The sequence below is a fragment of the Capricornis sumatraensis genome, chromosome 4 (assembly GCF_032405125.1).
Source record: "Capricornis sumatraensis isolate serow.1 chromosome 4, serow.2, whole genome shotgun sequence".
NCBI classification, from domain to species: Eukaryota; Metazoa; Chordata; class Mammalia; order Artiodactyla; family Bovidae; genus Capricornis; species Capricornis sumatraensis.
The window spans coordinates 154,144,070-154,427,423 of NC_091072.1; the positions used below are offsets into that span (position 1 = coordinate 154,144,070).

The following is a 283,354-nucleotide window of genomic DNA, read 5'->3' on the forward strand; positions in this document are numbered from 1 at the left end:
TTTAGGATGCTTTCCACTGGCTCCCAGAAAGGAGACCAGCAGGTGGTAAAGTTCTCTCCAAGGGTCAGTCTCTCAGAAAAGGGCACACACATATACAACCATACAATACACACATACATACCCCACACACATACATACACACACACAGATACAACACACATAGATACAACACACACACACCATACACACATACATACCACACATATACAATACACAGATACATACACACCATACACACATACATATCACACATACACAATACACACACACACATACACACCACACACACATACACACCATACACACATACACACAGATACAACACACATACATACACACCACACACACACACACACAGAGATACAACACACATACATACCACACACACATACACACCACACACATACACACCACACACACATACACACACAGAGATACAACACACATACATACCACACACACATACACACCACACACATACACACCACACACATACATACAACACACACATACCTACCACATATATACAATACACATACCACACAACACACATACATACACACCACACACACATACACACACAGAGATACAACACACATACATACCACACACACATACACACATACATACCACACATATATAATACACAGATACATACATACCATACACAAATACATCTCACACATACACAATACACACACACACACCTACACACATACATACAACACACACACATACACACCACACACACCAGACATACACAACACACACACACACCACACATACATACCACACACACACCACACATATACAACACACACATACATACACACCATACACACATACATACCACACACATATAATACACAGATACATACATACCATACACAAATACATATCACACATACACAACACACACACATACACAACACACACACCACACATATACAACACACACACGTACATACCACACATATACAATACACATACCACACACCACACATACATACACACCACACACACATACACACACAGATACAACACACATACATACCACACACTCATACATACCACACATATACACGCACCATGCACACATACATACATGCACACATAACACATACAGCACACACATACATACCACACGTACATGCACTTCACACACAGAGACACATGACACACACATGCAAGCACCCCATACGCACAGACACACATCATGCTGGTCTCTCTCTGTCCCTCTTTCTCTCTGTCTCTTCTTCCCAACCCTCCATCTTCAACCAGCCCACCCCTAGTGGACCATATACTTTATTAAAAATATATAGATACAAACTCCATTGTCAATCTGGGCTGGGCCTATGGGCCCAGAGGGACCGCAGGGAGGGACGGCCCTTATCCTGCTCCTTGGGGTCCCACTTCTGCACCCAAACCCAACACTATCCAGGGGCCAAACAGCTGGCTCTAAGGGCCTCGAGCAACCAGCCAGGTGGGTGGGGAGGGGGCGGGGTGCCCAGGGAAGGCCTGCACCGCCTGGTCCTGTGGGCACACATGGCAGAAGGTGGATTCGGTGCCTCCATCTTTCCATTTATAGATATTTACAAAAGAAAGTCATGAGCAACAGACCACAGTCATGCAGAAGAAACGCACCCCCCTCCCACCCTCCCAAACTAGCCAGTGGCCCACCCCAGAGCCCCAAGATGCCCACCCCCCAACAGTCCAGGCACCTTCCCCAAGGTTCTGAGAGCAAAGGGGGAATGTCCTTGAAGGGTCGGTGGGGAAAGGGTGAGGGGTCTGGGGTTCCTGAGCTCGCCAGTGGGTAGGTGCTGGGGAGTCGGGTGTCCTGGCCCTTTCCCAGGCCTGGGTTCTGGAGTCAGTAGGAAGGGCTCTCCCAGTCTTTGAAGCCCCCACGTCCCTCCAGAAGGTCTGGAGCCAGGGTGAGTTCTGTCCTGAGTGTGGAGGGGGTGTCCTGGCAGCACACCCCCCAGCGAGGCTCCCGTGGGAAGCAAGAGGGCGGGCTCGGAGGTCAGATGGCAGACTCCCTGCGGTAGGAGATGTTGTCCAGCGGGAGGGTGGCTTGCATGCGCTCCAGATCCAGGTGGCTGCCAAACTCCAGCATCCGGATGATGCCCGCCTCCTCCTTGGAGCCCGCCTCCAGGCCCAGGCCCGCAGCCACGGCGGCAGCGGCCGCAGCCTCCTCCTCCATCTCCTCTTCCTCCTGGCTCATGAGGGCCAGCTCGTTCTCGTAGCAGAAGGCACTGGGCGGGGGCGGCGGGGCGGGCAGCACGGTGATCTTGCTCTCCTGCAGCTCCCGGGCAGAGCAGCAGGGCGTGCCGGCCACCTCGTAGGTCTTGTGGAAGCGCGAGTAGTCCACCTTGTAGTGGCTCTTCTCCTCGAAGACCACGGGCTCGAAGCGGTGGCCCCACAGGATCTCGCTGGCCAGGTAGGAGCTGCGGGCCTGGGTGGTCATGGCCGTGGCCTCCACCATACCCTCCAGGATGACCACGATCTCGAAGTCCTCCGACTCCAGCTCCTCCTTGCCCATGCCGTAGAGTGGGCTGTCCTCGTCGATCTCGTGGACAATGATGATGGGCGAGACCAGGAAGATGCGGTCCAGGCCGATGTCGTAGCCCACGTTGAGGTCCCGCTGATCCAGCGGCAGGTACTCGCCCTCCTGGGTCATGTAGGGCTTGATGAGCTGGGCCCGCACGTGGGCCTCCACGATGTGGCTCTTGCGTAGGTTGCCCACGCGCCACATGAGGCAGAGCTTGCCGTCGCGCACCGAGATGACGGCGTGGTGGCTGAACAGCAACGTCTGCGCCCGCTTCTTGGGCCGGGCCATCTTGGCCATGATGGTGCCAATCATGAAGGAGTCGATGACACAGCCCACGATAGACTGGACCACCACGGCGATGACCGCCAGCGGGCACTCCTCCGTCACGCACCGGAACCCGTAGCCGATGGTCGTCTGCGTCTCCACCGAGAAGAGGAAGGCGCCCAGGAAGCCATTCACGTGCATAATGCAGGGCTTGGGAGCCACCGGTGCCGCCCCGCCGCCTCCCGCCGCGGTCGCCGCCGCGGCCCCCGCCGGGCCGGCCTCCAGGTCACCGTGGAAGAAGGCGATGCACCAGAAGAGGAGGCCGAAAAAGAGCCAGGAGACGAGGAAGGCCGCGGAGAAGATCATGAGCATGTAGCGCCAGCGCGTGTCCACGCAGGTGGTGAAGATGTCCGCCATGTAGCGCTGTGACTTGTTGCTCAGGTTGGCGAAGTAGACGTTGCATTGGCCGTTCTTTTTGACGAAGCGGTTGCGGCGTTTCCGCCGGGGCACGTGGGCCTGCCCGTTGCGGCTGTGCCCGTGCATGTCCTGAAGCCGGCGTGGTCACCTGGGAAGACGCAGGGCCTGCAGGGGAGAAGCCAGACACATGAGGTGCCAGGGAGCGAGTGGGTACTGTGGGGGATGGCTCTCCAAATGCCCCCAGGGACCCAGGTTCTAGGGTGGCAAGGAACCTGCCCAAAGATGCCCAGGAGGGGAAAAGCCTGGACTAGGACCCAAGGTTTCCTTCACCCCTCAGGCAGAATGTTAAGATGGTTCTGACAACAGCGAGGAAGTGCCTCTGTGGCCAGCCCAGCTCCAGGGTTGGGGCCTGCTGGACCAGTAGCTGAGGCCACTGGGATTCAGGTCCGAGCCCCAGCCCCTCATGCTGCACCCTCTGCCCATCATCCCCCCGCCAGAACCTCCTTTGATTGCTCTTCCCTTTCCTTCCAGGAGCTTCCAGATGCCCATCTCAGCACCGCCCCCCACCGATCATCCCACTGGCCCTGAAGAGAGGCTGTTGTGAATGCTCTGGGCCCTGCTCCCCTCCCTATGTTCAGCCTCTGCCCTTTGGGTCTCTTGAGGGCTGGACATTCCCTTGTGCTGTCCAGTTCAGCACCCACTGGCCACCTGTGCCTCTTACATTCAGTTAAAATTAAACAAAACGTCAGCATCAGTTCCCCAGTTGCATTAGCCACATTTCAAGGGCTCTGTAGCCACGTGTGGCTACTGGCTACCATGCCGGACAGAGCAGGTTCAGGGCAGTCCCCTCAGCGCAGCAGGTTCTGCTGGGTAGCACTGGGACCCACAGCCCCACCTCAGTTCCTGTCCTGTCCCCGGACTTGTCAGGAGCCGCAGTGGATGAAGACTCCAAAGTGGCGGTCAAGGCGGAAGGGAGGGGAGCTCTGAGTTTTGACCCCTGGGTAGGCATCCCTATCGCATATCACAGGTGAGGGAATGGGGGCTTAGAGAGGAAAAGTGATATATCTAAGGCCACACAGCAGGTAAGTGGGTCCAGATCCAGGAGTGTCTAACTCTTCAGCCCCCAGGTGCTGTCATTACCACTGAGTTTACTGTGTGGAGACCTGGGGCGGGGTTAGGAGGAGGAGGGAAGCAGACATACTACTACTACCTGGCTATGTATATAACTGCAGACAACTCATTTCTCCTCTCTGAGCCTTAGTTTCCTCATCTGTAAAATGGGGATGAAAACCCTGCCTCACAGGAACCCCAGGAGACTGTAGGTGCTCTGTGAAAGCCAGTGACTCCTGCCTTCCTTCCCGTTTCCCGGGGAGCAGGAGGAAGCTGGTGAGAGGTAGGATTTGCCTGTCAGCGTCCCCAGCTGTTTCAGTGGAGGCGGCCTCTCACCGTGCTGGGTGGCGGGTGTACCAGCTGGGCCCATGGAGGGCAGATCCCCCTATCACCCCTGCCTTCCATGGGGCCCCCGAGAGAGAGATGGTGCTGTCCAGGGCCCCAGCTGGCTGGCAGGGCTGGGGCTGGGCCCAGGCCCGGGTTCCTAGTAACGTTTTGGCCCAGAATTATATAAGGCTGGAAGTTTCTATTTTCTGTTCTATTCTTCTTCCTGATCTAATTGTGCATCTGTGGCAATGTTTATACACTTCCCCGGTTCAGGACAACTCGGTTGCCGCAGCAACCGGTGCGCGCCAACGCTGTAATTTAGAGATCAACGGCTTCAGCGCCTGCCTCTTCCCAGGAGAAACTCCCTCTCTCAGCCCAGGGAGAGCGAGCCCTGCCCCTCCTCCTCCCCCACGGTCACCCCACCCTGACTCTGGGTTCATCTCCCTTCCCCCCTTAAAATGAGCCCCCTGGATCCCCCCAGTCCTGGAAGTCCTAGATCCACCATGTAACTTGGGCAAGTTACTTGATGGCTCTGAACCTCAGTTTCTTCATCTGGAAAATGGGACCAGTGAGACCCATGGGTCTGAAGATCTAACAGGTAATGAATGAGGGTGGGCAATGCCGGTCCTTAAGAGGTCCTGGTTTTAGTTGGGAGTCAGGCCGTCTCTGCTACCTCCCCTAGCATCTCAATGGCCAGGGCTCCAGGTGGTAGTTCCAAAGGGACTGGGGGCCAGATGTACCTTCTAGGCTATAAATGGCTTTCAGGGAAGTCTTCCTTCACTAAATATGTCCCTTTTCACTTTGTCTCATCATCGCCAGTGCCTCCATGAGCACCACAGAAAGAACCAGAGCCCAAAGGAAGGGTTTCGAGATGAGTGATTTCAAGACCCTAATTTTGGGGTTTCCCTGGTGGCTCAGTGGTAAAGAATCCACCTGCCAGTGTAGGAAACTCAGGTTCAGTCCTTGGTCCAGGAAGATCCCACACACCTCGGAGCAACTAAGCCCATGCACCACGACCACTGAGCTGGGCTCTAGAGCCCAGAAACCGCAACTACTGAGCCCTCGCACCACAACTACCGAAGCCCATGCACCCTGGAGCCCATGCTCTGCAACAAGGGAAGCCGCTGCAACGAGAAGCTGAGCCCTGCAACTAGAAGTAGCCACTGCTCCTCACAACTAGAGAAGAGCTGGGCGGTGGGCAGCAGTGTAGACTTAGCACAGCAACCCCCACAAGAAAAAACAACCAAGACCCTCATTTTACACCTGAGGCCAAGGAAGCTCAGAGCTGGGATGAACTTGCTAAGGGTCCCAGAGCAGCTGGGCCAGCCCTGGGCAATCACCTCAATCCCACTCCTGGAAGCTCAAGGTGCTCCTGGAAAGAGGAGCTTCCTCCCTGGAGGGGGTTGGGGTAGGGTGTGGGGTGTGGGAAGAGAGGGCCCCAGTCCAGCCAGGCAGGCCCTAGACCCAGTGGCCGCAGCTTTGCAGGATAGAAATAGAGGGGACAGAGAGCAGTGACCTGGGCTTTGGTGGCTGAAGATGGTGGGGCCCAGAGAGAGTGAGAGCCCTGCCCAAGGCCACAGAGGGGCCCGCGGAGCTGCGGGCCTTGTCTGCTGCCCAAAGGGACTGGCCCTGACCTTGGGGATTCCTCTGGTGCTGCAGGAGAGGGTTCTCCACGGCGCTCCCCGCACCAGCGATGCCCACTGTTTCCCATCCCTGCGCGGAAGTGACAGGAGTCTCAGCCAAGCCCCAGGAAGAGGCTCCGCATGTCCCTGACCCCATGCTCCCCACCCTCTACACTCACACCCTCCACTTCAGCGCAGCCCCAGCCTGGCCCTCTAATCAGCCCCGCCCCATCGGCCACGCCCCGTCATCAGCCCCACCCTCTCATCGGCCCCGCCCTCCCATCAGCTCCGTCAGCCTGGTCCTCCAGCCTCAGCCCCACACGGTGGCCCGGTGGAGACTCTCATCTCCAGGCCCCGCGCCTCCTCTCTCGGTCACAGGACCCCATTTCCCGAGCCCCTGCCCTAGGCCAGGCCCTGGGCCACCTCCGCCGGGTGCATCAGCTCGGGATCAGAAACGTCCACTCCTGGGCGGCTGGGAAAGCAGACACCGAGAGCAGGTGCTGCCCCTAGGCCCGTCACCCTCCACCTCGGGGATCCGGCGTGTGGCGCGTGCCCCTGAAGAACCTGGGCTGGTGAGAGGCCCAACCCCTCGTCTGCAGTGACCGTCCAGATACAGCGCTGCCCCGTCAGCGCAAGCCCCTGCAGGAGCGCGGGTTGGGGTTGGGGGCGGGGCTGCGCTGTGCTGCCGGCACCAGGATCACCGCAAAGCGAGGAGTCCGACGCTCGGCGAGGGCCCGCGGATCACTGCGGCCAGAAGATGGCCAGCTTTTCTGTCCCTCGCTTGTCACACGGATCTTCCTGGCGAAGGCACAAGGGCCCGAGGGAAAAAGTATGAAAGAGAAAGGGCCACAGAGAACGGGAGAGAGGCGACGGGCATTGACAATTGGGTACCACCCCCCTCCGACGGTAGATGCTTTATTAAAAGAGACAGCAAGAGAGCCCTGGCTGTTCAGGTGCCTTCCAGAAAAGTACAGCTAAGTACTTTTCTGGAAGGCAGGGAGCTGGTCTTACCCGCTCGCACCGAATGTGCCTCATGAGCAAGCACTGGAGAACAGGGTTTCCAGGATGGGGGCCCTAAGGGCTGGCCCCCTGGCTGCCTCCCTGGGTGACCTGGGACAAGCCCATCCCCTCCCTGCTGGGTGCTTCCTGCTGTTCCTGTCCTTTATGCAAAGAGTGCAGCCTGCAACATCTTTCGTGGTGAATGTTCTTGCTTTTGGGGAAATGATGGGGATGGGAGATGCTGGTTGCTTTTTTTTAAATGTAATGTCCTTTCTTGGCAAAGTGGAGCATTGACAATGCTGTACAAGTTACTTTATTTGGGGGGGGGATGGTTAATTTCACTATGCTGTGAACATCTGGATCCTAGACAACTAGGGATACTGAGGCTGAGAGCAGGGCTGCAGCACTCGAGTTGGCAGCTGGCAGACACTTGAGCCTCTGGGAGGGAGTGAAGGTCACCAGCTGGGTTGTCAGCTTGCTGTCCTGCCCCTTCCTAGGGAGTTAATGAGGGCTGGACCCTGCCTGCCAGGGGGTCCGGAGAGGCAGGAGGACCAGCCCGCCCCTGTGTCCTCTTAGGCTTTACTTATGATTTTATGACACTGAATGCACCCTCCTTGCCCACAACTCCTTTTGAAAAAAAAAAAAAAAAGAGAGAAACTACTAAAGTGGCAGCAGCTCCTGCAGGCTCCAGCAGCCCAGGCAGGCTGTGGGGTGAGTCTCCCCACGAGTACCCTGCCCCTCGTGGGAGTCACAGTGGTTTCTGCACATCATGCAGGCCCTCTGGCCCCAGACAGCAGCAGCAGTGTGTCCTGAGACCCAGGGCAGGCAGGTGCACTCAGCCCCGAGACACGGGAGGGAGGTGGGGGGCAGAAGCCTGGATATAGGGAGCCCTTAGCCCACCGGCCCTGGAGAAGAAAATGGCAACCTACTCCAGTATTCTTGCTTGGAGAATTTGATGGACAGAGGAGACTGGAGGACTACAGTCCATGGGGTCGCAAAGAGTCAGACATGACTGAGCGACTCACACTAGCCCAACGGCAGGACTTCGGCCATCCCTTTGATGTCAGGGGGACAACAGGGAGGTGAAGGCACCAGCCCGTGGTCACACAGCTCAGTGTGGACCTTGCTGAACCTGCCATCCCTCTCGGTGGCCGCCCTCAGAGAAGGAACACTCTGGAAGTGCCAGCTCTATGCCAGGCGCTGCCTGGTCTCCCTCATTGAAGCATCACTGCAACTCTTTGTTAATTTAACAAGTATTTATTAAGCACCTACCACAGCAACAAGCAGGGTTATTATTTCTCTTCCCAGCTGAAGAATCACAGGCTGGGGGTGGGGTGGGGATGGGGGAGTAGAGATGGGGTCACACAGCAGATGAGGCAAACCAGGATTCTGAGTCAGGCCCGCTGGCTCCAGGCCCTGGCTCACCCTGATTCCCAGCCTCTGGCCTTCCCTTCACCTCTCACGATGCCCTATGCAACCCAGACCCGCTCGTGCCTCTCCCCGGCCCTCCAGGCTCAGCCCGAGCCCCCCTGTTCTCTGAAGTCTTCCAAGGCTGCACTGCCAGCTGCCAGCCCTGCTTTCTTGCAGCCCCTTGGCCATCACTCAACTGCTCTTCAACTGTATGGAAACATGGGCTGGTTAAAGCCTCACATTTGGGGCTTTAACCAGCACGTTAGGCTCTTGGGCTCAGTTCTCCTTCTAGCATGTCCTCTGTGAACCTCAGTTTGCTCATCTGCAAAATGAACATGGTGCTAACAATGCCTGCTGCTGCTGCTGCTACTAAATCGCTTCAGTCGTGTACGACTCTGTGTGACCCCAAAGACAGGAGCCCACCAGGCTCCCCTGTCCCTGGGATTCTCCAGGCAAGAACACTGGAGTGGGTTGCCATTGCCTTCTCCAATGCATGAAAGTGAAAAGTGAAAGTGAAGTCGCTCAGTTGTGTCTGACTTTTAGCGACCCCATGGACTGCAGCCTACCAGGGTTCTCCGTCCATGGGATTTTCCAGGCAAGAGTACTGGAGTAGGGTGTCATCGCCTTCTCCGAACAATGCCTACCTCACCTATATAATAGAAACATCGGCTGAGGGGTCAACAGGGCATTGCAGGTAAAACGCAAAGAATGAGATGAGATGAAAATGATGATGACGAGGATGAGGTAAGAACTCTGGCCTGGAAGACCAGAAACCCAGCTTCAAGACCCAGCTCCACCACCAACTGTTCCAGCCAGGGGCTCCTTCTCTCCATCTATAAGATGGGGGACCTTACTAGCTCTCCAGCAGGGGAGTGGGGAAGAAGGAAGTGGAATGAAAGAAGGGCCCAGCACAGTGTCTGTAGTTAGGCAGGCGATGGGGTGGGTGCTTCTGAGTCTAAGCAGCCTCCCCCTGCCATGAGCCCTTCGTGGGCCTGAACGGGAGACTGACTCTTCTCCAGAGGGCAAACCCACAGGGCAATGCGGGCAGTGCAGGGCCGGGATGGGAGGTACAATTTCCCTGGGGGAGGTGGGAGGAATTAACTCCACTGTCCCATTTCCCAGCCCTCTGAGGAGCACAGGGCCTCCCTCTACCCCAGCTCTGACTGAGGCCTCTCAGGCCTGGACTATCTGGTTGAGGGACGGGGGGATCGTCCTTTAATCATATACACCCAGGGATTTGGAGGAGGAAAAAGACTTAACGCAGGCAGCTGAGCTCAGTGCCTCCAAGAGTAAGAGGCAGCTGGGGATGGCAGCCACAAGGGTGTCCCGTCCTGCCCACGGCCCTCTGCGGGCCTCTGTCCCGCTCTGCAGGCCCCCTAAGAGGTTGAACTACTTTCTCTTGACAATTCTCGAGATCCCACACCTTCCCCCTCCCAGGGCAGTGACTCTGACTCTGGAGTCTCTGTGCCATTTTCTGACTGTGTGACTTTGGGCAAGTTACTTAACCTCTCTGGTCCCTGCGAGCCACATCCTTAGGTGGGACGAATAGTATGCCTCACTGAGGAGTAAATGGGATCATGCCCAGGTGCCAAGCACAGAGTAAGAGATTGATAAGTAATACAAACAATTCTTTCCTGAAACTCCATCCCTGGATTTCAGATGTCCTGCCCTGCAGCCCACCCTGCACCATCACGTGGCCCCATCCAACTTTTCTTCCACCAGCACAAGGGAGCAGGTAAATAAGAGCAGTGGCCTCAGACTCTCACAGAGCTGGGCAGGAGGCAGGCTCAGTCCTGTCTGGCACCAGCAGGATCCTTGACCTCTAAGCTTCAGTGTCTTCATTTGCAAAGGAACATAGTAACGCCTACCTTGCAGGGTGGTGTCCTGAGGGCCAGAAGCAGATTGTCAACTGTCATAAAAGTGCAGGCCACACTGTGGGGACGCAAGAAATGCTCTTCCTCCCCGACACCTTCTTTGGTACCCCGAAATCCTCCTGCACGCACAGTCCCTTCCCCACTGGGCATGGTGTGACAGAGCAAAATCCACACAGAGCAGTTAGTATGCACTTGCTCTGGGCGGGCACTGTTCTGAGTGCTTTATGCTGATCAATTCCTGCCGTCCTCACTGTGACCTCAGAGGAAGTTTCCATTTTCAGCCCTACTTTATTTATTTTTTAAATTTTTTTTTTGGGGGGGCCACACCTCGTGGCTTGCGAGCTTTTAGTTCCCCAACTAGGAATCAAATCTGTGTCCCCTGCAGTGAAAGCGTGAGTCCTAACCACTGGGCCGCCAGGAAACTCCCTGTCCCTGCTTTAGAAGTAAGAAAACCAAGGCACAGAAAGGTTCCTCAAGTTGCTGAAGGTCACACAGCTCACAAGTGGTAGAGCCAGGATTTGGGCCCAAGCAGTTGATGCCAGCACACATTCGTTAGACAGTCTGCTCTCCTGGCCTTGGAGTAATGCTGTCACATCAAAAGTCTCTTCCACTTAGTAAGCATTGATCACGCCTGCCCTTCTACGTGCCGAGTTCTGTCCAGTTCAGTCTTGTTGGGAAAGGAGAAACTGGGTCAGAGGGCAAGTTGGAGCCAAGCTTTGGGTCCCTGACTTCAGTCCTGGCCAGGTCTGAGCAGTGTGGGGCCAACTGGCTCATTCCTCCAGCTCTGCACCTCACCTCTCCCTCCAACCATTCGGCCATCCGGTGAGCAGGTTTGGAAAGCGAATTCCCCAGAATGTCCAGCTGGGCCTTCCGGTCATGGCCAAGTGGCAGGAGCATCCAACGGCCCGGCTCTAACCTGCAGGGATGCCCTCTGCTGAACTGCCGAGGCCTGGCCCCTTCCATGACTGACAGCGGCTCCCTACCCACAAAGGAACCCCTTCTGTTGGCCAGACAGTCCCACCAAAGAGGCCCCTCAAATACTTTTGTCCTCTTCCTTACAGGAATTTGAAGGCGGATCCCCAAAGGCTTCTCTTTCCCAGAACAACCTCAGCTGCCTCACTACTGGGGGAGCCAAGGCCTTGCTGGGGCTTCTAGGGACCCTCTCTGCTGCGTGCTCATCCCTCAAGGGCACTCACTCCTGCTGCACACTTGCCTCGGGTCAGGCACTGGCGTGGACTCACCCAGCTTCTACGTAACACATAACAAGCATTTGCCTGGGCGGCAGCCATGGATTGTAGCGAGCTGCTTGAAGGAAAAGTATGGGGCAATGTGAGAAAGAAGACAACGGGCCCTGCTTTGATGCGGGTCCCTGAAGGCCTCGTTGTGAAAATGACGTTTAAAACTGAGACCTGAGGAGTAGGTAGGCACCAAGACAATCCGAAGAGTTGTGTATCTATGTGAAGGATGGGTGTAGAACATTCCAGAAAGAGAATCTGCAGCAAGACCAGAGAGCAGGAGTGAAGTGAGCCAGAGGGAGGAGAGCTGCCCCAGGGGAGGCCCCGGGGAGTGGGGCGCAGGGTTGTGGAATTCACCCTCGCGGTTACGGGAAATGGCAGGTGGTCAGGTTCTGCCTGGTTTGATCCTTTAAACTTTCACATGACATCGTTAAGACAACTAGGGATAAGCAGTCATTATAATAGACCCTTGTGTATCCACCACTGGGCTTTAGAAAAAAACCATCCTCAATATGGCCCCAGTGGCACCCCTGCCCTTGTCTGGCCTCAGAGACCACCACTGCCCAAGCATGCCCGCTTACTGGGGGATGAGATGTGCCAGGATGCTGCGTGGGGCATAGTGGAAGCTGGAGGTCGGCAAGAGGGCTACTGCTGCTGCCCAGGCGGGTGATGATGGGCGGCTTGGAGCTGCCAGGGTGGTGGCAGTGTTGCTCGAGAGAAGTAAACAGATTGGGGACACATTCTGGACAAAGAGCCCCCAGGCTGTTGGGGTGGCCTACGTGGAGGGCAGGGAAGAGGGGTGTCAGAAACAGGTGATGGTGAGATGCTGAAAGAGGACCAGGTCTAAGGAGCAACAGTTCCCAGTGTGCAGTGGCCTTGGAATGGCCACATGGGGAAGTCCAAGAGACTCATCTGGTGGGCACACCTCGGGGAGGTTGTAAGGTGTGAGAGTGGATGAGATCTCCTGGGCAGGAATGCTGGATGAGAAGAGACGGCGGCTTGAGACCCAGCCCTGAGCATCTCCTGCACATCAATGAGAACCTGGCCTAGCAGATGGAGGCCAAGAGGCAGACGGAGGGGAATGTGAGGACAGTGGGGCCCCTACAGCCGGGAGAAGGGGGGAGATGAACAGAGTTGACCAGTTGACCAGCCCAGCCCAGCCCACCAAAGCCAGTGACTCCATCTGCCTCCCCACTGGGACACATTCTCTCTCCCCAGCCAAAAACAGGTGAAGACTCCTCACGGGCAGAGGAGAGGGCAAGGTGCTGGGCAAGCTGGGGGAGGAGGGGAAGGCAGGGGGCAGGAGCAGAGGTGACTTTAGGACAGCCCACGACTGCCCTCCCCACCCCAGCTCCCCAGCTGGGATGGGGATGGAGATCCTGGCCAGCCCCTCCCTGATTGTCCCCAGGACCAGCCCCTTCCCCATTGTCCCATTCTTGGCTGCTCAGCAAACACATCTCCAGGAGCTGGGGCTGGGCAGGTAGGTCTCTCAGACTTGGGGGAGTCAGGGTTGATGCCCCTGGCTCACACATGATTTCCTGGATTCTCCACGGGGTTCACAGGCCAAACCTGAGAAGAGGTGTATGTAGCGGGGTGGGTAAGGGGATCAGAGTTGCGTGCCAGGGATAATTCAGCAGAGGCCACCCCAGGTGTCTTTGGAGAGCCACAGGACTGCCTGTGACAGTTGTGTGGGCTCCTGGGACCAGGGCCTGCAGACAGTTCTGCACTCGAGGAGCCAGGTGCCGGGTGTGCCCAACCCAGACTGGAAGCAGCCCAAACAGGATGGCGCACCATGTAGCCAGGAAAAAAGGAGGGGGAGGCCGGTCAGGAGCCGTGTGGGTCTCTAAGATGTGTTTTTAAGTGAAAAAAAAAAGGCAACCATGGGGAACACTGAGTATAGTATCTACCATTTGTACAAAAAAGGAGAGGGAGGAAATTTACAGATACACATATTTGCTCGTCTGGGTTTGTCTGTGGATGGAGACCCAGGAAACTGGTGACACGGGCTGCCTCCGGGGAGGGGAAGCAGGTGGCTGGGGAAGGGGTGGGAGGAGGAACTCTCACTGTATTCTCGTTTGTATCTTTTTAATTTTAGAACCATTTGAATGTATCACCTACAACAACAACAAAAAGACACATAGAAAACTATCAACTATCACATATCAACTATATATCAAACTATATGTGTACATATGTGTAGAAGGGTCATAGCACTCATAAGGTCCTCAAAAGGGACTGTGATCCTGGAAGGGGAGAGAACACTTCACTTAGGTGCTGACTGGCCATGGAAAAATGTCTTAACCTCTCTGAATTGCTTCCATAAAAAGGGGAGGGATTACACCCACTTCACGGGCATGTTGCAAAGATGAAAAGTGACCTTGGAGGGTAAAGCATTATCAGCTGTGCATAGACGCTTCTTGAAGGGGATGACTTGTCATCCAGCTCTCTCCACAGCCCCTCCAAGACTCCTATGAGCCCACGGTCCTCCCAGCGGTTCTCACGGAGGCCGCTGGCTCGCCCCTGCCCGCCTCCTTGAGTCTTCCAGGTCTGAAGGCCTCTCTTCCGGGTCACCCCTTTCCCAGCCTCTCTATTCAGAACCCACTCAGTGTCCAGGCTCAGCCTCCACTTAAGATACCATCTAGCCCCGATCACCCTCCCAAGACAAGCAGATTCAGCTCCTGCTCTGGGGTCAGGAGGCATCTAAGAGGCATCATGAACCCAGCATGGCCAAGATGGGAGGATCGCCCCTCCCCTGACTTCCCCATCTCAGTCTGTGACCTCCTGGGGGCCGCTCAGGCATTACACCTTCAACCCTCCCCAAACCCAAGCATCAGGATAACATCACAATAACCAACATTAGCGTTTACTCTCCCTGGAGAAGGAAACCACGGACAGGGGAGCCTGGTGGGCTGCAGTCCCTGGGGTCGCAAAGAGTTGGACACGACTGAGCGATTAAAATGAGTGTTTACTCTGGGCCAAGCCCTGGAGGCTCCTTTGACCCTCATGACATCCCAGAGTTGGGTGCTGTTATTTTTATTCCCCACCGTCCCTCCGGGAGTTCAGGAGCTGCCCCCAACGGGTGAACGGAGGGACTGAGACCTGGACTCGGGCCCCACGCTGAGTCCATCCAGCCTGCAGCACCCTCCCTGCAGCCAGCCACACCCCCACCAGCAACTCCGTGGGGTCCTCTCTGAGCCTCCTGCCTCCACTCGCCAAGCAATCCTGTCTCCGCACGGGCTGAGGACCCACGTCACTCCTTAGTGCGGAGCTCTGCTTCTCACTGAGTCCTCCTGCCCTCTGACCTCCCCTCTCCTCTCCCACCCTGACCCCCCGGCCATGCGGGTCCTCCTTCTTGTCCCTCTGGGTCTGTACACTGGCCACCCCTTCTGGATGAGATCCTCTGAGACTCCCCGGTTCGTACCTTCCTACCATTCCAATCTTGACCCAAAGGCTGCCTCCTCCGAGAGGTCCCGCAGGTGCTCTCCGTTTGCGTCCTGATCTTCCACACAGCGTTTGTCTGATCCAAACCTATTTCACCCGCATTCTCTGCAAGTGCCGAGGAACCTCCACCCTCGGCTTCACCCCGAACCCCAGTGCCTGGCACACGGGGACACTTTATAAACATCCGATGACTGCCAAAACCAAGATATGTTCAGCTCGTCATAATTCCCGTCAGGGACCTACGGAGGGCGATGTGGCAGAACGTGACCAGGAGGAGCTATTTTTGTCACCAGAGTCAGGGGAGCCTCTCAGTGGAGGTGGCCTCTGGAGTGGGGACCAGAAGGAGACCTTCTGTGGTGCTGCAGCGGGGCAGGATGTCTGGGGCCTTGGGCTTGTGCCTCACGCTCTCATGGAGCACTGGCTTCTTTGCAGGTGTCCCCAGGCGTCCTCCCAGTGCGGTGCCCAAGGTCCTAGGCCCAGAAGACAAGCTCTAAGAACAGGACGGGGCAGTGGTGGTGTGGGCCACAGGCAGGGCCAGCAGGAGAAAGCGGTAGACAGGCCTCGGAAGGGCCAGAGACAGCGGTAGGAATAGTCCTGCTCATCCACGGCCATGAGGGACTGTCGCCATCAGAATGCCTACTATGTGCAGGCAAAGAGCTACAAGCTCACCCGTCATCTTTGACCATCTGAGCAGGCTCCTGATGCCAGACTCTCAGACTCCATTTATTCATTCCTTCATCACCCTAAAAACATGCTGAGCTGGAATGGCAACTGCCCTCATGCCTGATGCTAAAGCTGAAGCTCCAATACTTTGGCCACCAGATATAAGAGCCAGCTCATTGGAAAAGACCTTGATGCTGGGAAAGATTTAAGGCAGGAGAAGGGGCCAACAGAGGATGAGACAGTTGGATGGCATCACCGACTCAATGGACCTGAGTTTGAGCAAATTCTGGGAGATGGTGAAGGATGGGGAAGGCTGGCGTGCTGCAGTCCATGGGGTCACAAAGAGTCGGACATGACTTAGTGACTGGACAACAACTGCCTGGTGTGTGTCCAACACTGTCCAGTGCTTTCCCTCAGAGGGCACTCTGTAAATTATTGTGGAATGAATAAACATGTATTGAGCACCTACTGTGTGCAGAGAGAAAAAAATGAATACGACAGCACTCTGCTTTGCTGAGTTCTGTGTGCAAGTATCTGCAGACAGGAGGAAAGGGTCCTCACGACCAGAGGGCTTAGAGAGAAGGTCCCCAGAAAGACATGGAGCAAAAGACATTCCCTAAAGGGGAATCAGGGCTGGGAGGGGCAGCAAGTGGGACCCAGGCCTCAGGGTGGGATGATTAACCAGGAGGCTCAGGGGCCTGGAGCTAAGTGGGCTACTGGGCAAAGACAGAGGGGTCTGAGGAGAGAAAAGCAGCAATTCTTGGCACTTACATTCTCAGAAACCAAACATCCCAGAAAAAAAGAATCTGGACACTCAAGCCTCTCTCAGTGGCACCTCCAAGATTTCTACACAGAGGAGAAGCTTTCCAACTTTCTGATCAAGACCCAGGGTGAAAGCGAACATACTGTACTTGTTATACAATACGGTCCATACATTTTAAAAGCTGAAATAGGAGCCTCAGCCTATTCACTCAGCCAGTAAAGAGTCTGACTGCAATGCAGGAGACCTAGGTTCGATCCCTTGGTCAGGATGGTCCCCTGGAGAAGGAAATGGCAACCCACTCCGCTGTTCTCGCCTGAAGAATCCCATGGACAGAGGAGCCTGGCGGGCTACAGTCTATGGGGTCGCAAGAGTCGGACAAGACTGAGTGACTTGCACGCACAGGAGCATCACAAAGTAATATTTGCCCTCACATATAAGTGTTTGAAATTTTTTTATTTCATTAAAAAAAACATAAGTAGTGGACCCACAAACTCAATTTCACAACCACTAATGGGTCAGGACGTGGACACAGGTTGAAAAGCACACACCTTCGTGGTGCTTAGGAGCTGTGAATAGTTTGAGATGGGATCTAGAGCTTATCTTGAAACTGTGAGTGACTATTCTTGGATTGTGGGCTTTTGGGGGGGCACAACTGTGGGGTGAGTTGTTGGAGGCCAAGGGGGAATATTTGGACAAGACTGTCAGATCCTCAGGGTCATAGGACCACCATGCTGTGGCCCAGACAGGAGGGACTTCAGGTCCTGGGTCCAATCCCTTCCCCGGTTCTGGGTGAGAACCCACTGCTGTCTCCTACAACAGATGCCAGAGCAGTTGCTTGCCCACCTCCCATGATAGGGATCTCAGCCGCTTCTCAGCAGCTCCCTCGAGTGTGGGGAGTGAGGCTGTGCCAAGCTATTAAGGCAGCTGATGACTGGAAGCCCTTCCCAGGGCTGACTGTTCTCGCTGTCCCCTGGCCTGTTATCTCAGGGATTCGGGCCAGCTTGAGCACGAGGCTATGGCCTGCTCTCTGCCCCACTCGGGTCCCTCTCCTCCCTGTGGCCCGGCTCCTGCCCTGTGTCTCGGGGGTGGCCCTGGGGCCCAGCCAGAGAGAGGCTCCTTCCAAGGTCAGCTGGCCTCAGGATCTGCAGCTGCACAGCCCGGCGCTGGTGCTCAGCCAGCCCTGCACCCCCACTCAGCAGGTCTGGAGGGCTTAGCAGAGAGGTCAGGTGCCAACACTCAACACGGCCAGAGCAGCAGAGCCTGAAGGTGATGGCTGAGGACCTGGAAGTCTGCCAAGAGTGGCCACTGAGTGGGCGGGACACACAGAAGCCCGTGTCCACAACAGGACAGGTTATACTCCCAGGCTCACGAGATCTCCCTGGCAACCCGTAGGCGCAGGGGCACTAGCCCACCCAACGAGTCAGGGGATGGAGGCTCGGAGGGGTGGAAAGGCTGCTGAAGGCCACACAGCCGCTCAGGGGTGCAGTTGGACTTAAACCCAGATTTTCTGTCCCTCACCCACAGGGACCACAGAAGCCAAAGGGTTGCAGCCTCGCAGGGAGCAGGGGAGAGCTGGTCTGCCTCTGGGAGGGGAACAGGCTGGAGTCCTCGGGCCCCAGGGTCAGAGCCAAGGCAGTAGGGCCAGGCAGGTAGCAATTAGCTGAACCTTCCAGACACAAGTGGGCTGTGTCTGGAGGAGGTGGGGAGCTCCCCCTGAAAAGGGTGCAGGGGGCTCTGATGCCCATGGGTGAGTGACTGCAGCCGTGTCTGCCCCCTCCACATTACCCACAGCAGGGCCCCTCTAACTCTGGGCCTCCCAACCTCCCTTGGGGGGCCTCATGGAGTTCCCAAATTTCTGACCCCCATCCCATCTGTGACCCAGGCTGAGTGGCACCTTAGCTCTTCCAGGCTGGGGATGGAGGGCTAAACTTCTCAGGGCTGCAGTGGGAGAAGGGAGGCTCCAACAGGAATGTGGGATGGGGGTTAAAGAGGAGTTGCCGGGTTGGGTGGGGAAGAGACTTCACTGGGGCATCCCAGAAACCAAACGGTAATACTTGGTGCCAATCCTGCCTCTGAGACAAGGTTGGGTGAACGCCCCTTGGGAGGCCTCAATCTCCCCATCAGTAAAATGGGATCAGCCCCTCATGGTGGACATAGCCCCTCCTCCTTGGCCACTCTAAGGTCCTCTCCTATCCTGGTAGCCTGGGAGGGGCTGGGTGGGCATGAGAACAGATGGGGTAGCAAAAGGAAAAAGCCAGGCTCTCCCCACTCAACTCCATCACCATAGGTTGTCCCTTCACACAGAGGAGCAAAGAGAGGTTCCTAGGGGACGTTGACCTGGTGAATGTCACTGGGAACAAGTAAGTGATCCAATCCAGGCCTACCTGACTTGGGCAAACTTCTTCGCTCAGCTGCACCCACTGTGACAAGGGGGCTACTGCCCCTGCCCTTCTCTCCCACCTAGAGGTTTTCCCAGATCAGCTCATCCCCCGCGTAGATACTGGGAGCATCTCACGAGACAGGGGATGTCGGCAGCCCTAGGAGGTGAGAGGCAAAGGAATCAGAAGGAGTCCTGGGCTCTGGTCCAGCCCCAACTCTGTCACCCTCACTGTGTGACCTTGGGCAAATCACTGTGGTCTCTGGGCTCCCAGCAGAGTGCTAGAGAAACAACAGACACAGGAGCAGGCCAAGGCTGCAGGGTAAAGGTGACGAGAGTGGCCTCCATTGTCCAGGGGCTGTTTCTGCCCAGCTCCACGCATACTCCGCCGCATCTTGCCCCTGCCCTTCGGAAGTCCCTCAGACCCCACACCAGGCCCACCCAAGCAGGCCTAGACCCAAGCTGCTGGGTGATGGGTCACCACGGCAACGCTGACTCCCCACACAGGTCCAGCTGGGGTCTGGACCACCAGGGCCTACCTTTCTTGGGAGCCCGGCTCCTTGACCTGCCAGTGCCCCTCATGGATGCCTCCCCCTGCTCATGGGCCAGATGTTCCAGCATCTGGAGTAGGGCTGGTCAATGACTGGCCAGGTAGCCACAGGCGCAGGGTGGGGAGGGGATGGGCGCAAGGAGAGGAAGGAGAGCCCTGGCTGGATGGGGTGCACCGTCCTTCCCTCAGGGGGCCAAATGGAGGGGTGAAGGATGCCTAGAACTGGGGCTGGGTGCATTCCCAGCAGGACAAACAACGCATGGCTCTTTCTACCTGTCAGACCTGGAGCAGACTCTTCCTTCTCACTGAGCCTCAGTTTTCTCATCTGGGAAGTGGGAGTGATGGCCTTCACAGGGTGCTATGGAGGATTAAGTGAGATCACAAACATAAAGTCCAGTGTAGAGCCTGGCACATCGGACCGTGTCCCACTCCTGCAATTGGACCTCTGGGAAAACCTCTGTCACCCCAGCTGCCATCCATCAGAGCAGTTCACATGTATGAGTGTGTGAGTGAACAGATGTGAGTGTGTGCAAGCATGTGAAAGAAATTGTGTGTGATAGTGGGCCAGAGAGCTCAGGAGTTAGAGGGGGTGTATGTGAGTTGGGATGAGATGGGGGAAACATGGGTGGGGGCCCCGGAGGCCGCACCCCAGCACTCCTCCCACCCGTTTGCCTGGTCTATGAGTCCTGAACAGAAGCAGTGGTCTGGGAGCCTGGCAAACCCCTTCGGTTTCAAACCGGTGTCTGGTCGCTTTCCATTTGTGTCCAGTCGGCCCCTCCCCCTCGCAGAACCTTAGTTTCCCGGTCTGTGAACAGACAGAATCATCAACGCTCAAGTCAGGTTCAACATGGGGACCAGACGGCGGGCTGGGCTGCGGGGGCAGAACTGGCCCAGGCCCTTGGGAATGGGGCGGGGCGGGGGGAGAGGAGGGAGACCCAGAGCTAGCTGAAGCGTGAGCTCTCCCACCCCCTGGCTGCACCCAACCCACCACCCCGGCTGCACCCCACCCACCACTCCGGCAGTCCCTTGTGCGCGCGCCTGCAGGAGCGCGCGCGCGCGCGCGCGCGCGCGCGCGTGTGACTCAAGGTCTATTCATAGCTGAGCTCCACCAGCTGCAGCGTCACAAGCAGAGGGGCCTCAGCCCATATTATTATTTCAATTACCATCTGAATTAAAAGTTTGAGCAGCGATCAGCCCACGTAGCGAGGAGAAGAGGGAGCAGGAGAAAAATAAAGATGAAAAAGAGAAGAAGGGCTGTGCTCCGAGATTCCCCCCCCACACACATACACACTCCAAGGAGGACTGGGTCTCTGAGGAGGCTTAAAGGTTATGTCAAGCCCCAGGATTCCTGCCTGCCCCTCGCCCGGGGGCCCAGGGTCCTCGTGGGAATGGGAGGAGCATTTCTAGAGGACAGCCCAACCACAGCTACTTTGTGGACACAGATCACTCAGCCCAGATTCTTGACCACACGGATGGGCATGCCAAGCTCAGAGAGGGTGAGGAGCTGATCTAAGGTCACACAGTGAGCCGCACCCATGGCTCCTGGCTCCAAGACCCTCTCTCACCAGACAGGCCCTTCCACAGTTTCTCTAGACCTTGCACGTTGTATGACACTGACAGCTGTGGGCAGCCCTAGGGCAGGACCAGGGAGGACTGAGGTGGACCTGACGTCCCCATTGGCTTCTCTCCCTGCTCCCTTCTCCCTGTTTCCAAGGCTGGCTCCCCTAGCCCAGAACCACACACGCAGCTCTCTACCAAACCACCCGCAGTCTGCACCCCTAGCCCCAGACCTCACTCCACCATCAGCCCAAAGACCCCTCCTTGCCACCAGTGCAGGGGACAGAGCCCTGGCCCAAATCTAACGGTCCAGTCACCTTTGGGCAGGCCATTTGCTGTCTCTGAGCCTCCGTCTTCCCCTTTGTAAAATGAGTTTTCCTCCTAGGCGCATGTCTATTTCTATGTCTTCAGAACGGAGCCCACAGAGGATCTCTGAGGGGGTGTCATATTGTGGGGGCGACACGCCATCTCTTGCCAAGCCCCAGCCCAGGGGAGGGACATTTTCCAATCTTCCTCAAGGAAGTCCCAGGGACAGCCCCAGAGAATTGGACTGGCCCGCACTCAAATCCAGGCTCCTCCACTTCCCTGCTGTGTGACCTTGGACAAATCACAGAGACTCTCTGAGCCGTGGCTCCCCCATCTGTAACACGGGGACCTCGGCTCGACATTGTGGGGTTGCTGGGAGGGTTAAATGAGAAGGCTTTTTACAAAGGCTCCTAGCTTGATGTCTGGTGCGACGCTGTTTCTTTCTGGAAGCCGGTAAGTGACGGGGCTGCCTCCCAGCCCCTCCTAGGGACAGCAGAGACCCTGGAGATCTTGGAGCTGAGGATGTTATCAACCTCATCTAAAAAGCAGGAGTCACCAGCTCAGGACCCTGGCAGGTACTCATCTGGTTCTGTCTGAATAGCTCCCAGAATGAAGAGCTCACTACTTCACAAAATATCCACAGAAGCACCTCCAGCTCTGGGAATCTTCTAGAAGGGGCCAGAATCTTCCATCTTAACCCTCAATCCAGCCTGTCTCTGATGGGGACTGCCTGAAACTGCCTTGAAAATGAGTCTGAAAGACAGCTTTTCAAATAGACCATGCAAGGGATGGGATTAATGGTCAGGGAAGGTGGGGGTGGGACAGCCAAGAAGCAAGGAGGGAGGAGGGAGGGACCAAGGGTCTCTTAGAGCTCCTCAGAGCTCCTGGGTTCTGTCTGGGCTGGGTTCAGCCTTCCACAGGAGGCGTGTATGTGCCTGTCTGTCTCTCTGCTTGCAGCTGGGGCTGGGAGCCAGAAGCTCTGGGTTCAGGGCCCAGATCTGGTTCTTCCAACCCCAAACCATTACTGTGACCTGGGGGTGGGGGGTGGGGGTGGTCTACTTCCCTCTCTGGGCTTAAGTTTTCACTTTTGCAAAATAAATAAATAAATAAGACCATCAGATCAGTGATGTAAGTGCCAACCCTTCTGTCTGAATTGAAACCCTGTCTTGTCAGTGGCTGCTCAGCTTGCACCCCACCTCCAGGCTGGCGTGCCAGGAGCCGAGGGGTCTCCGAGTGTCTGGTTTCAAGCCAGAGACCTTGTCTCCTCCCCATGCTCCTCTTCCATCTAGTAGCTTTTTCACATCTGGTGCTTTTGCGGGCTCTATCAGCCAGCCCTATTTCACAGGTGAGGAGATGGAGGCCTAGGAAAGTGAAGTCACTTGCTCAAGGTCACAGAGAGCCAAAGTTCAGAACTCCCACTCTGTGATCAAGACAGCAGCAGGACTCAAGGGCATCTATTTTCAGGAGAGTCACCAAGATCTTGAATGGCCAACTGTTCTCTATCCAGATGTACGCTTTGTCCAGGGGGGTTGTGTCAGGGGGCTGCCCAAGGTCACACAGGCCAAGCAATGACAGATTGAGGTCCAGAACCCAGGCTCCCTGCCTCCCAGGCCTCACCCTGCCAGGGGGACAGCAACACGGTCTGACCTCCTGCCCTGTCCAGGGATCGCCACGATTAGACCCTCATCCTGCCTCGAGGCCTGACTTGGCGGCTTCCAGAAGCCCTCAACACCTGAGACTGAGGGGGAAGAGTGAGCAGGAAGACAGGAAAGAAAGTTGAGGGTTGGCCGCTTGCCCCCCAGCCCTCTGTCCCTCCCTCTCCTTCTCTCCTCGTGCAGGGGGAGCGGCGCTGATGTAATGCACTCAGCTTTGGTCCCGGTGCCAATCTCAGAAGAGAGACGACAGATTGCGTGAGCCAAATTTGGCATCCTAGGGGGAGAGGCATGAAAAGTGGAGATGTGGAGGAGAGGAGCGAGGAGCCTGGGAGGTGCGGGAGAAGGCCCCCTGCCCAGCAGACCCCTAAATGCCTCCCTCCTTCGACTCCGGCCCCCCTCCTCCCTAGCTCAACCTGGGCTCGGGGCCTCCCCTCCTCACTCTGAGAGGCCAGCCTGGCTGCACCCTGGACCCTCCAGGCCCAGTGCTGCCGGTCCTGCCCGCCCCCCCACCCCCTCACAACACACTGCTCCAGCTCCATTTCCCACCGCCGCTAGTCTCCTGGTTACCATGTTGCTGGTTGTCATGTCGCTTACATGTCCTCGTGACTCAGTGGTCCCCGCAGAGGGGCCCCCTCCTCCTCACACCCCCCACAGCACACGCCCCCGCCTCCCCCAGATCCACATTAAGAACCAGCCCGCCCTGTAAGCCTACACGGTTCCTCCTCCCCTTCCCTCTTAGATCCTAAGCTGAGAAATTTTTTCACAGCATCTCCTGAAGCGACTTCATTCTAGCTCTGCAAAGGTCTGTTAGGAACCTACTATGCTCTGGGCTTGTGTCCGCTGCTTCCCGAGACCTGACATAGTCTATAAATCACTCAGCAACCCAGTGAAGGCAGTACCATCAGTACCACTCTCCAGGTGGAGAAACTGAGGCTCAGAGAGGTCAAGCGAGAGGCCCAAGGTCACCCAGCGGAAATTCAAGGCCAGCTCTGTCTGTTTCGAGTCACCCCCAAAACTTTTTATGGGAGAAAAGCTTCTCATTCAAGGGTAACCCAAAGGTTCCTGAGAACTAGCTCCCAAGCCCCAAGTCCCTCCTCTAATTCTGAACACTCCTCTTCTTGGTCAGTCCTTTTTCAGGCCATACTCCCCTCTCCTCGTTAGCTCTTCATCTTCCCAAAGGTAAAAGGAATCCTCACTCCCAACTGCTCAGTGCATTCCCCAGCCTGTGAACAGCTCTCAGCTCATGTGAGCCAAGGCCCCCCCACCCCGACTTGGAGGTCAGTGGGACATGCAGTGGTGTCCTCATTCCACAGATACGGAGGCTGAGGGTCAGCGAGAAGAGGGACTTGTCCACCGAGCTGGCTCCTCAGCTAGCTGAGCTGATTTCTAGGAGCCTGAATGGAGGATATACAAGGCCCACTGCCTGGCATGGAAAACCCCAGAGAAAGCCCATCCTCTCGGTGGAGAACAGAGTAGAATGTTCTAGGTCCAGCCTTCCGATTTGGCTGTGGGTCAGCTCAACAGCCAATAGCCTTGGCTCCAGCCATGTTGCACCTCAGCCCTTACCCCACCGCTCTCTTCTAAATTTTGTTCCCTTCATCCTTGTCCAAGCTGGGGCCACAGTTTGACTCTCAGGCCCCCAAATACTGCTAAGGGCTCCCCCAAATCCCAAAGCCCTGGAGGTCACAAGACTGGATGTGGGGGAGAAGCAGAATAGACATTTTGCGCACAGATACACACACACACACACACACACACACACACACACACACTCAGTGGCCCAGCTTCTCTCTGAGCCTTGCATGGATGGCCTCGCTCTCTTGGTTCCCCAATACCTCAGCCTGCTTCTTGACACTCTGCTGCTCTTGAGGCCCTCACCTGCCAACTTAGCCAGGCTACCCTCCACCTGTCTCTCCCCCACCCCCAACCCCTCCCCATGGTAGAGCCTAGGCTCTGGGGACAGAAGTGTGATGGAGATGCTGGGGGGTGGGGAACGCTGGACACTGTCGCAGTTGGAGGGAAGTTTCCCTACTCCAGGGCTCATTCAGACCTCTCTTTCCTGGGGGTTCTCCGTCTGGGCAGGGAAAAGCAGTCTAGCCTCTCTCCACAGCCTGCCTCCCACCCTGTGAAACATGAACTGCCTTCTTCCCTGGATACTCGTCCACCCACCCTAGGGTCTTGGGGTCCAAAGTAGGTACTCGAAACACAAGTGGGATTTTGTTCAAGCAGGGCCGTTTGCCAACAGGCTGCAGTTGGGGAGATGAAAAGGAGACGGACCCTTCCCCCTCCCCCCTTGCCACAAGTCACCTGCCTCGAAACTCCTCCAACCCAGTGTGACAACTGGAGGTGGGTGGAGGCAGGGAAAGGTCATGGCCGGGACAGGAGGTCAAGGAGCCTTTCCCTCACCTCTACCCCCGTTTTCTGGCAGAAACCCAGACCTCGATGCTTCCGACGACGACGGATAGAGGACAAAACTCACCAGATCCCGGGGAATCGCCTGACCGCGCTGAACGCGCGCCTGGCAGCGGGAACCCGGGTTAGAGATCAGGTTCAGAGCGAGCGGGGCCCGAACCGCCAGGTCCCGGGACACACAGACACGCACGAGACCGGACAGACGGACGGACAGCGCCAGCGGCGAGCGCGGGCCGGGCTTACCGCGGGGCGCAGGGTCCGACGAGTCTCCGGGAGGCGGCGAGCCGGCTTTACATCCCAGGCGCGATCGGGCGGGCGGCGTCCCGGGCGGGGAGAGGGGAGTCCCGGCGCCCCCTCCCCGCGAACTCGGCGGGCCGGCCCCGCCCCCCCTCTCCGGCTGTCTGTGGGTCTGTCCGTCGGTCCCCGGGTCTGCTGGTCTCCGGGCCGTCCCGCGCCGCTCTCCGCGGGCCGCCCAACTTTTCAGCGTTGCCCTGTGCCGCGCCCTCGGCGCCGCCTCGGCTTCAGCATCGTCGGGCCCCGGGGCCGGGGCTCAGAGCGCAGGGGTCCGGGGGCCCATGGCGCTGGCGCCCCCCCCCCGCCCCCGCCTCGGGCGCCTTCCCTTCGCCGCCCCCACCGTTCTCTCGCCGTCCCCTCCGCGCAGTCGCCCGCCTTGCGCTCCGATCCCTGCCCGCGGCGCTCGCCTCCGGCCCCTAGACCCCCGCGGCCGGCCGACCCGGGCTCTGCCGCCACCTCCCCGCCGCGCGCTGGGCTCTGTCTCTCCCGATCTCTGCCGCCCCCTGGGTCTCTCTCCCCGCGGGTCGCGGTCTCCGTCTCCGTCGCCCTCCCAGTCTGCTCCCTGCCGTCCTCCACCCCTGCCCGGTCTCTCCCTTGCGTGTCTCTGTCTCTCTCGGTCTCGCTCGGGTCTCTGTCTCTCTCTCCCTCCCACTCTCGCTGCGGCCCCCCGCGCCTTCGGACCCAGGCCCCCGTCGCCTGCGCCGCGTCCCCGGCCCGCCCGCCCGGGAGCCCGAGCTCCCGCCGCCCGCGGCGCGCCGAGAACTCCCAACTCGCGGCACCCGCTCCGCTTTGCGAGACTTTCGCCCCTCCTCACACGTGACCCGCGCCCCACTGCGGAGGCCGCGCCCCCCACCCTCCCAGCCCCGGAGCCCCGGGCGGCCCGCGGGGCCCGGCCCTGCCCCTTTCCCCTCCGCCTAACCGGGCATCACACCCCGGTCCCAACCGCCCGCCGGCCGGGGCCGAGCCCGGGCTGGGGGGCCGCGCGGTCCGCTCCTGCCCGAGATCCTGCCCGGGTTTTCCTCCTCGCTCCAGGGGCGCTCCTCCCGGAGCCCATTCCGACAGTCCGCTGCCGGGTTTTTTCGTCCCCCTCACCCCGCTAGGGGCAGGTGGAGAGGGTTCCTCCGTGCAGCGAAGGGACTGTGGGTGGGAGAGGGTCAGTACCCGGCCCGGTGGCGCCGGGTCGGCCCCCTCTGCGGTCCCCTTCCGCTCCTGAAGGACGGGCAGTTAAGGACCTTACACACCCCGCTCCCGTCGACGGAGGTGTGGCTCTTCTGGAACGACCCTCACAATCAGCTAGGTAGCACCGCCCCGTTTTACAGACAGGGAAACTGAGGACCAGAGAGCTTGCCCAAGGTCACCCAGAGGTGGACCAAACCCCAGGCTTTCTCTGACTGCATCCTCATTACCCCCAGAGTGTCTCTAAAAGGGAAGATCGCGCCTTCTCGCCCTGAGTAGCGCCAAGGTTTGGGCCCCACACTCTGGACGTGGGGCGAAGACCACAGCGCTTCGTAGTCTCTGGCTAGTCAGCCACTTCCATGGACTTTCTGTCACCTCCCTCCAACACTCTCAGGATGCAGGAGGTTGGAAGAGGCAAGGTAGGAGGATGAGAGAATGCCTGCAGTTAGACAGCCAGAAGGACTTCCCTGGGAGCCTGGACATCTCTGACTGGCCCCAGTTAAGAGAGAGAGACTGAGGCACCCCAAAGCCAGTCTGAGAACTTATTGAATACAGAATCTCTGACTCCTCCTTCAAGCCAATTCTCTGAAGTTGCGCCAGCCACAGGAACAAGAGCACGTGGACCACCATGACGGTTTCCAATCCCCGCAGACCCTCCCCACCTGAAAGGCTCCAGTCCCGTCTCCTCCATGTGGTGTACAGTCAGGTCCCACTCTTATCCCACACCCCAGATACCCACACATACACCCTGGTTCCTATGGATTCCAGAACACACCAGATGCCTCCACACCTCTCTGCTTTTGCACATGCTGTTCTTCCTGCCTGAAATGCCCTGAGAATTCCTGTAGTTGCCCAGTGCAGCCTCCACGCTGCCTCCCCTAGGAAGGACTCCTGCTGCCCTCAGCAGAAATCACCCATCACCTCTTCATTCACTCATCCAGCACCAGGCACAGGTTTGGTTCTTGTTAAGTGGGCTTGGGAGTCAGGCCAACCTGGGCTCAACAGCACCTAGGAGCTGCATGAGCTTGAGCGAATTTTTGTATTTAACCTGTCTGTAAAATGAGCACCCTCACCATTGTGAGCACCTCACAGGCACAGATCAAGTGAGGTGGATGCACTAGAAATGCACAGCTCATAGTAGGTGCTCAATAAACAGGACCATCCCTTCTCGGTCCTCCCTTCAGCCCCGTGCAGAGCTCCATAGCGCATGGCCCATCCCATGCCCCGCTTCCTCATTACCCTGCTGTGCCCTCCCAGGCAGGCAACTAGGACCGATGTCCCATGGAATGAGTCTTTGATGTGCGAATGGCTGGGGAATTCAGGCAGCCTGAATGGTCAGCGGCCACGTGTGCCTGGTAGCTATCATACCTTTTCATGAATTGAAAGTGGGAGATGACGCAGGTGAGACAAATGGCCTGTGCTCTCTTCACCTGGCCAGAGACTTAGCCTGGTCGCTGCCTTGGGATTGACGGGTTTAGGGGAAGGAAGAGGAGTGGGAAGGAGGGGGAGATGGGAACAACGGTATCTTTAGACCTTGAGCGTCTGTTTTCCTGGGATCGAACCCAGTGCTAGGTCTCTGGGGGGCAGCTTAAGGAGAGAGTGGGGACTCAGGGGTAGTGACTTCAGTGAAGGGGGAGGAGGAGGCCTGGTAGCTGTGAGTCACAGGGGTTGAGAGGAAACCTCTGGTGATGGTCCACTTGCTAGGCCTGGGGCTGCAGTCTATGGCCTCCCCTGCTCATCTCCCGTAAGGAGGGGAGTCCTGTGGAGGCTTACGGTGGGCTGAGGGGAAGTGTGGAGGGGCCGAAAGGGGACCTCCGGTCAGGGAGAGCTTTACGGACTCCAGAGAAGAGTCTCTTCAGCACCACCCACTTCCGTGTGACTCTAAACAACTCACCTCGCTTCTTTGGGCCTCAATGTCCTCACATGTAGAGCAGGGAGGATAATATCCACTTGAAGGGGCTATTCTGAGGATGATTAAAGACTAAAGAAGAATTTGCCGTTTTTGCATAGAGGGCCGGGGCAGGGGTGGAGAGTTGGGGGGAGGCTTGAGAGACAGAGGCTGCAGGGGGTAGGCTTGGGTGTCAGAAGCTGGGTAACCCTGAGCAAGTTGCTTGTCCTCACTGGACCTCAGAGGCCTCAATCTGTCATGGAGCAGTCCGGCCTGGGGTCCTAAAGAGTAAATAGGCTTTGTCCTGATGCTGGGAAAGATTGAAGGCAGGAGGAGAAGGGGACGACAGAGGATGAACTGGTTGGATGGCATCGCTGACTCAGTGGACATGAGTTTGAACAAGCTCCAGCAGTTGGTGATGGACAGGGAAGCCGGGCTGCAGTCCATGGGGTCTCAAAGAGTCTGACACAACTGAGTGACTGAACTGAACTGAACACAGAAGCAAACCTCCTTTGAGTGCCTGTCATCAGCCAGCCCTGCTCTAGGCCTTCACGAGTGCTGTCTCATTTAACCTTTACAGGAGCTCTACGAAACAGCACTTGTTACCAGTGGGGAAACTGAGGTATGTGGCCTGGCCCTGGGTGGCCAGGAACTGCTCTCTGCAAGGGTGACACTTGCTCTGAAGTCTGATGGGAATGATAGTAAAAACCTTCATTCATCTATACATTTTTGCCAAAGCTTCCTGCCCATTCTCTATTCTCCCACTTGACCCTGATAACAACTCACTGAGGTGGAGACTCTGACTACCCAGGTAAGTTCACAGGTAAGAAACCTGGAGAGAGGAAGTGGCTTGCCTGGGGTTGCTCAGGGTGTTAGCAAGTATCTGAGCCACGATTTGAACCTTCTCCTATTTTCTGGGGAAAGGTCACCCCAGGCCAGCAGAGCACCCACTAACCGACTCACTCTGGGAGCCCAACCAGGCCTCCCTGGTTCAACAGGAGCCCTGAGAGCTTGTGCAGAGAGCTAGGTGGACTGGAGGGGAAGGGAACTTGGGCCAAGCAGCTGGGACAGCTGGGGAGGGGAGGGAAAAGTCTACCTCGAAATAGTAGAGTCACAGAGTCCAGAAGTTTTCACCTAGAGAGTTTCTTAAAGTCAGACAAGCCCATTCTACAGATGGGGCAAACTGAGGAAGCCCAGCTGCTTAGATTAAAAATCACCTCAGGACACAGCTGGCCTGTCTCAGGGCTCTAAAGCCCCAGAAATTCTGAGGGGTGAGGACCAGAGGTGGGGAAAGGGACATTGGGGGTTCATCCTAGCAAGCTGTGCCCTGGGAACAGAGGACTGCAGGGGTCTCTGTCGCCCTCCACTCCCACCCTCACCCACCCCCCAGCACTCACTAGTCACCAGGGTGGAATATTTTAGCACCTATAGAAAAACCGCCACAGACGGCCGTGGCAGCTGTTGCTAAGGAGACGCTCCCAAAATAGCCCCCCTCCGCCAACCTTTCCCGCTGCTGCTCCTGCTGTGGGGAGGGGAGGAGGCCAGGCAGAGAGGGGGTGGCACACGAGTCCTGGCCCTAGGTTCATTCACCTACCCTTTGCCCCCGGTGCCCACACTGGTCAAAGACCTGGGCAAGCTCAAGACCTGGACAGCCACAGGTCTGCAATGAGGGCAAGAGCAACCAGAAGGATGCCTGTGGTCTCAGCCACAGTCCTTAGCTAGGAGAAGGTCACCCAGATGAAGGGAGATGGGACAGAAAGAGTCCCTGCACCCAGGACCCCCAGCACACTGGCACAATCACAGATCTCACAGTTTCACACACCCACTTTTGCACACCACAAGTACAAAACCCACAAATGTCCACCTAAATATGCATATACAGCATCAAAGACACAAATAGATGCATGGGTAAACACATATGCCACAAATATACAACACACACCTGCAAGCACATACCGCACAGCCCTTAATACACACATTTACATACACACACTCAAATACACATCCCAAGTACACACACACTCACACCCCAACATACACATGCCGGGCACATGTGTACACATACACACATATACACCAAAATATATAGCCTCACAGCACATGAATACACAACTGTCCAAACACGCCCGGCTTGAGGCGTTCAAGGGCACTGAGGACTGTAGTCCCGGGTTCTGTTCCGGGACCTCAAACGTTCTGGAACCTCCAGATGTCCTCCTGTAGTGGAGAACCCCTGTGATCCAGCCGCAGGGTGGAAGATTAGGAGGGTGGATGGGGGGTGAGGTCTCTGTGAACCCCATTAAACGTACAGTCTGGGGACCAAAGGATGCCTGGTATCTGGGAGAGATCTCAGAGCCCATTTCTTAGGAAACAGGAAATGGGGGCAGGGAACTCTCACCTGCAGACTGGAAATCTCCGGGCATGGAGAGTTCCGGGCCCCAACTTCACGTGCAGCTGGCTGTCACCCAGGCTGTGGTTGGGGCTGGGGTGATGATAAGCAGAAGACAGTAGGTTAGCGATGGTCATGGTCCTTGACACACGCAAAGCACTTCAGAGTTTATAACACCTTTACACCCCTTATTTCACATACTTGGTAGCAGCTATGCTGAGATGGTGATATTGTCCCCATCTCCGAGACCCAGACAAGAGAGGGGACCACACAGCAGGTCACTAGCAGAGTTGGAACCAGACCCCAAGGAAATGCCGGCACACAGCCCTATGTGCCATCCATTTGGCTGCCAGACACAACTGGAAAGCAGGCCACCAGGGTGCCGCTCTTGGCTTTGCCCCTAATTTGCTCTATGATATAGGGGAGTAGTCAAGCCCTCCATCTCCCCACCTGGAAAGCCGAGAAGGAATCCCTAGGGATGGATGAGTTCAAGCAGCAGTTTATGGCCACAGCCAGGGCCGGGGAGTGGAGCTTGCCGGATGCCCTCGGAATGCCAGCGCAAGGACAAAGGGCGCGGAGTCTCTCCCCTCCGCCCTTGGCCAGCCGCCCTCTCCCTCCAGCCTCGCTCCATGGCTCCCGTTCCGTGATCCGGGCTCCGGGGCTTCGGTGGCGCCTCGTCACTCGGGAGACGCGGCGAGAGCGGCTTGCGGTTGCCTTGGGAACCTCGCCCAGGCTCCGGGTGCGCGGTGCACGACTCCCGGCTCAGAGCGCTTTGCCTGCGCTGCGAGCGGAGATTGGCCTTAGGACTCTCCGAAAGACACCTGTCGCCAGCGGCGAAGGAAGGGAGCATCGCGGCCAGGGTTGGTTTCTTTTACTTTTACTTTAGGTGTAATTAACAAACGGTAATACATGCATCTCAAGTGTACAGCTCAATGCATTTCTTACGTATGTTAAAAACCCATGTAACCACCACTCGGATCTAGATACAGAACACTTCCAGCGCCCCAGAAGGCATCCTCGGGCGAGAGGTTACCAATAGTAATCTTTTTTGCACTTCTCGGGGAATAAACCAGAAAAGGACTGATGGCTTCCCGAGGACATGGCATTTCTGTGTTTTCTCCTAGCTCTGCTTTGTTTCGTTGGGCTTCGGTGTCCTGTAAACGTGACCCGGGGCTGGCGTTTGTTGCGTGGTTTATTTCTTGCAAAGTGCTTTAGAAACCTAGCTGACTTTGACCCTGATATTTACCCTCTGAAGTCAGTACTTGGTTTACACTCAAATGACCGAAGAGAACACTACGACTTCGAGAAATGAAACAAACTGCCCAAATTCAGACAGCTCATAAATAGTAGAGCTTGAAAAATCTTAGTTCCCCCACCGGGGGTTGAGCTTACCAGCCTACGAGGCTGGTAGGCTACAGACCATGAGCAACTTCACTTTCACTTTCTTTCACAATTCATGTCAATGTATGGCAAAACCAATACAGTATTGTAAAGTAAAATAAAGTAAAAATTAAAATTAAAAAAAAAAAAGTCAAAGAATGGGTTGGGGCACGGCCTGGGAAGAGAGAGAGGGGATGGGACTTCCCCGGAGGTCAAGTGGTTAAGACTCCATGCTTTCACTGCAGAGTGCTACAAATAAAATATGCTGGGAGAGTCAGTGGTATCAGGCACATGTCTGCACCTTTGCACCTGTAGTTCTTTCTACTTGGGACTGTACTCTCTTCCCCCTGGCTTTGTCCTGAAGGCAAGCTCCTACTCATCCTTCAGAGCCCACTCTGGCATTCTTTGAAAGCCTTCCTAACTGCAGTTCTGCCTCCTGACTCCCCCCAGCCCAGGGTAATTACTCTCTCCTCTGCACCATATCCAGCCCTTGCACAGGCACCTGTCCCTCACGGCACCCCAGGGGCTCCTTAGGTCTACACCTACAACAGCAGCAAGGCACCTGGCACACAGCAGGTCTTCAATAAATGTGCTTGGGACTGAAAGCAGAGGAGAGGCTTTGGAAACTTGGTTTCCCACCCTGTAAATATGGGGCACACACTAGTTCTTAAAGAACGTCACTCAAAATATATTGAGCAGAGTAGGAAGGGGGGAACTACTGAAACACCTGCCTGGGAAAAGCTCCTTCTTTCCACGGTGGGTGGAGGAGCATCCACTCGTTGCCAAGAACAGAAATAGTCATAGTGGCCCCCAGGAACTCAAAGAGAGTCCCAGGAGCCCAGACCCATAGCTTCCTCTGCTTTCCAGGGTCCTGCACAGCCAGAGGCGGCTGATTAGGAGGCTAGGCGTCCTCATGATCATGATTTTCATGTTACATCCACATAGAATTTGAGGCAGTTGGCAGGATATTCAGTACAGTGGTGCAGTGTAACAAAAGGCTAGGACCAGGAAGGAAAAAAAAAAATCTGTATATACATTTTTCCCTCTATCATTGAACAACTCTCCCATTCTCTCTCCCATAAATCTGACTTTGAAAGCATACAATCTTCTTTCTTCATGAGGGAAAAAGAATCCTTATCCTTTGAACTGAAGGAAATTTCCCTCTTGGCTTCCCCTTCATTTCATTCCTAGAGCAGACAAATTTCAGGTGTCAGGAAAAGTGAGGCTTAGAGGGGTGAGGGACTTGTCAGGATCCCCCCAGCATCCGGGAGAGATAGGTCTGATGGTGCAGGTGGTTGGAGTGCCGGCATGGGCTAGAAACAGAGGGGGTAAAATGAGGAGGGTGTTTTCCCTGTGCTTTATGGGGAGCTTTGAAAAATGCAACACCTTGAAGATGGGGTAGGTATGAAAAAGGTGGGGCTGATTACTAAGGCCAGAGTGATAGAACTTTGGGGAGAAGAGGTCTATGTGACCTGTGGGAGCAAGAGACAAGTTTGAGCCTCAGTTTTCTCATCTGTAAAATGGGGGTGATGAGCTCCCTGTCCTGAGACATAGGGAGTATCAGTTTCATAGGGAAACTGGGAAGACTAGCTGTAAGGAGGACCAAGTAACCAGTTAGCAATGCTTCTTCCTCTTCTTCTTTTTAATATTTATTTATTTGGTTGTGCTGAGTTTTAGTTGCGGCATGTGAGATCTAGATCCCAGACCAGGGATGGAACCCAGGCTCCCTGCACTAGGAGCGTGGAGCCTTAGCTACTGGACCACCAGGGAATCCCCAGTCAGCAATACTTCTATCTTCATTATCCCCATTAATAGATGGGAAAGTGAAGGCCCCAAGGAGGAGACATGTCAGGCTCAAGGCCACTGCGGCAGGCCCAGGACAAGCCCTTGGCCCTGGGACCACCCAGCCTGAGTTCTCCTTCCACCACCATTATGGTCCCTCCTCAGACTTCTTCTGGCCGGGGCCAGTTTCCCTGTGGTCCTCCTGGAGAAAGAGAGGAAGATTCAAGCCCGTTCCAGCCCCTGCTGGAAGTTGGGGCTGCTTCTCAGGAGGACAGATGTTTCACCAAATGGCAAATGCACGTGCTTTTCCCTGGCTTGGGGAGGAGGTGGGCGCCTAGGAGGGGATGCCAGCTGGTTGGGCAGAGAGAACTGTAGCCACACCTGAGGGATTTAAATAGCCGCCGCCTTCTCTGGGGCGGGGAGGCATCTGGGCAGGGTTTGGGGGGAGCAGGGAACACAGCAGCCCATTCAGAACCCGTCACAGCCCTGGGATGAGTGCCTGGTTCTTCCTCCCACAGGAACTTGGACCACACAGCTCATTTTGCTGGGTCTTGATAGCCTTTACCTGCAAAGTGAGGCTTTAAAACCTGCTTCAGGTCACTGTTGGGGCCAAACTGGGAAAACTTAATATGCCTGACCCATGCCTGGTACCCAGTACCCAGTAGGTGCTCAATACTTGATGGTTTTCCTCACCAGGGCAGGAGTCCCCACAGAGCATCCTTGACAAATGGGCACCCCCACCCCACCCTGCTTACTTACCTCTCATGACAGGGGGCTCATCACCTCCCATGACAACCCACAGTGTAATGTAATGATTTAATTGCATGAACACTGGAATCAGACTGTGTGTGGGAATCCAGGCGCCACTATTTAGTGTCTGTGTGATGTTAAGCAAATTGCTTAACCTCTCTGTGCCTCAGCATTCCCAGTGTAGAATGGGAATTATAGTACCACCTTCTTAGTTTTGCTTAGATCGGTGCTTCTCGAACTTTCATGTGCACGCACATCACCCAGGGATGCTGTTTAACAGCAGATTCTGATTCAGTGGGTCTGAGGTGGGGCCGGAGATTCCGCAGTCCCAACAGGCAATACAGATGCTGCTGGTCCTTGGACCACATTTTGAGTTTCAAAGGACTGCCATGCCCTGGAGGAGGGATAGATTTAATCAGGGCAGAGCCTCTCTGGCTGTCTGTGATGGGGGAGGGGGCAGAGAGGCAGTCAGTAATTTAGGGAGAGGTCGAGGTCCTGAGGGGGAAAATGGGCTACCGGGGTCAAAAGTGGGGAGCACATGTGACCCACTACTACAGACGCAGAGACCAAGGCCCAGAGAGGGTGGCCGGTCTGCTCAGGCCACACAGCACTGACAGGACTCCTCCCCCCCGCTGGTCCTTCACCCTTCACCCTCTAAACTTGCTGGCCCACCGCCCTCTGGAGTCTCTCCTGGCCTGTGCTCCTGTTTGACATCTTGTCACACCAAGAAGAGGGAGACGCTAGTGAGGATCCTGCATCTCCCTGACAGACCTGACCTCTTCCATGCTCACAGTCATCCCATTTTACAGATGAAACAACTGAGGCCAAGAGAAGGAAAGTCTCTCAGCACCCTGGCTGGAACCGAGGCCCACCTGACTCCCAACCAGAGAGTCTTTGGTTACTGTTGTCCAACAGGTCAGGTCAGGACAAGGTGGCTCCTGAAACGAACAGGTGAGAGGAAGGGGAAACTGGCTCCAGCTCTTCTTCCCACGGGAGAAAGGAGTTCAAACCCCAGGCTGATGATGACCATAGCAGTGGGTCACCTGTTTCTGGGGGCTTCCAACCTGCTAAGCCCATGCCAAGCAGTGGCACGCGGGACTCCACTTCACTCCAGAACGGGTCTTCTGAGCTCTGTGTACAGATGAGGGAACCAAGGCAGAAAGAGGGGCCCAGTGGCTCGCCCACGGTCACCCTCGGTTCCAAGCAGGGGAGGCAGGGGCCCGGACTCCCGGGACCCTTCTCAGGGGTGTCGGCGGGGTGGGACGTGGCAGGCACCCCGTGGACACAGAGCGGCCCGGGGCGGCAGTCGGCGAGCCCAGGCCGGAAGCCCCCCGGCCCGCAGGATGGCCCGCCCCGGGAGCCGAGGCGCTGGGCTGGGCCGGGAGGCGGGATCTCGGGCGGCGGCGCTTCCTGGCTCCCTGGCACGGCCGCCGGCCCGGCCACGTCACCGCCCGGCGAAGAGCGCGCTGGCGGAGCGGCCGCGCCCGGACGGGAGCGCGGAGCTCGGGGGCGCAGGACCCACAGGCCGGGGCCGGGGCCGGGGCTGGGGACGTGGCAGCCGCCTCGCCCGCCAGAAAAGTTTCCCAGGAGTTGGCTGCGCGCGGGCCGGACCATGAACGTGTTTCGGATCCTCGGTGACCTGAGCCATCTTCTGGCCATGATCTTGCTTCTGGGGAAGATTTGGAGGTCCAAGTGCTGCGCGGGTGAGGGCGCGCGTCCCGGGCGGGAGGTGGGGGCGCCTCGGACGGGAGGTGGGGACCGGGGGCGGAGGAGGGGGTCAGCCCCACGCCCCTGCTGCGAGGCTGGAGGGGAAGAGGCTCCTGAATGTCTCTGCAGGGTGGGGACTTCGGCTTGGGGGTGCTTGAAACTGTCTTTGCAGAAGTTAGCTTCCAAAGAAAATGTACAATTGTACCGTATCAGAAGAAACGGACACGTGGAGGTACGGAGGATTGCCTCCCTCCCTCCCACAACACTTGGCACGGCCGCTGGTGGTTGGAAGAGGGGATAGAGAGGAGGTGACACCCTTTTTGCTGCCCAGGAGCAGCACCGCTTGGGGCCCGTTGTGCCCTCTACCCTCACTCAGGCCCGAGGTGGGGAATGGGAGGTGGGCGCGAAGGAGGTGAACACACAGGAAGTGGCTCCAGACTCTCAGGGTCTTCTCTTGCCCTCCCCCTCCCTTTCTCCCCTCTCTCCTGCCCCCTGCCAGACATCCCCCCATCCCACCCCCACGCCCCAGCTGGGCCCTCTTTCCTTGTGATGTGGCAGGAGAGGCATCAGCTAGGCCCATGTGGGCACAGAGCTGCCCATGAGCAGAAGCACAGAGAGGGTGGGAGGGGGTCCCCCTTTTGCCCAGCAGTCTGGCGGCCCCTCTAGGGGCTCAGAGACATCTCAGGGCTGGACCGGTGGTGGCCAAATAGACCCAGTGCATTAAGAGGCCGAGCAGCCTGCAGCCATCTTTGTCCACTGGTGTCCTGGAGGTGCCTGCCCTGTGCTTGGTGCTGGGGTGAGGCCTACAGAGAAGGGCACGGACTCCTCGTGGGGGCCAGTGAGGCAGGGAGTGGACCCCTGAAGGCTTCATGGAGGGAGCAGCTCTGTGCTGCTCTGTCCTAGAAGACAGTCAGTGTGTCACACAGGAAGGGCTTGTGGTGTCACAGACGGCAGGGCACATCCTGGAAACGGGAAGCAGCCTGTCTTCAGGGTGGTCCTGGGGGGAGACCAGTCCACGGGCATAGGAGGTTGATCGGATGTGAAAGTGCCTTGTCTGAGGGGCTAGGGAGTTGGGACTGGGAGCCAAGGAAAGTTTGGCGCAGGGGAGGGGGCTTGTAAGGGGACTCTGGAAGCTGTGGGAGAGGCTGAGAGAGCAGCATCGAAGCAGGAGGGAAGGGGTTGGGGGTAAGAGGTGGGTGCTGTGAGCGTCATTGCAGTGGGGCTGGAGGCCTTTTGGGTTTGAGGTCTCCAGGGAGACAGGCACTCACAGGTTGATTCTCGGGTTCCCACTTAGGGGAAGTGGGCCAGGAATGCTGAGAGAGGCTCCAGTGAGGGGCAGAATCTAGCCTGGACCTGTCCCTACAGAGAAGGGCCCTGGACAGGGTGAGCCACCGTGACCAGGAGAGGGCGCTGTTCCCCACCCGCTCTGCCAGGCACCTGGGCTAGAAGCCGGCCACACAGGCAGAGATCCTGGCCTAGGAGGGCTGAATTTAGAGATGGCAGGCCGTCAGCCAGCCACGGTGGTAGCAACCAACTAAATTAGATGGTTTGTCAGAGATGCTGAGTGGCTCAGTGGTAAAGAATCTGCCTGCAATGCAGGAGATCTCTGAGTCGGGAAGATCCCCTGGAGAAGGAAATGGCAACCCACTTCAGTATTCCTGCCAGGAGAATCCCATGGACAGCGGAGCCTGGTGGGCTACAGTTCATGGGGTCACAAAGAGTTGGACATGACTGAGCGACTAAACAACAGCCATGGGGAAAGCAAAGGGCGGATGAGCGGGAGGGCCCTTGGGTGTGTGCAGAAGGATCAGTGCAGGTCTGGTTGGGAACAGAGGAGGTGAGCGCCTCCCCCGGGAGCAGGCCTGGGTGACACCCCAGCGACCCAGCCCCAAAGGCAGGAGACTGGCGCTCCATTTGCACTCTGCCGCTGACTCCTTGTGTGACCTGGGGCCTCAGTTTTCTTTATCTGTCAAAGGGTAGGAGGTCTGCACCTGGTCAGTGGGTCCCCCAAGGGACTCTGGCCAGGTCCAGGCTCCTGTTCTCCTCTCCGTCCTGAGGTCTCCGTGTGTGGCTTGCTTTGGTGTAAATTATTCACTGGTTTTTAAAGAGTGTGGAAAACCAATGTGCTGAAGACCGCCAGCGTTCCCGAAACACTAGGAAAAATGTGAGTGAAGCCCAGGGGCCTGGCCAGCTGGGGATGGAAAGAGGGGAGGAGTGGGAAGAAGCTATGTGGGGGATAGCCTTGTGTCGCCCACTGGAGCCTCCTACTGGACCCTCCTGAATGGGGTTGAGGCCCCCTGCACCGGCCAGACCTAAGTGTGGGCTCTGGGAGGTGGTGTAGACAGTCTCAGCCCGACCCGGCCCAGTTACTGCCTCCTGGACTCCATCCCCTCCCCTAGAGGGCTCCTTCCCCCGCAGCCAGGCCCCCTGCCAACCCCCCAAGAAGACACTTGTATTCCACATTGAGTCCTAGTTAGGCCTCACGTCAGTGCATTTTACAGATGCCAAGTGTGATCAGGCTTGCCGTGCTGGTAGGAAAGCTGGCACATGGACCCAGAGCCCTCCAAAATGTGAGGGGCTTCAGCAGTGTTCCTCCTCAGGCATTAAAACTGTCCCCCCCTCCTTCCCCAGAATGAATGTCTCCCACCAGAGGGATCATTAGAAAAGGTACCAGTCAGGTGTACAAAGGAGTCAAACCCTGAATCAGATCATGTCACTTCTGGGTGTCCAGCTACCCAATCAACCCATCACCTTTAGAGTAAAGTCCAGAGATGAGGGGACAAAGGTGAAAGAGGCTCAAGGATGGCTCTTGGTTTTCTGGCTTGAATGTGGAGGGAATGGTGGTGGCATTTATGAGGACGGAAGACAGGAGAAGGAGGGGATTCAGGGGGAGATGGTGGGCTCCGCCAGGCAGAAATATGTAGCTCAGAGAACCAAGGAGAGTCTGGAGCTGGAGGGTCCCTCATGTGTGGGATGGGATGAAAGAACAGAGGGAGAAGAGAGCTCACCCTCTGAGGATTAGGGTTTGAGGAGGACAGGAGCAGCCAGGGGAGGTGAGAAGCTGGCAGTATGGGCAGTGGCAGAAACGTGGAGAAGGGTGTGGTTGGTAAAGATGGACTGCCCCACTGACTCTTGAAGAGTTGGGTGAGTGAGGACAGAGTTGATGTTTGGATGCAGAAACATGGGTGTCATGGACCATAGGAGTGGGTTTGTGATGGATCCAGACCGCTGTGGGTTTAATGGGGCGAGAGAAACAGGAAGCAGGGCAGCCGCTTGCTTCACCCTGGAACCACCTCCATGACCATGTATCAAAAGTGGCCAAAAGTTGACCAAGGAGCATGATGGTTAAATGCGGCCTGGGATCTTGGATCGCCATCTGGAACAGGAAAAGGACATGAGTGGGCAAACGTGAAATCTGAATAAAGTCTGGAGATTTAGTCAACGATGCTCTGTGCTGTGCTTAGTCACTCAGTCACGTCCGACTCTTTGCAACCCTATGGACTGCAGCCCGCCAGGCTCCTCTGTCCATGGGGATTCTCCATGCAGGAATACTGGAGTGGGTTGCCATGCCCTCCCCCAGGGGATCTTCCCGACCCAGGGGTTGAACCCAGGTCTCCCACATTGCAGGCAGATTCTTTACCATCTGAGCCATCAGAGAAGCCCAAGAATATGGGAGGGGGTAGTCTGTCCCTTCTCCAAGGGATCTTTCTGACCCAGGAATCGAAAAGGTCTCCTGCATTGAAGGTGGATTTTTTACCAGCTGAGCTACCCAGCTCACTATTGGGAGCTATTCACTATGGGAATGCCCCAGTAGTGTTCTACTGATGTCAGTTTCTTAGTTTTGGCAAATGTTCGGTTAGAATAGGAAGCAGGAGTCCAGAATGACGGTGGCTGAAGGGTAAGGAAGGGAAAAGTCCGTGAAAGTAGAAGAAAGGAAGACCCAAGGACTGGAGTGAGGACCTCAGGGAGAACGGACAGCACTCCTGGCTGGCCCAGCTTACACAGGGCAGGCCCGGGGAGGGGGCGGGGGGTGAGAAGACAGAACAAAGAGGAGCCGAGGGCCGGGGCCTCTCTCTCCTGCCTGCCGGGGAGCTCTTCTCTTCGTGTCTTTGGGTCTACATGCCCTCACACATGAAGGATGGTTTTTCCTGCTATTTTCTAAATAAAATAGAGCTGTAACACTGCTTTGTCTAAGAGCTATAACACGGTCTGTCCAAGACCCGAGAGCTGTGACACGCCGATAGCTTTAATGTGCGTCACTCCAATCACTCCGTGACGTCACTCTGTGACAAGACAGAACCAAGGAGCATACGCTCGCCTGACATCATGCAAGGTGTTAACATTAGGGGAAGCCAGGTGAAGGGTGTATGGGGCCTCTCTGTACTGTCTACAACTCTTCTGTAAATCTGAAATTATTTCAAAATGAAAAGTTCAAAAAGGAAAGAGACCAAAGCAGATGAGAAAATAGTGTGGTAAGTAGGAACCCAGTTTTGTCAGTTTGAGTGTCCATTGTGTGTTGTGTATGCACGTGTGTGTTGTGTGTAGGTGTGTGCCAACAAAGATCAGGAAGGTTGTACACACAGGCTTTGTGATTCAGAAGACTGCTGTTTTTAAATTCACATTTCTGTGTATAGTTCCCCAGGTGGCTCACATGTAAAGAATCTGCCTGCCAAGCAGGAGACTCGGCTTGGGTTCAGTCCCAAGGTCAGGAAGGTCCCCTGGAGAAGGAAATGGTAGCCTACTCCAGTATTCTTGCCTGGGAAAAGCTATGGATGGAGGAGATTGGCAGGCTACAGCCCATAGAGTTGCAAAGAGTCAGACACAACTTAGCGACTAAACATGTGTTACCTGGTTTTTGTTTTACAAAGAGTAAAAATAGTTGTAACTTTTATAACTAGAAAAAAGAAACTTTTTCACTCCAGATTTGGAAACATGAAATAGAATGTTCCCCTGGCCGTGCGCCTTCCTCCACCCGCTGTGTCTCCTTGGTGAATCAACGCCTAGGAGAGCCAGTGAGCTGCTCCAAAAAAAAAAAAAAAAAAAAAAGGAGCTTTGGGGACCGTCAGTGGAACGATGGAGGTGGAATGAAGAGAAGCCTTGACACCTCTCCTCTCAAGCCTGACTCCCACCATCCCTACACCCTCCCCAGGGCAAGAACTGAGGCAGGCACCTGCAGGGGCCCTGGGAACTCGGTATCCATGTCTTTATTTGGAGACGGGGTGACAGATTACAGTCTGGTGAGAGGAATAGATTCAAGTGATCAATGGGAAGGAGTGTTTCCTGACCCTCGGGGGTGACAGTGCCCTGGACAGGGTGTCACCACTAAGCGGGCACTCTAGAGGCCTCCCCAGCTCTGGCTCTGGGCTTCTGGAGTGCATGTGAGCCTGGGAGCCTGTATTCTTATTGTCTCTTGTCCCTATCCAACTGCAGGCATCTCTGGGAAGAGCCAAATCCTTTTCGCTCTCGTCTTTACCACCAGGTACCTGGACCTGTTCACCAACTTCATCTCCATCTACAACACAGTAATGAAGGTGAGGGGGATGGGCAGCCATGGTGGGGGGCCTGCTGAGCACCCCCAGATGGTGAGACAGTTTATGCTTGGGGACTCAGGCTGGGGAACCAGCCAGACCTAGGTTTGATTCCTGGCTTTGCTGTTAGTAGCTATGGGGCCTGGGCTTGGGCAAGGCTTCTGACCTCTGTGTACCTTGGTTTCCTCCTCTGCAAAACGAAGATCGTTGTACTTGCCTCAGAGGGTTTTGTTGTGAAAATTAAACAAGGTAATACATGTAAATATACAATAGCTATCATATATTAAAAACAATAAAAACTATTACAGTGGTTAAAAAATAAGCAAAAAAGGAAACACGATGCTGTGAGCTTTCAGAGAGCTTATTGGTCCATTTATCTGACAAATATTCATTGAGCACCTACTGTGAGCTAAGAGGGCTTCCCGGGTGGCCCAGTGGTGAGAAATCCTCCTGTCAGTGCAGGAAACACAAGAAACACAGGTTCAATCTCTGGGTCAATCTCTGATCTCCAGGAAGATCCCCTGGAGTTGGAAATGGCAACCTACTCCAGTAGGTTGCTTGGAGAATCCCATGAACAGAGGAGCCTGGTGGGCTACAATCCATAGGGTAAAAGAGCACCCAACTGAGCAACTGAGCATGCATGTGAGCTAGGAATCTGAAGGAGAAATACAAGACACCCGTACTCATGGAACCTACAATATAACTGGGGAGACAGATAATGAAACAAGTAAGGAAAACTGGCTAGGGAGAAGGGTATGCAAATAATTAAAATGGGATGCTGTTTCCTTTTAATTATAAAGACAAAAAGTTTTAAAAGAAGAGTTACATGATAGAGAATGGCTAGGAAGCTATTTGGAAAAGACCTGATGCTGGGAAAGATTGAGGGCAGGAGGAGAAGAGGCTGACAGAGGATGGGATGGTTGGATGGCATCACCGACTCGATGGACATGAGTTTGAGCAAGCTCTGGGAGTTGGTGATGGACAGGGAAGCCTGGCGTGCTGCAGTCCATGGGGTCACAGAGTCGGACACGACTGAGTGACTGCACTGAGGGAGTCTAAGTAGAGAGTGTAGTCAAGAAGGGCCTCTCCAAAGAGGGGATGTGTAAACTGAGATTTGAATGACACAGGAAACAAAGCTCAGAGGAAGACATTTCCAAGCAGAAGGAATAGCTAGTGCAAAGACCCTCCCCGCCCCTCCCCCGCCCCCCCGCAAGACAGGAACAAGCTTGATGTATTCAAAGGGCAGACAGAAGGCAGACTCAGTGGGAGATCAGCAGGCCAGGGCTGCCTGCTGGTGGTGGGGATGCCCACAGAGGGCTGGGTGAGGGCAGATGGTGCAGGTGAACCATTTGGATTCCATTTGCAGTGGGAAGCTGTTGAAGTTTGGCCCTATTTTACAGAAGGAGAAGCTGAACATCTTTCAGCCCTGGGTCCTAGCTGTGAGGTTGTTGGAGTGAGACATTTTCTGAGGCTTTAACCAATCATCCAACACAATTTAGTGGAAAGAGCCCAGATTTCAGAGTCAGTAAAATGGGATGTAACTGGATGCTGGTAGCAGAGATGTGGGTTATTTTAATAAGTTAGGATTTATTTTTACCTCACTCATGAAACAAAATCTGGAAGTCGGTAGTCTAAGCCTGGAATGGCAGCTCCTTTTAACTTTCTGCTCTGCCAGCTTTAGTGTGACCAGTACTTAAGTTTGTTACCCATGCAGTTGCTCAGAAGGGCCCTATGTTTGGTTTAATGCTTTGCTGTTGCCATTTTGAAATTCTTATTTTTTAACAAGAAGCCCTGAAAATGATATAGCTAGCCTGAATGTGATATCTATCCTTAAGGTTGCCTCAGGGTCACAAAATAGGTACCAGAGCTCCTACCATCACATCACATTCAGGATAGGAAGGAGGAGGAAGGGGAAAAAGAGCAATAGGGTGCCTGCCATCTGGGTAAGCCCTTTTCATAGAGCTTTCCAGTGACTACCATCTGCATGTCACTGACCATCCTTATCTGCAAAGGAGGCTGGAATATGTAGTTTTTAGCTGGGCACATTGTCTAATAGGAGTCCTGTTTTTAAGGTGAAAAAGCTACATGGGCGGAATCCCAACTATCTTGCCGGGCTATTGTGAAGATAACATGGGAATCTATGTAATATACCTAGCTCCCAGAAGATATTTAACTAAAAGTGAGTTCTCTTTCTCCATATCAGAGATGTGCTTTTGGGATTCTGGGCATCTTGTTCCTAGAATTGGTAGAATGGAGGATGCTCTAACTTGTGGTGTGTTGAACTCAGTGTGAACTTCAGTCCGAGGTACTGAAATCACTGTTTACTTCAATCCAACACAGAAGTAGCAAACACTGCCTGCTTAGTTAATTTCTCTTCCCAAGGGTTTGACTTGGACAGTCCTGGCGAGAACTGTAGACCCAGCCCTTGCCATGGCTGAATGAGGTCTAGTTTTCAAAGAGGCCAGTTTCCAAATGTGTGAAATGAAGAAGTGATCTCTATTTCATTGATTGATTGATTCATTCACTCATTCCAGCATTTGTCTGGGGCCCTGAGTTAGATTCAGAGGCAGACAGGGCATGGACCCTCTTAGGGAATCTCCTCTCCAAGGGGAGACAGGCTGGTCCATAGACATTTACAGAACATATGATCACAAGCAGCAGTGAGTCTTGTTACATGGGGGTATGGTGACACAGAGTACGTGTGCCTCGTTCTGGTGAGAAAAAGGCTTTGAGGAAATAACCTGAGTTTTGAAGTGCAAACACTTTTCTAGGCCAGTGTGTTCCTGGACCACCAGCAGCAGTATCACATAGGAACGTGCTAGAAATGCAAAATTCTCAGGCCTACTCAGACTCACTAAGTGAAACCCCCTAGACGCTGAGGGTAGGGCAGGGGCAGCCCTCTATATTTTGATGCACATTCAGGTTTGAGACCGTCTGGCCTAGGTTAGAGGCCAATTATAAAGCCATTATATGCTGGAGGACAGCTACTCTAGTTAGGAAAAGAGCACTTTTCTGAAGGATTGATTATCACCTGATTCAAAGAATTTTAGTCTTTGTGGAAGTATGCTCTCAATTCACTGATGCAGACCCAAGAACTTGAGGCTTTAAACGAGCCCTGGAATGCTACTGCTAAATCACTCGACCAAGACCAGTTCTCTTTTTTTTTTTTTGGCCTAATGCTCCACAGTGAGAGGACACCTGGGTGCCTCTGGGTCATCATGGTAGCACTATCAGTCCCAGTTAGAAGCATGGAGTCACTTAACAAAAAGACCATTACCTTCAGAGTCAATTCAGAAATTGCAAACACACTTTACCTTTTCTGAAGTCAGAATACTCGCCCTCAGGTTTGGTAGGTCCCAACTCAGGCAACAGTACATGAACCATGAACTTCCAGATGTTCAAACTGGATTAAGAAAAGGCAGAGGAACCAGAGATCAAATTGCTAACATCTGTAGGATCATTGAAAAAGCAAGAGTTCCAGAAAAACACCTACTTCTGCTTTATTGACTATGCCAAAGCCTTTGACTGTGTGGATCACAACAAACTGGAAAATTCTTCAAGAGATGGGAATACCAGACCACCTGACCTGCCTCCTGAGAAATCTGTATGCAGGTCGAGAAACAACAATTAGAACTGGATATGAAACACCAGACTGGTTCCAAATTGGGAAAGGAGTATGTCAAGGCTGTATATTGTCACCCTGCTTATTTAACTTATATGCAGAGTACATCATGCAAAATGCCAGGCTGGATGAAGCACAAGCTGGAATCAAGATTGCTGGGAGAAATATCAATAACCTCAGATATGCAGATGACACCACACTTAATGGCAGAACTAAAGAACTAAAGAGCCTCTTGATGAAAGTAAAAGAGGAGAGTGCAAAAGTTGGCTTAAAACTCAGCATTCAGAAAACTAAGATCATGCCATCCGGTTCCATCACTTCATGGCAAATAGATGGGGAAACAATGGAAACAATGACACTTTATCTTTTTGGGCTTCAAAATCACTGCAGATGGTGACTGCAACCATGAAATTAAAAGACGCTTGCTCCTTGGAAGAAAAGCTATGACCAACCTAGACAGCATGTTAAAAAGGAGGCATTACTTTGCCAACAAAGGTCCGTCTAGTCAAGGATATGGTTTTTCCAGTAGTCATATATGGATGTGACAGTTGGACTGTAAAGAAAGCCGAGTGCCCAAGAATTGATGCTTTTGAACTATGGTGTTGGAGAAGACTCTTGAGAGTCCCCAGCAAGATGATCCAACCAGTCCATCCTAAAGGAAATCAGTCCTGAATATTCATTGGAAGGACTGATGCTGAGGCTGAAACTCCAATACTTTGGCCATCTGATGCAAAGAACTGACTCATTTGAAAAGACCCTGATGCTGGGAAAGATTGAAGGTGGGAGAAGGGGACGACAGAGGATGAGAGGGTTAGATGGCATCATCGACTCAATGGACATGAGTTTGAGTAAACTCCAGGAGCTGGTGATGGACAGGGAGGCCTGGCTTGCTGCAGTCCATGGTGTCACAGTCAGACACGATTGAGCAACTGAACTGAATTGGTAACTTTGAAGCCCCAAAAGTAGGTTGGGAAATGACTCCATTGATTCCCGTGTGTCTCTCTCCCTTTTCAGATGGTTTTTCTCCTCTGTGCCTATGTCACAGTGTACATGATCTATGGGAAATTTCGGAAAACGTTTGACAGTGAGAATGACACATTCCGCCTGGAGTTTCTTCTGGTCCCTGTCATTGGCCTTTCCTTCCTTGAGAACTACAGTTTCACTCCTCTGGAGGTAAGGGAAGGGACCCAGAGTACTCATTTCCAAAGGTAAACACATTCCCTAAAACCCTCACCTTGGTAACATCAGGGCTAGCTTTCTACAATTGTGGCCATTATTTGTTATGAGTTTAGAAATTACCAATAAGCTAGCCACAGTGCCCTTCTTAAAAATTGGCATGTCTAAGTAGTTGTGTTCATAAACAAATTAGGCATCACAGTACCATGTAATTCTGAAACCCTCTGTTCAACAGGTGATTAATGGATACTAAAGCAGAGTCCAGACCGTTTTCAACTCAGTAGGTCTGGCCTCTTGACTCAAGAATCTGTGGGGCAATAAGCATCTGAGGGGATTCTGATGGTGATGTTCATGGATTATATTTTGAGAAACCATAGCCTCAATTAAGGCGAGTTTATATGATAGAATTCTGCAACAAAAATTGTTCCATAGCAACATTCATACTGTTCTGGAAAAAGCAGTACACTTAAATCTTAAATGTTTTTTACTTTCAAAGAAAGGGGTTGAATGATACACTGATGAAAACATTTAAAAATTTCAAGAACATGATTCTGGGAGTTCCCTGACCATCTGATTGGGTTTCCAGGCTTTCACTGCCTGTGGCCTTGGTTCAATCTCTGGTCCTGCAAGCTGTGTGGAGTGGCTATCAAGTAAATAAAACCTGAAAAAAGTGTGAAATAGTTCTCTTTAAAAAAAATTGGTTTTGTCTCACTATATTCTCACCAATAAACATTGTTTTGGTAACTAAAGGTGGCCCCTTCTTGATCAGCCTCCTCTGGATCCTTCTCTTTGGCTCAGATCCTCTGGACTTTCTCCATCTACCTGGAATCAGTGGCCATCCTGCCCCAGCTCTTCATGATCAGCAAGACTGGCGAGGCTGAGACCATTACTACTCACTACCTGTTCTTTCTTGGGCTATACCGAGCCCTCTACCTGGCTAACTGGATCAGGCGATACCAGACTGAGAATTTCTATGACCAAATTGCGGTGGTGTCTGGGGTAGTACAGACCATCTTCTACTGTGACTTCTTCTACTTGTATGTGACCAAAGGTAGGTGCTGGGAGAACAGTGTCACTGGCGCGGCTCAGGATTAACGATCCACTCAGTACTCGAGGGGATATGGAAGTGAACACAGGCAAGTCTGTGCACTTCATGGTGCTTATGTTCTAACACAGAAGACAAATGTTTTCAAGAACCTAAGTGCTATAAAAAAATATAGATCAGTAACCCTATTTTTATATACAGTGTGGAGGGAAGACAGCTGTGAGATGACACTTGGGTTAGGGCAATGAAGGACAAACACTGATACATTTCTAAGTTTATGTGTAAGCCCCAAGGCAGAAACCAGCCTGGCATGATACAAGACAAAAAGGCTAGTATAGTCAGAGATATCAATCCAGAGTAGAGTCTCAGTAAGTCAGGGTAAAACATTCACAATGCGTTCTAATCACAAATAGCAGCAACTGGGTCCTCTGAAAACCAGTCCACCAACTGCTGTGTAGGATAAAAGGCAGCCAGAGCAGGGAGATATGGGGCAGTTGTAGTTGCCCAGGAGGTGGTCATCAGTGGAGAGATGGGGACATTTCTCAGGAGTGTAGCTGATGAAACCACTGATGTGCTGAGATGTGAAACGGAATTAAGGACAAGTGCTAGATTCATGGCCTACCAAAAGAGGGGGTGGTGCTGTGTCTCAGGTGGAGTCAGTGTACCTGTAGTTAACCTGCAGGGGCATCTTCCCTTGACTTTAACATCTAAGTGAACACTTGTGAAAAGGGCATTAGATACTAAGATTATACAAAGTTGTAAAGGAGTCCTTTCATGAAAAATTCTAATTTCAGCTTTTCTTCTAGTCCTTAAAGGAAAGAAGTTAAGTCTTCCAATGCCAATTTGAAGGCCATCAGAGATGTTCTACACCCTAACAAGGACACAAAGCAAACCGTCTGACGTGTGCTCCTGGGTGATTTAGACACAACTGACCAAATGTTAAAACTGAAGTCAGAGAAATACTTCATGTGGAATTTAGCAAAGCACTGATCCTTCTATTTTCTCATCACTATCTCCCTTAAATTATAGAGGTAATTAAAACGGGCCAATCATACAAGTATGGTACACCCTCACAATGTCAACTGAACTATCAAGCAAACCTTAGAATGGGTGGAGTCAACTACTGTTCCCTGGCGTGAGACTCATGCTAACCAACAGCCAATCCCAATCTGGAAATACACCCTACTGTGTATGAAGCAAAAGCCCCAAATGAGTATACTGTTGTGGTTAATTTTTACTTTCCAGGTAGGAGACCATCATGTTTAGGGTGTCAAGATTCAAAGGTGTCACCAACAGGTGGGAAATGTTATGAGGCAACACCCCAGGCTTTTTACCTACTAGGTATTGTCTTGATGCTTTGTGACTCAAATTCTTTTCACATTAAGACCAATTAATCCCACCTCCCTTTCACAGTTTTAGGTGCTAAGGTGTCAAGTCAATCGAACCTGGTCTTGAAGCAAATAAAAATAAGAGACTGTCATTAGGTTACACCTTTTTTAAGGCAATAAAAATCTCACACCTTATTGTCAACAGTGTTTTATTTATACCTACAAAAGAAACAAGATGGTATCAAAAGGACAATTTACAAACTAAGAATAGTAACATAAGCTCTTAGCATCCTGTGCCTGAACATCACACATCTACAAATCTTTCAAGTCTTAATGCAACAGGAATGTGTTCAGAGACCAGCAAGGACATAAATAGAGAGCACTGATCCCAAGCAAAAGCCACCAACCTTTTAGATGAGAGAAGTCCACACAATGAATTCTTAGGGAGCAATGGGGAGAAGCAGCCCCACAGCTTAATGTAGAACTAACTCCTTCCCCTAGATGTTTCAGTCATGACTGCAATTATTAGCATCAAATGAGAATTCTTCTGCTCATGTTCTGAAGCAAAGGCAGAACCTGAATCATGAGTGGCAGACACAAAGGCAGAAGACTTCACTCTGGAGCTATATAGGAGAAGCTCAGTAATACTAACATTTTAGCTGTGCTCAGGCCACAACAGCTTTTCAGTTTTGGGATATGCTGTTATTTTGACTTTATCATAACAATCCCTGGTGGAAAAAGGGAAGCAAGCAGACCAAATACTTACTGCTCCTTTGCCCCAAGACCTTTCTCACAAAAGGATGCTTTCAGAGTTATAAGAGAGGACACCCCCATGGTGGCACCTTTGTGTTAAAATCAGATTTTGGTGTATTAAAAAATGTCTACAGTGGACTCATCAGTGCTGAGACACACTTCTCTCACAGGGAGACACTGTGGAGTGAAGCACAGAGAAGAGCTGCCATTGCTTCTCCTGTGCCTACCACCCTCCCTCAGCCTCAACTTCCATGAGGAGGAGAAAGAGAAGTTAGGAAAGAGGAAAGTAGGGGAAAAAAGATGTCAAGTTCTCACATGCATGTATTTCAGCTTATGCTGACAACCTACCTGTATGTTGTCAAGTATTCAACCACACTTTTCAGTACCCCTCAGAAACAATCCCTTCTCTCTCCCCCTAAAGAATTTTAAGAGGAAAACAAAGACCTCAAAGATTTAGATTATTTTGATCTTACAAACTAGTAAGCACTCTCAGGCCTAAGCCAAAGAATGCAATGAAGCCTTCCCCCTTAACTACACCATCAATACTGATAACACCAATAAATTAACAGTCCCACACTGGACATGAAGGATTTCTGAGGCTGTCTGATTTCCTTGTCCTCTTTACAGAGAACACAAGAACAGAAATTTCTTTCCAGGCCCATCTGCTATAGGAGTCTCAGTAAAACAGTTGGTATTACTACAAAAGGGACAATCTCACCTACCTTTCAGGTGGAGGAAAAGTAAAAGGACTTGGGCTTTAGTCCTCTAACATTTCTTAAGCACTACCTACCTGTAAAAAGCTGAGAAAGGATGCTGAGGAAAATTCGCATCCAAAAGCTGTTACAAAGCACTGAAGAGAACACAGTGTGAAGACAGGAAGAGTTTTCTCTCAATAAACCCTTTAGACCTTCAAGATAACTTGGCCAAAAGGGCTGAGTAGCCAATAGGGTTGCTGTTAACTCTAGCTCTACAAATACTGGGTTTAAAAAAAAAACATTTGCCCACTGACTATATCATTTATTTAAACGTAGTTCTTACACTGCAGGTGAATGCATATTTAACTGGTTAATAAATTTCCAGTGAGCATTTATGTTCATTCTGCTCACAGCAGCTGTCTGGTTAGGAAGATGTATTTCAGATGGTCCCTGGTCATGGGGAAGAAAAACAGGCAGCTCCCACCCAGATGCTGAGACACTGCATTTAACCACTGCAATAAACATTTGGGTTTTTAAGGATACACTTAAAAAAAAAACCTCTTATCTCAGCAATTTAATTTCTAACCTGACAATTAGAAAGTTGTTTCAGTACTTGGCAAGGGGGAAGGCAGAATGTAAAGGAGACAAAGCCAATTAGGATTTTTCTTTAAACTATCAAATGCACTTAAGCAATCAGCCAAAATGACAATGGCAAAGCGTGGTCTTAAAAACTCGTCAGGCCTAAGGAACCTTGTTCCAGCTTGAAAAAGACCAAAGGAAAAAAAAAATACAGAAAATGTGTAGGGAACTCCCTCTCGGTTTTCTATCCCAGTACGAGAGCAATTTAAAGCACAGGCGCCATCTTCTGCAGAGTTCAACCCTCCACCCCCCACCCAAACTCAGGACCAAAAAAAAAAAAAAAGGGGGGGGGGCTCCCACAAAAGGGCCTAATACCTTACTTTTTCTTTTAAGATGAAAAATAGCTCAAATATCCTCAACATGCAAGAAGTTGGGGGGAAAACCTCTTCCAGTCGGCTATACATACATATATATACTTTTACAAAATCTGTTATTACAGACTGGATCATTTTGGCAGGCAGAAGAAACCTGGCAGTGAATCCTAACTAATCTGCATTAAAGACAAATCACAATGGTTGGAGCAAAAAATTATAAAAGAGAAAGAAAAAGGGAAGAGAAAAATAGGAAAAGATAGCGTTCCTTTAAATGTAGTTAAGTCTGCACAAGTCACTACCACTCGAGTGGCTTCATTTTCGTGAAGGAGGGGGAGGAGGAGGAGGGGGTGGGTACTGGTAGGCAGTCTGCCCCATGTAACCTATCATATTAGTAGCTCCTGGAGGCTGTGCAAACTGCTGTGACATCAGTGGCTGTGGCTGCTGCCCAGACCGGCCTATCCCACTAAACTGCTGGCTAGAGCTCTGTGAACTTCTCCCAGTTGAGGTGGTGCTACTGGCCCCATAAGTGCCAGCGCCATATTCTTGGGCTGTGTAACCACTGGTGCCATAAGCAGCGGCCCCATAGGTGCCTTGACCATAGGTGTATTGGCCTGCTTGTGCTCCAAAGGCAGAATTTGGACTTCCATAGCCACTGCCGTTAGCATAACCGGCTCTATCGGTTTCACCACGATCCCGATAGCTTGCAGAGTCTCTCCGGCCACCATCTTTGACCCCTCGAAGCCTCCGGTCACACTCATCCTGATACATCAAATTGGGATTGTTGGCTGAAGAAGTGGTCCGGTATCGAGAACGGCCGCCTGATGAAGACACAAGAATTTTCAACGCCAGATATATGATCCAAACACAACCCCATGTAAAAATGTTACTAGATACAGTTCTTTCTTGATCTTTAGCTAAGTCAGCTTCCAAATAACTACTTTAAAAATATAATTTGATTCTTTAAGAAGATACCTTCAAAGAATGGTAAACATTAAAGGATATTCAACTTTTCATCTTTTACCTTTTTTTTTGAGGATTACCAAGAAACACACTCTTAAAAATGTAGGGAAAATGGTAAGAATGATTTAAAAACAAAAAAGCCCCAGGCAGCTAGGTTCATCTGACAACAAAGGAATCCTCTACTAGTGCACACTGGTTCTCAAATGTTACTTTCCAGACATTAATTGCATCAGAGTAATCTCTCAAGCTTTAGGGTTTTGAGAAGTTCAAGTTCCTAGTTCAATTCCAAGCCCACTTTAAAAAGTCTGTACTTTTAAAAACTTCTAAGGGAATCTTGATGTAGAGCTTCAACACATAGTAAGCTGAGGGAAAGGGCATGAAACACAGATCCTAGCTAGTATATTTCACAACTGTCCAATTCAGATGCAGTAACTTTGCCCATATAACATTACTGATTTCTCCATATGGATAACTCAAAATTTAACATACTACAACATACTACCTAAGGCTATGACAGTCACTCAGACCTCTGTCTTACTCAAGAGAGATTATGAACAATTATTAAGCAATGTAACATTAACCTCCACTGGATTAACAAATAAGGCACAATGAACACAAAAAAAGATACCTTGGCAGTACCTGGAAAACTCCAGGACTTACCCTTACCCCCTCCTCCGCCGCCTCCTCTGTGGTCCACCAGCTGCATCAATTTTGGATTGATAGCCTGATTAGCCTCTTCTAGCACTTTGATCAACTCTCGGGCCTGCTTTAGGTTCCCTGGGGTAAAGAAGGTGTAGGCAGTGCCCTTGTTGGTGCTACGGGCTGTTCGGCCAATACGGTGCACATAATCCTCTGAGCTGTTTGGATAGTCATAGTTGATCACAAACTTGACATCTTCCACATCTTCAAAGCCAACGATGAGTCAGTGTGTAGGTTGATGTGGCAGGGAAAGAGAAGGTAAAGGACATGCCAACAACAGGTGGGAAGCACGAATGCAGATGACAGCAAGAGGAGAGAAGACTAAGTTAGTAACCACTCTGAACAGGAACAAAAAAGACTCATCCCAACAGAGTAAAAGAGGATTAATGATGCTTGGGACATGCAGAGAAAGCATCAGCTGTAAAATCCTAAGGGAATCCCATTCAACCATTCAAACTCCTGCCTCTTTCATATTTTAACCAACATACTGACAGGAGTTGTACTAAATTCCAGTTCCATCTTTTTCAAAACTGGAATGTTTAAGGTAATACCACCATTAAGCTACAAGGCCAAATCACTTCTACTCTGTTGGGAGAGCCTGGCAAACTCTACCAGTAATATAACAAACTTACCTTTAAACCAGTCACAGAGCAAAATGAAAACAAAAAACAAAAAAACAAAAACTTCATATACTTTATTACTACATTTACATGGAGACTTAAGATTTTTAGATTAAGAAATTTTTGCTTATATTAAAAAAAAGACAAAACTGATCAGAGCCAAAGTTAAATACACTTATTTTCCTTTGCAGAAACATCCAAATTATCTTTCTTCTTTCAATTACCACAAGAGCACATTACACTAAAATTTCACTGTACTACCAAGCCCAGCTCTTGCCAAATGAGTTTTTTTTCTCAACTCAAGGTTACTTCAACTCAGTCCTTACTTCAATTATCAAAGATTATCTACATAACCTGGAAAATTAAATAGCCAAAGAGTGTGGGAAAACATCATGAAACCTTGAGACACAAGTTTAATGTTCTGTCCACTGCTGGGAATTGAATTGAACAACCTCCTAAAGCTTTAAGTATGTAAATGTTAGTGTAATGCTTCCAACTAAATGTATATTTTTACCTACTTAAACAAACAAATTTAAGAATATAACAAAGAATCCTAATGTTTTGTGGAAAAAAATCTGCATTTTACAAAGAATATTCAGAAAATATCCTAGATAAAACACAGATTTTTGTGATATAAATAATTAAAAAACATTCTCTGTTTGTTACCAGACCGATGCACACTCCCTCCTCCTTTGGGAAACCGCTGCAGCCGATCCCGTCTCTTTGCCTTTTATTTTTGGCGGCCTCCTTTCGAAAACTCCGCCTTCTGACACGGGACCACTGGAGCGCGGGGAGCATGCATCAAGGGTCCGTGGCAGTGAGAAGTCCCCACACACGCTCGCTCTGTGAACTGGCTTAGATGCTTCTCTGTAGCCCCATTTGGTTGCCAAGCGCCGGAGAACCTGGGTTCGGGTAAAAATTTCAGGTCCTCCAACGCCTCCCCCAAGGATAATTGGGGTGATTGTAGAAAAAAATAATTAATAAAAAAAATGTAAGTTACATCCAAAGGGTCAGACTGCATCTATTGCCCAGACTGGATTAATTTCAGGGGAAAGGGGAGATGATTAAAAAAAAAAAAAATTCAGTTGTTAAAGGGCCTGTGAAGAAAGGGGCATTATGTCTGTTTCTTATTACAATAAAGGCTCCTCAGTCTTTACTGACCCCTAAAGTCCTGAAATCACACCAGAAAGACGAGAAGGCAGTTATCACAGGGGGCAGCGTGAGTCTCCGGCTAGGGTTGATGGTGTAACAAAAGGAAAACAAAAATTTACACGGCCAGGATGGATGTGAGATGGGGCAAATGGGGAATTATGCTCCACGATCGCATCTTCAGAGCTAGAATGCTCCTTAGTCAGTCTCACTGTGTATGACCACAGGCAGCAGAGCAGGCTGAATTACTGCACTGGACGCAGATTTGTGCTTTCCTACTAGAAAGCACTGGGGACTGGAGTCAACAGTTCAGGTACTAACACTTGGGAGTATCTCTGGAGAGGTTCAATGGGGGGCAGACACGGTGCAAGTTCTTCATACTAGAAAGGTGTCTTGTATGTGCACATGTAGCAGGCTAAGGGCATGTAAGAGCAAGTGCAGAATTTGATTTCTCCATCAGCCTGCCCTGATGTTATTTGTGCACTGTCACAGTATTACCTTGGTGGCTTTAGAGAAGATGCTGTTGCAGAGTAAGAAATCAAAAAGTTAATATTTTAGCCAGCTGCCTAGGATAAGAACTTTTTGTCTGACAAGCCCTATGACATGGCCTGAATCTCCAATCACTAATTGGGAGGGACTGAGACTAGCCAATAGGCTCATCTAGAGCTGCTTCCGGCCAATGTAGATTTGCCTCGGCCATGTACTGAGTGATCTGCAGCTGCTATCAAAGCTTCTGTTAAAAAACAAAACAAAATAAATTCAATACTTTTAGCTTAACAGTGTGCAGTTTAAACAAAAAAAAAGGAAAAATTAAAAATATCCCATTGGAAGGGGAATAAATAGGATGACTATTATAAAGATGACTAGGATGACTATTATTTCCTGAGGACGACTATTATAAAGTTATGGGAATCAGAACTTACCTGAAGGGAATATTTAAGAGGCCATCGCTCGACAGGAAGTGAAAAAAGGCCTGGTGACTCAGCTGAAAATTGCACCCCTGTCTATGAGGTAGAAGCCTTCACTTTCCAGGATCTTGTAGGACCTTGGTCAGCATTCTGCCATTTTGGTGGGTTTCCCCCTTCCTTTTGATTTTTACAAGGCAGCAAACAAAGGGGCCCAAAACAAGCACTGATGTTGAGTAACAAGAAACAGACTCAGATACGTTCCCTCTCCCCTCTCTTGGATGAGTGGGGGTGGGATGAAGAGTCTAAGTTATTCTAATGGCAGCCAATTGATTTGGTTTAGAAATGCAGGGGGACATGGAACAAATATTTTAAATTGTCTAGGCAAGATGCACAAAGAAGCTACCAGCACATAGCAAGCCTGTTTAAAAACCACCATCACTGAAAGCTTTTATGTAAACTGCTTTCAGGCTTCAGCCTCTTCTCCCAACAGGCCCAAGTTCTAACTGCACAGATCCAGACATGACCTCAGAGGGTAGAGACAATTTTTCAGTCATGGCTGCAAGTCACCACCTCTGAAGGAGGGAATACGATGAGTGCAATGTATAGAAAGCCTTCATTACTTTCGTAATCCAGTTCAAATACTTGCTTTCTTTATGTTGAGTATCATAGGGAATATGGTTGCGTCTTGCCTTACTCAGCAAGAAATATGTCAATAATTTAAAAATATCTTTGTAATAGAAATACTCTTGTCATTTTTTAAAATTAAGTTTTGAATTACACCTATTTTTCTCAGAATGGGCTTAAGTACCACAAAATATCTCTGCATAAAATCATAATGGGTTTAAACTCCAGAACATCAGCTTCCGATTAAGATCTTAAATTGGAAGACAGCAAGCACATCAATGATATGAGTATGGGTGGGAAGAGGGGCTGAGTGCTCATGAAAATTTTACTTCAGTAAATTAAACTGGGCAAAGCAGATATAATTGCTGAAAGGTATTGTATTTATAGACTTACTAAATCCCAAGAATACATTAGCATTCATGGAATTGTACCTCCACAGATATATTCGTAGAGGGGAAAAAAAGTAACTGAAGAAACTAGCTTCTAGTAGCTAGGTTCAATCAGGCTCATTCTATTCACCCAGAAAATAGAATAAAACCAGGAAAAAGTTGAGCTGTTCAACTGAATGTCTCCTCTCCCTCCAACTGTTTAAATAGTCATGCCTAGGCCTTGCTGCAGACCAAAGCCTGTTTGTTAGGAGCAGGAAGAGACTTTGAAAATAAAAAGAAAATAAAAAACAAACAAAAAACCCACCAAGGTTTAAAAAAAAATGTGGGGGGGTGGGGGGAAATCACGTACTTTGTATGTAATTCTTCTCTTTTAAATATTTATGTAAACATATGTATATGCAACTCTAATGTGAAATGACAAGCAAATCTTTAAACCAAAAGATATATATACCATTGACAGAGACACCTATCTATACAAACCTAGCCCACGGGAGGCTACATCTGTGGCAATGAGAATGGGAGCCTTTCCAGAACGGAACTCTGCAAAACAAGGATGACATCATGAAAACCAAGTTATAAAATCAAAGCTATGTGATATATATTAAAAAGTGACCAAATAAACATCCCCAGCTCTCTGGCCTTTTCTACCATGTTAAAATTTGAAGTAATGGTGTCAGAACATACCAAGCTCTTTTAAATTTAAAGTTAATAGTAGAGGTCTCTTATTCTAATGAAATGACACTTAATGGGCTTCAGAATAGCTCCTGGACAGAAGCTGATCACCAGAAAGACCAAGCTGTGATTGGAGAAGTTTGGAACTTTGAGCCCCACTCTCAGTCCTCAGAGGGGATGAGAGGAGATGGAGACTGAGTTAACATGATGAAGCCTCTATTAAAATTTCTGGGAGCTTCCAGGCCACTATATGTATCTATAAAGGCAAGAACTTGTTAGATAGAGTGGTTTAAGTGGTGAAAAAGTAGTATAAAGACCCAGCATTACTGACATTTAAAAGTACAGTGGAGATGACAAAAATGCTCTCAATATTCAAAAAACCAGAGCAGAGCTAGGCAAACTCTGGTCTATGGATCAAATGTGGCACAAATCCCATTTTTGCAATAAAGTTTTGCTGGAAAACAGCCAGGCTCTCTTTACATAATGTCTATGGCTATATTTGTGCTGCAATAGCAGCTAAACAGTTGTGACACAAACCACTATAAAATCTGCAAAGCCAAAAATATTTACTACCTGGCTCTTTACAGAATGTCTACCAATCCCTGAAATACACTGTAAAGACAATGCTTTGTTTTGAACTCACCATTAAGTACCCAGTCTCTTTCTGGTTGACTCTTGTCTCCATGGATACACATAGCTGGCCAACTGTCAGAAGAAAAAAGCCAAGTACATATTAGGAATTATTGAAATATTATACAACATTAACGGTACCAATTTACAAATTCCTACTGAATTATAAAATCCGAGGCAAATTAATTACATCAGTGCTGCACTTACCCATCTCTGCGCATCCTTCGAGTGAGGTCATCACAGCGTCTCTTCGTCTCTACAAATATTATGGTTTTATTTTCCTTTTCAGCCATTATTTCTTCCATAAGTTGGATTAACCTGAAAACCAGACGAAACAATGAAATCATCTAGAGAAGACCTCCTTATACATTATGCAGAAGCGATGTTTCCAGTATGAACCCTTCAGAGTTTTAGTATCTTTTTAAATTACTTTCAATACAGCTGGGAATTATCAGAGCTGGTCAAATTTAAGAATCCAGAATTCCTGCCTTTAACCTCATTGCTCTGGTTACATACATAATGGATTGTCAGAAAATGCTTTTAATGTGTTCAAGGCTAGGAAATACTGGCTTCTATGAATAACACTTTAATTTTAGAAGATTATTAGAGCAAAAGTTTTATCAGCATTATCAAAACAGTGAAATCTCTCATACTTGTGGTCTTTTTCACTTTCCATGCAGACGTCCACAATCTGGAGGATGTTGTGGTTGGCACTCAGCTCCAGATTGCCTACGTTGATCTGGGTGTAATCACGAAGAAAATCCTCTGCCAGCTGTCTTACTTCTTTTGGCCAGGTGGCACTCCACATTAATGTCTGCCTATCAGGCTATCAGGAAAAGATAAGACTTTCTTTTAGATTAAGGAACCACTATAGGCAAAGGGTATTAAAAAAACATAAGCTTTACACACCCTGATTTGGTCAACAATTTTACGAATCTGGGGCTCAAAGCCCATATCAAGCATTCTGTCAGCTTCATCCAGTACAAGGTAAGTACATCGGCGAAGATTTGTCTTTCCTGACTCCAGGAAATCTATCAGGCGTCCAGGAGTAGCTATACAGATCTCAACACCTGTAAAACAAAACCAAAGATCTATTCAACTAAGAATTCTTTAAATGCTGTTCAAGCTTCAGGAAGTACCTGGAAAAAACATGATGTAAGAAGGCAATGGCACCCCACTCCAGTACTCTTGCCTGGAAAATCCCATGAATGGAGGAGCCTGGTAGGTTGCAGTCCATGGGGTCGCTAAGTTGGACATGACTGAGCGACTTCACTTTCACCTTTCCCTTTCATGCATTGGAGAAGGAAATGGCAACTCACTCCAGTGTTCTTGCCTGGAAAATCCCAGGGACGGGGGAGCCTGGTGGGCTGCCGTCTATGGGGTTGCACAGAGTCGGACACGACTGAAGTGACTTAGCAACAAGAATTTATGTATAAAAACCCCGTTAAGTCTCCAACCACACTGGACTTACCTAAAACAGCATTTTAACCATATTCGAGAATTTCTAAGCTACTAAAATACTGATCCCCCCGACCCCACCAGAATCCACTATTTTCCTGTTCTATTTCATTTACAAAACCTGGTAAAATAAAACTAAAAATTCTTAAATGCTCTTTTTTTCTTACCTCTCTCCAAATCTCGAATCTGGGGACCTTTAGGAGCACCTCCATAGATGCAAGTGCTCTTCAATCTGGAACATTTGCCATAGTCATCAGCCACTTGCTGTACTTGCTGGGCAAGCTCTCTGGTAGGAGCCAGAACTAGACACTAAAGCAAACAAATCATTTGAGACACCACCCCAAGTTTAAGGAGAACCAAAAAAAGTACAAAAAGGTTACTTAATTCTCTACTGTCTAATCTGGGGTAGGGGACCTGGAAGGCAGTAAGTGTAAGATATTGCACTGTAATGTGGCTAAAAATTATATCCCTAACATCTTACAGAAAAACCTGAATGAATCTTTTGGTCAATCCAATTTGAGAACTGATATTTGCCATGTAGTATGATGGTTGACTTTTGATACGATTCATTAATGTGTGCTACATAAGATTTATAGACTGTATTACCTAGTTTTAACTAAACAACTCACAAAATGAGTAAGTAGCTACAATATTCCTGTAACAAAACCAGGTAAGTCTCAAACTTTACTTAATTATCAGAACAAGAAAAGAGCAGAGCTGACATTTTTCTGACATCTAGTTCAAGCTCTTGGCCAGGCAAATCTGGCAAAAACACATTTATACACAATGTGACAAGAAGTTGGTCAAATAAAATTTAGACACTTTGAAACAGGAATCATATATGCTGGTAACAATAACTCTCACTTGGTATATCAATCCATTAGACATTAGTTAATGATAATATTGGTAACTCCGTTAGCCATATGAAATACATTACATATTATGTAATGAAAAATTAACGCACTACTTGTGAAGCATTAAGACATACTGTATAATGTACATATTTATAAACATATAGTGAGTGCAAGCTCTATTAAAAAAAATGTTAAGAAAGTACATTCAAAATGTTTGAAGACCACTACTGAAATCTTACAGTAAATAGCATTAACTGAAAATGATCAAACCAGAAAATGGTGCTGGTCTATGAACATTTACAAAAGCATTACTTACACACAAAAAATAAACATCCCAAACCTGACTTATATCCACAGAGCAAGATTCTCATTTTACACCTTTGTATCCCTCATAGTATCAATGGGCAATTAAGCAATGCATCTGTATTTAATGCACAGAAAATGCCTACATATGAAGGAAACAGGCACAGTAGTTAAAAGTAAGACTGATTCAAATTCCAGCTCAGCAATTTAATTACTGTCTGACCCTGGGCAAGTCACTGTGCCTAAGATTTACCACTAAGACAATATTTCCTCCAGATATGGAAGGTGGGGTTGCAAATGAAATCTGAGAACACATGTAAAGTACAGTGCCTGAAACATAATAATAAAATGTAGTTATTTTTTGAAGTATACACAAACTGAAATACACTTACAATTGGGCCATCTCCTCTTTCCAAGTAAGGCTGGTGGTTAATATGAACAATTGCAGGTAGCAAATACTGGAGGAGAAAAGGAGGACAGTCTTATACCAAAACTAAGCCATTATATTAACTGTTCTAAGTTATCACAGTAATTGATCATGTCTAAGTAAAACCAGGAAAGGGAAAACAGAATTCACATCTCTTACATATATATGTAACGCAAATATGAACATAAAATGCTTCCACATATTTCAGATAGCTAAAAAGCTGAAATATTACTTCCACTATTTGAATCAGAATTTTACGCACTGAGAATATATGTAATATTTACAACAGCAAAATAAGTTACCACAATATGAAAAGTCTTCCCTTGTGGGTACATACCGCCAACGTCTTCCCAGAGCCAGTCTGAGCAATGCCCACCATATCCCGGCCACTAAGAGCCAAGGGAAATCCCTGGCACTGAATTGGAGTTGGTTCTGTAAAGTGCTGATCCATCAACACATCCATTACGTATTCTGTACAAGAACAGGTATTATTGCTTTTAGGTAAAACTAAGAAGCAAACCTACAGCCAAAAGAAATTATACATCTCTCCAAGAGAAGCAGTAGTTTTGTCTTCAGTTACTGAAATTCAGTTATCTGACCTGCTGACTACTTCTCAAGAAGGCTACTGCCATAGCCATCTACCCTTATTCTCGAAAACTTGAAAACCATTGGTCTAAAGTATCTAAGGTACAAGGTATAGGCACCTAATAGCCACTTACTGCTTATCTAATCCAAATTTTATCCAGGTAGAAAGCAATTTTATTTTGCTATTTTTTAAAATGTAGAGGCAAAACCCCAAGGAAAGATGAAAACCAACCAACCAACCAAACAAAAAACCCTGCAAAAGACCCAAAGAAGTTCTAAATTGAGAACACATGAGCATTAAAAAGACAACTCCCCCCGCCAAAATACTTGAAGAACTTTTGTGAACGGTTTCTGTTTGTCTTTTCAACAAAATCCTGAGCTGGGTCAAAACCTTTAAATAACTTATGAGCACAGTGACCATTCAAGCTAAATTAACAATTAATATACTGGACTGAAAAGCACTTACGTGGGAAGTTAGCATGATGGAAGGCAAACACAGGTTTAGGACAAACATCTCCCCCTCTCACTGTAATCTCTTTCTTTCGGCGTAATTCATCAACCTCATACTATTTAAGAAACAAAGTAAGACAAATCAGTAACCAATTTATTCTAAACGTGCAAAACTTTATGTTCCAATATAGCATAACAATGATCAAATTCACAATTACAATGGAAAATATGTGTAACACTTCTTACAGTGTTTTTCATGTATGTTCAACTTCACCCAACTTTCTAAGTCAACAAAGCATGCAGTAGGTTTCATTTTCCACATGAGAACAGTTAGATGAAATATAACCGACATGAGAATCAAGTGCTTTCTCTTACAAGTATCAGCTTTCCTAACAAGCACCAAAGAAAAACCCCCACCACACCAGAATAAAAAATACAAGAGTAAACTTTGTATATATATATGTATGAGTAAACTTTGGCTAATTTATCTACTTGGTTCATTACTGTATGTCAAGAAAAGGTAAATAAATACCACCCCTAAAACTTACTGGAGTCAGTCTTGCCACTTCTGGATGTTCGACATAAAAATTCTTCTCAAACTTGGGGAGCTCACTCAAATCCCACTTCTTTTTACGTAGACGCTCCCCAGGATTACCAAATTTCTTTGGGGGAAGGCCACCACCACCTCTTGCTCCAAATCTAGAAACATCAAAATTTTCAGTTTATTAGTATTTTTAAAGCAAAATATTTCAGGTGCCATAAAAACATGCAAAAAGATACAACTCTTAAGATACTACCAGCCCCCTCCAAAAAATATTTGTGTAAAGTACTTAAAACAGTATCTGCCATAGTAAACAGTACAAATTGGCATAATTGTATTCATTTAACAAATAGTTACTGGGTATCAACTATAAAGTGGTGCTAGAAATACGCGGGAGCCTGGTGGGCTGCCGTCCATGGGGTTGCACAGAGTTGGACACGACTGAAGCCACTTAGCAGCGGCAGAAATACTAAAGTGAACAGAAATTGCTACTCTTAAGTAATATTCTGAAATGAAGCTAAGTGAGGACATTAAGTTTAAATTAGGGCAAAACTATGGACAGGTAGAAAAAGTTATCTAAGGTCTTTAAAACAATTTAAAAATCATTCTTTTTGCTTTATCTTGCTTTCACAACAGACAAATTCAACCGGAGTACAAATATGGCCATTAGCCAAACTTGAAATGTTCTGTTTCCTAAGAAGAATCCTAAGATGGTCTTCATTTCTGTATTTCAACCTATTAAAATGCAGGACATTGTTTTGGTGTACAAATACACAATGTTTTCATCCCATTTCCTTACTCCTGAAAACACTACACCAAATTTAATTCTCCTTTTCTACTCTAATTCATTCATAACATCATCTTGCAAGTGGTTCCACTAGTTTACTAATCAACAGGCAGCAGATGTACTAACCATTCTAAAGCACATCAATTTCCTGGAACTCAAAATGCTCTTAAAATTTCTTGGCTTCAAGAGCCAGCTAGATATTTCTCTAAATACAAATATACAAAGACTGATGGCAGGAAATTTGGGACCATTAAGTATTTACATTCAAAAAGACAGAACTTGGCAGATTCCATTTATATTACTGTTGATCAATACCAATCAACACCTTCAATATGTCCTCAGGCTTAAGACCAAATAGGAGACTGACCCCTCCTCCCTCCCTTTTAGGTGAAGTAACTAACACAGTTCTATCAATAAATAAGGTTCTCTACAAATAAAAAAGTCTTTAAACTGTCAGTCTTGCAAAGAAAAATGACCAAAGACTAACTTTCAGAGGTTGGCTGCCTAATTATGTGGTTCTTCAGAGAAGACCCTAATGCTGGGAAAGATCCAAGGCAGCAGACAGGGGAGAGAGAGGATGAGATGGTCGGATAACACCACTGATTCAAAGGACACGAATTTGAGCAAACTCTGGGAGATAGTGAGGACAGGGAAGCCTGGTGTGCTGCAGTCCACAGGGCTGCAAAGAGTTGGACACAATTTAGTGACTGAACAACAACATACGTGGTTCCTAAAAAAGGCCATTTCAATGCTGCTGCTGCACTCCAATATTACTCAGAACTTAAAATTAACAACCTAGAAGAAAACAGAACTTCTGAAAACAATGTCCAAGACTTAATCAAGATAGCCCTTATTTTTCAAAGTTTTTCCTTTTCCCCTATTGCCTTGGCTATTTAACCAAGACACATCATCCTTCTCTAAAGATATACTGTAATTTGAAACATGGGATTCTTAAAAAAATACACTTTCTACCACCTTTATAAGGTTGACTACAATATCCAATAGAGCCTTTGTGCATTTGTATAATCATTTAAATATCCATATATCCTAACCCCTTGCATACTATGCTGCTCCTTAATGTTTTTGAGTATTAATTTTGATTTGCAATAAATGACAGTTTTCAAAGATTTACACATTAACATGCAGAAACATGTACAAGCATTTGGACTGTACATGTACATACACTACCTCACTCAGTCCCCTTTCAAAATAATCCATTTCAGCTCTGTACATTTAAGAACAAAAGAATAGCAATTCAAATAACAAAAGAAATCTCACAGTAAAGGTGGAGTTAGGGCACAGACTTTACGAAAGTGCCATTTTGTTTGAAACATTATTTAAGTCTTTTCTTAATATCTGATACTTAAGAGTCAATATGGGATAAACTAAGTATGGATCAGCAATTCACTTTTTCTGCCTTTCAGATAATAAACCCTTTCTTATTAAAGCATATATATGGTAAATATAAAACATCCATGATAAAGAAATAATATTATCAGTATTTTGATAGCTTCTATGTGCCTATCTCAAGTTTAAATCCCCATCATACCAATGAGTACCTCGAATTTTAGCCATTCCCTTGTATTCTGGTCTTGTCATCTGTTAGTTTACTTACGTTATCCTTCTAGGACACCTTGTATTTTTACTTAATATTATGTTTGTGAATCATACATGCTGATACAAATTTTTCTTTTTCACTGCTGTACTGTATTCTATGGGACGAATTTATCCAGACATTTGAGCTGTTTCTAATATTCTGTCATAAACAACACTGTTATAAACATGGATACCAAAGTACATGTACAAGGGTTTTTCTAGGCCTATGAGTCTAGGGTATAAAGCTTGAGAGGAATTCTGGGTCATTTTCATTTTACTAGGAAACATTAAGTTCTTTTTCCTAAGTGGCTGTATTGAAATTCATTATAAATTTGGCTATACTGTGAAACACTAAGCAAACATTCCACTTATAGTCTTCCGAATTTAAGGCTAAAATCAAGTATTTCCTTTCTGAACAAAGTGTAAGTCAAAATAATCCTTTTTATTTAATAAGTGAAAGACGCTCAGTCGTGTCCGACTCTGCGATCCCATGGACTATACAGTCCACGGAATTCTCCAGGCCAGAATACTGGAGTGCTAGCCTTTCCCTTCTCCAGGGGACCTTCCCAAGCTAGGGATCCAACCAAGGCCTCCCGCATTGCAGACGGATTCTTTACCAGCTGAGCCACAGTAAATCAAATAATTGAGAAGCGTGTGACTATTAGGTATGGTAGTTATGTATTTGAACCACAAAAGACAAAAATGTTTGGAGAAAACAGCTTTAACAGGATGGCCTACTACAGAGAGACAATTACACACACTATCTCAATTCTGGGGAACAATGCAATTACTATCCCCATCTTCGGAAGAGAAAATCTGCTCACAAAGGTTCAGGATCTTGCCCAAGGTCACACACACACAATCTATATATATTAAGACGTGGCGTCCCCAAAATTTTTATCCATAGATAAAACTTTTTTTAAAGCTACTTTTTCGATTAAGAGGAACCTTAAGATTTGAATCTCAGTATCTGGGAGGACTTCACGTTTAATCCTGTTAACTTCCAACCCAGTAACCGTGGCATTACTAGGTCAAAAAATTTCAAGTTAGACCAAGACGTTAATGGTTCAGGCCAATTAGAAAAGAAAAAAGAAACGTTAAAACAAACAAAAAACCCCTCCCTCCCGCCAGACGACGGTTTTAGACAGCAAATAATATCAGCAAACATCGCTGGTATTCCAGTGTGCTTCCTTCGAGTTAAAGTACAACTAAACGTAATTTTTAAATATTTTAAAATCTGCAAGTCCGCTTCTTAAAAGTCTCTAGTTTCGAACCAGGTTTCCAGTTCCATAAAACAGGGAAGCCATTTGACGTTAAAAGACTTTCCCAGGGTGAACTCGGAGACCTCATCCTTCTCTCTCAGCAAGAACATCCGCATTTCACGATTAACACTAGCTCTGGAGAGATCAAATGACTTGCTCAATTCCGCCGGGCTCGAACGCCGGGAAACTGAGGAGGCCCGGGCTGGGTCGGCCGCTTCCAGAGCTCCCCTCCTGCTGCCTGTGGGGCTGAGGCCCGGGCGCGCCGCGCCACGACGACCGTCCGCAAGCAGGGGCTGGGGCGTCGCCAAGCCGCCGCCCCCTCCCCCCACCGCCCCGCCAGCGACCCGGGGGCCCAGGCCCACAAGAGGCCCGCGCCCTAAACTGCCATTAAGTCCCGGATCGCCTCGCCTCCCAGTCGGGAGCTTCGCTCCTAGGCCCGCAGTCAGCTCCCCAGTTTTCCGCTTGACCGCAGGCTGCGGTCTCCTCAGGAAGCAACCTCCTCCCCGCCCCCCGCGCACACAAGGCCTTTTCTCTCCTCCTCCCCCCTTACCCTCCACGGTCACGATCCCGGTCCCGGTCCCCAAAGCCGCCTCCGCGCATGGTCCCAAACGGATAGAGATCTGGGAGCGGGGCACGGATGGCCGGGCTCGGGAGGGCCTGCGGCTCCGGTCTGGTGACGACCGATGGCGGCGGCGCCTCCGCTGTTGGGGCGGCGGCAGGCGCGGCGCTCTCTCGCTCCGACGCGCTGTCTCCCGTCGCAGACGCCACCGTCGCCGCCTCTCTCGTCGGAGACGGGAGCAAAACACAGAGAATCGGGGTTATAAAAGCAGTGGGTAGGTTTGGCTACGCTCAAACCCGGCAGTGCCGCGGCTTAGGCGTCTCCTTCCCTTCCCAGCGACTGCACAAAATGGCGGCCGGCGCTGAGACTGCTCCAGCTTAACGCTACGTACGTCGGAGCCGATACGTAAACAGCGTCTCGGAATAGCCCGAGGGCTTCGCGGAGTACTACGGGTATTCTTGGAAGCGTTTTACGTCAATTGCGGAGACGGACGCACTTCGCTGTCTGTAGCAGAAAAACAAAGTACGGATTGGGCGTAGAGTTCTCGCGCCTCCTGAACCAGAACTAGGGGTGGGGAGGGGAGGGGGAGAGCGACGTAACATTCTTGGCGTCGTTAGCCGGCCCACTATTGCGAAGATGCGCAGTGTACGTAACGCATTCTGTTTAGAGAATAGAGGATTTTGCCGGGTTCCGACGCGAGACGAAATCAGGGCCTGCTCGTACATATCGGTGTGCAGAGACAATAACCGTCCTCCATATTGCAGGCGTCAACTTTCAGGGTTTCTAGGTGCTAAAATCCGAGGACCGTCTTCAGGGACCCTGGCCGGCGCTCCTAGACGGTCTTGGCCAGCCCTCTGGTCCCGTCGCCCTGGACCCGGCGAGACTGACCGCACGCCCCGGCGCCATTTCCTATCGGTTGCCGCTCAGCGCTGTCGCCGGCGGCCATGATGGAGGCGCCTGGTCCGTTCTTAGGGGGAGTTGGTCAGGCGCCGAGGTCCCAGCTGAATTAGACCGCTATCCTACGCTTCTTTCACAGGAAGTGCATTTTGTGAACAGAATATTTACATTGTAACCGGCTGGACACGGTTGACTAACAAAGAGCTGAAATGTGGGTAGAGCCCCTCTTTTAAGGTAGACGCTGAGGCCCCTGGGCCGGCTTTAAATGGCTCTGCCTCAGAAGACCCGTTACTGGCTCTTCGCGCTCTCCCCAGAGGAAAAGATTTAGTTTAAAAGCGGTGGTCTTCAGATACTGAAAAGGTGAAGGCCTAAGTACATGTTTTTAAACAGGAAACAGGCTAGACTGCCTTCTCTCTCAATTCCATCTAAGCTGACTTCCTTCTCCCTGCTTGCTTCTCTTTCCAATTTCACTTTTAAAGTCTCACAAGCTTGGCCAGACGGCGTCACAGGATTATCAGCTGCTACGGCTCTTGCGGAGTAGCTTATTGAACGATTCTTATTTCTACAGGTGGTAAAGCCGCCATTTGGGGGGTTGAGTAGGGTCTCCTACTCTTCTGAGTGATTTCCCAAATTGTTAGAGAAGTAGCATAAGAAAAGGGCTTCCCAGGTGGCACTAGTGGTGAAGAACCCGCCTGCCAATGCAGGAGACATAAGAAATACGGCTTGGATCCCTGGGTTGGGAAGATCACCTGGAGAAGGCAACCCACTCCCGTATTCTTGCCTGGAGAATCCCATGGACAGAGGAGCCTGGTGGCTACAGTCCATGGGGCTCCAAAGAGTCGGACTCAACTTGAAGCTACTTAGCAGGCAGCAGCAAGCAACACGAGGGAAGGTCCTGACCTGCGAGATGTCACTTAGGCTGTAAGGAAAATGGACAGTCATGGATTTACTGGACCAAGTGGTGAAAGTCTAATGGTCCACACACTGTGCCAGCTACTGTGGCACAGCAGTGAACAAATGAGTTCCTGCACCTGTGCCGTTAACACTAGTGGGGAGAGAGACAAATATCAGGGAATTGCTAACTAAAACAAATTTAAAGCATAGAAAAGGGATAGTGTTGGGGGCGAGGGGGGTGGAGCGACGTATACTTGTGTGTTTACATGGGCTGTCTTGAGAAGGCCTTCGTGATCAAATGACGTTTTAAAATAATTTATTTTTAGTTTTGGCTGCACTGGGTCTTCATTGTTGCACATGGGCTTTCTCTAGTTGACTCAAGTTGGAGCTACTCTCTAGTTGCCGTGGGAGGGCTTACTTGCTCCATAAGCGTGTGGCATGTGGGATGTTAGTGTTCCCTGCATTGCAAGGGGAATTCTTAACCACTGGGCCACCAAGGAAGTCCCATTATATATAGTCTTTTCTAAAATTGATATGACTGAGAAATTTTTTAAAAATTGCACACTTCCACTTTACAAACAAAAATGTTTATCTTCTAATCAAAATCTCACAGGTGACAAATAGAAGGACAATGAAAACAATGTCATTATATTTTGGGGGGGCTCCAAAATCACTGCAGGTGGTGATTGCAGCCATGAAATGAAAAGACGCTTACTCCTTGGAAGAAGTTATGACCAACCTAGATAGCATATTCAAAAGCAGAGACATTACTTTGCCGACTAAGGTCCGTCTAGTCAAGGCTATGGTTTTTCCTGTGGTCATGTATGGATGTGAGAGTTGGACTGTGAAGAAAGCTGAGCGCCAAAGAATTGATGCTGTTGAACTGTGGTGTTGGAGAAGACTCTTGAGAGTCCCTTGGACTTCAAGGAGATCCAACCAGTCCATTCTAAAGGAGATCAGCCCTGGGATTTCTTTGGAAGGAATGATGCTAAAGCTGAAACTCCAGTACTTTGGCCACCTCATGCGAAGAGTTGACTCATTGGAAAAGACTCTGATGCTGGGAGGGATTGGGGGCAGGAGGAGAAGGGGACGACCGAGGATGAGATGACTGGATGGCATCACCGACTCGATGGACGTGAGTCTGAGTGAACTCCAGGAGTTGGTGATGGACAGGGAGGCCTGGCGTGCTGTGATTCATGGGGTCGCAAAGAGTCGGACACGACTGAGTGACTGAACTAAACTGAACTGAACTGTGTATTGTGAAAAGAGTAATGACTTCATAACATATCCTTTTGCAGATCAGAAGAATTCTGGTTCTTAGTTTTCAACAAAAGAGAAGGAGGACTACAGGGAATTTTCAGCTGATCTTTTAATTTCTTAAGATAGATTACTGGATTTCTGCCCTATAACTTGGAAGAAGATCAAATAATTGAGGGACACTACCATAACAAAACTCTTTCCAGTCCCACCTACTAAACTGTGTGATCAAAGTTTCTCAGCTCTTAATGGCTATAGAAAGGGAGAAAAAAATTGCCAAGATAATATTTTTCCATGGATACAGGAGGATCCTGTATATTATTAGTATGCAGGATACTATTTTTAGTCTCTCATTAAAAGAGGCATTTCCATTAAAAATTTTACTTCCTGTTTGATAGTTATTAAGGTTGTAATATATTGCTTTGCTTAATTGCGTTTCAATAATTGCAATAACAATCCAAAAGAAATTTTAATACACAGAGAAAATGAAATGATGAATAAGACATTTGATATGAAACTACAATATAAAATTCTAGAAAGAAAATAGGATTTCAAAGAGAAAAATGAAAAAAAAAAACAGAGAAAAATGAACCATATATTAATAAAATGTTCAATTCTTAACTTTTTTTTTTGTCACAAGGCATGTAGGATCCTAGTTTCCCAACCAAGGATGGAAACTGTCCCCTGCGGTGGAAGGCTAGAATCAACCACTGGACCACCAGTTCAGTTCAGTTCAGTCACTCAGTTGGTTCCCACTCTTTTCGACCCCATGGACTGCAGCATGCCAGGCCTCCCTGTCCATCACCAACTCCCAGAGTCCACTTAACCTAACATCCATTGAGTCAGTGATGCCACCCAACCATCTCATCCTCTGCCATCCCCTTCTCCTCCCACCTTCAATCTTTCCCAGCATCAGGGACTTTTCAAATGAGTCAGCTCTTCACATCAGGTGGCCAAAGTACTGGGGTTTCAGCTTCAACATCAGTCCTTCCAATGAATATTCAGGACCAATTTCCTTTAGGATGGACTGGTTGGATCTCCTTGAAGTCCAAGGGACTCTCAAGAGTCTTCTCCAACACCACAGTTCAAAAGCATCAATTCTTTGATGCTCAGCTTTCTTTATAGTCCAACTCTCACATCCATACATGACTACTGTGAAAAACCATAGCCTTGACTAGATGGACCTTTGTTGAGAAAGTAATGTCTCTCTGCTTTTTAATATGCTATCTAGGTTGGTCATAACTTTTCTTCCAAAGAGTAAGTGTCTTTTAATTTCATGGCTGCAATCACCATCTGCAGTGCCTTTGGAGCCCCCCAAAATAAAGTCAGCCACTGTTTCCACTGTTTCCCCATCTATTTCCCATGAAGTGATGGGACAGGATGCCATGATCTTCGTTTTCTGAATGTTGAGCTTTAAGCCAACTTTTTCACTCTCCTCTTTCATTTTCATCAAGAGGCTCTTTAGTTCTTCACTTTCTGCCGTAAGGGTGGTGTCATCTGCATATCTGAGGTTATTGATATTTCTCCCAGAAATCTTGATTCCAGCTTGTGCTTCATCCAGTCCAGCATTTTGCATGATGTACTCTGCATATAAATTAAATAAGCAGGGTGATAATATACAGCCTTGATGTACTCCTTTTCCTATTTGAAACCAGTCTGTTGTTCCATGTCCAGTTCTAACTGTTGCTTCCTGACCTGCATACAGATTTCTCAAGAGGCAGGTCAGGTGGTCTGGTATTCCCATCTCTTTCAGAATTTTCCATAGTTTGTTGTGATCCACACAAAGTCTTTGGCATAATCAGTAAAGCAGAAATAGATGTTTTTCTGGAACTCTCTTGCTTTTTCCATGATCCAACAGATGTTGGCAATTTGATCTCTGGTTCCTCTGCCTTTTCTAAAACCAGCTTGAACATCTGGAAGTTCACAGTTCACGTATTATTGAAGCCTGGCTTTGAGAATTTTGAGCATTACTTTCCCAGCGTGTGAGATGAGTGCAATTGTGTGGTAATTTGAGCACTCTTTGGCATTGCCTTTCTTTGGGACTGGAATGAAAACTGACCTTTTCTAGTCCTGAGGCCACTGTTGAGTTTTCCAAATTTGCTGGCATATTGAGTGCAGCACTTTCACAGCATCATCTTTTAGGATTTGAATTAGCTCAACTGGAATTCTATCACCGCCACTAGCTTTGTTTTTAGTGATGCTTCCTAAGGCCTGCTTGACTTCACGTTTCAGGATGTCTGGCTCTAGGTGAGCAACCACACCATTGTGATTATTTGAGTCGTGAAGATCTTTTTTGTATAGTTCTTCTGTGTATTCTTGCCACCTCTTCTTATATCTCCTGCTTCTGTTAGGTCCATACCATTTCTGTCCTTTATTGAGCCCATCTTTGCATGAAATGTTTGTTCCCTTGATATCTCTAATTTTCTTGAAGAGACCTCTAGTTTTTCCCATTCTATTGTCTTCCTCTATTTCTTTGCACTGATCACTGAGGAAGGCTTTCTTATCTCTCCTTGCTCTTCTTTGAAACTCTGCATTTAAATGGATATATCTTTTCCTTTTCTCCTTTGCTTTTCGCTTCTCTTCTTTTCACAGCCATTTTGCTTTTTTGCATTTCTTTTTCTTGGGGATGGTTTTGATCCCTGTCTTGTGTACATTGTCACAAACTTCCATCCATGGTTCATCAGGCACCCTGTCTATCACAACTGGAGGTCTCAGTGCCGCCTGAGTTTCTGTCTTTCTAGTCAGACCTCCATGTCATAGTCTCCTTTCCAGTGTATCCAGGACCTGAGGGTGAGCTCAGTTCAGTTCAGTCGCTCAGTCACATCCGACTCTTTGCGACCCCATGAATCACAGCACGCCAGGCCTCCCTGTCCATCACCAACTCCTGGAGTTCACTCAGACTCACGTCCATCGAGTCGGTGATGCCATCCAGTCATCTCATCCTCGGTCGTCCCCTTCTCCTCCTGTCCCCAATCCCTCCCAGCATCAGAGTCTTTTCCAATGAGTCAACTCTTCGCATGAGGTGGCCAAAGTACTGGAGTTTCAGCTTTAGCATCATTCCTTCCAAAGAAATCCCAGGGCTGATCTCCTTTAGAATGGACTGGTTGGATCTCCTTGAAGTCCAAGGGACTCTCAAGAGTCTTCTCCAACACCACAGTTCAACAGCATCAATTCTTTGGCGCTCAGCTTTCTTCACAGTCCAACTCTCACATCCATGCATGACCACAGGAAAAATCATAGCCTTGACTAGACGGACCTTAGTCGGCAAAGCAATGTCTCTGCTTTTGAATATGCTATCTAGGTTGGTCATAACTTTTCTTCCAAGGAGTAAGCGTCTTTTCATTTCATGGCTGCAATCACCATCTGCAGTGATTTTGGAGCCCAAAAACATAAAGTCTGACACTGTTTCCACTGTTTCCCCCATCTATTTCCCATGAAGTGATGGGACTGGATGTCATGATCTCCGTTTTCTGAATGTTGAGCTTTAAACCAACTTTTTCACTCTCCACTTTCACTTTCATCAAGAGGCTTTTTAGTTCTTCACTTTATGCCATAAGGGTGGTGTCATCTCCACATCTTAGGTTATTGATATTTCTCCCGCAGTCTTGATTCTAACTTGTGTTTCTTCCAGTCCAACGTTTCTCATGATGTACTCTGCATAGAAGTTAAATAATCAGGGTGACAATATACAGCCTTGATGTACTCCTTTTCCTATTTGAAACCAGTCTGTTGTTCCATGTCCAGTTCTAACTGTTGCTTCCTGACCTGCATAAAGGTTTCTCAAGAGGCAGGTCAGGTGGTCTGGTATTCCCATCTCTTTCAGAATTTTCCAGTTTATTGTGATCCACACAAAGGCTTTGGCATAGTCAATAAAGCAGAAATAGATGTTTTTCTGGAACTCTCTTGCTTTTTCCATGATCCAGTGGATGTTGGCAATTTTATCTCTGGTTCCTCTGCCTTTTCTAAAACCAGCTTGAACATCTGGAAGTTCACAGTTCACGTATTGCTGAAGCCTGGCTTGGAGAATTTTGAGCATTACTTTACTAGCATGTGAGATGAGTGCAATTGTGAGGTAGTTTCAGCATTCTTAGTATGAAAAGGACCACCAGGGAAGTTCCTTATTCATGTATTTTTAAAGCATGATGTTGGTATCAAACTGCGTGGTATTTAAATTCCATTGGCCACCTGATGCGAAGAACTGACTCACTGGAAAGTACCCTGATGATGGGAAAGATTGAAGGCAGGAGAAGGGGATAACAGAAGATGAGATGGTTGGATGGCATCACCGACTCGATGGACATGAGTTTGGGCAAGCCCCAGGAGATGATGATGGACAGGGAAGCCTTGGCGTGATGCAGTCCATGGGGTTGCAGAGTCGGACATGACTGAGTGACTGAACTGGGATGCATTTAAAAGAGTGATATGACAGCTTCATTTAAAAATGTTAATGTTTCAGTGTATCATAAATTACATCCTTTAAAACAATTTAAACTGATAATTTTAAAAGTTTAGGCAGTAACCTATTTTTTCAGAATTTTTTTAGCAAGTATGATTTGAAGGGCATTAATCTAAAAAAGCGAATACAGACCAGATAGGGCCTGAGGGAGCTGGAAAGCCATGCTCCATCTAAAGCAGCTGCTTTACTGTCCAGCCAATTATTGCCAAGCAGAAATTTAGACACAGAGTTGTTGACTATTAACTAATAGAATGTGTGTTAGTGACTTCTGTATTAAAGAGGCATAAAAGAATGGAATCCCAGGTGTTTTTCAGTTTTGCTAGTCTGTAAGTGTCTTGTTTCCTATGACCTAAAGACCCAGCTTTAGCTCCACAGTCTGACATTCAGGGCTTCCAAATTCTGCCTCCAACCTCATCACCTCCCTGCTTTAACAAATCTCTATTCTCTACTACCCACCCCACCCCCGGCATTTCCCCCCAACCTTTGTGATTATTTTTTTTGTTAATCTCTCTAGAGGCATGCAAATAGGAAAACTCAAGGTTCACTTCTGCTCCTCCCCCCACCTTGGAATCTTAGCTATGTGATCTCCTGTCCTGTGGCACTTAGACACCACCTGAAAATGTTTTTTTTTTTTTTTTTCTGTTCTCTTTATAGATAATGGGGGCAGCTGTTCAGTTCCTCTGCTCAACACACAGCACACATGCTGGCTGAAAAAGAGTGTACAGACTGTACAGTCAGCTCACTAGGGGTGAAACAGAATTAAAGAGAATGACTCAGAGAATATAACAGTATTAATACATCTTGAAAGCTCTAAATGAGAAAGGGGGATAATTAACAAGGTGTGACAAATACTACATTCACACACAAATGTTTGGCACTTATCTTTAGGAAAGCACAGGGTGCTTCATCCACAGTGCCCTTTGCCTCAGCACATGGACCTTTCTAATTAGTGTGGGAGAAAAAAATATTATTTGATGACAAAAAATTGTTACAGTTCCCTAGCAGCCTTCTAAGTTAGGGAATCCTAATGGCTGAAGCCTCTTTGGTTTGTTGAATATAAATGAATTTAAAGATGGTGTTGCCTTTTGCCTTCTGAGATGGCCCACACTCTGTCTGTGGGCCATGTTTCTCCCAAGGCCATTCTTGCCTTTTGACATGGATCCACTCTATCTATGGAATGTCTGTCTCTCTAAGTAAACACACAGATACACTTCTTACCTTTCACTTTGTATCTCACTGATTCTTTATGAGATGAGACATATACCTACTGAGCTTCAGTCCTGAAACCAGATGGTTCTTATTTTAATTTCTTAAAGATGGGTTTTGATGAACTTCAGAATCCAGGTGGATGATGTTCTTTCTTCTAATCTCTTGGTTCTGGAATCTGATCCTAGTTTGAAACTGAGCAGGACCCTGTAGGGCTCCCAGGAACTAAGGCCCCCACCTAGGTGGAGGATGGCAACTTCAAGCTTAGCTCAAAATTCCTGGAACATCATCCTGCTACCTCCTAACCAGTCAGAAGAAAGTCACCCACCCTGCAGTCCTCATCCCAAATTTTGCCTAAAAACTTCTTCCCCAAAACCATCAGGGAATTTGGAGTTTTTCAACATGAGCCACTTATTCTCCTTGCTTGGGCCTGAAATAAAGCTTTGTATGCTCCAAAAATAAAAAGCAAGATAAAAGACAGTGTTAAATGATGAGAATGGGAGAGTAAAATCTGAGAAGCCAGAAAAAGTAAAAAAGTTTTGTATGGGCAAAGTGGGGGAAGAAAATAAGATAATGACTTCACCTTCAATAATTGTTTAGTCGCTCAGTTGTGTCCGACTCTTTGCAACCCCATGGACTGCAATACACCAGGCTTCCCTGTCCTTCGCTATCTCTCAGAGTTTGCTCAAACTCATATCCATTGAGCCAGCAATGCCATCCAACCATCTCATCCTGTGTCGTCCCCTTCTCTTCCTGCCTTTAATCTTTCCCAGCATCAGGGTCTTTTCTAATGAGTCAGCTCTTCACATCAGGTTGCCAGCGTATTGGAGCTTCAGCCTCAGTCCTTCCAATGAATATTCAGGATTGATTTTCTGCAGGATTGACAGATTTGATCTCCTTGCTGTCCAAGGGATTCTCAAGAGTCTTCTCCAGCACCAGTTTGAAAACATCAATTCTTTGGTGCTTAGCCTTCTTTATGGTCCAACTCCCACATCCATACATGACTACTGGAAAAACCAGAGCTTTGACTATACAGACCTTTGTCAGCAAAGTGATGTCTCTGCTTTTACTGTCTAGATATGTCACAGCTTTCCTTCCAAGGAGCAAGTGTCTTAATTTCATGGCTGACAATATCAACAGTGATTTTGGAACCCAAGAAAATAAAGCCTTTCACTGTTTCCATTGTTTCCCCATCTATTTGCCATGAAGTGATGGAACCGGATGCCATGATCTTAGTTTTTCTGAGTTTTAAGCCAGCTTCACTCTCCTGTTTCACCCTCCTCAGGAGGCTCTTTAGTTCTTCACTTTCTGCCATTAAAGTGGTATCATCTGCATATCTGAGGTTGTTGGTATTTCTCCTGGCAATGTTGATTCCAGCTTGTGATTCATCCAGCCTAGCATTTCACATGAAATGGGCTCAAGAGGTCTCAAGAATTAAAGATCGGACCTGCCAGTTAGACTATGCCTGCTGGTGCCTGGGAGGCCCTGGGAGTCTCTTGAACTATAGAGAAGGGTCTTGTCTTTGCTGGGAAATACAGACAAGTCTTTCTTTTTCCTTGAAGAAAACCAAGGTGATTTGAGATTCTTGGTTTGCTTCTGACAAGCATAAAGAGGAAAGTCAGTCCTCAAAGGCTGGAGGGAAGGAGTGCATGCTGAGTTGTTTCAGTCATGGCTGACTTTTTGTGATCCTGACTGCAGCCTGTCAGGGTCTTCTGTCCATGGGATTCTCCAGGCAAGAATACTGGAGTAGGTTGCCATGCCCTCCTGCAGGGGATCTTCCCCACTCAGAGACTGAACCTGCATCTCTTGTATCTCCTTCACTGGCAGGTGGGTTCTTTACCACTAGTACCACCTGGGAAACCTAGAGGGAGGGAGTAGGTAAATGCTAAAATACAGACCAAACTCAGTAGCTGAGCAAGAGTTAGAGAGGTGGGTTCATGCTTTTTAATAGATTACTCTGTGTTGCTCAGATAGATACAGCAGTGTTGAAAAGATATGGAGCTGAGTGGAGAGTCAGAGAGGAAAGTTGGCAACAACCTTCTAAGAAACAGAATGGAAAGGAAGAGAATTGACCCCAAAGTATATAATTATGTTACAGTCAATTATATTCTAGAAATAGACTTAATAATGTGAAGAAAAACAAACTGGCATCAACAATTAGAACATAAGGACAAAGACAGTGAAAACATCAATAGGTCAGTTAAACACCAACTGGTGTCTCTAAGATATTAATGAGAAGGAAAATGCTGGTATTTACATAATTTTTATCACAAAGGCAAAATATAATTTGCACACACTTAGAGGAAAACCAACTAGCATTAGGGTTATCTTTGATAAAAGACTACCAAACAAGGACATCAATCCCAAATAAACACACAGCCCTACCTCATACAGAGGTGGTTCATATTGGTACTGGGTGGAAATCAGCTGGAATTGAAAGAAGGGCCTTTTGCTTTTGTATACATATGTAATTCTAGACATGTTTGAGAATTTAAGGAAGTGCTGCAGCTCTGTTGTTTCCCCTTAAAATGACTCCTGCTCAGAGTAATGAAGGGGACTTACCTGGTATCTCAGTGGTAAAGAACCCGCCTGCCAATGCAGGAGACTCGAATTTGATCCCTGGGTTGGGAAGATCCCCTGGAGAAGGAAATGGCAATCCACTCCAGTACTCTTGCCTGGAGAATCCCATGAACAGAGAAGACTGGTGGGCTACAGTCCATGGGGTCACAAAGACTCAGACATCACCGAGTGAGCACACACACACGCACTTCCTAATACACTGAAAATATACATATGAATGAATGAAGATCAATGTGATGGGCTACCAGAACCCATTAATAATTCAAATGTTATGTCCAAGCAGCCTTATTCTGAATCTGTGTCCATCAAGCATATTTAGCTTCAAATGAACTTGCTCACTGAGGCAATGGGCTGGCTGTTCATCAATCTTCACATCTGGTCTGCCTAACATTATATTCTACTCTTCAGTGTCACTGGCGTCCTGGTATACTCTCCCTGGCAGCTTGTGTGTTTAGTTAGGCTGAAGTTAATTTCTCTAGAAATTAACCAGTACTAGGGCACTAAATGGGCTTCCCTGGTAGCTCAACTGGTAAAGAATCTGCCTGCAATTCAGGAGACCCCAGTTCGATTCCTGGGTTGAGAAGATTCCCTGGAGAAGGGATAGGCTACCCACTCCAGTATTCTTGGACTTCCCTGGTGGCTCAGATGGTAAAGAAACTGCCTGCAGTGCTGGAGACCTTGGTTTGATCCCTGGGTTGGGAAGATCCCCTGGAGGAGGGCATGGCAACCCACTCCAGTATTCTTGCCTGGAGAATCCCCATGAACAGAGGAGCCTGGCGGGCTACAGTCCATGGGGTTGCAAAGAGTTGGACACTACTGAAGCGACTCAGCATGCATGCACCCAGGGCACTAAACATACTGAAGATGAACGCTGAAGGCCTGACCCAGAGGCATGGAACATTCACCACCATATGAAATCTCCTGGGAAAAAAATCCAACTAGCTTTTCCAAGTTGAAACCCCTTTCTCTGGGCCTGCCTTCAGACTTCCATAGTCTTTAAAATGTTATTTAAATATTGAAGTCATGAGTTTCTATTTAACTTTCCAAGAGTTTGTCTCACATCCCTGACCATATTGTAAGTTCTTGAAGACAAACGCCCCACCCCAAAGGGCTCAAAACAGTACCCTGTAGAAGACTGTTGTACTGATGACCTCCAAGAAAGCACATTTTCTGGTATTCAAGCCCTGGTGTAATCCCCTCCCACAATGACTCTGGACCTCTTGTATGATTTGCTTTGGCCAATGAGACAGTAACAATCATAAGGCAAGTAGAGGCTTGCTAAGCATTTGCCCTTTTGGAACCCAGTTGCCATGTAAAGCAGCTCAGGCTAGACTACTGAATGATGACAGAAGTCTCACTTTTTCAACCATCCCCACGAAGATACCAGGTATACAGGGAAAGCCATCTTAGACCCTCCAGCCAAACCATAAGCTGAATGCAGCTGTATGGGTGAGCTATTTCCTTGCTCCTGAAAGAATACCTTGTCTTTTTCTAGATGTTTTCAAGTTAAGATGTGAAGGCAGAACTTCCATAGTCATGGAAGTTTCTGACCAAAGTGGGGCTTTTAGAGACCTATAACCATATGCGGGGAAGTGAAAAGAAAGAGCATGAACCCTTGATGATATAGAGTTACTGAATTAACTAACATAGCAGTTGGTTGACTTCTGCACTTAGATAGCATATTTCCTCATTGTTTAGGCTACTTTCAGTTGGGTTTTCTGTTACCTGCAGCTGAGGGCATTCTGATATACTCCAGCTTTACTCGTACAAGTATAAAACTCCTGAAGTGCTCTGCCTTGTATACAGTAATAGACATTTGAGAAATTTGTCATTGCTGAGAAAGTAAAAGAAGATTTTGTGGTAGAAACTGGTAGTTGCTTACCAATAGCCATTTTCTTTCCTCCTTAATTATAGAACTACGATTTTCAGCTGGGGATACTGCTGCTTACAACAAAAGACATTATTTCTCACGTCTTTGTACATTGATAGAGCCATATGACTGAGTTCAGGCCAATGAGATGTAAGCAAAAGTGTTTTGTTGGGAGAGGGCTTCATAGGAGCTGACTCAGCTGGAAAGGACCCTTTTTGGCCCTTTTACCTTTCATTTTTATTTCCCCAACTTGATCTCTCTGACCATAGTTCCAGTATCATCTTAGGCTATGAGCTGATGCTGAAAATGGAAGCCAAGAGCAGGATGGAAGCAGAAAGCCTGGAGTCCTGATTACAAAGTAGAGCCACTGTAATCGTTCTGGACTTGCCTGGCTTCAGATTTCTGGCTACGAGAGAAAAATAAACCTTGATTTTGTTTAAGATACTATTATTTTGGGTTCAGTCAAGTAAAATTCTAATAGTCTTTTCAACAACTTCCCTTTTAAAATATTGAAGACTGGTATAGAAGAGTATATGAATAATGAGGAATCATCCACCTGAGTGTTAAGTAAGCCCTTCCTGGCTTTCTTTTTTTCCAGTCCCCTGAAGCAGCATTTGGCTGTCACCTTGGTTGGAGTTCCAGACTGCAAGTGATAGAATCCAACTCTGACTAGTGAGGCAAAGATAAATTTATCAGAAGGACATTAGGAGTCATTGAATTGTCAGGAGGCTGGAGATCTACCATAGGAAAGGACAGGAGTCTAAATAACTGTGCAGTTTAGGAGTCAGAAGCCTGCAGTCTAGTAGCAGGAACAGCTTGTTCAGGTCAATGCCACTGCTGCCAGCCTTCCTGCCCTTTCTGTCACTGCATGTATTAGTGACCTCTAATCCATGCTCTCATCCTTGTGACTGTTGCTCAGTATCCAATGTCTCAGGATAGACTACATGAATTGGGAAGAGGTGACTAAAAGAAAACCAGAGTGTTATTATGATGGATAAAGGAAAATTGTGCAACCAAACAGTGATAAACAGTCACCATATCCAATAAGCCTGAGTCAGGTGAAGGAGACAACTGGCTGAAACTTGGTGTCTAAGGTTCTGATCTCTCTCCTCTCCATGAAAGATATCCCTTTTCTGAGGCTGGTGTACCGTATTCCCTATTTTTGGCTTGACCACCCTATTCTGATCTCCTAGCTTTCTGTCCTTGTTTTCCTTTGTTCTTTATTTCAAACTCTTCATCTTCTAAATATACACTAGGTTTCCCCAGATCTTGCCTTCCATGTTTCTGACTAGCAGGTACTGAGTTCAGGTTGTGCATCCTGGTGTTTGACCATTAACTGTGTCTGATTCTTACCGTACTTCTTTGTGTCCGCCTTAAAATTCATATGTTGAAGTCCTAACCCCAATTCATCAGCGTGTGACCTTATTTAGAAATAGGGTCACTGTAAATGTAATTAGTTAAGCTGAGGTCTTCCTGGAGTAGGGTGGGCCTCTAATCCATTATGACTGGTATACTTATAAAAAGAGGAAATTTGGACAAAAAGACAGGCACACAGGGAAAAAACCATGTGACGATGAAGACAGAAATCAGTTTGATTCTTCTACAAGCCAAAGAATACTGAAAATTACCAGAAGCTAGGGGAGAGGCATGCAACAGATTCTCCTCATAGCCCTGAGAAGGAACCAATCTTGACCTTGGCCTTCTAGCCTCTAGAACTGTGAGACAATAATTTCTGTTGTTTAGACTTATGGTTGCTGGGGGGAAGGGACAGTTAGGGAGTGTGGGACGGTCATGCACACATTGCTGTATTTCAAACAGATAACTAACAAGGCCCTATTGTATAGTGCATGGAACTCTGCTCAATGTTATGTGGCAGCCTGGATGGCAGAGAGGTTTGGGGGAGAATGGATACATGTATATGTATGACTGAGTCCCTTCGCTCTTCACCTGAAACCATCACAGCATTGTTAATCAGCTATACTGCAATACAAAATAAAAAGTTCAAAAACAATAATTTCTGTTGTTTAAGCCATCTAAGTTTGTGGTGCTTTATTATGGCAGCCTTAGCAAACTAATAGAAACCTACCCTCCCAGGTAAAGTCCTTAGTCTTTATTTGACACTTCTTCATTTGTATTCGTGATACAAACATAATCTCCTCTCATAGTTTAAAGAAATTTGTCAAGTCACCTGTGACTCTGCCTTCTCTTCCTCTCTTTATATTCAGTCTCACACTAAATCTTAACTACCTTTTTGAACTGTCTATCCATTTCATTGCTACCACCCCAGGCCCATTCTTTATCACCTAACAATTGATTTATCATAACTGTTTCCTAAATTAGCTCCCTGATGCCAGTATTATTTCCCTTATCTATTTTCCACATCTCTATCAAATTAATCTTCCAACTCTCCATGCCAACAGCCTCCAATCAGAGCATACCTGAAGCCTTTCCTTCTTTCCTCTATAAAGCCTTCCCATTCTTCTGCCTGCCTTTGCTTCTCTACCAAAAGCAAATTAAGGTCACGGACTCTGGCTGTAGCAACTCTGAATAAATAGCCTCTGTTCTCATTTGGTGGTTTTTGCTTGTTTCCACAGAATGAATAATCTATGGAGGAAAAAGGCATGCCTTTTCTAGTGGGATGTAAGTCTAGAGCTACAAGCAGCATTTTGGCTACTTACTATGTGGGGAGAGTCTGAGAAAGAACAATAGCAGCATGCAAATGAGCAGAGCAGGAGACAGAGGCAGAGAGAAATGTCCTGATGATTCTGTCAGACATCTTGGCTCCAGCCGTGGATGGCTAAGGTCATCACCTCTACTTCTGGACTTTTCAGTCTCTTGAGCCAAGGAATTCATGTCTTGCATTTGCTAGTTTGAGTTTCTGTGGCTTGCAATCAAAATAGTCCTGACCAACAGCATCTCTTTTTTGCCCCTTGGAATAAGAAGCCAAAGTGATTTCTATAGTCAGATGGAGGAGGAAGACTGGAAAGACTTAATACTTTGGTCAATGGTGGCAAATAGAACCTGGCCTAGAAAAGTTCAGTGAGCACTGCACAATCTGCTGTGCTTTCCCAAAGTTGGGCCCCAAGGTTATAGGCTTTTTCTGTTTAGTGCACATTCACATGCTTAGCTAGAGTGGCTTGATCCAGAGAGGTTTCCAGGCTTAGCCATGTGCCACATTGAAACCAGCCTTTCCCACAGAACCGTAGTCCTTGTGTTTCCACCTCTATGCCAATGGGTAAATTCTTCTTTTCTGGGCATACACAGCTTAACCTAGAACATTTTCCTGAATTTCAAATCTTAAGAGCTTTATTTCCTGTCCTACTAAGAAAGCTCTGGGCTCCTAAACAGATTAGTCCATTTCCTCTCCAAGAATTGGCGTACCAAGGAATCTCTTAGAAATGCTCAGTTTTTATCAAGTAGTAAAACCTTCCCCTCCTCAGGAAAAAAGTGTGCATTTATATTTGCACACTAAAAAAAGGCCAAAAAGTGACTTTGCAAAAATATAAAATGACTTTAACTTCTGCTTATTCAGGGGAGCAGCTTCTGAGATTTAAAAATAATAGTAAAATTTAAAAGTTCTTATTTGCCATTACTTCACACTATAAACAATTTCTGCTTGCCAAGTTGGTCTCTGTTCCTAAATCCTAGCTTTTATACATCTGCATATGCTATCCCACAGCTTAACTGTTCCTCCCCAACTTCTGGAATCACAGAATCCAAAGTATTTTTTAATCATTTGCTCTCTCATTCTTTCATAAACATTAGGAGTTTCTTTCAACTAGTATATACATTCTTTTGAGGGCAGGAACCATACTTCTTTTGTAGATTGTTTAGACTTAACATTCACTTGGTGAGTGAATGATTTAATGGATAATCAAATACCTTTTGTAACAAATGGTACTTTTAGCACTTGAATTCTCATACAAGTGGATGCAACGTAAGAAATTAAACCTTTTTGAGACCTATAAAGACTGTCAGTGTAAATATTATTACTGTTTTAGTTTATAAATATTTTTATTATACATACATTTTGAAAACCAGATTTTATTTTTAACACTTAGAAAAAACATTTTTACACATTTATAAAATTAGTATACAAAAATTTTACATTTCAATTAACCCTTAATATTTTAAAAAAGATTTTGAATTCTCTACCCAAAACTTAAAATATAAAAGTCACACTATATTGACCACCTAAAATTGTAAAGATCTTAATTACCTTTGCTTTTATCTTCCCAATCAGAAGTACATTAAAAAAATAATAATTTCAATTTGTCTAAAAGTCAAATGATTTAAAAATTTAGCTTAATTTAATGTTTCATTTCTGTTGCTGAAAATGTGAATGTACTGTTTGATATCATAAATAAAAAAGCTTTTTTGTGTGTGTCCCGTAAACATTCCTCCCTCCTTTGTAAGTTTATTCACTTCTGTGTTCATGGGGAAGTTGCAGGAGAAGGGGACATTTCTGAGCTCTTAGACTTTCCATCTGCTTAGTGGCTCACTTTGGAAAGCTAAAGTGAGGTAATCCCTCCCTAACTAATTCTCAAAATGTTTATTCACTCATATACATATTTATATTCCTGAATTGACATATAATGTATAGTTATTATAAATCAGAGACTTTTAAAATAAATGAGTTAAATCTCTTTTGCTGACTTTCCATTAGTAACACATCAAAAAAAACCAAACTCTTACTTCAAGATCTGAAATTTAAGACTGCTTTTCCATTTCTTCAGCTCCTAATAAGCACTAAGAAGCAATCTGCATCAATTCGCCACCTACTCCTTGGCATCCCCAATTCCTCCAGCAGTTATTGCGAAGGTGGCTTCATTTTCAGGCATCTCAGGGCTAACAGAATACAAGGGAACAGAAGTTTATAAAAAGCTCTATTGCTATAAATATTGTATTCATGTCACAGGCATCATATTCCTATTAGTCTGAGTCTCCTGAGACATGTGAGTTGGTACAGCTAAATGTGGATTGCAGAATTTATCTACAAGTATTATCAACTGTCACAAACATTTACAGAAAACTTCTATATAATAACTTCTAAGGTTCTGGATGTCAAGAAAAATTACCCTAAACTTGGAAGTAGGCAACAAGGATAACTGGGTGTTCTTACAGTGCACTATCAGGCATTGTGCAGAAGACCTTTAGGGGTTTACTGATTCTAAATGGTATGTACCTCATACAGCTCAATAACAAAAAGACAACCCAACTGAAAAATGGGCAGGAGACCTAAACAGACATTTCTCCAAAGAAGACATATAGATGGCCAATAGGCACATGAAAAGATGCTCATCATCACTAATTATCAAAGAAATGCAAATCAAAACTACATTGAGGTACCACCTCACAGCGGTCAAAATGTCCATCATTAAAAAGTCTACAAATAACAAATGCTGGAGGGGATTTGGAGAAAAGGGTACCCTCCTACATTGTTGGTGGGAATGTAAATTGGTACAGCCACTATGGAAAACAGTATGGAGGTTCCTTTGTTTTTTGGAGGTTCATTGAAAAACTAAAAATAAGAGTTGCCATATGATCCTGTAATCCCAATCCCGGGCATATATCCAGACAATACGATAATTCAAAAAGAGACATGCACCTATATGTTCATAGCAGCATTATTTACAATAGTCTAGACATGGAAACAACCCAATGTCTATTGACGAATGTATATATGTGTGTGTATATATGTTTATGTCATATATATATACACACAATGGAATATTACTCACATAAAAAAATAAAATAATGCCATTTGCAGCAACATGGGTGGATTTAGAGATTATCACACTAAGCAAAATAAATCAAAAAGAAAGACAAATACCATATCACTTATATGTGGAAACTAAAATAAGACACAAATGAACAAACATATGAAACAAAACAGACCCACAGATAGAACAGACTTGTGGCTGCCAAGGCAGGGTGGCGAAGGGAATGATTGAGAGTTTGGTATTAACAGACGCAAACTATTTCATCTAAAATGGATAAACAACAAAGTTCTTCCTCATAGCACAGAGAACTATATTCAATATCCTGTGATGGAAATGAATATGAAAAAGAATACATATATATGTATATCAGAATCACTTTTACAGCAGAAATTAATGTACACTGGAAATCACTTATACTTCAATACAATTTTTAAAAAATAATAAAATAAATAGTGTGCATCTTTCCACGACTAATGTAGGGAAACACCGTGAAAGACTTTGAAATGAACTAAAAGATTACCGAGTACCTTCAGTGGAAAAATAGGTTGCCTAACACATCCTTCCAGGTTATACAAATCTATGAGTATTCCATGGTTTTCGTTGTCTTTGAGCTATTTTACAACTCCATGAGCTGCAGAAAACTGTGAGTAATACAAATTATTCTTGTCCATAGAAATGTAAATTATGTGAAGAGGAATGCAACTGATTATTGTCCTGTGGATACTGACCCATTTTTATCAATTTAGAATTCATTTCAGCATTACTTATATGACTGCATCTGTGTGTTAATTTGATTTTTCCTTTGATCAGGTTATAAAATCTTACTGGTTCCTGCATGACTTACTGAGTTAAATATGATCTTAGACATTTTATATTTGTACGAGTCATGATTACAAGCTCTTTATTTTTTTTTACCCCCCACTACATGCTCTTTTAAATTTTACATTTTAATTTATTTTACAACTCTATAGTAGGATTTATCTGTAGAAAACCGATAGCAGTGCAAATTATTCTTATGATGCCAGTCTATAACAATGGAAATGAATTTCACTGTGTAGAGAAACAATAGGTTTCTCTCCAGTAGAAACGACAACTTTAAATGTTATAACTTATTGCCTGGTAGGATATTAACCAGTTTTGAATCTATTAGCAAATTTATTTCTTCATTGAATTGACCAACTACATAAATCTCTGTTCCTCAAATTATCCTTTAAATCAGTGGTTTCTTTGTTAATTGAGATGAAGAAAATCTCTAACACATGTCCATCTTACGTTGATTTACAGAAAGTAATGTTTTTTTTTAACTCTTTGAAAATCAGACTTTAGCAAGTACTAGACCCCACAGAATTTATAAAATTGAGACAGCCTTTACTCTCAAGATGGAGAAGGAAATGGTAATCCACTTAGTATTCCTGCCTGGAGAATCCCAAGGACAGAGGAGCCTGGCAGGCTACAGTCCATGGGGTCGCAAAGAGTTGGACATGACTGAAGTGACTTAGAATGGATGTGTGCATTACTCTCAAGAAGCCTAAAAGGTGAACTATGATATAACAAATATGCAAAGTAAGCTAAGTTCCTTAAAGTCAGTATATGTTATAGAACTCTAAGGAAAGAAGAAGTTATGCAAGCTAGGTTACTCAGGAAAGGTTTCATAGATTATAAAGGACTTCATAGAGGCCTGTGAGGCAGAAATGGGGGTATTCCATTTCTAGCATGAATTAAGAATAGGGCCATTCATGTAGTGCTCTGTAAAGCAGTGTGGAGATGGGTTTTTATTCTGACTCAAGATGAGGAGCTATTGGAGGGTTTTAAACAGAGGATAGATATGACGTGACTTGGTGTTATAAAGGATCATTCTGGCGTCTATGCTTAAAATAGACTCTAGAGGGACAATGGTAACCTAACTACCTGGGACGTTGGTTTTCTCATGTGTTATTGTTGTTTAGTCCCTGTGTCCAACTCTTTTGGGAACCCATGGACTGTAGCTAGCCAGGCTTCTCTGTCCATGGGATTTCACAGACAAGAATATTGGGAGTGAGTTGCCATTTCCTTCTCCAGGGGACCTTCCCAACCCAGGATCAAACCTGTGTCTCCTGCATTGGCAGGTGGGTTCTTTACCACTGAGCTACCAGGGAAGCCCTTCCTCATGTGTAAATGGAGATAATAATCTCCATTTGGCACAAGGCCTAGCACATAGAACCCACTCAGTAAGTGTTAGCTAACATTGCTATTGTTTTTAGCTTCATGATCTTCTCTATTAAAATGTTTTTTCTAAAGTCAAGGAGGATTCTTTGTGAGAAATCTTTAGAAATCATAAAGAAGGAAGTACAAGCTGCACAGAAAACTATTGTGACGTTTTAAGTTCTGATCTGGTTTTGCTATTTTTATTCAAATGTATAGATATTTGACATAATGAACTTCTATGATAACTTTAATTATCCTTTGTTGAATCTGCAGAACCCTAGTGTTCTCTTAGGACCGTAAAAACTGTAGGGGTTATTTGTTCCTAAAAGTTTACAAGACTTGATTAAATATACAAATGATTGAACATGTAGACGGAGTTCATTCATTTGTTAATTCTACAAATAGTTATTGAGCTCTTACTAGATGCCAAGTACCATGCTAAGTGCTTGGGACATTAGTAAACCAGACTCAGTCATTGTAGTGAGGGAGATGTACATGTAATTGGCTGATTACAATTCAGGGTGAAAGACAGTTGGGAAAGTTCTAGGCACAGCAATCTGTCCCAGATATAAACCAGGAAATTTTAGTAAAAAGATGAAACAATCTTACTCTCTACTTAATTCAACAAAGTTCATTTGTAACAAATTTCTAGAGATTGCTGAAGCTCCACAAAACATAGCACTTGCATATGTATCATACTCTATGAGGACCAGTGATGAAACATGAACTAGTCTAAAAAAAAACAGACAGAGGGACTTCCCTGGTGGTGCAGTGGATAAAAATCCACCTGCCAATACAGGGGACAAGAGTTCAATCCCTGGTCTGGGGATATTCATGCCACAGAGCAACTAAGCCTGTGCACCACAACTTCTGAGCCCATGCTCTAGGGCCCATGAGCTGCAACTCCTGAAGCCCGAGCACCCTAGAGGCTGTGCTCCGCTATAAGAGAAGCCACCATAATGAGAAGCCAGAGCACCATAAGAGTAGCCCCTGCTTGCTGCAACTAGAGAAAGCCCGTGTGCAGCCATGAAGACACAGTACAGCCAAAGACAAAAAAAACCACCCAGATAGATAGGGGAACTGATTATTTAATATTTAATATTTTTAATTACAATACATAATAAGTACTATGATTCATAGCTAAAACCAGATGAAGAGCTCATGTGATTTCTTTTGGCCGATTTTTTCCTCCCTAGGGTTAAGAGTTATTACAAATCTTTACCTTGTTGCCCAAGACTGGCTAATCAGTCAGTCACAAATATTGTGCTTCTGTTATGTCTGAGGCACTAAGAATACAGTGGTAAGCAAGAGAATAGTGTCCCTGTCCTCAGGGTATTTACTATCTAGCGGGGATGATAATACATAAATCATCACCAATGGAATGTAAGCTTCATGAAGGCAGAGTCTTGTCTTTTTGTTTGGTTCACTGCTCCGTCCCCAGAATGGAGAACAGCTGAAGTGTAATACGTTTCTCTGTGAAAACCCACTAAGTTTGTAACTGTTTTCTTGTACTGTTTGATTTTATTGATTTTTTTTACCATGTACATCAATTACCTTGTCAAAGTTTATTCATACATTTGCATGTGTCTATATATTATATACATGAAAGTAAAAGTTAGTCAGTTGTGTCCAATTCTTTGGGACCCCATGGACTATACAGTCCATGGAATTCTCCAGGCCAGAATACTGGAGTGGGTAGCCTTTCCCTTCTCCAAGGGATCTTCCCAACCCAGGGATCGAACCCAGGTCTCCCACATTGCAGGTGGATTCTTTACCAGCTGAGCCACCAGGGAAGCCCAAGAATACTGGAGTAGGTAGCCTCTCCCTTCTCCAGCAGATCTACCCGATCCAGGAATCGAACCAGGGTCTCCTGCATTACAGGCGGATTCTTTTCCAATTGAGTTATCAGGGAAGCCCATGATATATATATATATATATATATATATATAAATATATAATACATGCATGTACATATTTACATACATGTGAAGAGCTGACTCATTGGAAAAGACCCTGATACTAGGAAAGACTGAAGACAAAAAGACAAGGCAGCAGCAGAGGATGAGATGGTTAGATAGCAATGGACATGAATATGACTCAATGGACATGAATTTGAGCAAACTCCAGGAGATAGTGGAAGACAGAGAAGCCTGGGGTGCTACAGTCCATGTGGTCACAAAGACTGGTACATGATTTAGCAACTGAACAACAACAAAAATATACGTACATCAACCCATATGTATATACATACATACTCATGTACGACTCCTTTTGAATTTGGACAGAAAACCCCAATGGCTTTAGTCTCCATAGGAGAAGCTGAAGGTGACATGATTGTCCAGAACATTCCAGCACCATCTTTGCAGCAAGAGACAGGAGAGGGTTAAGATGTACTATGCAAACATTATAGGACATGACAGGTTATTGCTTTTTTAACAACAAAAGCACCAGTCTCCTTCCATGCTAAATACTTGCAAATCTTGAAAAATTCCATAAAAATCTTTAGTCCCAGCCCCATGCCAGGCTCTTGTTTTGCAGTTCATCTCTAAGCGACCGACATATTAGCTTTCTCACTCTAAAGATTGTTTTCTTATTCTCTCTGTTTATTGGCTTCAGGGGCTCAAGGAGCTCTCTCAGGTCAGAGAGGGGCAAGAGCTGGAGCTGGAGTCCTGAAGCCCAGCAACCCTACCAGCTGGGCGACAGCATCCTAGGTGTTGAAGCCCAGCTCCAACAGCACCTCCCATGCCCACCAGCCTCAGGGCTGAAACAAGCGCTCAGAACCGAGGGCTGCTCCTTCCACCTCAGCCTTTCCAGACCCAGTCAAAGGTATGTCTACTGAGGAACAGTTGCAGGAAGGGTAAAGGTCCCCTCCCCTGCTAGTCCTTCACAGATAACAAAACAGATAGGCAAAAATGGGGGAGGTCCACAGAGAAGGGTCAGCAGCAATGCTCAGGAAGGGGTGAGCAATGCCTCCTCAATTCAAATCACTTTAGGTTTACTACTGGCAAAATCTAAGCTTATAACTATTAATTAAATAAGTACTGTGAAAGAATATAAGGTGTAATATAGAGTATTAGCCTAGACTGTAAGGGTCAGGGAAATGTTCCTTGAGGAAGTGCTGTTTAAATTGAAACCTGAAAAGAAAACTAGCAGAAAGAACATCCCTATAACATGCTGTACATTTCCTGCATTTACCTCACTTAAAGTGGAAATCAATTATTTCATTACCTAGCTTTACTGTGGAGAAGGCAATGGCACCCCACTCCAGTACCCTTGCCTGGAAAATCCCATGGACAGAGGAGCCTGGTAGGTTCCAGTTCATGGGGTCGCTGAGAGTTGGACACGACTCAGTGACTTCACTTTCACTTTTCACTTTCATGCATTGGAGAAGGAAATGGCAACCCACTCCAGTGTTCTTGCCTGGAGAATCCCAGGGACAGCGGAGCCTGGTGGGCTGCCGTCTACAGGGTCGCACAGAGTCGGACACGACTGAAGCGACTTAGCAGCAGCAGCAGCAGCTTTACTAAGATTTGGAAGGTCAGGGACCAAGTCTATTTGTCAACAAAATCCCCGAATCCCTAGAACCTAGTACATATTAGCGACTCCCCAATGAATTTAATACTTTGTGAGAAGGAAATTCAAGCATGTAGGGTCTGCCCTTGGAATAATTATAGCCTCTCTGGAGAAGTAATTCTATATAACATCATATGCACAATAATCTAATTAAGAATAAAAAAATATTTACCTGTCATAAATCTTGGCAATTCTCAGCTCTCCTCTTCCTTTTCGCAAGCTTATTCTTGTTGTTGAAGCATGCGCCAGAATGTGTCCCCCAATTGGTTTTTTTGGGTCTGCTTGAAAACTGAATTAACAGAACACCTTTCAGGTTTCATCATATGAACTATATACAAAAATACCTGCGATTACAAGGCAACTTTTCTATGGAGAATGGCAAGGGATAAATAAGAAATAAGAAATACCCAACCCTTCTGCATGATGCTCTGATGTAAATGAGAGCAGATTGAGAACCTCTTTCTTGCTCATTAACTGTACATTGGAAACCTTCAATGTTGTACGGTTCTGAATTTGAGAAGAGTCTCAGAAATATATTTATTGCTGATGTCTAAAGTTTATTCTAAAATAGGATACAGGAAAGATAAGCTCTTACTATGATCATATGGATTCCAAAATAAATTATGATTACAAGATTATTACAAATACTGACACTCTTGAGAGATAGATATACTTACTAGGGGATGAACACTCATTTCCAAAGAGAGATGATTTTGAATGAACAAAATGGGAAATAAATGATACAATCTGCAAAAGTGCTAAGAAATCAAAATAGAAAGATAACATGGGGAGAAAATGTCCTAAAAATAACTCATAATGTAAGAAGTTATACTTATTTAAAACAAAGTACAACACAGCACAGTAAATAGCCTTAGCTCTAGAGAATATCAAACCAATTCAAATTTTATTTGTTCCATCAAAGTGTTCAGGATTCTGTGTAGAATTTCATGGGGAATTTATGGCTCTTGACTTTTCTTGTAAGTTACCAACACATTTAATAAAAGATATAAACTCTTCCCCAGAAAAATGCACAAATGTACACATATGAAAATTTCCATGTAAGTTTAGGAGATTCATAGCTCCTTCCTGCTCTGGTGTGGACAGGCATTAACAATAATAGTAACAACCAAGATTTACTGAGTCCTCACTCTGCGGCAGACACTCTTTTAGCTCATCTAATTATTTCCCTTTGCTGGGATTCCATATTTAGTAAATAATTTTGGATTAAAATTTGGATTCTGCCTACAGAACCCAAGGTCTGTAGGTCTGCCCACAAAGAGAGAATATCCTGGTCATAAGAATCTCAAATGAAGTTACATTTTTCTTTATCAGTAAACTGGCCCTCTGATCTTTCACTGAGTCTCATAAATTTGATTAATGTGAGCCTGCCCCTAAGAAATGGATTTGTTCTCAGTGGATGACCAAATCAATCCTCTGTAAGGGTAAGGGCCCTAAACTCTGGTCAACTCAACAGGGTGATGGACACATCCTTCCAAAGCCTATCAAATGACAGCATGCTAACCTTTCCCCTGGCATATACAGCTTTAATGTTCTATGTGGCATAAGAGATTTAGAGTTAGACCTGAGTTCAAATTTTGGCTTACCAGCCAGCCATATGACCTCAGGAAACTTGTTATTCATTCTCAATGTCTGTTTCTTGATTTTAAATGGAGAATAATAACTGTACATAACTGGTACAGTACTTGTAAGAATAAAATGAAATAGTTTAGATAAGGCAGTAACCCAGTAACTGAAATTATTATCTGCTTTCCTAATCCTGACTCACTATCTATGTTACCTTGGGCTAATTATTTCTTTAACTGTAAAATGGGAACCAAAAAAGCCTCTTACTTTTTAGGGCGGTTGTGAAGATTCAAGACGTATTTCATACAACTCATGAGGAGCCTACTACATGCCAGGAACAGCGCCAGATCATTTACAAAGCATTAGCTTTGGCCTTCCAGTAATCTCGGCACACAAAAGACATCCAATAAATGGGAACTATTATTATTTAACTAAATGATTCCGTTAAAAGAGTCACTCTTTCAGTGACATGTAAATCAAGAAATTTTTCTTCAAGCCTATTTGAACTTCTTGAGTGTTCTAGCAATTACAAACATGTCTTGAGGTAAAGTGCAAGAAGGTATAATACCATTCCACATTCATTTAGAGGGCTTTAATTTACTTCTATTTCTGACCAAGTGAAAACAGCTTCAGAAAGCCACCCACATCCTTCCTTTAGCCTGTTCTCTTATTTCCCCTTTTTCTATATTATCTTTTCTTCTTTTCTCCCTTTCTCAGGGGATGGGGGACTATGATGAGAAGAAGGAAGAGACAGGGGTAGATATTAGGAATAGAGAGGCCAAGAAAAATTGTTTCATTTATCCTGCTCTGGTTGAACAGGATACAGCATGTTATATCGTTGACGCCAAGACAAAGAATCTCCTGATCTTTCAACTTCAAATCACGGTGCAGGGAGCATAAGATTATGGTGATGGTAGGGCAGGTGGTATTTTTCTGGGATGAAATAGGAAAAACAGCACAGTGAGGCTAAAAGAGCATCAGCGTTGCAGTTACATAGTGAATAGTGAAGTCACTCAGTCATGTCCGACTCTTGGTGACCCCATGGGCTGTAGCCCACCAAACTCCTCCGTCCATGGGATTCTCCAGGCAAGAATCCTGGAGTGGGTTGCCATTTTCTTCTCCAGGGGATCTTCCCGACCCAGGGATCAAACCCAGGTCTCCCACATTGCAGGCAGATGCTTTAACCTCTGAGCCACCAGGGGATACCTAGGTTTAAATTCTGGCTCCTGCTTTTTAACTGTGTGATTGATCAAGTAGGCACTCTAAGCCTCGGTTTCCTCCTTTATAAATTAGGAATAACAACAGTGTCTACCTCAAATACTGGCTGGAGTGGAGACCTTGAGGGGTCCAGGCAAGGGCAAATGTGGGAGAAAACTGGTACTCCTGGTACTTTTGACTTGCTAAGGGGCAAGCTTAAAAATGGAATTTTTTAGAAGGAGTCCATTGAGAGACTGAGTGAACATGTCCAAAAGTGAGGAGGATGTTTTGAGATTAGAGGAAGATAAAGAGAGAAGAGTACTGCCAAAAGAGTGGAATTTTGGCAAAAAAAAAAAAAAAGATGGCTTCAAAAAATACAGTATGTGTAAGAAGTTTTGTTAAATAACCCCACCCACTATTTCCTCTCAAACTATGCAGAAAAATCTACACATTTTTAAAAATTTTGAAGACAGAATTCTGGGTTTTGGGTGGTGAGATGGGGAGAAATGTGGCAATATTTTGAGACTGCCTTCATAGAGAAGGGAAGTCTAGGAGGTGAGCTAGGGCTTCCTTGGTAGCTCAGCTGGTGAAGAATCTACCTATAATGCAGGAGACCCCGATTCAATTCCTGGGTCGGGAAGATCCCTTGGAGAAGGGATAGGCTATCCACTCCAGTATTCTTGGGCTTCCCTGGTGGCTCAGACAGTAAAGATTCCATCTGCAGTGCGGGAGACCTGGGTTTGATCCCTGGGTTGGGAAGATCCCCTGGGGGAGGGCATGGCAACCCACTCCAGTATTCTTGCCTGGAGAACCCCCATGGACAGAGGAGCCTGGTGGGCCACAGTCCACGGGGTCCCAAAGAGTTGGACATGACTGAGGGACTAAGCACAGCACAGTAGGCAAGCTTTGAAGGGGTGATATGAGAATTACATGAGATGATAAGTGAAAGCATTTGGCACATGGTAAGCAACCAATAAATATAAGCGGTCTTAATTTCAAATAATTTAAATGTTGCACAAGGTCAGCATGCTAGTGATCTTGGCTTAATGTTTTTTCTCTACCATATTGCCTCTTCAGTTCAGTTCAGTCCCTCAGTTGTGTCTGACTCCTTGTGACCCCATGAACCACAGCACACTAGGCTTCTCTGTCCATCACCAACTCCCGGAGTCCACCCAAACCCATGTTCATTGAGTCAGTGATGCCATCCAACCATCTCATCCTCTGTCATCCCCTTCTCCTCCTGCCCTCAATAATTTATACTAATGATGTAGAATCAGTAAGTGACATCCTTAAAGAGTAAACTGCACATTTACAGGACTAAAAACATTCTAAGATGACTTTTTGTTTTAGGGAAACAAATACACAAATGAAGTAGGGGACATCAGGGTCTTATTTGTTGCTTATCTGATTATTTGCTGTGGTATGGAGCTTCACAGGCTGATACTTTGACTATTTCCAGGCCTTTATCAACTGGATCATTCTAGTCCTAAAATCTGTATCTGTGAGCCTTATCTAGGAATTACTGCTCTGCTGTATCATATGGCAGCTCCTTGCCTCTATAATTTTGCTCCTTTTTAATACGATGTGCCATTGAGTAGTATAATGCATGGGATATAAGCCTCAATTATTGCCAGTGTACTTGGCGACTCATACCAATTACAGTGATATTTCTCTGACAGGCTCCAAGAGAGCTGCAGCTTGGAGTTCCTTAATACTGAGAAACAAAGATATTTTCTTTATGGAAAGTATTCTAATAGCATTTGGAATTCTTTAGTTTAAAATTTCTTTTTTAATTTAGTTGTGGCAATTTATGTGCTTTACAGCACATGCATTTAATTTATATTGTCATAATATTAATACATTTTAGAATATACTAATTACAGTGAAACTTGTTTCTGTATAACCTGGCTAGGTGGAGGAGATGCTATTTCAAAACAGATTCACCAAGCAAAAATACGAGCCTTTGTTACTTTCTTTGGCTCTTTACCTAGCTTCCTTCATTACAAATCTCCTCTGCTCTCTGACTCTTCAATTATCTTCTTTCTGTCACCTCTTTATTTTTCTCTTACTGGAGTCAATTCAAAATGATTTGATTCTCTTTGAAACTTTTTACAAATATAAGAAAAAGAATCCTATCTGACCTAATTTCCACAGACTTCTTTTGCCTTCTAACTCTAGATCGACAGTTTTGGCCTCTTCAATGTTCCCTCCCGACACCTGAAGAAAGAACATTGCTCTTTAACTTGTACTGTTTTATTTGAATGCAACCCACTTCCTCCCTCTGAGCCAATGAGTCATTTTCTCTTTTTAAAGTGAGCCTTAAAAATCTTCCATTTCTCTTCAGCTTAAAATTATTCTTTTTGTGAAGTACTTCATGTCCTGTGTATGAAAGACACCACATAAAATAGAGATTGCCCTAACCATTCAAGGACTACAGACTTTGCATGACATATCAAGACTTTAAAATTTAAATTAAATGGACATCATGTATTTTGTTTTTCCCTAATGGAGGCAAGGCAGATAGTCTCGTTTGTTCACTAGTGAATTCCCAGAATCTTGTTACATAGTATATTTTCAATAAATATATATTGAATGAATAAATAATTTCTCTCTCCCCAGTCATTTTAACATGCTTGGACTTTCCTGGCGGTCCAGTGGTTAGGACTCCACACATCCACTGCAGGGGGCTCAGGTTCAGTCCCTTGTTAGGGCGCAAAGACCCCACATGCCTCAAGGTGAGGCCAAAAAGAATGACCAAACCAAAAAAAAAACCATGTGCTTAAAACCTTTCATGTAATTAAAACTTTTCACATTGGAATCTCTTGTAATTAAGTAGAAAATAAAAATGGTACTGAAAAGTAAGAGCTATATCAAACTGCAGAAGATGCAGCAATAATCTTAGGATGAGTTCAGAAAATGCCTAAAGAGAGATACATTCATTTCAGAACAATTTTCAGAATTTACAATATTATATCAAATATCTTCTTATATATATCAATGATTGATTTATCTGCTAACAAATGACATACTGACTCAGTTTTAAAGTAACAGAACTTTGTACTGCAGCCATCACAGTAATAACTGATTTAAACAGAGTCTCCAATAGGGACTTCTCTGGTGGTCCAGTGGCTAGGACTCTGTGCTCTTAACTCAGGGAGCCTGGGTTTGATCTCTGATTAAGGAACCAGATCCCATATGTTGCAACTAAGAGCTCACACGCCCAGTGAAGATGGAAGATCCTGTGTGCCTCAACTAAGAGCCAGTGCAGCCAATAAATCAATAATTAAAAACAAAAGAATCTCCAATAGATGCTAAAATCAATGGGTGCAAAACATGATACTTACATAAGTCTCAAAGTATCACCCCAGAAATTACTTATTAATTACCAAGGGGAAAAGGTTTTTTACAATGGAGAAATCTGGTGAACACCATCTTAATCACATGATCAAACTTAACATCAGTAATAATGGGACAAACTGAAAGAGTGATGCCTCTTGATATGATATATGGAAAAGTGATATATAACATCACTTATATAGTTTTCCTGCCAAATGTGTTTAACGTTTTAAATAATGAGAAAAAAATAAACTCCACATTGAGAGACATTCTGAAAAACAATTGGCCTGTGCTCTTCAAAAATGTCACATGCTCCCAATGCAGGCAGCATGGACTTGATGACCCTGTGTGCCGCATGGTGCGACAAAAACATCAATGTCACAAAAAACAAAGGTTGAGGAGCTGTTCTGATTAATGGAAACTAAAGAGACATGACAAGTACATGGAATGCATGTTCCTTCAAACTACAAAGGCTATTATTGGAACAACTGGAGACACTTGAATATAACTGTATATTAGACAACTAGTACACCAGTATTAAATTAGCACCCTGACTGTGCTAATTATGTTGTAGTTATGTACAGGAATGTTCTTCTTAGAGGAGATATGCTGAAATTTAAGAAGTGAGGTGTCATGATGTCTGCAAATAATTCTCAATAATTCAGGGAAAAAAACTCAAAGGTTTCACAGAACACATACATACATATATAAGCCTGTGTACGTATGCAGTATATAGAGAGATTTTACATACACATGCACACACACAAACACATATGTTAACAACTGATGAACCTAGGCAAATGATATTACTTGTGTATTTATTGTGCTAGTCTTGAAACTTTTCTCTGGCTAAAAATTATTATAAATAAAAAGCCATTGAAAAGATCTTTAAAAAAGCAATACATAGATTCAGGGTTATTTGGATTGCTTATCCAGATACATACTGCTCAAAATTTTTGATGGTGGCAACTAACCTTTCTTAGAATTCTCTGTTTCACTAGACTACTTTCACTCTCCTTATCTTTCTATTCACTGCCATCTTTCAAGAAGAGGCATCAATATGTAAGTTATGTGCACAATACGTCAACAAAAAATGAATATTTCTAACATGGACTAGCATGGACTGAAATTCTGTTTCCTCAAATAGGAGACTTCTCTCCTAGGACCTCTTACAAATATACCCCATGTATATCCTGTAGAGAGCCTGCTTTTCTGTTTTCAGGCTAATAGCTTATTGGTGCAACAAAAACCATTCATGTATTTTTGGTGAGAGAAGTCTCCACATCACTTCCTGCACATAATAAATGTCACCTCCCCCCCCGTAAGAAACCATTCATGTATCTTGTATATAAGTTTTTATTTCCAAGATTTTTTTTATTGTTCTCCAATATCCTTTTAATCTTAGACAAAAAAGAACCCCAAATATCCCTGAAAATAGTTAAAATATTGTTTTGTTTTACAAAGCACTAGAGACAAATAGATCTGGATAACAAATAAGTGATATTTGCAATTATAAAGTAATATGCACTGTGTAAAACATGATTTGTGACAGATTTGTGCCCATATCAAGACTGATAATTTTGGAATTATTTCCTATTCTACACTCTAAACCCTTTTTTTTCCACTTTAACGCTTCTGATGTTAACTTTTGTGAAATACAAAAGCAGAATATTGGGGCTTACGTCATAGTTGCTCCTGGGTCAGCAGTCATTTGATTGGTCACAAACACAGCTACATTATATTCTGCATCAAGAAATAAAATGAAGAAACTAAGAGAATGACAATATAAATATTAAAAGTTTATTGCTTAGATTTCAGAGTTTAGAAACACTGTGCCATGAATTTCTTTGATAAACAAGATTACATTCCTGTTTTTTCACTGTTAACACAAAGTTATTGTTATATTATTTAGGTACCTTATTGTTTTAGAATCAGTATTTCTGGTTTTAAAAAAGTGTTGTATCCCCATGAAGGAAATTTTATCTTTTAAAAAACAGATTGTCTCCTGACATTATTCTGAGCTTCTCTGCAAAGCTTATTCAGCAAATAGTCACAGATGCTATTCTAGTATCACCGTTTATTTTAAACATCTACCTTCTGAGATTTTTTGGAGTCGGGACAACATCTGGGCCAGTTTTTGCTGCCGTTCAGCCAACTCCCCACGACCACTGAAATCCACTCGGAAAAGTGCCATTATTGAATCAATGATCTGTGCAAAATTAATGTAAAAATAAATAATGCATTTGGAAATGGAAGCTAATTTGAACTAAAATCAACAGAAGAAAGATAATATGCTAAACAGCTGCAGATTGAACAGTATTTAAAAGCTTGTACCAGTAGCTTAAAGATGCCAGCTTCTTCATGGAACTTTGCTGCTACATAATCAAGTAGCTCCATCTGATGTTCACCTGATGGGAAATGCAGTGGGAAAATGTTATAAAAGCTAGAAGAAGCGGAGACTAAGATCATGTATGTCCTTGAAACTCAGCAAAAGAGAACCCCTGAAGGATTTCTTAATTATTACTTTATTAAATATGGTAGCATACATACCAAATGATACCTTATCCAAAAGAATGTTACTCTCCATTTCAAAGACAAAGAATAAGAAATAATTTGAGAGCATTTCAATGTCTAAGGACTTAGATAATAAAATCTGTGGGCTGACTAAATAAATCTGGAGAAAAGTAAAATAGAAAGAGAAAAGAATAATGTTAAAATAAAGTATCGTTCAAATAATACATCAATGCTGCCAATTTTAAAACAGCCTAAGCATCCAATTGCATGGGGTTCTTACTAGTATATGCACGTGCATAAAGTACATTGTCCAGAACTGCATTATGGTCTACATTGAAGCGATCAGCAATGTCCCGAAGGCGATCTGGACGGCTGGAGCATGCCAGATTAAGGATCCAATAAATCAATTCCAAAAAGTTTAGACAACAACTACAAACAGTAATGCTCTAAGCAAATGAGAGGCAAACGCTCTACCTGCATAGGTATTCTGAGGATGCTACTAATCACCTAAAATCTATATTAGACTTTATTTTTCCTAAGTGCCTTAATTAGATAGTAATAACAGTGATAAAAATAATGAGACAGTAATGAATTTAAATATTAAATTATCTAATCTAAACAACAACCTTGGAAGTGAGTTGTTATGGCCTATATTACATTTTACAAATGAGGACATTGACAGAGATTAGGCAAATGACTCAGAGGTAAGCAGCAAATCAGTTATAAGAGAAAAACTAGAAATTAAGATTTGTGAACCTCTTTTGTTCTCAGTTCTATAAAAATAGATCTCTTCTATGAAGATAATATCACTGAATTATAATTCAAGTCACTTCAAAGTGAATTAATTCACTCATGTTCCTCACTTGTTCAACACGCAACAGTTTAATATACCACTAATCACATGTTGCCAATAAATGATAAATTTGACTACATGAACCAAAGGATCAAAAAAGTCACTTTAAGGGTACATACAGAAAGGAATTATCATATAGTTTTTCATTTATTTTGGGTTTAAAATCCACTTTCTTCTAAAGGAGTTGTAATAGCATTCTTAAATTAGTAAATTCATAGAGGGGACAAATTCGGTGTACCTGGAAAGGTATTCTGGAAGATGTTAATATTCACTTATATCTATCTAGACTATAAAGAGTATTAATAAACATCTTTTTAGGTCTTTGGTGATCCCAATATTTTCTAAAATGACATAAGATAAAATGCATGTCCATGGACTCATTTCACTTTGTTTACAGTATCTGTGTTAATACTGATCATACTATGCTGTGCTGTACTTAGTCGCTCAGTCATGTCTGACTCTTTGTAACTCCATGGACTGCAGCCTGCCAGCCTCCTCTGTTCATGGGGATTCTCCAGGCAAGAATACTGGAGTGGGTTGCCATGCCCTCCTCCAGGGGATCTTCCCAACTCAGGGATCAAACCCAGGTCTCCCGCATTACACAGTTTCTTTACTGTCTGAGCCACTAGGGAAGCCCAAAAATACTGGAGTGGGCAGCTTATCCCTTCTCCAGGGGACCTTCCCTACCCAGAGATAGAACTGTGGTCTCCTGCATTGTAGGTAGATTCTTTACCAGGTGAGCTACCAGGGAAGTATAAACCAGGGACCATTTATAACCTTATTTGTTGACACTTGGAACTAGTCCAGTAAATGTTGAACTGTCTTTAGCATTTCCCAGTCATGCTGCTGCTGCTGCTAAGTTGCTTCAGTTGTGTCCAACTCTGTGTGACCCCATAGACGGCAGCCCACCAGGCTCCCCATCCCTGGGATTCTCCAGGCAAGAACACTGGAGTGGGTTGCCATTTCCTTCTATGCATGAAAGTGAAAAGTGAAAGTGAAGTCGCTCAGTTGTGTCCGACCCTCAGTGACCCCATGGACTGTAGTCTTCCAGGCTCCTCCATCCATGGGATTTTCCAGACAAGAGTACTGGAGTGGGGTGCCATTGCCTTCTCCATCCCAGTCATCCTACAGCACTATATATGTTTTCTTCAGAGCTACAGTGACAGCCACTAAAATCTTCTACTGCTGCTGAGTATACTCAGATGTTACTGGCAGACAAGTCAAAGAAGACAAGGAATTGAAAGAGATAAAAAATTTTTTTTTCACTATGTCAGTTTTTATAAAACCAGGTGACTATATAATCAGGAATGTAAAGTTGGGCTTACACTAAAAGGAAGTTCAAGCCAATTTACAAATGTTTTTTAGCAGATCAGCGTATGGAATTATCAGCATATTAACCAATTACCAGTGCAAGCCACTATGGAGGATTTAAGGAGTCATAAGATAATTTATGCCATAAGTAAGTGTAAAATATAATTATGTAGGCAAAATATAAGCACATAAAAAGAAAAATATCAAGATAGAGCAGTATACATGTAAGAGACACTGAAAGAATGAGAACATTTCACTTGGGCCCTTGCACATCCTTGTTCCTCTGCATTCCCTCTTACACATGGCTCTTAGCTGTTTCTACCATTCTGGATAAAATCCAAATTGCCAAATAGTGGCAGATATTCTTCAAGAACAATTCCTCCCTCTCAAAGAACCATATTTAATCAACTATTTCTGAAACTAGCTGAACTCCAGCTGAGCAATTCTTGCTTCAGTCCTATTGTTAAAAGCAATGTCTTCTGAGCCTGATAGCTCCTCAAACTATCGTTATTTCTTCTTCTATTTATTGGTTAATTACACACTACATCAATTCCTTACTGTTTACCTGCAACAAGTTTCCATCATCTTTCTTTACTGCAAATGGTCTCTTGGACTCCTAATTGCAAATCTCAGTGATCTTTCTCAGTTTACACCCTCTCTCTGTATGGAACCCCTTTTCTTCTTTAAAAAAAATATTTTTTTGGCTTCATGGTGTCTTAGTTGTGGCAGGCAGGTTCTTTCGTTGTGGCGAGGGCTTAGTTGCCCAGGACATGTGGGATCTTAGTTCTCTGACCAGGGATGGAGCCCACATCCTCTGCCTTGAAAGGCAGATTCTTTACCACTGGACCACTGGGGAAGTCCCAATCCTTTTTTGAAACTTTCCTTATGTTTGGCATCCACCACCAGATTACTTCATCTATCCCCTCTTCCTAGACATAGGTATGCCCCAAAGTTATGCTCTCCATTCTCTTTCTGTAAACTCTCTTGCTTTTCCCTGGCCATTCCATCCATATCAAGCTGAGTCCAACATTTTCAACTGCCATATGAATGTCTTTCTGTACCTCATATTCAACATATTAAAATGAAACATCATTTTTTCCTTTGAAACATGAGCTTCTGAATTCTGTCATCATTACTCTGAGTGTGTAGACAAACCTATGAATGGTTTCCCAAACCTCTCTTCCCTTTGTCGATCAAGTACAGTCATCAAATCTCATTATTTGCCTAGAATACTCAAAAGTATCCAATTTACAAACCAGCTTTAAGGCCCTTCATGTCTAAGAGCCACATTTCCAGCCTTGCATTCTGAAATAACTTGATACTTCAACAAAACTGCAATTCTTTTTGTTACCCAAATAGGCTCTTTTCTTTTTCCTTTCGTATTTTTTTTCAGTTCAGACCTTTCCTTTATTTGAGACCATGACTTTAAATGAGTCAACAATCTTCTAATTATTAATCTAAATCTTTGGAGAAGTAGGAGGATTAAAAAACAAATAAGATATAATTTCCTCTCATGAATTTGTTTTGTTAATTTTATATCAAACCCATTTGGAGAAGTGAAACCTTTTTAAATAAAACATGATTTGATCATAGAAAAAAAAGCATGGTTACCAAAAAGGAAAAAGCAGTGGAGAGTGATAAATTAAGAGTTTGGAATTAACATATATATGCTATATAAAACAACAAGGACCTACTGCCTACTGTATAGCACAGGGAACTATATTCAGTATTTTATAATAACCTATAAGGGAAAAGAATCTGAAAAAGAACATATATATATACACACACACACACACGGGCTTCCCTGGTGGCTCAGACAGTAAAGAATCTGCCTAGGTTTGATCCCTGGGTTGGGAAAACCCCTGAAGAAGGGAATGGCTACCCACTCCAGTATTCTTGCCTGGAAAACTCCATGGACAGAGGAGCCTGGCATGGAATCACAAAGAATCGGACACAACTAAGTGATTAACACACACACATGTATACATATGTATGTATATGGGCTTCCCTGGTGGCTCAGAGGTAAAGAATCCACTTGCTAATGTGGGAGATGCAAGTTCAATCCCTGGGCTGGAAAGATCCCCTGGTAAAGGAAATGGCAAGCCACTCCAGGATTCTTACCTGGGAAAGCCCATGGGCATAGGAGCCTGGTGGGCTATAAACCATGGGGTCACAAGAGTTGGACACAACTTAGTGACTAAACAATCACAACAATATACATGTGTGTATATATACATGTGTGTGTGTGTGTGTGTGTGTGTGTGTGTATACCTATATATATATAACTGGGTCACTTTCCTGTATACCTGAAACTAACATGACATTGTAAATCAACTCTATGTCAATAAAAATAAATACACAATTCTTAAAACGATTTAAGAGGGAAAAAGTGATTTGAGAACTCAACTAGCAACTGTTTCCCCTTGTTTTTTTTTTCATTATTATTGGTTTACAGGATAGTTATAAAAATGACACATTTCAAACAAATTCTCTTTTATAGTAATAGTACTATATCACACTATTATGTTTGCAATTTGCATAAATAAAAGGGTTACAAAGTATTTTCTGTATCGATGAAAATAATCTTTCCTCCTGAGTAGCCACCTGCTCCTGGAAGTTGAGCTGTCACTAGGAAGCAATTAAAAATTAATTAATATTAACAAGAGTGAATAAACTCTGTACAAAAGGATATACAAATTAACATGGGATTTATTCTGGTTGCAACTCTCTAGCCATCTAGCAAATAATAGTTCTAAACAGCATGTTATATTTTTATATTACTAACCAGTGGCAAAATTATAAGTATTCTTCCAACATAACAGTAATTCAGCAAAGAATGTTAGTATCTTTCACAATGGGAGATATTCATGAAATTTAGTTCTCCTAAAGAACAGAAGTAGAATAACAAGGTCCTAATGTATAGCACAGGAAACTATATTTAACATCCTGCAATAAACCATAACAGAAAAGAAGATATATATGTGCATAAATGAGTCACTTTGCTGTACAGCAGAGACTGGCACAACATAGTAAATCAACCATATTTTGATAAAATTTTTTTTAAAAAGAACAGAGGGAGAATTTAAATATTACTTTCCTCCTATAAGAAATAATCACAAATATAATTTATGCTATGCAACTCATTTAAGTAACTTTTCAATTAATGTATGCATTAATTTTAAATGTATTTTCTTTATATGTAGCATTAACACTAAGGAATTATTTTACATTAAGCACACACATTATTTCATTTATTTTTCAAAACAATCCTAAAATGGCCCTATCATTATTCCTATTTTACTGATGGGAAAAATCTGAAAGGTGAAGCAACTTAACCAAGGTCATGCAGCTATTAAGGGTAGACCTATTTGTATTCCAGAATCCCCTTACTAAACACTTACCCATGTTCCTTCTACTTAGGTCTAAGAAATGCAATACAATGACTTTATGTAAAAGGAGATATTTTTGCTTATTTTAAGTCTTTTTTAGTTCCACCCTTACTCTATGGAAAGTAAGGAATTCTAAAGCCTCAATAGATTCTGTGATATTCTTATAAACATGATATACAAAAGACAGAATAAGAAATATCAAGGCCATGAACAAATACCTCTCTCCACCAATACATTCATATATCCATTTACCTCCTCCCTATTTCCATTCAGTCGTTCAGAGTGCGGTACATGCAACATGACCTCATGTATCACACATTTACAGACCAGCTCTGGTATCTGTATAACCGTGGGGAGTTAAGTAATCTCTGAGTTTTAGTTTCCTTGCAAGTTTGTTCAGATTACATGCGATTATATATCCTTACCACAGAGGGTATGAGAGAGTTGGGTTTTTCCAGTTCGAAATTCTGTGAAACATAGGGAAAAAAATAGTTAATAGTTAGATTATTTTCATAAAGACTAGATATGGTCTCAGAGTATGGTTTCCTTTTCCAACTGTCAATCTCACACACGAAGTGCCTCTATGTCATGAATGGATTCTGCATATATGAATACCAGTAATAAAAAGAACTTTTTAAAGGTTTTCTTTTTCAGAACTGTCCTTTAGATGATAGTAAAACCCAAATTTTTCTTAGGAATAATCATATAAATGAAAGTGTAAGGCTCCACCACAGGAAAGAGACCTGGAGTTTTCCCACTGATCAGAGTGAGTGAGTGAGTGAAGTCGCTCAGTTGTGTCCGACTCTTTGTGATCCCATGGACTGAAGCCCACACCAAGCTTCTCTGTCCATGGGATTCTCCAGGCAAGAATATTGGAGTGGGTTGCCATTTCCTTCTCCAGGGGATCTGCCCAACCCAGGGATCGAACCCAGGTCTCCCACATTGCAGGCAGAAGCTTTAACCTCTGAGCCAGACTTGCCTCCAACCTCAAATTGGTGGTATCTCCTAGCTACCAACAAAAGCAAATACTCTCTAGAGAAAAACATCCCCACTATACCAATTTAGGCCTATTGAACTTCAACAGATTAAAATCAAGAAATATGTTCACAAATATCAATAAACACACAAGAAGGTAAGTCATTCAAATGGGTTTCCCAGGTGGCTCAGTGCTAAAGAATCTGCCTGCAATGCAGGAAATGCAGTTCAATCCCTGGCTGGGGAAGATCCCTCGGGGAAGGAAATGGTAATCATTCCAGTATTCTTGCCTGCAAACGTCCAAGGACAGAGGAGCCTGGAGAGTTATACAGTCCTTGGGGTTGCAAAGAGTTGGACATGATTTAGTGACCAAACAACAAGCCACTAAGACTGGAAGTCAACAGAAATAAACAAAGATTTATTTCTCCAAGTCAGCAGAAACATCAACACTGAACAAACAAACAAAAAAACAGATTTGGTTCTCTCAGGACTGAAAATAATGGAACTGTCAGGAGCAGTACATAAAATAGCTATGCATGGATTTCTTTTTTCTTTTTGGCTGCACCACGAGGCTTGTGGGATTATAGTTCCCCAAGCAGGGATCAAACTCAGCCCCTAGCAGTGAGAATGCAGTCCTGATCTCTGGACTGCCAGGGAATTTCCAACTTTTTTTTAAATAGAGGATACAACAAAGAGAAAAATCTATTCTCTGTGCTCCTGAAATATGCATTTCTTAAAAATATTAATAAGATCAGTCTCATTATACAACTACTTTCTGAAGGTATGAAAGGAAAAAATTTTCTTCTATAGGAATCAGAGATAAAAAGATGAAAAATGTCAATAAAACTCATCCGTTGATGTTGGAAAATATTTTAATTGTAGCCCAGAAAGATCTTGCATTATGATAACTGATATTTCATCATAAGTTCCAAAATAGATATAATTTATCATTGATATGGCTGTGTATACATACATATATTTTTCATATAACAAAATATTAAGCTTTTACCTACCTCCAAAAGCTTCTGTGATTGCCATGCTTTCAATTCCACCTCCTAGCAACTTACTAGAAATAGAAAGTAAGCTTCAGTAACAGGAACAGAAATAGAAATATCAAGAAAGGAGAAAGGGCTAATATCATTGGTATTATTTCTATCTATGTACTGATGCGAAGAACCAACTCATTGGAAAAGACCCTGATGCTGGGAAAGATTAAAGGTGGGAGGAGAAGGGGATAACAGAGGATGAGATGGTTGGATGGCATCACTGACGTGATGGACATGAGTTTGAGTAGGCTCTGGGAGTTGGTGATGGACAGGGAAGCCTGGCGTGCTGCAGTCCATGGGGTTCCAAAGAGTCGGACATGACTGAGAGACTGAACTGAACTGATCTATGTATCTTTCTATCTATCCAAGATAAACACACATTCTTGGCTGAACAAATGGCTTCCCACCTGCTTAGATCACAGGTTATACTGTGCATGGGTAGGGGGATCAACAAAACAATCTATAAGTCCTGCTGTTCCCACTCCTGTCTACCAATAGGAAATGAGCTATGCAGGCCTTATATTTCATTCTTCTTTAGAATTGAACTGAGGTTTGAATAAATGGTTTTAGTTATTAATTGGGTTTTTCATACTGTGCTGGGACTATGTTTCTAAAAATCAACCAAATATCCAAATTTTTTAAAGTACTGAGAAACATGAAAAATAGATATTAGGAGAATCCAGTGATTGTCACCATGATTGACATATCTCACACAAGCCGAATTCTATGAAGAACATGTCAGAATAGAAAATATTCAAAGATGTGATAGGTACTGCTAGCAGTTAGAAAAAGAACTGTCAGGTTTTGACAGCATGTACTTAATTGGTAACTCAGTGATTTAGTGCATTTGATATATATTCTTGATATGAAAAGGCCTAAAGTTAAACAATCTCATTCATTCATTTAATACAACAATATTAACTATAGTAATTGCCCTAAGATCTGGTAGGAGCACTTTAAAAATCTTTGTAGTTTGTATTAGCATGACTTTTTGGACATGGTCACAGATCAGACAGAGCTCTAAGAGATGCGGATAATTTAACAGATGTACATTTAACATAGTTTGAGAGTAACTTACATGTAAATTGAAGCAATGTTGGAAGTTGGCCACAAATTTAGTGAGAGCTGTGGACTTCAATGAGAAAAAGAAAAAAATCTAGATACTGACCCGCATAAACTGAATCTAAAGGACATGCTGGAGAGACCACTCCATTTGAAAGGCATATTTAGAGATTCTATATTTAGAATTTATTTAGATTTTTATTTAGAGATTCTATAAGTCTACCAATTATTAAAGGAAGTTTTACTTGTCCTGATTTTTCATCTTCAGAAAAACCACCTAAAACTTTGGCTTAGAGAAATTTTAAAGAAATGGCTATAGCCCTGGAAAATCTAAGACAAAATTTCTGGTGGATATTCTGAAAAAATGAATCCCCAATTCAACTGAAACTGTACCCCAAAGTGCTTGGGATAGCATAACTGTTCCCTTGGGAAACTGAAGAAAATTTAGTATTAGGAATAGAAATAGTGCCTTCAAATCTTGAAAGATTTTAAAATAGAGACAAAAATCAAACTCATAAATTACTATTTTCATATTAATTTTGGGAATAAACTGTGCATATTTGGTACTTGAAAGCTCTCATAGTTTGAGAATTTGACATTTTTATAACATAACATATTAGCCTGTAATTGATTAAATGATATAAAACTGCAGTTTTTAAGTTGGTAGCTAACTTTATACACAGTATTTGAACGTTTCAGAGTGTCTAAGGCTCACTATACTTATAAGTTTAATTTATTAAATTTATAGGGGCTTCCCTGGTGGCTCAGATCATAAAGAATCTACCCGCAATGCATTAAATTTATAAGACATTCAAGTAATTGAAAAGATTTTAGTAATTATACAAGCAAAGTTCTGAGGAGAAATATAATTAATTTATAAATATAGGTTAAAATAGTCAAGGAAATTTGGTTAACCATATTAGAAAAGTTCCTTAAAATTTGTCAAATTTATAAATGGGCCTGCAGCTTAAGAAAAAATATATTAAGTAATAATATATACTGCTTCTGCTGCTGCTTAGTCGCTTTAGCTGTGTCCGACTTTGTGCGACCGTATGGACTGCAGCCTGCCAGGCTCCTCTGTCCATGGGATTCCCTAGGCAAGAGTACTAGAGAATGCCCTCCTCTAGGGGATCTTCCTAACCCAGGGATCGAATCCAGGTTTCCTGCATTGCAGCAGGCAGAGTCATTACCACTGAGCCATAAAGAAAGCCCCGATAATATATAAATAATAACGTATATTACTTAATAATATATAAGTAATATAAACAGTAATAATTTCTCTAAGCCAAATTTTAAATTTTTTATTTATTTGTTTGTTTGTTCTGGCTGTGCTGGGTCTTTGTCGCTGCATGTGGGCTTTCTCTAGTTGCAGTGAGTGGGACTACTCTAGTATTTTTGGAGCTCTGGCTTCTCATTGCAGTGGCTTTCTTGTTGCAAAGCTTTGCCTCTAGAGCATGCAGACTGAGCAGTTGTGGCGCATGGACCCGTGTCATACAGGATCTTCCTGGTCCAGGGATCAAACCTGTGTCCGCTGCACTGGTAGGCAGGTTTCTTAACCACTGGGCCACCAAGGAAGTCCAGCCAGATGATTCTTAAACTATGATGTGGTAGAACAACTGGAGAATATCAAGTCATCATTTGAATCAAATTATTTTGATCAACCTGATTTTGACCAATTTGTCTTTTTAAAAAAATATTTATTTATTTTGGTTGTGTTGGGTCTTAGCTGTGCCACGTGGGTTCTTCTCGCAGTATGCAGGCATCATGTGGGATCTTGGTTCTCCAACCAGGGATCAAACCCATGTCCCCTGCTTTGGAAGTTGTATTCTTAACCCTGGACCACCAGGAAAGTACCTGACCAATTAGTCTTGGAGCAAGATTTCCCAAAGACTCTTCTTTAGCTGTTATTTGAACAAAAGGTTCTGTGATTTTAAAAATTTGAGGCAATGCTAGGTTAAACAGGTGTTTTACTTCACTGTAGGAATTCAGACCCTTTAATAAAATGTATAAATCTCTGAGAAATACAGTTTATTGCACTTCCCCAACATATTTTACTATTTGCTTATTCAGTCAATTAGTTATTCCACAAATATTTACTGAACATCTAGTTTGTGCCAGAGATTGCTTTGTGCACTTGGAGTAACGTGTGTATGTGCTCAGTGCTCAGCTGTGTCTAACTGGAGTAAAGCAGTGAACAAAAGAGACAGAGCCATCACTTTGTGGAGCTTACATTCTAATGAGAAAACAGACGATAACAAAAGTAAGCAAAATATGTGGTATGTCAGATGTTATTAGATGGTATGAATAAAAATTAGATCTGGAAAGGGGATAAAAGGTGCAGAGGATGAAGGCAGGAAGTTTTCAAATAAATTTTAAAAGAAAATGATCACAGAAGACCCTAGTGAGACATGGACATTTTAGCAAAGACCTGAAAAATCTGACAGCAAGCCATGTACATAATGAGAAAAGAGTGTTACAGGCAGAGGGAATGCTAAGTGCAAACGCCCTGAGGTGGGAGTGTGTCTGCCATTTTCTAGGAATAGCAAAAAAAATAGCACTGTTGGTACACAGTAAACCAGAAGACAAATAAAAGGTTAGATTTGAGATTAGAGAGGATTTTTGGCTTCTGCTGAGTGAGCCTGGGGAGTCATTAGGGTGTTTTGGACAGAAGAGTATTATGATCTGATCTATGTTTTAAAAACATTATTCAGGTGCTTCCTTGATGGTTCAGTGGTGAAGAATCCTCCTGCCAATGCAGGAGACATGGACGGGTTCAATCCGTGGTCCAGGAAGATCCCACATGCCGCGGAGCAACTAAGCCCTGGTGCCACAACTGTCGAGCCTACGCTCTAGATCCCTGGAAGCGCAACTACTGAGCCCAGTGCCACCACTACTGAAGCCCATGAGCTCTAGAGCCTGGGCTCTGCAGCAAGAAAGACCACCGTAATGAGAAGCCTGTGCACTGCAATGAAGAGTAGCCCCTGCTCCCAGCAACTAGAGAAAAGCTCGCCGAGCAACGAAGACCCAGCACAGCCAAAAATAAATAAATAAAATTATAAAAAGTTTATCCTGCCATCTATGTGAAGAATAAATGGTAGGGGCAAGGTCTAAAGGAAGGAAGCTAGTTAGAAGTTATTATCAATAATCCAGAAGAGATATTAATAGGTGGTTTAGACCAGTGAGGTAACAAAGGAGAAGGTTGTGAGAAGTAATTAAATTCACATTTTTTTCTCCCTCTCTGTACACACATAGATACAAGTAGGAAAAATATACATATATACTTTGTATTATGAAAAATTTCAAACACAAACAAAAGTAGACAAAAACATTATAACAATGAACCATCATGTACCTTATCCCTCAGCTTCAACAGTTATCAACCATGAACTCATGGCCAAAATTTTTTCCATAAAAACTGCCAACCACTTCCCTCCCTTTTCATATTACTTTAAGCAGATATTAGGCAACATCAATTCATCCTAAATATTTCAGTAGGTATCTCTACAAGATGAAGACTCTTATTTTTTTAATATAACTGCATTACCATATCACATCTAAAAAATTAGTAATTCCTTAATATCAACTATCTAGTAAGTGTTCAGTTTTCAGTCTCATATGTCTTCCTGTAGTGTGTTTGAATTAGGATCCAAAATAATATCTACATATTGAGATTAAGTGACATGTCTTTTAAATGCCTTTTAATCTCTAGGTCTTCTCCCTGACTCCACCTCTTTTCTATTCTTTATAATTTATTTGTTGAAGAAACCGGTTGGTTTATTCTAAATACATTTGAAGACAGAGCAGACAGGATTTGTTAATAGATTAATTAGCGTGTGAGGGGTAAAAAAAGCACCAAGGATGACACTAAGGTTACAGATCTGAGGATTAGGAAAGAGATCTGAGCTGAGGGAGATTTTAGGAGGAGCAAATCTGGGGCAAATTATAGAAATTTGGTTTTGGACCTGTGACATCTGAGTTGCCTACCAAACATTCAAATGGGGAGGCATATTTGACTATGAAGCTCTTTTTTTTCTTGGAGTTTTTGTGAGGTCAAGGTTTTGAGGAAGTATTGAGTATTTGAGGAATACTTTGAGGAAATACTGCTTTGTTCAAATTGCTCTTAGAAACTTCTCTAACTTATGAAATAGTAATTCTGCCTACTAAGGCAGGGAAAAAAAAACACACACACTGTAGTCAACTTGCATTGGGAAGATGGGGACTATGTCTTGGGAATCATAAGATGGTAAAAAAATAAAGGTGGGGAGGAGTTAAAACTGCTGATGCTGAAAAGCAAAACCAACATTGGATTATTTCTTCTAAAATATTCACTCTAACAACTGAATTTTTAAAAATATCTCTTTGGTTGTGTCAGGTCTCAATTGCAGCATGCAGGATCTTTGATCCTCAATGGAGCATGCAGGTTCTTTTAATTGGTTGCAGCATATGGGATCTAATTCCCTGAGGAGGGGTGGAACCTGAGCCCCTGGCTCCCCTGCATTGGGAGTTCGCACTCTTAGCCACTGGACCACCAGAGGAGGCCCTAACAACTGATTTTTAAGGAAAACCAAAAGTGAAATGGAATTTCCTTGATCAACCGAGAATAAAAAGGAAATGAAAAGTTAAACTGATTTCTTTATGGCTTATTGATTAATACAGACTGATTCAGAAACTACTTATACTGTGGGTTTGAATTTCTTGTAAGAAAGGTAATCCCATATTTACAAGCAGTCTAAAATTTCTTTGCTTCAGTTGCCGTCTGAGGGAAAAAAAATTCTGCAAAGTAAGAAGCTATTTCTATTGTTATTTATAGTCAAAATAACAACTCAGATAGAGAAAAGAAAGGTAGTATTCCAAAGACTGTGCTTAGTGGTTATAAAAAATATGAATACATACTCAAATTCCTGGCTCCCAGTGGTGATATGGAAAACCATCTTCCTCTTCTCACTATACTCAAATGCAGTCAAGAATCCTGGTTCCTACAGAAAGACAAAAGGAAAGGTTAAAAAAAGATATAAGATGAATATCTTAATTTCAAATGCTGCTAAAAACTATATACTTGATTCTCAGTCATCATTTGCTATTAGCTACAGTTCATTTGTCTTTGAAGGCAGCACAAGATCATGGTTAAGAACACAGGCTCTAGAGCCACCTTACCAAGGTTCAAACTACGTCTCTATACTTATTAGTTGTGTAATGTGTGGTAAACTACTTAATCATGCTGTACTTTGGCTTCCTCTTTTGGGTCAAATGGGATAATAACAGTGTCTCTCTCATAGGGAAGCTGTAAAGGTTAAATGAGATACGTTTATGGCATAAAGCAGACTCGTACTTTACTAAGTGATTCAGTTGATTTCATTCAATGAGGCTGGCCCTCTGTGCTCTTTATTAGCCACTCCAGATCATTCTGATACACACCACTGTACTATGAAATTAACTTTGTCTCTGTCTCTCCCTCTGTATCTCAATCTCTTTCTCTAAGAAAAAACAGTTTCAGTTAAGAGAGGATTAGACTGTTGGTGCATTAGTGGGTACACGAGAAGGAGAAAGATTCTTCTCTTTGGTAATAGAATTACTTTCCAAAGGAAAGAAGACTAATGCCTTGAGCTATAAAGGTGCAGTTTAAATCCCAAACCCTGGGTACTGCACTAGGGCTTCATTAGACACCCTGGCAGTTATGGAACTGCCCTGTGGGTATACAGCCCAAGAGTACTCAGAACAGAGCAACTGAGTTGTGTTCAGACCAGTTCAGTTGTATCCTCTCCAGGTTCAGTGCCACACTGACACTTGCATCTGGAAGGAAACAGTTGACTGTTGGTGAAGAGAGTTTCCAGGACTTGGTAAGAATGAGACTCTCTTATACACAAGTAGAAAAGGAGAAGCCTGCTCTTCTGCAAAGAGAGGCTTTGGCCTTTCTGCACATTCTTATTCCCAGAGGTGCTGCCTCCAGTGGCCCCCAAAAGAGCTACACAAAAACCTGGGTCAAAGGCATGTGCTTTTGCTTGGAGCCTACCAGCGGCATAGGTCTCTTATGGTCTATGGACCCAGGTACAAAGTACAGGTTTCACTTAGCTTTATGCTCAGGTGCCTCAATGAGCACATTCTTGATCCTATCTATCTTAACTGCACAAATGTAGACCCAGCTACTGTTGGTCTTTTTCAAATACAATGTTCTCTTATCAAATGCCTATAACAGGAGAGAGCAATTTCTTTGGTGCTGAGTGCTTCACAACAGCCATATATACAATGTTTGAGGAGATAATACAGAAAAATAAGGAGTAGGAAGGTAAAAAAATATGAAAAGGAGGGAATTCCTGGTATTCCAGTGGTTGGGATGTGGTACTCTCGCTGCTGGCAGCCTGGGTTTGATCCCAGGTCATGGAACTAAGATCTTGCAAGCAGCACATCCTAGACAGAAAAAGAAAAGAAGGAAAGGCAGAGGCACAGAAAAGGAAAAAGTGATATAAAAGGAGACAATAATAAAAGGTTTTGTAAAAAATGATTACCTTCATGGTTTTCTTGGTCTCTTAACCTCTGTCTCATTTTTTTCAGAAATTATTGCTTTGAAACTTACATGATGAAAAGTTAACATGGGGTATATAATATATGGTGATCCACAGGAACTCACAGTTCTCACAACAGTTTCTAGTGTACATAATGAGAAAGGCTACAGAGATTCCCAGGGCCCATTTAAGCTAAAACAACAAAGAATGGATTTTGCTTACAATAAGCTTGTTGGCTGCTTCTTTAATCTTGTCCACTTTTGCTTCTGAGAGTCCTTTGACATTGCATAGGGCTCTTCTTGTTGTCATCTGTATCCCTTTGATGGTACAGATGCCTACTGACTTCAGTTTCTTAATGTCAGCCACATTCTGTAAGTAAAAGAATGGGTGCAGCAGATTGAGAAAATGCCAGCCTGAAAGGCTCCCATACTATGTCATGTGCTTTCATGTCCATCTACTTCCATTATGATGCCAATTTTACACAAGCAGCCAGGTGGAACCCACCCACCATGTAGCCAAATGTTCTGGAAATATCTCAGTAGAACATACCCAGCATGCTGCCAAATGTTCTGGCTGTGCCCTGATTTCCCAAGAATGTTAGTGAGACCATGGCAATGTAACAAGGAATTCAAAAGAAGAGTCTGTTGGTAGAAAAGCTAACAAATTTATCACACATTCACCCCCTCAGTTCAGCTCCTTCTTTCTACAGAACTTCATTACCAGTATGTTCTTTAAAAATCTTTTAAGATTTTGTTCTTTACCCTTGGGGAATGCAAATAACTACATAACCAAAAAACCAGCATTTTTTCTTGCTCCAACTTTCTAAATTCAACTGAAAGAGAGTAAATGTGAGGGCTTCAAAGGGTGGCATCAGAGAAGTTTTACTGTCAACTGATTGCTATTGAAACTCATCTAGCTTGTTACTTAAAGCCTGGATTTCTGTCACCACTGACTTGATGGACGTGAGTCTGAGAGAACTCTGGGAGTTGGTGATGGACAGGGAGGCCTGGCGTGCTGTGGTTCATGGAGTCGCAAAGAGTCAGACACAACTGAGCGACTGAACTGAAATGAACTGTATTTACTCTAATCACATGAAACAGAAAGTAAATTTTCAGTAGATAGCTCTGAATGCCTTCCGTTGGACCAGTAGTTCTCAACTGTGGGCAGTTTTGCCCCCTGGGGACATCTAAAAATGTCTGGAGAAATTCTTGGTTGTCACAACCAGAGGGTTGCTGCTGGCATAGAGTAAGTGTTTAGGAATCAGGGATGCTACTAAACACCCTACAATGCACAGGACAGCCGCCTCAACAAGAAAGAATTGCCTGGTCCCAAATGCCAATAGAGTCAAGGCTGAGAAACTCTCAAAGGGACAATTTCACAGAGTCTTGAAAAAATACTTACAATTCCATGTTTTTGTAACAGGTCAATGTCTTGAAACAAAGATTCCTAAAGGAGATGGAACAGGAAAAAAAGAGTGTTCATTCTTCATATCCAACTGTTTCACATATTTTAAAGGCTTAATTCAGCATTATGAGTCACTTCAAAATGCCTCAAATTCTGTTTCTCTGGACAAATTGAGGTAGGATCAATAATACTTTTTCAAACATATTGTTGCATACTTAAAAGCAGTGCCAACGTTGAAAGCACTAGGAAGCCCAATATGGCACTCAGCCCCCTGCAGTGGAAGCACAGGGTCCTAACCACTGACCCACCAGGGAATTCCAACAGTCTCTCCAAACTTTTTAAGACCTTAATCCAAAAGAGTGGAACAACACAAGCTATTTTTAAACATGTTTTCTCAGTCTTCTCCACCAGACCTTGAACTCCTTCCTCTGCTACTTGGTACCAATATGGCCATGCCAATTGTTAAATTATTAAAATACTTTCATGCCAGCTGCTAAGTAGCTAATCTTAGCTCCCCTTGCCAAACAAGTTGTTACATATTTGTAATAGCGCCTCTCTCCAGAACTATGTTTTATTTCTAATAAATAAAAATAGTAGTTAAGTTTCTAAAAGTAGTAGTTAACACAGAAGGAACTCCATTTTTGTAGAACGACTGAATATCTATGTATCTTTCAACATTCTAGGCATACGTCTTCATCTTGGAATCCTGGTTCTTCCAGCACAACTTGATCCTCCTTCATATTGAAGGGTGAACAGCAGAAAAATAATCAATTCTGGAAAAACAAGAAATATTAATAAGTTGTCACAGATCATATAGTACAAAATCCTTTGCCCATACAATTTTTTATTTCATTTCAGTCATCAAGGACCAGAAAGATAATTAGACAAATATTAGAGCCCCATGAGCCACAACTGCTGAGCTCAAGCATCACAATACTGAAGCTCGTGTGCCCAGGGCCCGCCTTCACACAAAAGAAACCACTGAAATGAGAAGCTTGCCCACAGCAACTAGAGTAGCCCCTGCTGGCCACAACTGGAGAAGGACAGTAAATAGGAAGACCCAGAGCAGCCATACATAAATAAAATTAAATTTTAAAATTCCTTTAAAAAAAATTTAGTTTGGAATAACTAGGCTGCTGCTGCTGCTAAGTTGCTTCAGTCGTGTCCGACTCTGCGCGACCTCATAGACGGAAGCCCACCAGGCTCCCCATCCCTGGGATTCTCCAGGCAAGAACACTGGAGTGGGTTTCCATTTCCTTCTCCAATGCATGAAAGTGAAAAGTGAAAGTGAAGTCACTCAGTCGTGTCCAACTCATAGGGACCCCATGGATTGCAGCCTACCAGGCTCCCCTGTCCATGGGATTTTCCAGGCTAGAGTACCACAGTGGGGTACCATTGCCTTCTCCATAACTAGGCTGGCCTATCTTATTTCTCCTAAGCCTGTGGCATTATTTCTTTTTTCTGGTGTGGTATGTGTGGGTGAGGGGACTAGTTTCATTTATTTCCTCAAAAATGGCCACACTGTATCATCTTTTGATTTCCTATAGTACAGTTACTCATGACTACCAATATCTTTTTGTCGTCTTAGAAGGTTATTTAGAAGTAGAATCTTAGAATTAAATAATGATACTAAACTTTCATATTTGTTAACAGTCTAAGAACTTTGACTTTAAGTCTTCCTTGCATCCTCCTGGCACCTAAAACTTAAGTCTATCCTCAATAAAAAGATATTATTTTTTCTCATGTACAAGGACTCCCTTCTGCTTTGGAAAGATGAGCTCTCTTGTAACATATTTTTTTGTTTCATAAAACATTAGATGTATTTCATTTTATAATATTAACTAGCTTCAAGATTTTAAGATTTAAAATTATGGTGGATAGTCCATAGGGACACAAAAGAGTCCGACATGACTTAGCAACTAAACAACAATAATCTAGTATTTTAATGATAAAATATTAGGGCCAATAAGCAGATAAAGCCTTTCAGTCAGGAATCTACAAGGCATGACTGTGTTCGTTAGAAAATGTGGTCCAAATAATCAGTTTTGCTCTATTTCATCTCCTCACTGAACACCAAACTAAGTTGGGGCCCAGCCCAGTGGGGAACAAACTTCGGAGGCAGAAGTAGGGTCGTTATCACCTAGTACAAGAAAGTATTCGAGGAGACAATGTAAACGGAATCTTCTGGAATGCGGTCCCTCACGCTAGATAGCTAATCATATACATGATAACCCAAATTCTGTAAGTGACTGTCCTTTCTTTCTTAATAAAAAGATTGTTCTCCATCTTTCTCAAATAGCAGTTGATGGAATGAACAGGTGAATCTAAAGTAGGGCTCCCAAACACCTTGGCTTAGGGCGCCAGAAGCGGTCCCTTACCGTGGCGAGTGCGGTCCAGGTCACCCTCACCGCCTCCCCACCCACCGGCCATTTTCCTGACACCGGACTCCCTCATAAGGGGCCCGAGGAGGCCTCTTAGTCCGACTTGATTTAAAATAAGGATTCTGGAAATCCCTCAAGAGCACTCGACGGGGTGGGGATGGGAGCCGAAAAGCACAAAGCCACCAGCCTAGGGCCCAGCAACGACCGTCGAGCACGACCTAAGAAAGGAAGCCCCCACTTCCCCTCACATTCTTCACCCGCCTTCCCCTTTTGCCATAAACACCACTCGTACCCACAGTCTCCCCCAGGTTCTCAAGGTATTCGAATCCCGCCCCCGGCCGGGGCTTTCTAGTCCTCACGGATTCTGATTCGGAACCAGAACGCTGAGACAGGCGTCCAACACGTCGCAGACCAAGAGGTTTGGCGCCAAACTGCTAGTCTGAGCTCGCGCCTGGCGTGGGCGGGGCCAGGGCGGGGCGGGGCGGCCCCACCAAGGGCAGGGCGAAGATTGAGGGGCGGGGCCCTAGACTTGAGGAGAACGGAGGTGCGGGGCCGTGGGAGCGTCTTGCGGGAAAGCTTCCAGGAGGCGGGAAAGCTTCCAGGAGCCGCGAAAGAACCTGTGTGGGTGGCGCGCTGGGGTGAGAGAGCGACGCTGAGGTGGAGAGAATGCACAGAGGAGAGGCGCTTTGGTTGGAGCGGAGGCTGGGGCGTCTCTAGAGCGGAGGGAGATGCTGAGGTCAGGAACGGACTCTGAAGCAGGGGGGGCGCTGAGGCGATGCATCGAAATTAGGGGGTACCCATGGGAAATAGATGGGGAAACAGTGGAAACAGTGTCAGATTTTATTTTGGGGGCCTCCAAAATCACTGCAGATGGTGATTGCAGCCATGAAATTAAAAGACGCTTACTCCTTGGAAGGAAAGTTATGACCAACCTAGATAGCATACAGGTCCGTCTAGTCGAGGCTATGGTTTTTCCTGTGGTCATGTATGGATGTGAGAGTTGAACTGTGAAGAAGGCTGAGCACCGAAGAATTGATGCTTTTAAACTGTGGTGCTGGAGAAGACTCTTGAGAGTCCCTTGGACTGCAAGGAGATCCAACCAGTCCATTCTAAAGGAGATCAGTCCTGGATGTTCATTGGAAGGACTGATGCTAAAGCTGAAACTCCAGTACTGTGGCCACCTCATGAGAAGAGTTGACTCATTGGAAAAGACTTTGATGCTGGGAGGGATTGGGGGCAGGAGGAGGAGGGGACGACAGAAGATGAGATGGCTGGATGGCATCATCGACTCGATGGACATGGGTTTGGGTGAACTCCAGGAGTTGGAGATGGACAGGGAGGCCTGGGGTGCTGCGATTCATGGGGTCGCAGTCAGACATGACTGAGCGACTGAACTGAACTGAACTGAGGTGGGCGCTGAGGTAAAAACAAGCTGCAGTGAGAGAGAAGGCCCTTAGGTATGGCCCTTAGGTTCTGAGATGAAGACAGGCCACTGGAAAGGGGTCAGGAGGTGGAAGACCATGAGGCAGGGGAGGGGTGCTAAGCAGAGGTGACTGATGTGGTGACAGGTGACGTGCAGAATACTTATCTTAATCAGGATACTCGGGTTAGGAGGTCGAATATGGTGGGGGCACGGGGAGTGGGGGGGTGGTGGGGGTTCTCCCTGCTCAAGGCTTTTCTTTTCACTTCAAGTTTTTCATATCTGGCTTCATAATCTGTACCTAATACCTCAGTCAGTGTTCCTAATTTCTCTCCTTTCTTTGTGACTCTCTTACCATTTACCACTCTAGTCTGTGAGTGAGGCACCCAAGGCCCATTCAGGATGGAGAGTAATATTTCTTCCTCTTAACTTGAAATTTTAAGTAGCCAACAGAAGCCAAACATATTTTGGTCCAGCTTTTAAATAGAAATTTTAGGCCAGACTTCATGCCAGCAGAGCTATCTCTGGCAGCATCATACTCCTCCCCTTAAATGGAGACTGACTGTTGAGGAGTCATGAAACATTTCAAAGAGCATCTGTTGAGGTAGAGGCTGTGATGTGTCTTGGATGAGTATCTATACAAATAGTTCTTTGGGTTCAAGACCCAGTACAGGGTGACCCTTTTCCTTCAGTGTGTGAATCATTCTTTGCTGGAATAAATAGCAAAAAAATTCCACAATAGCAGTTGGCATTTTGTAGGACTATCCCCCCCCCCACCAACCCTGACCCAGGTGGGCTGTTTAAAGTGCCAACAAATAACTGTCATAGTTCTTCAAAATCTGTTTTTTTCCAGAAACATAACCTGTTCAGGTTAAATGGAAACTAATGCCCATTTTTTAGATGAACTGGATGGTCATAATAAGCTTTCACCTTGGGCCTCACCTAAAATAATTATGGTAACTTTTGAACAACTTGTTAGATGGAGACATCAACTGTACAAAAGAGCTGCAAAGAGCACAGCAAGATCATTTAGGGAAATAGAACATATGTAGTTTGGTGTAGTGACAGCTGGGAGAGAGAAATGTTCATAATATTTGAAGGTTGTGTGCAGTACACTTAAAGAAACTAAAATGAACTTGGTAATGACAAATTGGTGAAGTGAGTATAAAAATCTTGTTTGAATAGGATATTGATGGCTATATACAACTAAAAAATTATTTTTAAAAAATCCAAAACCCTGGAGTGGTTAAAAAGTACACTTGAAAATCTTTTCACTCAAATCAGGACCAAAAAAACAAACAAAAAAAGACTAGTCTTTAATATCTTACAAAAATTCTGAATATAATGAAGGTGGTATTTCAAATTTGTAAGGAAATGAATTCAGTGAATGGTGTTGGAACAAACTAGGTAGTCATCTGGAAGAAAAATAAAATTGGAACCATACTTCACACCTTATACTAAAATAAATTCCAAATGGATTAAGAAATTAAGTCTGAAAAATAAAAGTGCTAGAAGAAAGCATGAGAAAAAATGTTACTATCTCAGAGTAAGAAAAGTCTTTTTAAGTATGACATAAAACTTAGAAGCCATAAAAAACTTAAAAGAATTACTAAATCCTTCATGGCAGAATGCTACTTTCCTATCCTAGATACAAAGCATGGCAAACCAAGGCTTTGTGTCAATTAGTAACCCAACAGTAATTGTGTCAATTAGCTTTTCCAGTTTCTCAAATAAGTTTAGCAAGTCCAGGAGCTCTCCACAAAATTTTAAAAATTTGTGTCATTTTATGATACTGTAGGAAACAGAGAACAGAGAGTGGAATTACAGAGCAACCTGAATTTTAAACCATTACACTGTACTGCCCCTCTGTGGACAACCACCTTATAATCAAATAAAGTCATATAATTCCACCATGTACGGTTAAGTTTTTCCAAACTGGTGCCTCTAGATGTGTGTATTCTTGGTTTTAAGAGCTCAAATTTGAAAAATGTTTTAGTAGAAAACTAAAGAATGAAGGGTCATTACAAAAAGAGAATGTCATTGGGTATATCTCCTTTTAAATTAGCATTTATTAAAAAAAAATGTTTATTGAATCCCTTATTTGACAAGGGCTTCACAGGTGGCTCAGCAGTGGAGAATCCGCCTGCCAATGCAGGAGATGTGGGTTCGATCCCTGGGTTGGGAAGATCCCCTGGAGAAGGAAATCCAACCCACTGCAGTATTCTTGCCTGGGAAATCCCATGGACAGAGAAGCCTGGTGGGCTCACAAAGAGTTGGACACTACTGAGCAACTAAGCGCATGCATGCACGTGCACACACACACACTATTTGTCAGACACTGTGCTAGGTGCTGGGTGCCAGAGATTCAATAACAAACAAAAACTCTAGTATGGGTTATAGATAAGTTTATAGGCAATTACAGTAGCATATATACACATACATACATATCAGTCATTTGAGGCTTTCTCATTTTTTTAGATTTCTTTCCAAATTTGAAAAGCTTCCAGCTTTGGGACACAGCTGCCCAGAGAGGTATGCTTGTGACCGTTTATTTAACCAACATTTATTAAACACTGCTTGGACCCAGCTCTCTGCTGGATATGAAGATAAAGACAGGTCTTTGCTCTCAAGGAGAAATGAGTCTAGTAGGGAAGATAGATATAGAAAGAGATAATAACAAACAGGGTGAGGTAAGAGGGATTACAGATACAGATGGGAGCCATGTAGACCTCTCCATGGAAGATCCTCATAGAGGTGGTGACCCTTTATTGGGGACTGAAAGAATAAGGGATTTTCCAGCTGGGTAGGAGTAAGGGCACAGGGAACACAGAGGCTTATTTAGGGAGCTGCAAATTGTTCTATTGGAGTGAAAGGTACTAGGAAAAAAGGAACTCTCAGAAACCAAAGGTAGCATTTATTGATAGCTAACATGGAACAACAGACTGGTTCCAAATAGGAAAAGGAGTACGTCAAGGCTGTCTATTGTCACCCTGCTTATTTAATTTATATGCAGAGTACATCAGGAGAAACGCTGGGCTGGAAGAAGCACAAGCTGGAATCAAGATTGCCGGGAGAAATATCAATAACCTCAGATATGCAGATGACACCACCCTTATGACAGAAAGTGAAGAGGAACTAAAAAGCCTCTTCATCAAAGTGAAAGTGGAGAGTGAAAAAGTTGGCTTAAAGCTCAGCATTCAGAAAACGAAGATCATGGCATCTGGTCCCATCACTTCATGGGAAATAGATGGGGAAACAGTGGAAACAGTATCAGACTTTATTTTTGGGAGGTCCAAAACTGCAGATGGTGATTGCAGCCATGAAATTAAAAGATGCTTACTCCTTGGAAGAAAAGTTATGACCAACCTAGATAGCATATTTAAAAGCAGAGACATTACTGTGCCAATAAAGGTCCACCTAGTCAAGGCTATGGTTTTTCCATGGTCATGTATGGATGTGAGAGTTGGACTGTGAAGAAAGCTGAGCACCAAAGAATTGATGCTTTTGAACTGTGGTGTTGGAGAAGACTCTTGAGAGTCCCTTGGACTGCAAGGAGATCCAACCAGTCCATTCTGAAGGAGATCAGCCCTGGGATTTCTTTGGAGGGAATGATGCTGAACCTGAAACTCCAGTACTTTGGCCACCTCATGCGAAGAGTTGACTCATTGGAAAAGACTGATGCTGGGAGGGATTAGGGGCAGGAGGAGAAGGGGACAACCGAGGATGAGATGGCTGGATGGCATCACTGACTCGATGGACCTGAGTCTGAGTAAACTCCGGGAGTTGGTGCTGGACAGGGAGGCCTGGTGTGCTGCGATTCATGGGGTCGCAAAGAGTCGGACACGACTGAGCGACTGAACTGAACATATTACGCAACTGCTTTCCACAGATGAACATATCCACGTCATACAGAGATAGCATGAGATAGGAACTATTGTTATCTCTATTTACAGATGATGGAACTGAGGTATCACAAGGTTAAGTAATGTGCCCAAGGCTTACCATCTGGCTCCTGTGTTCAGGCTCTCAGCCAATATGCTAAATGAGTATATGGCCGACTTGTATTTTGATATATGTGATTCTATTTTCCATTTAGAGAAGTATGATATAAGCACAGATAGGCATGGCAACTAAGCCCAAATTATAGTCCAGTCCAATCATTTACAAGATATCTGGTCTTGGGGAAAATTTATTTAAACATCTTTGTGCTTTATTTTCCTCATCTGAAAACCAAAAATAGTATTAGTCTTGAGTTGGTATGAGAATTAGTGGGTTAATATATTGAAGTACTTGGGCTGCTATGTGGAAAATGGAGTTAGGAGAGAGGGCAAAGAGAATACTTCAGAGAATACTGTAAAAGTCCAAGCCAGGGGTAATGGTGGTTTCAACCAAGAAAGTCCTGTTTGAAAATGGGGAAATTTTTACTTCATTCACATTTACTTCATGAGAGAAGGCAAAATAACCTGTAAAAATACATTTAAAAGTACAAGTCCCCAGCAATGCCTTTACTATTTTTAAGTAAAATGTTACAGCCCCATCACTCAGCTTCAACAATTTTCAACATATGACCAGTCTTGTTTCACTTATACTTCCATCCACTTCCTCCCTTTCATATGGTTTTTAAGGAAATTCTATATGTCATATAATTTCATCTGTAAATTAAAAGCATATCCATAATACCATTATCACACCACCAAAATAATAATTTTTAATATCAAATATCCAGACAGCATTCAAATAACCAATTGTCAAAACAGAGACACAGATGTAGAGAATGGACATTTGGATACCAGGAGGGGAAGGGGATGGGTGGGATGAACTGGGAGATTGGGATTGGCATATATACACTACTATGTATAAAAGAGATAACTAATGAGAACCTAACTAATGGGAAGAAATGGAAAAACTGGCAGATTTTATTTTCTTGGACTTCAAAATCACTATGGACAGTGACTGCAACCATGAAATTAAAAAGATGCTTGCCCCTTGGAAGAAAAGGTATGACAAACCTAGCGTGCGTGCATGAGAAGTCACTTCAGTCGTGTCTGACTCTTTGCGATCCCATGGACTGTAGCCCGCCAGGCTCCTCTGTCCATGGGATTCTCCAGGCAAGAATACTGGAGTGGGTTGTCATGCTCTTCCCCAGGGGATCTTCCTGACCCAGGAATCGAACCTATGTTTCTTATGTTTCCTGCATTGGCAAGCGGGTTCTTTACCACTAGCACCACCTGGAAATCCCTAACAAACCTAGACAGCATATTAAAAGCAGAGACATCACTTTGCTGACACAGACTGGTATAGTCAAAGCTATGGTTTTTTCAGTAGTCATGTATCGATGTGAGAGTTGGACTACAATGAAGGCAGAGTGCCAAAGAATTGATGCTTTCAAACTGTGGTGCTGGAGAAGACTCTTGAGAGTTCCTTGGACAGCAAAGATTCAAACCAGTCAATCCTAAAGGAAATTAACCCTGAAATTTGTTGGAAGGACTGATGCTGAAGCTGAAATTCCAATACTTTGGCCACCTGATGTGAAGAACTGATTCATTGGAAAAGCCCCTGATGCTGGAAAAGATTGAAGGCAGAAGGGGACGACAGAGGATGAGATGGTTGGATGGCATCACCGACTCGGTGGACATGAGTCTGAGCAATCTCCGGGAGTTGGTGATGGACAAGGAGCCTTGGCGTGCTGCAGTCCTTGGGGTCGCAAAGAGTCTGACAGGACAGAGTGACTGAACTGAAACTGACAGTTCACATGGGAATGGCATGATACATACTGATTTGTTTCCTTTATTTGCTAGTTTTCAAAATAACAAATTGGTCCCCTAGCATCTTTCAATGGTGACCAATTAATTTTTTTTAAGTAATGATATGAATATGTGGATGAAAACATGTTTGACATGCTTCAGTCCATGACTATTACTATTATACTTAGATTGTCCCATCTTTAGCCAATGGGATTCTAAGTTGGCTATCGAGGCTTTCTAACAGGACTCTCATCTTTGGTAGCTTCCTTGCTATCTAGTATGGCGATGTTCCAAGTTCATTTCATGATTTTCCTGCCCTAGACCTGGAACCAGACAATTCTTCAAGGATCCCTGTATCCTTTTAGTGCAAATAGTATTTCAAAACCACAGTCTAGTTCATTACTACTGGGTTAGTTTTCATTTCCAAGTCATTTCAATGGACAGAGTTAGTTGTTGGTTTTTTTTTTTTTTTATCTTTAAGGAGATATAAATGACATACAAGAAACTGAACATATTTAAAGTCTGTGAATCCCTCAGCACAAGGAAGACAGTGAACATAACCACCATCCCCCAAAGTTGTCTTGGGCCCCTTTGTAATTTCTTCCTCCTCTACCCTCTTTAGCCACTTCTACACTCATTCCTTAGGCAACTATTCGTTTGTTTTTCAAGACAGGGCTTCCCTGGTGATTCAGGTGGTAAAGAATTTGCCTACAATGCAGGATACCCAGGTTCCATCCCTGGATCAGGAAGATTCCCTGAAGAAGGGGATGGCTACCCACTCCCAATATTCTTGCCTGGAGAATCCCATGGACAGAGGGATCTGGTAGGTTACAGTCCATCAGGTCACAGAGTTGGGCTGAGCAACTAACAGTAACTAAAGATAAAATATACTCTCAATTCATAATCAATTCAAACTCAAGACCATATGGGGGTATTACACAATTACTCATTTGCTTTATTCCATATTATAGCTAATGCTTCTTAAATGTTCCCTTTGGCACTTTATCCCCTCCCCCCTTTATAAAGCGTGTGAAGAATTCTTCACCACAATTTTCCCTTCTAATATTTACAAAGAGTAGAGACAGATCTTTTCATCTTGAACTGCCAAGAGGCCTATGGTTATGAGTCCTCAGTAACTTCTGGAAGGGGTCCGAGCAGGCATGATCTGGGAACCAAGCTGTGCAAAGGATTATCCTGAAAGACATGTCCTGGCTTCCATGTTCAACATGTCTTGGTTTCAGGAGAAGAGTATACCTTTTAACAGTAATGATAAACAAACAACAATAGCTGGTAGCAATTATCAAGTGAAATATGCTAAGCCAGGAACTTTGCATAAATTATCTCATTTAACCAACCCAACACTACCTTCCTAGGCAGACAGACACTCCCTTTTTGCATTCAAGAAAACAAATTTTAAAAAGTCAAATCTCAAAAGCTACTAGGCCTAAGTTCATAAATCTACTATGACGCAGAACAGGGATCCAAAGTTCTGAATTTTCTGGGTCCAAAGCTTGAGCTCTTCCCTTTTACCCTTATTCCATTCCTTTACCTGGGTAATATTCTCCAAGGGGGTCACCTAGAATCACACTTAAGTTCAAGTGAAGATGTTATCTAAGGGAGCCACCATCTGTTCCAAGAATGTACTTAATTGCCTCTTGGTTCAGGCAGTCATTTGCTTGATTTTTTCCCCCTCTTGGCTGGGTTGGGCAGACTGTTCTAACACAGACCAGGTTATTTCCTTGTGCCCTGAGACCCATATGATGCAGGTCGAACCCCTCAGCCCCAACTGCAGGTCCTTCTACACATTGGCCCCTATACTTCTGAGCCACGGTGAAGTCTCTCTGGGCTTGGTTTTTCTTGGATTCCACACAGATCTCTAGCACAACTTTAATGCATTTATTGGTTTATACATCTTCCCCCTTCTTGTAGGTCAGGTACTATGTCTTTATTCATCTCTGTATCAACAGGACCCGGTGTGTGCAAACACGGCATAAGATAGACACCTAGTGAACGCTTCCTCAACATCTTTTCAAGCCCCAGTGTCCTCCTCAGAGAAATGGAGATACCAACACCCACCTAGGGGCAAAGAGGGGAAAGGGGTTAAATCTGAGATAATGTCTGAAAAGGACTTAGAGTACTCAGGACTTAGTAAGTACTTAAGAAATGATGTCTCCTATGATTACTATTATATGATACATATAATACATACCTATATATACTCCATAGTGTTATTAATAAACAAGTGAATGAGAGAATTAGTAAGCAAATACATGAATGAATGAGGTCACTTTATGCCAATTTAAATTCTAACTTTGGTTCAGGTAGGAGTGGACTTTAATATTCTTTGTCCTATGGAGAGGAATGACTAAATTTATTATTGTATTATTTTTTGTTTTCTTCTTTCTATTTTAGAGTAAATCCAACAGCACGTGAAAACTTCATCCAAAAAGTTCTTTTGATTCTTAGACAAGGATTCATGCAGGTGAGATGGAAGGTGATAAGATAAAGACTATTTCATTTTTCTGCATTGGATTTGACTTCTTGATCACCTTTCTGTGGGTGAACCATAAAGACAGAAAGAGAAGTAGGTTAAAAAACCAATGTGATCAAGAGAATGAAGAAAGGAATTCCTAACAGTATCTAAACAGCCTGGAAATGAATCACCTAGAGGGAAGTAGATCAGAAGGCTGGGAAATGGAGGTGAAACTGATAGATTATGTAAAGTGACTGAATGTACTGGGAGAATTTGGAGATAGACTGTGATAAGTATATTAAAAAAGGAAAAAAAGAAAACAAGTAGATTGAAAAAGAGACTTAGTTCCAGTGACAGCAAAGAGTTTTGCAAGAAACAAAAACAGTGAAAGTATATTCTGTAGCGCATGGTAATGGTGTTGATGGTATAATAATACTGATTAAGGAACCAGCCAAAATCACAACAGAAACACACCGGCAGGATGGGAGAGGGAAAGTGTGTGCATGTGTGAGTCTAGTCCTCACCTTTTTGTGAGAATTCAATAGATAATGCCAAACACTGGAAAATCAAGAGCACCAGGGTATTTAAACATATGGAGGAAAACAAATAACAAAACAGTTAGGAAAGTGGAAAGTGTTGCTGTGGAATAGGCAAGGGGGTCTGGAAGAGCGCAATTTTTGTAACAAGCTGTTAGCTGAGTTCTCATAAATGTTTTATTAAGAGAGATATAAGATCAAGAAAGCTTGGAGCTGCTGCTGCTGCTAAGTTGCTTCAGTCGTGTCCGACTCTGTGCAACCCCATAGACGGCAGCCCACCAGGCTCCCCCGTCCCTGGGATTCTCCAGGCAAGGGTACTGGAGTGGGTTGCCACTGCCTTCTCCAAAAGCTTGGAGACTACTGATTAAACAGATAGCCAGGATTTCACGTAGAGATAGATGTTTGTGGAAGACTTTGCAAATCCCCTGAAGTACATACACAATTCCATCATGTAGCCCACCATCTGCCACCACGACTTAAAAAGTCCAAATATGGCCATGTGGTTCCCTGTTTAATATGGTTCATGGATTCCCACCACTTAGATACTAAAGTGGTTTTGCTTAGAAAATTCCTTCATGGTTTGTCCAGGAATCTTCTCCAGATTCATCTCTCCTAGAGCCCCTCACATACTTCCTTGACCTCCTGCCATGTTACTTGCTACGTCTGAGTCTTTGCCTCTGCTGCTCCCGACTGGGTCGGGAAGATCCCCTGGAGAAGGGAATGGCAACCCCCTCCAGTATCTTGCCTGGAAAATCCTATGGACAGCAGAGCCTGGAGGACTGCAGTTCATGGGGTCACAAAGAATTAGGACATGACTTAGCAACTGAACACGCACGTACATGTTTGTATTGTGTTGAGCTTAATGCTTGGCACAGAGTAAACACTAAATTGGTAGCCATTATTATTATAAAGAAAGTGAAAGTGTTAGTCGCTCAGTTGTCTCTTTGCGACCCCATGAACTGTAGCCCTCGAGGCTCCTCTGTCCATGGAATTCTCTGGGCAAGAATACCAGAGTGGTTTGCCATTCCTTTCTCCAAGGGATCTTCCTGACCCAGGGATAGAACCCAGGTCTCCCGCATTGCAGGTGGATTCTTTACCGTCTGAGCCACCACTTAACATTGTTAGCTATATAAGTAAAATAATGGGTAAAAGAGTAAATGCATGAGTAAATGTAGTGACCTAAGGAAAAATCTCCCCACTCCTGCTTTTCACTCAACCTAGGAAAAACTATAGTGGAACCTTTCCCCTATCCTGGGAATATTTATTTCTATTTCTCAGTCTTTGGCCACAAGTTTCTTTTTCTCCTGTTTTTGTTCCCCTACTAGCAGGAACGTCAGAAATGTTGTAGGAGCTTCCAAGTTCCTACAGGGAAAAGACTTCATCAGTGCTTGATGGTGAGAAGGAAGAGTCAGTCGAATTCTGTTTCCATTCTCCATCCCTCTCTTCCTTTTCCTTCCTGTGGAGGAAACAAAAAAGACATTTACAAAAATTGGCTCAAAACTTCACTGTGATCTCTCCAAAGGTTTCCCTAGAATCTTGATAAGTATTGAAAGGAAAAGTTTACAAATCAGCCAAAACACTGGCAATAGCAAATAACTGAAGCAGAGTGCTGAACACATGGCAATGACTCCCTCATTCATCTTCTAAGTACTGACTGAGGATCTGTTGGGTGCTAAGCCCTGGAGGGAAAAAAATGGTCATCTAGGGCAGTATTCCTGACCTCAAGGACAAATCTCAATTTATGGACAAGCAAATCTGTGACTAGAATATGCTATGTTCTGTGGTATGTGATCAGGAAAGCACAGGACAATACCCTGAGTGGGTAAATCAGGGAAGACTTCCTGGAGGTGATGTCTGAGCTGGGTTTTAAGGGTTACTGAGGGGTTAGCTAGATTAAGAAGTAGGGTGAAAAGCTGTAAACTGAAAGGGTGGGGGAGGGATAGAATGGGAGTTTGGGATTAGCAGATATAAACTATTATACATAAAATGAATAAATGACAAAGTCTTACTGTACAGCACAGGGGACTATATTCAATATCCTGAGACAAACTGTAGTGGAAAGAATATAAAAAAGAATTTATTTTTATGTATAACTGAATCACTTTTCTGTACAGCAGAAATTAACACAACATTGTAAATCAACTATACTTCAATTAAAAAAAAGAGGTAATTGAAAGATAGTCATGTCTGAGGGAATAATAATAATATTGGTGAATTAGATTAGTTGGCTTTTTGTATTTCTGAGAATCTAATCTGGATATCAGAAAGACTACTAATGAGTCACCATTGAATTTACAGGATTCCGTGGCTCAAACAGGTGGGCCTCAAGCTAAACTATTATTTTTAAAATGTGAAGGAAGGAAGGAAAATTTCCTTCCCAGTTTGAAGTAAAATTTCACCTAGAAGGTTGAAAGTTTTCCTTCATTAAATTTCTCAAATCATTATGCTTTGGTTTCTTTACCTCTGAAATGGAGAGTATAACACCATCTATCTGTGGTAGAGATGGTTATTTAACAACTCATCTACTCTTACATTAAGATGGTAATGTACCCAGATTTAAAAAACAAACAACTAATTTCCCAGTCTCCCTTGAAGCTAACATCACCGTGTGACTAATATCTGGCCCTTGAAACAAATTGGTAATGTTATATGATATTTCCAAGGAGGTTATTAAAAAGGGAGAAGTTAAAAGAAATTCACTACACATGGGCATGAGGGATCTTTCTAGGGTGATGAAAAAGTTCTAAAGCTAAATTGGAGTAATTGTTGCAAATCTCTGTAAATTTACTAAAATCACTGAATTGCACTGGCAAAGTGGGCAAATGTTATGGTAAGTTGTACCTCATTAATATTATAAAATCATAATCATTTTTAACAAAAGAACACTTTAAATATTTTAAAACAATATTTATTAAAAAGAAAGAAATTGCTGTAGCCATGCATTCACGTTCTAGCAATGAGATGTAAGTGGAAATGTTGTTTGGGACTTCTGGAAATGCTCCTTAAAAGAGAATGTGGCTATAGATTAAAAGTAAATGAATGAAGAAAAATACACCATGCTAATACTGATCAAAAGAGAACAAGGGTAACTATACTAATTTCAGACAGAGCAGATTCAAAAGCAAAAAAGTTATCAGGGATAAAGAAGGACATTATATAATGATAAAGTGGTCAGTTCTCCAAGAAGACATAACAATTCTTACTGTATATGCTCCTAACAAAGCAGCATCAAGCTACACAAGGGAAAAACTGCTTGAAAACAAGGACAAATAGGTGACTCCACTATCATAGTCAGAAACTTCCACACTCCTCTAATGGGAAATGGACAGACCCAGCAGGCAGGTAATTGGTAAGGACATACTTGAGCTCAACAATACCATAATGGATGTAATTGACATCTGTAGACTGCATCACCCCAAACAGCAGATTACACAGTCTCTGAAAGCTCACACGTAACATTCACCAAGACAGACCAAATTCTGGGCCAAAAAAATATACCTAAACAAATCTGAAAAAAGATAAATCACATTATGCCTACTCTCAGACCAAGATGGAATCAAACTGGAAATCAATAGCAGAGAGAGCAAGCTGGAAAATCCCCCAATACTTGGAGATTAAACAACATACTTCTAAACAACACATAAGTCAAAGAAAACTCAAGAGAAATTGCTATAAAACTCATCAAACCCTCCTGGGTTTGGACACACAGTTTCGAGGGCAGGCACCTACTGTGTCCCCACTTCACCTGGCAAACGATAAGTCTCTTCTTTTCTACTTCATCCAAAACTCTGTCTCTGGGGTTCGATTTGGCACTGGTGTTCAGAAGCTGAGCTTTCGGCATCACGATCAGAGACTTTTATGAGGCTTAGTTTATGGAGGCTGGGAAAGGGTGTCTCTCTTTCTTTCAGGTCATACACTATAAGGACATAGGCTTGGGGCTGTTCTTGATGCTCTTTCTTTCAAGGGCAGTTCAGTTCAGTTGCTCAGTTGTGTCTGACTCTTTGTGACCCCATGAACCGCAGCACGCTAGGCCTCCCTGTCCATCACCAACTCCCAGAGTTTACCCAAACTCATGTCCACTGAGTCGGTGATGCCATCCAACCATCTCATCCTCTGTTGTCCCCTTCTCCTCCTGCCCTCAATCTTTCCCAACATCAGGGTCTTTTCTTTCAAGGGCAGAAGTAGCTTGAAAAGCAAGCCAGCACACAGGAACAGAGGGTCATAAAAGAAAGGGAGACGACTTGCCTGGTGATCCAGTGGACGAGAATCTGCCTGCCAATATACGTGACTCCTGTTGGATCTCTGGTCCAGGAAGATCTTACATGCCTCAGGGCAACTAAGCCCGAGAGCCAAGAGCCACAGCTATCACAAGTACTGAGCCGCCCCCTACCCCTGCATTCTAGAGCCTGCAAGCACCTCAACTAATGAATCCCATGTGCCCTAGAGCCCAGGCTCTGCAACAAAAGAAGCCACCACAGTGAGAAGCCCTTGCCCTGCAATGAAGAGTAGCCCCTACTCACTGCAACTAGAGAAAGCCCACGTGCAGCAACAAAGACCCAGTAAAGCCTACCTAAATAAATTAAAAAATTTTTTAAAGAAACAAAGAAAAGGAAAGAATCTGTAAAAATCTTTGAGCCCTCAGGTCTATCATACCTGCAGCCAGTCTGTCTGTGGCCTTTCCAGTTACAAAAACCATGAGATTTTCCTTCCACTCAAGCTGGTTTGAGTTGGTTTTGTGGCACTTGCAAGCTAAGACCTCTGACTCAAACAGTTCATAAAGTACAAGTATTTGGCATAGAGGAAATACAAGGTCATTGGTAGCCCTTACAGTTACCATTAATAATAATAAAAATGAAGTGAGAATTGAGTGATTAACACATAAAAGTGAGTGGACTTTTATAATATAAAAATATTATATATATATATCTTTCCATGTATTAAGAATTCCTACAATGTTCACATTTCTACTTTTCCTATGGCCTTTGTTCAAACAAACCTCAAAATAAACTCAGTCTCCCTCTGATAAATTCTTCTGGATTTCTTTTCAGGAGTATCCTCAAAGGGGGTTGAAGCCTGGATGAACATGTGGTTTGCCTTTTTTTTGTCTTTTGCTCTTTGATCAATATTCTTCACCTCCCTGTGGGAAAATCACAAAGACACATGGAAGAAGACTAGAGTCAGCATTATCTTTTTTACTCTTTACTCTGTCTTCACATTAAAAAGTGGCAGATATTTACAAATTTACTCATTACATCTGTCAAGAGCAACTGACTGAAGCAGAAAGTTGGCCACACAGCAGCAACTCAGTCACCAAGCTCCTGCTCTGTGTTGGGAGTCATACAGCCCTGAGGGGTACAGAGAAATAAGACATTGTCCCTGCCTCAGCAGAATGTACTCAAATTAAGAAGACAGGTGAGGAAAACCAGCCATCTGAGAGAAAGCTGAAGCATGAACTTGAGGTGAGCAGAATTCAGTTTGGGGTTCTGCCATTTGCTGTGTGTCCTTGAGCAAGTTACCTAACCTCTCCTTGCTAGTGTACTCATCTCAACATGGTAATAATAGAACCGAGTATAATGTTGAGGGTAAATTGAGTTACGTAGGTGAAGCGATTAGCACAGGGCCTGGTAGTAATACACAGGAAGTGCTCAGTAAATGTCAGTTTCTGCTGCTGCTATTATGATAGGAGAAGGTTTTCAGTGGAATTGGGAAGTATACCAGCTGACCTTTGAAAAGTGAGTAGACCTCTATTCAATGAAGAAACAAGTTATGGACATTCAAGGTGGTCAAAATAGCAATAAAAATATATTCAAGTGAATTAAGACGGTGTCATATACTTCTCTGCTGCTATGGAATAGATGTAAAAAGACTGGTCGTAGGAAACTACTGTTGACCTTGGCCTGAACCGGTGGTTATTCCAACGTCTTTCCCCAAGTCAAAAGAAAAAAATCATGTTGACACAACATTCTCACTTTTGGCATCCTTTTTTCCTAACCTTCTGAAGCCAGCTTCTGCTTGCAGTAGAGAGGGAAACAAGCAGCAAATTGCACTTGTCTTCGTTGTGATGACATTTTCTAACAGGAAAGCTTGGACATAAATCCTTGATAGTATTTTCTACCGGAGAAAGGAAAGGGCAACCCACTCCACTATTCTTGCCTGGAAGATTCCATGGACAGAGGAGCCTGGTGGGCTACAGTCCATGGGGTCACAAAGAATCAGACATGACTGAACAACTGAACAGTATTTCCTACATTGTCATTTCTTGGGATTTTGAAGCCTATACATCTCTGGTTGTTGAGTTGCTAAGTCATGTCCAACAATTTTGCGATCCCACGGACTGTAGCATGTCAGACTCCTCTGTCCATGGGATTTCCGAAGCAAGAATACTGGAGAGGGTTGCCATTTTCTTCTCCAATACCTGTCTTAGGCGCCTATTTTCCACTAGTAAGAGCATCTTTAGCTTGTATGACAGGGTCATATGTCGAAACATTTCATAAAATTCTGCAAAGGGTGTTTTGAATTGCAGGTGCTTGGCCCCCATACAAGTTTAAGGGTCACGGCTCTGACTCACAAGGAAACGAAGTTCTGCAGCAGCGACTGATCCTGCTCTTTCATTGCAGCTCCAACTGCATGTGCTAACTAGGTTCCTCCTCCACCTAGAGCAGAGATCCCTGCAAGATAGCTCCTGGATTGCCTTTTCTTTCTTTGTATATTTATTTACTTTATTTTTATTTATTTGTTTGGCTGTCTTGGGTCCTAGCTGTGGCACGTGTGCTCAGTAGTTGCAGCACACAGGCTTAGTAGCTCTGAGGCATGTGGAATCTTAGTTCCCCGACCAGGGGTCAAATCTGCATCCCCTGCACAGCAAGGCAGATTTTAAACCACTGGACACCAGGAGAGTCCCTGGATTGCCTTTTCTAAGGAACACTGCTCTAGGCCTCCCCAGTAGCAAACTTTACAACTCCAAGACCTGGTGCTGCTTTGGATCCTGCAGTTTTCGGGGAATGAGGTCACATGTATTACCTCTGCTGCTGCTGCTGCTGCTAAGTCACTTCAGTCGTGTCCGACTCTGTGTGACCCCATAGACGGCAGCCTACCAGGCTCCCCCGTCCCTGGGATTCTCCAGGCAAGAACACTGGAGTGGGTTTGTATGACCTCTAAGAGCCGTCATTTGCTGAGCACTTCCTGTGAGCCAGGTACCAACCTAGACATCTCCTTTAACCCACACAACTACTCTGTTAGTAGTGTCTTTGCTTTACAGAATGGGTATCCAAGACTCACATGAGCTAAATGATGGACCTAATTCATAGAGAGGGTGAGACAGAGCTGCGCCTGCAGCTTCAGTCTGTCCACTTTCAATCCCAGTGCTCCAAATGGATATGCCACATTACAGATGCTGTGCTCAGTCACTCAGTCATGTACGACTCTGCAACCCCGTGGACTGCAGCCTGCCAGGCTCCTCTGTCCTTGGGAATTCTCCAGGCGAGAATACTAGAGTGGGTTGCCACGCCCTGCCTCCAGGGGATCTTCCCAGGCCAGGGATCGAAGGCAGGTCTCCCACAGTGCAGGTGGATTCTTTACTGCCTGAGCCACAAGGGAGGCACATTAGGGGAACAAGTGGTAATTGACATCCCTGAAGAGTCCTAGCCCACCTACAACTACTATTCCACACGGGCATTTGTCATCGTCCATTATTGTTATGGAATAACAATAAACACTGTTCAAAAATTTAAACATATATAAAAGTAAAGAAAGTTGTATAATTAACATCATTTACCCATTATCTTGCTTCAAAAGTTATCAATATGAAGTCAATCTTGATTCATCTATTATCTCCTTTGTTTCCCTGTCCCCATGCCAAGTGGGTTAATTTAAGGCAAATCTTAGACACTGTGTCATTTCAGCCATAAATACTTCATGATATATCTAAGACACAACTCTTTAAAAAATAACTACAAAGTTATTGTAATATCTTTAAGAAAGGAACACTCTAATAAAAGAAATTTCTTAGTATCACTTAAAACCAGGTCAGTGTTCAAATTTCCCCAGTTATCTCATAATTGAGATAATTATCTCAACTAGTTGACTTAAGTCCAGATCCAAACAATGTTTTGATTAATATATCTCTCCAGTGTCTTCTAAACAACAACAGCTCCTCCTCCCTCCTCTTCTATTTTCCTTGCTTTTTATGTGTTGAGGAAACCGGTTTATCCAGTTTATTTGTCCTATAGAATTTCCTATTCTAGATTCACCAATTGCACCCCTGGAGATACAGATATATGTGCCCAGGAAAAAAGACTGGCTGGATTTATAGAAAAATATTGGCAATGTGAATGTGTACCTGTAGGTGTTTTTCCAGGTTCTTTGTTTTTATTGTGAATAAATGTTTTTGTAGTCAGGAAAAAAAATAACTTGTAAAAAAAAAAGACCTGGTCTCTGTTATTGTGGAATTTACATTCTGAACGCACGGGTTACAGGGCTGGACCCCAGTTACAAATTAGCGTGACATGCTGCAATAGACAAATGCTGAAACCACGCCTCTTTCCCTCAAAGGCCCCTTAAATACCTGAGGAAGTTGTCCTGCAGCTCCTTCAGGTACTCATCAAAGTAATTCCACTCACTCAAGTGAAGCCAGTTCAGCTGGTGAAAGTTTTCCCTCCGCTTCTTCATGTTGCTCAGTGTCAGGTTGATGACCTCAGCATAGGTCAGGGTGGACTCAGTGGCTTTAATGTCAAGGAAAACCCCACACCGTCACTTGGTATTGACTCAGCTTTGTTGGTGGGATATGTCCAGGGCATGGGTAGGAGGGAGGTGAGATGCCCGAGTGGGGAAACTGACCTGCTTCTAGAAATCTGAGCAGGAAACCCTCCATGGCCTTGATGGTGGCCTGTTTGGGAAAGAAAAAGTCTAACCTCTCCATGGCTCGGCCACTCTCCCATCTTTAATAAAGTCCTTCTCCCCTCCTGCTGATGGAAGGGCTGTGTGCTATGCTCAGTCGGTAAGCTGTGTCTGATCCTTTGCAACCCCATGGACTGTAGCCCGCCAGGCTCCTCTGTCCATGGGATTTCCCAGGCAAGAATACTGGAGCAGGTTGCCATTTCCTTCTCCAGGGGATCTTCCTCACCCAGGGACTGAACCCACATCTCTTGCATCTCATGCATAAGCAGGCAGATTTATTTTTTACCACTGCATCACCTAGGAAGCTCCTGGAAGGCCTAGAAGCGCTTATTCTAGACTCCCATCTAGAATTCTTACTCTATTATCAAAGTGGTGAATAGAAAGGGATTCCAACTTTCCTTTCCTTTCCGGCCCAGTTCTGATTCCCTATCTCATGTTTGTATTAATATGGTGAAAAGTTCTCTCTACCTTCCCCTCCCTTCCACCCCTTCTGAACTGGTCAGAATCTCAGTTACACTCATCAGGAGCTGTGGGACATGCCACCCTCTGTGCCTCCATTGCCATATCTATAAAATAGGGATAATAATACCTACCTCAGATGCTGTTAATGATAATAATGATGGTTACTACTTTTTTTAGTACCAGCTCTATGCCATTTAATCCTGGTCACAACACTATTGATTTGGTGTGACTATCCTCATTTTAGGAATGAGTTGATAAAGATACTGAGCTTAGAGTTGAAGGTGCTCACATAAGATCTTGAAGCCAGTGGGCTATTGAACTGGGACTCAAATCCAGGGGTGGGTATCCCCAACCTAGGCTCTTTCTACCACACTACACTGTCCTTACAGAACAATGAGGTGATATAAGGGAAAGCATTTTATAAATAACAAAGTACTGTGCCGACAGGTAACATTCATTCAATCACTTGTTACCTGCCAGGCGCTGTACCTGTTCTCTACATTACAACCCTATGAGGCAGGTACTGTTATCCCCATTTTATAGGTGAAAAAATGAGGCTCAGAGAGAAGCTGGAACTTGTCTAAGATCACTCAGCTGGTAAGCAGTTGAGTTGGTTCCTGAATCCAGGTCTATTTGATCCCATGTTCTGACCCTCTGTGGAAACTGCTAAGACTCAGACGCCAACACATATCACACCTGTTTTCTAAAGATACGGGTTTTGACCATATCTTTAGGATAAGTCAATGGGGCCAGGAATTTGCTAATGGGTCTTGCGGAGGGGTGTGTGTGTGTGAGGAGGATGCTAAAAGAAACACACACCTAGACACCAAAATTCCTGATCAATATATACGGTGGGGTCAGTGGGCATCTGGGCAGCATTAGTAAATTGCAAAGTATGTTACAGTCCCTAAGTAGCCCATTCTTTATGGTAGATAGGAAGAGATTTTGCACAGAGGGAAATCTGACTTGCCCAGGGCCCCACACTGCATGAGGCAGGTTTTGAATTAAAATGAGCAAGATTCTGACCCATAGGCATGTATCAATGGTCACCCTTGATAGCTCCCTATTATGTGTCAGGTGCTGTGCTGAGGGTTAGATGTGTCTTTCTTCACCCTTGCTTCGGGGAAGGGGAAGCAGGGATCTGGAGTGATGTGTGTCTAACCCACGGTGGAAAGGATATGGGATGGTCTTGGTTCTTTCTCTTCTGACCATCAACAGGTCTTGGCCATGCTGCTGCAGGGTGGAGTAGTTCAGGAGGAAGTACACTATCAGAGGGCTCTTCCCATATATGTTGAAGAGGTTTGGAGTCAGCGGAGGGCTTTTGCAGGCAGGGTAAGACTGAGTAAGAAAGAGAGAGGAGTAAAATAAAGGATATTGTCATTTTTACAGTATGTATTAAGAAATGTAAAAGTACCCATATCTTTTATCTAGGAACTCATTTTAGGACGCTACCCTAAGGAAAATTACCCACAAGCAAAACAGATTTAGGCACTACGATGTTTACTGCAGTGATAATTACTACAGCAGAAGATTGGAATTATCTAAATGTTCAAGGAGATGTTGATATCTCTACCCAAAGGAATAGTATGCCACTACTAAAATGTTTCCTAAGAGTTGGCACTAAAATACAGTTTCAGATGCAATAGTGATTTTAAAAATCAATATACAAAATTAGGTAGATAATATTATATATATTGTATAAAATAAATATAATTATATGAAATAAATCAACCAAAAAAAGAGAGATGAGAGACTAGAAGCCTAGTTCCTAAAATGTCAGCAACTCACTCGGCAAATATATAATGGGTGACTACCATGTATACACACTGATCTAGACACTGGCATATCAGCCGATAATAGGACACATTCCAGCCCTAAAGGGCTTGTATTATAGTTGAGAGAAAAACAAACTAAGCAACAAGTAAGAGAGTACATGAGACTATGGAATAATAAGGGCTTCAGGTAAGAATCAAGCAGATCAAGGGGTGTGGGTGGTGGTATGGGAGACTGGGGAGGAGCGGAATCTTTTCCATGGAGTGGTCAGGGAGGGCTGCCTTGAGGAGGAGTGATCCTGGCAGACCCTGAACAATGGAAGGAAGATCTGTGCGATGTTCCAGGCAAGGGGGACAGCAAGTGCAAGAGAACCCCCAGACAGACAGGAGCTTGCTGTGGCTGAGGGATGGAAAACAGGCCCGCATGGCTCAAAAGAGAACAAATGATGATGCTGAAGAAGGAGTGGGGTCTCCGGGCCACGGAAAGGAGCTAGAATTTTCTAAGTGTGACTGAAGCCATCGGGAAGGTTTCGAGCTGGGTTACAACATGATCTGATTAATTTTTTTCTAAAGCTCCCTTTAACTGACGTGTGGAGAAATGACTGCAGTGGGTGAGCATGGAGACAAGCAGAGCCCTTAGGAGACCTCTACAGTGCTTTGGTTAGTGCTGGGAGACCTCTACAGTGCTTTGGTTAGTGCTGGGAGACCTCTACAGTGCTTTGGTTAGTGCTGGGAGACCTCTACAGTGCTTTGGTTAGTGCTGGGAGACCTCTACAGTGCTTTGGTTAGTGCTGGGAGACCTCTACAGTGCTTTGGTTAGTGCTGGGAGACCTCTACAGTGCTTTGGTTAGTGCTGGGAGACCTCTACAGTGCTTTGGTTAGTGCTGGGAGACCTCTACAGTGCTTTGGTTAGTGCTGGGAGACCTCTACAGCGGTTTGGTTAGTGCTGGGAGACCTCTACAGTGCTTTGGTTAGTGCTGGGAGACCTCTACAGCGGTTTGGTTAGTGCTGGGAGACCTCTACAGCGGTTTGGTTAGTGCTGGGAGACCTCTACAGCGGTTTGGTTAGTGCTGGGAGACCTCTACAGTGGTTTGGTTAGTGCTGGGGCTGGGGCTGGGTAGTTGGGAGGGAGGTGAGAAGTGATGGAATTTGTGATTATACTGTAAAAGCAGAATTGGCAGGATTTATTAACGGAATCAAAGTAGGTATGAGAAAGAGGGGAGTCAAGGATGACTCTAAAGGGTTAGGTGCCAGTTGCCCAGCTGGGAAAGTCTGGGGAAGAAAAGGTTGGCAGAGTAGAACAATCCAGAGGTTTGTTTGGGATGTTCTGTATTTGAGATGCTGAATAGATATCAGGAAAGAGAACTGGCAGGGGCTGACAGTGATTTGTTTTCTTTCCTTATATTCCTCTGCCTTTTCTCCAAAATGTCTGTAGTGATCGTGTACTACTTTTGTTATTTTTTTAAACAAGTTTTATTTTGAAGAAGTGGTTATAATTTAACCAGACAAAAATTCTGTCTCATGAATAAACGCTGTAGCAGCACCTAACCACATTATTCTCTAATCCTATTTACTTTGTTTTATTTTACTTTATTTTTTAATTAAAAAAACACATGTATTTATTTACTAAATATTTATTTGGCTGCACCAGGTCTTAGTTATGGCATGTTCTTTTAGTTTAGTTGCAGTATATGGGATCTTTTTTAGCTGTCACATGTGGGATCTTTAGCTGCAGCACGTGGAATCTAGTTCCCCAACCAGGGACCAGACCTGGGCCACCCCACCCCGCCCCCCGGCATTTGGAGGGTGAAGTCTTAGCCACTGGACCACCAGGGAAGTCCCTAATCCTATTCATTTTCATTGCTTAATGAGATTTCCTTCATCTATAGCAGGCTCTGGAGAAGGTGATGGCACCCCACTCCAGTACTCTTGCCTGGAAAATCCCATGGACAGAGGAGCCTGGTAGGCTGCAGTCCAGGGGGTTGCGAAGAGTTGGACACGACTGAGCGACTTCACTTTGACTTTTCACTTTCATGCATTGGAGAAGGAAATGGCAACCTACTCCAGTATTCTTGCCTAGAGAATCCCAGGGATGGGGGAGCCTGGTGGGCTGCCGTCTATGGGGTCGCACAGAGTCAGACATGACTGAAGCGACTTAGCAGCATAGCAGGCTCTCTCCACCTTGGCACTTAGCCATTTGGGGCCAGATAATCCTTTGCTGTGGGAGACTGTCCTGGGCACTGTAGAAGGCTGAGCGGCATCCTTGGTCTCCACGGAATAGATACTAGTAGTACTTTGCCCCCACACCCAGTTGTGACAACCAGAGATCCCTCCAGACATGGCCAAATGTCTCCTGGGGGGCAAAACTGCCCCCAGTTGGGAATCACTACTCTTTAGCAAGATCCTACTGGTACCACAGAAACTTGGAGTCAGAAGGGAACTCATAGGTCATTTAGTCCCATAATTCCTAAAGCCCCATCTCCCAGTGAGGGCCAGTCTGTGCCACTATGAAATAGCAACCCAGTATTTCAGTAATCTTGCCTGGAGAATTCCATGGACAGAGGAGCCTGGTGGGCTACAGTCCATAGGGTCACAAGCAACTTCACACACATGCACACTTATTTGGCTGTGCTGGGTCTTTGTTTCAGCATGCTCTGAGCATCAGTTTCCTCACTAATAAACTAAAGAATAGAAGGAGTAATTGTTTCAAAGGATTGTAACAGTAAAATAAAATATACTGTATGCATAGGTTTAGTATGGTGGTGCTGGTGGCTTAGTTGCTAAGTCATGTCCGACTCCTGCAATGCTACAGACAGTAGCTTGCCAGGCACCTCTGTCCATGAGATTCTCCGAGCAAGAATACTGGAGCGGGTTGCCATTTCCTTCTCCATAGGTTTAGTATAATGCCTGACATATAGTAAGTGTTTATTACATGTTATTTATCATCACTACCTCAGATAAACCTCATCAGACCACCAGGACCTAGTAATTATTGTCCACATTTTATAGAGTAGGAAACAGAGGCCCAGGGTTCTCTTTCCATTACACCCAGGCTCCTGAGTTTCAAGCAAATACTTTAAATCTGGAGAAATCCAGGCTAAATGCTCACTCAAACTTGTGCCTGCTTCAGTCAGTAATTATCTGCAGGAGATTTCCTTACTCTATTAACCGAGTCTACAGTCAGAAACACCCCAGTTTTTACTCTGCCATTTTCACAGACCTAAATTTTCAAGCCAGAACTCCTAGCACCTTTTAAGCCATCTCTACTATGAAACTTGCAATCACGTGCTCACCTGCTTAGGAAGCATACTCTCAAGTTCTCTTGCTGCTGATATCCTCTTGACTTGTTTTGTGGGTCTCCTCAAAACCGGAGTCTGATAGGTATGCTCTGTCAGTACAATATTAGCAAAAAATGATCAATAGAATTGTCAGCTAGGATGAGAAAACGAAACAAGAATTTAAATGACTGTGGATTTTTTATCAGACCATTGAGACCAGAGGCTGTGGAACAACATTGGAAAGTGCAGAAAGAAAAGAACTGTCAACCCAGAATTCTATATCCAGAAAAAATATCCTTCAAAAATGAAGGTAAAATAAAGACATTATCAGAAGAAAGAAAACCAAGAGAACTAATTGCCAGCAGGCCTATTTTAAATGGAGGATTTTTTTTGGTGGAGGGAGGGGATGTAAGAAGGAAAATGATTCCAGAGGGAAACCTGGAACTTCAGAAATGAAGGAAAAGCAACAGAAACTGTAAATACCTGGTTATCTATCATAAGTACAATACATACAGTAATATAGAATATAAACAATAAATATATAATATATATTGTAAACATATCTGGTTGTATATAGTAAATATAATACTGTATTTTTCTCCTCTTACATTCTTTAAAATACGTATGATGATCACTTTGGAATGCTGTATGGCAGTTCCTCAAAATGTTAAACATAAGACCCAGCAATTCCACCCTTGGTGTACATATATCCAAGAGAAATGAAAACATATATCTACACAAAACATTTGCATATGAATGTTCACAGCAGCATTATTTATAATAGTTACAAAGTACAACTAACTCAAACAGAACAAAATAAAATCACTATATCTAAAACAGTTGTGGAATGCTTAGCATTCAGAAGAAACTCTATAACATTTTTCATATTAGAAAAAGGCGTTTCATTTCTACTCAGTTCAAAATATTTTCTAATTTCCTTTAATTCTTCCTCTTTGACTCATAAGTCTACATTAATTGAATATATATGTAGATTTGGGGGACTTGCAAAGTCTCCCACAAATATTTACCTCTATTTGGAACCCCCTCTATACCTCTCAATGAGTGGTCCCCAAGTTTGAGGGTTTTTTAAATGGTTTTACTGAGATATAATTTACATACCTCTTTGCACCTCCCTTTCTCCATCAAGAAAAAAGATTGCTTAACTTTTCAAATACTGATGACATGTGAAATAATCTAGGATGATACTCAAGAGTTATGTTCTAACACAGTTTTCTTAGGTTCTATATTTGTCTATTTGGCATCCATTAATTACAGGGCCAAACTAATGACCAAAGTTGTCTACATCTCCTGCCTGAACCAGAGGCCATATCTGACTCACAGTTCAGTTCAGTTCAGTCGCTCAGTCGTGTCCAACTTTTTGTGACCCCATGCACGCCAGGCTTCCCTGTCTATCACCAACTCCCAGAGCTTACTCAAATTCATGTCTATCAAGTCAGTGATGCCATCCAACCATCTCATCCTCTGTCATCCCCTTCTCTTCGTGCTTTCAATCTTACCCAGCATTAGGGTCTTTTCCAATGAGTCAGTTCTTCACATCAGATGGCCAAAGTATTGGAGTTTCAACTTCAGCATCAATCCTTCCAGTGAATATTCAGGACTGATCTCCTTTAGAATGGACTGGTTGGATCTCCTTGCAGTCCAAGGGACTCTCAAGAGTCTCCTCCAATACCACAGTTCAAAAGTGTCAATTCTTTGATGCTCAGCTTTCTTTATAGTCCAACTCTCACATCCATACATGACTACTGGAAAATCATAGCTTTGACGAGATGGACCTTTGTTGGCAAAGTAATGTCTCTGCTTTTTAATATGTTGTCTAGGGTGGTCATAGCTTTTCTTCCAAGGAGCAAGCATCTAACTCTCATACCAAGCCAATATTTCTCCTGACTTAAATCATCCCAGTCCAGGTGTCAGACAACTAGAGACAGCCTTTATGCCCTAAAGCCCACCAGAATTATTCAATATAGCCAATCCTATGCTGTTTACACTGTCATATCTGGCCTTTCCTAAGGAAATTCCAGTAAAGGCTGTGGCCTATGCCTTCCCCTTACTCCCTTCTGCCTCCTGACAACACTGGAGCTTCCTCCTATAACCCTGATTGGCAAGCTATGCCTCCCATTTCTAGGACTGAGAACATGAAGTTTCTTTTAATGGCACTGACCTACGTAGTCTACACTATCTTACAGAAAAACCCAAATGAACTTTTTGGCCCACTCAATAAATTAACACCCAGGCACAAACAGGTTTCTAACTCGATAAATTCTGTTTTCTGATGGGAGAGAGGAGCAGCAATCATCTCTTAGGTTTCTTTTTCCAGTGCTGTCAATCTCTCTTCCCCACAGATATCAACACTGTGCTGAACTCATTATCACAAAAGTGGAACTTAATTAGTGATAACCGAACTGAAAAGACAGTTATGTCTTCTCATAAGATGTTACCTACTTCCAAGACCCAAGGCTAGAACCATAAGTGTAAATGAGGACAGCAGATTAGGTTTTTTAAAAAACAACAATAAACTAGGGTTTTGAAGATAATAACTAAATCAAAAGCCTACATTTCCCCTTTGGGTGGCTAATGTACCTTTTGGGCCATCCACTGAATTTTTCTGGGCAGAACTGGCTCTCTCATTGGTTGAATTCATATCAGCAGACTCCAGGAGAGAGAAAACACACACAAAAATCACAGAAAAACAAATTTAGTAAAACTGGTAGTGAGAGGAATACAAAAAGTATACATGCAATTTCTCAGGTATCTTTCCTTGTTCTCAGCAAAGGTACGTAAGGGACACCTTTCAGGCAGAGCTCAACAACTCAGCCCTCCATCCTGGGAGCATGGGGGAAAGAGATGTAGAAAACATGTGAGCTGGGGTTTGAGGCAAACTGGGGTTCTAGTCTCTACCCTGTCACAGTGGCCTGTGATCTTGGGCAAGTCAATGAATGTCTTGATTGCCTGGTTTCCTCACGGGGTTCTTAAGGGGATTAAGTCAGCTAATGAACGCAGAGCACAGTTGTTGCTCATGCTTGAAGTGCTCTCTGCAGACACTGCATGGTTGTTTATGCAATCACTCACCACACCTCCTTCAGAAGACATTTCATTGAGCAACTACTAATGTGTCTGGCATTGAGCCAAACCTGAAACCTAGTCCCTGCTGAGAGGAGCTATGAGTCTAGCCAGGACAATAATAGGAAACCACAGTTATGCTAAGGTAATTGGAAAGTACCACATACTTGTTACAGAAGTAATATAACTCGGGATTAGGTTTGCACATGAGTGACAGAGACTTGAAATGAATAGTGATTCTATTAGTAGCAATGTCTCTCCCATATAACAGTCTGAAGGTAGGCAATTCAGGGTTTATACATTATTTCTCCTGTGATAAACCTTAAGGACTCTGACTTCTTCTAGCTCTGTTCCACTTTTCCTAAGATAGGACCTTCATTCTTAGGGTCCAAGATGGCAACTAGAGCTCCAGTCATCACATTCGCATTCCAAGCAGCAGAACAGAGAAAAGGACAAAGAGATGAAGGAATCTTCCTTTTTTTCTAGGAAGACTCCCAGAAACTACCACATGGCACATCTGTTTATATCTCATTTACTGGATCTTAGTCACATGGCTACACATGGATGGAAGGAAGGTAAGGAAATGTAACCTTTTCTTTACAGGTTCTCTCTTTTTAAAAAATTACATTATGTGTGTTACATATTTGACTGCACCTGTTTTTAGCTGCAGCATGCAGTTTCCTGATCAAGGATTGAAACCTGGCTCCCCTGCATTAGGAATGCAGAGTTTTAGCCACTGGACCACTTGGGAAGTCTCTCTCTTTTCTACAGGGGGAGGAAACAACAAATATTGGGAAATAGCTGATAATCTGTCACAAGCAATACCAGCAGAGTATTCTAGGAAGCCCCAGTGGGAATGCTTGATTCTGTTTGGGGCAGAGCTGGAGGGCTTCCAAGGAGAGAAGACATTTTCATTCTGTCTTTAAAGATGAGTAGGAGTTTGGCAGTCTTAAACAGATGGCCCACCAAGTGGCAGACAAACAGCCCTCCAGCCTCAACAATCATCACTTTGCTTTTACATAAATATGATATTTGAATGGGAAGAAGAAAGCTAAAAGGACTTCCCATCCACCATGCAGCTGGTTGTCCAACAGCAGCTGCGTTTTACAGTGTCGAAGTGGTTACTTGGATTTGTTAGAGAAAAGACACTCGCAGAGCTCAGTGAAGCATCACACTCATTGATTACAGGCTTCAGAGAGCTCTGTCACGGAGCGGACAATAGTCACAAGGAGATGGACTTGGTTGAAGTCATTAGACCTTCGCATTTGTTGGAGAGGCAGTAGGATGATGCAGAAAGAGCTCAGATTAATAGCTTTCTATGTCAGCTGAAGTTAGTCATGTGGCCTGGGGCAAGTTTTCACCAGTTTCAGTCTATTTCTCCTTTTGTTAGATAAAGATAATAATGACCTACCATGCAGGGATGCTGTAAATGCTAGGATAGGATACACACAAAGAAAATTTGCACATGGTGGACTCTCCAAATTATCTTCCCACCCACTCTCATGTGTTCTGCTCAGCAACCCCCTCTCTGACCATGTGAGGCACTGTTGTTGGGATGGGGGCGTAAATTAAGACCCCTCTGGGACCCCTTTCCCACCGCAGCACAGTGGAGATGGGACCGTTCCACCCTGTCACCCTGCCACTCAGATTCTGCACACTGAAGGCTTAGCTGTGATGGAACAGAGCAGCAGGGAGACCAGCTTTTGAGCCACTGTTGACTCTCAATCCTGGGATGCCCAGAAACGTCTGCGAGAGACGTGGGCTTGGCAGATCTGGTATCAGCAGGTACAGGAATGAGCGTCAGGAATTTGGGTCATTATTGTTAAATGACCCTTATGTACCTCTGCTCTGGAACTTGAGGAAATTTTGGTTAAAATGAGAAAACATTCTGACAGGACATGGCTAGACAGCAATTTATGGGATGGCACCTCTCCCTGGATTGAATCTTTAAGAATTAGTACCAATCATGGGCTTCCCCGGTGGTCCAGTGGTTAAGAATCTGCCTGCCACTACAAGGGACATGGGTTCGATTCCTGGTCCAGGAAGAACCCACATGCTGCAGAGCAACTACACCCGTGTACCACAACTATTAAACCTGTGCTCTAGAGCCTGGGATCCGCAGCTACTGAAGCCCTTGAGCCCGGAGCCTGTGCTCCACAACAAGAGGAGTCCCAGTTCGCAGCAATTAGAGAAAGCCTGTGAGCAACAAAAACCCAATGCAGCCAAAAATAAAATTAATTAATTTTAAAAATACCAGCCATGATGCCCATTTCATAAATAAGAACACAAAGGCTCAGATTTGCTCTAGAACTGATAAAGCTATCTACCTGATAGGTGGCCTCACCTAGACGAAAATTTAGCTCTTCTGAACCAAGCCTAGTATGTCTTCCCGCCTGGGCCTAGGGCTGCACAGTGGTCATGCACTCGTAGTTTCCATATTTTGTCACAAATATGTAAAACTTGGGAAGAAATTGTTTTTTTCTGTAACCCTGGCCTCTCCTTCAGTCTAGCCTAGGATGTTTCACTACCCATGTGACATCTCCACTTGCATCTCTCACAGGCATCTTAAAGTTAACAAGTTCAAAACTGAATTCTTGATAGTCTCCTACCCCAGACCCTACACTTCCCATCTCACAAACTCCACACCCTGTTCAGCTGCATAAGCCACACACTGGAACACATCCTTGACTCCTCCCTTTCCTTCTTATCCACCCCACTCCCAAAGCCATCCATTAGCACGTCCTGAAAGATCAATATCCCCAAAACACACTCTAGGCCTCCCTGCTTCTTGCTTCCTGCTGTCACTGCCTCTTCCTTGAAAGTCGCTCAGTCGTGTCTGACTCTTTGCGACCCCACGGACCAGTCCATGGAATTCTCCAGGCCAGAATACTGGAGTGGGGAGCCTTTCCCATCTTCAGGGGATTTTCCCAACCCAGGGATCGAACCCAGGTCTCCCACATTGCAGGCGGCTTCTTTACCACCAGAGCCACAAGGGAAGCCCTTAGACAACTACAAAAGCCTCCTAACTGGTGTCCTGTCTCCTCCCTTCATTATATTCTCCATCTTCAGAAAACAGTGTGATCTTTTAAAAATAGAAATCAGATGTCACTCCCCTATTTAAGCGCATTCCTGTAGCACTGAAATTGTATCCATACACTGTACTGTGGCCGAGCCAACACTGCAGAATATAACCCCTGCTGCTTTTCCAGGATCAATCCCTGCCCCTCTTCCATACTCACACTGGGCTACAGGATCACTGGCCTTCTCCCTGTTCCCTGAAAATATCAACTCCCCACTTTTGCTTCAGGGCCTTTGCACATGCTGTTCTCATTTCCTGGAAGGTTCTTTCATTCACTTTTCTAATGGCTGACTCCTTCTCGTCCTTTGGTTCTCAACTCATATGGCACATCCTGGAGGTGTCATTTGTCACACGTTCTCGATGTACTCCATGAGCTTCCCTGGTGGCTCAGACTGTAAAGCATATGCCTCAATGAGGGAGACCTGGGTTTGATCCCTGGGTTGGATGATCTCCTGGAGAAGGGAATGCAACCCATTCCAGTATTCTTGCCTGAGAATTCCATGGACAGAGGAGCCTGGCGGGCTACTGTCCATGGGGTCGCAAAGAGTTAACTGGACACAATGGAGTCACTAACACTTTCTTTTTTTTTCCTCCATGTACATAAGACCCAGGCCCCAAAGTGACTGAAAGACTTCAGCTACTCTCCCAGCTTCTTCTGTGGCTGAGCGCAGACATTTTACCCAGGCTCTCGTCCTCAGATGCAATGCACCTGCCTGAGAATTTAAGATGGAAATGGGCAAGCTGAGGAAGTGGGGAACCAAGCAGACTTCAGCTTCTGGAAAGACTGTAACAGGAGCAACTGGCTTTTCAAGGAAAGAAGAGTGGAGTTCTGAGCATTAGTCCCCTCTACTATAGGTCAGTGCACAACATTCTTGGTGGCACGGCCTCTGAAACTAATGCCCTGGCCCATCCTGGGGAACCACATACCACTAATACTCTTTATTATAGCACTAATACTAATTATGGGATTGAGGGTAGGAGGAGAAGGGGATGACAGAGGATGAGATGGCTGGATGGACATGAGTTTGGGTAAATTCTGGGAGTTGGTGATGGACAGAGAGGCCTGGTGTGCTGCGATTCATGGGGTCACAAAGAGTTGGATATGACTGAGTAACTGAACTGAATACTAATTATATTACTATTATTCCACTAATACTAGTACCACCAATACTCTTTATTATAATATATTCTTCCTGTTTAAAGCAGCTGGATTAGCTTCTGTGTTTGCAAATAAGAACTATGATGATGACTCCTCCTTATAAAGGTCTTATTTGACTGTTCTCCCATATTTATTAAGTGAACAAGTGACTCAGTCTCTAATAGGTACGAGCCCTTACTTATAGCTGAGCTTCACAGGGGAAGCCAGATACATAGTTAGATGCTTTTTTATTCCCACTCTGCAAATTCGCAACATGAAGCTGGAATAGGGCATACTACAAGGTAAGACTTAAAACCTGCCGCTCGTCCGTTCAACTGTGGACTTCCAGACAGATTGCTGCCACTGAAAAGCACATTTTGAACACAGCCAACTATCTCCCTGAGCAGATGGGAAAGCGTGTCTGCTAAAAACAAGAGAGAAGCTTTGTCCCCACTGTGGAATTCGATGACTCCCTCCATTCTGGTTTGCCCAGTAAAACTTCAGCTGCTTTTAAGGTTGGAAAGCTTTTGATTATTTCTATTTCTGGGGCAGAAAATGGACTCTCTTAGCTGGGTTTCTGAAATAACTGTCGGAAGATTTAATGTATTCCAGTACAAAGAAAATACATTTGCTTGACACAGTTGTGACAGGCAGTGCAAAAACACTGAATAATATTTTGTTCTTGGTCTGGGAGTGACAGCTGTCCCTCCACAGTGCCTGTTCTGTCTATACTTCTGGAGGCTGATATTTATACTGTGTGTGCACGCTCAGTTGTACTCTTTGTGACTTTTTGCAACCCCATGGACTGTAGCCTGCTGGGCTCCTCTGTCCATGGACTTTCCCAGGCCGGAATACTGGAGTGGATTGCCATTTCCTACTCCAGGGGATCTTCCCAACTCGGGGATTGAACCTGAGTCTCCTGTGTCTCCTACATCGGCAGGCAGATTCTTTACCACTGAGCCACCTGGGAAGCCTCCTGACATTTATAGAGCAATGGGACACCTGGGTTCGACCCCTGGGTTGGGAAGAGTCCCTGGAGGAGGGCATGGCAATCCATTCCAGTATTCTTGCCTGGAGAATCCCCATGAACAGAGAAGTCTAGCGGGCTATAGTCCATGGGGTCGCAAAGAGTCAGACTCAACTGAATGACTAAGCACATTATATGCTAAGCAGAGGGTGAAGAGTTGACAAGATGACCTCCTCTGTGAAGTCAAGAGACAACTGTTGAGTATCTTTGTGCTCAGCCTATTGCAGGAGCTTGAGATAGAAGAGGGATAAAGGAAAAGAGGTCCTGTTCTCATAGAGTTTATATTCTAATAGGGGGAGACAGATACTGAACAATATATAAATCCTGCAGGAAGAATAGCAGGGGGCTTTCCTGGCAGTCCAGTGGTTAAGACTCTGCATTTCCAATGCAGGAGGTGCAAGTTCGATCCCTACTGGGGAACTAGGAATCACACATGTCATGCAGACAAGAAAAAAAAATAGAATAGCAGAGAGCATGATATGTACTGTATGGGGAATCATAGGCAATATGATGACAGAGAGTGACTGGGGGCCAGGGACACCGCTAAGTAATGACAGAAAGTTGGAATCTGAAGGGCAAGAAGGAGCCAGCCCTCTCCCTCAGGAACCCTGAGGGAAGCAGGTTTCAGGTAAAGGTGACAGCTGATGACCCAACTGGACACAGGGCTGGAGTGTCCCAGAGGCAGAAGGAAGTGCAGCGAGGGAATGGAAGTGAGGGGGCAGGAGAGAGAGGTGGAGGTGGCTGAATTCTGCAGAGCAATTCAGGCTGGGTTCAGGGGACTGGGGGCACTGGAGAACTGGTGAGGTTTAAGCCAGGAACAGCCTCAGCCAGTGTGTGTCTGAAAAAGGTCACTCTGTCATTGTGTGGAGAGCAGCTGGGGCTAAGAGTGAAAGAATAGAGCTCACGAAGAGGCTACGGCCATGGGCCAGGAGAGGAGTGCCGCGCGGGTTGGGAGTCAGGGCTCATCTCCCCACGCTCCTACTTTGTTAAGTTGAGGGCCTCCTGGGAAAGCCAACAGGGCAGTTGGACAAACCAGTTGAGTCCTGAGCGTGGCCAGGGTATAGACGGAGATTTGGGCGTTACTGGCATGCAGGAAACCAGCAGACCATGCTCGCTTCGGCAGCATATACACTAAGGTTGGAACAATACAGAGAAGCTTAGCATGGGCCCTGTGCAAGGAGGACATGCAAATTCATGAAGCATTCCATATTTTTCAGACATAAAGAACAGACTTTTGGACTCAGTGGGAGAAGAAGAGGGTGGGTGGGATGATTTGAGAGAATAGATAGCATTGAACATATACATCACCATATGTAAAATAGATTGCCAGTGGGAGTTTGATGTATGACGCAGGGCACCCAAAGCTGGTGCTCTGTGACAGCCTGAGGGATGGGGTGGGGAGGAAGGTGGGAGGAGGGTGTTCAGGATGGAGGGGACACATGAATGCCTATGGCCACTTCATATTGATGTATGGCAAAACCCATCACAAGACTGTAAAGTAATCATCGTCCAATTAAACTAAATAAATACATTTAAAAAAAAAAGAAAAGAAAGCCACTAGACCAGACGAAATCACCTGGAAAGGATATCCAGATAGAGAGGGAAGGGGCCAGGACAGAACTGACTGATGAGATGGGGAGCTAGCAAGAAAGACAAGAGGAGGGGCAGCCAGCCAGAAAGGAAGACTCTCAAAAAGTCTGATAACAAAGAAGCTGAGAGTTAAAAAAGGATTTCAAGGAGATGAGAGCAACCAGCCATATGAAACAGACCAGAAGAGGGAACAGACTGGGGGCCAGGCCAAGTTGGCCAGAGCAGGTGCAGACGAGCACAGCAGGCAGGAACCACAGGGCGGCTGAGGAAGAGACGCGGGGGCAGACGAGTCTTCCAGGAAATTCTGGGGGACAGGCAGCAAGAAACGAGGGTGCAGAGACAAAGTGGGTTTTCTCTGTAAAGGCAACAGATGCTAGAGGACTGTTCAACGATGGGAGTGAACCAACAGACCGCAGCGAGGCGGGTGAGGAGCTGAGGGGGGAGCGATGCTGCAAAAGAGACGGTGCCGAGTGCAGGAGTGGAAGCTGAGCGGTGAGGCCCAAGCACAGGGCGAGGGCCCGTCCTCCTAGACGGCAGACTGCGAGGGTACAGACGGGGGCAGGCGGTCTCGGGGCAGGCAGGCGAGGGCCTTCCTACTGACCGCTTCTTCTTCTTCGTCTTCTTTTTTTCTGGTTAGGCCCTGTGGCAGGCATGCAAGATCTTAGTTCCCTGACCAGGGATCGAACCCCTGCCCCTTCTGAGGCCTGGAAGGCTGAGAGAGAGGGCCGTGTTTAGGGTCGATGGGGACAGGATAATGTAATCAGATTTGTGTTTTGAAAAACTTGAAGGGATATGAGAGCCTGAGGCAGACGGGAGCCTCCTGCAGTAGCGAAGGGAGCTCAAAGTGGGGTGTTGGAAGTGGAAGGCAGAGGGGTGGTGGTGCCCGGCGCTACACAGGAGGGAAGATGAACCAGGGGGAGAGGAGCAAGGCGGTGTCGGGAGGATGTCCAGGCTAAGGGACGAGATGAGGCTCCCCGGGGAGGAGAAGATGCAAAGACACGCGTGCTGCAGCCGACACTGGAAGACGGCTTCCTTTCCTGTCTCCTCCCAATCTCGGCACTTCCGGCTGCCCTTTAGCGCCCCCACTCATCCCTGCAGACCTGAGGACCCAGATCCAGGGCCCCTCCCTGAGATGACGGGGCAAGGAGTGCAGAGATGCGCAACCAACCAGAAGTCACTGAAGCTTAGGGGGCTCCAAAGGTCTGGGTGTGGGCCTCACACTTACATGATGGCAGCAGGTCCTCCTGTTTTGAGTGGCTTTCCAGACGGAGTACCTCCTAGCAGTGAGGAAAGACAAGTCTCTTCCTAGGGAAGAGGAAAGAAAGTAGTTCGTCAGTTCCTTCTTGTCTTGAGGGTGACACCAGAGCAGTAACTCTGAGACAGCCCCTCCCAGGAGGCTATGAAAGTGAGACTCAGTCAGGTCCAACTCCTGTGATGTCATGGACTGTAGCCCGCCAGACTCCTCTGTCCATGGGATTCTCTAGGCAAGAATACTGGAGTGGGTAGCCATTCCCTTCTCCAGGGATCTTCCCCAGCCAGGGAGCGAATTCTGGTCTCCCTCATTGCAGGTAGATTCTTTCTGAGCCATCACGGAAGCCCTGGAGGCTGCAACAACAGCAAGAGGCCTGGCATCAGGCAACCCAGAGCCTGTCATTCTACCTGCTGAGTGACCGCGGGCAAATCACCTAACATGTTTGATCCCGTGAAAGGGTGTGAATACTAACTACTTCAAAGGGCTGATGAGCCAATTAAAGGAAATAATGTCCGCAGAGGGTAAACAGGGCAAGCACTCAACTCACAAGAAGAAAACAAAAAGCATTGGCTTTAAAAGACAAACAAAAACTCAGAACCTTGCAAAACTGAAATGAGTAAGTCTTGAACTAAACACTTAAAAGAGTAACAACCTATCAAATTCTTACGATGTTAAATTTAATATTCACTGAAATGTCATTAATTGTGAAGACAATTTCCAGGTGAGATTTTTTTTTTTTCTTTTTACTTTGAAATTCCTGGGTGTCCACGATGTCTGCTGGAGGCTAGTTTAGGGTACGTGAGAGCTAGCCTTGAGAGAGAACCAGGTCAGAGGATTTCAGTATTAAGGTCCCTCCCTGCCCAGACTAGGGGCTTCCCAGGTGGCACTAGTGGTAAAGAACCTGCCTGCCAATGCAGGTTAGACGTAAGAGACAACGGTTTGATCCTTGGGTCAGGAAGATCCCTTGGAGAAGGGAATGGCAATCCGCTCCAGTAGTCTTGCCTGGAGAATCCCATGGACAGAGGAGCCTGGAGGGCTACAGTCCATAGGGTCGCCCAGAGCTGGACCCGACTGAAGCGACTTAGCACAGCACAGTAACTGCCTGGACTAGGTGGCAGCTGGATGTGGCAGTGGGCACTGGGGATGGTAGTCCCTAGCTGGCACCTTACCCCTCAGCAGTCTTCTTCTCTGCAACATTAATTCTTCTCTCCGGAACCTCTCTGGATCCAGTTTTGAGTAGTCCCAGCTGTTATAGCTGTGTGGGCAAGGATATATACCTGAGAAGGAGTTAAGAGCGGTCATGAAAACTGCTGCAAAAGAGGAAGGGAGGCAGGGAACAGAAGAGCGAGGCCCCCGAGATGCCCCTGCTGGTCCTGGGGGGCCTGGGCTTCCAGCATGAGCCCTCCCCCATGCTGGCCTTGTAGCCTGGCACGAGCCACTTCCTCTCCGTGACACTGGTTTCTTCATTCGGAGAATGGAGATGTGAGGCCAACCCTGCCCTCCCGACGGCGTGAGGGTCAGATCACACCACAGACGTGTGAACCTGGCACGTGCTATGTAGGTGTGAAGGCACTGTCACTTGCTTTTCCTGTCTATCTCCTCTGCTGTTACTGGAACTCCTTGAAGGCAGGGGCTGGGTCTGGTTCATCTCTGCACCTCCAGGGCTTAGTATTGGATCTGGCACATGATAAACAGGCTCTTAGTAAAGCTTTGTTCAACATATTATTATACTTGGTTAGGTACCAGAAATAGCTTTGCCTGAAATGTCAAATGGTGATGCTTAGGGGGCTGACACCTTTCTTTTAAGGAAACCATGTGTTTCAGAATCTTGATTTCTTGGAGTCTGAATCCTCAGACAGTACAGAAATTCCACTATCTCCTTCACTTCTTTGATGTAGGAAGGAAAAGCCCAAAGACTACTTAAAAAAATTCATGCCCTTATACCAAGCTCCTGTCTCCACTGGACAAAGTAAGCGGGCAGGAGGCTTATTACTGGGGGTCAACTGGGGAAGGAGGCACAGCCTTGGACAAAAAAGGGAATAGGAAGAAAGAACAGAAAAGATAGAGTCAGAAGGGGAGGTGAGACAGTGTAGTGGTCAAAGACTTAGCTTCACAGTGGGGGCGCCTGGGTCTGAATGCCTGCTCTCAATGCTGCATGCATTAAAAGGACTGGGAATTATGTGAGGTGAAGGATGTGTTAACTAATCTGCTTGTGGTAAAACCTTCACAATACATACGTGTATCAAATCTTCACAATGTACACCTTAGACTTCCACAATGTCATATGTCAGTTATATCTCAGTAAAGCCGGGGGAAATTTTCTTCCCTGACACGAATGACTCAGGGGGCCTAGACTGCTTATAAAACAATGTAGCTGATGCTAACCATCTGCTTCCCTGGAATTTTGGTACATGATAGACAGAGGTGCCTATATGAGCAGCCCCCAGTAAAAACTTTGGGCACTGTTTCTCTAGTGGACGTCTGGGCAGAAACCATCACACACGTGTGGCTACATGTTCATTGCATCGGGATGAGGGGCTCTGCATCAATGGGAGGAGGAAGCCTGCACGTGAATTCCGTCAAACTCTGCCTGTCTGTCCCCTTAGGATCTGGTTATGTATCCTCACTCCATTGCAATAATAATTCTTAGGTATAAATACAACTGTATGCTGAGATCTGTGAGTTTGACCACATCTCCTGACGTGGAAGTGATCCTCAACATAGGAGGAAATGTAAAAAGTGCTTACTTAGCGCAGCGCTCAGTCCACAGGGGACTTCTCAGCTCTCAGTGACTTTAGAAGATATCTGGGTTGAGATAGGGCGAGTGAGGAAGGAGACTGAAAAATAGGTGAAAAGCAAACATCAGACTGGAACTGCGGTGTGCTGCCGGGAGAGAGAGACAACCCTGGGTCATGCGGGGTCACACGGTGGGTGGAAGGTAGGACCACCTGGCCAGCACACGGCAGGGGGTCCTGGGTCCACCCACCTACAGCACATGGTTAACGGGCAGGACTGCTGAAACCTGCTCCCTGCAGATGCAGCCAGGGACAAAGGGGGATGAGGACTGTCTCAGACTGCTTGAGGAAGCAGGCTCACGGGTACTCCTTGGGATCTAACTGCACACTTTACTTTCCTGCTTGTCAAGGAGAGAAAAGGACAACTGCCTCAATGAGGAGGTATGATGGCAACCAGGAACCTACCTGGGCTCTGGTGGAAGACATGTATCTGGAATGGCTTTCCCAGGAGGAAGCAGCCCCCTCTCACCTGAAATCCATAGGCTCATCGTGTTGCAGATGTCAGACTTGAACTCATGTGTGTTGAACCAGGACTGAGGGAAACAGCAGCAGAAGCTGGTGTACAGGGCTTTGCTCAGAAGCAATGGCAACCTCTAGGGGGCAAAAGGAGCCCGGGCAACATTCTGGATGTTTACACACCCAGCAAAGAGCCCCTGACTGCAGAAAAGACCTGTGATAAAACGCTCTACCTGGCACTGGGCTACCGTGCTGATCACATGCTTAGCGTTCGCGCTCAGTCGCTTCAGTCATGTGACTCTCTGCGACACCATGGACTGTATCCTGCCAGGCTCCTCTCCATGGGATTCTCCAGGCAAGAATGCTGGAGTGGACTGCCTTCTCCTTCCAGGGGGCTTCCTGCCCCCAGGATAGAATCCACACCTCTTACGTCTTCTGCATTGGAAAGCGGGTTCTTTAACACTAGTGCTACCTGGGAAGTCCACGAGGCGAGCAATTTCCATCTGCAGCTGCCACATATCTAGGTGGACCCCTTATCCTACGTGGAGACCACACCTCAAACATCGTGCTGTGTTGGCCAACAACCTTCCCCTCCTCCAGTTCCTCTGCACATGGATGGTCTGTGGCTCAGCCCTTTCTACCACCTGGTCAAAGAGTAGCTCAAAGATGACAAGTACATTTGACATACTCATTTTGCTCCATCCCAGAGATAATATTAAGTCTTACTTACTGAGTTTTTTTACACAGTGCACAAGTGGTACTGCTGTTTCTTTTCAGCTATGCCTAGGCTCAAATTATACATTTATATCTGGCTTTATTCATTTAACATCATAACATAAATACTTCCCCAGGTTATTATAAACTCTTTGGAATTTTTTTTCAAAAGTGACCTTCATAATATTGTGTGAGTGGCCATTTCAAAATTTACTTAAACATGACAAGATACTGTCATATTTTTAAGACTTTGCATTACAAATTATGCAGAGTAATTACATTTATTTATGAAGTTAGCTCAGTATCTGGAGCATATTAGGCAGTTAAAAATTTGTTGAATGCATGAATGAAAGCAGCTTTTACTATTTATTAGGTTACGACTTGCATTAGATGGTATAATAATAGTAATCATGGCAGCTATTATATACTGGGGGCCCATCAAGTGCTGGGTGATGTCAGATGTCTTACAAACACAATCTCATTTAATCCTTAGGGCAACTTGGTGAGAGAGGCATTATTAATATTATCCCCATTTTATGGATGATGAAACTGAGACACAGACAGCCTAAGTGACTTGTTAAGCAGACGCTTTATCAGTATAAGTGCCTTTCAGCACATCTGTATCAATTCACTTTCCACTCAGAATCTCCAAGGGAAATCCCTATATCCTTCATAATCCTGGGAGTGACACTTTTTAATCTATGCAATCTAGCAGGTAAAAAGGAGAATTGAATGATTATTGTTTTAATTTATATTTTTGATTGTTGTCAAAGATGAACTTTTTCCCCATTTGTATTTCTTCCCTAGTGAATTTCTGGCTTATGTACTTTGTCCATTGGTCCATTTTCCCTACTGATTTGTAAGACTTCTTTATGTTGTGCGGCATATATGCTAACAGTATTTTTGCATAATTTCTCATTTGCCTCTTTGCAGTAATTTAAACAATTTATATATTAATAATTAAATCAGTCTTTTACGGTTATTCCCTTGGGGTCATATTTAGAAAGTCCTTCCCCATCCTCGAATCCTCAAGTCATACAAATGTTCACTCATATTTTCTTCTAGCAACCCTTTTAGGGTATATAAATATACATACACACATATATATACATGCTGTTGTTCAGTCACTAAGTCGTGTTCAACTCTTTGTGGCCCCATGGACTGTAGTCTACCAGGCTCCTCGGTTGATGGGATTACCCAGGCAAGAATACTGGGGTGACTTGCCATTTCCTTCTCCAGGGGATCTTGCCGACCCAGGAGCTGAACCCGTGTCTTCTGCTTGGCAGGTGGATTCTTTAACACTGAGCCACCTGGAAAGCCCACATATATACATACACACATACATAAAAAGTATACATGTATATTCCTAATTTTGAAATCACATATTAAAACACTATAGAAATAAATAAAATAGAGAAGGAAGTTTCTTATAATCTCATTCCCTGAGTTTTCCTGGATCAGGATGATCCCCTGGAGAAGGGAATGGCAACCCACTCCAGTATTTTTGGCTAGAGAATCCCATGGACTGAGGAGCCTGGTGGGCGACAGTCCAAGGGGTCAGAAACAGTCAGATAGGACTGAGCAACTAACACTTTCACTTTCATTCCCTAGAGATGAGCATTGCTATGAGTTCGGCAAATATTTTTCCAGACTTTTTTTCCCACTCATAGGCACACATACATATATATATATATACTTTTATAATATGGAGTTGTATAAGTTGCTTTGTTTCTCACTTAAAATATATCCAATCAATATATATAGAGCTACCTTATTTTTTGTAACTGCTGCATTCAGTTCAGTTCAGTCGCTCAGTCATGTCCGACTCTTTGCGACTCCATGAGCTGCAGCATGCCAGGCCTCCCTGTCCATCACCAACTCCCAGAGCCGACCCAAACTCATGTCCATTGAGTCAGTGATGCCATCCCACCATCTAATCCTCTGTCGTCCCCTTCTCCTGCCCTCAATCTTTCCCAGCATCAGGGTCTTTTCAAATGAGTCAGCTCTTCCCATCAGGTGGCCAAAGTATGGAGTTTCAGCTTCAACATCAGCCCTTCCAATGAACACCCAGGACTGATCTCCTTTAGGATGGACTGGTTTGATCTCCTCGCAGTCCAAGGGACTCTCAAGAGTCTTCTCCAACACACAGTTCAAAAGCATCAATTCTTCTGCACTCAGCTTTCTTTAAGGAGAAGGCAATGGCACCCCACTCCAGTACTCTTGCCTGAAAAATCCCATGGATGGAGGAGCCTTGTAGGCTGCATTCCATGGGGTCGCTAAGAGTTGGACATGACTGAGCGACTTCACTTTCACTTTTCACTTTCATACATTGGAGAAGGAAATGGCAACCCACTCCAGTATTCTTGCCTGGAGAATCACAAGGACAGAGGAGCCTGGCAGACTACAGTCCATAGAGTTACAAAGAGCCAGACTCAACTGAAGCAACTTAGCATGCAGCATGCATGCATATGAAGGAAGATACCACAACTTACTACTAATTACTTTCTTATGGAAAGAATGTTAAGGGCATTAACATTAACTTGGAACGAGCAGTGAATAGCTGTCTAATATGATTTGTTTTTCCTAAATAGCGGTTGATGCTCACTTTTAAGAGAGCCTCTTCGTAATGGGTCCTGGATTCACAAAACAAAAGCAAAGCATAGTTCTGGGCTATCCGGTCAAACAGCTTGTTCTGGACCTCCTTCTTTGGCTACCAGGAATACAAATAGAGACGGGATTACAAGAATTACTTGTTGAAACAGTCAAGGGCTGAGAACCTTAGCTAAGTGTTTCTCTCATTTTTAGGAATCTTATTCGCAAGGTATTTAATCTCATATTATTTATGAAATGCTATACTAATTTGCTTTAGGACCTATAGAACATGTACAGAGAGGCAAGGTGTTGAGAAAAGCACCCGAAACTCTGAGCCAGGAGGTCCTGACTTTGCTCTCTGCCCTGCCCTTGACCAGCAACGTGACAGGGGCCAGTTCCTAAAGCTCAGGGGTGCTGCAGGCATGGTGCGATGCTTCCAGCCCAAGGTGTCTGGAGAAGGCATGGGTGGGAAAGGATGAGGGCGCAGATGAGGCGCGTCTGCGCCTCATGGGTGGTCTGTGGAATCAGAGGGGCTGAGAACCCATGTTAAAGAGGCCGGGGTTTAAAAACAAAAAAAGAGGCTGGGGTTTGTCCCACAGAAAAATAAGCAAGGAAGAGAAGCAACCCGGTTTGCATTTACCTGGTACCTTTCATGAAAGATCCACCAGAAGCTATCCAGCCATATAGCTCTTACAGAAGGGGAAGAGAGAAACTTCTCTAATTCTCGACCTGAACAGAAAGACTGGAAGAGAAACACAATTCATGTTATTACTGCTTATTTATTTATTTATTCTTTGAAATTTACCTGGAGCTACAGCCAGATTCATAATCATCTCCACTCAAACCCTTCCTTTCCACCCACATTCTATGGCTTGTTATTGTTATTAATCACACCACCTCCCAGCCAATCATCTTTGCAGTCAACATACTTTGGGGTCAACTTAGGAAAAAAAAAAAAAACCTAGAGCCTGTTATACAGAGTGAAGTAAGTCAGAAAGAGAAAAACAAATATCATATATTAATACGTATATATGGAATCTAGAAAAATGATCTTGATGAACCTATTTGCAGGGCAGGAACAGAGACACAGACGTAGAGCACAGACTTGTGACACAGAGGGGCAGGGAGAAGAGGGAAGCACTGAGAGAGCAGCACTGACGTATATACACTCCCACATGTAAAATAGGCAGTGGGGGGCTGCCCGGTAACACAGGGAGCTCAGGTCGGTGCTCTGTGACTATCTGGAGGGGCGGGATGTGGGGACGGGAGGGAGGCTCAGGAAGGAGGGAACAGCTGCCATGTATCTCGCACTATTCACTCCTTATCTCACTTTTTCACCATCTGTCTCTGTGGTTGCTGGTGAAGGATGAAACTGTTATCCCCAGTGTACAGAAGAGGGAAGTGAGGACTGAAAGGTTAGAATTCTTGCCTAAGCTTATACAGATGCGGAGCCTCCAAAGCAGGCAGCCTAGGACTTCCCTGGTGCTTCCAATACAGGGGGCGCGGGTTCAATCCCTGGTTGGGGAACTAAGAATCCCACACGCCACATATCGTGGACAAAAAGAAAGCAAAAAGCAGGCAGTCTGGCCCCAGAGATGCTGCATGGGCTGCCTCTCCTGTCATCATGTGGAGGAGCAGAGCGTGTCCCGGACACAAATGGAAGGACTTATCGGCAGTCCCTTCAAGCCCACAGAAGCTGCGGGCAGAGTGCATAGCAAGCTACCTTTGGTAGCAAACAGCGCTCTGAGCCCTGCACTCGGTTTAGTCCTCTCTGCCATTCCTCATGTCTCCTTGGAGAGGCAGGACAGTCAGAGGGGTGGAGGGCGCAGACTGACTCCGCGCTGCCTGGATTCTCGTCCAGCTCTTGCACTAATTGGCTGCAGGGGCCTGCCCAATGTTATTGAATCTGTCTGCGCTCATCTGGGAAATGGAGATGGTGACGACAGTCCTGACCTCCAGAACGGCTGTGAGGGTTCAAGGAGTGAACTCACGGTCTAGGGGTGGCCCCCAGGTTCTCTGAGCCAGAGGCAAAGCTGGCTGCTGAGGGCGCTGAGGGCATAGGGAGGGGATGGAGGAGAAGATTTGAGGAGGCAAATAAATTTGGCATGGCCCCCAAGCAGGATGGAAGAGGGTCCTTTTAAAGGCAGGGCACAAATCTGTCTTGGGTTTCCTGGGAGCCAAAGAAAAGCAGGAGCCAGCGTCAGATGTAAGACTAAAAGCATTCCAGGAAATGCAGTTTTTCTTGGGATTAAGGTCTAAGGAAAACATTTCCCAGGGGACCTGAGAAACGGGACATTAGTTAGCACAGCAGTCACCATCCTGGGGGCACCCACACAGCACATGGAACGAGAGCTCAGGTTCCAGAGAGGGTCAGTGGGCCTGTCAAGGGTACAGGATGGGGAGGAGGTGGCATAGAAACAGTGGATCCATGAAACACACCATCCGTTTTCCATGTCTTTCTTTCTCTTTTAAATTTTGGAAAAAGAAAGAAGAAAAAACTACACTCTTGTATACCTGAAACTAACACAACATTGTAAATCAACTATATTGCAATAAAGAAAGAAAAAAACTACCGTCTTATCACTCAGAGAATGCTGGTGATATTTCTGAATGGTTTCACCCCAGATATTCCTGTGTGCTGACGTAACAACATTGTACCGCAGAGTTTCACCTACTGATGTTTCTCATTTAACGTCATTTAATGTCATAGCACAGTATGTTAAAATACACTCTTTATAAATACTCATTAGCGTGGCCATGATATATAAACCAAAAACGACTGTACTGATGTTCTATCATTAAACTTTTCTAGTAACATTGATAATAAAAATGATCATTTTTTGAGAAGTTATGCCTAAGTGCTGTGTTGTGTGCTTATGTACATTATTTAATTTTACAATAATACTTCAAGGTAGAGGCTACTGTATTGTATTTACAGAAGAATAAACGAGAGCGCAGACAGCTACTTAATCTCCAAGATGAACTGCCTTCCAGGTCCTTGTTATCACAAATCCATGTAGTGAACATCTCTTACGATGCTCTGAGTGCCTGCTGCTCCTTCACCTCTCTGCTAAAGAAGGCAAGGGGTCCAGGACCTGATCCCAGGGTGCCCACTGCCTGCCCTGGGCACCAGCACCCGGTGAAAGGCAGCCATCCGCTTAGTGACCACAGTCCATGCTGGAGCCTGGCGCTGGAAATCCAGCAGACACCACTGTCATACTGGGCAGTGACTGGCCTAAACAGATCATTGCTCTTAGGAAGTCAGCTTGCAAGATGGAAGAGAGGTAGAGACACAGCCTGAAAGAGGGCAGCAGGGAGAAAATCATGAAGAGGAGGAAAAGAAGGCAGAGAAAGGATAGGAGGAGAGGGAGGCGGGACAGAGCGAGATGCGGGTGTGGTTTGAAGCAGTGAGAAGTACAGACGGAAGAGACTGAAAAGCTGGGTGCCAGGAGTGCGGGGGGAGCTAGTTAGGAGCTGAGGGGTCAATGGTCACAGCTGTTCTGGGGACCCTGGGGCTGTGCAGTTGTGAGGGGCATTGAGGCACAGCTGGAAGATGGCTGAAACAACTTTCTGGGCCTCCTCCCCTCTCAATCCCTGCTCACAACTATTTCCCAGCTCCTGAGGGGCCAGCATTGTCTAACACACACACAAGCTCTTCTGGGCCTTAGAATATTCCCTTTCCTCCTTCCCTGTGGCTCAGCTGGGAAAGAATCTGCCTGCAATGCGGGAGACCTGGGTTCAATCCCTGGGTTGGGAAGATCCCCTGGAGAAGGGAATGGCTACCCACTCCAGTATTCTGGCCTGGAGAATTCCATGGACTTTAGAGTCCGTGGGGTTGCAGAGTCGGACACGACTGAGTGACTTTCACTTTTACTTTTCTCCTTTCTAAGGAACCCGGCTCTCCAAGCTGGTGACTCACCCCAAGGGGTAACCGTGGGGCAAGTAAATATTCTAACTACTGTCTAATTAAGAAAAAAATTAAGGTTACACATATACAACCTAGTGACTGACAACAGGACGAACACATGCATCATTAATTAACACGTATCACAAGGGCGCGACCTCAAAACGCTACACTAACAGGTCACGCGATCAGCACGGTTAGGAGCTCAGAGCACTGGGAGAAAGGATGCCGGTTTCGTCGGCGGTCTAATCTCAGCTCAGTCACTTGCAAACTGTGTGGCCCTCAGCAACTTCCCTGCCCGACTCAATTCCCTGGGGTGTAAGACTGGGACAGCGGTGTGTCCTGTGCAGGCGGGCGCCCCAGAGGGCTCTCTCTTCTTACCTTGCCGCTAAGGGGGTTTTTCTCAGCCAGGATCACGTTGCCCACCAAGTCACAGAAGTCCACCCCATTTGGAAGATTGTTTGGCTTAGAGTCGTCAAAGGATGGGTACTGGTACAGCTCTGCCAGGAGACTTTTATCTGCTGTTTTCTAAAGACAAAAACAGAATATGAAATGGGGTCCCTCATTTTGACAGTTTAAAACAACACAATATCTTCTCCTTTTTATCATGGAGATAATATTAACAATCTTTGAGAATGTTGAAGAGAATGAGAGTGCGTGCATGATCCCAGCAGTTCTTATTCAACAGATATTTACATTATTTCTATTTTCCTTTCAGGCTTTGAGCACATGTATACAAATACGTATGTGTTACTTCAATCATTTTACAATACATATATGCATACACACTTTTATGTCTTGCTTTATCCCCTTAGATTTTTCACATTGTCTCACTGTCTTCAAATTTATCATATAAAGTAGTATATCTTGTTAAGATGTGCTACAATTTAATTAACTACTCACAGATGAGTTCAAATTAGTATTATTACTAACTGGGACCACATGGTTCACCTCTTTGACGTTATTTACTTGGCATCAATTTCTCAAAATGGGCATGAATTTCTCAAAATGGCACTATTAGGGTCAAAGGATATGACCACCCCAGCTCTACGGTTCTTAACATATATCATTAAATGGATTTTAGGATAAAAATATGACTATAAAAATGTAAAAATACAGAAAACTAGGAAGAGGAGATCAATAACCATGACCCAAAGGCTCCTCCTGGAAACGTCCTGAGGGACCGAGTTCCTCTGTAACTGGGCGATGGCCTTGGCAATGGAGAACTGAGTGACCAACTGCACTGACTCTGCGTCAGATGTCAGCTCCCCCAGGTACTGGCTGTGCCGCTCTGGACAGGACATTTAGACCTGCTCGGCCACCATCACGGGTCGTATGACAGTTTCGATGTAGACCCACAACCATCGGACTCTATGCTGTGTGGGAATTTTCCAGGCTATAAGGTGAAAAAGGGTAACATATTCTCTAGCATTTAAAGGCTTGAATACACATGAGCTGGGTAGTTTAAAGAGGGAGCTTAGGAGGATCTTGCCTCCCAGAGGGCGCTAGTGGTAGAGAACCGGCCTGCCAGTGCAGGAGTCAAGACAGGTTTGATCCTTGGGTCTGGAAGATCCCCTGAAGGAGGAAAAGACAACCGATTACAGTGTTCTTGCCTGGGAAATCCCAAGGACGGAGGAGCCTGGCAGGCTACAGGCTCACTGGGGTCGCAGAGAGTCGGACGCAACTCAAGCGACAGCACTTAAGGAGGATCTTAACTGGGGCAGCTATGAGATGCGGCCAGAGTGCTACTGGAGAGGCTGCTGAGAGGGCAAGACCCCCTCTGAGCGAGAGGCAGGGGGCTCTGTCACCAGCAAGCTGCATGGCGCTGGACGGGTCCTCTGACTGCTCCTGACTGTCAGCTCCCTGGGGTGTCTGCAGTGACCCACAAAACCCCCACTGCTGTGGGAATGTACCCCTGGGAGCTCTGCGGCATGGTGGCTCTGTGTGAACTGAGGCTGAACTCATTGTTTCTAAGGATAAACCGCTTCTGAGTTCTAAAAATAAACGGACAACTGACCTCTGGAATCCTCTTGATTCTACCTTTTTGAGGTGTTATGAGAAATTCTAAAGGTATTAAAATACATTGGTGGTGTTCAATCACCAAGTTGTACGTGACTCTCTGTGATCCCATGGACTGCAGCATGCCAGGCCTCCCTGTCCCTCACCATCTCCTAGAGTTTGCCCAAGTTCATGTCCATTGAATCGGACGTTAAGATTGGTTAAGATTTTCTAAAACAGGTACTCTGCCATTTTCCTACATAATTACCATCCAGGTGCCAAGGGGCCTTTCCCTGGGAATAAAATGTAGTTCAGGCCCAGCAGAAACCGATCCAGCAAGAGATCCCTTACCCTTTTGATAATGAAAGATTTGACATTCCTGAACTCTGAGCCCTTGCAAATATACTGTGATTTTCCTTCGCTCTTTTCTGCAGGAAAATGAAAGAAGAGAAATAGGATGTGAGTAACCACGGGGTCTGCCCACAGCTGTGTGGTAATCATACCTGTGATTTTTCATTCATCCTGAGCAGCCAGATGGCATATGCACTATTAGTTTGCCTGGGTTGCTGACTTGCTAAGATTCCTCTCCTTATTTGATCAGACTGCTTTTGAGCTCAGAGAAGCAGTCAGGATGAGCAGATAAAACATGGGTTTCGAAGTCAGTCTGGGGCGAATCTAAGGCCTGCGGTGGACAAGCCTTATGGTTCTCGGAAAGTGGTTCCCTTGCCTTCTCTCAAGTATAAAACACATTCGAAGGCAGCTGCCTCACAGGTAGGGGGTCTTAGGAAGCTTTAACAAGGGGATCCGTATGAAAACACCTGGTGCAAGGTGTCCGCCAGCAGGTCATCTCGAAATAGCATTGTCCCTCCTTCCTTGCCTGATGCCAAGAAGTGAGATTAAAGGCTCTCTCAGAAGAGGCCAGAGATACTCTCACCTGAAACTCTGGATCCCTACTCAATTACATTTCAGACACTAAAAAAAATCCAAACCCCACAAAAACACCATCAAGTCTACAGGAAAGGAGTTTTGCCTCTGTCTGCCAAGCCGCCGCGACTTCGCTCTCTTTTTAAAGCCTTCTTCTCCATCTCATATTTCTCAATTGCCTTCAAAAACCAAAAAAGAAAAGGGGTTTTAGTGCAAATCTGAGGGGAGGGCAGGGGTCAGGAACTAGGCCATTTCTCCTGCCAGTGCACAAAAGGCCTGGAGCAAAGTTTGTGGCAGAGCCTTGCTGTCTCCCCGCTAGGTGGTAGGGCCTTGGTGCCCACGTGTGTCACTGACCTCATCCCCCTGAGGGTCACCACCACTACGTCCCCCACCCCACCTTCTCCCACGCTGCCCCTCCTCCTGGCCACACTCCTGAGGAACAAGGGTCTGGAGCAGGCTTCCAGTCATGGCTCCACGGGCGACAAGCTGCTGTTTTAACCTCTGTACAGGGGGATAATAACACCTACCTCCCAGTGCTCTTATAAGGCTGAGATACTACTATAAAGAATCTGATGCGTTTTAAAACACTAGCACTCTGTAGGCTTTCCGATAGGAGCTGCTTAATAAAGAGTAACTATTATTATTATTATTAATCATCACCATACCCTGACCTCTCAAGAGATTTCTCTTGATCTCTGATTCCTCCTCCCCACTCCCCCAGCCCTGATAAAAGGGAGGAAAGAAAAACGAACGTCAGTGAGCCAGCAAAGTGCACTGACTGTCAACCAGCCCAGCGCTAAGCTGGGATAAAGAAGTTAACTAAGTATGATTCTGCGTCTTTGTCCTCAAGGAATTTTCAGTCTATTCAGAGAACCAAATCAACATACACGGGACAATTAAGACTTAAACGTTTAGGATTCAAATGAGTGGGATCGGTATGGGCTGGAGCAGAGAGGACTGGCCAGAAAAGGTCAGTAGAGTGTTGGGGATAAGGGAGGAGGCAGCTTTCCTTAGCTTGATAAACCGTGAAATGCTTCTCCAGCCTCCCGCTACCTTCCTCCTGAACTGGCAGCTCTGGCCTGCGAGATGAGCTGAAGGTACTGGAATGTGTGCAGGTGTGTGGGCCTGCCGGGGAAGGGCCACACTGATAAGTCTTTGCACCAACACTGTTGCCCCAATCACGTGCATCAGAGAAGGCACGATGGATGAATGAGTCGGATGGGTGAGTGTCAACGTGACAATACAGCCATGCCTCTGCCACCCACCAGGATGTCACTGTAGCTGACACTGGCAGGGCCCAGAAGGATGCACAAGATTTCCACAGAGAAAGAACAGAAAGGAACTTCGAATCCTGGAGGAAAAGTAAGTTTTAGGGCAAAAAATGATGAGACCTGAGTTTGCATTTGAGATGACAGAAGGACCTACAGGTAGGGCTGTTCCCTAGGAAGCAACTCCCAAACCTGCCTGGTGACCAGCCTTGCTAGGGAATTATTCAGATATACGGATTTATTAGAGATGTTTATTCAGTCCTGAAAATTCAGTGGAAGGACTGATGCTGAAGATGAAGCTCCAATACTTTGGCCACCTGATGAGAACTGACTCATTAGAAAAGACCCTGATGCTGGGAAAGATTGAAGGCAGGAGAAGGGGACGACAGAGGATGAGATGGTTGGATGGCATCACTGACTCGATGGACGTGAGTATGAGCAGGCTCTGGGAGTTGGTGATGTACCGGGAAGCCTGGCTGCTGCAGTCCATGGGGTCGCAAAGAGTTGGACACAACTAAGCGACCGAACCGAACTGACTCCTTATTAGAATAAATATCATTCCTTATTGGGTTTTGAACTGTTTATTTATTGTGGCTCTGACTTGTTCTCTATTTAAATTTTTAAAACCATAAATATTTTACACAGTACAAAATCAAACGCAGTAAGAAGTCTCCTTTCTACTGCTCACTCAAGATTCCTAGTTTCTTGCATAGCTGTCTAGAGGTTTTCTAGAGGTATTCTGTACTGATTCAGATGAGAGATACACGGCACACAGGTCTGCACCTGGCTCTTTTCACTTTTAGTTTTTCAAAAAGCTCCCAGGGGAGTCTGATGATCAGTTAGGTTTAGGTATCACTGCTCTAGGTAACTAGGAATCTGAGACTGAAATACAGGTGAGAAGCTCAAATTTGCAAACATATCCTTCATTCCACAAATATTTCCTGAGCATCTACTAAAAGTCAGACACTGGGCCAGTGTTGAAGATGCATCAAAGCCCCTCTCTGTCCTCCGAGGGCTCAGAGACTAGCGGGGAGAAGCCAGTGACTGTGAGGTGACCAAGGTAATCAGTGCTATTGAGGGTGGGGGACAGGTGTCAGGAGTGCACCCTGAAGGGGCACCTACACTGGTCTCGGGGTGGAGGGTGCAAGGAAGGCCTTTTCAGAGGCTGTGGCCTATAGGCAGAGGAAGGTATGCCCTACTCCCTACTGCGGGAGTGAATGGTGAAGCTGCAATGGTGCGTGTACAAGCTCCCGAGGGAAGGGGACTGGAAAGCAGAGCTAGGCAAGTTCACGGCCAGAGACTGGAGGAGAAACCCACACTCGAGGCGTGGGAGAAGGAACAGAAACAGGACATGGCTAGGGGTAAAGCAGGCAGGGGCGTCTGATCTCAGAAGGAGATGGCTCACCTACTACACACCTACTGAACACTTTTATGTGCCTGGTGCTGTGCCAGATGCCCTCTGGTTGGGCAGCGTGGAGCCAAGAGACACCAGTCTGGCTCAGATGCTGATGTGGGAGGAGCAGTCCCGTGGTCAAGGCTGATGTATAAAGGTCAGGGCACACTGCGGTCAACAGAGGTTGGGCAGGGTCGCCAGGGGAGGACTCTGGGGGCAGCAGGCAGTCAGCACCTGCCAGGTCTGATAGGCTGCCTGGACAGAGGAGCAGGAAGGACAAAGCCCCCTCTTCCTCCAGGTCACGTGAGGACCCACAGTTGCTCCTGCCAGCCCTGTCCTGGCTCTGACTGGCAGTAAAGAACGCCGAGAAGCTGTGCTGATGATGGACAACCTTGAAAAGTCACCAGATCCTGCTACTGGAAGGATAATATTCATTTTCCTGGCTCTAAAATTATCAAAACAATCCCACAGAACTGACATATAAATATAGTCTTGTTGTAAAATACCCAAACATTACAGACAATACTTGGAGTAATAACTTTACTCATCTTCCATCCCATTCCCTTTCCAGAACTGACTCCATTTGGCATGTATCCTTCCAGACTCTTTCCCTACACATTCAGATATATAATGTCCTTCCTGAGAACCAGGCATCATCTAAGGGTTTTTGAGAGTCTTAACTCATCTATTAAGATGAGTTGGACCATAAAGAAAGCTGAGCGCCGAAGAATTGATGCTTTTGAACTCTGGCGTTGAAGAAGACTGACTCTTGAGAGTCCCTTGGACTGCAAGGAGATCCAGCCAGTCCATGCTAAAGGAGATCAGTCCTGAATATTCATTGGAAGGACTGATACTGAAGCTGAAACTCCAATACTTTGGCCACCTGATGCATTGGAAAAGACTCTGATGCTGGAGAAGATTGAAGGCAGGAGAAGGGGATGACAGAGGATGAGATGGTTGGATGGCATCACCAACACAATGGACATGAGTTTGAGTAAACTCTGGGAATTGGTGATGGACAGGGAAGCCAGGTGTGCTGCAGTCCATCGGGTCACAAAGAGCCACACACGACTGAGCAACTGAACTTACTCACTTCACTCATCTAACTCTTGCATATATAATAATACATCTATGAAGTTGATATAGTATCAACGTTATCATCATTTTACAAGACACTGAGACTCCTAGAGGCTCAATAGTTTACCGAATGTCAGAATGTGAGAGAGCAGCACAGCAGCAGGAGTTCAGACTCTGAGAGTCTTATTCGAAGCCTCCGGAGCTGCATGCAACCCTCATGCACGTGGACAGAGCATACATACAGAGACAGAGTGCCTTTGAACTTAAACACAATTGTTCCAAATAGTGTGTGTGTGTATTTTGCTTTTATTCACAATTCAGTTCTAGGCTCTGCTCAACAGGGGGTAAGGGAGAACTAAAGCTCGTGGTCTCCTTCCAGCTTCAGTAAAGAGTGGCTTAACCTCTGTGAAAGGCAACTTGACTGCGTCCATCAAAATTTTAAATTTCACTTCCAGGGCTCTGTCTGGCAGAAATACTTACAAATAAGTCCCAAGATACATGTTCAAAAATATTCACATGTTTACTATGATGAAAATGCCACTGAAATAAGGAATAGGGAAGAGTCAAATTGATTTTGCTGTAGCCAAATCCTATATAAAAAAATAGGACTTTTATATAGATAAAAATAAAAGTTTATGAATTTAAAGAAACATGTCTTTAAGACTTCTATTGTGCAAATGTGCTTTCAAATTAATAAAGGGGTCCCTAGAGTCCTTTCTCCCTGGAAGCCTTACCTTCGCACTCAAAACTCACCAGGCTGTGCACCAGCGGGTTGGGACTCAGATCTGCGTCAGCAATCATCTGGTTCACCTGCTGAATGGAGCCAACCAGGCACACTGGGAGGTGGGCCTGTTAAGGAAACTTTCTGGGTGATGATTACACACCGACACAATAGGCTGAGGGAGCCCGGCCGGGACAGCAGCTCACTGCCTTCCTGTGCCTTTTCCCCACTCCGTTGTTTTCTCTGCAAACATTCACACTTCTTTTATCTTGCCTTAAATGAGCTGCTTTAAAAATTGTAAACAAAAGTTAACCATATTCTAGACACCTTGAAAAGCAGAAAAAGAATCATCCATTATGCTACCAACCTAACAACTTACTAGGATCTGGGGAGACTTCCTTCTAGCACTATTACATACATACCTTTTTACATAATTATAATATCAGTGTGTGCCTGTGTTAGTTACTACTCTGACTTCTCTCCCACTCATTATTACGATCATTTTCCTAATCTTTGTAATATTTTAAATGGCAGTATACAAATTCATTTAGAGAATGCATCTTAATAGACTTAACTGTCCCTTGGGTATTGAATATTAAAGCTGTTTATATTTTTTGCAACTATAAATCACGCTGTGATGCACACAGTCACACTGAGAGCTGTTTCCTTATTTGGGATTATTCATTTAAGAGAGACTTTCAGGTGAAGGATGCCTGGGTCCAAGGGCATCTCGATCTTGTTTATCACTGTTGAAATCTCTGTTCAGTTTGACAGCCCCTCTTATTACCTTCTCTACGTTTGCATTTCTTTCTGTCATAGTCTCAAGTGGTCTAGGATACATCCTTTGTAAAAGCCCCATAATCCGTCACTCCTCACAGCCTTCACGTAAAGCCAGGCTCACTGTTACTTCCATTACCCTCAAGTGTTCTTACAAGTTGGAGGACACTTGACAAGTGAAGAGAGACATGACAAATCACAGGGAGTGAAATGGATTGCTTAGGTTGCGATGAGTGTGGGATTAAGAAGAGAGAGGGCACATTAGAAAAAGGCCCAGGAAAGTGAGACCTTGAAGCAGATCCTCATGGGATCATTTGTGCTCATCTTGAGAAGGGTTCCGGAGAGGCCCGAAAAGTGAGGTGATGCAGAGAGATACACGCAGCTGGGCTGGCAGGAGCATGACTCGAAAGCAAGTGAGCTCTATAGAAAATGGACAGACTTATTTATAACCTAAGACGGTCTCTATTTGCTGCATAAGTTTTATGGTCCCCCAGAGAGGGGATTCTGTGAGTCCCTGAGACACAAGGTTCAGGGTCAGAAGTGAGATCTAGATCAATGAGGCCAGAGTCAGAGAAGGAAGATTCTGGTAGCGTCTGGATGATGCCAGAAGGGGCAAAGTCTGGCCCAGGTAGAGGTGCTGGCAGGTTAGAAAGGTCAAATTGAGTTTTGTTTTTTTTTTTAATTCTTTATTGAATGTGCTGCAATATCGCGTCTGTGTTCTGTTTTGGTTTTTGGCCCTGAGGCATGTGGGATTTTAGCTCCTCGACCAGGGATCGAACCACACCCCCTGCACTGAAAGGTGAAGTCCCAACCACTAGACCACCAGGGAAGTCCCCCAAATGGAGTTTTAAAAAGAAAGAAAGGGAGAGAAAGAAAGAAAGGGGATTCCCTAGCAGTGCAATGGTTAGGACTTGGCCCACTCTCACTGCCGTGTGTGCCTGCTTTCAATCCCTAGCCAGGGAACTAAGATCCTGCAAGTCAAATGGCACAGCCAAAAACAGACAAACAAATAACTTTTTTAAAAAAAGAAAAAAAAAGCTGAGTACTCAGCTAACTCTTCTGAGGCTTGGACTATACCTTAGTTTCTATCTCTAAGTTTAATTCTTTGGAAGGTAGAAGGGAAAGGAGACAGTGGGGGGAACGGAGCATTTTTTCCCCTCTGCTTCCCCATCTTTTCAACAAATATTTCCAGCATGTCTTCCTTTGGTGCTCTTTCTGCCCTATCTTAGTAAAACCAACTCAAGTCAAACACTCCTTTGCAGCCTCAAATTCTTTCAGAGGATAGGTGGGGCTTAAATCATTGAAGAAAATCAACAAACACATAAGAAACAAGTTAGTAAGTGGCGTATGATAGAGCCCACGTCACACCTCTGTGCAGGCACGTTGTCTCCATTGCAGACGGCACCACAGAAGGATACAGGGCACATTGTCCTTCAGATTCTTCCTCGCGGCATCCTTTAGTGCGTTCTGCGCAATCAGGGAAACACCCAGGTGCTCATCCAGTGGCACCACTGGCAAAGCAGTGAAGTTGATGACATGCAACCTCCTGAAGTGAGCCATTGTCCGCTTCCTTGTACACTGACCAACAGTTAAGTTTCCACTTTTAAGAGCCTCTCATTCCTCCCCTATGGTCTTGTTCTCTGTTCAGCCAGCCTCCTGGAAATCAGAAATAAGCACAGAACCAACTTAGAAAGCTCAACCATGTTCATCTCGCAAGCAGGGCTGATGGCGAGGCACACGCCGCATACAACATGGGGAATAAAGACCTGTTAGAGAAACCCATTCTTTTTTTTCCCTTTGCTTCGTTTTTATGGGAATAGAGTTGATTTACAATGTTGTGTTAGTTTCTGCCATATAGCAAAGTGAATCGGTTTTGTATCTGTTCTTTTTTAGATTCTTTTCTCATATAGGTCGTTCCAGAGTATTAAGCAGAGTTCCCTGTGCTGCACAGTAGATCCCGATTAGTTCTCTATTTTACATACGCGTATGTGCATGCGTCCCAAGAGATACACATAACCTTTGAGTTGCGCAGGAGCTGAGGTGCCCACAACAGGTGCAGCATTGTAACTTCAGGCTGAACACAAGATGCCTGGAGCGTGCGTGCTAAGTCGCTTCAGTCACGTTTGACTCTTTGTGACCGCATGGACTAAGGCCTGCCAGGCTCCTCTGCCCATGGGATTCTCCAGGCAAGAATATTGGAGTGGGTTACCATTTCCTTTTCCAGGGGATCTTCCTGACCCAGGGATCGAACCTGAGTCTCCTGCATTTCCTGCCTTAGCGGGTAGATTCTCTACCACTGCGCCACCATATTTTTTATCTTAGGGGTGTCGTATATTCCACTGTATATATGTACCACGTTTCTAACTGAAAACTTCAAGGGATATACACTTTTGCTTTCTACCTGCCGATCCCCACCATCACCCTCTGATGAAAATTATCCTAATTTTAAAATAAAGGGACTAGGAAATTCCCTGGTGGTCCAGGGGTTAGGTCTCAACGCTCTCACTACCAGGGGCCCAAGTTCAACCCCTGGTTGGGGAACTAAGATCCTGAAAGCAACACAGCAAGGCCAAATAAATAAACAAAAGGAGACTGTTGTTGTTTAGTCACTAAGTCATGCCAGACTCTTTTGTGACCCCATGAATTGGAGCCTGCCAAGATCCTCTGTCCATGGGATTTCCCAGGCAAGAATACTGAAGTAGGTTGCCATTTTCTTCTCTAGGGGATCTTCCCAACCCAGGGGTCGAACCCTCGTCTCCTGGATTGGCAGGTGAATTTTTTACCACTGAGCCACCTGGGAAGCCCAAAGGAGACCAGAGTGCTGAAAAGACTGGGGCTCTAGACCATCCAGCAAGCCAGATTTCAAACTAGAAATGCAGTCAAATCTCTTTGCCTCTCTAAGCCTCGCCTATAAAGTCAGAGATGTGGATTAGGTTGCTAGGACCCTCTTCAGCTCTCAGATCCTGGGTTTCTATGACGCTGCGGTGGGTGGTCCATCCCCTCAGCATGAGGCTCCTGATAGACCTGAAGCTTTCTGCTCCCTCTCCAGTGGCCCCGTCACTGCTTCTCCTCCTGGATTTGGAATATGCTGGCCAGACTGCTCTCCGAGGTCCTTGCTTACTGGCCAGGGGGAATTTATCACTACCATCTCCGGGTCCTCCCTGTCCAGAGCCTGGGGTACAGGCCTGGTTATAATGAAGTAAAAGATTCAGATCTGCCCTCAAGAAGCTTACACATAATGGGAAGAGAGAGAAAAGGTATAGTTCGATGAAAAAAAATTAACCAGGTGCCCTTTCACCAGTCTCCTTGCCTCTCCTTTGGTTCCTGCCTTTTGCTCTGCTCTGTCCCCCAAGCCAGCCATCCTGCTGGCTCACGCCTCATCCTACACGCCTGCTGAACTCAGCTCCTTCCTGGTCCCTGCTATGCTGCGTGCTCTATGCCTTTGTACATGCTGCTGCCCCCATTCAATCAGCCCAGGTGATATATCCTTTAGAAAACTTTCTTGAATTACCCCAGGCCATTAGTACCACACCTTCTCCATGAAGGCCAGGATTCTGCTTGCAACTATTACAGCACTTACAATCCTGAACCAGAAGAATTTGCTTGCGCATCTTTCTTCATTAGGCAAATTACCCTCTAGGAAGTAGATTCAGTCAATATTTGATTCCTTTTTTTTTTTTTTACATTTACTTAGGTACACTGGGTCTTAGTTGTAGCATGCGGGAGGTTTTGGTCGTGACATGCAAACTCTTAGCTGCAGCATGTGGGATCTAGTTCTCCAACCAGAGATCGAACCCAGGCTCCCTCCATTGGGAGATCAGAGTTTTAGCCACTGGACCACCAGGGAAGTTCCCTTTCTAACTCATCACATTTCTTTTTGGGCCAATGAGGTTATCTATTTGGGTTGCCCCAAGTCAGCTGGATTGTAGGAAAAGTTGGCCCAGGCCAATACTCTGCTCCCAGCCTTTAGCCATACAGCACTTCTGAGTTTTCTTCCACGCCCCTGCCTCAACATGAACTGGAAAATTAAACACATTCTCTGAAAAGCCAGGCTTAGGGGGGCTCTGTTAAGAAGCCTCTTGCTTTCATTTAACATTTCATTGGAAGGACTGATGTTGAAGCTGAAACTCTAATACTTTGGCCACCTGATGCGAAGAGCTGACTCATTTGAAAAGACCCTGATGCTGGGAAGGATTGAGGGCAGGAGGAGAAGGGAACGACAGAGGATGAGATGGTTGCATGGCATCACTGACTCAATGGACATGAGTTTGGGTAGTCTCAGGGAGTTGGTGATGGACAGGGAGGCCTGACGTGCTGCGGTTCATGGGGTCACAGAGTCGGACATGACCGAGCAACTGAACTGACTGACTCATGTCTAATGGGAGAACTGAATATTATGCTTCTTAAGAGAAACATTTAAAAGTCTCTGTTCCTTTCTGAATCTTTCAGCATACTATTTTAGGATAAGTATTCTCTGAAGCATGATAAGTTTTTACTGTCACTACTTGGGGATAAAAAGAGGATGGGGAGAACACTAAGTTCATTGAATATCCACCCTGTGTCCAGGACTGTGCTGTACATTAGGGCAGATGAGTGGAAGAATAAAAAAACATTCTGCCCTCATGGAGCACATATTCTTGCACATGAGATTTGAAAGTCCTTTCTTTAAAGCTAAATGTTTTAACTTAAACATGTTAAGTTAAAACAATGCTGAGGTTGTAGTCAGGCAGACTTTTCTTCAGTTTAAACTTCCGTCATTAAATGACTACCTACTGACTGCCCAACAGAACCAGCAATTCATTCTTACTGGGGGACAGGATGGTGAACTAAACCAGACTTGATCCCTGCCCTAATGGAGCTTATGTCAACTAGAGGCAACAAGTGCTAATTAATTATGTGCTAGTGCTAAGCTGCTTTCAGTCGTGTCTGACTCTTTGTGACCCCATGGGCTGTAGCCCACCAGGCTCCTCCGTCCATGGGATTCTCCAGGCAGGAATTCTGGAGTGCGTTGCCATTTCCTTCTCCAGGAGATCTTCCCGACCCAGGGATTGAACCCGCGTCTCTTTGGTCTCCTGCATTGGCAGGCGGGTTCTTTACCACTAGCGCCACCTGGGAAGCATGAATTATAACTGACCACTGCTTCAAATGGCAACCCACTCCAGTATTCTTGCCTGGAAAATCCCATGGGCACAGGGACCTGGTGGGCTATAGCCCATGGGGTCACAAAGGAGTCAGACACGACTTAGCGACTGAGCACAGGCGTGGTTTCAAAGGGAGGGACCCAGTGCTGTGAGAGACGACGTAATAGTGGAGACACCTAGTCAAGGTGTCACAACTTGAAGGAAGAGCAGGAGCTACTTAGATAAATGAGGAAGGGAAATACCATCCAAGCAGAGGGGCACAGAGTACAGGCACAGGAAAAGTCTAGACCTGTGCATCACAGTAGCCACTAGCCACCTGTGACAACTGAGCCCTTGGAATCTGGTTAGTGTGACCAAACTACTGAAATCTTTTAAAAATTTATTTTATCTGGCTGTGCCGGGTTTTAGTTGCAGCCCACGGGATCTTTGATTTTCCTTGTGGCATGTGGGACCTTTTAGCTGCACCATGAGAACTCTTTGCTTCAGCACATGGGATCTAATTCCCTGAACAGGGATCAAACCTGGGACCCCAGGATTGGGAGCGTGGAGTCTTAGCCACTAGACCACCAGGGAAGTCCTAACATCTTAATTTTAGTTAATTAAAATTTAAAACCTAAAGCAGAATAAATTAAAAATTATTGATTGTATGTTGAAATGATCATATTTGGGACATATGAGTGAAAATAAACATTATTCATAGTAATAGCACCTGATTTTCAAAAGAATTTTTTTTTAAATATGGCTCTGAGAAAATTCTAAATTATGTATGTGGCCCACATTATGTTTCCATTGGATGGTGCTGGGTCAGATCACGCGGTTTGGTTCCAGGACATGGAAATTTCCCCTTTTCAATGAAGTAAGGTATAGTTGGAAGAAAACTGCACTTGGACCCAGAGACCCATGGGTCCTGTCCCTCACTGGTTAGATGACCTGGTGCATTCACTAGGTACCCAGTAAATATCCCTTGAATGAGCCTGAGTTTCTTCGTTTATCAAATGGAATGTTTATCAAACACACACTATAAGGATTTTAGGAGATCTGGAGTCTTTTCTCGAGTAGTTCTCTGCACCCTGCTCACGGTGCGAGAAGCTGCCCCTGGCCTCAGTGTCCCCCACCCTTCAAAGCCGACGAGAGATGGGGCGTGGGAAGGCAGGGTCATGGTGTGTCTGTTTATCTTACCTGAAGACTGCTGGCGGAATCCGCGGAACTCGGCGGTGCCGATTCCGCCACGGGGCCCTCAGGGGACCCTGTGAAGTTCTGGATGGGACACCCGAGACCTGCTGGCCCCCACATCCACCAGGAAAGGGTACCCTTTGTTTTGTGATCTGGGAAGAGGAAGAGGAGGAGGGACGTCTGGGAGAGGCCCATTTTGCTGCTATAAGTCCTGACGTTCTCCCGGCAACGCGGGCCACAGCCGGCACCTGCACCTTTTCTCACAACAATGCGGGGCATCACTAGCTTCTTGTGCACGCCGTTACCATGGCGACGGTCCTCGTAGGCGGGGGAGAGACCAGACCAAGGGGTGTGCGGGGAGAGTGAGTGCGGTTTCTCGACCTTGCCTATAGCCCAAGTGACTCCAGAAGACACTGCCTCTGTGGAGTCTATTAAGTATGTCAAGAGCCGTCCTCATGAGTTTCTGGCGCTTCGCATAGGGTCGCGGTGGGGACCGCCCGGGGCCGGGTATCCCCAAATCTCTCGGTGGTAGAATCCGGCGGGGCTGCGCCCGCGCATGCGCGTGGCGGCCGGGCGACACCCGCTCTTGATCTGGCCGCGGTTGACTCGGCTTCTGGTGGGTACCAGGCGGGAGGTCGGGGGTTTGCTTGGAACCCCCGACTTTAGGGCACGTCAGGTACGTCTCTGAGCCCGGCATCGCCCGAGGGTCCGAGAAAGGGTGGGACGCCGGCGTTTGTCAGGGCCTCCCGGCAGCTGGAGCGACCGGAGGGCGCGGAGCAGGGGGCGGGGGCCGGGTTCTCCGCAGGCGGTGCACCGCAGTTGTCGTAGTGTGTTTCCTGGTTTGTAAATTGGGGTGGTAATTCCCCTCGTAGGTCAGCGATGAAGGTACTTAACGAGAGCGCGCGAATGGACGCTCTCTGCGGCTAGTTAACAGCCCTGCGAGGCGGCCATGTACCTGCGTGGCACGTCCTTGCTTGACTCTGAAGTCTTTGAGATTCCGGTGAAAGCTAGAGACTTCTTTCTCACTTTCTTGTTAAGAGTAAAAGAAAATACTGTATTTTATGGCCCATTGCAAACGATAAAGCATTGCATAGTGAAGAAGTGATTACTATCATCAGCGCAGAGGCGTAGACCTTATTTAAAGCCCAGTTTCACCGCCTTCCCACGGCGTGACTGGAGGCACATTACTTAACTTCTCTAAGCCTCAGTTTCCTGATCTGTAGATGGGAAGAAACAACTTGATCTTCTTCCGCCAGGCCGGAATACTGGAGTGGGTAGCCTATCCCTTCTCCAGTGGATCTTACAAACCCAGGAATCCAACCGGGGTCTCCTGCTTTGCAGGCAGATTCTTTACCAACTGAGCTAGCAGGGAAGCCCTGATTGTAAATAAAGAAGCCTGGGGCCCAGAGAAGTAAGTGCAGGGGCCCAGTGGGGGTGAACAGCAGAGCGACGGATTGAACCCAGATGCTCTCCATTCGCTTCCGTTGTGCTGAGCCCTCCCTCTCTCCAGGGAATTTCACTGGAAAGAGGGCTGCCTGGGGCCAGGGGGTAGAGCTGGTACCTCTTCGTTCACACTCATGTTCCAGAATCTCCGGGTCTCAGCCAGAGTTGTTTGTGGATGGGTGGATCTGACTTAAAAGTTAGTCCAGACCCTTCCTTTTCCTTGTTTGTAATATATTGATGATGGGCGTTGGGCTTAAGTGTTATGAGAATTATTGAGATCATGGGTGAAGTGCCCTTGTGAAGACCTTATTTACCAGAGAGGTTTTGTTTCTTGAATTTTTTTTTTTTTATGGCAAAGTATTAATGGCTATAGGTGTGCCTCACCCTCCCATTCCTGTTTTGATTCGATACCCTCTCCAAACGGGCTGTACCAGAGAAAACATGGGCATTTTCCACAGAGTTCGAAAGCCAGTAAGGCCCTGGTCCTCTTGACTCAGAAATGATTGCAAGTGCAGTCTTTCCACAGCATGCCTCAGGCCTCTCTGCTCAAGGAAAAAAGCCCCGCAATTCTATAGGGCTCCTGAGGTCTTCTGTTCTTCTGCAGCCTGGCGCTGGGAGCTGCGCCGCTGGAAATAGTGGTAGGCTCGGACACTGCAGAGGTAGCCCCCATACACCGTGAGGAGCATCATGGAGGTGGAGAAGGTCTTGTAGCCAATGTCAGCTAGTTGCTTGGCAGTTGGCATGTTGTCCCCTGGATGCTGCCGCTGCCTCCCGTCCGACCGAGGCCTCCAGCCTGTGCGACCTCCGAGCGTAGCCCTCTTGAATGTTATTGACCAGAGATGTATTCACTTACATAATAAATTGCCGGGCATTGGCATTAGATCCTGCAAAAGTCCACCCAGTCAGCAAAAAGTTAAAACCTGGAAGACTAAAGTAGCTTGGCCTGGGTTTAGCCGGCAACTGAGAGGCAGAACTGGGCCTAGAACTTGGCCTGTTGTTTCCAGGTACTATGCTCAGTCTTAGTGTTCTTAGCACCAGTGGGGGCTTTGCACAAACAACTTGGCTTATTTTTCCTTTTTCAGATGTCTCTAGGTGCTTGGAGGGGCAGGGACTGCTTCTTATCTGGTTTTTTGTACATTAGTTTGGTTTGTTTTCATAAGTTACATGTGAATATATTATCACTGTAATAATTCATTAAATCCACAAACATATTTCTTTACTATAACTTTATATTATAACATGTAATTGCCACTATTTGGCCATTTGGGGTGTTTTTTTAACCTTTAGAATGGCAAATTCAGGAATTAGGATGGCAGAACAGGGGTTAGGATTCCATGCTCTCACTGCCAGGGGCCCAGGTACCATCCCTGGTTGGGAAAGTAAGATCCCGACACAGCTAAAAAAAATTAAAATTAAAAAAATCTGTTTAAAAATGGCAAATTCAGTTAAGTCAGCCATCCTACTTCCTTTCCCAGATTTAACTGCTGTGTGCAGTTTAGTGTTTATCCTTCCAAATCTTTTTAATTTAGAGACCTATATTCTTGCTTTATTTTTCTTTTTGTCTTCTCATGTGGGATTATAATATATACATTGTTCTGTTGCTTGCTTGTTTTTTTGTGGTCATACCATTGGCATATAGAATCTTTGTTCCCTGATCAGGGATCGAACTCATGCCCCCTGAATTGGAAGTGTGTAGTCTTAACCACTAGACCACCAGGGAAGTCCCTATCACTTGCTTTCTCTTTCTTTTTTTTTATAATTCTTTTTTTTTTTTTATACTTTATTTTACTTTACAATACTGTATTGGTTTTGCCATACATTGACATGAATCCACCACGGGTGTACTTGCGTTCCCAAACATAAACCCCCCTCCCACCTCCCTCCCCATAACATCTCTCTGGGTCATCCCCGTGCACCAGCCCCAAGCATCCTGTATCCTGCATCGGACATAGACTGGCATCACTTGCTTTCTTAATGATAGAGTGTGTTGGATGTCTTTTCAAGTAAGTACAGGGATGACTATCTCTTTGTTTTTACTTACAATCTACTGTTCCCTTATAATAATGTGCCATAATGTATTTGGCTATACCAACCGTCGGCAGACCTTTTGCACTGTTTCTTATATTTGACTGCTACCAACAACGGAGAATATTTGTGTGAATATGTCCAGTTCTTTCTGGAGGATAAATTTTTACAAGTAGATTTGCTGGCCAAAAACTATGCACCTGAAAGACTTTACTAGGTTTTGCCTAATGGAAAAAATGATAGCATCTTATATTTCCACCAAGAGTATCTTTGTCTCCATACCTTCACCAACATGGTATTATTGATCTCTTAAATGTTGCCAACATGATGGTTGAAAATGCTTCTTTTCATGATGTACCCCACCAGTTGTTAATATAAGGATAATTTGGTATACATGTTTAGCCAACTGACGATGGCTATGAACCTTGGGAAAACTGGATAACTTCTTCGAGCCCTAGTTTTCTCATTTCTGATGTGGACAGGAAAATTACCATATGGGATTCCTGCAAGGAATAAAAGAAATATATGAACTGTCCCTAGCATTGGGTCCAACCTCTCATGGATACTCAAGAAGTGATATTAGTTAGTTAGTTTTTGTTATGACCTTTTCTTTTTTGGGTTAAAACCGTTCTCCCTGGATATTCCTATTTCATTCCTGTTCTGCCCTCTGTGGACATAAGAGTAATTGTCTTCCTTCTTCCATGCTTTTTCTTTCCTCCTGCAGAAACAATGCCAGGGCCTTCCACGGTGTTCTGGATGACATAGTAGCACAGCTTCAAAGACCTTCAGCATCTCGGTCCCCACTGCTGTCCCACTCACCATCAAGATGGAAGCATTCTGGTTTGTCCAAGTCCTACAGTGTTATGCCCCAGCCCAAATGCCATCTCTCATGCTGTGGGTCTACAGCTGTTTTTTGGAGGACTATTGCTTTACAATGTTGTGTTGGTTTCTGCACAACACTGTGAATCAGCCATAAGTATACACATGTTCCCCTCTCTCTTGAACCTCCCTCCCACCCCCCACCCCATCTCAACCCTCTAGGTTGTCACAGAGCACTGGGTTGAGCTGTGTTATATAGCAACTTCCCACTAGTTATCTTTTTTATATATGGTGATGCGTATGTTTCATGCTACTCTCTCAGTTTGCCTCATCTCTTTCCTGCACTGTGTCCACAAGTCTGTTTTTCTGTCTGTGTTTTTAATCACAAACACACACCAGTAAAACTCATGAGCACACACCCCTAAATGTCTTATGTATTTCATTTGTAAGTCATATGCACATATACTTCTATACATATATGTATATCTATATTGTAAAGCTTCTAAAGAAGCTTCTAAACTTAACAGGCTCCTCCGTCCATGGGATTTTCCAGGCAAGAATACTGGAGTGGGTTGCCATTTCCTTCTCCAGGATATTGTAAAGCTTCTAAAGAAGCTTCTAAACTTTTGTCATTAATTTTACTGCTATTAATTTCTACATCACTGAAAACAGTACGAAGTTTTTTCTTTGTGTTCTTATTGAATATATGTCTTGCTAATTGTGATGAAAACCTACTGTGCGTTATTTTTTTAATAATAGTAGGTCTAAAGCCTTGTTTCAAGTATTCTTGAGAAGTTCCCTCTCTTTTTGGCCAGTTTCTTGCCAGATAGGATAAACTCATCACCGGTTTTATCTCATAATGTGGTGAAGGAAGAGTTTATCCCTGGGAGTAGGAAAGGTGAGAGCTCTGCTGCTTTCTTTTTGCTCCTTTGTGCCTTTATTATTGTTATCGTCATTCTACGGTTTCTTAGAGGGAATCTTGTTGAGCTATCTGTGTATTATACATTAAAATTGGGCTTCTCTGGTAACCCTTATGGTAAAGAGTCTGCCTGCAGTGCAGGAGACCAGGGTTCGATCCCTGGGTTGGGAAGATCCCCTGGAGAAGAGAATGGCAACCCACTCCAGTATTCTTGCCTGGAGAATTCCATGGGCAGAGGAGCCTGGTGGCAAATAGTCTCTGGGGCTGCAAAGAGTCGGCCACCACTGAGCAAATTACACACACGCAATACAGGGAGAGAAATGAAGCGTGGCCCTGCGTCTCACCACATACAAAAGTTAATTGCAGATGAGTAGCTGTCCTAAATGTGAAAGCTGAAAGAAGAAAACTTCCAAAAGTTAATGTGGGGAAATATCATGACCTTAGGGTAGGCAAAAATTTCTGAAATAAAAACCAATAATCATTAACAAAAATTTAATAAGTCAGATCCCATTAAAATTAAGAACTTCTTTAATCAAAAAGAAACCAATAAGAAAGCAAAAAGACAAGTTCTCAGTAAAAGGCTTTTATTTCCTTATAATGGAGTATGTGTAGACGCTGCTGCCCCAGTTGTGAGTCTTACCAGTGTCCAGGAGTAAGGATCTCACGCCTTTTGTTGTTGTTTGGTTGCTCAGTTGTGTCCAACTCTTTGTGACCCCATGAACTGTAGCACACCAGGCTTCTCTGTCCTTCACTGTCTCCCAGAGTCTGCTCAAACTCATGTCCATTGAGTTGATGATATCATCCAACCATCTTATCCTCTGTCACCCCTTCTCTTCCTGCCCTCAGTCTTTCCCAGCATCAGGGTCTTTTTCCAACGAGTCAACTCTTTGCATCAGGCGGCCAAAGTGTTGGAGCTTCATCGTCAGTCCTTCCAAGGAATATTTAGGGTTGATATCCTTTAGGATTGACTGGTTTGATCTCCCTGCTGTCCAAAGGACTCTCTTGAGAGTCCTTCTAGTGCCTTGGTCTAGACTATAAATCTAGTGATGCCAGTTTTTAGCAAAACTTAAGACCAGCCAGTTAGGCACTTGCCTGTGGTTGACATAGACTAGTCACAGACCTGTGTTCAAATATCAGTTCCCACTTAGGCCCTTAGTTGTTCTAAACCTCATCTGGAAGATAGGTATACTCAGAGGAGCTGAACCAAGGGCAATTGTAAGGACTGAGATGTTGCCAAGATCTGGGCATGCTGCCTAGCACATCATGAGCGCTCAACACGGGGGAGCTGTCACCAGGATAGTTAGTGGTCACATGACAGAATGTGTGTTTTACATGATTGCAGGACGGGGCACAAGGGCACTGATGCAACTCTTTGTACCCCTTGACTTTTTCTGACCCTGGGAGAAGGGAGCATTGACCTTTCCTTCATCAGGCTGAAGATGCCTCTCTTTGGAAGTACGTTTAGTCCAAAGAAGACGCCCCCTCGGAAGTCGGCCTCTCTCTCCAACCTGCATAATGTGAGTATCAACAGTGGTGTGCAGTGTGAACAGAGCCTCGAGCCTGACCTCTTATGGGAAGTGTGGTCCTCCAGAGGCATCCTCGTGGGAAGGTATCCTTTTAATTCGTATGATTGCTATTGCTGAAAACATGTCTTAACTCCTATTTGAAAATTATTATCAGAGTTGTTCAGGAACCTTAAAAGACAGTCGTTCTCATTATGATTTTGGGGACCAAACGATCTTATCCAGTTTGACTTCAGTTGATTCCCAAGACTTGGCCAGGAATCAGTTTTTTAGTCATGTCTGAGAACAAATTCATTCTCAAAGGATGATGTTTTGCCAACATTAAAAACATTCAAAAGGATTTGCCACAGCTCCAAAGGCAGTTTCTGAGCTTCTCCAGGGTAGAGGGTTTGCATTCATTTCTGTATATCCAGTACCAGCCCTGGCCCACAGTGGGCGCTCAGTGAGCTGTAGAAACATCGAGAAACACATTAAAGAACAGCTGCTACCACTAATTGGGACTTAGCATTTTATGCCTTTTCCAGGACATATGTAGCTCCATAGGAGCAAGTGATGGCTCAGGCTTACATTTAAAAAGGATTTTTCACTTGACGAAAAATTTACAGTGAGACTTCTTAAACTGCCAAGTGCCCTGTAGATATGAAATATTTCAGTTTGCAAATTTCAGCATTTATAGATTTTCTGGAAAACACCTATTATATAAAGCAGTACTTTTCTTTTATAGTTTAAAAGTTTTTTGGTACCTTATTTAATTTTCTGACTTTATTTGAAAAAAAAATTATTAAATGTGCCAAGTTATGATTAGAGAAAAAGAAATGAGTTGTTGGGGGGGTCACATAGTTGGGGATTGCCACGTGGCACAGGGGTAAAGAACCCACCTGCCAATTCAGGAGACCCAGGTTCTATCCCTGGGTCAGGAAGATCTCTGGAGGAGGAAATGGCAACCCACTCCAATATTTGGCAGGAAAATGCCAAGGACAGAGGAGCCTGGCAGGCTACAGTTGGTGGGGTCACAAAGAGTCCGATGCAACTCAGTGCATGCAGGGGGTCTCACAGCTAGCGGAAGAGGCGCTGGAGCACGAGCCCGTGAACTCTGGCTGCCTGATGCCGGCATGAATGTCTCACCCACAGTTGGACCGGTCCACGCGGGAGGTGGAACTGGGCCTTGACTACGGAACCCCCACCATGAACCTGGCCGGGCAGAGCCTGAAGTTTGAAAATGGCCAGTGGATAGCAGGTGGGCTGCGTTTCCTGCCATTTTGCCCCAGCAAGGTGGTGGAGGCCAGCCTGCATTTGGTGACCGCTGGTTGTGCCCTTCTGCCAGAGACGGGGATTAGTGGAGGTGTGGACCGGAGGGAGGCCCAGCGCCTGCGGAGACGGAACCAGCAGCTGGAAGAAGAGAACAACCTCTTGCGGCTGAAGGTGGACATCCTGCTGGACATGGTGAGGGGGGCGGCCAGGGGGCGATACCTTGGCTTTCCCTGGGCAGCTTCACGACGAGTCATTTCAGCCAGCCCACACTGTCGAGTGCCAGCTTGCCCAGGCACATTGCTCTGAATCCAAAGATACGAAACCAAGGCAGACAGAGTCCCCACCTTCCAGGGCTCAGGGTCTAACTGAGAGAAGGACAGTAAACACGGTGACAGTCCTCAGGGTAAGGACAGAGATTAGAGTCTTGTCCAGGCCTGGCATCCGCAAAGGAGAGAGAGCTTCATTCTGTCCAGTCAGGAGCCCATCGAGGGAAGGGATATTTAAGGAAAGGTAAAGGGAGGAGCGGCGGTTGGAAGGCACTCAGGAGTGAAGGACAGTCTGCTCCTGGCTAGGCAGGGACCTGCAGCAAGCAGCCATTAGCCAGAGCCCGGCGGAGACCTGCGGAGAGCCACGCTGCCTCTTGGCATCGGTTTCCTGTGGCTTTTAAAACAGCCTGTTGAACCTAGAGGGGTATGTGAAGGTTCGCCGGGAGGCAGGAGAGCACCCTGTCGTGGTTAAGAGCATGTGTCTGTAGCTAAACTGCCCGGGTCCCTGACCCAGCTTCGCCCCTGGCTGTGTGACTTCAAACAAGTTACTTAACTACTCTGTGTGAAGAAGCTAAGTGTCTTTAGCAGTAAAATGGGCCCGAAAAGAGGATCCACCTCATTACTGAGTTAATACAAGTAAAGCTCTGGAAATAGCATCTGGCTCGGGAAGTACAGCTCTTCTGTTTCACAGTCAGCTGACCTCTGGAGTCTATGTCTCTCCATCCCTGTCTGCAGCGTCTTCCACCCTCTCCTCCAGAGACAATTGAGGGATCCTGATGAGGGGAGTGGCGTTCTTTTTCAGCCATTTTTATGTGAGCCATGACTCAGAGGCAGCTTAGTCCTTTAGCCTTGAAATCACCAATATCTGCTCTTTTCATCCCCTGAAACCTGGTGTCCTTAACACAGTGAGTGCCACACAATCCTAGGTGATCAAAAGTGATGAGAGAATGGATGGTGAATGTTCCGCAAGCTCTTGAGGCCCTGGGTCATCAGGAGATTACTCTCTGCCCCGTTACAAAGGGGTTCCCATCGTGGAGGCGCTGGCAACGTTAGAGAAATGCCAGGGGGCCTTGCCCAGCGCACAGGGCTGACCTTGCCACCCTGAGTCATGGCCGTGAAACGTCCGTGTCACTTAACGCTTTGCTGCTCTTGTTCCAGCTCTCGGAGACCACTGCTGAATCCCACTTAATGGAGAAAGAGCTGGATGAACTGAAGAGCGTCAGCAGGCGGAGAAAATGAAGACCCCCAAAGACATCTGTTCAGAGAACAGGGGAAACCCATTCATCAGAAGAGGGGAATGTGGTTGAGGGTATTTTTAGCCAAACGGAGGGATCAGGTCCCGGTAGAGAGCATCATATAATGGGGCCAGAAGGCACCGGCCCCCTTGGGTTGGGGGTAGGCAGGTGACTGCAGTGGATTCCAGGCCAGTCCTGTGCTTCACGGCAGGGGACACCTCCCCGGGGAGGTCTGGTTGTGACGGAAGCCTTTGGGTTTTCTCCAGTCACTAAACACCCAAAGGCCCATGGCCCAGGCTCATCCTCCTGGGACGGAGATCATCCCATCATCCCCTCATGTCAGTGTTTGAGGTATGGCACCCTCTTGTTGGGGGGGTCTCAGATGAGGGGCGGTCCTGTTTCTCATCCCTCCAGCCCATCCTCTTGCTCCTTCAAAGAACACTAATTTCCCCCAGATCCACAACCTCCTCTGGCTTCAGCATCTCGGCAGCCAGCGCCAGCCTTTTACGGCAACACTATATTTTTGTGCTACTTTCCTCTCTACCCTACTTTTTAAAATTAAATGATGTTACCTAATCTGTGGCCAAAGTGACTGAAAAAAAGAAGCCTCAGTTTTCGAGGAAGTGAGTTATGGAGGCTGGGTTCTAATCCTGGGATGCGCCATCCGCTAGGTGGGGGGTGGGGTGGGGAAATGTCCCCATCACAGGAGAAGCATTCCAGCTTCCTGGGCCTCAGCAGAGGCTGAGCTAGAGCAGAAACGGCCATTCTGCGCAGATCCCCTGCCTCCTTTCCGGGTATTGGGACTCGCCTGGACCTGGCAGGGACTGAGTGGTTGGGATAGAGGGCTGGCTTCCCCAAGTGGGAGTTTGTACTCTTAGAGGGAGCCGGGCTTCTCTGGCTGGTGGAGGGAGCCAGCCAAAGTCAGCAAGAGGGAGTCCAGCTTCCAAAGTCCAGGGCGAAGACCCTGGGGGCAGGATACGGAGCTCCAGGCTTTAGACGGGATGGCTGCTGAGATCAGCTGTTTCTGGACGCCCGTTACCCGCCTGGGACAGGACTCTGGATCTTGCTTAGACTCTCTTGCTCCTCAGCTCAGCCCTGCAGAGCAGGCCATATCAGTCTGCATGCCTGTTGGCAGATAAGGAACCAAACTCAAAAGCTGGTCTGGGATCAGAGCGGAAGTGTGGGAGCCTGTGGTCCACAGCCCACAGTGAAAGAGGGGAGCTGGTGAGTGGCTGCCTCCTGTAGTCCATCCTCAGGGCCAGCTCCCTGAGGGGCAGATAGAGAAGCCCCAGCCCATAATCTTCCTTCCTGGTGCAGGAGAGACTAACTTAGAAGACACTGAGAAAGGATACTGGATGAGACTGCACGTTTTCACGTGCAAATATAGGCTCAATGGAGAGTTTGCCTATTCCTCAACCACTGTCTTTAGCAACCACTTACTGTGCACCCTGGATGCTAGACACCTGTAGACAGTGGGTCAGTGGTCTTAGGATGGTTCAGCTTACAATGTTTTGACTTTAGAATGGTGCAAAAGTGATACATATTTAGTATAAACTATTTTTTGACTTATGATAGTTTTCCAGGCTAGCAAGATGGATATTCATTGGAAGACCTGAAGGTGAAGCTCCAATACTTTGGCTACCTAATGTGAAGAGCCAACTGAATGGAAAAGACCCTGATAACCAGGAAAGACTGAAAGCAAAAGGAAAAGGAAGTGGCAGAGGATGAGAAGGATGAGATAGGTTTATTGGGACATAAACCAAAGAAGGGTTATGTTTCTAATTCTCATGAAAAATTTTCAAGTTTGTTATCATCATCCCCTGCTTTTAGATGAAGAAACAAGCCCAGCAAGATGGCCCAGCTAGAAGGGAAGGATCCGGGACTGAAAGCTTTGGAATCAGGAGGGGCGTGTTTCATGGTCCCAATGATGTGGGTCCTGGTTTCCTCTGCACCACCACTGGCACCTGAGGGGGATTCAGCTGTGTGGGACAGCTCTGCAGTGAGGAAGCGCTTGTATTTAGGGTGAGGAGGGAAGTAAACCATTGGTGAGTTTCACCAGAGGAACGCCAATTGACTTTCATTTGACAAAAAAAAAATCCCTCTGGCTTCCCTGTGTGTGAGAACAGATGGGAGGGGCAAGGCTGGGACCAGAGAGGTGGCAGTTTAGAAGAAGTGGTCAGATTCTAGGCTGGAATTCAAGGTGGAGCCACCAGTGTTTGCTGATGGATGTGTTGTGTGAGCTGAGTCTAAGGATAAGTCAAGAAGATAAGGATTTAGCTCTTAGCCACTACCTTTTTCCATCTCCATTTTTCCAGTATTGTAATGACTTCACTTTCACTTTTCACTGTCATGCATTGGAGAAGGAAATGCCAACCCACTCCAGTGTTCTTACCTGCAGAATCTCAGGGATGGGGAGCCTGGTGGGCTGCCGTCTATGGGGTCACACAGTCGGACACAACTGAAGCGACTTAGCAGCAGCAGCAGCAGTGTCACACTTTGATTAAGCAGTATTCATTGTTCACATGATACATTCCTTAATACTGTTATAGATGAGATTTGGACTGTACTGTTTATTATCTTTGGGCACAAAGGATAAGTCAAGGATAATGAAAATCTGTAAGAAATGGGAAAAATAATCAGCATATCTCACTACCATAAATCTTTTTGGCCCCCCCACCCACCCACACACACGCACACTGAAATGCTGTGGTTAGGGAGTTCCCTGGTGGTTCCATGGTTAGCAGTCTGCATTCACTGCTGAGGGCCTGGGTTCAATCCCTGGTCAAGGAACTACGATCTTCAAGCCATGCAGTGTGGCCAAAAAAAAAGAAAAAAATGCTATATACCTTTAAGATCTTACTTTTTTGTCAGATACATCTATCAGATGCTGGCTAAAATGCTTCCTCCTCCAAGCTTTATTGACCAAATCTACTACTTGGGGAGGGGGGGCACCCTAGTAAATAGTGCTGTCTACTTAATGTTTGCTATCACTTGTAATCACTGCAACCATCTTGTAAATTTATGAGCTGAGTGTCATTAGGGAAGAACTGTTACTGAAGAGCTGAGATAGAAAGTTCTGTGGGTGTGAGGGAGGGAGAGCAAAAAACCAGAGAAGGGGTTTCCCTGGTGGTCCAGTGGTTAAGAATCCACCTGCCAATGCCGGGGACACAGGTTTCATCCCTGCTCTGGGAGGATCCCATATGTCTCATGGCAACTAAGCCAGCCTAGAGCCTATGGTCCACACAAGAGAAGCTACCACAACGGGAAGCCCGCGCACCTCAACAGAGAGTAGCCCACTCTCAATGCCACTAGAGAAAGCCTCCAAGCAGCAATGAAGACCTGGCACAGTCAAAAATAGAGATGCTAAAAAAAAAAAAAAAAAATTTACATCTTGAGGCCTAATAAGGGGATCCATATGCATAACTGTACAGATACAGGCTGATGTGTATGGTTTCCTGGGAGAGGGTACTTAGAACTTCTGTAAAATTCCCAAAGGGATCTATGTCCCACACTGACTGAACCAGACCAAATTAGGCACTACCGTATTGCCAGTTTCACATTCAGAAAGAGAGAGGAAAGGTGGGAGCTACGGAGTTGAGGGACGGGATAAGAGGAGCTGGGGGCAGGGTTCTAGAACACCTCAGCTCCATCCAGATGGCAGAGTCACCCTTGTACCCAGCATGGGGCATCACCCCTCACTTGATGGCACCCGCAACTTGTCCCTCAACAGAGGCTCTGGGCTGCCATCAGTCCTCGTGTGTCTCCTTTGCTGCCACGGAGCCATTTCTCCTTAAGATAATCAGTGACGCTTTCCCTCCTTCCTCCCCAGCAGCTCCTCCTCGAATTCACTCTTGGGTTGGGGTAAGAAGATGCCCTTCCCTACCCCCGACACTTTTAGGGGGATTTTTGGAGGATAGTTCTGATTTTGTTTTGTTCTGACATTTTGGCTTTTAATTAAAAAGTTTTTATAGGTGGCAAAACACATAAAAATTACCATCTTTTTTAAAGCATACAGTTAAGTCATATTAATACATTCACCGTATTGTACAACCATCACCACCATCAGGGATTGAACCTGCGCCCTGCCCCCTCGCAGTGGAAGCACAGTCTTAACCACTGGACCACCTGGGAAGTCCCCTGTTACTGGGTTTTGTGGGGGTTTTTGTTTTTAGATTTTATTTTTATATATTTATTTATTTTGGCTGCATTGGGTCTTCATTGTGGTACTCCAACTCAGTATTTGCGGTATGTGAGGTCTTAGTTCTCAGACCAGGGATCAAACCTTGGCTTCCTGTATTGGGAGCACAGAGTTGTATCCACTGGACCACTAAGGAAGTCCCATAAGGCCCAATTAGGGACAGTTTACACAATCCAGATCAATGGGTCATCATGGCATTTTACAAGATTAAGAAGGAAGGTTATCTAGACTTCCCTGGGGGTCCAGTGGTTAAGTCTTTGCTCTTCCACTGCAGAGGGTACAGGTTCGATCCCTGGTCTGGGAACTTAAGATCCCGCATGGCTCAAGTCCAAAAATAAAACAATAGAAATTTTGTTAAAAAAGGAAGGCTATCTCCTAAAGAGATGTGACCCTTGATGAGATTAAGAAGGAATATCTAGGAGGTCCCCAGGCAATCTATCTCCCAAGGAGGTCTCCCAAACCAGTCAGTCCTAAAGGAAATCAACTCTGAATATTCATTGCAAGGATTGATGCTGAAGCTGAAGCTCCAATATTTGGCCACCTGACTCGAAGAGCCAACTCTTTGGGAAAGACCCTGATGCTGGGAAAGATTGAGGGCAGGAGAAGAAGGGGACAACAGGGGATGAGATGGTTGGATGGCATCACCGACTCAATTGACATGAATTTGAGCAAACTCTAGGAGAGTGGAGGACAGAGAAGCTTAGTGTGCTGCAGACCATGGGGTCGGACACACAGAGTCAGACAGGACTTAGCAACTAAGCAACAACAGCAACAAGGAGGTCTAGTTAAAACAGAGTCATAGTTCAGTCACTCAGTCGTGTCCGACACTGCGACCCCATGAATCGCAGCACCCCAGGCCTCCCTGTCCATCACCAACTCCTGGAGTTCATTCAGACTCACGTCCATCGAGTCCGTGATGCCATCCAGCCATCTCATCCTCTGTCGTCCCCTTCTCCTCCTGCCCCCAATCCCTCCCAGCATCAAAGTCTTTTCCAATGAGTCAACTCTTCGCATGAGGTGGCCAAAGTACTGGAGTTTCAGCTTTAGCATCATTCCTTCCAAAGAACACCCAGGGCTGATCTCCTTCAGAATGGACTGGTTGGATCTCCTTGCAGTCCAAGGGACTCTCAAGAGTCTTCTCCAACACCACAGTTCAAAAGCATCAATTCTGCGGTGCTCAGCCTTCTTCACAGTCCAACTCTCACATCCATACATGACTACTGGAAAAACCATAGCCTTGACTAGGCGGACCTTAGTCGGCAAAGTAATGTCTCTGCTTTTGAATATGCTATCTAGGTTGGTCATAACTTTTCTTCCAAGGAGTAAGCGTCTTTTAATTTCATGGCTGCAATCACCATCTGCAGTGATTTTGGAGCCCAAAAAAGTAAAGTCTGACACTGTTTCCACTGTTTCCCCATCTATTTCCCATGAAGTGATGGGACCGGATGCCATGATCTTCGTCTTCTGAATGCTGAGCTTTAAGCCAACTTTTTCACTCTCCTCTTTCACTTTCATCAGGAGGCTTTTTAGTTCCTCTTCACTTTCTGTCATAAGGGTGGTGTCATCTGCATATCTGAGGTTATTGATATTTCTCTCGGCAATCTTGATTCCAGCTTGTGTTTCTTCTAGTCCAGCATTTCTCATGATGCATATAAGTTAAATAAGTGAGGTGAAGTCACTCAGTCGTGTCCGACTCTATGCGACCCCATGGACTGTAGCCCACCAGGCTCCTCCGTCCATGGGATTCTCCAGGCAAGAATACTGGAGTGGGTTGCCATTTCCTTCTCCAGGGGATCTTCCTGACCCAGGGACTGAACCCAGGTCTCCTGCATTGCAGGCAGATGCTTTAACCTCTGAGCCACCAGGGAAGCCAGGAAGTTAAATAAGCAAGGTGACAATATACAGCCTTGACATACTTCTTTTCCTATTTGGAACCAGTCTGTTGTTCCATGTCCAGTTCTAACTATTGCTTCCTGACCTGCATACAGATTTCTCAAGAGGCAGGTCAGGTGGTCTGGTATTCCCATCTCTTTCAGAATTTTCCAGTTTATTGTGATCCACACAGTCAAAGGCTTTGGCATAGTCAATAAAGCAGAAATAGATGTTTTTCTGGAACTCTCTTGCTTTTTCCATGATCCAGCGGATGTTGGCAATTTTATCTCTGGTTCCTCTGCCTTTTCTAAAACCAGCTTGAACATCTGGTAGTTCACAGTTCATGTATTGCTGAAGCCTGGCTTGGAGAATTTTGAGCATTACTTTACTAGCCTGTGAGATGAGTGCAACTGTGCGGTAGTTTGACATTCTTTGGCATTGCCTTTCTTTGGGATTGGAATGAAAACTGACCTTTTCCAGTCCTGTGGCCACTGCTGACTTTTCCAAATTTGCTGGCATATTGAGTGCAGCACTTTCACACCATCATCTTTCAGGATTTGAAATAGCTCAACTAGAATTCCATCACCTCCACTAGCTTTGTTTGTAGTGATGCTTTCTAAGGCCCGCTTGACTTCACATTCCAGGATGTCTGGCTCTAGATGAATGATCACATCATCGTGATTATCCGGGTCGTGAAGATCTTTTTTGTACAGTTCTTCTGTGTATTCTTGCCACCTGTTAATATCTTCTGCTTCTGTTAGGTCCATACCATTTCTGTCCTTTATCAAGTCCATCTTTGCATGAAATGTTCCCTTGATATCTCTAATTTTCTTGAACAGATCTCTAGTTTTTCCCATTCTGTTCTTTTCTTCTATTTCTTTGCACTGATCGCTGAAGAAGGCTTTCTTATCTCTTCTTGCTATTCTTTGGAACTCTGCATTCAGATGCTTATATCTTTCCTTTTCTCCTTTGCTTTTCGCCTCTCTTCTTTTCACAGCTATTTGTAAGGCCTCCCCAGACAGCCATTTTGCTTTCTAGTGTTGGCCTAAGTGTGATATACCGACTCGATGGACATGAGTTTGAGTGAACTCCGGGAGTTGGTGATGGACAGGGAGGTCTGGCCAGCTGCAATTCATGGGGTTGCAGAGTCGGACACGACTGAGTGACTGAACTAAAGTGTGATATTTGGGAGGCTTGTTATTAATAAAATGCAGATTTCCGGGCTCACCCTAAGCCCACTGAACAGAATTACCGCGGGCACACCCGACTCTCTTGCCTTAACAAGTTTTCCAGTTGTGTCACGTTTCTGTCCGCCTTTTCAAGGCCGGTGAAGTCAATCCGCCAGATGGCGGCGCTCTTCCCCAGTCCGCCAAGCTCCGGCTCCCGGAAGAGCTGCTCTATCCGCCTTCGCCGCTGCACTCGCCTCTTCTCTTCCGTTTCCGGCGTCCCCCCACAGCCATGGCTGCCGCCGCCGCCGCCGGGCCTGGGGCGCCTCTGTCCCCAGACGAATTGCTTCCGAAAGGCGATGCCGAGAAGCCTGAGGAGGAGCTGGAGGAGGAAGACGACGAGGAGGTACTGAGCGCCGCAGGGCAGAGAGGGGCTGGGAGGTGTGGGCAGGGAGTGGGGGTGTGGGATCCGCGTGTTGCGGAATCTGGACGAAGGCGCCTCGCGGAGCCCGGAGAGGTCCCAGCGGAGGCGTCTCCGGGAGGCGGGGTGAGGCCCTGCTGGGACCGGGTTGTCCCGGCGTCGGAGGGTGGTTGCCGCAGCTTCGGCCCATATCCACGCCTCTTCCACCACAGCTAGATGAAACCCTATCGGAAAGACTGTGGGGTCTGACGGAGATGTTCCCGGAGAGGGTCCGGTCCGCGGCTGGAGCCACTTTTGATCTCTCCCTCTTCGTGGCTCAAAAAATGTACAGGTAAGGGACAAGGGCCAAGACACTGGGATGTGCCTGGCGCGATCGAGGTGCCCTGAATGAAGACGGGCTTTGGAAGCAGCACAGCTGGGTCGGAGGCCACCTAGACCACTGAGTGACCTTGGCTTGGTGCCACCTTAACCTTCCTTGGTCTTGATTTTCTCTTCTGTAAAGTGAGGCTTCTTATCGGGTGGGGGTCATTGTGAGGATCAGATTATGTGAGATAATGTGTAATAAAAGCAGCATTGTGAGAACTCAGTTCAGACTCTTATTAAACGTACAGCCCCCAGAACTGCTCCTCCTGTTTGTGGCAGGAGTACGGTGCAGGGGTTGCGTAGAACACGTTTATCAAAAACGTAGGTGTGTGCAGGGTGAGAGGTTTGGTTACTAGTTCGTGCCTGGGGAAGCTGCCTGTCTTTGTCTCGCCGTCACGCTCATGCTCCCTGTGCAGGTTTTCCAGGGCAGCCTTGTGGATTGGAACCACTTCCTTCATGATCCTGGTTCTTCCGGTCGTCTTTGAAACTGAGAAGTTGCAGATGGAGCAACAGCAGCAGCTGCAGCAACGGCAGGTGAGCCCAGACCCTGGGCTTTTTGCCAGTAGTGGCGACACAAGTTTGTTTATTCCTCCAGCACCTGGGTAGGGCAGTTAATGTGCCATGCAGGATTGGGATCTGGCCCAAGCCCTTTGGGTACCTGAGCATTGTTTTCGCAACATTGTTTTCATAGACTTTGTCTGCCCAGACAGGTATGATGAAAATGAGACCCTTGGGTCTGTACAATGCCTTATACCCCTCCTTTTCTTTTCCAGATACTTCTAGGGCCTAATACAGGGCTGTCAGGAATGCCCGGGGCTCTACCTTCACTTCCTGGAAAAATCTAGATTGCTACTGCTATATTTGACCTGTCTTGGTGGGAAGAAGTTTGAAAATTCAATAGTGTTTGAACTGCTGATTCTTGGATTTTTTTTTTTTTTTTAAACTTTGGCACATTGCTCTATAAACCTGGTGGCGGGAATTATCCCCACATTGGCTCGTGGAGACTCCTCACTTGCAGCTGTGCCCTCCACTGTCCTGACTTATTTCTCTCCTCAATGCTGATACCAGAGTGCAGCAACGCAGACGGTTACTCCAGCTCTGGCCACCCACCCCCCTCACTAAATTACTCCTGGTGGAAGATCTCACTATTCCGTTGCTGGGGTGGGAACTGATTGCCGTGGAGAAGGATGTACTCCTGACCGTTAATGGAATGGAGATGTTGGGGAGGGATGTGCACACAAGATAAAATACAAAATGCATTAATTACAGCTCTGCTGCAAAGCAGCCACTGTGAATTTCTGTGTATGTTGGAAAGGATGGAGGGAGGGCTGGCAGCTTCAGCCACAAGATGGGGACTGGAGGACAGAGCAGGAGCTCATTTCCTCCAATATTTTGGCTGTTAGACTTGTGTGTATATGTGTCTAAAAAGGAAAAAAAAGTCAGTGCTCACATTTTGTATTTAAATATTAAAAAAAAAATGATTCCAACAAAAAAACGTCTTCCAAGTGCTTGTGATACATACCTGGAAGTTACTGGGACCATTTTAGCAGGACAAAGAAGCTGCCCCTCATGTTTTCTCTCACCTAAGCCAGCAGCACCATTTAATACTGACTGACCCCGTAAGGCCAAAAAGGTAAAAAATTCCTCTTTGTCCAAGAACCTCTCTGAGTTCTAGCAATCACTTTCGGGTCTGCCAACAGAGGATAGGGTTCATGTACTTGCAGTCTACAATGACGTCATTTCAGTCACTAGGTCATGTTTGACTCTTTGCGACCCCGTGAACTGTAGCCTGCCAGGCTCCTCTATCCATGGGATTTCCCAGGCAAGAATACTGGAGTGGGTTGCCAGGATCTTCCTGACCCAGGGATCGTTAACTGCACTGACAGGCACATTCTTGACCACTGAGCCACCTGGCGAATTCTCTAGTGGTTCACCAGTTACGACTCTGCACCTGCACTGCAGGTTTGATCCCTGGTCAGGAAACCAAGATTCCACATGGCCATGCAGCAAGTCCAGAAAAAGAAATAAAGGACTTGTAAAGAATGACATATTGATTTCTAGTCTGGGAATAGGAAGGTAGCAAGTACAGCTTGGGTTTGTTCTTTTTTAAAAAATACAATTGACCCTTGAAAAATAAAGGGTTGGGGGGACTAACCCTCCATGCAATCAAGTCTGCGCATTTCTTTTTTCAATGGCCCTGTGTGTGTCTGCAGTTCAAACACAGGTTGTGGTACTGTGGTAGTCATTGAAGAAATTTCATGTATAGAGTTGACCCACATAGTTCAAACCTGTGCTGTTTGAGGACCAACTGTAATTGCTGATGAGCTCTTAATAGTGAATCCAGCTGTAGCCCTGTCTTTGAAATCTGTAGCTTTTTCACTTAACATACATTTTTATTGGCATTGTGCTAGTAACAATACTAAGCCTTTCATGTGGGTTGCTGGAACCATATTATACAATTTAGGAGGTGGTAGTATTCTCATTTTGCAGAAGACAGTCCCAGAAAGGTTAAATGATCTGCTCCAGGCTGAACAGAAAATGCCTGATCTGAATTCAAATCTAGACAGCCCCACTTAGAATCCTGCAATGTACTTGATGCCGGGGCCTCCCAGGCCCTCTTGAAATACATGATCTACTTGTTAATCAGGGGAAAATATATGACTTGTCAGTAAAGAAAACTTGTACTTAGATGAAGGTTAGGGTTCTTCCTATTGTGGAGCCTAGTTTTTTAAGTTAAATTGAGAAATGTCTTAGATTTCTTTTGAATCAAGTCGTACTTGGTGAATCTTCTGTCTGGATTTTTGAAGTGAAAGGTTTGACCAAAGCACAGTATGTCTCTGAAAGAGGACTTAGAGCAGTTGTGAATGCCTTTTAAAACTAAAGTTCACGTTTTAAAATGTACATGGTTACAGGATTCAGACATATGAAATTTATGTATGGAGTTTTCCATTTTTAATATTTGGTTAAACAAAATACATCTTTTGTAAACAAACCCAGCACAAGGCCAACAAAAAGGAATAAAAGCAAGAAAAAACAAAAAGCCTAGGGTTGCCCCTTACTGGGCATCAGGGTCAGGCCTGCCCACTTCCTTAAAGGAAGTGGGGCTTTCTGCCCTTGGGCATCAGCATAGGTCCCTGTTCCTAAGCACCAGAATTGGATATGAACAGAGGAACCAGCCCTGAAATGGTTAAGCGTCTTTGCATATCCCATTGGCTTATGGCCTCCAAGTGCATGAGGACTCCTTTGAAGTGCCGTCTGCAGGGGCCCAAGCAGACTGGTGGCGAGTTCTCTCCTCCTCCCAGGAAATGGCTTACATCACTGACAGTGCCCATGGACCCAAGTTCCTGCTTGTGACAGCAAGGTTGGCTGTAACTTCTGGCTGGTGGTGGTTGGAATGTCATTGTGCAGGGGTGATGAGCTCCCTGTGGTGCCAAGCAGGTCTGGTGTAGAAAATGGGGCAGAAGACACTGCGGCCACTTGCTGAGAGAGTGAAACGCTGTAGCTGCTTGGTGGCCTCTGTTACTCAGCGTTAAAAAACTGGCCTTGTGGGATTGAAGATACATGTGCAGAAAAAGTGCTGGTGTAAACATGCACTCCAGTCAGTGGGGAGAAAGCCTCAGCTTCGTCCCATTAAGCTTGCTCAGGCTGGACATGCAAGCCCCAGGCTGGCTCTGCTGCTGGAGAGGAGTCTGGCCAGTGGGGCAGCTCTCACCTGCCAAGACCACTGATCTGTGAAGGGCTGAACAGGCCACCTCTGCCTACCCCCTGCCTTGAGACCACCACGGCCCCTTTGGTGACAGGCAGTGTAGTCTAACACTTTTCCTTCTGTTTTCCAAAGTTACCAGGAGAAAAGTGGCCTATAGCTATTTAAAGAGGTTGGGGGGGGGGGGGTCAATTCTCAGTTGATCTGTAAAGGAGACTCCAGAGAGATGACAAACCCAGGTCCTAAGCAGAATGCACATATCTACCCAACGTGAGGGCTCTGCTTCTGGTCACCAGAGTGACTCCAAGCCTAAGACAACTTCTAATTTGAGCTGCTCCAAATCTCTGAGGGCTTAGCTTCACAATACTTCCCTTGCCCAACGCTGTCTCAAACTAGTAGAATTTGATGGTGAAGGCAGTCTTATTTGTTTCTGATTTTGCCGGGGCAGGTCAGCTGGGAAAACTGCCCTTTGGCCTGTCTTGTGTCCCCAAACCTAACCAGTGCAGTGAAGTGGCAGGGACGAAGCTGGAGTGAGGCAGACAGGCTGTCCATGCCTGTCCCCAGCCTGGCTTTGGCCACATCCTCTTAGGTATCTAGCTCACCCTGTCATGTTAGAGTATTGCAGGATTCAACCACCCGGCATGGAATATTAGAGAACTTTTTCATTATCAGACTTCAAGGATGGCCATAAACCACTCTTAAAAACGGGGTCAGGGTGGCATTGAGGGCTGGAGATAGCATGCTGTGCGGCTGCTGCAGCTCTGGAGATGGTTTCCTGAGAGGCCTTTCTGCTCTGAGGCCTTCAAGCCAGTCCCATGGGCTTTGTCTGGACTGTGTTCAGACTCACCGGCTGCCAGGGAAGGGGACAGGGAGGCAGCGTCCCCCGGGGGTCAGAGCAGCAGTGAACTCCAGCAGAGCCTCTGCCAAGCCCTCACGGAAACCGGGAGAGGCAGCTGAGACCCACCTTCTTTTCTCCTCTCTCAAATAAAACCAAGGTCTCCACAGCTCACCCTAAACACACAGAGCTCTTGCTTTCCTTTTCCAGGAGCAAGTAACGCTGGTTGGTCCTTCTAACAGTCCACATGTCTGTCCTATTGCACTGTCAAATCAGAGGGGGGAAAAAACCCGATGAGATGTTTGGGGAAGTGGCAAGGGCAGACCCACGGTAGAGGCCGCAGCACAGCACGGAGGATTTCAGGAGGCTGAGGTGGCGGGAGGCTGGCTGGGGCTGCATCACACGTCAGCCCTCCAACTCTGATGGGCCTCCACCTCTTCTGGTACCACCAGCAGGAGTTCACAGTTCTTTCCTCGCAAATGATGTTTTAGAAATTTCCTACAGGAAAAAAAGGGTACATCAAAGAGAAAATGAAATGCTAGTAAAACTGCAAATGCCAGTCTTGGGGCCACATGTTCACTGTCAGGCAGTAACCTTGCTGTTTATACCCTGGCAGTCCTGAACACAGTCTAGGCGTCTTATTCTTGGGGCACTCCACGTTTGGTTTCCTCTCAATCTTTCCAGTTAAATTTCCAATCTGAACTTTTGCTCATCCTCATATATTGCTGCCAACAGTAGCCAGTTCTGTGAGGAAGAGAGCCCCAAGTATTCTTAAGAACTTCTAATTGTAAAAAAAAAGAAAGAAAAGAAAAGGTTCCTTCTTCGGTCCTAAGAAAATTTAGCCCTCTGTGGCCCAAATGTCTGTCTTCCTTTCTCTGAACTGGCAGCTATACTGTCACAACTGTCTCAGTTGGAGAATGTTACAAGCGCAGTCCCACCAAACCGGAAAGCCAGCATCCAAGGTAATGGCACTTCTCTACCAGGGGACTTAACACCCTCTGGGGCCATGGACGATTCAGGTCTTTTAAATCTAAGACCCTATGATTCTAAGTAACAACAGGGAGAGGATCCACAGAGCTAGGAATTTCACACTTGCCTTGTCAAATACCCAAAGGTAAGTTCAACCTGCCACTACACCAGCCACACAGGTACCTGAGCTCACTCTTGCCTCCAATCCATTCGGGCATCTTCAGTTTGGAGTCGAGGTTGTAGTAGGCACCTCCCACCTCTCGAACACAGATCCAGTGCTGCCTTTTGAGTGGCAGCTTCAGGGGACCCCAGCACAGGCTGGAGGGCAGGTTCATAATGAAGCCCATAACGTTTGTGAGAGCAATGGCGCCAACATCCCTGCAGAACAGAAACAGAGTCAGGCTCCACGGTGTCAGCCAGCTCCCCAGGATTCCCTGGCTGTAACCCCACCACTGGCTTCCTTTCCAGCTGAGTGTCAGATCCCTTCAAGTCAAGCCTGGTTCGATTACCTGCGCTTGTCCCACCAAACAGCTTCATAGCCTTTGGTCTGAAGTGCTGCCATAATGACGTTCACATCGTAGTTCCCATTTCCCAGCATGCTCTTCTTGTGGGGGGTCACCATGGTGTTTGGCGATAGCCTGCAAATGCGACAGGAGGGAAGCTGAGATCGGCTGGCCAGCCCAAGCCCTCCTGGCCCCACACTGGCAGGGACAGAAGACGCTTTACACCACTGCCCCTGGAAGCCTGTTGCCGTTCGCTCGTTAGTGTAACCAGTTTTTTACTAAAGTATTTTGTAGTCTGGGCTCCTGCTGTCTAGGGATTTATCTTTCTTTTGACGCAAAACAGTAATTCAGCAGTGGTGGCGCCTATCTGCCTGCCATTTAGAAAGTGCGTCTATAGTGAATTCAATGGATATAAAGAAAAATCTCTCATTTATGAAATCCCCAGACTTCCCTTTTCTGAAATCTTCTTTGCTGATCTCTCTGCTTTGATACAGCCTTTTTTTTAACATTAGAAAATAGGATTTGATATTTTGATTTGCATGGGTAGTATCTGTCATTAGTTTTATTTTTTACAATTTAAATGCTTTCTATTTAAGGCCTGCATACTTGGTAATTATTAATTATTAAATACTCAAAGGCCTACACACAGGTAACATCAATGTATGAACTGGGGCCACAGGGAAAGCGATTAAAAACAGTATTAAACTGAAATGCATGAACCACCTAAAGGTATTCCAAATATACACGTGTGTGAAATACTGGAATTTGAAAGAAAATACACCAACTGAAAAATACTTTTGCCACCAGACAAGCAAAACTCAACTGCAGTCTGGTTCCCCTGCTGGCTTTAAGCCATCTTTGAGTCAGCCCTCTTTAGCCACTCCTCCATCTTCAGATAAGGTCAGTTCTGGAGGCATTTCCGACCTTATTAATTTGCTTTCGCCGGCTGTGCAGGCCAGGACATGCAGAAAGGTGGGGCAGCACACATCTCACCCCAAGGAGATGTCGTGAGTCCCTCAGGAATACAGGTGGAGAATGGCTATCTAGGAGGCTGCTAACTGCCATCTCCAGAAGAGAATCAGATCTTGCAGTCAACTCTAAAAATTTAAGAGATCTTAGACTCTACACACAGCAACCATACTGGTATTTTTCCAACACACTCTTGCCGCCGCTTAAACCCTCCAAGGCTCCCAAAGCACTTAAATACGATCTAAATGACATTGGCAGGTCTGTAAGACCCTTAGGATTCTGCTGACCTCATCACTACCTCCCAGCACAAAGACCTTCTGTCTACTACCTGGACACACAAGCTCTCTCTTTCGGGCCTCTGCACTCACTGTCTCCGATGTCTGGAATGCTCTTCCCCTACATCTCCACTCGGCCTGTTCCTCATCATGTGGGTCTCAAGTGTTACTGCCCTAGAGACCTTTTCTCACCGGCCAACCTTAACTTTCTCCCAGTCATTTCCTCTTACATCCACCTGCTCCAATTTAATTACAGCCCAGGTTACTACCGGACATGTTTTCTGACTTGCCTGTGGGCTAATAAGAGGAAAGGCCAGCCAAGTCCCTTGGCTTGGGTCTAAAATGTAGCTTGATAGGATAAAGGCTCTCAGTGCATTCTTGGGCACTTAGATTAAATAAGAAAGCCTATGGAAGAAAGCCTATCTCAAGATATACTGAGTTGCTTTCTTTCACCAACTTTTCAACAGCGTCTCGACCCCTTCAGTGAAGTCTCCAGCCAGTAGATGCACGAAGGTTCCAGTGGAGAAACTGCCAAGTCTTCCACCTCTTTTGCCACCTAACTCGCTGCCAGGCTTGACCCTTAGTGCTGTCCCCTCAGTGTGTTCCCAAGGACCACAGAAGGTGTTCAGTACAGTAGCTGAATGAATCACGGAAACAGATTACCCCTAAAATGCCAATATTTACCTTGAGTCTCCAGGAGATAGCGGTTGGGGGTGGGGTCTGGGGAGGCGGGTTAGTAAAAGGTTTCAGTTTCCAAACATCCTTGACTGCAGTTTTTTGAAGTGCATCTTTGAGGACTAGAGTTTCCAAGGGCGTCTTCCCCTTGTCCTACATCTTCTATCTCAGATTCAAACCCTTGCCTGTCTATTCCTACTCTCTCCCCCTAACTGGAGGCCCCTTATCTCACACCTGGATATTTGGAAACAGGTTCCTAAATTGACCTCCGTGCTTCCAAACACTCCTTCCACCTACTCAGCCTGTATGTTCCTGCCACATTCACCAAAGTGTCATTTCAGTTACCTACATAAGAGCTGCTGATGGAGCCAACTGCCTCGTTGGCCAACTCCGGCCCTCGCAGCCTACTTGATGTGCTGTCTCCCTTTCACTGGGCTTAGTATACTTCAGGTACCATGACCGTGTGGCCTCTTTTCTTTAGCTTAGTCCTTGTTCCAAGCTAAATCCTAAAGCTTTTTCAAGTTCCACCTAACACCCAGCCTTTTCCATGAAACCCTTCTTGACTCCAATGTAGTAGGAAAAAAGAGAGCGATCTAAGGACCACACATATTTGAGTTCACATCCAAGCAGCATCAGTATCAATTTTGAGATTTAATCTCCACGCCTGTTAGCTTACCTGTAAACACGGGAACTATTCCTATCTTATAGGACCATTGAAGAATTCAGTTATTTCACACTTGTCCAATGAAACAGCAGATGGAGGAGTGGCTAAACAAATAAATGCCCAAAGTGAAGAGGTGACTGTATCTCTCATAGCTGGGCACTAGCAACTGAATAACCATGTGTTTGCCAAACCAATCAATATAGGAAAGGCCAAGAATGGTTTCCATCTCAATCCTAGAGGAGAGGTCATTTGACTAAGTGGAATCCAGGGACTTCCCTGGTGGTCCAGTGGTTCAGACTCTGTGCTTCCTGTGCATGGGTTCAACCCCTGGCTGGGAAACTAAGCTGCCACAGGCTGGGTGCAACCAACAAGAAAAAAAAGATAAATTTTTTGAAGAAGTGGGCTCTATCCATTGTGCCCATTAAACCAGCACTTGTTTTTACTTTAACAATAATCAGGTGCCCACTGTGTTAGCTACTTTTAAGAGGTTTATCACGTAATCCTTCCAACAATCTTGAGATTAACCCCGCAGTGTAAACAAGGAAGCTGAGGTACAGAGGTCAGGGTGGCTTGAACAGTCATATACAGCTAGTAAGTAGCAGAGCTAGGAATTCACCTCTAAACCTAAAGCTACACTCAACAGTCTCCTGGATACCTCAATACAGCTCCCGCTGAATCCCATGGGAATCCTACTGTCTCAGTGGAATGTTTTCTTGAGATTCCGCAGCGATCTCCTGTTAAAGACTGTCTTAATAATTTCCATAGAGATTCTGAACTATACACTAGCCTCTCATTTTTGTCACCAAGGCAGACGTAAGAGCCCTGAGACGTGAAGTCATCCTCAAGTGAGAAGATGGGTTCCAGTTTTCCCCTGATGTCTGCATCCTCAGTTAAGGCTCTGGTCCTCTCCTGTGGTTACCACTGTGTTTGTCTAAGGTGATGTTTCAGGTTTCAATGAAAAGGAGATGTGGAAACATTTCATCAAGATTCCTTTTCTCTCAATTTTTTCCTTTTTATCAGTTCTGAACAGGTGTGACCTTAGAAAATACAGCTCGGGACCTCCTAACGTGTTTTTAAATTTTTAAATACATAAAAGCACAGATTACAGGGCCAGGCACACCGAAGGATTCTGTAGGTGGTGGCGAGGAGGAGGAGTCTGCCTGGCCCTTGGATAAGAAAATTTAAATCTCTAGAGGTTAACACTCAACAACACGTTTTCTCAGTTTACAACCACCATACCTTTAATGTGGCTCCTCCCTTTAAATGTGTGCTCAGGGACTTTTTAATGGGGGGTAGAAGGGCTTCTCTGTGGTAGAGGATGTTCACCAGTATCTATAATCCCTTATAGTTTGATCTTTTCTCCAATTTCAGTTGTTCATCCTTTCCAACCTCTCTGCTATTACTACAGTCGTGACCACTACCTTCAAATCCTGGACTGAGCCTGTCACACCGGACTGTCTCTGCCCTGTTCCTGTGTTGCTGTCATTAGCTCAGTCCTTTCCAAATCCCTATTCATTTCCATTTCTACCATGAGTCATCTCATACCCACAACTGCACTGAAACTCCACCCTGCTTTTGTATTTCTTCTACCTGGCTAGAATTCAACTACAAGGATGAACTTCCTCTCAACAAATGGCATTAATCAAAAACTTTTCCCCATTTCTACCATTTATCAACATCTTCAAAACAGCACAGAACTTAGAATCTGGGAATTTAAAATTATCTAGTTAACATTACTGTCAACATTACTCTTTTCTGTTAAGATCCAAACAGATTATCTTTTTCCCTTTAAACTGCTCTAAATTCCGAAGTTCTAATTCACTTAAATCTATTCTCAAGCTGGGTCAATGTACAGTTCTGAGCTGTATTACTTCTCTGTGGCTAAGTCTTCTTCAGCTTGCTTTCTTTACAGCACTGAGTGGTGCCTGGCACACTGCAGGCAGCTAGTAAATGTTTGCTTAAAAAATTCCATCCTCTCTCCCTCACCTCTTCTCCCCGTTTTTTTTCCCCTCTGATTCCTTTCACACTTCTTTGTTTCTCTGTATTCACACAGAATCTTCCCATATTAAATACTCTGTACAGAATGCCACCTCTCGAGTGGTAGGGTACAAATATTCTCATATTTACATGGACATTTACATCATGCTGACAGGTAACTGGACAATGCAGTACAACTTGCTAAAGCTTCAAAAGCCAGGAACAGAACTTTGGTTCTATGTGAGTTTAGTAAATATTTAGCATTCTTTCAATCGGGGAAAACACAGCTGAAAGAGTCCTGATATTATCCATGAACAGCTTATAATCACAGTCTACATCTTCAGACCCAGGCCCAACTTCCTAGAAGGGTGAGCAGCTACTGATGATATAATTGCTCTGACACCTCTTCCCAATATTCAGGAAGGAGCAGGGCAGTTAGGAAAGCAGGTCCTCCATTCACAAAGCTTGGGTCCAAATCCTGCGATTAATAGGTCTCTGTTCCCTCATCTGAAAAAATCAGAAGTAACAGGATCTACCTTGTAAGATGGGTGTCAGGAGCGAGTTAACACAAGGAAAGCACTCAGAACAGTGCTCTGCACGGAGTGAGTGCTCATCTGTGTTAGTGATTATCACCATGTTGGCCTGGGCCAAATTTATCCAAGTGAAAAACTTCTGAATGGACACACAGAATCTTGTACTTGATTTTTGCTAGTTGAGTAAAACTGGATAAATTGCTTAAGGTGAATTCTGGTTTCCTAGGATCACTCCTAATCAGGTTGTTAGATTGTCAGAGTTCAAAGTACTAAGCACATCCGAGCACTCAGGGTCTTTTCCTTCTCCCTAGTCTTCAATTAGGAAATAATTTGCAAATATTCAGTCAGGAGTAAAGATGTATTAATGGCTGACCAAATGGAAGTAGTCTAAAGGACTGGCCTCCAACAATCTGAGACAAATCATCTCATCTCCCAGGGCCCTATTTCCTGAAGAGAGTTCATTCTACTTGCCAGGTAATGGCTATGATGCAAAGGACACAATGCCTGCTAAGGCATTACTATGGTTATTATTGACCTTGGAAAATAATTACCCTCATTATAACTTTGTCAGCACAACAAGATTAACATTCTTTTAAAAGAGGGCCTATGGTTCTTTTAGGGTAAAAGGTCCATACCTATGCTTCAAAAATCACCCCAGATAGGTTGCTCTCAACTGTAATTCAGGCCCTCCTGGGACCATAATTTCATCTCTGAATGGAGTCAGAGAAGGATCTTCTGTAACTGCCAACATGCACCACTTGAAGAATTCCTGAGCTTTCTCTGCACTTGATAACTCTTTAGAAGCTGGAGTAGTCAGACAGGCTCACTGCCAAAGTTGCTATGGACTGCAGACATGCTGCTCATCCAGACACTGCCGAACCATTTCTCAAACTCTTTGAGAGAAAAATTTTAAAACATCAAAGCTGAGAGAAAAAAGCTGAACTTCTATCAACCTGTCTGGTAGCACTTTGCAAAGTAGACAAGCAAGGCCATCTGGAATGAAGTAGAAAGGGGAGGGGACCTAGAGTCAGCTTCAAATTATAGCTTTGCTACTTCAAAGCTGTTTGGACATTACCTGACCTTTCCTTCTCTTTCTTTATCAGTAAAATAGAGACAGTAAATAGACTAAGAGAGCTAAACAAAACACCATATAAAAAGCACCAAGGCCAGCACATGGCTTCATAGAGAAGCTGAGTATTGTGCAAGAACTTTCTTATGGAACCCACAACATTTCAACTCTGATGACAGGTGATTGAGTGTGTACCTATCTGGTTCCCCTTCTAGGCTCTTAAAACTCCTGGAGGGCAGGACTTGAGCAGCACTAATATCCCAGTGGTCAACAGCACAGCAACAAACCTGGATTTAACCTTGGCTTGCTTCATTTCTTGTTATGTTACCTTGGGCAAATTACTGAACTTCTCTGAGCCCTGTCTTTATCCACAAAATGGAAATAATTACACATTCCAATGGACTGTAGAGGGGATCCCTTGAGATAACACCACTGAGGCTCTTAGCACTGACCCTAGCCCACTGGAGGTGCTCAGTAAATGGTCCTGATTCTCTTTCCCATTCCTGTGTCCCTTACACCTGCTAACAGCATCTAGCTAATTAGACCTGTTAGTTTGAAGGTTTATGCAGCAGAGAAGTTGCTCCATGCACAGTAATTCAGAAAGAGAAAAAACTATATGTATAAAGACCCCAACGAGAAGGGGAGTTTCCTACCTCTGGAAAATCTCTTGCAGTGTTTCCCGGGTGAAGGCATTGCTGTCCTGGAAGACGTTATTGAGGGCGTGCAGAGCACAGAGCTCCCTGCGCTGTTTCTCATGGTAGATTTGTGGGGGTGCTGCCTGGGGCAGCTCCAATGATTCAGATTTGACCTTGTCTCCTTTCCATGGCACGCAACTCATGTTTTTCCTTTTAGGTTCCAGAGAGGGCTAAAAGCACCCCACCCTTCCCTCCCGAGGAGGAATGTAAGCTTCTCAGTCTTTTGAGAATTCCTGAGGTCCACCTTACTTTCTGGTGTCCATGATTTATGCTTTGTCACGGGGAGAAGAAAAGGTTGGACTCAAAAGGAAAAATAATCCCCCTCTTCTCAACAAAAAGATAACTTTTGGATTAGCGTATTTCACCGCCAGTGTCAAAGTGCAGAAGTTTTAAAAAACCATGTAAAATCAAAGACCTTGTTTTCCTTCTTCCACCCCCTCCAAAAAAACCTAACGATTTTCTTGTTGTATTTTCTCTCTGCAAATGCCAACCAGGCCTCAAGGCAAGACGACCGAATGGAATCGGTCACATCGCTCCTTTTCTTCCATTTCTTTGGAACCACGAAGCCACTGGCTCGGGAGACAAGGCCTAAACGGCGGATAAAAAGCAAATTTCGAGCAGCTAACGAGGGCTGGCTGGCGTGGGTTCGCGGGCCCTGCTGCGGCCTCGGGGGAGGCCCTCCATCCTCTCGGGTGCGGCGGGACCTCGAGAGGCCGAGGCGGACGCAGCTCCTTCGGAAAGCGTGAACTCTCACCCTCTCGACGCGGCCCTACGGAGAAGACAACTCCTGTCAGCTCCGGCGGTGGTGCGGGCCACCGCGGAGGACCGGGCTGCCCCGGGAAGCGGCGCGGCGGGTCCGGCCCCAGCCCTAGCTCCAGCCCCAGGGAAGGTCCTTCGCGGCGACCCGCAGGCCAGTCAGGGGTGGGGCCGGACAGCTCGCCTCGCTCTCGGGGGCCTGCGCCCACCCAGCTCGCAGCCCCCACCCCAACCTCCCCGCCCGTCACGTGAGTGCAAAAACCGAGCCGCCCTCCAGCCGCTCCCCTAACCCCGGTCCCCGCGCCGCCCGGACAGCCTGCCGCCGCGCTGCCGCTCGCCCTCTCACCGCTGCGGGAAGCCACCTGGAGCTGCGGGCCGCCACCTGGGCCGCGCTCGGGGCGGGCGGGCAGGCGAGCGCACGCACCTGAGGCCGACGTCAGCGGTCCCCGCCCGGCGCGTGCTCCGGAAACGCCCTCCTGCGCCGTTTCCCCGCTCCCGCCCGGCCGCGGCGTCACGTCTGACGTCAGCGTGACGTCAGCGGCGCCGGCTTCGGGGCGCGGCGGCGGTTCCGTTAACAGGGTGCGGGCTGCTTTGGGTCTCCTAGGGGTGCGGGTTTAGGAGTTCGGGGGCCGCGGCAGCAGCGGCGGCGGCGCCGCTAGCTCGCCGTAGGAAGAGCTAAGTACCGGATTCCTCAGCTCTGTTCCTTCCGGGGCTGAGCTGGCTGGGCTGGCCAGGCGGCCCGGCGAGTCCCACCCCGGTGCCTGTTCCGCCCTTCGCTTCCCCATCTCTCCCCTGGGCGTCGGCTCCGTTCCAGGGCGGCGACCCGGCCCGCGGCTGCACTTTAGCGGCTCTTCCCACCCGTCCGCTTTCTCTGACCGGACTTTTGGGGCTGAGTGTTTGCGCGAACCCCGGACTAGTCTTCCCTGCGCCGACCGTTTTATGTTTATCTAGCACGCCGTTTACCAGGTTATTTCATAGCACTTTACTGACGCGGTCGGGAGCAGATTTTCTTGGTTAGTGGGCCCAACCGCCGTCCCTTTTCAGGAGCTCCTGCGTGCTAAGTTCCTTGCTGCGAGCCGAGTTTGAAATGGTGTACAGCCCTATTTCAGTTGCTTGGTGCCGAATTTCGGCTTGCTACTCACAGACCACCGTCCTTTTGCCTTCAGGTTCCCGTCTGGTCCATGGTGGCGGCCATAGAGTTTTCCTCTGAATTTTCTCTAGGTCTATCTTGAGAGCAGTGTGTGTGTGTCAGGAAGATGAATTCAGTCTCACGTGAATCTCCGCCCCCCGCTTTTTTCATTTCCTTTTGAATTTTTGTTCAGAAAGTTCGAAAAACAATAAAAAATAACGATTCGGTCATTTCTTTATCTGCTTCAACAGAACTCACTGTTAAAACACAAAGTTCAATTGAGTAAATTTGAAAATCTAATTGAGTTATTAAATAACTCGTGTATCTGGCAGCACCCCAGCTAATAAATAGAAAGGTGCTCCTGGAAGTTGTGCAAAATGGAAGGTTTTTAATAGAAGAAAGTGGATTGTATCGCTGGAAGGGCAAATCCCCTTATAGGTTTTATCAGGCAGATTAGCTCAGTAGTGATTAGTTAAAGATACTACTCCTGATAGAGGCTGAAACTGCAATTTAGTTAGGTGTTAAATCTTGGCTGGGCTTAACACAAATAGTATCTTCCCAGATGGTTTGGTGGTAAAAAGTCTGCCTCCACATTTTGGAGGCATTCCAAATTCGCACTCCAGAGCAAGAGAGGCGAGAGGTCTGGGTGTTGAGCTCTGGGCCGGGAAGATTCCCTGGAGTAAGAAATGGCAACCCACTCCAGTATTCTTGCCTGGAAATTTTCGTGGACAGGAGCCTGGTGGGCTACAGTTCATAGGGTCGCAAAGAGATGTGACTGAGCATGCACCAACAGGTGACTGTACAGACTAGCACTTAGCAGGTTGTGTGCCCTGCCTATGTGGTTGGGAGTCCTCTGCCCTGATTGACACAACTTTTGAATTTTTTATAATTTGTAAGCCACCTAAGGATTAAAGTTATAGTTGCAAAAGATTCGTTACTGAGGCTTGCATGCATTGTTCTAAGTGCTTTACTTATATTAGCTGATTTACTGTGAACTATCCTGTTAAGTTCATACTTCTTGTGCTGACAGCTGAAGCACAGATTAATTTGCTTGAGGTCACATAGCTAGTAAGTAGTGGACCTAGGATTTGAACCTAGGTTCTAACCTGTCTTCAGAAAAAGGGTGTAAAAATGATAAGGAATTCCTTCTCTAAAATGTGATTTCAGATTCTTAAAGAAGTAGCTTCTCGGACTTCCCTGGTGATCCAATGGTTAAGAATTTGGCTTGCAATGCAGGGGACACCAGTTCGATCCCTGGTCTGCAGATAAGTCCGTGAGTTGCAACTACTGCAGCTGGTGCTCCACATCAAGAGAAGCCAAGGCAATGGGAAGCCTGAGCACTGCAACTAGAGAAAGCCGGAGAGCAGCAATGAAGACACAGCACAGCCACAAATAAATCAACAAACAAAAAAAGATCAAAATTTTTTTTTAAGATTTCTTAAAAAAAAAACAAAACAAGAAGTACCTTCTCTGATAATATATATATTTTTTCTGGGTAAAGCCCTGTAGTGAGAAGGGCATTTTTTTTAACGCATACCATCAGGTGTAAGCACATTCTGAACTTGAACTCCTTCTGGAAGAGCCAGTTGGTAAGAGTCTAAATATCAATATTATTCTAGAATATAATGCCATAATTGGCTCTTCTGACAAACTGGGATTTTAATATTTTATCTAATGGAGATATATGTAGGATAATGGTGAGCAATTTCTGCAGAAGAAAAAAACTGAACTATTATCAAAACTTTTGGAGTTGGATGACTTTTTGTTCCAGATTTCCAGCTGTATTTGTACAAATTTGGCTGCAAACAGGAACAAGAAGTTGTCGCTTAACTCAAGTAGATCCTTGGAACTGAAGGCTCTTTGGAACTCTGCCTCTTGCTCACTAAACTTTGTTTTCAGACCCCTAAACCTGGCTATGTTATCTTCTCAACTCAAATGGCTACTCTTGCTTGCTTGCTGCCTGGGACGAGTGGCCGTGGCCGGCATTGTTAGAGTTTGACTAATCCCTAACTTCAAGCTCTTCAGTCTTTTGGAAGAATTCAAGACAGTAGAACTGGTGTTGATAGTGTTTTGGGTTGGGGTTTTCCACAGCTGATGACACTGGAAGAATCTCCCATAGGAAGCTACCTTAGCAGAGACTAGAGTTTCGCCTTTCAGTTTACAAACGTGGTGAGGTACTTTTGGCTTCTGTTTGAGCTGGTTGCCTCATTTTGGTCGTGTAATTGCTTTCTCCGCAGAGACAATGAATGGGGAATTCTCCCTAAGGTCAGCGTTTAATTAATTGCCGCGCTCTGGCTGCTATAGTACTCCAGGCATCGATCCTATTAAAATTGCCTGGAGATTGCCAGCAGGTTGAAAATCCGTCTTCTGTGACAGCCAGGAGTCATTGAGTTGAGTGGGAGGTGCCTTGCGCAGTTTACAATCTCCGTGGGCGGTGGCCCGAGGCGCGGGACGTATCCGAAGACTGGATTGGGCCTTTCCCCTGTCTATCATCGGAAGGCTCCCCGCCCCCCACAATCTTGCTGCAGGATTTGGAAGCTGAGCACCGCCTCTGAAAACTAGGGGAGTGATGGGCGGTAAGGGTAAACGCGGTGTGTATTTCTCTTCTTATTGGTTGGCTGATGTGTCAGTCGTACTCCGCTCTGCTCCCATTGGCGGGAAGGCTCCAGGCCGGTAGCGTGGACACTGTACTGCCCACTTGAAAGCTACGATCAAGGCGCGTGACGTCCCAGACTTTTGTTGTTGGGCTTTGGGCCTTATTAATTATTCATTAGGTACTTGAACGAGCTGTAGCGATTGGTGGCCGAGAGGGCCGGTGGATTGTTTCTTAGCTAGAGATACGTGTCACTCTCTACGCGGCGGGAGAAGTTTCGCATAAATTATTCTGATAAGGCTTGGGGGCGTGACCGCGCATAGATTAGGCAAATAAGCTGAGGAGGGAGGGGAGGCCGGCTACGAATTAGCCTAAGTTATTAAAGATGGCGGCGGAGCGGAGTCGCTCCCCGATGGAGTCGCCGGTCCCGGCCTCTATGTTCGCCCCCGAGCCCAGCTCTCCGGGGGCGGCCAGAGCCGCGGCGGCTGCCGCCCGGCTCCACGGCGGCTTCGACTCGGACTGCAGCGAGGACGGCGAGGCGCTCAACGGCGAACCGGAGCTGGACCTCACCAGCAAGGTAGGCCCCGGGCGCCGGCGGCTGAGGGGACCGGGCACTGAGGGGGAACCGGGCGGTGGGCCGAGCCGTCTCTGGGGCGACGGCGGGGGCGGGAGGGGCCGAGCCCGCCCACCTGTAAGTGCGGGACGCGCGGCGGGCTCGCGGGCTCGCGGCGGCTCCGGCTGCCCGCGGGCACCGCCGTCCTTCTCTGGTGGCGCCCACCCGGCCTCCCCGCCGTCGGGCTCCCGCCGAGATCACAACCCCTCGGCTCCGCCACGTGGAACGCGGGCGCCCGACGCCGGCAGCTGCCCGCGCAGTGGCGGTCCCCACGCGGTGCCGCCTCCCCGGGAGATCGAGAGGGACTCTCTCCGTGGACTGTGCACGGCAGCCGAGGGTCGAAGGTGGCTCTGGCAGGGCGAGCGCGGGAGGATCTGGTAGTCCGAGGGAGAGTCGGGAGGCAGCTGCGGCTCTTCCTGGTGTCGAGAAAGGCAATATTAAGTAGTCAGTCAATCTAGAATGTCTCCTTTAGAAATCCACCCAAAACAAAAGTGAAAGATGGGCATGACCCATAGTTTCGTCTTCTGGGAAAGAAACCTTATCTTGTATGACTGGAATAATGAAGGACGTTTTCGATCGTGTTTTCTTAGCGTTTGCAAAGGTGGGCAGGATTTTAAGGGCTCAACCTTCTGCCTGGCGTTGGTGGGGGCGGGGATAAATAATTAAGTATAATTTGGGACTGGCGTTTTGAAGGTTCCTAACGTTGCTAAAGGAAAGAATGCCAGCTTGGGAGTCGGACTGGGCTGGATTCCCTTTCCTGCCCTGCCAGTTAAAAAGGCTCTGTGACCTTGGGAAAATGTCTTAACCTCTCAGTGCTCCAGCTTCATCATCTTATTTAGTACAAATACGTAGTAAAAATGAGAAACGTATGTAAGAAATCTACTACACTGTCGGTTACTTACTATTCAGTAAATGTCTGAAGGGGATTGAAGGAACTGATGATTCTCTGTGCAGATTAAATAGCAGCTGATGCAAGACAGCACACCCATCCCACCTCCTACCTGTTGTTGGATACTTAAAATAGAGATGTTTAATTAGTTTTGAAAACATTTGTGATTTTTTTAGTCTGTGGTGACAAAACTGCACGAAACTTGATCTAAACTGGAGAGAACTTTCTTGAAACCAACAGCTCTCTCCCTCTGGTCTCCACTGAGCACTCCACCTTAGCACAAGGTCCTCTCTGGTGCCTCTGATGCCATAATGAGGCTGGCCAGGTTCAAAGAGAGGATGATCAGGGGAAGTGTATGAGGCAGTGGGACCCAATGCAGAAGACCCAGCACCTGGGTTCAAAGTACAGGCTCTGATGAGTCAACTCAGGAAATTGTTAAGAGATGCACTTGGCTCGGAAGCAGACGAACGAGATGTCAGTTCATGGCCAAGGTGCTGAAGAAGCCTGAAAACAGTGGGAAATGGCCAAGCAGAGTTGCAAACAGAATTATTTCCTGACCAACTTATTTATTGTCCCAGGGTAGGGAGGTGTGTCTTCGTCATGAAGCTGAGGAAGTCCTTCTCATTATTTTAAAGACGCTATATGTAAATTAATATTGATGATATTGAAAAAAGACTGATGTGATGAGAGAGAAGAGATGGGTTAAATAGACTGATTCCTGAGGGAAAGGTTAGAAGCTGTAAGTGTATATACTTGCTATAGTTAAATGTGGGGGTGGATATAAGACTGTGAGAGCTTCCAAAGAGAGAGAGAATTAGTGAATTGCGGTATCTAGTTTCATTTAGGAATGACTGGGTGGGGAAAACTGTAATTACCACTTATTGAGCTGTGGAGTGGATGCTTTACATGTGATCTTATTTGGTCTTTACAGTGGCCTTAGGAGGTAGGTAATAGTATCTGCCTTTTGTAGACTAAAAAAAAGGAGACTCAGAGGTTAAGTTCTTTGTCCAAGGTCACATATGACAGTTAGAGAATGGGATTTGACATGCCTGTTGGTAAACAGCCTCCCCAAATAAGTGGTTGATATTTTAATATTATTGGAAGAAATTCGCAAAATGACAGTGTTGATACCCATCTTAGAGGTAAGGGTGTTTTGTTGATAAAGATAAATCTTGCAGCAGTTTTTACTGCCGATTCCTAAATAATCAAGATAGCCAAGGCAAGATGGAACAGAATTCTTATGCTGTTTTGGGAACCATTGGCCTTGGATGGAGAGCATGGCAGTATATGAGATCCCTGTCCTGTGAGTGGCAAGCTGCAGGTAGAAGACCTTGGCATGTAGGTGTAAAGCACTGCTCATTAATTTCTACCTACAATGCCACATTGTCAGTCCCTGTGGGTCCTGCCCCTCCAGTTAAGCAGCAGGAGGCAGGCTGCTCACACCCTCTTTCTGTGGGTTGGGTTTCGAACATACTCATAAGGCCTTGAGCCCAAAGGCTATTTGAGGAGAGGCAAAGAGGCCATGAGAGGGCAGTCAAGCTAGTTTAGGTCAGGGCGCAGTGGGGTTCAGTCAGGGTCTTTGGCTATTGATCTGCTTTGGCTGTGGTGCTCTTCTAGTTAAGTGTGGTCCTAAGGCTGTTGGTTTCTCTTCTAGCTGGTTCTAGTGAGCCCTACATCAGAGCAGTATGACAGCCTACTTCGGCAAATGTGGGAGAGGATGGACGAGGGATGCGGAGAGACCATATATGTCATTGGGCAGGGATCAGGTGAGCATAGTTTTCCTTTCACTTTATTTTTAAAAACATTATTTAGAGCACATTTTCCCTCTTTTATCAACTTTTTTGTTCGTGTGTCTCAGTTGCAGTGATTCTTTAGTGTCTGCAGAACTGTTTGGGAGAATGTGAAAGTACAATGTGATAATGTTAATTCCCACCTTAGTGGTCCTAATGTGCTTAACTTTAAAGATTCACTTTCCAAGAGAATTTACAGAAGCTTCGTTTCTGCTTCCAGTATCCTGCATTTGCATAAGGTGTGATGAAGCACAGAGCAAGGAAACTTCTTGTCTGAGATAATAGAGTAAGTCACAATTAGGTCTAGAATTACGTCTTCCCTAGGTAGTTCTAGGTCTTCCCCTTCAAGTCTGATTTACCAATCCTGTTGCTACTTGTTGCGTGCTTAGCAGAGAACCTCTGTGATACTTCTTGATGTCAGCAAGAAAAGGACATCCAGAATTCTCTCTTCAGCAAGGCTGCCTTGCCCTGGTCCACACTGACCATTCAATGGGAATAGCTGTGAGATCCTATCACATATGTAGGCTTGTTGCCATTCTGGAAGGGACTTGTTATTGCCCTCCAACCCTCTTATTCCACTTTAGGGGCCCATTGTTTTAGAGTTGCATCCCCCTGACAGAATCCCAGATTATATCCTGGGCTTCCCACCCCCGGTCATTCCTAGTTTATACTCTCAATGCAAAGCCTGCTCACTCTTATCTTCATTTAGACATTATCTTTGCTAAAATGGCAGCTGGGCTTGTTTAACAGTTATCAATTTAGCCTGTACTAGATCTTGTCTGTCGTCTTTGCAAGTTTAAGTAGGCCTCCATGCATCATTAAAGGACTAGTTCTGTTTACTGAATGTAGCTTTTTATAAAGACAGGTAATAATTCTTTTACAGTGTGAGTCTAAGATGGTGGAAATCTCAAAATCAGTTTTGAACTGTTTGACAAATATCTATTAAGTATCCTTCTAAGGTCTTGATACTGTTGCAAAACACTGGATACTTAAAATCTGTCCTCTGTCCTGAGAAGGAAAGATGGTATATACATAATGAACTTCAGTAGAAAACAGCATTTAGAAATGCTGCAAAATTGACACAAGGAAGAAGGGTTTGATCTCCCAATACTGCTCTGCCTTCCTTTGAAATGTTGCTCTTGTTTATCCTTTCCTTTCTGTCTTTGCTGCCACCTCCCCAGTTTCAGGTGTTATCACTCTAAAGAAGGCATGGTGAGAGAGATAGGCAAAGCAGGAGGTTCATGTTGAGAGAGAGAGATGGTCAGCGTTGTCAAGTGTTACAGAGACAGCAGGGAGAGTTAGGTTCAGAAAAAGCCATTCCATTTGGTGACTAGGGGTTCATTGGTAGCCTTTTGAAAAGCCTTTGTGTCACATCTGGCCTGCTGTAATAGGATGAACCATTCAAAGGTCACTTCAAACTTATAAAATTGAAGAAAACCACATCTAGGTCAACTCTGACAAGTCTTGGGACTGTTTGTTGAAGATGCAGATTCTTAAAGCTCAGTTGAGTTCGACTCTGTGACCCATGGACGCTAGCCAGCCAGGCGCCTCTGTCCATCAAATTCTCCAGGCTAGAATACTGGAGTGGGTGGCCATTCCCTACTCCAGAGGATCTTCCCAACCCAGGGATTGAACCTGGGTCTCCTGCATTGCAGGTGGATTCTTTACAGTTGGAGCCACAGGGAAGCCCCGTAAAGCCCCCACTGCTCCCTTATTCTTTGATATGAACTCTTAGTGAACTTTACCAAACCTTGATGGCTCACAGTTAATTAACCCTCCCATGGCAAAGCATAAGAACAAACATTCAGTAACATGTATCTTACACACCCAAGCATTATCTTGGCATCTACCAATTGGATACTATTAGATTCATAGTGACTCCTTCGTGCTGGAATTCTTTAGAGGTAGAAAAAGATTGCAACTAGTTAAACAAGTTCAACTTCAAATGGAAGACTGAACTAGATGCAAAGCCCCCAGGGGTCAACTTCATCATTGACTTCGTGTGTATTTGGTGCTTCCCCTCTGTTCACTGCTTCCTTCATCTGTAAAATGGGGCTAATGGTATCACCACCCCCACCGCCACCCACCCCGCCCCCAGAGAAATTTGTATAGATGAATTAGGTTTTTAAAAAATTCTAAGCAGGGCAGAGGATTGTGCTCTTTAAATATACATTCTTAAGATTGATATTAAAAGGAGGCACTGTGATTAGTTAGTTCAAGTTCTGTAGTTAGGCCAGGTTCTAGAACCTGGCAGGTCTGAGTTTGCCTTATGGGTTCTTCCCCTTGCCTTAAAATGGAGATAATAATAGAATCTAGCCTGTGGTATCATGATGAGGATTAACACTTGGCATATAGTAAGCACTATATAAATGCTTAGCTAGTATTAGTAGTCATTTTTTAAAGGTTCCAGGTTATAATTGATTTACCATGAGATCTCTTTCAAACAGAACCTTGTTCATTCCTCAAATATTAAATCATGACTTTCTAAGAACTAGGTACTACATTAAAAGTTCAGGAAATGTGGGAGGAGTATTATAACTTTGTGGCAGGGTCAGAGAAGGCTTAAAGTCTTTCTAAAGGAGGAGCTGCCCGATGAGTGAATTCTAAAGGATGAGTAGGAGTTTCCTAGATGAGTGGAGGCAGTAGTTAGTGAGCCGAGAAAGCCACAAGCACAGAGGCATGGAGGCATTGTGATTGTGGAGTATTTGGTGGATCAGACATGATTCAGTAAAGTGGGAAGGAGGGTGAGATTGGGAGTGTCAGGAAGGGAGACTGGACAGGTAGTCAGGGCCCAGCTCTGAGAATCTTTGAATGCCATACCAAAGGGTTTAGACTTGTATCCTAAAGGTTTGGGGACCCCCTGCTGCATGTTGAGCAGGAGGGTGAGTCAGGAGGCAGGACTGAAATCCGAGTAGCTTCCCACGTGGCTTAATATGTGGCCCTTAGTGACTGGACCTCTGACTTTTCTTCTTGGCTTTTTTTCCACTCCTACCAAGTGAGGACATGCTGGAGAAGGCTGATGTGACTGGGAGTATTTTCAGTCACACAATACTGGGAGCCCTGGATGGATAGGTGACACTGTTGATTGCCCCCTGGTGTGAGATAGAACCTGAAAGCATTACTTTTCAATGTAACAGAAGCAGAAAAGGCTGGATAGAGTTTGGGGATCTGGCCAGAATGGCAAGGCAGCCTCAGGAACAGTTCCAAGCCCTTCTCTAATCCAGAAGATTTCCAGAGCTCAGTTGGCCACGCATTTAGAAGCTCCTTGACCCAACTGCTCCCTCTTTGTTCATTTGTTTTAGCATTTTCCAGACATTTGCAGACTCAGTATAAGAAAGGCACCCCTAATGGAGTGTCCAGGGACATTTGAGATACGGTCCTTACCCTCGAGATGCTTGCATATAGTGGGTGAAGACACATCCCAAACACTATGCGTGGTAAATTTCACAAGGGAGCAGAGTGGGTAGGCTTTTGGCAAGTGGAGATGTGCCGATTGGCTTTCCAGGGTAGGAAATACATGAGCAAAGGTGTAGAGCTGGCAGAGTGCAGAGAACAGGGGGATGGCGACTGGGCCATCTGCACTGGAACAGAAGTTAGGAGGGGAGGATGGGGGGGGTGGAGTAAATGGTGGACACCTCTAAGGAATTAGAACTGGACGCTGCTGGGCCTGGGGAGCCCTTCCAAGGTTTTGACTCGAAAGTGACAACGTCAGAGCTGTGCGTCGTTTAGGAACTCAAGCTTGTGCATCTATGCAGGATGGGCCGGAGGAAACAGATGGGATTTGTTAAGACCAGTTAGGGATCTTGTGATTCAGGTAAATAAGGGCCTGAATCAGGCTGGTGACATTGGACTGGCAAAGAAAGGAGAGTAGGAACAAGGAAAGCTAGACTTGGCAGGACCAGAGTGATGCGTATTAATCCTGGGTGACTGGAAGGATAGTGGTGTCATCAGAAACAGGCAAGGCAGGAGGAGGAACTGGTCTGGCATTAAGGGGAGCCGTTGCCGAAGGAAAGGGCTCTAGGTGTGGAATCAGAAGACCCGTGGCCCCTCTGCTCCCTCCCAGCTCTGAGACCTCTGGGTTCTGTGCACCCCAGTACTAAATGGGAGCAGTAGTATCTAACTCCTAGGGCTACAGGGAGGACTGAAATGCTTTGTTAATGCTGTTAGTTTTTGTGCTGTTGTTTAAAAAGGGAGTGGACAGAGCTCTGGGAAGAGGGCTAGTTATGAATGTTTTCTGTAGTTTTCAAATGACAGTGGAAGCCATAGAATATTCAGATAGTTGAGGGGAATGTTCAAGGATAGAGAAGAGCGCCACTGACCAAGTACTGAAAAAGGCTGGCATCTAGGGGCAGGAGCAGGAAGAACCAGGAGAGGAGACAGAAGGAGGAACCAGAGGGCGGGAGGTGAAGCAGAAGAATCTGGGGGGCTTCCCTGGTGATCTAGTGGTCAAGGCTTCGAGCTCCCAGTGCAGGGGGCACTGGTTCGATCCCTGGTTGGGAAACTAATCCCACATGTGGCAAGGCATGGCCAAAGGTAAATAAATAAAAAGGAAAACAGAGTTCAGGTTATAGGCAAGCAGAGTGGGAGTGAGATGCTTCAGTCAGCAGAGGGACGGTGGCCAGTGGCGTTGACTCTGCAGGGCTTGAGAAAAGGACTTTGGATGAGGGGGTAGAAGGCCTCTGATGACTTGAAAGCCAGTTTTTTTCCAGAGGCATCAGATCAGTGAGTAGGTGGTGAGGAAGTACAGTCACCAAGTGTCCTCTGGCGGAGATTGTAGCACAGTACATTTGCTGGGGCACAGGAAGAGAGGTTGGGTCTCCTTTAGTTTAGGAATGACTTGAACTTGTTTGTAAGGGGAGAAGTGGAAGCGGATGAGAGGAGCTGCAGGGTCTTGGGAGGCAGAAAAGAAAAGAGGTGGGGCACACGCTGGGGGTGAGCCCAGGGAAGGAGCAGGGGTGCTCTCGAGGAGACAGGCTGGAGGAAAGCGGAGGCAACTACTGTGGGAATTAAATGACTCCGTGCGGGAAGCACCTGACTAGGCTGTCAGACAGGCACTCCATAAGTTACTGGTTGATTGGTCCTTCCTCCCTCATCCTAAGCTCAGACTCAGTTTTTCCAGCTCCTTGCTGGACATTTCACCTGAGCCACCTCCGTGAAAAATCTGTCCCTAAAGCCATTCGTAAATTCTCTCCCCATTTCCCTTTGTCTCCTGTCCTTGTTATCTCTTGACTGTATTATTAGAATTCCTTCCTAAACTTGGCTCCCCGTTCCTGATCTCTCGCTTGCCAGCACACGCTTTATTTACACTGCTGCTCAAGAGGACCTTTCTGTCCCGCGGCGATCTGATCACGTTACTCCCCCCTGTAACCGCCGAAGCTTCCCTCCGTGGCATGTGTGTGTGTTCACCTGCCTAACCGTTTCCACCTGTCACGTGGTCTCCCGCCACTTGACGTCCTGCTCCCCAGCACACCAAGCTGCTTCTCGGTCCCTGAATGTGCCGTGATCTGCCAGGCTCCATGCTTTGCTCTGCTGCCTATCATGTCTTCCCTCCTTTCTCTGTAGGCCTGTTTTTCATGTTCGGAGTCCCAGCTTGGAGTCAGCACCCTGCGAAGCTGTGTTCAGCTTCCCTAGGCGATGCTAGTTGCTCATGCTTGACATTCTCTTTGTACCGTTCTGTAGTACAGTGCTCAAGCTGTATGGCAATTAATTAATTTCCTGTCTCTCCCACTGGGCTGTGAACCCGCCAAGGGCACCTGTATTCCCAGTACCCAGCATGAGACTTGGCGTGAAACCTGGGAGAGTCTCCGTGATTACCATTGAAGGGATTAATGACTGCCCTGCTTAATGGGGAAGCCCTGTTACTTATGAACTCCACACGTGCCCGAGTGTTGGAAGTGTCAGGTAGAGAGAGAGCCATGTTCTGCAGTGCCCAGGGTGGAGCCCTGGTGAGGGGTGGTTAACTGGCTGACTTGGTGGCAGGCTGACGTGTGGACTCTTGTCACCAGATGGGACTGAGTACGGGCTGAGTGAAGCTGACATGGAGGCCTCCTACGCCACCGTGAAGAGCATGGCAGAGCAGATAGAGGCTGATGTCATCCTCCTGCGGGAGCGGCAAGAGGCCGGGGGCCGTGTGCGCGACTATCTGGTCCGAAAACGAGTAGGAGACAATGACTTCCTGGAAGTCAGGTGAGGGGACCCCTGAATGGCACCAGGTCCCCTGCAGCATGGCCTTGGGGCCCCGGGCACCACAGAGAGTGGTGGTTGAGCCTTTGACACCGGGCACACCCACTTCGTCCTTCTGCTTCCCGAGGCCTGAAAAGAGGGTCCAGTGACATCAATGGCTCATTCTCTGTCTCCATACTTTGTCATCTTTAAAGCCTCCCATTTGGAAAGATGGGAGGGAGGCCAACCCTGCCTTCTGGGGCCACTTTGTGGGGGCACTTGCTCTCCCCTCAACCTGGGCGGCTAGAAACCATGGTCCTGGAGGAGAGCGTCGTGGTCCCCTCTTGGCTTCAGGGCTCCTGTTGGGGAGCTCAGTTCCCCCTGAGTACTGTTCTAGTCTCTGGGTACAGCTCCAAGAGCACTCCCAGCATGCTCACCCATGACTCCAAGGAGCAGAGAGCTGGAGAGGCTTGGGGGTGAGCCCGTCCCTACAGGTCCAGTTGCTGGAGTTCACTCAACTACCGACTCTCACTCACCCACCAACTCTCACACAAATGTATGGGTTTGTGTACACGCAGGGTAGCGGTCGTGGGCAACGTGGATGCTGGCAAAAGCACGCTTCTGGGGGTCCTGACACACGGGGAGCTGGACAATGGGCGAGGTTTTGCCCGCCAGAAACTCTTCCGCCACAAACATGAGATTGAGTCGGGCCGCACCAGCAGCGTGGGCAACGACATTCTGGGCTTTGACAGTGAAGGAAACGTGGTAAACAAGCCAGACAGCCACGGCGGCAGCCTGGAGTGGACAAAGATCTGTGAGAAGTCCACTAAGGTGATCACCTTCATCGACTTGGCCGGCCATGAGAAGTACCTGAAGACCACTGTGTTTGGCATGACTGGCCACTTGCCTGACTTCTGCATGCTCATGGTAAGTGAGGTGCTGCTGAGAAGGACGGGGGGCTTTGGCTCAGCTCCTGGGATGTGGCGGTGTGCAAGTGTTTACGATTGTTCTGAGGCTTTGTTTGGTTTAGGGCTTTGAAACCAGATAAGGATGACAAGTGTTGCAAGGGTGCCTGGTCTTCTCAAGGGTGTACCTTGATCTTTTTCTTAGCTGAGGCCAGGAGGAGATCCTCGAAGAGAAACCAAGGTGCCATTTGCAGAGCGCTCTCGTTTTTCAGAGAACTGTAGAGGAGGGTTCTCCTGGGGTGTTGCTTACTACCTTCTGAAAGGAAACACCTCTGAAAGGTGTTTCCTCCTGGGGTCGGTCTATTTTGAGGTGATATTGGGCAGCACCCTCAGAGATGGGGCAGCCTGGGGACAAAGTGGAGGTGAGAGCACGGACAGCCACTGAGGGGCTAGGAGGTGGTCTCTTCTGAAGCCTGGGACTGGTGTCCGCCTCTCACAGCTACTTGTTGAGAGGCTTCTGTGTGCCTGGCACTGTGCCAGGCCTGAAAATAGAGCCGTGAACAGGCTGTCCTGCGCGCCCATGGAGCTCACAGTCTGGTGGGAATAGACTTTTCAGCACATCACCACATGGATAAACTGAAGAGGGAAGGGAGCAGAGGCTTCTGGGCTGGATCACGTTGTGAATCCCACAGTTGGGTCTCTTGGATCTTCCTGGCCAGAGGGTAGGAGTCTGTGAGGCCCACAGCCTTGGTCATGACTTAACAGCTTTCACGGAGTGCAAACAAGCTGGTTTTCCTTTGGCAAATCCTTCTCAAAGCCCTTCCCCATTTCCCAGTCCCTCCAGCTGCCTGTATTAATAAGTGTAGTAAATGAAAGCATCTGTTCAGCACAAACTTGATCAAGTTGCCCAACGAACAGGTTCTCGTCCAAATTCTCTCCAGACTGGAGAGCAAAGAGAGGCAGAGCATATGTGTGAACACTCGTCAGCTCTCTGCCCAAGGATCTTAGGATCTCAGTGTGGTTTCATCTCGTGTATCTTTGGACGTTGCAAAGGACCCTTACCAACCTTCACTAGCCAAGGAAAGCTGCTCTTCCCGAAGGGGTTTTAGAGGAAGAGCGTAGAGTGTATTTGTGGCAGTTGTTGGATTAAAATTAAGAAGGGTATAGAAATCAGTTTAAAATGAGCGTTTTTCTAACTGAGGGGCAGTTAGTTAGTGTCAGTCACTTTGCGACCCTATGGGTTATAGCCCTCCAGGCTCCTCTGTCCGTGGGATTTTCTGGACAGGAATACTGGAGTGGGTCGCCATTTCCTTCTCCAGGAGATCTCTCCAACCCAGGAATCAAACCTGGTCTCCCACATGGCTACAGTGATTAATGGATGTGTTTTCACCCCAGATGAGATGTTATATATTATTTGACTTTTAGGTCAGGAGCTAAATACTAAAAATCTCTGTAGAAAACAATGAAATACTTGATTATTGTTTCATGGCAATCAATTTCAAAAAAAAAAAACAACCTTGAAAATATAGGGACAACAGAGAGAGAGCATTCTCTTATCCCTCTTGGAAGAAGAGAAGCAGGTCTGGGTAGGTTAGGAAAGGTGGTGGGAGGGATGGGAAAATTTAGGAGGAAGATGGTAGAGGGGTCGTGGTGCAGGCAGAGGGAACATGTGTGGGACTTCTGTGTTGGTGGGGTGATCGCTCCCCTGGGAACTGTGATGACCAGTGGTAGCATCACTTGAGAACACTCTGGAATGTATGAAGCCCTGTATAAGTACGTCATGGCAATTTTAACCTTATTTTGTTTTAGTCAGTAATACATGCATATCGTACAAAAATTAAAAGGTACCTAAGGACTTTAGAGACTTTCCACTTCAGAGTGAGAAGTCTCTCTCCTGCCTCTGTTCCGTTTTCTCCGGAGGCAACCAGTACTGCCAGTTTCTTATACATCCTCTAGAGATATTTTGTAATCATACCAGCAAGCGTGTGTATATTGAAAGTAGATTATATTATAGACATTGTGACTCTTCACCCGAAATGCCTCTCACAGGTCCTAAAATACTTCAGCGCACAGTCTGCTACTGTTTTTGCACCCGAGAAGATGAACAAGAGTTCACTAATATCATACAGTATCTAGTCTAAAAGTATTTACATTATCTCAGATGTTCCCCTGGATGTCTGACAGCTGCTTTTTTTCAAACAGTGATCTAATCGCCACTCTTCATGGTAGCATGCTGTATACCACCTGGCTTTTCTCCCATTCAAACATATCTTAGAGAGTACCCCATATCAGTGGAGAAGAAGTTCCTCTTTCTTTTGCAGGCACACTTGTGCATGTGCATAAATTCATGTAACTGGCCTTTATGAGATTTGAAAATGTTTACTGTTACAGGAAGGAATGATAACAGTAGTAACAGCGGCTCTTGCTTGAAGACCTAATTCCTGCTGGTTCTGTGTGGACCTTTGACACATGCTTGGTTATTTAAACCTCAAGTGAACCCTTTAAAGTGAATATTATTATCCTCCCATTTTATAGATAGGGTAACTGGGGGCCAGGGATGTTAAACTGAATCCACTTTGAAGACTCTGGACAGTTCTTTTCCCAGACTGAGTTTGCCTTTTTTTTTATTGCCTCCGAGTCTCCTCAAATTTTGATAGGCCGTCTTGTTGTACGGGAGGTTAAAGCTGTCTGTGCCCGGCCCAGCCCAGCTTTCAGCTACAGCTGTTTGGTTTCGTGCCCCCTGTGTTCTGTTCCTACAGCGGCCCCAAAGATGAGAATGCTCTCTTCACTCCGCCTTCTTTGAGCCCCTGTGCCCACCCAGCAGCACTGTCTGTGCCCCTTGTCCTGATGGTCCTTTCTGTGTTGAGGCAGGTGGGCAGCAATGCTGGCATCGTAGGGATGACCAAGGAGCACCTGGGCTTGGCGTTGGCCCTCAACGTGCCTGTGTTTGTGGTGGTCACCAAGATTGACATGTGTCCTGCCAACATCCTACAAGGTAAGTGCGGGCGGCAGCAGTCTGTGGCACAGTCACCCACGGTGGCTCCTTGGTGATCTGCCGCCAGGGCGGTAGCCTGGGACCTTCTGCTTCCTTAGACTGTGCGTAAACCTTGGCCTGAGACTTCTGCTTCCTCCCTGTTTGGCTCTTGGTCTGAGTACAGCCTAGAGTTACCTCCTGCTCATTGTTCCTTCTGGTTACAAATGCAGGATCCGTGAAGGCCCTAATCTGGCATTTCTTTTCAGATGGTTCTAGGCAGAAGGGGTTGGGTTTTACCATCTAAGTTGGGCATATATGGAGACATTTGGGCAGAGAGTCTGGCCTTTTGCAACCAAAGGCTTCAAAACAGAGTTGTAAGACTAGGCTAGAGATGGTGGGAGAGAATTAGAGAAGGATCCTTCTGGAGGGCCTCCTAAGGGCTTCTGTAGGTGTCTAAACATCCTAGAGATCCTCTTGTCAGATGAATTTTTTCCCAGGAAACAGCATTCTGGGAACAACACTGTCCTTCTCATGGACCCCCAAGTCACTTGCATATAGAATGTGAGTCTTCTAGAGACTCTGGAGAAACCTGACAGGTCTCAGGCCTGTGGCCTGAGCACACCGCCCCCCATCAGTCCCCTCCTGCTCTGGCAAGCATTCGCCCAGTGTCGGCCCTCCTGCTCTTCTCCAGGCATTATGGCCTTTAGCACTGGGCGTCTGTCTGTCTCCTGCTGCGTCAGTAACAAGTGGACCTGTCTTGCCTTGGAAGCCTGGCCAAAGAGAAGGCTGTGTGTCCCCCTAATTTTGTTCCATTTCACTCTTTAAGAAACCCTGAAGCTGTTGCAGCGCCTGCTGAAGTCACCAGGCTGCCGGAAGATCCCTGTGCTGGTACAGAGCAAAGATGATGTGATTGTTACAGCCTCCAACTTCAGCTCGGAGAGGTAATGGGTAGGGAGCAGTCACTTGGGCGCAGGCACAGAGATTGGTTGAAATAGATGATTCTGCTCTCAGCGATGTTGCTCAGGGGCTGTATGAGGTGACCCGGATTGTGAGGTGCTGGCCTCACTGAAGTTGGAGCTCAGTGTCCTTATCTGTGAAATGGGTATTATCGTCTTCACAGGGCTCTCGTACGTGTTGGCAATGATCTATGTAAAGCGCTTAGCACTGTGCGTGGCTGCTGTTTGATAGATACACAGCCATTTTTATAGCTGTTTCTATTGACTTGTAAAATGAATATATTTTATTTATTTGGCTGCACTGGGTCTTAGTTGCAGCATTCCGGATATAGTTCCCTGACCAGAGATCAAACCCAGGCCCCCTGTATTGGGAATGCAGAGTCTTAGCCACTGGACCACCAGGGAAGTCCCTAATTTTTTTTATACTGTTGTTTCTCAAAAGCTCTTTAATCACAGATGAGTTTTGGCATTTACTCATTAGCATGTCCTTTGATTCTATAAATATATATGTATTTTTGGCCGTGCTGGATGACTTTTGGGCTCTTAGTTCCCTGACCACAATTGAACCCAGGCCAGGAGTGAAAGTGGTTGACTGCCAGGGAATTCCTTGATTCCATAAATATTCATTGGATGTTTGTTTTGTGCTGGGCTTTTCATCTAGGCATTGAGAACTCAGAGTTGACTTGGGCACAGTCCTCGTCTTCAGGGTGGTCGGCTCCTTGGTCAAAGATAATCTCTTGGTAGTAATGAATTTTGTTGACTCCCCTGCTTCTCCCGTAGTCTTGGGGCTGTTTGCTACAGGACCTGGAGCAGCCCGACTTTTGGCCTTTCTCTCTGCCCTAGCACTGTCTTTAGTAGTACCAGTTGGCCAGCAGAGGGGGTACGTTTCAGTTGGCCCCATTTCAGTTCGTTCATTTTGTTGAATGCCTGTTCTATACATTCCTTATTCAAGATGTAGCAAACGTGTAATTCCTGATCCTGAGAAGTTTGATTAACCATGGAGAGCAGATAGGCAGGAAACTATTACATATAGAATTGATAAATAGCAAGGTTCTACTGTGTAGCATATTCAGTATCCTATGACAAATCATAATGGAAAAGAATATATATATTGAATATATATGTATGTGTATAACTGAGTCACTTTACAGAAGAATTTAGCACTGTAAATCAACTGCTATACTTAAGTGTTTTTTTTAAAAGTTTTCTGAAAACTCGGAGTCAAGGGTACCCATCTGGGAAGGATTCTCTGGAAGGAGGCGGCATTAGAGATGGGCTGTTCATACTGAATACAGTTCCCTGATGAGAGGATTTGGTAGTTGGATAAGAGGGAAGGAGTCCAGGCAGGCAGATTAGAGTAAATAAGTGCATGGGAATGAAAAACGCTTTGAGGAGAAGGGAGGAGTCACCAGTCCAGCTGGAATAAGGACTCTGGAAGAAATAAACTGGTAGGGGTGTCGGGAGGAGGGATTCCGGCTGGTATTTCGTCAGTGGAGAGTTGGTTAAGGGTTTAAGGATGTATACACTGTAAGAAGAAGGGGTACTCACGAGCGCCCGGAATAGGGCAGTGGTGCCAAGACAAGAGAGGAGGGGACAGATTTCAGGGACCAAAGGGTGTAAGGAGAGGAGGCCTTAGGCACGGGATGGTGGGCTAGGCGGGGCCTGGGAGGCCAGTGACAGGGTGGCGGGGGCACCCTTAGTCACAGCAGCCATGCCGGAGGCCTCCTGCTGCTCCTCCCTGCTCAGGCAGGTGCTCACCACGGGCGCGCCTTTCTTCCTCTGTCTCCACACCGCCCCCCCACCAGGATGTGCCCGATATTCCAAATCTCCAACGTCACAGGCGAGAACCTCGACCTGCTCAAGATGTTCCTCAACCTGCTCTCCCCTCGCACCAGCTACCGGGAGGAGGAGCCTGCCGAGTTTCAGATTGATGACACCTACTCCGTCCCGGTGCGTGCATTTCAGTGGGCTGAACCAGGGTTGGGGCACTGAGTGGTGCTTCCTCCCGGGATGTTGGGGCCAGCCTGTGCTGCGGATGGACTCACTGGGCCGGGGTCTTCTCTGCAGGGTGTGGGGACCGTGGTGTCTGGGACAACACTGAGGGGCCTGATCAAGCTAAACGACACACTGCTGCTGGGCCCAGATCCCTTGGGTAACTTCCTGTCGATTGCTGTCAAATCCATCCATCGCAAGCGCATGCCTGTCAAGGAGGTGCGCGGGGGCCAGACTGCCTCCTTCGCCCTGAAGAAGGTGAGTGTGAGGAAAGCTACAAGCTCCCTCGGGCTCTGCGTCACGCTGGGCTCTGACTCATCTCCAGCTCTCAACAGCTGCTCTGCAAGGCAGGGAGTGCTGACCTCACTTTTACAGATGAGGAAACTGAAGCTCAGAGAGCCTGAGTGACTTGTCAGGCTCTCGGGGAGCATACCGGGACTTGAACCCAGGCCTGCGGCCTCCTGAGCTCCTCCTGAGCTCCTCTGTTCCTCCACACAGTGTCTGGCCATGGTACCCTGCACCCGGGGTGAGGTCAGCTGGGGGCCTGCCTGCTCTGCAGAGGGTCTTTCTACCCGGGGCTGTTGAGGTCTCTTGCAGATTCTCTTGCCATTCAGCTTTCAGTTCCTGGGGCAGGAGACTGGGGTGACTGCTGAGTCCTGGGTCACCCACTTTTCCCACCAAACAAATTAGCCAGCAACACCAAACTCTACTTTCCATCAGTTGTATTGTGCTTACCCTATTTTTCCCACTTGAGTACTTGCCTGCCTTTGCCCTTTCGCCACTCACTTAATTCTAGCCTATCCACAAGGTCTGGCTGAAATGACGCTTCTGACTGAAGTCTTTCCTGACCCCCCAGTAACTACCCCCTGACGGAGCCCTAAAGTCTGCCTGGGACGGTCTGCCCTAGAAAGCTGGTGGTCCAGTGCAGTGAGAGGTCAAGGCCCTGTTGGTCCCGGTTCCCAGAGGGACTCCTGCCCCGCTACACCAGGGCGTGAAGCCAGACAGCATTACTGTCCCTGAGGTCTGGGGTTCCCTCTTGTTTTCAGATTAAGCGCTCGTCCATCCGGAAGGGCATGGTGATGGTTTCTCCACGCCTGAATCCCCAAGCTTCCTGGGAGTTTGAGGCCGAGATCCTGGTCCTTCACCACCCCACCACAATCAGCCCGCGGTACCAGGCCATGGGTAGGTGTCAAAGGGCACTGCCAGCCGGAAGTGCCCGGCTCCAGCAGCCCTCACCCCAAAGTTTCAGCTGCAGCCAAGAGTCGGGTCTCTGTCCTGTTTAGTGACGCTATCCCCTCTGTTCCACCTACAACCTTCAGCCTGTGGTCTGTTCATTCTTGTAAACACTAACCGAGTGCTGGCTCTGTGCCGGGCACTGGAAACCAGACTTGCCCTCAGGGACCTCACTCTCAGTCCTTCAGCAGACGTCTGCCAAGCACTGCTGTGTGCCAGGCAGTGATGCTAAGGTGCTGGGGGACAAAGACAAGATGGGTGAGGGCACTGCCCTCAAGAAGCCCAAAGTCCAGAGAAGGCACGCATTCCACCAGAGTGCCTGTGTTCAAGAATTAGGACAGAGGGTCCAGGGACCAGCGGGGTCTGTTAACTGGAGGACAAAGTGGGAGAGTGTGAGGCAGGATCAATCTGAGAGCAGGCCTCCAGCTCATATAGCCACACTCGGCCCCTCCAGGTTTAGCCTGCCACATAGCTCAAGCACGGTTCATGCTTTCACTCACTGCCTCCCCTGCCCTGAGGCCCCTGGGCGGTTCAGGCCTCAGCTGACCTCCTGGCTCCCTTGGCAGTGCACTGTGGGAGCATCAGGCAGACGGCCACCATCCTGAGCATGGATAAGGACTGTCTGCGCACTGGGGACAAGGCCACTGTTCATTTCCGCTTCATCAAGACCCCTGAGTACCTGCACATAGACCAGCGGCTAGTGTTCCGGGAAGGCCGCACCAAGGCCGTGGGCACCATCACTAAGGTATGGCCGGGCAGACCACCTTGCCTGCCTGCAGGAAGTACCAGGGGCTTCCAGTTCTAGCCTGTGAGCACAGCACGCTCTTCTTGAGAAGCCCTGTGAAATCTTACCAAGTGCCATCTGCTCTGCTGCCCTGAGAGGCATCCCTAGACCTCCCATCCTTCTGGGCTTTGGTGGAGACCACAGTGGAGAGAAGGTGGGGGTTGAGGCATGGCAGTCATTGGTAGGAGAGAATGGTGGGAGAATTTCCTGGCCTAGGTGGGGTCAGCTTCTGAGAAGCTGGGTACAGGCTCCAGTGGCCTGGCTGGGGCAGTGCCCTCACAGTAGTAGGTCCAGCTGGAGCGAGTGCTGGCCAGCAGTGGGCACAGGCTCGACGAGCTCTTTGTGTCCTGGAGCCTGCCTCACGCCCTCTGCAGACTTCATCCGTGACCTCGAGTAGGGGCCCTTGAGAGAGTGGTCTGACCCCTGCTCCATACATCCTGTCTGAGATCTTGGAATAAGGCTCAGGCTTGCTTTCTCTCCAGAATGGCCTTAGGCCCATCCGCGTGACCCTGGGCCTGCAGTGTGTGTGGAGGAGAGGGGAGGATCATGTCCGTGAAGGCCCCCTTGCTTCAGACTGGCTGAGGGTTTGGCTGAAGCTACTAGCACGTGCTCTAGTAGCCTTGGGGATGCAGCCGGGCCTGTTCCCTGCTTTGAGATTGAACTGGGATCATCAGGGAAGGCTCTGAGTCAGTCCTTCCTGGGTGGTAGCTCTTAAAAATTCTGATGGCAGCACTCCAAAGGCTTCCAGCTCCTGGGAGACTCACTTGGTCTCTTTGGGAAGCCTGAAATGAAAACTTGCCCCAGACTCTTGTTCCATGGGCAGCAGGAGGTACGGTTGATGCTCGGGGCAGGCTGGACCCCCAGCCCGGGAGCTGAGCTGAGTAGCAGATGCTGGGGTTCACAGATTGTGGGAAGAGCAGCCGGGGTGGGGAACAGCCTGGAACCCTTCTGGGCTGGGCGGAGACCGGTGAGACACTGGCCCCGACCACGGCAGCCCGCGTGCACTGAGTGGAGAGGGTATCTCGCCACCCTCCGGCCCCCTGAGACCTCGGGCTGGGGCGGGGGCAGCTGAGCCCATGTCATGGCCGGCAACTCCAGTCTCACGCCCACCTGCTTGGTTCTGGCAGCTCCTGCAGACCACCAACAACTCCCCAATGAACTCCAAGCCCCAGCAGATTAAAATGCAATCGACGAAAAAGGGTCCCCCGCCCAAAAGAGAAGAGGGGGCCCCCTCTGGAGGGCCCACAGTCGGGGCCCCCCCACCAGGAGATGAAGCTTGCTCCCTAGGGGCCACCCAGCTGGCTGCATCCAGCAGTCTCCAGCCACAGGTGAGTGCTTCCCCAGCCAGCTCAGGCGGGCGGGGGCGAGAGTGAGGGGAGGAGGTGACTCACAGAAGAGCCCAGGCAGCCTTTGCCAGCCTGCCGTTTCCTTGCGTTCTTCGGTGGGTGTCTCCCACACTCCAGGCCTGTAAGTGTTCTCCAAGTGGGAGCTTTTGGTCCCTTAGAGCAGTGGTTTTCAAGCTTGAGATGTGGCGATGTGGCCTACGTAAAGTCAACCTAATGAGTCAGACCAGCATTTAGTTTTAATGAACTAGAATAAAAAAATGTCAGAGTTTCCCTGTCACAATAAGAGCGAGTGGTGTATGTGTAAGAATACAAGTGATGTGTGATGTGTGCACACTGCAGCCCCAGGTGTCCGAAAGTTGCTGCCTTCAAGGGTCCTTCTGGGCCCCTTCCCCGACGTGATGTGAGGGGTGGGTGGCCTCGGGCCCCGGTCAGTGTGGCTCTCACTCAGAACCTCCGGGCAGCTTCGGGCCCTGGAGTCCTCTCCTGGCGCCCCCACAGTGCTCCTTTCCAGAGTCTTCCCTGACTCCTCTCTGGAGAGAGAGCTTCTGCCTAGACCCCTCCTGCTCTCCCCCCGCCCTCCCGTCGAGTCTCCCCTCTGCCGCCTCTGCACGCCTTCCCTTTGCACCTGTCAGCAGTGGCACCTGTTCGCTCCCACCCCCTGTGTGTCCCCTGAACTGCTCCTCACACCCTGATCACTGGGACCCACCGCCTGCGAGGAAGGCAGGGTGGGCGCTGGCTCCATCCCAGACAGCCGCTCACTCATGGGCCACCCAAGGCCCCTCTGTGCCCTGTGCTGCCCCGGGCCCAGCAGGCCACTGCTTCTCAATTCTTCCTTCTCTCTTTCAGCCCAAGCCCAGCAGTGGGGGCCGGCGACGGGGGGGCCAGCGTCACAAGGTGAAGTCACAGGGGGCCTGCATGACTCCTGCCAGCGGCTGCTGAGTCTCCCTGGCCCACCTCCGCCACCCGAGGGATCCTAGTGCTCTGGCCCCGGCTCCGCCAGAGGGACCAGAGCAGCCCTGGCGCCACTCGCCATCCCCCCGGCTGAACCCGGAGCCTCATCATTCCCCCCACCCCCATTTTCCAGGGGGGCTGTAATTTATAAGCTGAGGAAGGTGGCCAGACTTCCAGAGAGGACTGACCATCTCCCACCCTCCTCCCTGCCTTCTTCCTCACTCACACCTTTTTTGTACATCCGGGCCCTTAGTTTTTATTCTTTTTATTATATATCTATCTCTCTATCTAGTGTGTGTGTGGTTGTGTGTGGGGCTGTGTGTCTGAGGTGCAGGAGTGCGGCCAATCAGGGCCCTGGGCGTCTTTCTCCTTTTTCCTCTGTGGCTGGCCACCGGCCTCCAGGAGCTAGCTGGCTGCCTGTCTGTGCGTCCGTCTGTGTGTGTCTGTGCGAACCTTCTGGGGCTGTCGGACTGACACAACCCCCCCCAACCCCGTGTCCATTCTCTGCGCCTGGAGCCGCTGGCTGCGGGCGTCCAGGTGGGAGTGTCTGCTGGTACTGGGGTCCTCCTTCCGGCACTTGGGGATCTTAGCAGAGCCGAGAGTGGTGGCTCCCTAGTCTCTTTGTCCCTCTTGTTCCCCTTGAACCCCCAAACAGTTAATGCCAAAAGCTCTTAAGCTGTAACCTGTAGATGTGTGGAGGGTATTGGCGACTGGATTGTAGGATCCTCCTTCCCCCATCTCTGACCCTCACCCTGGACCTAGAGACAGCTGATGGCTTTTCTTGCCCCTCTGAGACAATCTTCTGTTTGCCTAGCTGACTGGGGTGACCCCTTCTCGGCCAATTCTGTCACTGTGGAGGCTCTCGCCTCGCCCTTCCCAGGGCTGCCTCCTGCTTGGACTTGGATTCTGAGTCTTGTTGGGCCTCGGGTCACTGAGGACCAGGACTGGGGAGTGCCCGCTCAGGCTCACGCTCAGCAGCCCATCTTTTTGGTGGGGGTGCCGGCTGTTCCTCTGAGCGAGGCAGGGACAGAACCCCTCCTTGCCTACATCGCCCCAGCATGGCTGCTACAGGAGCACAAGAGTGAAGGGCCAGAGCCCCGATCGGGAAGCTCTAATTGGAGTACAGGGAGGGCAGGTGGGAGGTATTAACAAGATTCTTCCAGACCCATCTCAAGAGTATTAAGCCCTCAGGAAGAATCATTGCCTGGGTTGGGGGTGGTGTTGCCCAGGCCAGAGAGGGCAACATGGGCCCCAAACCAGCCTGGCCTGAGCTGTGGACTAAGCCCTCACTTCAGGGTGGACTGGTGGGCAGAGCTGTGTTCTTTTTCTAGCCTGGGACACCCACCTGCCTGGCTGGGTCCTTCCTCAGCCTTACCTCCCCTCTGTCCCCAACCCTTCACCACTCCTCCTGCGTCCAGACCCCTGGTCCCCTCGCCTCCCCTCCTTCTAACTATTTCTAGTTACCACTTACCTGTGGCCATGGACTGACCAGACCAGCACACAAAATAAAAGTTTGTTCCAAGTTGATGGTGTCGTGTTCCCTGCCCAGCCCCTCCAGGCGGAGGTGCTGCCACGGGGACCTCCATTGCTCTGCCCGCCCTGGAGCCCTGGCCGCAGGCGGGGCCCGCAGAAGCCCAGCCTCTCCTGCCAGGCAGGCGTGGCTTCAAGAACCCAGGCTTCTCGGCCAGCGGTGACCCAGGGACCAGCTGGCATCTTCTGAACCTCAGCTTCCTCATCCACAGCAAGAGGTGAATGCCTGCATCAGGTTGTGAGGATTCAGCGAGAGGAGCATGAGGTCCTGATGTGCCCAGCATGTGGGGGGTACCCGCTGAGTGGTCACCACGTGGCTTCTCACCCACGGTGACTCCCAAGTCCACAGCAGAGGCCACAAGCCGGGGCACAGGCTCCAAAGGAGAAATATGGCACGGACTCGGCTCTGCTGTGCAGCTGGGACTGTGCCAGGCATTTCCCTCGCTTCATGTTCTTCGACACTCGCAGCTACCATCTGTGAGGGAGGTGGCATCAGTGATGTCTTTGCAGTTAAGGAGCAGTGCCCCAGCCCCCAGCCGTTCCGGTCACTCGCTCCAGCACACCCTCCAGCCGGCCCTGCTTCCTTTGTCTGCTGGCTGTTTCCCCTTTGCTCTTTTGACTCTGGTTCTGCTTAGAGGGGCCGCTGCCCAGTGGTGCCTTCATAGTGGGAGTTCCGGGTGGAGTAGCAGCGCCTGCTCTCAGTTTCCATGGCAGGTGCTGTGGAATTTCACGTGGGACCTTGAAACAGGCAGAACCACATTTGGTTGGCAGTCTCTTCCCTCTGTGAACATAACCACTTCCTTACATTTAGAAGCTATGGCTTCCACCCTGGCCTCTACCTTCAAACACTCAGGTCAGTCTTACCTCTGGTCACCAGGCCCCCCCTGCTAGCCAGGGGACTGACGGCAGCATTTTACTGTCATTGGCTGGGACTGCAAAGGTCCTGTATGAGTCTCAGCCCTACCCACTGTCTATTTGGAACAAACCACCAGCCCTTTCATAGTTGATGAAGAAAAGCTGTTAATCCAGTCATCTTAAATGGCAAATCCTGACCTGTAATGTCGTTAGCATGTATGGTCTTTTCGAATTCATCCAGGCCCGCTGTTCGGGCCTCCTGACTTCCCCAGCACCAGAATAAGGTAACAGGAACGTGACGTGGTGCAGGGAAGAGCAGGTTTAACTGAGGTCATGAGACGGACCATGGAGAAGATGGCCAGGTGCCTTGGTCAGGATGAGGCCTATGTTGAGTCCAGATGGGGAACCACCCCTGGCAGGTTGTACCCTGAAGGACTCAACAGATTTGAATATGTACAGACAGGCCCCAGAGGGCATGAGCAGAGGCCCTGAGCTCTGATTGTATGTGGTCGGTTCCAGAGACCGTTTACTGGTGCTGCTTAGGGATGTGGCCTTTGTTGAAAAATGGTGGTAAATACGTGAGACGGGAGGCAATGAAGCAAGCAGCTGCTGAGCAGTGCGCCCTGGGACTGGCTCTGTCCTGGTGTGGAGAGCTGAGGGCTTGAGCAACTGGCCCAAAGCCTTGGGCCTGGCTGTGGACCCCACTCAGCATCCTCTCCTATAGCAGTCCCCCACCGCCCTCCCCCACCCCCCCCAGCTCCTCCCTGCTGACTTGTTCCTGCCTTTATTTTCTCAGCTGTGATGGGGCTCAGCCCTGGGCTGGGTGCCATGGTCAGGATGAGGCGTATGTTGAGTCCAGATGGGGAACCACCCCTGTCACCTGGAGCTGCTCATTGGAGGCACTGAATCTGGGGAGATACATGCAGGGAAGGGCCAGGACCTGCTCCCCGGAGCTGGCAGGAGTTTGACTCTTCAGGGGACCCACCTCGTCCCATCCCAACACAGGGACAAGGGTCTAACTTCTGTGGAGGGGGATTGCAACACTGACGTAGACAAGCTGAGAGTCAGGTGGGTCACTCCTATTTCCTGCTCCACTGAGAGATGCAGGACAAGCCTCCTGCTTCCCAGTGGACATCAGTGGTGGCTAATAAAGCCACCTCCCTTTCTCCTGCCACTGTCAAACCCAGGAGTCACCGGAACAGGGCCAGCCTCAGGTCCCATCTCCCATCACAGCTGAGAAGCCTGGGTTTCTAAAGCTTAGGAGGTAAGCCTGTGTGACATTGTTTAGGCTAAGAATCCTTTCCCTTTTTCCCAAGAGCAGAGTCCCATGCAATGGTCAGATAAAAACCACACCACACACTCTATTAACCCTGGGCATAATTTATTTTTTGCATAGGCATAAATTAGAATCTGGAGATTAAAAAAAATTAAGAACCAATAGTGCAGCATTTGTGACAGGAGAGCGCAAACAAAACCTGGTTGTCTGGAGGCAGGGGCTGGTGCTGGGACAGCACAGGGGGTCCGTGGGGCCTCACCTTTGTTCCAGCCCCATCTTCTAGGAACTCTTCCAAGGGCACCCACCTATGCAGTAGCCCTTCCTGCCCCCTCCCCACAGGCCACAATGAACCACAGAGTCAGAACCAGTGCCCCAGACCTCTCTTGGCAGCCAGGTTACAAGGAACTGCATTCACCCAAGGCCCCACAGAACGGGGCTAGAAATCAAGCCCTTAGCTTCTCAGTTAAAAAAACAAGACCTTGAAAAATATATACACAATAGAGCAGGGCCTGCCGGGTCCAAAAGCTCCCACCTCAGCCCCCCATCCTTAACCAGCTCCCCCACCCCCACCCCTGGCTGCTCCCCATAGAAAATGAGTCAGAATAGAAACAAGGAAGCAAGAGCTGAGTGCGCCCCCAGGGATGGCTTAGGATCAGGGGCCTGAGAGGGTGGGGCAGGGCCAACAGTCTACACCCCCCGCCCCAGCGACACCCTGAATGTCCCTCTCATCATGTCACTGGGCCACCACAAGAGCCCAGGGAGCTCCGTGAACACTGCTGGCTGCCCCCAAAGACAGGTCTGGACACCTGCACCCTGGGGGAACGTGGCAAGCTTGCTCTGGGGACCAGGCGGGCCTGAGCAGGAGAGGGGAGCAGAGCGGGCCCTATTCCCAGCATCAGGAGAGAGAAGACAACTGCTGTTCCCAGCAGAGGGGCTCCTACAGGCTCTCAGGAGCCAGACCCTCCAGGGTACAAGAAGCCCCTGGCCCACCCTGACCCAGGACACACACAGTGTACAGAAGCCCTTCAGGAATGCTGTGGGCCTTGGCTGATGGCACTGGTGTCTGGAGGAGCCCAGCCGCCTTCTTCCAGGAGCTTCATGCCTGGGGACCAGTCCCGACCTGCACCCTGAGCACCCCTCTCACTGAGGGAGGGGGCACAGCCCAGTTGCCCCAGGCCCTAGCCTGTCTCCCCAACAGCTTTGGCACCTGCTTCCTCTGCGCAGCTCCCGAGGTGCCAGTCCCTCCACACGGGCCAGGGGCAGGCAGGTCTGGTCCACCTTTGCTGGACCACGGGCATCACCCGCTCTTCCCACCTCAGTCCCCATGACATGCTACATATATACACCCTCCCAGGAGGGAGAAGATGCCCAGTGCTTGGCACGCGGAGAGCGGAGAAGGAAGAGAGAGAATGGAGCCTGTTGACCGCTCGAGCCGCCTGTTGCACAGGAAAAGCCCGCGTGTTCTTTCATCTCCACTGCGCCAGGGCTCCTTTCTTGCTCCTGGAAGTCAGTGCGCTTCAAGCATGTGCGGGGAGTCGGGGGTGCTGCGCACCTAACCCCCAGAGAGGGGGCGTGGCCGGCAGCAGCACGGAGAAGGCCTAGTGGGCGGGCTCCCCGTGCACCCTGAAGCGGTAGATGCAGGTGTACTCGGGGTGGCCCCAGTTAGTCAGGATGCGCAGCTCTACCACCTGGTATGTGGCCATTTTAGGATCCTGCAGAGAGAGAAGGGAGGGCTAAGAATTCACAGATTGGAGAGGAGACGGCCACATCCAGGGCCAGACACCCCCTCTGTCAGGCCTCTGCAGAGAAACCAGACCAAAAATCCTGTCTTCAGGCCCTGGAACAGAGTTTCCAGCTGGTGGGCCAAGAAGCCCCAGAGGCTTCTGAGGTCCTGCAGGGGCCGGGAACGCACCATTAAGGCTGCGTGAGGCACCCACAGCCACAGAAATACGACCTTACAACTGAACATGAGCACGATGCATCCGGAACTGGGAAAAATTCACAGGAGCTCCTTCTGACCATGAGCAGGACTACCTTGTAGGAGAGTCTGATATATGCTGATGTTGAAAAAGAATTCCTTCACCATGAATTAAGCAGAGTTGCTTTTTTTTTTGTCAAGTTCCCATCAAGCCTTGGTCCTGTATGCTCGTTTTCGGCTGCGAGCTGAAATTCTCTGGCCTGGCAGCCAGGCCTGCCTCTCCTCCCGCCTCGGCCCTGGCCCCACCTCACCCAGTTTCCCACACTTGGACTCCTTTGGGGTGGCTCTCAGGTCACCTGGGCTGGAGACTGGGAAGCTATTTCTGACAAGGGCCTAGGAGACCGATGTCCACTCAGGTGGAGGCAAGAGGCCCCCGTCTGGGGCCCAGCCAGGCTGTGCTGCGTGACACCCTGCCAGGCCACAGCCTCACTCACGACACCTGCCCTCTCAGCTTCCCCAACATCCCCCACCTGGAAGGGCCCTGCCCCACACCGCTTGGACAGTTTTCTCTCTTTCCTATCTCAAGCTGTGGGTGGGCTGGGCTGTGGCTTCTCACTTGGGACTCCCAGTGCCTGGCACAGGATAAGTACTAAGAGAACATCTGGCGAATGGATGGGAAAGTAAGTACACCACCTCTGCAAGCAGACCCGAAGTTCCTTACCTGAAAATAAAACGTCTGAATGGGCTCCCCATCCTGGTCATAGGTGAACTGGCCAAGGAGCGTCCCTTCCTGCTGCAGGTCCTCATCAAAGCCCTGAGGATGGAGGGAGGACCCTGCCCTTAGCCACGGGCCCCCAGGGGGTAAGGCCTTCCCTCCTGGCTTCCCCTGGTCCTCTGCCATCTGGCAGGGCAGGGACTGGCCTCCTTGGGGACTGCAGGGGTCCTGGGCTCTGGACACAGGGTTGCTGTGTGATCTGTGACGAGTCACTTAACATCTTAGGCCTCCCGTTTTTTTTCCTCTGCAGCCTGAGGCAGCCAACACAGAACTGCCGTTTCCCACCTTGGTACTGTCTTCCACATCTATGCCCTGCCCCCCAGCCAAAGAATGACCTCTGTCCTCGATAGAGACCCCCAACCCCCAGGAGGGATACTCACAAAGATGGCAAAGTCCTTGGGGGCACTGGAGATGGTGCTGTTGGGCGACAAGGATTTGGGCACATGCTCTAAGGTGACAGCAGTTGGGCGGATGCGGGCAGAAAGGCGAACCACAGCAAAGCCCTGGGGCCCCTGGAAGGCCCAGCAGTTGCCCGGGTGCACATCTGGCTGGAGGGGAGAAAGGTGGGTCAGCACATGGCAGGTGGCAAAGACAGCCTGCCCCGAGCACAGCTCTTTATGACCCAGGGTAGGACAGCCACAGAGGCGACACGGGGCGCTCAGGGCCCCACCTGGAGAATGACTCGGGGAGACTGGGAGTGGTACCACAGGGGGATGCCGAAGAGGCTGAGGAGGGCCGTCTTGGTCTCGTAGGTCTCGGAGCATCGAGTGCTGATGACACTGGCCCCTGAGACAGGAAAGAAAAGCAGGGTGGGCGCCTGGGGCTGGACACCAGCAGGGGAGGGAGACCCGGGCAATGGGCTTAGCTGCCAGCCAAGGGAGGCTGAAGAGGGACTGCTGTCCCTCAGGACGGGTCTTTACATCTGACCCAGACCACAGGGCGGAGTAAGCATCAGCCCTGCCTGGTGAAAGATGGCGCTCTATATCCTGCCTTCTCCCACAGTCACTCGCCTTTATGGTGAGTTCTGGGTTGGCTGATTTCTGCTGACCTCAAGCCCTGCTTGCTAAGCACACGGCTGCCCCAGCAGATGCCAGGGGGCCTGCCAGTGTGGGGCAAGGGGGCCCAGCAAAGGGAGGTGAGCTAGACACACCTCCCGACTCCAGAGCATAGTCCACCATCCCGATGCGGTCCTCGCTGTAGCGCTTCAGAGCCTGGCTTACGATACGGTGCACCTGCTAAAACACAGGCGCCAGAGCAGCTGTGATGGGGAAGCCAACTCATCCATCTCTGTGCCCCACTGTCAGGGGCCAGAGACCCGCAGACTGAGCCCCCTGATGCCTGCGCCACCCTGGTGTCCAGACACGTGTGGCACTTCCCCAGGCGCACCCCGCCCCCTCACACCAGCCCCAAAACAAACATCGGAGGCTTCTGCATGTTACTTAGGTCCTGGAACCTGCCAGGGAGCTGGCTGGGTGGGACTTTGCAGCTCTATGACTCCCAGGAGGAGAGCACTGTGTGTGTGGGGGGGGGGGGGGGGCGCGGGCAGGGGCCGGGGTCCAGGGACAGAGTCCTCACCTCCTCAGTCACCCCAATCACGCCTTCCCTCTGCAGCGTCAGCCCCAGACTGGCCACGGCCTCCCTTGCCGACTTGCCCTGCATCTCGGCCACGTGGGTGAGAATCTTGCTCTCCAGGTCCCGCAGCTGAGCTTCCATCTCCTCTCGCTGAAGGAGCCCAGTGCGGGTTCCCCCACCTCGAAGAAGGAACTGACTGACCCAGGCAGGGAACTGAGACTCCACCTAGGGACCAAAACAAGGTCTCACTCTGGGAGGCTCACCAGGAAGGTGGAAGCTGCCACTGCAGGGCCCTAGCCGGCCTGGAGTGGGGGGTTGGGGGCGGCGCTTGGCTTGCGTTGAGAGGCCAGGCAGTGAGTACAGGCCCCTCTGTAGTCACTCCAGCGAGGGGAGGGCCGGCACGTGCCTGCTCAGGCCATGGAGGGAAAGAGGAACAACCCTCCATATTATCAGTGAGAAAATGGGAAGAACTTCCATCAGAGAAAGCCAGCGTCTGTGCCCAGAGCAGGGGCAGGAGGCACTCTCCCTCGCAGACTCCCAAGACCGGCGCAGAGGAGGGGTATTCCCGGGGAACCCAGAGGGTTCCAACTCACGTCGTCCCGCACGGCCTGGAGCTGCTGGGGCAGCAGCCCCACCTGGTCCTCCACCGAGCTCTGCTTCAGGGTCAGGGCTGCCAGCTCCTGCCGCAGGCCTGCCAGCTGGCCCTCCAGCCGCCCCAGCTCCTTCATGGCATTCTCCTGGAAGGACTCCTGGGTCATCCTACTCCCAAACAGAAGAGTAAGCTCTGGGTCTCCAGTGAGGGGTAAGGATATGCTGAGGCAAACGAGAGGATCCCCTAGTTGGCACCTGATATACATGAGTGCGAGGCCTGCTCTCAGGGGTTCTAAACTGAGGCTGTAGAACACAGCTCTGGTGCCTACGCTTGGCCTACATATCCCAAGGAGCTAGTTATTATCCTGCTTCCCTCCTAAGCCCAGATCCAGAATTCGCTGCCTCAGCTCTCAGATCCTCCACCAGTATGGGCGTCTGGGACACGGGGAGGCAGCCGGCATGAGGCTGCACAGAAAGGATGGCGCACCTATAAATGAACCCAGGAATCCCGATTATCCGGCAGTGCCCGCAATCCCCTACCCCGACCACCACTGCCCCTCGAGGACAGACTCTGAGCAGACGGTCCTGAGCCAGGTTTCCATCATCTCCTTCTCAGCCTGGGACACAGAACTCTGCTCTGGGTTTCTGCCCCCTAGTCCTGTCTGGAGGTGGGAATGGGGAGGCTGGAGATGAGCAAGCCTAGGACAGACGGCAGCGCCCATTACCTTTGCCACTCTGACTTCAGCTGCTGGAGCCGAGCCTCAGATTCCTATGAGCAGGAAAAAGGCACCAATTCAAGGACTGTCGGGCTCACGGCAATCAGTCTTCCAGAGCAGGATCTGCTCCTTTTGGGGTCTCTCTGCTTAACCACATCCCCTCCCCAGGGCCTCCTGGCTGTTCCAGCAAATGTCAAGCTGGCCTCCCAGTTGATGTCCTGATGCGAGTCTCACTCCATAACTATTGTGCTCAGGCGTTCAGCCGTTCACTCATTCATTCAGCCTGTTATACTCAGGCCACTTGAAAGTAGCCCTTCCTGTCCTCTGGCACACTCCCAGGGCGTCTTTGCAGAGTGTTCCAGCCCAGGGGGATTCAGTTTGAGCAGAAGTCAGGAGACTACACATCCTTCTCCCCATTCTATGTCTAAGCAGACCCTTTGGGGCCAAGGTGTCTCAGCCCAAGAAGAGATGATGAACTGGATCAAGCCCCAAGCTCACTAACCTGTGAGGCCTGGACAATCTTCTTGAAAAGGTCTTCTGAGTCTTGCTGATGCTCTGATCTCAGGGTGACCAGCTCTTCCTATCAGGTATAGGAGAGAGGCTGAGGATTCTATTGAGCCATGCTCAGAGGGCCACTTAAAACCAGTAAGTGGTGTAACTGGAATTCAAACCAGGCCTGTTTGATTGCAAACTTCAGCTCCTAGCCTTTCTGCTACAGTGCCTTTCTGGAAACATGCAAGACTCCTCGGTCTTAACTGCACACCTGCATGGAGTGCGACACCTCCACGGGCACTGTGCCAGATGCGCTAAAACCTCTTGTTCTCAAGACCAGGGAAGGGGCAGACAGGAGAGCCTCCGTTGCAAAGAGGAGGAAAGTAAGGCTTAGAGAAGGTAACTGCCAAGGGGCAGAGCCGTCTGACCCTGAAATGACAACACACTGCGGTCTCTCTCATGTCAGGGAGTGTGGGGCCTCGCCCCCTCCACCCCACACACCCAGGGTGTCATCCACACAGAGGGTTGTGAGGCCCCTCAGCTCCTGTCCCCCACCTGGATCCGAGCAGCAGTGTCCCTGCGGAGGTCCTCCTTCAGGGCAGCCTCGTGGCGGCTCACCAGCCCCTCCAGGAGCGCCAGGGTGTCCTCGTGGCTCAGGCCACCGCCTCCACCTCCCTGCCTGCCAGCCCCCTGCTGCAGCTCCAGGCGCTCCAGCCGCATGGCCTCCTTTTGCCAGCTGGACGAGAACTCAGCAGCAAGAGCGTCCAGGCGCCGCTCCAGCGAGTGTACCCGGGACAGAATGCGCTGCTCGGCCTGGCAGGGCGGGGAGGGAAAAGCCACAGAGGTGAGGGACTCATGACAAGAGCTTCCTAAAGAGAAATGGAAGGGAGTCCCAGAAACACACAGCCTGTCGACTCGATTAAAAGGCAGGAGCCTACTGGGAACAGAGGTTGGGCTTTCAACTTTCAAAAATTCCATTTTTAAACTCGGCAGTATTTGCATGACTCAAGAAGCAAGCGGTAAAGTCAAGGTCCTAACCTCTGCCCCATCCACCCAGAGCCCTGACCACCAACCCTTCCTGGGCAACTATTTTTTAATGCAGATGAAAGTAAATACAAAGATAGGTTCATCCTTTACTTCCCCCATTTTATAGAAAAGCTGGTCCTGAAACTAAACTGTCTTTACTAGTGATTAAAAAAAAATTAAAGATGCCACAACACATTATTTTGTGAAATAATAACGTCACGGTCAGCGAAGTACTATCCACCAAAATAAACGGTTAAAAATGTGCTGCCAAGTTAAATTCAGCAGGATGCAAACAAAGTTCACATAACAGTAATTAGAGGACAAAGAGTTTTACATCTTCATCGCAGAGCCCAGAACCTGTACACACACACTGCTGCTGTCTGTGCACTCATCACCTCTCCCGCCCTGGACCGCAGGCCTCTTGAGGGCATGGCCTGGGCCTGGTCCATCTTTTAGTCTCTGACAGGATGCAGAAAATGGCCACTGTCCTGCCCTTCCCACACCTGCACCCTCTGCAGTACGGCTTCCCAGGTGTTCCCATGAGAGGTGGAGTCTCTTTCCCCCCTCCTTGAATCTGGCCAACAGCACAAAGCAGTAGTGAATCTAGTCCTTGAAGTCTGGCCTGACTCCACCCTCCTGGAACCCTGCCCGGTTGCTGTGAGAGCAAGCCCAGGCTAGCTGGCCAGACATCGAAGGTACAGCCTGGCCAGGCCTAGACCAGCCACCCCTGAAGACCCGCCAGTCCACCACGGTTGCTCTAGTCGAGGGGGCCTAGCCAAGATCAGCTGCCCTTGCTCAGACCAGAACAGCTACCTAGAGGACCTGTGCATTCACAAGCTAGTCTAAATGCTGGCCCTTTTCTTTTTTGGCCACACTGTGCCACTTACGGGCTCTTGATTCCCTGACCAGGGATCAACCCCGTGTCCCCTAAAGTGGAAGCGCAGAGTCTTAACCACTGGACTGCTACAGGTGACCCTCCAGTGCTGGTAATCTTAAGGCACTGATTTTGGTGGTAGTAGGTAACAGACCAGGATATTACCTGACTCCCAGAAGGTACTCAGTAAATATTTGTGATACTGTATTAAAAAGGAAGAAAGCAATTTGTCTGATTTCTTTTCCTTCTGCTTTCTGTGCTTCTTAGGATGGAAACTAACTTTAGGACAGGTCTGAGTCACATTTAAGTGCAGGCAAAACCTTCCCCCCAGCCCCTGCACCACGAACAGTAGAGAAAGGAAAGTGTCCTAGGAGACAGGCAGCATCTCATCCACTGGGAGTGTGAGGAGTGAGGGCAAGGAATGTAACGGCAGGCCGACGGCGGTGGGGAGGGGGCGGGTGCTGTGACCCTAAGATGCTCACCTGGAAATGTGGGGATGAGTCTCTGGACTCCCACACCTCACGCTGCCCAATACTCCCCTTCGAGGCCCACCAGGAGACCACAGCGGGGTGGAGCGTCTGCAGCCCGAAGGGATAGAAGTACCAGGCTCCTGCACACAGAGGAGAGGACAGTTACTGGGGCCGGGGCCCAGGAGGCACACGCCAGGGAGCATGGCAGGTTCACAAGCAGTGCTCGTCCCTAGCCTGTCTCACTCATGGGAGCCTCGCTCCTGTCGAAGGCGGTGTGAGGGATAGAGGTTCCCCTACTGAGGCAGCAACCTCTACCCGATAATCACAGAATATAAGCATTCTCACATCCCCTCAGGAATCCTCATCTTTCCATAGATGGTAAGGCTTGCAGGAAATCGCTGGAAGCTGAGGACTGTCCAGGGATGGAACCCAGAGGCCCTGAAGGTGCTTCTCAGTTCAGACTGTACAGTAGAATCACTCAGGGAACTTCTCCAACAGCGTCTGGCCCCACCTGGCAGGGAGTGAGCTTGCTGGCCTGGGCAGATCCCCCTGCAATGAGTTTTAAAAGCTCCCCAGGTGACTCTAATGGTTGGCCATACTTGAGCCGTCACTGGAACAGAATCTACCCGCTCAGAGAGGCTGCCTGTAGCCCCAGAACAGAGCACAAGGCTGCCACACAAAGACATACTGCTTTAGGGGGCCGCCTGTTTTTACTCCTGAGCTACGCATGTGCGTGTGTGTGTGTACAAGTATGCATGGTCGTGACAGCGCCTGGAGAAGTCATACTGGCTTTGGGGTCTCCAGCCTGGTAAGATGCCACGCTTGCCACACAATTGTTGGCCTCGAGCAGGTGCAACAGGAAGCACGTGACCACAAGGCTTCAAGTCAGACCCTCTGGACAGACCTTTGCTTACTGCCCTCCCTGAGCTGGTCACTCCACCCCTCTGCCTTTCAGACCTCCTATGTGCATCTCCTCATGAGGCCATGATGACCTTGGCTCCGCCAACCCCATGAGGGGATGGCAAAACAAACTGAGATAACACGAGGGAATGTGCTTCCTGAACATAATGCTGTATGATCATAAAGTCATTGTTATTGTTTACAGAGTGACACCCAGTTTCCACTGAATAGGAACAAGCTGTTCTTATAACAGCAAGGGAATCAACACTTGGAAAGATGTCCTACTCTGGTATAAATTAAAGAAATATAACTTCAGTAGATGCTAAAAAAAAAACTCTAAAAAAAAATAATAATAAAGCATGGTCTTTAGTTACAAATTGGTAACTTTGAGCCTGGGGGCCACAGGGGACGCTCATAGGAAAGTGTTATGATTATAACTGTAAAAAAATGTGAAAGTTCAATGATAGCGATCAGGACAACATGGAGCATCTTGCAAACAAAATGTAGTTTAGTATCTTGGTGCAAAAAAGTGCTCTTACTTCTCTTTCCTACTCCATTGTTTTGATCTTAAAGACAGCTGAAGCCTTGATGGAGTAATAACTCACTAACCCACGTTACATCCTGATTTGGAATGGAGGGAAAGTGAGTGCTCATGACAGTGTCAGAGTCCCTGCCTTTTACCCCAGCACTCCTGTAATGGGGCATCTTCTGGCCCCATGGCTTCCAAGGATACTCTTGACATGCCAGGCAGTCCAACAGAGCCACCCAAACCAACGACAAGATCAGCGGGTTGGGGCACTGCCCCTTCCATCCGCTGATCACCAGAGGGCCCAGGAGAGCCAGACAGGATGTTGCCCAGGCTTGATCCGACCCCGCCTTGTCTTTCTGCTTACTGTAGCTTTTCAGTGTCCCTCCAGTTTTCACATTTCTGCTCAGCGCCACCCTCGGCGCATGTTCTGCCTGCCCCTCTGGCTCACCAGCGCTATTTCCACATGGAGAGTCCTCCCTTCCCAGTGACAGTGGGCGACTCACCATAGGTCAGGCCGGTCAGAAGCAGCAGCAGCAAGAGGAACCATAGGAAGGTCTTCAGGGATGAGAAGCGTCTGGACCACAGGAGGGGAGAGAGGGCGGGCAGAGGGGTCAAGAGGACTCCAGGGCCCCTTGGTGTCCTCAGGGAGTCCCTAGAGTGCTGAGCTACAGTCGGAGGGGACACCCTCAAGCCTCTCATCTTGCCAGGGCCAGACTGGATGCTGAGAGCTTTACCTGCAGAGCTTGGAGTGATAGGGATAGTTCTGACTCTGAATTGTAGTGATGTTATTAAAAATAAATCCCAGGGTCCTTGAATAACCTAAACCTGTTATACATAGAGGTCTTACAGGCAAGCAAATATAGAATAAAAAAAGTTAATTCCTTAAACAGACAATATTTCTTTTAGAAAAACGAGGACCCTTTCTTGGTGACATGAATTCATCTTTGCTCATCTTTTCCGCATAGTTGGCTGCCCACTCCAACCAGGTTTAGGGCCAGAGGGACCCTAACCTCCTGGTTCAGTGTTCCTTCCTCTGCCCAAGGACCAGCTCCCCAAATCTGGCTCTGCTGGGTCAGGGACTTGAGGAACAGACCCACAGCATCCTCAGGCCGCACCCATTCGTGGCTTCTGAACACAACACGGGAAACACTGCGGGCCGAGAGTACCACGCACTTGATGCTGGGAAACACCACCAGCCGGCTAGAGCCTAAGGCCTGGCCCGTGGGAGTAAGGCCGAGCTTGTCTGACACTCCGAAGTGGCTGGGCTGGTGTTTAGCAGAAGTACCCAAGAAGAAACAAGAACCCGTGTTCTGGAACACTCCCTGATGAGCTATCAATTCAAGGAGCAAAACCTGAGCCTGTGTCCCACCCTCTATCAGGCAGAGCCAAGCTTTGGGCGTCCACTCCATGCTAATACAAGCAGCAAGTACTGGGGAAAAACCCTTCAGAGAAACGATCGCGTACAGGTTTAGATGCTTTACTGGCCACCCCCCTGCCCAGGGCCTTCTGATTCCTTGTCAGTTTCGCTCACCTGGTTAAAACAAAGACGTCAAGGAGGGAGGCGGCTGTGGTCAGGCGGTACCAGGTGGTGCCGATCCACCAGTAGAGGAGCCCGAAGAGCCGGCCTGAAAGAGAGCCCATGGAGCCCAACTGCCACCCTGAACCGTCGGCTTGCGGGTCTCTCCCTGCGGCCCTCCCTGCCCCGACCCCAACCCTGACAGCCAGTGCACCTCTGTCCTCCCACGCCTCCCAGTTCCCATCATCCCACCCGCCCGCCCGTGCAGCCAACGCCCTCCATCCCGCTCCCAAGCAAGGGTGCTCCTGCAGCTCTCGGCTCCCAGCGATTATTCTGGAACAAGCTTCTCCCAGTGCCGCTACAGTCTCTGTAACGGAGTTGGATGCCCAACCGCAGAAAGACGGGCAAAAGTAACTGCCGGAGAAAATGGACATGATCACGCACAGAGCGGTCTGCACCCACCTGGAGAGGTGACCACCATCCAGAGCAGACAGCCCGCCCGGGAGACAGCATTCCATAGTCGCGATCCTGAACCCCGGTGGTCTGTCTCCGAGTAGCCTGTGGGGTGGCGGGGGAAGAGGGAACAGTTCAGTTGTCTTCATGCTTTTTTTTTATTTTTTTGGCTGCACCACGTGGCATGTGGGATCCTAACTTCCCCGACCAGGGGTGGACCCCACACCCCCTGCAGTGGAAGCAGAGAGTCCTAACCACTGTCCTCCTTAAGAGCCCTGGAATAGGGAAGACGGTGACTGCTCCTCTGGCTTGTGAGCTGAGACCGTGTGCCACTCTCCTTCCTGTCCCCAGCTGACTCAGGCTGGCAGGCAGCAGGTCAGTAAACGCTGTTGGAGTGACGTGCTCGGCTCCCAACATTCTATTTCCCTCGAACTCCTGGCTACTTCCCTCTGCTTCCCAGCAGTCCCTCAAGCCACTCAGAACTGGACTAAGGAATCAAGCACCTCCTGTGTGTGAAGGCTCATGCTAAACACTTACTGGAAACATCAAAACAAGGGGACTGGCCACAGGCTGCTCAGGGCCTCGTGGAGCCTGGCCACCGCAGCCCAGCATATCCAGGACCACCCCCAGCCTGGCTCAGGTACAACGGTGGCCCAGCAGCGGCGCCCAGCCAGACACAGGTGCTCTCCCAAGCTGTCAGGGCCCCCTCCCCGGCTTCCCATAGGCCCGGGAACCTGGCGGAGCGTCTCCCCGGGCCTGGGGAAGGAGGACGTCGCCTACCTACGTAGTCATCCTCGGAGGAGTAGCCCGAGGAGGACCCGAGGAAGTCCTCGGAGAGCTTGTTCTCCCGGAGCCCGTTGACCTTGCTGCTGTCGGTGCCGCCTGTGCCTCTCCTCCTCCTCACCCGCAGGTCCTCAGCTGCGGAGGGAAGAACTCGGGGTTCTCCTGGGGCAGGTGCTCCAAGGGGGGAGGTGGTGTTCTTGGGGACACCCTGAGGAGCATCTCTGATGGGCAGATGGAATCTACTCTGAGCCCTTCCTGAGCTCCCTTGAGTCCAAGGAAGGGTGAACCAGGACCCACCCCTCTGGCTCCCAAGTCTGGAGCAGACACGTGGCTTCTTCATCATCTAAAAGGACCTGGTAGTTCAGACGTCTGGCTGCTCTCCCCAGGATTTCCAAAGGTGGGGCGCCCCTCTTCGGGCCCAGCAGTGGTTAGGAAACCCCCTGTGGGGGTGGGGGTGGATTTTGAACCATAAATTTCCAAAGGAAGCCAAGGCCCTGGAGGAGAGTTGTGGATACTCACTCCAGTAGGGGTCGTCGAGGAGGGAGTTCCTGGTGAGGGAGGCGGCGATGGAGGCGGCCCGCGGGCTGCCGATGTAGGACTCCCTGACCACGGACTCGCTGTAGTAGGAGGTGTGTGTGTCCGAGGAGGGGCCCAGCTGTGGCGCTGGGGAGAGGCGCTTCGAGTTGTTGGATTTCTTCTTCAAGGTCCTGTGGGAGGTCAGCCAAGAGGGGAGAGGCCGGAGCAGGCAGGTGAACCGACCTGGAATGCTCTGCCCTCCTACGGTGAGTGGCGTGGGGACGTGGGGGTCGGGTGGGTAGCTGTGTTACTAGGCAACTAACAACCCCCATCTGCTGGCTGTCTGCCAAGCAAAGCAGGTACTTTCCATGCTCCCATTATCTCTAAATCTCACAAGCAGTTAGGTAAGATCAGTGAGGGAGTCAGGATTCAAATCCAGGTCTCGAACTTCAAAGCCCCAGCATTCTTTCATGCTTCCTGATGGATTAGTCGTTTCTGCCACCCACTGAAAACCCAGACAAAGCCTCCTCAGGGGGCTGTCATCCGGGCCTTGCGCCTGCCAGGGGGCAGGATGCGAGGCGGGGGACGCCTGCCTTAGCTCACGTCCCAGGTGCCCTTGAACTTGTTCATGTCCTCAGCTGCTTCACTGGCCTTGCTGAGGCCCTACAGACAGATGGATGGGGAGGCAGGCGGCTATGGGTCTGGCACAGCCATCCACAGCAGAAGGGGTTCCTGTGAGGCAAGCACTCGGTTTTGGGGTTTCCGGCCTAGCTTATGCTTGAAACTGCCTCTCTCCACTTCCTGTTCTCTGAATATGAGACAGCCCAGCTTAGAGAGAAGAAACAGCACTGGGCCCTGGCATCCTCGGAGATGTGGCTGTCCCCCTTGGTGTGGCTGACCGGACATGGGCAAGGTCTAGTCTCTGCCCACGGAAGTCACAACGGGAAGAGGCAGCACGGTGAAGGGTCCAAGGTATCTGCTCGGTGGGTCGGGGGACCCAGGCGGGCTGGGGGTGGAGGTGAGCCCCTACCTGAGAGGGCTGTCCTTAAATAGCGTGCTCTGACTCCCCATCACTGAGCTCCCTCCGCTGCTGCTGCTGCCACCGTCATCGTCACCCTGGGAGGAGTAGCGCGTTAGGCGCTGGCTTCGCCGAGACATGATGAGGTGGGCGGGGGGGACCCTTCCCCTGAAGGGAGTCTGGGGAGAGAAAGGCGGCCAGGTGAGGCTCGGGGCTGCTTTCAGCCCCTCCCTGGGGCCGGGGTGGCAAGGGCGGGAAGGAGAGACAAGACACAGCCTCCCAGAGAACACACACCCTGGTGCATTCAACCAAAGAGCTTGACATGTGGGCGAGAACCGGGGTTGATTAAGCATCCCCGCCCCACCCACCTGCAGCCCTCTGCACTCTGCCAGCCTCTTTCAAAGCAGGTTCACAGGATTTCCAAACTTTCAAATTACTGGATGCTGAGCTCCGAGATCCAGAATCGGGCCTTCTGCAACCTCTGACACGAGGCGGAGCCTGCGGCACCTGCTAGGTAGGCTACAGGTGCTAAATAAACGCCGCTCATCACTGCTGCCCTGTACAGACTCTCCAGTCCAGCCGTCTTACTGGGCTGCCCAGTCCCTAAAGCTGTGCCCATTCTTGTTCTAGCTTGTTTCCTTAAGTGGGACATGCATTCCTTTCTTTGTAGCTGTATCCATTGATTCAGAGCCCCAGTCAAACTCTGACTCCAGAAAACCTTTCCACGGTAACCCCCGCCTACATTCTGCTGGAGCCTGCGTGCCTAGCCCATTAGTGATTACTGGCCTGCAACATCAGTGCCTCTTGATATGATGCTGATGGTGGTAATAAAACACTCGGTTAAATGCCTCCTGGGTACGGGTCTCCTGACATACTCATTTCTGATCCTTATGATCAAGGGAGGTATCACCGCTCCCACTGTACAGGGGGGAACCTGGGGGCACTGAGAGGATCAGTAACCTGCCCAAAAATCAGTAACCCAGGCTGTAAGTGACAGAGGCAGTGTGTGTGCTGCGCTGGGGCCTGGGTCTTTCCACTCCGCCAGGAAGTTTTCAAGTTGTTTCAGAAAGGTGTTGCTGTGTCCCCACCGAGAGTCTTATATAGCCTCCATTATGTTCAGAGGGCTTCCCTGATAGCTCAGTTGGTACAGAATCCGCCTGCAGTGCAGGAGACCCTGGTTCGATTCCTGGGTCAGGAAGATCTGCTGGAGAAGGGATAGGCTACCTACTCCAGTATTCTTGGGCTTCCCTGGTGGCTCAGCTGGTAAAGAATCTGCCCGCAATGCGGGAGACCTGGGTTCGACCCCTGGGTTGGGAAGATCCCCTGGAGAAGGGAAAGGCTACCCACTCCAGTGTTCTGGCCTGGAGAATTCCACGGACTGTACAGTTCATGCGGTTGCAAAGAGTCCGACAAGACTGAGCGACTTTTAAAAAAAAATTATGTTCGGAACAGGCCGTGGACAGAGCTGTTACGTTACAAATATTGGTTAACAAACTACCAAAACAGGCCGGCGGAGCAGCTGTGTGAGATTACTGTCAGCCTCTACCAGCCAGACCAGTCACACAGTGGGTGGAAACCAAGGCTCTGGGACGGGGCCAAGGTGAAAAGACCTGGCAAAAGGTGGCATTCTACAACACAGGGGGGATTAATAAACCCTTCAGCTCTAGAAATCCAAATTCAGAATCTCTGATAATCAGTGTGAGCACTCTAAACATGGTGCCTTTGTTGGTCTGTGTTACAAAGTCACTGCTACACTTTGGCCCTAGTAGTACTTGTGACTTGTTATCACTTCTAATATTCCTGGTTGATACTTTTTTTTAAGCTGTGCTCCGTCTCTGTTGCTGTGCCAAGTGGGCTTCTCATTGCAGTGGCTTCTCTTGTGGCCCTGGCTGGCTCAGTAATTGTGGCGCATGGGCTTAGCTGCTCTGCGGCATGTGGAATCTTCCTGGATCAGGGAGAGAACCCGTGTCTCCTGCCTTGGCAGGTGGATGCTTCACTCCTGAGCCACCGTGGAAGCCCCTCCTGGCTGATACTTAAATCACTACTCCTCTGGGTTGTGTAGCGGCCATAGGCTCTAACACTATGGAAACCAGGATCTAGTTGGTCTGGCTAGAGAATTCTACAAAGTTCTCTTCTGGAATATAAGCAGTCTCATGTCTTGGGACTTACTGGTGTCCTCACAGGTAGGATGCTCACCCGGCATCATCCCTGGTTTAAGCCACGGTTGGTAAAGGGACCGACTGGTAGTAGCCACAGCAGGAAGTTGGCATGGGTACTTTTCTATTTTCAACTCCTTATAAGGTAGTTCCACCCCTACTACTACCCTCCCTACCTGAAGGCTCTGGAAGCCCACACAGGCACAGGCTCCTCCTCTTAACCCTGCCCTGATAAAGCTGATGAAGCTTTTGCCCTGGGGCAGGAACAAAACAAAAGTGTTTATACAGAACTCTGGCTGCTGTTGGCAAGAATATAAAGAAATATACAGATGGAGAGTGTGTGTGTGTGTGTGTGTGTGTGTGTGTGTGTGTGCGCGCGTGTGTGTGTGTGCGTGTGTGTGTGTGCTGCTGAAAACCATCAGCAGTAACTGCTAACACAAAACTGAGCCTGGGTTTCACAAAATGAAAAAGGTCAAGGCTCTGTTCTTCAAAACAAAACAAGAGGTGAGCCTCTAGGAGCTCAAATTTTTTGCATATCAGAATGGACACCGCCCCCCAGCAACACACACAGTTAAGATACCCTCAAATAAAACATCTCTCCCCACTTATGGAGAAGGCAATGGCACTCCAGTACTTTTGCCTGGAAAATCCCATGGACAGAGGAGCCTGGAAGGTTGCAGTCCATGGGGTCGCTGGGGGTCGGACACGACTGAGCGACTTCACTTTCACTTTCATGCATTGGAGAAGGAAATGGCAACCCACTCCAGTGTTCTTGCCTGGAGAATCCCAGGGACGGGGGAGCCTAGTGGGCTGCCGTCTCTGGGGTCGCACAGAGTCGGACACGACTGAAGCGACTTAGCAGCAGCAGCAGCAGCAGCAGCCCCACTTTTGAGCTGACCACATCCTTTTTTCAACTCCACCTTTCCCGCCCTCATCACAAACTTATATGGCAGTATCCAGCCACTCTTCCGACTTAACCTAGATCTTGGCATCTTCCGCCTGACGTTTTCACACCGCATTCCCTCGTGGGACGGATAAACCGCTCCAGGTGCTAACTCTCTTCTTCCTTCATGCCCTACTGGCTGAACCTGCGGGAGATTTTTCTTTCTTTCTCTCTCTCTCTCTTGTTTTTATCAACCACTCGCCTGTCCCTGCCTCTCTGCTCTAAGTAACACTCCCGCCCCCCGTTTGTTTGCCTTTTTTTTTTTTTTTAGAACTGAACAAAATGGGCCTCCTCCCTATTCCCAGAGTTCTGACAGGCGGCGGCAGAAGCAGAGAACTGCCAGTCCCTAGAAACTGCCGAACTGGCACAAAAACGCAGGCACCGGCCTGGGCCGGCTTGGACAGCCAGGTCTCCGCTCCCCTCCTCCCGGGGAGGTTCGGCCCGGGGAAGTCCCGCCCGGAGACATCCGCCCTTTGGACAGACCAGTGGGGCGGCCAGTCCCGGAGGCGGGGGCCCGGCGGCGGCGGCGATGAGTCAGGACGGCCTTGGCGCTTGGCCCTTCTCGACTGGCCCAGGGGCGTGCTCCGGGCGGGGCTGGAGCCTGGCCCAGCTTGGCTGGAGAGGAAGAACCAGGCCTGGGCAGCTCGGCTCTGGCTGGTGCGGCCTGACGATGACCCCGGGGTCAGGCCGGCCCGGTACCCGCGGGGAAGGGGGCGAGGCCGGCCCATCACCCTCGCCCGGCGCGTCCGCCCGCCAGAGGCCCGCGGCCGGCTGTTACCTGCCTTCGCCGCTGCTCAGTACAAGGCCGGGGGCTTCCGAGGCCCGCCGCGCCGCCCCTCCTTACCGCGTCGGAATCCGGGGAGCGGCGGTCGGCGCGGGGACCCGGGGTGCGCGGGGAGAGGAGGCAGGCGAGCTGGCAGGCGGACAATGCGGCCCGCGCTGAACTGCGCTGCGCGAGTGGGGCCGGACGGCGCGCGCGTGGCCGAGTGTGTATGTGTGCGCCTGTCAGTCAACGCTGACAGGCCGCAACCCATTGGCCAGACTCCGCCCGCGTCACCGCCCACTGCCACCGCCCATTGGGCGGTTTGAACACAAAGGCCCCCGGCTCGCCCCGCCCGCCGCGTGGGCCCAGCGGGCGGGGCAAGACCAGACCAGAATCCGCGCGTGGGAGGCGCGGGTGAGGGGGGTGCGATCCCTCCCTGCTGGGGTACTCGGCTGAAGCCAGCCTGACTGCGCACTTGACTCTGGGTCTGGTAGCTGAAAACACCTGAGACCTCTCCTAGCACTGCCTCACGAGCCTCACCCCACCCGCGATCTTCTGGGTCCCAGTGCTCCGCAAGCTGACTCGATAGGGCCGGGGTGCCAGGACCTTAAAGGCATTGAGGAGGGCACACTGACGACCCCTGATGGCCTAGGGCCCGCCTGGAGGGGTAGCACGTAGTTAGCCCTTAGGGGACCTCCCCCTCCCCTAAAAAAAATGATTGTTGGAGGCTTATGCGTAATTGTTCTCTTAGTTATCATACTTAAAAAAAAAAAAAAGCACGTCTGGAAACAGGTTCGTAGAGTTTTTAAGTGATTTGCTTAAAGTCCCACAGCTTGAAAAAGGCAAAATTGAGATTAGAAGATTCTCTGAAATTTCACGGCAGAAGCTTCTTTTTTTTTCCATTTTAAGGAGGACACTTGCCCCAGTTGGTGCTGAGAAGGCAAGACTGGCTATCTATTCCTATGCCTTACTCAGATCTGCTTGTGGAATAAGTGCTTGATAGATACTGAGTGAATAATAAATATACTGCCAGACTCCAAGGGTCCAGGGCCCTGGTTCCCCACGAGCCAGCTCTACAGGCACAGAAAGGGCCCCACTTGGGAGAAGCACTTCCTGTGCTAAGAGAAGGTGAAACGGTGTTATTTCACTTTTAAAGTGCCAAGAGGAAGAGACTCAAAGTGACGAAATCCGGACAGGAAGATGCTGGGGGCAGAGGACTGAGGAAATGGGAAGCCCTGTGCTCAGCCGGCTCCAGGCAAAGATGAGCCCCCCCTGCCCCCCCACCCATCCCTGGGTCTTCATTGCACCACCTGGAAAAGTGTCACCTGCACTAACAGCCAATTGAAGACCACAGTGCTTACTTCTGGGGTTAAGACTTTGAGCTTCCTGAAGACAAGGGCTGGCTCCGGTCTGAGTATCTGGTGAACATGGGATGAGTTAAATGAGAATTCAAATCAGATTTATAGTCAGCATCCAAGTAGGGGAGGGGGCCCTCTCTTGACACCTTGTCCTCCCCAAGGTGCTTAACCCCTCCATTCTGTCCTAGCCAGTTCCAGTGGAGTTTCCATATCCTGCCATCTCCATTGCACACCCTGCTTCACTTCTCTCCTGGGATCCTGGCAGAAGGACTCCCTTCCCAGGATATGCTGGTTTGTGAAGCGAGAGGCCGTGTGCCTTCCACTGGCCACAAGAGAGGGCCATGCCCACAGGCTGGCTGGAGGCAGCCCTGACTAAATTATGTTGACTCTATGGTGAACCATGGGCGCCAAAGATATTAGGTTCTAATCCTTAGCTCCTGTGAATGTTACCGCACATGGATAGTCTTTGCAGATGCAATTAAATGGAAGGATTTTGAGATAGGGAGATTATCCTGGATTATCAAGGTGAATCCTAAATGCAATCACCAGTGTCCTTTGAAGAGAGAGGCAGAGGAGAAGAGGAGAGGGCGGTGCGGCCACAGAAGCAGAAATTGGAGTGTGTGGCTACAAGACAAGGAATGCTGGCAGATATCAGACGCTGGGAGAAGCCAGGGACGGAATCGCTCCTTGAGCCTCCAAAGGGAACAAGGCCCTACTGATCATGACTTTGGTCCAGTGACTTTTTTTTAATTAATTGATTTGGCTGAGCCAGGCCTTAGTTGCGGCACTCAAGACCTCGACCTTCATTGGGACACGTGGATGTTTAGTTGTGGCATGAAAACTGTTGGTTGCGGCTATATGCGATCTATTAATATTTCCCTGACCACGGAGCGAACCCAGGCCCCCTGCTTGGGGAGCACGAAGCTTTAGCCACTGTGGTCCAGTAATCTTGATTTTGGACTTCTGGTTTTCTCAACTATGAGAGGACAAATCTCTATTGCTTTAAGTCACCGAATTTGTGGTCGTTTGTTACGGCAGGAACAGAAAGGTAATCAGGGCCCCTGGAAAACCCCTGGGCTTGTCATTCAAGGCGCTCATGGTTGTGCCAGGCTCCTCCCTCGGTCCTGACCGTACTCTCTGGTGGGATCTGTTCAGACTTGGGCAGTCACACACAGCCCTGTCTCCCTGTTTCTGCTGCCCCTGCCTCTCTGCTCTCTTCTCCTTCAGCAATGCTCTGCCCTTTCAGACTCCCCTCTCTGTCTGGCTGCCACTCATTTGTCCAGTCTTCTCCCAGCACCCTTGTCTCTTTTTCACGGCTCTCTTCTTGTTCCCCCTTTCTCCATCATCATTTCACAAACAGTGGCAGGGTGGAAGTGGCCGGCTTTGCCCCAGCTGGAACAGGTTCTTGGCGGCTGACAAATGTGGCTGCTACCATGGGGCCACGTGGTGGCTTTCTCCATTGCCAGCCACTTCTGCTTCAGTGGCCCCTTCCTTCATTAAAAAAAAATTTTATTTTACAACCACATGGGTAGAAAGATGACTGTAATCTAGACTTGATGCATTAGTAAGTATTCATTATTATTATACTCAATTTTTCTTCTGGTTTTCAAAGAAATGAACACATTTCTGTGGGCCCCCGAAGGACCCTGTATCCTGGGCGTTGAGCCTGCTCTTCTTCATGGGGAAGTTGGTTCTGTGCTGAGGAATAGCTCAGTGAGAGGGGCCCAGACCCCCCGCCTCTGCCTGACAGCGGATCCCCTTCTCCAGAGGAGCTTCCTGACCCAGGATTGAACCCCGGGCCTCCTGCATTGCAGGCGGATTCTTTACCCTCTGAGCTACCAGGGAAACTGCACTGGACTAGGCTCTGGCCAAAGGCAGCAGGTAGGCACGATCCACAGCCCTGGGTCTAGGCTGGGTGCACCGCTTGCCTGCTCTGTGTCTGCTCTGTGAGCCACTTCACCTCTTGTTCGTAAAATGCAAATAACTGTCCTGTCTGTCCTGTCTGGCTGTGTGACCCAGGACAAATCACCAAGGTTCCCTGGCCCCTGTTTCCTCAGGTGTGAGGTCAGGCAAGGAGAGGTGCTGCTTCAGCATAAAGGGCTTTTGCCATGATGGTCTTTGGGAGATGAGCGGAGAAGGGTTGGTCCTGGACTCAGAGTTAAATTGGGCTTCCCCGGTGGCTCAGCGGTAAAGAATCCACCTGCAATGCAGGAGATGCAGGAGACTCAGGTTTGATCCCTGGGTCAGGAAGATCCCCTGGAGGAAGAAATGGCAACCCACTCCAGTATTCTTGCCTGGAGAATCCCATGGACAGAGGCATGGCGTGGGCTTACAGCCCATAAGGTCACAAAGAGTCAGACGCAACTGAGCTTGCTTGCTTGCAAAGTCAAATCAGGTAGCTTTCCTGTGCTTCCAGAAGCCTGGCTTCCCCCTTATACCCCCACATGATGGCTGGATGAGCCCTCTCCCTGTCTGCCTCCCACTGGACTCCTGACCCTTGTGCCAGAGTGGGTCCTGGTAGGTGCTCATACACTTGTGTCAGATTCACACACTTCAGCCACCTCCCTGCAGCCAGGGCTCTTCCATACCTTCCTCCCGGTCATCACACCCATCAGCTGCCAAGGTGGTGGCGTCTGTCATTTAAGCATCACAGGCAGAGTAGCCTCAGTAGGGGCGGGGGCCGGGCAGGGGACTTTAATGTCAGGCTTGCTGACTGTAGGAATACGTTTGACAACCATCAAGAGACAGTAACCTCAGAGGATCTTGGTGCCCCCTCAGCACCCCCAGGGGCTGTTCCTCTGCCTCCTGAGGATCTGATGTGGGCTCCCTACTCCGCTCCACCCAGTCTGATGACCGGGCTCTGTATTTACAGGATCTTTTATCCAGGGAGCTCAAAGAGCTCCGTCACCAGGTGGCAGGTGCAGTTAAGCCTGTTTTATGGAAGGAGAAGTCCAGTCAGAGAAGGGAAAGATGATGGGTACAGGTTATTGGAACCAGTGGGGCGCCAGAGACAGACTGTGGGTCCCCCGCCGAGAGGGACTCTCCCAGGCAGGTCCAGCGGGTCATCGCTGCTCCCCTATGCCTATTACAGTACTCCACTCCTCATGAATGCCCAATAAACGTGCACCAAGTACCTGCCTGACCGCACCTCCCCAATCTTCAGACAGCCCATCCCCTGCATGGCCTCCGAAGGCAGCAGCTGGAGACCTCCTGTGGCCTGGCTTGCAGTCTGAGCTGAGCCTCCACAGCCTCGCCCCGGGGCCCCTTTGCTCAGGCTGTGCCTGGGCCTGGAATGTCCTTTCTCTGCCCGATGAAATTCTAATCTTTCACGGAGGGGCTCACAGGTCTCTTGTCTCACGAAGGCTTGCTTCTCTGCCTCCAAGTTCCCAAGGCAGAAGCAATGGATCCCACCTCCCTCTGCGTAATTCTCAGGCTGGGTTCTGGAACGAGAATAAGAATCCCCTATGGCCCTCAGAGATGCCATGAAGATTGGATGGGCTGGTGCCTGGAGTTCAGTGCCTGTGAGCTGCAGTCATCATTTATCGTCCCCTGGTTCCCCTGGCACAGCACCTGGTTATGGGCTGTGCGGTCTGGAGGAAGGTCAGGGCGGCACTGGGGCCTTCGAGAGCACTGGCCCGTGGGTCAGGACTCACAGGCTGACATCAGGGGCTTGCCTGATGTCTATGTGAGGTTGTCCCTCCTGGAAACGACACATCCATCAGCTGCTCCGCCTCCTGTGGGGATGTGGCTGGGGCCGTGGTGCAGGCTCGACACTCGGGCTCCCCTGGTGAACAGCTCGGGCCAGTTCTGCAGCCTTTCTCAGCCTCCTCATCTGTAAAATGGGCATGATAGTAATGTGTCTGCCTCACCAGAGCTGAGCACAGTGTCTGGCACAGGGCAGTCAATGTAAACCACTTTTCTGTTTACACCTTGTCTTTATTCACCCAGTGCCTACTGTGAGCCTGCTCTGACAATAAGACGTGACCCTTGCTGGAGGAGGCAATTGAGCGAGCATCCCCACAGTGAGGCCCTGGGAGGCACACAGGCCTCTAAGGGGCCCCCATGACCAGGGCCTCAGTATGACTTTCATGGGCACCTTCTTCCAAGAAAAAAAAAAATGGGATAGAAGCCAGGATGGGTTATATCCATTCCTCCCACTTTTTTTTTTTTCCTGAGTTCTTTTCCTTCCTTAACATTTTAGTCCCCTCTTCTAATTGATCAAAAAAATCAAAGCATTTCCGTGGCCCTGTAAGCGCAGCAGGCCCTGACATCGTGCCTGCTGTGTGTCAGTGTCTGCCTGTGACTCCTCACCCAGATTTGGGGAGTCAGAGAGGCCGCCAGAGACAGTGACCGGAAGGGCGGGAGGAGTAGCCGGGAGACAGAGAGGACAGCAGAGAGAGCACCCAGCTCATGGGGACATCGTAGGATCGATTATGCCCCTTGCACCGTCCCTGGATCCTTCACTCTTGTCCCCTGGGCTAACCTGAGATGTCCTAAGCACAACCCCAGCCAAACCCCCATCACTTGCCCAGCCCCCTCCTCCGCTCCCCAGCCTTAGCTTTCCCACCTGCGCTAAGGGAATGTCTTTGCCACCCTTCCCCACTCTCCAAAGCCTGGGGACAAGGGGCTGCACGAGGATTCAAGAGGTGGCCAGGCTTTGCCTCCGTGTTATTGTTGGTGTGGTTGGCCTGCCTCTCCCACACAGGACCGACCTCAGAGGGGCCCTCGTCACTCCACACCCGGCCATCAGCAATGTAGCCCACCTGGGGAGGAATGCTCCATCGCACGGTGCTCAGTGTGGTCCCAGAGAGGGTGCAGACGGGTGGGCCTGGGTCATGGCTGAGGGCGTTTCAATCTGGGGGCCCCAGTTCTTTCAGTCCTCCTCCTGTGCCCACCACCTCCCGCACTGCCTGTTTCCTGAAGGCTCTGCTTTCTAAGAGCTCAAGCCCTCCATGTATGAGGAATCTTGGGTGACCAGCTTTGGTAGCACACAGGTGGGGCGAGACAGGGCTGCAGAGACTAAACGTGGTCACCTGCCAGGCTCAGGCCTACTGTCTGACAAGCTCTCCCCCAACACATTTGAAGGCCCCCAACCCGTTCCCCTGGGCATCATACCAGCATGGCTGCACCCGCCAGCCCGGGGCCTCCAGATGCTCACAGACTCTCACGTGCCATCCCTCGGGTTGTAGGACCTGGTGGTCAGGAGCCGTGGGCTCAAGAAAATTGACAATCAAGATTGTCTTCTTGATGCTGAAGAATGAGGCGGGGAGGGGAGGACAGGATCAACGAGGGATGGCCTGGGTCTGCCCCTCCACCCCACTGGTCCAAGACCAGACTTGCCTTTAGCAGCTGGGGTGTGTGTGTGCCTATGTGCATGCCTCTGTGTGTGCAAAACATGGATGGTAGGTGTGGGCTACCACTTGGGAGTGAGGTGACCTCAGGCAAGCCTCAGTCTGCCCACCCAGGGGTTGAACGAACTGCCTCTGGGGTTCTTTCCAGAGCCCACCCAGGGCTCAGCCCTCCCACTGACCATGGCTGCCCGTCTTTGCTCTGATCACCCTCCCAGAACCTTCCCAGCCCCCAGGATGTGTGGGAGAGTGAGTTATCTGCCTCCACACTCAGCGCAGTGCCTACGGCTCAGTCAGGGTATTTATTTATTTTAAATTTTTTGGCCACAAAGGGTCTTAGCTGCAGCACTTGGGAGCTTTGGCATTGACCTCGGGCTCTGTAGTTGTGGCATGTGGGATCTTTAGTTGGGGCATGCAAGCTCTTACTTGTACCACGTTGGATCTAGTTCCCTGACCAGGGATCGAACCCTGGGAATCTTGCATTGGGAGTGTGGAGTCTTAAGCACTGGACCACCAGGGAAGTCCCCCTGTTCTGTTCTCTGTCTGAAGTGCTCCAAGCATGCATGTCCGGCCCCCTGCTTCTCTGTTACTCCATCTTCCTGTGTTTAATCCTCAACAGCTTCGCCCTAGGACCCAAGGAGGCTCAGGTTATTTGTAATTCAGGCAATTTCTCAGCCTTCCTCTTCCGACCTGTCCCCAGCTCCCAGCCCAGATGCTCCAGAGCTGGGTCCCTGCCAACCCTGCGCCCTACCCCTAACGGCCAGTCTCCCTGCCAGGACAGGTTCCTTGGAACCTGAGCCACCTTCTGCCCCCCACTCCCCTACAACCCATTCTCACCCCAGCCTCTACAAAGCTTCCAGAAGGATCTTCCCTAAGCTCAGGCTGGGGCCTTGTGACCTGCCTCCAGCTTATCACCTATCAGTGGCTCCATCACCCCCACTATCAAGTCCAGCCCGGCCTCAAAGGCCCTCTGTGACGTGGCCTCCACTGCCCCCCACCCAGCCCCTAGCTCCCTCCCCACCTCCACTCTAACCGTGCAGAAAACAGGGAGCACAGCAGGCCTGAGGCAAAGGCCTGCTCGCAAGGCTGGACCTGGGCTGGCATCTGGACACTTGGATTTCAGGAAGTTCCCATCACTCCTTGATGAGAGAGGCCACTGGGGGTAAACTGCTGGTGAAGCCAGCGTGGTTTATGCTGAACCCCTGCTTTCTTTCTGGGAGTCTAGATTTGGGTACATGCCAGGCAGAGGGTACCTCCAGGACCAGCCCCCAGTGAAAACCTTGAGCCTTGGGTCTCTAACAAGCTTCCCCAGTTGACGACTCTTCACATGTGTGGTCATAGCTCGTTGCTGAAGACGTTAAGCACGGGTGACTCCACTTGGGGGGGACTCTCCTGAGGCCTGAGCCTGGTGCCTCCAGTATGGCCCTTGTGCCCTTTCCCTTTGCTGATTTTTTTTTTTTTTTTTTTTTTGGCCATGTGACATATGAGATCTTAGTTCCTGGACTAGGGATCAAACCTGCACCCCCTGCACTGGAAGCACAGAGTCTTAACCACTGGACCACCAGGGAAGTCCCTCCCTTTGCTGGTTAAGCTCCATATCCTTTTGTGAAATAGCCATGAGTACGACCCTGGGCCGTGCCTTGTGAGTCCTCCTAGCCAATCGTGGGATCTGGGGTGTCCTGGGGGCCCCCAGCTCACTGATCCTTTCTCAAATACTCCGTGGGTGTTTGGCCTCCATGCCTTTGCTCCCGCTGCTCCTGCTTCATAAGCTGATCTCTCCATTTCACTGGGTGGGCCCGTGTGCACCTGTCTGTCCAGGACACAGGCGACCTCCTCCCAGGTCCCCCTGCCCTCCACTGTACGTTTGTGACCCGGTGCTCTGGGCACTGCCCGGCCTTGTGCTGGCTGATTCGAGGACCCCTAAGAAGTCAGGGGGTGGTTATTCCTTTCTCTAGAGCTTCTCGGCTTGACCAGGGGAGGTGAGGGAGGATCCCTCCTCTTCTCAAATGTTTTGTCACTAACAAGCCTCTTGCGTGTATTATCAATGAAAGACTGGTTATTTGCACATAGCTTTTGAGGGGACCTGCCAGGCTGTGAAGCGTGGTGAGCCTGAGGGTCAGGCTCGTGACAGTTGGCCGGACACCTGACTTGATCCGTGTCTTGATAACAACACTCCTTGCAGGGCAGGGGCTCCGCTGCCCCCTCGCACCGTGGTCTGAAGTGGCTGGCAGAGATGCCTGGCTGGGGACTTCCCTGGTGGTTCCGGGGTTAAGACTCTGCACTTCCACTGCAGGAGGTGCGAGTTCAGTCCCCGGTTGGTTGGTTGGTCGGGGAACTAACGTCTTGCATGCTGCATGGTGCAGCCAAAAAAAATAAAAGACACCCTGGGCAGCAGGGAAAGAGCTCGAGAAGGAGAGAGAATCAACCCCAGCTTTGGCTGTTAGAAATGCTCCACCCCCTTAGCTCTTGGGGCTCTGGGGCCCATCCTGAGGCCATCACAGTTTTCCCAACCATGAGGAGAGAGGTCAGGTCACCAAGGGCAACGAGGCTCTCTGAATGGAGCTACTCTGGCCTCAGGCCCAGGAGGGAACCAGGAGGGGACTGTCAACGCAGCATACTCAGCCACGGCCTCAGACGGGGTTGGGGGGCGGGGTGTGCGGGGGCAAGGCCACGATGAACCCACGATGAACCAGGAGCAGCTGTTAGTGGCAGCAGCCAGGAGCAGGGGCTGCGGAACCCTCGAAGCTGCCTCTCTGGGGACAATGGTGCTTCATGGGGTTGTGGTGAGGGTTACATGAAATGGTCTTTATGTCAAATGAATTTCTTAAAAAAATTGTTTGAAATATTATGACTGAATGAATGAATCTGTGTTACACATTTCAGGATAAAGAGGATATCCTCTGGGTCTCTCCCCCGGCCTGAAACTCAGTGTCTGTGTCTGACCCTCACCTATGGTGGTTCATGGATGTCTTCAGAGCTTGGGTAGCATCACCCCCTCTCTGGGGCAGCCCTCCCTTGCTCTCTTAGCACTTAGAAACATAGATGGAAATTTGTGGTCACTTCCAAACACACACTAACACACACACAGACACACAAATACACAAAAACACATACAGACAACCCAGGAGGCACACACAGGCACACGTACATCAGGGACACAGATACACAGAGACATACTAAGATACACACACACACTCCCAAGGAGCCCCTGCTGGTCCTGCCTAACCTCCAGTTGTCCAGGTGTAGCAGGAAGTTGTCATTGCCGATATTTCGGCATCTCTCCTAACAGCAGTGGTGCAGGTTGCCTCGGGAGGGGGTAAGGCAGGGAGGGGAGAGAGAATCTGGCAAGGGCTCCTGCAGGGGCATTCCCAGGTAAAGGTAGGAGGGTCTGCAGGGTCACTGGGGTAACAGTGAGGGGGTTGCCCACTAAAGACTTAGAGCAGGGACCTCCCTGGGGGTCTGGTGGCTAAGACTCTGTGTTCCCAGTGCAGGGGTCCCCAGTTCAATCCCCGGTCAGGGAACTAGATCCCATGTGCCACAGCTAAAGGTTTCACGTGCTGAACTAGGACCTGATGCAGCTAACACTGGAGACACACAGAGGCACACAGAGACACAGAGACAGAGAGACACACACATCAGGCACACAGAGACACACAGAGGCACACAGAGACACAGAGACACACAGAAGCACACACACGCACACACACACTCCAAGGAGCGCCTGGGAGCCCCTAGATATATATATCTCAGATACTGACTGTGTGTGTGTATATATATATATATATATGACTGCAGCTATAAGTCATATATATGACATATATATATGACTGTGTGTTTATATATATGACTGCAGCTATAAGTCATACATATATGACATATATATGTGACTGTATATGTGTGTATGTATGCATATGACTTACACCTACTGTCACCCTAGAAATGCTCAGGTTGGAAGGGCCACATAAAGCCGGTTGAGGGGAGCCAGAGGGGGCCGCAGGGAGGCCGCTGGGACCCAGGCGTGGGGAGGCTGTAGACTGCAGGGCCCACCCAGCTCCAGAGGACAGGCCTGGTGGGAGCGGGCCCAAGCAGCCAGACGGACCAGCTGCTCAGAGCTCAGACCTCTGAGGCCCACTGGCCCACGGTTGTGGGGGATGAGCAGGTGGCCAAGACAGCAGCTCAGCCAGTGTTGCCTCAGATCTGAGGGGGCTCAGGGGCTCCCGGAAGCCAGGCTCCCCCATCCCCTCAGCCAGAGCCATTCTGTACTGTCTGTTCTCCACACGGGGGTCCCCTGGGCAAAGTAGTTTGCAAAAAGGATTCTGCTGCCAGAAAACAAACCAAGCAAACGAAAAGGACAACTGGCCTGGCTGACTTCCCAGAGCCCATGTCTCACTCAGGAGGAAGTCCAGGATGGCCAGGGAGCAGGTGGGGGGCCCTTGGACCTGGTATAGGAGTCCAGGTTCCCCTTCTGCCTGAGAGGCCCGGAAATGGGGTGCAGCTTGGCTCAGCAGCACTGGGCAGCCCACGCTGGGTTAAGGGAGGAGGGCAGTGGCTGAGACAGCACAGGGTGTCCTGTGAAGGGCCTGGGGGCTGCTGGCAGACGGGGCCCTAATACCACGTGTGCCCTTAGCTCAGGGAAGGAGCTTGGCTCAGATGCTATTCTGTTCCGGGCCTCGGTTTTCTCTGGTAAACGATGTGACCACTGATGAATTCATCTGACACGTGCCAGGCCTGCGGGTCCTGGTGAGCCAGACCACGATGCCTGTCCTCCAGGGGCCTGATTCCTGGTGGGGAGAAGAGCCAGTGCCTGGACCATGCCCGGGGCTGCACCCACGTGACTCTCAACCCCACCTCAACTTAGCTCTGCGACTCCCCTGCCTGGAGCCCATTCCTGCGATGGCCGCTTGGCTCATTCTCCATCCTCCCAGTGAGGCCCTGTTCTCAAACCACCCCGCTGAGAACTGTGACACCACCTCTTCCCTCCAGTCCCTCTTCCCTGCTTCATTGTCCCACGAGGTCACCGTTGAACACACCCTACATTTTACTTAGCTGTGGTTGTTATTTATTGCTAGTATTTCTCCACTTAAAAGCACTCTGAGGGCAGGGATTTGACCCATTTTTTTCACTGCCATACCCTCGGGTCCCTAATCGAACATCAGGCACATAGTAGGTGTTCAGTAAATATCTGTAGAATGAATGAGTAACCATCCCCACTGTTGTCTCCATTTTACAGATAAGAAAACTGAGGCTCAGAGACGTGATTTATCCAAAGTCATACAGCCAGTGCTTAACAAAGCCAGGGCCTTCTGATTCCTAAAGCACATTTCTCTTTCCCTTTGACCAGAGACTGCCTTAGACCTCAGAGGAGAAGCCGGGGAATGGTGCTAGGCAATGAGAAGGCCCATGGCCTTGACCAGAGCCGTTCTAGAGCAGAGGTTTACCCTGACTCACTTGGCCTTCTTGCTCTTGCTGTGGGAGCATCCCTGGGGGCTGTACCAGCTGCGGCATGTGGCCAGGGTGGCTTTGGGCAGAAAGGGGACTTCAGGGCCCTCCAACACATGGGGCCATCGCACAGTATGGGCTCCCTACAGCAGGAGGGGGCATATACGCAGTTAGCTGTGGGAGGTGGGAGGCCACAGGCAGTGCCATATGGGGCATGTCTGGGGTCCCTCACCAGGCTCCTCCAGGCTCAGCCCAGGTAAGGCCCTGGCCCCTCCCCAAGCTGAGGGTGGGATGAGGGGACAGAAGGACCCCTGCCCCATTCTGCCAGGAAGAGGTGACTCCCTTGGGCTCTGACTCTGCTTTGGTTGATGTGATCTCTGCTACTTTCCCCAGATCCCAGCAACACCTGTGCCTAGATTCTGACACCTGTGCCCTCTTGTAGCCAGCTTTGGGTAGGAGAGAGAGTGCGGGCCTGGGGTCAGCAGGCTGATCCACCAGCCGGAGATGCTCGGCCAGGCACTCCACTTCTCCAAACTCGGTCCCCAGTCTGTTCCTTTCTTTCCTCAAATTCCAATAACAGGGGCTTCCCTGGTGGTCCAGTGGCTAAGACGCCACACTCCTAATGCAGGGAGCCTGGGTTTCATCCTTGGTCGGGAAACTGGATCCCACTTGTTGCAACTAAGACCTGGCGCAGCCAAATTAATATTTTAAAAATTCTAATAACAGCCTCGGCAATGCTTTCCTCACCTGTCAGGTTGTTCCCAGGCTCCACCCCTCTGTTGGTGCCGTGACCTCCACCTGGCAGCCCATCTCACCTTTCCTCTCTCCACTAACTCTCATCTAACTCACACGCACACACTGACACACACACACACACACACTCATAAATCTTTCAAACCTATTGACAATAGCCTCTCCTCCAGGAAGTCTCCTTGGACCCCAGGGTGGTCTATGTACCCTTCACAGCACCCTATAAATCCTGTTGCCTTGGTCATTAGCACTGCCTTCCTGCCCCCTGCCAGACACAGGCCAACGTATGAGCTGCATCTCTGCTGCTGGCCAGGAGTGTATAGACTGAGTGGCTGGAGTCCAGAGGACCGCCTTGGCGTCTACGCTGGACGCAGGGTGCCCAGGGAGAATCACTAGGGTGTGGCCGGTGTGGGGAGACAATCTGGGGGCGGGGAAGGCCTCAGTGGGTGTCTCAGCGTGAGGAGGGCTCTCAATTCACTGCCTCCCCGGGCCTGGGACTCTGGAGAAGTGGGCCCTGTCATCGAGGGATGTGAGGAAGGTTTTGCAGGGCTCTCTTATCAGCAGTGACATCTCAGATCTCCTTGACACTATTCACCTTTCAGTTCATGACAGAGAGGACCCTCCTGAAATGCGGGATTCAGCCCCAGAATTAAGGGAAGGGGAGGAACCTGCCTGTACTTCCTGCCTGGTGGTCAGGCTCCCCTGGCGGCTCAGCTGGTAAAGAACCCCCCTGCAATGCAGGAGACCTGGGTTCGATCCCTGGGTCAGGAAGATCCCTTGGAGAAGGGCATGGCAACCCACTCCAATATTCTTGCCTGGAGAATCCCATGGGCAGAGGAGCCTGGTGGGCTACAGCCCATGGGATCGCAAAGAGTCAGACATGACTGAGTGACTAACACTTTCTTTCCCTTTCAGTCAGGCCTCTGGCACTTCTTACCTCCTAGTAGTTCACTAAAATCTTTGAAAGGTGGGACGTAGGGTGATGGTCACCTTTACAGGAAGCTGGGCTTGGAGAAATTAGGGGGCTTGTCCAAGGTGAGCATCTGGTGGATGGTGAGGCCAGAGTGTCTGACACACAGTGACGCCCTCTCTCACCCCCAAGTGGCCCCCAGGATTGGGCCAAACGTCAGGGGAAGAAATCTGTCCCCAGAGGGGGGAGGTGGGGCAGGGAACCCCAGGGCTGCGAGAAGCTGGAGGAGACCAGAAGACCTGTCTCGGCTCTCAAGGGGCCTAGGGCTACCGGGAACCTGACCAGCGGAGGTGCAAAGAGAAAGGCCGTGAGTTCTGAATTATGTTGCTCAAAGTCGGAAACTGGCAGGGGGCTCCTGGTCTTGGGTCAGCTTGACATTGGATGGAAAGGCCCCCTGACCACTCCCTGCCTGGCCCTCCACCCCTGAGCCCAGAGGTCGGACTCCTCACTGGAGGCCAGAGACCTCCCTGTCTTGGTGGAGGGGATGTCTCAGCTTCCTGCCTACAGTGTCAGGGACCAAGTCCAGCCCCTGTGAGAGAGCTGTGTGACTGTGGGAGTGGCCTTGTGTCCCTGGGCCTTGGTTTCTGCATTTTGTCAAAAGTGGAATAGTGGGGCTTCCCTCGTGGTCCAGTGGTTAAGAGTCCGCCTTGCAATGCAGAGGACATGGGTTTGATCCCTGGTCCGGGAAGATCCCACTTGCCACTGGGCAACTAAGTCTGTGCTCCACAACTACTGAGGCCGCGCTTGAGAGCTGGGGCTCTGCAACAAGAGAAGCCTCCACTCACAGTAGCCAGAGAAAGCTTGTACACAGCCAGGAAGACCTATCACAGCCAAAAATAAAATTAATTAATTAAATTAAAAAAAAGTGGAATGGCACCATCTGTCTTGAGGGACCACAGTGAGGATGAAATGAGGACTGACATGGAGCCTCTCACTTAACTCACTGGCTCCCTGGCTTCCTTCCCAAACTGGTCCACAGGCAGGCAAGGCAGGTCTATCTGAAGTTGAGCCAGATGGTCCAGGAAAACAGGCCTAGGGTCTCTGAAGAGCCCTGAACTTGCAGTCTTCTCTGGATTCCGCCCTCTGCACAGTTCCTGTGGCTGTGTGGCTCTGGGCAGGGTACTAAACCTTTCTGTGCTTCAGCGTCCTCACCAGGTAAATCACAGATGTATGAGTGGCTGGGTTTTTTCTTTTGTTTTTCCTTTTATAGGGTGAAATGTGGAGCATGGTAAAAGTCCCTCCCCAGGGTGACTGTAGTCTTGGAATGCGGGGCTCTGCGCCAGAGGTGACACACCCAGCCACAGAATGAAGTGCGAGGGTCTGCCTTCTTGCTTTCTGGGAGGGCTCCCTGGCGGCTGTGAGGGGCTGGCCCAGCCTGTGTTTTCCTCCAGGGCCTGGGGTGACAGCACCAAGGCCCACATGCTCTGGCCTGGCTTAGCCATCAGAGTGGGGAGGGGCTCAGTACCGCCTTGCTTGAAGCGAACCCACTGAACAGAAAATTCCAAGGGGTCCTTAAAGGCACATTTTAGAGTGCTCCCTCACTCTCCAAGAGGATCTTCATTGTTTTGAAACGTTCCCCAATCAGATTCCATTAACAGGACCCCTTCCCTGGACGGTGGGGGTGGGGGGTAAGTCTTGCAAGGTGGGGACTGTGGAGCTGAGTTACAAGAGGAGTGTGGGGTTCAGAGTGTGAAGTGGAGGCGCTGGGTCCTGGCTGGACCATGACTTCAGTGACAGTGGGGACCCACCTGCTCTTAGGTGGCTGTCTCGGTACACACACCGGCAAGGCACACAGTAGGTGCTCAATAAATGTTTGTGAGTGAAGACCCAAAGGAATTCAGGTCCAAATGACTCATGACTTTTCCCACTTGGGCTTGATGAACCTGAGGAGGTGGCTGTGGTCCCCCCGCTCCCCAGGCCTGGGAGGAGGGCAGGGTGCGGACAGAGCCGGGCGGGTCCCCCAGCGCCGTCCTGCGGTCCGGGAGCGGGCAGTCGCCAGGGAGCCTTGTTATGCGCACATGTGGCCACGAGAGGCCGCCCCGCACCGTCAGCCGCCGTGAATCCAGCCTCCCAGAGGACCCCTAGCGGTGCACAAAGGAACTCTCCTTGCAGAAAGCAGGATGCGTTGGAGAAAGACCATCTGGAGGGTCAGCTGAGGGACACTGTGAAAGGGACCCTTGGGGCACAGAGGAGGAAATGGGCCCAGAGAGGGGTGGATGGTCCCGGGGACACACGGCTAGTCCTCGGTCACCCCCAGAGGACCCCTCCGAGGTCCTCATCACATGGATTTGAAGAGGGCCTTCTGTTGTTGGGGCTGCTTTGTCTGGGCTCCCCCAGACTTCTGGACTGCAAGGTGGAGATGGGGGTCAGGAAGGGCAGGGCTGGTGAGCGGGGAGGATGGGGGTGGGGCCACGGGGTGCACTTGGCTTACCCAAGGCCACCACCTTCTTGGTAGCCATCTCTTCCTGCCGGGAGGGCTCAACCAGTCACGCTGCGGGTACAACTCGTCTCCATTGATGTGGAAGGATCACCAAATGAGGCGGGTGCCCCAGGGGCTCTGGCTAGGCCCTCACTAACCCTGGAACCCCATGCCTAAGGGGCAGGCTTGGCCCTGGGCACCCAGGCAGTTGGTCCTCCTGAGAGGCAGAGAGGCCAGGCCATGCTGCGCCTTGCAGGCTAGGTGAGGAGCTGGGTTTGTCCTGGGCCATTGGGGAATCTATCAGGCGGGGGTTAAGCCAGGGAGCACGTGGCCCTTCTAGTTCAGTTCAGTAGCTCAGTCGTGTTCAACTCTTTGCTACCCCGTGGACTGCAGCTTCCATGGAGGCCAGGCTTCCCCGTCCAACACCAATACCCAGAGCTTGCTCAAACTCATGTCCATTGAGTCGGTGATGCCATTCAAGCATCTCATCCTCTGTCGTCCCCTTCTCCTCCAGCCTTCAATCTTTCCTAGCATCAGAGTCTTTTCCAACGCATCCAGTGGCCAAAGTATTGGAGTTTCAGCTTCAGCATCAATCCTTCCAATGAATATTCAGGACTGATTTCCTTTAGGATGGACTGGTTGGATCTCCTTGAAGTCCAAGGGACTCTCAAGAGTCTTCTCCAACACCACAATTCAAAAGTATCAATTCTTTGGCCCTCAGCTTTGTTTATAGTCCAACTCTCATATCCATACATGACTACTGGAAAATCATAGCTCGGACTAGATGGACCTTTTTTGGCAAAGCAATGTCTCTGCTTTTTAATATGCTGTCTAGGTTGGTTTGGGTTAGGAAGATGTGGGTAGGGGGCTGGGTTAGGAGGCTGTGGTCACCTGCACCTACGACACAGCTCACAGCCCAGCTCACACTGACTTGCAGGGCAGGTGACTGGCCCTCTCTGGCTGTCTCCCTTCAGCCCTCCAAGCTGGGAGAGGAGGCCTTTCTCCTGGCTCTCTGGACACCCTCCCTGGCTCCCCATGGCTGGTCCGATGGCAGGTGGACACCGCTGCCCACTCCCACCCACAGTGACCTCAGCCGCAGTGCTCTGACTCCCCCTCATCTCCCCGGGACCTGCAGAAATCCCTTCTGGGCCCCGTTCAAATATCACCTCCTCTGAGAGGAGCTCCTGGCCAGTTTGGGCATCGAGGCCTCTCCCTGGCACCCCCATCCCTTGGGAGTTCCGCGCTCACCATGAGAGTGAGGTTGTTGGCCTAGGCCCAGGGGGTGGAGCTGCCTGAATGCAGGGACTGGCCCAGTGGCAGGCACATCGTCCAGCGAGAGGGATGTGGGGAGAGAGGACAGAGGGGTCCAGGGAGGCTGAGCCCCACTCTTGAGCCCCTGAACTCGAGTTCGACACTCTCACTTGTTGGTCAGCGAACTTCTCCTAGATGTGACACAGAAGAGCTTGTCCTTCTGCCCCAGTGTTGACATGGCTGTGTACATGGGGTGGGCAGAGGACTCGCCCCGTTTGCCCTGGCCCGGCTGCCAGGTTGTGGCCCCAGGCTCTGTTGGGCAGCACCCCCTTCTCCAAGGATCCCTTGCCACCCTTGAAATCCTATGGCTCCTGAAGCCCCCATGGCTTCTGGCCAAGCTGTGGGCAGGGCAGGGATAAGGCATGGGCTGCCCTGGCTGTGACAAGGCCACCTAAAGGGGCCCAAGAGGAGGGGGAAGCCAAGAGTAGCAGCAGGGCCACCGAGAAGAGTCCCAGGAGCTGGAGGGGGCACCGTGGCCGCTATTCAAGCAGCTGCAAGGCCAGGGAGCTGGACCGCACAGGCATTCTCCAAGGGGATGCTAATAATTTGAGGATCATCAGAGGTGGCACCTCCTGGACTCAGCCATAGAGGGAGGGCATCTCCCGGAGGGCTGTCCAGAGATGGAGTCCAGAGAGTGCCCAAGGCCCTGGGGATGCCATAGAGGCAGCCAAGGGAGGGAGCCCTGGCCGGGTGGGGCAGGGTGGGGTTAGGGGCACTGACGAGAGAAGGGGCCGCAGGTCAAGGGGCCAAGGGGCCAAGGGGAAGGCAGGTTTGGGCTCTGGATTCCTCAGGAATGGAATGCTTACCCTGCCCCACTCCTGGCCCTTGGTAAACCTCCGAAGATGCGGAGATGCGGGTCCATCATCAAGGTGCCATTGCCCCTGCCAGCTCCTCAGGGGCTCTGAGCCGGGAGTGGGGGAAGTGCTTGGACCAACCAGCGCAAGGAAGGGCTGAGCGCAGCCGCAGCAGCCGTGAGGCCCTCCACCCAGCCCTGTGTTCCCAGCGCTCAGCGGGCCACTGCGTACTCCCCGGATTCAGCACCCTCCCTCCATCCTGGTGCAGGCCTCGCCCTGAGACCCCAGCCTGCCCCTGCTAGGTGGACACTGTCGCCTCCTTCACTGCCCCCCACCTCATCTTTCCTGCCATGAAGGAGGCCCGCAAAGGCCTGGCCCTGCCCCTCTCTTGGGCCATTTCTTGGCTCGTCTTCCCCACCCCCAGCTCCACCCAATGGCCTTGTTTCTGAAACCTGTGTGCACACCCTGACTTCTGCCTCAACTCCTTCCCCGTGTGTTGAGCTCCACGTCCACTTCCATCATGTCCCTCCTCTGGTCTCAGCACCCCTGCTGGGCACACCCACCCGCCACGGTCGCACGTTGCACACGGAGCTGTCCCGCTGGCCCCCGTGTCTGCCTAATTGCAAGTTCCTCCAGGGAGGGCCGGCCAGACTTGCCCCACTGTCCTGTGTCCCTGGGCCCCAGTGCAAGCAGCATGAAGAATGTGCTGAAAGGTTTTGTAGATGAGGATGAGGACATTCACTTGATAAACATTCATTGAGCACCGGGTGTGTACACGGCCTTGTGCTCAGCCCTGTTAAGAGGTTACGTAATGCAAGGCCCTGTGGCTCTCAAAAGAGCTCTAGACTACACAATGTTCAAGGGGGAGATTTTATGCCTGCCCAGGGCAACTGGGGGCTTTGGTGGGGGGCTCTGCCTAGAACACTCCTGAACAACCTGCCGGCTTCCCTGCTCTTGGCCCGCACAGTGTTCTCCAGGAGCGCCTTTAGAGTTCATCTCCCCTAGACCATGCTCCCAAGGGCAGGGACCAGGGTGGGAGCCTATTTCCTCTGGACAGGGCCTGGCATCTCCAGAGCTTATTAAATACTTGCTGAGTGATGGCTGGAAAGAGCATCAGGCCAGCAGGCAAAAGGCCAGCCTGGGGCACAGGGTCCTGGCTGATGGCTTGCTAGCCAATGACGATGCTCTGGCAGAGGCTTTAATAGCAGGAGCTCAGCCCTGACCCCTTTCCTGGAGCTGCTCCATTCACTTAATCCTCCCTGTGACCTCTGGGCTAGGAGGGCAAGGACTTCACTCCTTTTTAACCCTGAAGAGAACGGGGCTCAGGAGAAGGGACTTACTCAAGGCTACACAGCCAGCAAGTGGTGGAGCTGGTGTTGGAACTCAGGTCTGATGGCAACCCCGATGTTCTTGGTGCTCCTTAGCAAGCTCTTCCCACCTTAGGAATCAACTCACGCTGCTTCTGAGTCTTTGTATTTTCTTATTAATCAGCTCAAAGCGGGGTGACTTTCTGAGTCCCAAATAAACTTGAGGTCTCCTTTGAGGGGCCTGGAGATTTGGCTGAGGGCCTCAGAAATAAAGGGATGCCACTGGTGCAGCCATCACTGGTGTGTTTGGCTCATGTGCCCTGTTGCTCTGAGCTTCCTGGAGAATTTTCTGCCAATTTATCACCCATTTATCCATCCATCCACCCATTGTTCATCCATCCAACCATCCCTCATCCATCCATCCATCTTCCATCCATCCATCCATCCAACCATTCATCCATCCATCCAACTATCCATCATCCATCCATTCAACCATCCATAATCCATCCATCCATTCAACCATTCCTCATCCATTCATCCGTCTTCCATCTATCCAACTATTCATCCATACATCCAACCATCCATCATCCATCCATTCAACCATCCATAATCCATCCATCCATCTATTCATCCCTCTAACTAGCCTTATTCACTTGCTCACTAGTCACATTGCACCTCTGATACATAGCAGGTCCTATGCTAGAGAGAAAAGACATATCTCTACCAAGTCAATAAAATGTAGCTGGTGTAGATATGAGGCACAGTGGGGACACAAAGTGACCTGGAGTGTTCAGGGACTGCAGTGGCGGGGAGGAGTCCTAGAGGAGTTGGCAGCACCCTTCCCACGTCCCTGAGGCTACTGGTATGTAGAGGAGAAACCTCTGCCCCAGGCCGGCCCCCATCCCAGCACATCCCAAGTTCTCTATGAGGCCATTTCCTCACTGTTGGGGCAGAGACTGTTATAGAATCTGCCTGGCTCGCTTCACTGGGCCATTCTGAGGCCCAAAGGACAGATGCAGCTTGGAGAGTGCTCGGCAACAGTGGAGTCCTCACAAGTATCTGCTATCAGGACAGTCCTTCCCAGCTCGGGATGGAAGGACAGCGTCTGGTCCCGGCTGTTTGGGATCCTCAGTCACTGGACGTGTGTGTGGTCACCCTGTGTCTCACACCGTGACCCTGCAGAGCCCAGATGCCAACAAGGCCTTGGAGGCAACTACCTACCTGGCTCACTGAGCCCAAGCTTCCAGATTCCCACGTCTCCCAGGGCTTGCGAGGGCTCCCCAGACTGGCCCTGACCCCAATTCCTGATCAGCACTTCCCACCTTCAGGCATTTCCACCTTCATGACCACTATCTCTTTGGTGCCCTACCAAGAAGAGGCAGGGCAGGGGCCGGGAGCCCTATTTTGCAGGTGAGAAAACAGATCCGAGAAGCTGAGTGGCTGTCTCGTGGCAGGCAGACCTCTGGAGAGCTGGGCTCTGGTGCCCTGTGGGCCTGCGGTGAATCCTGGTCGTGTGACCTGGAGCTTAACCTCTCTGGGCCTCGATGCCCCATCTGTTAAAGGGGCGCTGACAGTATCTCCTCACGGGGTGGATATACGAACTACGTGAGACAGTTTGGAAAATGCTTCCCAGGTGGCGTGAGTGGTAAAGAACCTGCTTGCCAATGCAGGAGACATAAGGAACACGGGTCTGATCCCTGGGTCGGGAAGATCCCCTGGAGAAGGAGTTGACAACGCACTCTGGTATTCTTGCTCAGATAATTCCATGGACAGAGGAGCCTGGCGGGTTACAGTCCATAGGGCTGCAAAGGGTTCGACACGAGAGAAGCAACTTAGCACGCACACGACAGTGTCTCTTCACAGGGTGGATGTACCAACTAAATGAGACAGTTTAGAAAATGTTTAGGGCGGTGCCCGGCACACTTGGGACCCCCAGTAGTTTGGAAATATTACGAGTACTAATTCAGGTCCTCTACCTCCTAAGCTTGCTCCCTTTCTACCCCGCCCCCGCCCCGCCTTCCTAAGGATTGAAGACAGCAGCTGGCAGTGGGAGGCGGTTACTTTAAATATGAGATGAGGAGAACAAAAGGAAAATAGAACAGGGTGGTGGCTTGTGGCTAAAATTGAACAATGCCCCTCCCAGACTTGGGGGAGGATCTGGAGGACATTATCGGTGTTTCCTGCTTCTTCTTCTCAAGGCACTAACAAGCCCTGCTTCACACCTCTGTCAGTCCGGCTGGAGGTGGGTGAGATGCTGGCCAGGGACCCCCACCACCCCAGGGGAGACCACCTGCCTGCCTCAAAGGCTCTGTTCTCGGGAGAAGCAGGAAGTAGGTTAAGCGGGACCCTGGAGCTTCTCCGCATCACTTCCGAGACAGCATTAAATATTCACCAGAAGATTTCTCCACGGGCCACCGCCAGCTTCAAAGGCAGCCCTCTCACCCCCTTGGCAGCGTGCCCACCATCTTGGTTGCCATGGGGCCCTGCTACCCAGCCCCTGCCCTTCGTCTTCTCACACTGACAGCCTCGGTGCCCCCTGCCCCCTCCTACCCCCAATCCTGGGTAGACCTGTGCTTCTGGGGTCTGTGCAGGTCCTGGTGGAGGGGACCAGAGTTCGGTTCTCTCATCCGGCCAGCACTCGCTGCTCTTCCAGGCAGAGGGCCGGGGCCCCGGGGGTGGGGGGCCTATGACTTGGCACCCCAACATGTCCAGAAAAGGCTGCCGACTTCCCCTCTGCTGAGCCGGCAGAGGGGACTGAGGTGTCTGGGTGACGGGCCTGCGAATGAGCAGGGCTGGTGAGGCTGGCAGGCTGGGGGTCTGGGTCCCAGCTGGAGCCGCTTCCTAGCTGGACCCAGGCAAGATCTCTCACCCACCCAGCCTCATCTGTAAATGGGGACAGTGATGACCACCTTGGAGGTCTGTTGAGGATACAGGCCATCACGTCATAAGGAAGCGAGCCCAAGTGCCTGCCGAGTGGGGGACACTGAGCGGCTGGGGGCTCCTCGCCCTCAACCTCCTCCTCCTTCCGCCCCCTGGGGAACTCCACTGGCACATCCTCCGCCACTCTCAACATCCATCGCGGCGGCTTCCTCAGGCACTGCTGTTCTGCACATGCTGGCCCCCCACCTGAGGCTGCCCTCCCCAAGCATCTCTCCCTCCCCATCTCGTCCCTCCCCTGGGAAAGCCACAGCCTAGCTCAATGCCGCCTCCTCTGTGACACTTTCCCCAGCGCCCTGGGGGCAGTGACAGCGCCTTTTTCCCTGATCCCCACATTCCCGGGCCCCACCCTCCCTCTCCCTCTGGCAGATGCCTTATAAGTGCGTCCCGCTGTCCTGGCGTGCCGCTCAGTGGGCACGACCCTCTCCTTTTCAGTCCCTGTCAGCAACTGCTTGTTGAATCTCTGGCCGTGAGCAGGGAGGGGCCTGGGAGGATGGTTAGGGTGACCACGGCTGGCATGGGTCCCAGCGGGGAGAGAGAAGGAGAGCCACCAAGGTCAGCAGCGTTGTGCTGACTTTCTGCCCTGTCTTGCGGCAGCTGGGTGTCAGGCAGGTTCCCATCTCCAAGGTGGGGAGAAGGCAGCACCCCCAAGCACACAGTGTGCATGGCGGGGGCGCTGTCTGCTCCGGGGGCAGGCCTGAGGCCCTCAGCAACCTCAGGAGCTGGTGCATTTTATCCCCATTTTTACAGACAAAGCCACTGAGGCTAGCGAGTTTAGGAAGAGCAGGGCTGGGCCTGAGTTGGGTCTGTGGACCTCAGAGCCCACACTCCCTGGCTGCCACCCTACCACCTGGGATGCGGGCTGAGCCTGGCTTACTTTGTGGCACCTACATGTGGCAGATTAGAGGCGAGAACAGCTGCCAAGGCGGCAGTTAATAAACTGTAGCTATTCCAGTCCTCAGCGCCCACCTCCTTGTATTCCCATCTGCACGCCTCGCCAACCGCCCCCTGCAGCACCTGGTGTGGCCCAGGGCTCAGGTCAGCGAGGTCCAAGGTCAAGGAGTTGCCCTCCCCTCTGAACCCCCATCCTACAAGTCCCAGAGGGTCAGATGACCAGTTAGGTCTAGATGACCAGCCTTGGGGCAGTGACCCTGACCTCCTCCTCTTTTTCTCAGGACCCCATGCACAGCAGCAACTCAGCGAACACTTGTGAAATTCACCAGTGGTCCACCGCGCTCCCCTCCCTGCTCAGCTGCCTGGGTGTCTGAGAACTTAAGAGGAGGGATGGGATGCCATACAGCAGAGCTGTCAACAGACCCCATGACAAGTGGACTCGAAGCCTTAGGAGGCCGTGACCGGGCCAGGGCCCAGGGCTGCCAGGCCGGGATGTCCTGGTGAGCCACCTCAGGAAGGGAAGGTGGGCTGGGGAGCAGGACAGACTGGCCCAGGTCTGCCCAGACCCAGCATTTCTAGGGGTGAGACGCAGACTGGGGGGAAGGGGGCTTCTCGGGCCTGCAGGACGGCCCCTCACGCCATGCATCTACTCCCAGCGTCACTTGGCCCAGAGCACCTCCTCCCTGGGGAAAATCCCTCTCTCCTTTGAGAGCTGGCTTTCAGGGCCCACCCCGCCAGGGGCTCCCCGACACTCCCTAGGCTGGGCATGGAGGCCCTCCATCCACCCCCACCATGCCCTGTCCTCTCTTTTTAAAAAAATTAATTTATTTTTGGTCGCTTCAGCTCTTCCTTGCTGTGCTCGGGCTCTCTCTAGCTGCAGTGACTGGGGGCTGCTCTCCAGCTGTGGAGGTGGCTCCTCTCCTTGCGGACCACGGGCTCTACAGAGGGCAGGCTCGCAGCCGCGGTGCCCAGGCTTCCTTGCTCCATGGGATATGGGGTCTTCCTAGGCCAGGGATGGAACCCGTGTCCCCTGCACTGGCACGTGGATTCTTAACCGCTGGACCAGCAGGGAAGACCCTTCTTTTATTTCATCACTTTTCACGTCCAGTTGGAACAACTGGGTTCCTGTGCTCCTCCTCCATAGACCGCGGACTCACTGAGGGCAGGGTCTGTGGCTCCTCCATCTTGGTGTCCCCACTCCCGGGGGACCTGGCCCTCAGTGCTGCTTGAAGAAACATCTCTGAATGGAACAACATGATGTGAGACTGAAAGTGTCTTTGCGGTGGCTCGGTATGGCCACTAGGGTGCCGAGTCAGTGTCCCCAGGGCCCGCACCATGACGGAACAGGGAGGCGCAGGGCCTGGGCACTGAGACACCAGCAGCCTCACCATGTTCCTGGGACCCCCGCACAGCCTGACAATACTGAGCCTGGCTCCCCCACCAAACCGTGTCCCCCTCAAAGAGACTACAAGATCAAGGTCAGTTTCTGGTTACTTTAATTGTAAAAACCAAGACATTTATATATAAATAAGACCGCTGTGTAAAATAGGATTCACCCTTCTACTAAAACCCTTCTCCCCACACTCAAAAAGAATATAGAAAACCCAGCAGAGATAAGAAGTACAAATCGGCATGCGGTCCCTGATGAGAAGTAAGTGGCAGGCCAGGTTTCCCTGCTGAAACAGGCCTCGCGGCGAGGGCGCTCCTGGCCCAGGCGTCTCACCGGAGGTCAGTGACACTTCCAGAAACCGCGCAGGCGCGGTTCCCGCACCCTCAGCCCCTGGTTACCAACTGCACACGTGGAGGCAAGGTGGGGGGCAGGGCCGGGGATGGGGCGGGGGGCAGGCTGCTTGGTCCTCATGCCAAAGCCAGGGGGTTGTGGAGCTGCTGGCCCGACGAGACGCGGTGGCTTGTTCAGCCCGGGGCCAGGCGGGGAAAGGGGCTTCTGGGGGTGGGGTCACCGCTCCTCCAGAAGACGAGGAGAGAGGCCTTAGTGACCCCCTAAGAGGAGAGGCTCCGTCGAGGCCATCTGCACACAGGCCCCGTCAAGACAAGAGCGGGAGGACGCCTGCCCACAGTGCTGGGTGTGGGAAGGCGTGGGGGCTTGGCAGGTCCCTGTGAGAAAAAGATGCCACCCCCCGCCCCTCCTTTGACCCTGTCACACACACCCCACCCCCCCAGCCCTCCCCTGCTGCCCCCTCACACCCGGGGACTCAGCGTGAGATGGCTGCGGATGCACACGCGCGGCGCGGCTCAGGACACGGTACACAGGACAGCGAAGAAACGACCCCAGCTTTCCTCTGGAAAGTCAGGACCTGCCCATGGCTGCTCCCCCCTCCCAGGGGAACAGCGTGGGGGGGAAAGGCCTGCGGGGGCGGG

General features: G+C 47.9%; 12 protein-coding genes and 1 non-coding gene across 19 annotated transcripts in view; 5 read left to right on the forward strand and 8 right to left on the reverse strand.

Annotated features, from left to right (window-relative positions):
* Positions 1-2,020: 2,020 nt before the first annotated feature.
* KCNJ4 (potassium inwardly rectifying channel subfamily J member 4) lies at positions 2,021-3,355 on the reverse strand. The gene has a single exon (XM_068971630.1). The coding sequence runs from the start codon at positions 3,353-3,355 to the stop codon at positions 2,021-2,023; it is 1,335 nt and encodes a 444-aa protein (XP_068827731.1).
* Positions 3,356-36,698: 33,343 nt separating this feature from the next.
* On the forward strand, positions 36,699-49,716 carry KDELR3 (KDEL endoplasmic reticulum protein retention receptor 3). The gene is made up of 5 exons (XM_068971074.1): positions 36,699-36,889; positions 42,324-42,424; positions 47,058-47,216; positions 48,018-48,270; positions 49,071-49,716. The coding sequence occupies exons 1-5, from the start codon at positions 36,799-36,801 to the stop codon at positions 49,109-49,111; spliced, it is 645 nt and encodes a 214-aa protein (XP_068827175.1). The 5' UTR covers positions 36,699-36,798; the 3' UTR covers positions 49,112-49,716.
* A 2,468-nt stretch (positions 49,717-52,184) lies between these two features.
* Positions 52,185-67,795, reverse strand: DDX17 (DEAD-box helicase 17). 2 transcript variants are annotated; one of them, XM_068971668.1, is made up of 13 exons: positions 67,458-67,795; positions 63,270-63,420; positions 62,738-62,837; positions 62,024-62,157; positions 61,652-61,717; positions 60,270-60,411; positions 59,554-59,714; positions 59,298-59,470; positions 58,852-58,962; positions 58,658-58,719; positions 57,823-57,882; positions 53,620-53,856; positions 52,185-52,811 (listed from the first exon to the last, which is right to left on the reverse strand). In XM_068971668.1, the coding sequence occupies exons 1-13, from the start codon at positions 67,505-67,507 to the stop codon at positions 52,306-52,308; spliced, it is 1,953 nt and encodes a 650-aa protein (XP_068827769.1). In that variant the 5' UTR covers positions 67,508-67,795; the 3' UTR covers positions 52,185-52,305. The 2 variants fall into 2 exon arrangements, with proteins under 2 accessions (XP_068827769.1, XP_068827768.1); XM_068971667.1 differs by having other exon boundaries at positions 53,614-53,856.
* Positions 67,796-85,404: 17,609 nt separating this feature from the next.
* DMC1 (DNA meiotic recombinase 1) lies at positions 85,405-118,017 on the reverse strand. Of its 2 annotated transcripts, XM_068971071.1 has the most exons (13): positions 117,967-118,017; positions 117,275-117,319; positions 116,096-116,242; positions 114,267-114,349; positions 108,279-108,331; positions 106,716-106,757; positions 105,457-105,529; positions 101,018-101,109; positions 100,558-100,631; positions 100,318-100,432; positions 99,906-99,966; positions 92,279-92,395; positions 85,405-85,474 (listed from the first exon to the last, which is right to left on the reverse strand). In XM_068971071.1, exons 1-13 carry the CDS (start codon positions 118,015-118,017, stop codon positions 85,405-85,407), a joined length of 1,023 nt encoding a protein of 340 aa, XP_068827172.1. The 2 variants fall into 2 exon arrangements, with proteins under 2 accessions (XP_068827172.1, XP_068827173.1); XM_068971072.1 differs by lacking the exons at positions 101,018-101,109; positions 105,457-105,529.
* A 13,222-nt stretch (positions 118,018-131,239) lies between these two features.
* FAM227A (family with sequence similarity 227 member A) lies at positions 131,240-175,581 on the reverse strand. The gene is made up of 15 exons (XM_068971542.1): positions 175,440-175,581; positions 173,277-173,359; positions 168,892-168,964; positions 168,213-168,289; positions 166,245-166,391; positions 162,600-162,701; positions 161,973-162,077; positions 158,667-158,790; positions 156,541-156,679; positions 154,330-154,454; positions 144,254-144,348; positions 140,369-140,526; positions 138,395-138,547; positions 134,865-134,968; positions 131,240-131,289 (listed from the first exon to the last, which is right to left on the reverse strand). The coding sequence occupies exons 1-15, from the start codon at positions 175,579-175,581 to the stop codon at positions 131,240-131,242; spliced, it is 1,677 nt and encodes a 558-aa protein (XP_068827643.1).
* Positions 153,668-153,774, forward strand: LOC138079364 (U6 spliceosomal RNA). Its single transcript, XR_011144847.1, has one exon. It is a non-coding gene; the product is annotated as a U6 spliceosomal RNA (small nuclear RNA).
* Positions 175,582-180,914: 5,333 nt separating the features above from the next.
* CBY1 (chibby 1, beta catenin antagonist) lies at positions 180,915-190,348 on the forward strand. Of its 2 annotated transcripts, XM_068971866.1 has the most exons (6): positions 180,915-181,011; positions 184,528-184,643; positions 186,974-187,058; positions 188,196-188,301; positions 188,389-188,507; positions 189,740-190,348. In XM_068971866.1, the coding sequence occupies exons 2-6, from the start codon at positions 184,630-184,632 to the stop codon at positions 189,818-189,820; spliced, it is 405 nt and encodes a 134-aa protein (XP_068827967.1). In that variant the 5' UTR covers positions 180,915-181,011; positions 184,528-184,629; the 3' UTR covers positions 189,821-190,348. The 2 variants fall into 2 exon arrangements, with proteins under 2 accessions (XP_068827967.1, XP_068827968.1); XM_068971867.1 differs by lacking the exon at positions 184,528-184,643 and having other exon boundaries at positions 180,925-180,951.
* Positions 182,145-182,572, reverse strand: LOC138079185 (cytochrome c oxidase assembly protein COX14). The gene has a single exon (XM_068972049.1). It carries the CDS (start codon positions 182,519-182,521, stop codon positions 182,348-182,350), a length of 174 nt encoding a protein of 57 aa, XP_068828150.1. The 5' UTR covers positions 182,522-182,572; the 3' UTR covers positions 182,145-182,347.
* Positions 190,349-197,336: 6,988 nt separating the features above from the next.
* On the forward strand, positions 197,337-199,298 carry TOMM22 (translocase of outer mitochondrial membrane 22). Its single transcript, XM_068971670.1, has 4 exons — positions 197,337-197,458; positions 197,686-197,804; positions 198,253-198,370; positions 198,610-199,298. Exons 1-4 carry the CDS (start codon positions 197,345-197,347, stop codon positions 198,679-198,681), a joined length of 423 nt encoding a protein of 140 aa, XP_068827771.1. The 5' UTR covers positions 197,337-197,344; the 3' UTR covers positions 198,682-199,298.
* Positions 199,299-200,378: 1,080 nt separating this feature from the next.
* Positions 200,379-212,542, reverse strand: JOSD1 (Josephin domain containing 1). Of its 3 annotated transcripts, none has more exons than XM_068970615.1 (5): positions 212,423-212,542; positions 210,662-211,472; positions 203,853-203,981; positions 203,527-203,721; positions 200,379-202,872 (listed from the first exon to the last, which is right to left on the reverse strand). In XM_068970615.1, exons 2-5 carry the CDS (start codon positions 210,844-210,846, stop codon positions 202,773-202,775), a joined length of 609 nt encoding a protein of 202 aa, XP_068826716.1. In that variant the 5' UTR covers positions 210,847-211,472; positions 212,423-212,542; the 3' UTR covers positions 200,379-202,772. The 3 variants fall into 3 exon arrangements, with proteins under 3 accessions (XP_068826716.1, XP_068826718.1, XP_068826717.1); XM_068970617.1 differs by having other exon boundaries at positions 212,450-212,480; XM_068970616.1 differs by lacking the exon at positions 212,423-212,542 and adding an exon at positions 211,806-211,847.
* Positions 212,543-215,566: 3,024 nt separating this feature from the next.
* On the forward strand, positions 215,567-237,254 carry GTPBP1 (GTP binding protein 1). The gene is made up of 12 exons (XM_068970608.1): positions 215,567-215,758; positions 218,338-218,449; positions 224,479-224,659; positions 225,214-225,562; positions 228,412-228,535; positions 229,341-229,455; positions 231,276-231,420; positions 231,538-231,720; positions 232,509-232,644; positions 233,262-233,440; positions 234,607-234,807; positions 235,672-237,254. The coding sequence occupies exons 1-12, from the start codon at positions 215,567-215,569 to the stop codon at positions 235,762-235,764; spliced, it is 2,010 nt and encodes a 669-aa protein (XP_068826709.1). The 3' UTR covers positions 235,765-237,254.
* A 2,291-nt stretch (positions 237,255-239,545) lies between these two features.
* Positions 239,546-257,650, reverse strand: SUN2 (Sad1 and UNC84 domain containing 2). 2 transcript variants are annotated; one of them, XM_068969907.1, is made up of 18 exons: positions 257,530-257,650; positions 253,599-253,765; positions 252,572-252,759; positions 252,050-252,187; positions 251,279-251,374; positions 250,832-250,925; positions 249,804-249,874; positions 247,884-248,011; positions 246,057-246,314; positions 245,512-245,589; positions 245,019-245,062; positions 244,296-244,461; positions 243,706-243,927; positions 243,281-243,362; positions 242,801-242,916; positions 242,511-242,678; positions 242,077-242,169; positions 239,546-241,149 (listed from the first exon to the last, which is right to left on the reverse strand). In XM_068969907.1, exons 2-18 carry the CDS (start codon positions 253,724-253,726, stop codon positions 241,036-241,038), a joined length of 2,184 nt encoding a protein of 727 aa, XP_068826008.1. In that variant the 5' UTR covers positions 253,727-253,765; positions 257,530-257,650; the 3' UTR covers positions 239,546-241,035. The 2 variants fall into 2 exon arrangements, with proteins under 2 accessions (XP_068826008.1, XP_068826007.1); XM_068969906.1 differs by having other exon boundaries at positions 243,281-243,365.
* Positions 257,651-283,345: 25,695 nt separating this feature from the next.
* The window catches only part of DNAL4 (dynein axonemal light chain 4), a 3,189-nt gene continuing 3,180 nt past the window's right edge, over positions 283,346-283,354 (reverse strand). Inside the window, exon 3 of the mRNA XM_068971888.1 lies at positions 283,346-283,354. This exon is cut by the window's right edge and continues 198 nt beyond it. The gene's annotated coding sequence lies outside the window, so the exon portion shown is untranslated.

Bases quoted from the DNA above. Each gene is read 5' to 3' on its own strand.
- KCNJ4 (XM_068971630.1), bottom strand. From the start codon at position 3,355: ATGCACGGGCACAGCCGCAACGGGCAGGCCCACGTGCCCCGGCGGAAA.
- KDELR3 (XM_068971074.1), top strand. From the start codon at position 36,799: ATGAACGTGTTTCGGATCCTCGGTGACCTGAGCCATCTTCTGGCCATG. The intron at 47,217-48,017 runs GTAAGGGAAGGG...TCTTTGGCTCAG, and splicing joins ACAGTTTCACTCCTCTGGAG to ATCCTCTGGACTTTCTCCAT. The intron at 48,271-49,070 runs GTAGGTGCTGGG...CTTTTCTTCTAG, and splicing joins CTACTTGTATGTGACCAAAG to TCCTTAAAGGAAAGAAGTTA.
- DDX17 (XM_068971667.1), bottom strand. From the start codon at position 67,507: ATGCGCGGAGGCGGCTTTGGGGACCGGGACCGGGATCGTGACCGTGGA. The intron at 63,421-67,457 runs GTAAGGGGGGAG...TGATGTTTCTAG, and splicing joins CGGGATCGTGACCGTGGAGG to ATTTGGAGCAAGAGGTGGTG. The intron at 60,412-61,651 runs GTAAGTGTATTT...TGTTTGCTTTAG, and splicing joins AAAGAGGAGATGGCCCAATT to TGTCTAGTTCTGGCTCCTAC.
- DMC1 (XM_068971071.1), bottom strand. From the start codon at position 118,017: ATGAAGGAGGATCAAGTTGTGCTGGAAGAACCAGGATTCCAAGATGAA. The intron at 108,332-114,266 runs GTATGTATTCAT...TTCTATTTCTAG, and splicing joins ACTGGGAGCCAGGAATTTGA to TAAGTTGCTAGGAGGTGGAA. The intron at 85,475-92,278 runs GTAAATATTTTT...GTATTCTGTTAG, and splicing joins ATTGCCAAGATTTATGACAG to CCCTGAGATGCCTGAAAATG.
- FAM227A (XM_068971542.1), bottom strand. From the start codon at position 175,581: ATGGCTCACTTCAGGAGGTTGCATGTCATCAACTTCACTGCTTTGCCA. The intron at 166,392-168,212 runs GTAAGGGATCTC...TTTTGTCTTTAG, and splicing joins AATCTTTCATTATCAAAAGG to AAAACAGCAGATAAAAGTCT. The intron at 162,702-166,244 runs GTAAGAAGAGAG...TTTCTCTTCCAG, and splicing joins AAAACCCCCTTAGCGGCAAG to TCTTTCTGTTCAGGTCGAGA.
- LOC138079185 (XM_068972049.1), bottom strand. From the start codon at position 182,521: ATGCCAACTGCCAAGCAACTAGCTGACATTGGCTACAAGACCTTCTCC.
- CBY1 (XM_068971866.1), top strand. The intron at 187,059-188,195 runs GTGAGTATCAAC...TCTCACCCACAG, and splicing joins CTCTCTCCAACCTGCATAAT to TTGGACCGGTCCACGCGGGA. The intron at 188,302-188,388 runs GTGGGCTGCGTT...CCCTTCTGCCAG, and splicing joins AAATGGCCAGTGGATAGCAG to AGACGGGGATTAGTGGAGGT.
- TOMM22 (XM_068971670.1), top strand. From the start codon at position 197,345: ATGGCTGCCGCCGCCGCCGCCGGGCCTGGGGCGCCTCTGTCCCCAGAC. The intron at 197,459-197,685 runs GTACTGAGCGCC...CTTCCACCACAG, and splicing joins AGGAGGAAGACGACGAGGAG to CTAGATGAAACCCTATCGGA. The intron at 198,371-198,609 runs GTGAGCCCAGAC...TTTCTTTTCCAG, and splicing joins AGCAGCTGCAGCAACGGCAG to ATACTTCTAGGGCCTAATAC.
- JOSD1 (XM_068970615.1), bottom strand. From the start codon at position 210,846: ATGAGTTGCGTGCCATGGAAAGGAGACAAGGTCAAATCTGAATCATTG. The intron at 203,982-210,661 runs GTAGGAAACTCC...TCGCATTTGCAG, and splicing joins CTGCAAGAGATTTTCCAGAG to GCTATCGCCAAACACCATGG. The intron at 202,873-203,526 runs GTACCTGTGTGG...TTTTTCCTGTAG, and splicing joins GGAGGCAAGAGTGAGCTCAG to GAAATTTCTAAAACATCATT.
- GTPBP1 (XM_068970608.1), top strand. From the start codon at position 215,567: ATGGCGGCGGAGCGGAGTCGCTCCCCGATGGAGTCGCCGGTCCCGGCC. The intron at 229,456-231,275 runs GTAATGGGTAGG...CCCCCCCACCAG, and splicing joins TCCAACTTCAGCTCGGAGAG to GATGTGCCCGATATTCCAAA. The intron at 231,721-232,508 runs GTGAGTGTGAGG...TCTTGTTTTCAG, and splicing joins CCTCCTTCGCCCTGAAGAAG to ATTAAGCGCTCGTCCATCCG.
- SUN2 (XM_068969906.1), bottom strand. From the start codon at position 253,726: ATGTCTCGGCGAAGCCAGCGCCTAACGCGCTACTCCTCCCAGGGTGAC. The intron at 251,375-252,049 runs GTAGGCGACGTC...GCCACCCCACAG, and splicing joins CTCCGAGGATGACTACGTAG to GCTACTCGGAGACAGACCAC. The intron at 242,679-242,800 runs GTGGGGCCCTGA...TCTCCCCTCCAG, and splicing joins CTCCCCGAGTCATTCTCCAG to CCAGATGTGCACCCGGGCAA.